Here is a 288,358-nt window from a genome sequence, read left to right as displayed (position 1 = left end):
GTCTGATCAGTCACATTAATTTATGAACGTGGGAATCTTTATGTCAACAGAATTATCCGATGGATAACTTCTAAGGTGAGAGGCAATAAACCAAACACAAACCTCACAGACTCAATAATTGGTGGGCTAACAAGCTTTTCAAGCTTTTCATCATTTCCAGGATGAACCTTACAGCTGACAAGGTTGTAAATGAATGAAGGAGTTCTGGACTGGGAGGGTGCAGAAACTGCACAGCTCTGCAAACCCATGGAGTTGTGCTGGGAGAAGGGGGAGCAGGAGGAAAAAGGGGGGGGGGGGGGGGGAAGAGAGGGGTGAAGGGGGTAAGGCTAGGTATAACAGATAGAAAAGGGCCAGTCACATGTAAAATAGGGCCAGTCTGCACTTGAACTGCTTGAACTGCTTGAAGCCTGTGCCAGATAACCACAGTCAATCTTACCTTCTTATATTTTCTCATTAAATTATTTCTTAACTCTGTCTATCTCACTCTCTCCTGTGTGCATGCGTGCTGAACATCAACTTGCCAGCTGCTGGTGGGGCTTGAGTGAGTGTGAGTGAAGGCTGGTGCCAGCTACAGATCCAAGCCTGGGTTGTAGGCCCTGTGGCCTGTGGTGCCAACTTCACAATGTGAGGTGAGGTGAGATCACAATGTGAGTGAGGTGAGATCTTCACAGTGGTGGTTGCAGTGGGACTGCAGGTCAGAGCCCATGTGCCTGTGAGTGTGTGTGAGCTGCATGTTCACAATGAGCTTCAAGCTGGACCAGCCAGCAAGTGGACAGACTATGAAGTAGGTAAGGCAGGGGGGCTGTGCATGGTACTCAAGGGATCTGCAAATGCATGTCTGGAAGTGTGCCTGGAGAGTACTGTGTGTGCCAGTGGACTCCCATCTCTACCAGACAGAAAGGAGGAAGGGCACACTGCGATTTGTGTCTGTTTTATGTGAGTCCTGTGTGAAAGTGCTGTTGAAGGCAGCCTTTGTGGCCTTTGTGAACTGGTCAGCCTGTGTGACCAGTTTTGTCAGTGTCCTGTCTCGTTCTGCGTCTCTGGAATACATGCTCAGCTTTGCTACTGGTTGAACTCCCAAAAAGGGGGTTCTCTCCTCCAGCCTGGGCAGAGACCCTGGGCACCAGGCTGGGCCCCCACAGCTGGGCAAGAGTGGTCCTGGGCTGCAGCAGCTAGAGAAGGTGTCTGTGCCCTTGGCATCGCTTCACACATATTATATTGCTATGCTTCAAAAAACTTCTAAGACAAAAATACATATCTTGTTATTGTTTCCCAAGTCCATTGGACTTCTGAAACAGCAGAAACAATGTTTTCTAGTTAGAGCAGAAAATAAATGTGAAATTTATGTGTTTATTTTGACATTTTTCTTCTTAGTAATTATTTCAGTCAGATTTTATGCCATAAAAATTCTCAATACAGAGCATTTTTATAACAGACTATACTGTTTTTAAACAAAACCAAGTTTTTATGTTCTTCCAATCCAGCATTATGAACCACTTACTAATGATTTTTCTTTTAATATCTGAGGCGTATGTTTTATAATTAAAATGCTGTTATTTCACTTTCTCTTTTGTTTTGCAGACATAGCATTCACACCTTATTTACAAGCTATTTATTAAGCCATGCGGTGAATAGTAGCATTACGTTATGTAGGACTCAGTCAAATAATTAAGCAGTTGCTGTATTTTAAATGCAACTTTAAGTCCAAATGAGAGATGAGGATAGTTCTTGCTATCTTAAACATTATCTAAGTTAGGTGCACTTAACATAGATTTATAAGACAGGTATCATGATTTGTAATACCAACTCAATTCCAAATAGATTTTTTCCTAAATCTCATTATTTTTTAATCAAACACAATACTGTGACAAATAATGAGGCAGTACCCAGGCCTCTCATTAAGGAAGAGTTCCTTTTCTCAGAATAATAATATCAGAGGTCTATTAGCTACAACTTACACATTAATAGTTCCTGACCAAACTATTGTGTTCGCATAAAGACTTGGCAAAAGAATTTTAGTGTTTGGAATGCCAATTAAGATCGCCTCTTTAATTTTTCAATTAATGCAGAAAAGTCTGGCTTTGTTAAGTATATGTTGTCTAATTGTGAGTTATCCTTACCTGTGTCCTAAGACAACCAACAACGTCTTATATTACTTTTATTAGTACTATTAGCAGTATTGTTCTCCCTCATTTAAATTATTGGAATCAGTTATTCTACTGAAACAACAAATAACCAGGAGAAATAAAGGAAGTTAAATTATAAGCGCTTCTATATAACCAAAATAACAGTAGTATAAACTATTTAATATTTCTACCACTTCATCTTAAATGAAGATTTACAAATAATTTCAAGTCATTATCCTCAGGATTTACTTGTTCTCTAGATAATAACACCTCTCTGTCCATAAACCTGTGCATGTTGATCATTTAGCCATGGCAGTAGCAGGACCAACGGAGCTGAAGTCCTCTGTAAATGACTGAGACTCTGCATTGACTGAATACCTGCAGACTGATGCTGTGAGGAATTTTTATACATTTAACAGTTATCTATTGAATTTTTCATTTTATGCAGATGGAAATACTTTTTTTAGTAGTAAAAACAATTTCATTGTGAAAGACAGTACCTGGCAGATGTCTTTCACCATGATTTTCCCTTGTCAACTTTACAAAGCTCAGTCACCAAGATAGAGAATCTAAATATTACATCTAAAGACAACTCAAAAAATGTACATACTTACAAACTGTCTTCTGATAGACAGTCTTGTCACGGAATCACATACTGGGGCGGCCAGAACTGGACAAAGTACTCCAGGCACCGCCTAACCAATGCTGAGTAGTGGGGAAGGATCACTTCTCTTGACATGCAGGTGTTACTTTGCCTAATACAGCCAAGAATAGTTGGTCTGCTTAGTGGCCAGGGCACACTTCTCACTCCTGTTTACCAGTACTCCTAGGTTCTTTCCTGCAGAGCTGCTTTCCAGCTTGGTGGTCCCCAGCACGTACTGGTGCCTGAGGTTGTACCTCCTCAGTGCAGGATTTTGTTGAAGTTGAAGTCCATGAGGTTCATGTCAACACACCTTTCCAACCTGTTGGTCCCTCTGAATGGCAGCATGGCCCTCTGGTGAATGAACCATCCAGTTTCATGTCATCTGCAAATGGTGATGCTCTACTCCACCATTCAGATCATTAATGAGGATGCTGAACAGAACTGGACCTAGTATTGACCCACTGCTTGTTACCAGACTTTGCACCACAGACCACTCTGGGTCTGGCTATTCAGTCAGTTTTCAATCCACCTCACTGTCTGCTCATCCAATCTTCTCTATGGGGAGAGTCTTCTTGTTATCTCTCAAGTCCAGTGGACTCCTGAAGCAGCAGAAACATGTGGAGTCTTCTCTGTTGGCATCATTGTTAAAGGCCTTACTGAAGTCCAGAAAGACAATATCTGCTATTCCCCCATCATCCAACAAGCTTGTTAAATAGAAGCATGTAGATCAAGCTTTGAAAGGAAGTAACTGAGAGATGAATGTATTTGTGGAAGAAGAGTATTTACATGTTAATATTTATTATTTATATTTATATGAACACTTGCATTTGCTTGAAAGTCCTCACTCCTTTCATACTTCATTGGCATAAACTTCCTTTCCAAAATAGTTACCATCTTCATAAAAGGATATGTGACAATTTCATCTCTGTGGGGTAGCCATGGCTTATAAGGAAAACATTCAGTAGTTAAACCAATCCACAATGACTGATTTGGACAACCTTCCTTCTGTAAATTGCATTTGCTACAGTGCAAGTAGTTCAGTTATCTCATACTACAAGGTTTGCATCAACAAAGTAATGACCTCTTTTTTTTCCTCACTGAATATGTTTCCTGGGAATTAAGGAGGAAAATTTCAAATCCAGTTTGTATGGTGAGAGTCAAATAGGAAAGCTATACTTAGCAAGCGATGTCTTTTTTTCTTTTGTAAAAAATACTTCTACATAATAGTTTAGCAGTTAATGGTTAAACTTTTTCCCTTTCAATCACTCATTTAAAATAAATCAGAAATATGATGCTACATGGATAGTGAGAATGTTGGTGGCCCACACAAGAAGCCAGCAAAGGATGTCAGGTAGCTAGAACAGTTTGAATTCACCTGTTTAGAGACAGTCAAGAAGAAACCATTTAGGAAATCAGCATGTGTAAAAAGTGTATGCTATGGGGATTATGCACCTCTCTCAGAGGAAAAGCCACATCCATTCCTCTGAGAATCATCAGAACAAAACTAAACTTTTATTTTAAATTACAAACATCAAGTGTCTGGAACATCTCCATCAAGAAGCTGTTTCCCATTTGTTTACTTGCTTACCGATGGTGAATGTGTCCTTCATCCCCAGAAATGCCCTCCCAAGACAGACAGAGAAATTTACTGTTTGGGCAGTTAGTGCCTAGTTTTTGCCTCATGTATCGGATAACCTTTCTACATCTTATTTATGTTTGATCCATAGTCCTTGAATAAACTTTGTACCTAATTTTATGAAATTTCTTTGAGAAGTTGTTACAGACCAGTTCTCAATGAATCCTGTTTATCATTCCTTCTGCTTTGACATTGTCCTTGGTAAATGGCCTCAGTCAGAGATGCAGAAAAAGCATGTTAGTATTCTGCTAATGTGCAGTCAGGACCCCTAATGACTCATGCTATTATACAATCAACTGAGATCACCAGAGGAAAGAAACAAGATTGTTATAAAAAAAACTCAATATTCTTTCTCTTATAATGTTTGTGCTCCAAAGACAGAATTCCGTATTAGAGACTGAAATGTCCACTGAAATCTGTTGCAGTGATTTTGATATTTGTATCTGAGCAGCTTCTAGCTATTCTAATTGTTTTACCTGCATGGAAAAAGGAGGAAAGCTAAAAAAGGACAAACTGAAATTAGAAAATAAGGAAAAAATGGAAGATAAGAAAAAAAAAATAAAATCAAGAGGCAATATCTAGCTGGAACAGAAATATTTGTAGGTTAGAATTAATATCCCATCTGATCTCTAGACCCAAAGACTGCTGCAGATGATGGATTAGGTTCTCTGGCATAGTTAAATATATTGGAGCAGCAAGGATTCCTAGTAATATTTATCTCAAACATCAACATTCCTCTATTTCTAGTTAGTCTAAAGCTAACATGAAATTCTGTTAGAGCTTTAATAAAATTTGAGCATTTGATATGCAAAACAATTAATCAGAGAACACCAGAATCACAGAAAAATTTGCTAAAAAGAAATGGTGCATAGTGATAACATTTCTTTGTATAGTAAAAGTTTTCCCGTCTTTTCAGATTACTCCTCTTTTTCTATATTTTATTTTATTGTATTTTATTATTTTTTGTAATTGATTCATATTTATCCATTAATGTTTTTTATTCAATAATAGATAGATTCACTAATAGATAGCCTGTACTAAACATATATCTTATGGAGAAAACAGACATGCAGTTTAGATATACGATGAAAGTGAACATACGTAAAAGTACACATTCAAATAGCTCAAATAGCTAATGCAGTCTACTGAGTGCCATCAAATACAACTCTTCTCGGAAGAACATAGCAGGGAAAAAATTATGGTTAGCTGAAAAGTTGGACAGGTGTGGCCAGTTAGTATAACTCAAAGAAGTAGATTAAAAATCCAAATGAATGTGGTAGCCGACCAAATTATTACTATAAACTAGCAACAGAATAGTAACAAAGGCTCAGTCATACATATACACTGTATTTGATCCTTGGGCTGGGAACACTTTGTTTTAAGTCTTGAATTGGTCTCCTGCACAAAACTTATTCTGATGTTAGTCACAGAGCCAGATAATTATACCATACAAATGAGTATACATGTGTGATTATAACATAACATCCCTTGCCATTCAGAAATGAAGATTTTAAAAGCTTTAAGATCATTCAGGAAGAACACACAAAGGTGTGGAAGAAATTCCTCCCATCTTAGACATCAAAAGAGAAAAAGAACTGGGATGCCTGTAAAACATTTCAGTAGGATACCCTTTCACTATAAGTTATAGTCTAAGTATTTGAAGCCTTTCCCTTAAAAAGGCTCTTCCATATGCAATATGAAAAAACAGAGTTTTGAAATTTCAGATATAATGGAAATGTACAATGAATGACACAAAAATGCTCCATAACAAAAAAGAAAATAAAATTTTTACTTTCTTTTGCATTTTGAATATGCTCACTTTTTTTTTCCTTGTCAGATGCTTCATATCTATTTTTTTAGACACTTCATTTATTATCTGTCTATTATCTGAATGATTTTGTTTGTTTTTAATACTAAATAGAATGAAAATAGTGTTTCCCTAATTTAATCTTTGTGTCTGATACAATATATCAAATTTAATTTACCTTTATAAATAATGCTTGGTAGGAAGTTGGTTTACTGAGTTATAAATTTCAATATTGTTCTTGCAGGTAATGGAATATATACAAACGAATCACATTTCACTCAGGCATTTTATGCTATGTAACTAGCAAATGTCAAAGGAAACAGAAACCTTAAGCATTTGAAGTTTGAAACTATTAATTTGCAGCTAAATCTTCATAACTTCTCATCTAAAGACTTGAGAAAGTTTAATGAATTCTTAGTGATGAAAACTAAAAATTATTGCCTACTAGATTATTTCTCATCTTTGAAAGAAATATAACGCTGTTTTACTTTTGCACAAAAATAAATTCCAGTACTCCTGTTTATTATATTAAATCATAGAAAGGACAGCTATAGTAATGCATGTGAAATTGCCTTTTTCATTTTCACTGGCTTAGAAACAAGTGAATAAATTTTGCTCAAAAACATAAATAAAACATATCTGAAATGAATTTAAAATTAGAAATGTTCCCCCGAACATTTAAATAGTACAGTACTGTATTCAACATCTGATGATAGTTATCTTGTTTGTGGTGGCCTCCCAATGTGTTTTAGAAAATAAGAAAAAAAAAAAAAACAAGAAAAAAAAAAAGTCAGTTTTAAGGAAACAAAGAAAAACAACAACAAATTGTGTGGAAATTTAAAACAGGCCTCTTGTGATAGGAGATACCTTATAAAACATAGATTGGAGCCCTTCACTCAAACTTTTAAGAAGGAGGTAATTTACATTTAGGTTCCGAGTGGTTTTTGTAGTTGTTTTTCTGTGAAAAGTCTTTCTTTCTTTCTTTCTTTCTTTCTTTCTTTCTTTCTTTCTTTCTTTCTTTCTTTCTTTCTTTCTTTCTTTCTTTCTTTCTTTCTTTCTTTCTTTCTTTCTCTCTTTCTCTCTTTCTCTCTTTCTCTCTTTCTCTCTTTCTCTCTTTCTTTCCTTCTTTCTTTCTTTCTTTCTTTTTCTTTCCTTCCTTCCTTCCTTCCTTCCTTCCTTCCTTCCTTCCTTCCTTCCTTCCTTCCTTCCTTCCTTCTTTCTTTCCTTCTTTCTTTCCTTTCCTTCTTTCCTTCTTTCTTTCTTTCTTTCTTTCTTTCTTTCTTTCTTTCTTTCTTTCTTTCTTTCTTTCTTTCTTTCTTTCTTTCTTTTTCTTTCTTTCTTTCTTTTTCTTTCTTTCTTTCTTTCTTTCTTTCTTTCTTTCCTTCTTTCTTTCCTTCTTTCTTTCCTTCTTTCCTTCTTTCCTTCTTTCTCTCTCTCTCTCTCTCTCTCTCTCTCTCTCTTTCCCTCTTTCTTAATTTTGTTCTTTCCCTGGATGGATATGTGGCAGTAAAATGGACTTTCCTAGGAGACTACATATTAGTTATTACAATAACTACCTGTACTAGCATGTAAATATCAAGAAAACACTCTTGATAATTTTGTTAGTGTTGGAATAATTTTAAACTTTTGTATTGGGTTCACATGGCAAGGGCATGGTAGCCAGGGGGCTTCAGAGATGGCCTCTGTGATCAGAGCCAAGCTGCCCTTTGTCAGATCAGAGCCAGCTGTGGTGGTTTTACCGTGCTGGACAGCTAAACCCCACAACCGCTCTCTCACTCCCCCTCCTTAGATGAGGAGGGGGAGAAGTAAAGCAAAGAACAACTCACGGGTTGAGATAAGGATAATTTAATTAAAGGGAAATAATAATAATAATTAAAGAAAGATTACTATGAACTAAACAATTTAACTAAAGGGAAATAAAAAGGGAAAGGGGAAAAGGGAGGGGGAAAGGGAAAATTAAAAAAAAAAAAAGGAGGAAAACAAATAAAACAAATGAAGGCTATGTGGAAGTGCAGAGGAAAGAAATTACTCTCTACTTCCCACAAATGAGCGATGATTGACCACCACGTCCTTGAAGCAGGGCCTCAATGCACGTAGCCAGTGTTCGGGACGAGGACCAACGTTTTCACAACGAGAGCCCACCCTGCCTCTCTTCTTCCTGTTGCCACCTTTTATTGCTGAGTGTGATATCACATGGTATGGAATATCCCTTTGATTGGTTTAGGTCAGCTGCCCTAGTGATGTTTCTCTTCTCACTTTTTGCCCACCCCCTAGGAGGGTTAGAGAGGCCCAATGCTGTGCCAGCACTGGTCAGCAGTAGACACAACACTGGTGTGATAACACTGCTGTTCCAGCTACAAGTGCAGAGTACAGCACTGTATGGGCAGCTGCAGGGAAAGTTAACATTCCAGCCAGACCCAGTACACCAGCTCAAGCCGGTTCCAAAAGGGACCCACTGCTGGCCAGAGCTGGGACAGTGAGTGATGTTGTTTATGCCTCTGTGAGAGCAGATTTAAGAAAGGGAAAAAAAAAAAAATGCTGTATAACGGCATCTGGGAGAGAGGGGTGAGAAACAGCCCTGCAGACCCCAAGGTCAGTGCAGGAAGGCACGAGGTGCTCCAGGCACTGTCGTGGTTTAACCCGACCGGCAGCTAAACACCACGCAGCCGTTCGCTCACCCTCCCCCCTCCCTCTCTGGGACGGGGGAGAGAAATGGAAAGTGAAGCCCGTGAGTTGAGATAAAGACAGTTTAATAAGACAGGAAAAAAAATAACAAAAATAATAATAACAATAATAATAATGATGATACAATGGTGATAATACGAAAGTAATAATAGTATGTACAAACAAGTGATGCACAATGCAATTGCTCACCACCCGCTGACCGATGCCCAGCCTAACCCCGAGCAGTCCGGCCCCCTCCCCCCGGCTAGCCACCCCTATATATTGTTTAGCATGACGTCAGATGGTATGGAATACCCCTTTGGCTAGTTTGGGTCACCTGTCCTGGGTCTGTCCCCTCCCAGCTCTTACTGCACCCCCCAGCCTGCCCGTTGGCAGGACAGAGCAAAGGCTGAGATGTCCTTGGCTTAGTATAAGCACTGCTCTGCAACAATTAAAGCATCGGGGTGTTATCAGCACTCTTCTCATTCTAAGCCAAAACACAGCATTCCACCAGCTACTAGGAAGAAAATTAATTCTGTGCTAACTGAAACCAGGACAGGCACACAGCAGCAGTTCCCCTGTGGCCTGTGGAGAGGTCCCTGGTGGACCAGGTGGATGTGGCCTGGAGGATGCTGCGGCCCATGGAGAACCACTGCAGGAGCAGGCCCTGGGCTGGAGCTGCAGCCCGTGGAGAGGAGCCCACGCAGGAGCAGGGAGTCTGGGGGGAGCTGCTGTCCATGGGGGACCCATGCTGGAGCAGCTTGCTCCTGGGGGATGGACCCTGTCGCATGGATCCATGTTGGAGCAGTTCTTGACGAGTTGCTGCCTGTGGGCAGCCCACGCATGATCAATTTCGGAAGAACAGCATCCCATGGGAGGGACCCTGTGTGGAGAAGGGGCAGAGAGTGACCATGAAGGAGGGATGCAGAAGCATTAGGGACTGAATGTAGCCCCCATTGCCTGTTCCCTTGCGTCATTTGGATGAAGCATGTAGGAGAAGGTGGTTGGGGGGGAAGGTGTTTTTATTTTGCTTTTAGGTTCTCCCTGTTCTAGTCTGCTAGTGATAGGCAATAAATTATGTTTATCTCCCTATGTTTTGTCCTTGACAATAATTGGTGTGTTCTCCCTGTCCTTATCTCAACCCTTGAACCCTTTCCATAATATTTCCTACGCCCTTTTCTGTTGAGAAGGGGTAGTGAGATGGTGGCTGTGGTGGAGATCAGCTGCCCAGCAGCATAAAACCTCCACAACTTTAAAGGATTTCTATTATCTTCTGTGGTTTTAGCTATAACAACTTGCTACAGTTTTCAAAGAGAATGATCTGGTATATACAGCAAGAAGGGTTGGGGAGCAGTATTTATACACACTGTATAACTCCAGTGACATTAAAAGGTTGGGAACAAATCTTTGGAGTTTCTGGCATATGGAATCATGCTCCTTCTCAGAAATGAGAAAAATCAGTCAAAGCACAAGTGGAACAAGAAATGTGAAATGTTACTTCATAATAATATAGTTGTAATTTATTATGAAAACTTCTTTTCAACAACAACAAGAAAGCTATAAGTTCCGGTATCTTTTATCTTTCTTCCTCTGTTGCTGAAAAATTTGTTCAGTTTGGCACTTACGTGGACGATAAGTTTCACAGACCATGAAAGCAAAGGGAAAAATCATGCAGCATGTGTAAGTGGAACGTTTTACTGTGAGCAAAGAAGATGGCTGATTTTTTTCTCTAAATACCAAACTGAGTATTTCAAGTAAAATAGGAAATCTGTACTAGATTTCACAACCTATTTTGGACCCTTGATTTCTAACCAAAGGTAAATAAAGAGGACATACAACAGAAGCAGTGGAAGAATAATTTCACACTCTAGTGCATCTGGAGAATATTTTCCCCCATTTTGAAGAAATATTACGAGAAGAAAAAAAAAAAAAAAAAAAAAAAAACACAGTTAAATTTTTCTAAATTTCTATTTTTATTGTCAAGCAAAGCAATCGTCAGCAAATACCCAACAGGAACTACTGAAACTGCATTAAAAAAAAAAAAAAAAGTCATAGAACTGTGCCATGGAATTGAACACTGCACTACAATATCCAGGCAAAGACTTCTACCATACTCAGAATTACTATGTAATTGGCACAGTTGGTATATTCATAACTAGCATCTGACACCTCACCTTTTCAAAATCCCCAGAAGGTTACCCAATCTCATCACAAAACACAGGGGTGTGAACTACAGTGATACTATTGCTACATTATTGAAGATTCTGCAACACCAGCAAAATTATTTTACCACCAAACCCCACTAACACTTGCTACTAAAAATAACGGCATTAGAGGAAAACAATAGGGGGATAGGAGGTGTGTCACCAAATCCAAGGCTCTTGTGAGGGTCAGACAAAGGAGACGTAAAACTTAGGGACAGTTCCTTTATGACAATGTATTATTTGATACCAAGAAAAAAAGGGGCGGGGGGGGGGGGGGGGAGGAAGGGGGAGAGAAGGTTAGCATTGAAATGGTACCAGTTAACTTTCATTTAATTGTTCATTTGGAAGGGCTAGATGTTGGAAAGAAATGATACCATCACACTTCCTTCTCTGCTTAAAGTCTGGTGACAAAAGTTGCCTAGCTATATTGAATCACAAAAGCACAGGTTCTGAACATGAGCTTTTACTGTAAACTTAAATGCAAATAATATATAAGAGGAAAACTTTGGGAAACACTTTACAGAAAAACATTGGCTATGAAAGCCGATGTTGTTTAATTGGTATTAAATCTTCATCGAGTTTTTCAGCCTTTCCACTCTGTCCTTTCTTCCAGATACTGGACTGGCAATAAATCCAGAGTAGTAATACCAAATTTACCATACTAACTTTTCCTTTTTCCTTTTCTTTTCTTTTTTTTTTTTCCTGAACACTTAAGTTGGTTTGCAATGATTTAGTTACTTCATGACCACCACAGTTTTCATTACCTTATAACTAAGGAAATACAAGTGCATGCAGAACTGACCTTAGCCACAAAGAGATCAGAGCTCGAGGGCCAAGGTGTGTTTGGGGAGATGTCATGAGGGTCCTTCTACCACCTCTGTGGCCACAGAACACCAGTAACAGCACATCTCATATTGGGAGAGACATTTGCAATGAGCCTTGTAGCCCAGGGGGATTTGAGAAATACACATTGCAAGAAATCAAGAGGGAAGAGAATAAAAGCAGATCGTTTATAAAAGGGCTTGACTGAACAATCTAGTCCGATTACTTGCACTGTACAGCTGTTGTCACTACGGCTCCAGAGGGAGCACGTTCATTTGTCACTTCCACTGGACTGTATCTCAAGACACATGAACATTACATCAAATGCACTTCTCAGGGGTTGGCTAGCAGCCTGCTTTCCAACACATCTCAAACGCCTGAACAAATATTCAGAACTACGCAGGTTGCTCTCCATCACCCTATTTCTAACCTTTTTTCAAAGCATCTGCGTACAGACTTTAATTCACTTGCTTTGGCTCTTCGCCAGTGGGTTGCTCTCAATTACAGGTATTTGCGCTTGAAGTAGGAGAGAGTACCCCTGCTGGGACTCCAGGGGGTGCGGGCCCCAGAGCGGGTCAGGGCACTGCCGGTGGGGCGTGAGCCAGAGCGAGGCAGGGTAGCATAAGCAGAGGGAGAGGTAGAGCGGGGCAGGGTGTTGTAGGCTGAGCGGGACAAAGTGTTGTAGGAGCGGGACAAGGAGCTATAGGGAGGTCCTGTGAGCGTGTTGTAGGAGGTGCGGGAAAAGGGGATATAGCTCGAGCGCCCTGTGAGGTTCCATGCTGAGCGGAAGGTTGGAGTGTATGTGGAGTGGGAGCCTGAGCGTGAGGTGGTGGTGGTGGTAGTACAGGAGGGCCCCCACTGAGGGCCACAGACAGAGCGAGACCCTGGGGTACAGACAGCCCGGGAGACCGAGCGAGAGGAAGGGTTGCAGAGGGAGCGGGCTGTGGCAGCTGCCAAAGGCCGGGGTGTTGGGGGAGATGCAAAGCAGGTGGCTGACGAATCCTCGGGACAAGGGGTGGGTGAGCTTGCAGAGCGGACTCCTGTAGCTCCCACCGAGATGGAGGCAGGGGAGAACAGTGAGTGCGCTGCTGGGGGTCCCACGGGACGGGGAGCTGGGGAGCACAGCGAGTGAGCTGCTGGGGGTCCCACAGGGCGGGGGGCTGGGGAGCCTGCAAGGTGCAACCCTGCAGGGGTAGAGCTACGTGCAGAGCGGGGCACCGGAGAAGCTTCAGGGCAGGGAGCTGGGGAACATACAGCATGGGCTACTGGGGCACTCAGGGGCTGGGTCGGAAGGGTGGCCATGGAGCCGCAGGGAGGCTGGGCTGTGGGAGAGGGCGCGGAGCCACAGACAACATGGGAGAGGGAGGCAGCAGGCACTGAAATGGCTGCAGGCGGTGGCATGGGACTGCCGACAGTGTTGGTAACTGGAGAGCACACAGGGTGGGTTGGCAGATGGGTAGGGACCGCCTGGGCTGTTGCAGTGGGACTGGGGCCAGCCATGAAGTGGGTCAGGAGAGCACTCACCGCATTATTTGCTGGGACAGAGACAGAATAGGACATCGGCCCCCCTCCACCTCCAGGCTGGTGTACAGGACTGGGCCCTGTCTCAAACACCACATGTGGCATAGGGGGGCCCACGGGGTTGGACGATGCAACTGGCATAGAGCCATACATGGGCGGAGGCATCGGGGCACATGTAGCGGGAGGCATGGTCTCGCATATAACTCGGAAGCCAGGATCACACCCCAGGTCGACACCAGGATTGATGTTTGGGTTGAAGCCTGGATTGCAGATGGTGTTGCATAAGGGATGGCCCGCAGGAAGGTACACAAAGTCATACACAGGTGGGCCCCCTGGGTTGCAGTTCGGGTTGCACACAGGGATGCATATGTATTCACACATGGAGTTGAGCCCAGGGTCCCCTGCAGGGACCGGCCCAGAGTTGTTCACAGGCAGGGATCCATTCTCACAGACTGGCAGCGACCCGTTCTGGCTCATGGGCAGGGAGCCATTCTGCCCCACGGGCAGGGAGCCGTTCTGCCCCACGGGATTACACACTTCAGCCTTGGCACATCCTTTGCAGTAGGCAAACTTGTGGCATCCGAAGTTGGCTAGGAGCCGGTGGCTGCCCAATCTGTATGGTGTGAACTCTACAATAGTCCGTGCCTGCTGATTGGAAGCCAGTGTTCCCAAACTGCACCAAGAGGAGGGAGAGAATTAGGGCCTTAGGTAGCTCAGAGACCTGAAGTGCTAGAAGATGACTTCACATTACAAGTTTTGATTGCTATGATATGTTTTCAGAGACAGTCTGCTATGATCACTTTGTTACTTGCCCTGCTCCCCCCAAATCATCCTGTGTTGTGAATAATGTGGTAACCATTTCCCTCTGTCTCAAAAGATTTGTTATTTCTGCGGAAAACTCCCACAGTTAGTTCTGGAACTGGAACTGGAACCCCATTCATGATACTGCATGGGAATAAGTTACTTAAATTCTTCAAAAACATGGTACCCTTCTGCCTCAAAGATATACATGATGCTTCCCATTTCCAGTCATCTAAGTTGGATCAAGGAGCTCTGTAGTATCAAGTTCATTATCATTCAGTGAGAACAATTCCTAATTGCTTCCCTTCAAAACTACTCATACCTCTGTCAGCTGTCCTTGTCATGAAGAACAGCAATGCATATTAATGAAAAGCTCCTTTTCCTAGAATGTTATAGCATCATGGAAATTTCCAGTTTCCTGTGATTAACTTGTTGTGAGCGTAGAATGCACACTGCTATTTCTCACTGTCTTTTTCTAATTGTTTACATATGTGATGCAAGTGCATGAATATTTAGAGGAAATATTTATAAACTCAATAGGATTATAAGGGCTGGGGGACAGAGCTAAAATTTCTTGTGCATTCCCCTTCAAATAGAACTTTGTAACACACACAGATTAGATTTAAGAAAAATGAAGCAACAGCGTATCTTGCCAACTCTATCAGTTTCAAGAAGAATGAGGCTTGTAATGGAGTCTCCAAGAATTAAGGGGCATAAAATCTTGTTCAGATCCCAAACACCAGAAGTATCAGAACTATCATCTTCCTCAAAACCTGCTCTGACCTAGCAGACCTTAATCAACCCCGAATATTATCCCCATTTAAATAATTGATGATCTTACTCAATGGTCATTGGCTCTTTGAATAAACCACAGCCTTCTAAAGTCATTATGCAGTTCTTCATATCTTCCTGGAGAGGATTGCAGAAGGAGATCTCTGCTGTACATGGTACTTTCAGCCTGGGTTGGCTCAATAGCTAGCAATAAATAAATAAATAAATAAATATTTAAAATATCAAACACTTATTTTCTTTAACCTCACAAAATTAGCATTAAATTAAATAAACAGAAGAAAAATATAATACTTATATACATGTTTCTTTTTGTTTTAATTCTATGATCTTTAGGCATCACACTAAGTAATTTTTATACACTTATAATCACACTGATCTTTCTAAAAAGCAAAAAAAAATTAGTTCCACATTTTTCTGTATTATACCTATATAGTGGACAATATACCTATATAGTGGACAATAGGAGTCCGTAACTGTTCCTTAGAACACAAAGTACACAGTTGAAGTTCTTTACCTTAACAATAACAGGTGGCCTGTTGATCACAATATCCCTGCTAACCATCAGAACTTCTCCACACTCTGGATCTGAGACAGCAACTACTTTCATAATGTTGTGATCACAGAGATAAGGTCCATATTGACTATATGATATACACAGTGGGATTTTTTTCACTGTAAAACAAATGTATTTAAGTTATTATTTACTTGTTTAATTATCTTTGGCTAATATTCTACTTCCCTTCCTCCTAAAGTTTAACTGGCAATTAAAATGGTTTAATTAAATATTAAAGCTATCACAGCATCTCTGAAACCAGACTTGAACTTTCCTGGCTTAGGATAATACATTGCTACCTTTAACATCCAGCTGCATACTTTCTAATTACTCTAACTATACTAGTGTGTTTACAGGGAAGTTTAAATTTATTTATTTACTTAAATTCTGAAACTTAATTACAATGTAATTCTTACAGCAATAATTTGAATGTAGGCAAATTAAAGCTCGGTAAAACAGAATGTAAATATCAGGAACTAATTTTCTTCTTATAGATATGACTTAAGTAAAGTGATCTTTTTTCTTTCACGAAAAGATATAACTATTAAAACAAGTGCTTATTCTGTGACACACCTTTGCACTTCTGGGCATATTGTGCTGTATCTCGAAATAATCACTTCAGTGCTTAAAATTGGTATTTTATACTGTCTAATATCTTCTGGCTAAAGGGAATGAATTGTTTTTATGATAAGCATCTGCAACTTTATTTTTGTATTGAATATAGAATCCAGACTTGAACTTTTAACAGAAAGAAGTTTTATATGATCACCAAAATCTCTAAACCTTGAGAAACTAAGCAAAGACTACAGTTAACCTGTTACTATACATGTACACATTAGATTACATATAGATTACACATAGAGTATATATTGTGCTGATTTTTCAGGGCAATTGCCTTGAAGGCAATTCAGCTATCAATATTTAACATTGTATTAATTTCACTTTCCACGAGTATTAAGTCTCCACTAATCCTATAGAAGATTGTCAGTCTCCTGTCTCCCATCTGTCTCCTGAAAAGTACTGTGGTCAGAAGGGTGTTAGACAAATCCACCTTCTTACCTTCTCTCGGACCCAATGTAACAGTCACGCTGTCTTTCCAAAATTGATCCATTGGGCAACCATTGTATGTTATTATTTGCGCACACAAATTAAACTTCAGGGTTTTGGGTTCACTACGCAAATTTTCAAGCAGCCAGTGCAGTTGGACATCTTCACCATACATTGGACAGTTAGCCATCTTTAGCCTCATGTTAATGCCGCTGTCACTCAAAAATGGGTTTTTCAGAGATGATAACTCCCTATCTATATGACAGTTGGAAGCATTGCAGTACCCTGGGTGAATTCTTCTGTAAGCCCGGTAATAGGCTTCTTTGCTTTTCACAGAACCTGTGAAAAGGAGATACACGATAATGAGTCTTATGGAAGTCTGGAATATCTACCTAAGTAATAAAGATAATTAAATTTCCTCCTACTCCTTTCTGAAACATAATGTGGTGGCTTGGTGTTGAACAAATCCAGCAGAAAATGAAATCACAAGAGGTTTCAATTTTTTTCCTCACAAAAGGTGAGATACAACATTCAAATAAAGTTTTTTTTTGTTTGTTTATTATCAGAAAACAAAATTTGCATTTTTACAATCAGCTCTAATCTACTCTACATTCTTTTAGGCAATTTTGCTGATTGAACTCTTCCTTACATACCTGGGAAATGAAAATCAGTAAACCAAAAGTGATAACAACAGGAAGTCCTAATAATACATGAAATTAGTATGTGAGCATATTTCCTGATAGAGTCAGTGCAAGAGTCTATAAGAAAGAATTTAATCCTGGGTTTAAAATAATTTATTTTTTTAGATTAGCTAAAGTCTGCTAATATTTGAAACTAGTATATAGGTGAGACCAATGTATATACATAAAAACAGTGGTATTAAATAAAAGCAGTTGCTGTTGTTTTCTTTGATTCATCTAAATATGCATAGATCGTATTTTAACAGAAAGGCATTTTCCCCTCTTTCTCAAAATGAAAAAAAAAAAAAAAAAAGAAGGAAAAAAAGAAAGAAAGAAAGAGAAAGAGAGAGAAAGGAGAGAAAGCAACCTTTAAATAGTCTTACTCATTTTCACACAGGACAAGTTACTTTGAAAATTTTGTACAATTAACATTTTAAATTGCCTCTGACCCATTTAATGACTTTTCATCATACCTAGCTCATATTTGTAACTTCCAGTGATATCTTCCAGTTGCTCGCTGCCAACACTCTTAGTGCTTAGATGTTGTCCACATGGCCAAGTGTCACAGAAAACTTTTGTTTTTTTGGCATTGTTTTGGGAAAGCCAGCCAACATAGTTCGAATTTAGCCGAGAAAACATGTGATGACCATCAAAGTCCAAGTCCAGTTCCCCTTCTCTGATGCTTCGAACCCATGTAGGACCACTGCAAGATGAACCTAAGCCAGGTGAAAACCAAAATGTTATAACAGGATGTAACCTGAGTAGTATAGAAACAAAAACATAAGCTGATGCAAACGATGACAATCATAGGAAACATTTTTAGTTACCTCTGCCAGTTTCCAAAGGTGTTGGATCCAGGCACTGCCAATCACCACAGCACTGATTTAGATCTCTGCGAGCCATCCAAGACTCATTCCAGCAGTGGTATCGCCTGTGGGAAGGAGAAATATAGGATTAAAAACATCACTTGTGTCAATATGTTCAATCCCTTTTTATGGAGGAAAAGAAAATCATAGAGAACCTTTAAGCAACTGAATAGTTCTGTCTTAGCATTGTTAATGATGTTTCAAGACAGGAGTTGTTTGCTTTGCTTTGTATCCCTAAGACTGAAAATCTGTTCCTGAATCCTGCAAACCTGCTTGCAAAATGTTCCTTTTATAAGCCATTTTCTTTTTGCTTATTTGTTGTTGTTGTTTCAGTTGATAATATGCTAGCACAGTTCTTTTGTTTAAATAGTCTATTTTTCCTATCATTTTCTGCCCAGTTCTTTAGAGAAAACAAAGAAACAAAACAAACAAACAAAAAAAACTGCCCTAGTCTTTTTAACAGACTAACAAAGAAGACACCCTTAAGACTTAAATGCCAAAATAGCATCTTCTTTCCCTTAGTATTTCAGTTTGACCTTATATTTTTCATATGGGAAAGATCAAAAAAATATTTGAAAGCTCTCACGGATTAGGCTTGGATACAAGCAAATTGTGGTGCAGTTAAACTATGAACATACAGGCCAAGGGTAAAAACAACAAATTGTACTTTAATAAGCTATAATGTCAGTTATATGAACATGAATTGAAAGGTTGACGAGAATGAAGCGATTCATAGTAAGGAACCGCAGGAAGACAACATAATTATCAACCTAGTGATTATGACTAAGGATAATAATTTTAATCTATCATAAATTTTTCTTTGAATTTTGTGTTCACTTAATAGTTTTGCATCTACTGAGACGGATGGCCTATTGCTTCAACTGAGAAGGATAAGCAGCTAGTATCAATTCTCAAAAGTGTGCTTTTTCTTCTTGTTATTGTTTTTAAGGGTAGATTGAACAGACTGCCTCCTCAATGACTGTATGCTTTCGAAATGGACTAATAGGAAAATGAACAGCTATGTAATACCAAACTACTTAGTTGCTAGATTTACACTAGTCTTCCTATCATCTTGCTTTTGACAAAACCAAAATATATTATTGTTTATTTCTTACTTACCATAGCTTGTCTTTTCCACAGAGGTTTTTTCCAGTACAGTCAAAAATCTCATTAATACCAAGGGGATTCTCATTTGAGCATGGAAAACAGAAATTTGTGACAACACGACTTGGAATTCCCAAACACCTCATCACTGTAAGGGAAAAAAAAAGATCAGGAGTCATTTTAAACAGTAATTAATCAAACAAGCCTTTTACTTATTCTGTAAATAATTCTCCTGCATTCTACTTCACCATCATATAAACAAAATGCATAGGAGATAACATTTAGGTTGTCATAATTCTGTCTGCAAAATTTCTTTTTACTGAAAAGTAACTTGAAAAGAGCCTAACAGAAAGAAATGACTTCATATTATTCCAGCATAAAAATAAATAAATAAATAAATAAACAAACAAACAATACACACACCTGTTGTAAATACAAAAATAATGTTCCTGACCCTGCATTAATAAAACACTAGTCAGAAATGTCCATACTTTTTATAAGTATAGTGTAGTGTTTCTAGATTTGTATGTATAGTATCAACCTAATTTTCTTCAATGTAGAAGCAGCTTCAGGAAGTAAATGGTGTAACATTGTAACTCTTCCCCCCTTCTCCATATCATTTAGTTCACTATTATCTCCTCCTTTGTAGCAAAATAAGATAGTAGCTTGCTGCTTTTGTGTTTTGGAGGAGATGGTGGTAGAAGTCTTATTCCTCTTCATAAGTTGGTGCTTTTACTCTTCCTTCAAACCTCACCCAAAGGATAAATATATTTAATATAGTTAGTATATTTAGTATATATAAATATACTTCTGTGAGGTTGTTTGCTCTGTATTTTAATAAAAACTGCAATACTGAGAGCTACATTGCATAAGTAAGGGTCAAGAAAGACAGTATCACTTTTCTTGTTCATCACAGTTTATAGGAAAGCAACAGGCTGATAATAAACACTGTGTAGGCAGCTGTACCATATCAGAACAAGATAAAATACTCCATTTCTTTTCTAGTAAAATGCTTATGAGGTATATGCTTACAGTAGTACTTAGGGTCAGAGTTTTCTAATTCTGGTTTTCTGTCTTTCATTTGGATAGCTAGGTAAGGAAAGACTGAAATATTATACCTGTGCACATTACTGAAGCAAGAGACCCACAGTACCCATATCTGACTGGTCTGCATCTGCCATTATACCACTGCTGAAGAATAGGGACACTTCCATTCCAGGAAAATGGTTTTGTTCCTTTCAGGTAATCATTGTTTTCTGGAATCTTCATGATGCTGTTAGTGGTATGGCTGCTTATCTAGTGAGAGAAAAGAAAAACAACTTTTCCAAATACCTGACCATGTCTTTATATCCTAAGCATCTCACAAAATTATCAAAGATCAATGCTACAAGTTACTTTTTCCTGTGAATCTGAGCACAAAAAATATTTTCCCTACTACTCGCACTGTTTCATTACAGTGCAATTTATCCTTCTATAAAAAAATGAAGTGTGACCCAATCTATTCAAAGGTCATGCACCGTTAGTTCTTACCATGTGGTTTACCACCATGCTGACATGCACAGGATCATTGCGCCAACAATGGTCTCGATCAGAGCCGTGATGGTAACTTGCACCCATGTCTAGAATCTTCAAGCAGATATCCAGAATTCCATCTTCAAACTGATCAAAGAGAAGTTAACACAGACATCATGGTATTCTAACATTGAAAAAGCACTTTTCTTGTCATGTGTATGAGCTTCCCTCTCCCTTCCCATACCATTTCTTTAAAATCAAGTCTAGCTTCTAGTAGTCTGCATGATGTTGTCTGTCTGATTGAAAGAAGATCAAGGATAGTCTCTTTTAAAAAGCATGTTATACTTGCTTATGTCTAACTAATGGAATCATTTTAACTTCAGAAGCACAATTTTCTTTTTCCAAGAACATTCTGATGTTTCCGTAATTCTATATTACAGCAAACTTCCTCGCAGTTATTTGAGCTACAGAGACATTCTTAAACATTTCTTTCATTGCATGCATGTTCTGGACTAGACCTAAAACCCTTTTGTACTCCATTACATAAGATGCATTTCTGCAAAATATGGATGACTCTTCATTAGTACTTATATGGATGACAACTTCTTCTGAACAAATATTCAAAATATACCTGTCCAAAGTGCCAAGGTCTAGAGGTAATATGTTTGTGAACTCCTTCATACAGTATGCCATGTTCATTCAGAACATATTCTTCTCTTTGAGCCTGATTATCCATATACACAGGGTCATCTGGAAAAGATGCAAGAGCTATCAGACAAGATGTTCATTTCTAGCACTTCTATATCTTTTATCTATTTCACTTGATCCCTCTTTGTTTTCCTATCTATTTTAAACATATGCTTTTAAGCATGTTTAATTCATTTCTGTTTACTGCTTGGTTTTGCCTTTATTAAGCCGCACTCTGCTATGATACACCTGAATTACAGAGCTTGCAATTTATCTTCACCCTAATCAACTCCAGGAGTCAAACACTACATTTAGAGTTTGGTATTTAATTCTGATCAAATCAATGGACAACATAAATATTTGCCATCTAATGATTTTGGCAAAGTCTTAAAGACTTCACATTTGGCCGCCTCTCAAATCAGATTTACTGAACTTCATGTTTGTACTGTCATGGTGATATCACAGAATCACAGAATGAATGGGGTTGGAAGAGACCTCTGGAGGTCATCTGGTCCAACTCCCCTGTTTAAGCAGGGTCACATAGAGCTGGTTGCCCAGGACCATATCTAGGTGGCTTTTCAATATATAAAAGGAGGGAAACTCCATAACCTCTGTGAACAACCTGTGCCAATACTTCATTCACCTGCATAATAACAAAGGTTTTTCCTGATGTTCAGACACAATCTCCTTTGTTTCAGTTTGTGCATATAGCCTCTTTTCCTGGCAAGCTATTTTAAAAGTGGAGAAAATAAAATTACATCACATCAGTACTACCACTAAGAAACTAAATCAAAACACCAGATTGAGACAGCCTTGAATATACAGGAAAAAGAAACAAAACAAAAAAAAGCTATGATCCCTATTTCCTATGATTTCTGTGACTTCATCCCTTACTTACCAGCTAAGTAATTAATAATTTCAACATGTTTTATTAATCATTAGCATTTTTCTTTAAACCATCTCAATATCCCTAGAGTTCTCACCTGCACACCATGGGTTAAAAAGGACATAAAAATCTCCAAGACATCGCTGGTATGTGTGACCACAAGATGTGATTTGCATATTGAGAATATAACGGCCAATGCAGGCATTGGAGGGAGGAAACACACTAATACTGATGCATTTTGGTTGATGAATTTTGTAGGAAGCACTCCAGCAGGTTTGATCTAGACATCTGCCCATTGGGAATGTACATTTCGTCTCATTTGACTCGCAGGGTCTGAGGCCTTTTCAGGAAAATAAATAGAATTTCAATCAGGGTAAACAAAGCACATGTAAAAAGCAAGTAATTTGTTTAGCAATCATTTGCAATTTAAAGCTCCAAAGGGTGGATTTGTATTTCACTTGTAATTTTCATAGCAGGGTGAGAAAACTTTAAATGGTAGAAGCACTGTCTTAGCTAGGGGAGGGTAGTCTGTTCACACAGAAGATGAATGTGTAGATAGTATTTATCACTGAAGACTATGGGAAATATTACTTACCAGAAAAGGACTGAGAAAGACTACACATATTTTGGGTGTGACTACCTGTCTCCACGGTGAAAATGGCCTGATCCATGGAGTCATCCCATTCCCGATTATGGAAGCGAGCATAAAAGTTGAAGGCTTGCCCTCTCCTTATTATCTGTCTGTCAGTTCCGAAGAAATGGGTGTTATGAATTTGGCAATTGGAAGGACAGTTCAGGTCAACATCTCCAAGCTCAATGACTGCAGGATGGAGAAAGAAATACAGATGGAAAACCAAATAATTGAGGCCACATCACTGGATGAAGTCAAGATTACATGAAACAGGAGATAGATGAAACAGATAACCGTTTTGAAAAACAAAACAAACAAACAAACAAAAAAAAAAAAAAAAAAAAACAACAAAAAACAGTCAAGGGTTTGTTCAAATTTTGGCAACACTGAGAAACTACTTGGAGACATGCATCCATAAAAGTATCCTTAGAAGTTCACCACTTCCTTAGCTTGCAGGTAGAAACTTGTATAATGCTTTGATTTATAAAGCTGTGCTACAAGTTTCACTTTGCTTATATAGCACCTTTGTGCTTTATAAATAACTGATGTCAAAGGACATTTATTAGTATCTCTACCTGAAAGATTGGTTCTGTATTGTAGTAGTCTCACCAAAAGACAACACCCTGGCTTTTGACATAGTTGCTTTTCAACCACATCTAAACAGCAAATTTTTCATATGCTATGAGTGTTGGAATAAAACAGTAAAGAAAACTGGATAAATAAAATATTTGATAACAAATGCATGTGTTTTAAGGCTTAAATGGCACTCCAAATAAGCTATGAAAAAAGTGTGAATATGCATATATTCAATAAGAATTGAATATTCACCCCCAAATTGCAAATAATGTTGAATATGCACACATACGTAGTTGTTTCTACCTACATTTCCCAAAATTATAAAAGGTTTGGAGGCATCCATTTTATTACACAAATTGAGAGATCTTTGAGGAACTTGATGGAAAAGGAGATATTCACAAATTATGATTAAAAAAAAAAAATGCTGACAGTCTATCCCAAATGCTGTGATTAGCTTGACTAAAATCTTGGATGATCCGCCTCCACCCCACCCCCGGCACCCTGCCTGGATATCAGCCATTTCCCAGGGCTAATTATGATCCTGGTGCCAGAAGGATGGGTGGCAACATTCATTTTTACTTATTTGCATACAACATGTTATTTTCAAAAGTGCTTCACTCTAATTGAAGGTGATGGGAGCCATGAATTCTCAGCAGTTTTGGAAACTGGGCTCACAGAACTACAAAGACTTGGATATATTTTAATTCTGAAAGATTAAGTTTGGTCCTGCTAAACTTGCAGTACAACCAAACAATGCAATTTCTCTAGCTAAATTGGTGCTAAATTGAATAGACAGTTGGTATGTAGGGGAAACTAGTTTTTCCCACCAGAACCAGGGGTATATTCACTTAAAAGACGACTTATAGCTAAGCCCATGGGATATGGACACTTAACACAAGCCAATTGAGTTTCCCATGAACACATTCTTAAATAAACCATTAATGAAATGAATTGTGGAGGGAAGGTCTGGGAAAGGAAAAAAAAAAAAAAAAAAAAGGATTTTTTCACAAAATAATTTCATATTTTATCCACTCATTGAAATTTGGTAAAGAACTTGTCATTCAGCTCTTCAGCAAGGATCAGTAAAGAAACACAGGCATTACCCATACTAAAAACATGCACACTATCAAAAATAATAATTAAAAATAAAAAAATAAAAATAAAACAGAGCAATGCATTGCATCATTATTGCTCATGAGTGCATCATACCTGCTGAATAAGAAAGATTAACAGAATCACAGAAAATCTTGTATCTTAATGAGAGCTGTCAACCACAATGCAAGGTGTTCTGGTTGAACAGAAGGATTAGAGGTGCTTACAGCACACATGACGAATTCCTGTGGTCACTGACTGAAAGAACCTGATAGATCCTCACCCGTCCTTTGGAAGAGTTTATAAACCAGGACAACTACATTTCATTGACTCATGAATCCAGTTTAACTGGAACATCAGGGAGTTGAGATATTACATGTTTCCCAGGGAAGTTGTTTAAAGTCAGACCATAGTTTGCTTGTTGGAGTTAACTATCACGGTTGGATCACAAAGGAGCTAACAACTGCCTTCTTAAGCAAAGGAAGCTCAGAGAAAATACTAAAGGCTAATCAATTTCACATCTCTTATGGGTTTTCTTTCTCTGATAGAAACCCTACCTCTAATACCAGTCAACGGGTTTTCTCTAGCAATTCACATTTTGCCTTCATTCCAGAGAGAATACTTCAGGTAACTACTGTGAAATAATTGATTCTAACATAAGAATACTGAAAACTATTACTGTTTATTTTATGCTGGAAATAAAATACATTCTTTTCCATGCTCTCTCTTATTCTCATAAATGGCTGCTGTTTCACCGCTTCTTCTCCATAACTCTTTTTCCCCTTTCTTTTTCTTTTTCCAAAAGTGTCTCTTTTCTTTCTAAATCCACACATAATAAAATCTAAGCCTTAGAAGTAATCCCTTGTCTTGATTCCACACAGCAATATTTACACTTTCTTATGTACTTACACCTGACTGTTTAATTATTTCTATTCTCAGTCCTGTGTCTAGTGATAGTGAAGTTTCAAAACACTCACCTTCCATTTTCCTTCTGCATGTACTAGTATCCGAAGCACAGTGCTGGTTGGCGGTACCTGCTCCTCAGCAAGATGCACTGCAAGGTCTGGCTGATCTCTGCGAACCAACCTAATTTCCTCTCAGTAACATTTATATTCAGAACTAAAAGGCTGTCACACATATTGCATCAACAAAATACCAGTTTACAAAGAGGCCCCACCCATGTGTCTACTGATGCTCATAAATGATTCATTTTCACTTCCAGCATTATTAGGGAGAGTCCTGTGGTTGAAGGGAAGGAGAGATCTTGGTACCTCACCTATAGCATGGTACACTCAACATACCACAACTCGGCATGTCTGAAAAATATTTTAAGACCAGGATGAATCTGAACACATTTCAGCATAAGCCATGATTTTTAGCCAGTTAAAGTTCCCACAAGTCTCAGCACCTAGTGGCTAGACACCTTCAGTTACCTGCAAGAATAAAAGACAGAATGCTAGACATAAGCTGAATTTAGATTCTTTTCATTCAACCAATAGTGGGCATATTTATTATAGGCAGAAATTCCAGTTTTAGAAAGTCTGCATAGCACTACCTCCAAGTGGAGATCAGAGCATAAGAAACAGTTGCAAACTTTCCCAGCTAAACTGTAAAATAAACAGAGGAGCTGCATTAAATGTTTTTGAAATGGATATTAAAGCTTAATCTAAAAGTTAGAGAATTTTTTTATACCTTGTGCATATTTATGTGAGAGCACACAACCAATATCTCAGCTTGTTTGCTTCCTTCTCCACAAATTCTGACAAGCATTTGAGGTTTTTCCAATAATTTCTGTGACCAGAAAACAGTTACATATTTTGATACAAGATATATTGTTATATTTATATCCCAGGCATACTTAATACAATAATACCCAAAAAGTACAACAGTGTTCTCTCTGCTCACTCATGGATGAGGACATCAGCTTGCAATTACGAAAGATGGATTCAAATTTCCTCTACCAAAACAAGGGTGAACATTTTCAACAGTTGTCAACTATCTTATGTCTCTTGCCCTGAAGATTCAATCCACAAAATATCATTTGCAATCCCTCCAATTAATTTGCATTTTAAAAATAAATAAATAAAATCATTGATACACAAAGAACACAATGACTGAAGTTTAGTGATTCGGATAACTCTCTGGATTCTAGTCAGTTATTTAAGAAATCATAAAATGAAGCAGCTTAACTAAAACTGAAATGACTTAGTAAGCTTAACTTAAGTGCATATGTGACAAAATAACTTCACAGAAACTATAGCAAATAAAACAAATCAGTGCACCAGCGGTGGTTTTGGAACAGTGACTGAAATAGTTGTACGACAGATTCATTAGAAAGTGAACATAAATTTAATGTGTTCATATTCAAAACTTGCAAATATTTGGCTAGTCAATTGGATGCTATGAAAATATTTGCAAGTGCTAAGTATTTCATTCACTTCTCATGAAAAGGTATATATCTGAAAACCGGTACAGTTATACCAAATTTCATTTTCTTAATATTTTTCATTTGAATATTCAAAACTTCAATTTAATAGAAATTAAATATATATATATACTATTGCATAACAAATCATTTAGTTAAAATAGAAAATAATACATGTGTAAACACATAATCAATTTAAAATCAACCTGTAAAATAGGAATGGAAGTGGTCTAGCCATCCATCAGAGACCTACTTACAAATGTACGCTCATACTAAAGTCCAGAGTGAAAAACTGATCTTGATGGAGCTTTTTAGGTGATAGTCCCAGACCTATAAACAGAAAATGACCAAAGCTGGTCAGTTTCTGAAAATATATTTAAATCCCCTCAAATACCTCTAGTTCAACCACCAGCCTAAAATATTTTGGTAAATGAAATCCTGTGACAAATAAAAGAAAACAAATATGCATCAGTAAGTTGCTGCACCTGTGGGTTCAAAGAGACTTAATTAAGAGTTTAAAATAATAAAGGACTGAATCAGAAGCTGAACACTTTCTGTATAGACATGAGTCACTGACTTTAGTAAGTATGCTTGCTTAGATCCTTGAAGCTGCTTTGGTGCCTATCTGTCTCTGCAGGATCACTTTACAGATACCCATCCCCAAAGCAAAGTCTCTAAGATGCCCAGGTTCCTGCCTATCAGTACGTGCAAAGCCATCCAATTGCTACTGCCAGCTCACAGCTATCAGACTGGTTGGTCCTCTCATTCAAGCCCGAGTCCCAAATGCCTAGAGTAAGAAGAATCTTTAACAAGGGAGAAAATCATAGCATACTAGCCTTCTATCTGCTCTCAGTCTATTCTTACCCCTCTTGCCTTCCAAGCCCTCGCCAACATCAAACAAGTTGGTCCCAGATTGTTCAGGCAACAGGGCCAGTGCCCTAAAGAAAAACCCAGGGCTGTGCACAAACAGGAAATAGTGATATGTATTATGGAAAGGATTTGCCACTCAGCTCATGGCCTGTCTAAACAGCTAATGTGTCCTGACTGCTGACCTCCAAGGGAGCTGAGTCTCCGTCTGGACATAAATATCTCCTCTACCTGCCTAACAGTGAGGAGCACCAAACAAACATCAGTAGTCCCTCAGTCCCAGCGTGGGACACTTTTCCCCTTTGCATCCATCTCTTTCCCTAATATTTCACTCATCATTTGTGCAAGACGTCCTCCCCGCATCACTAGTGTCTTACTTACATATCCAACAGGCCCCTGAAATGTACAAAGAAGATGATATGCATGAAGCAGGCCTGAAAATTCTGCAAAATGACACATTTATGAGGAATTCAAGCTATTTAGACTATTAAGTTTATTTAATATTTTGACTCTGGACCCTACTGTACAAGCATCTATGCAGTAAGAGTTTTGAAAGGATTTTTTTTAATTTATGGAGTAATTGTTATTAAAATAGTATGGATTGCATTTGTCTTTTATTGTATTTGAAAATTATATATTACTTGCACTACTGTAGAGTGACATATGCTGAGCATTGACAAAGTCAAGTGGAGTGCCTGCTAAGTACCAGAAATCTTCTTAGCTTTCAATTGCCTATTATGCCACTAGGAAAGGGCAAGAATTGAAGATGAGGACATAACAATCACAGAAAGAACACCTATGAACTTCACTGATGCAGCTCCACAGTCACTAACATATTCGGGAACAATAGAAAAGTCAGAGTAATCAAGCATCCAAGGAATCCTTTCAAGAAAGGGAACACAAAATGACAGCTGAACAGGGAACTAAGGGAAGAATCAGCATGTATGTGAATTGTGATTAAAGTGTTTTGGTGAAAGTGTCATCTAGTGGGATGCTGGGGCAACTACAGTGGTTAAAAAACATTTTAGCTACTCAACTTAGGCACATGTCAGTAGGCAGCCCTAATGTAGAAATAACAATAAGTGATAGGATAAAAAGTTACCTGACAAGTATGGATATTTGAGGAAGCTATTAACTGGCATCACTACCTGCTCCCAAGATTTCAGAGACATTCATGCTTAATGAGAAATGTGGATAGAGAAGAGAATGGAAAAAAAATAAATAATAAAAAATATTTGTTAAGAATCTGCATAAAGTACATCTGACCTTTAAAAACTTTCATATTAAAAGGGCAATAGGCTGTCAAAATAACATGAACTTTGTTACAGCACACACCCTGAAGTTTCTTAAAATTCATATATCAATTTGCAGTGAGGGTGCCTTTCATTAAAGAACCTGAAAGCACTGGCAACTACTCTGTTGAGTGTGAGCATGTATTGAAACACCCTATTTACAGATGAATTACAACGAAGAAATGCTTCAAATGAAGCCTTAGACAAGAAGCCGGTGTGTTTTAAGTTGTAGAGGGCAACTTTGTCTTTCTAAAACCTGGAGGAAATTAGTAGCATTAAATAATTATAGGTGGTTTCTAAAACAACAAAACCACCAGTCTTCATACAGAGAAACCAAGAACTACTTCAAGGCAGCTCCCATCCAAGCTGGTTCATAGGACTTACCTTGCATTCTGCTGGAGCTGCTTGGTCTGTTGTATTTCAGACTTATACTGGGCTTACAATGACTGTGTAAGCCCCTGTTTTCACTCCATTTGATAGGATATTTTTCCCAGTATACACAGTGCCAATGTGAAAGACACACACCTAGAATGTTGCAGCATACGCAGAACACAGAAAGGTCAAACAACTAGGTGTACCTCATAAAAGGAAGAAACATCATTTGTGCTTAAGGCATCATGTCATCGCATTTAGAACAGAGCCAAGGTAAAATAATAGTCTGAGTCATACTGCAGGCCTTACTACTGCATTTCATCTTCACTCTATAGTACTTCCATAGTAAATTTTTAACTAGCTGTTTTTTTCATGTACTTTATTAACAGTAGCAATTGTAACTAGGATAACTTCATAGGAAAAAAAATATATAAAAATGCATAAATTGCAATGAATAAGTTTCAACAGAAATAAAAATAATGGTTTGTCTATAAAAAGTTCATAAATAAGCTAGAATTTATAGTTTAGCAATTTGCTAGGTAAAATACTTTGAGCACTGTAGGTTCACTTTCAAAGGAGTTTGTTCACAACCATATTAAAAACGGAAGTAGAATAGGCTAGTAGTACTGTAAATTCAAACCTCAGGTCACTCAACAGTAACTTTCCCACACAGAGAAACCAGGCCTGTGATTACAACCCACTGGTCTAACTGCCCAAGCAATGAAGTAGATATGGATCTCTTACCCAGACAGGCAATGCTAATTTGAAATAGATTCAGTTTGAGCAGTGTGAGTTCAAAGAATAAAACAGAGAAGGACATTAGGTTGGATCACAGGAGGTTTTTCGCTATCTTGAAGAATTCAAGTTGGCTCCTATTCCACACTTTAATTTAAAGCTTCAACTTTGAATGTCTACTTCTTGTTTAAAAACATATTTTTTCCTCCTGTGACTTTTCCTAGATTTTCCTTTAAAATTTCTTCATGAAAGACTAGAGAATCAGAATCCCAAGGACTAGAGCTCAGAATCCCAAGGAACAGGTCTAGAGTGTAGATCTCCATCACAGCAAGCAAATGAACAAACAAATGGAACTATTAGTCTCAAGTACTAATACTTTCAATAAAAGAGTTCTTGTTTTCGCCTGAGAATTCTCTAATGTTAAAAACAGAGGCAAGAAAGTATTTTGGTTCTGACAATCTAAGTTCAGTACCTGACACAGCTTTTTCAGGATTTCTAAGATTACCCATGCATTACTTATTCTACATAAATAAATAAATAAATAAAACACAGCTCTTTGCTGTTTTTATTTTAAGCACTTGGGAGTAGAAGAATCAGAAGTTAAAACTAACTGGAAGAGATTCTTAAAATTTTGTCCTGTTTGAAATGTCTATACAGTATATCTTCCATATATATAAACCATGGTATATATTGAAGACAGCATTGTGTACACAAAGTAAGGAGGACCTAATGGATCAGAGATGCAACCCCCAGATATTTAGTTTATATATACACATACAGATGTATATATATACAGACACTCTTTCTTCAGTGAGAAATAGTGTAGTTTCTTATAGGCTCCAATGCTACAAAGATTTTGAGGGGGACAAGGGGGAATGTCTAAAAAAAAAAAAAAAAAACAAAAAAAAAACAGAGATTTCATTTTTTTTTTTTCAATTTGTTTGCAAATTTATTTTATTTGTTTACTTTTAGATTGCTGGGCCTGGCAGCTGGTGATTTCTCTGCTCATTCAGGAAGACGAGACAGCAGATCTGGGCAACACATTTGCTGGAATGTCAGGTAATGACATTGCTTTAATGACATTTGCATAAGCTTTCAGAGCCTTCCCAATGGTAGGGGATTAGGAACTGTTTTTAATGAATCATGGAGCTCCCTTTTCAGCAGTATAAGTAAAGCACAGAGTACAGAATGGAAGGTTTCACAGAATCACAGAATGGCTGAGGTTGGAAGGGACCTCTAACGATCATCTAGTCCAACCCCCTGCCAAACAGGATCACCTAGAGTACATTGCACAGGATGGCATCCAGGTGGGTTTTGAATATCTCCAGAGAACGAGACTCCACAACCTCTCTGAGCAACCTGTGTCAGTGCTCTGGCACACTCACAGTAAAGACATGCCCCCTCACATTCAGCCGGAACTTCCTGTGCTTCAGTTTGTGCCTGTTGCCTCTCGTCCTGTCACTGGGCACAACTGAAAAGAGACAGGCTCCATTCTCTCAACACCCTTCTCTCAGATATTTGTACACATTGATGAGGTTTCCCCTCAGTCTTCTCTTTTCCAGGCTAGACAGGCCTAGTTCTCTCAGCCTGTCCTTGTACAAAAGGTGCTCTAATCCTCTAATCAGCTTCGTAGCCCTCCTCTGGGCTCACTCCAGTATTTCCATGTCCCTCTTGTACTGGGGAGCACAGAACAGGACACAATAGTTCATGTGTGGCCTCACCAGGGCTGAATAGAGGGGCAGGATCACCTCCCTTGACCTGCTGGCAACACTTCTGAATGCAGCCCAGGATACCATTGGTCTTTTTGGTCACAAGGGCACATTGCTGACTCACGGTCAGTCTGCTGTCCACTAAGACTCTCAGGTCCCTCTCTGCAGAGCTGCTCTCCAGCAGGTTAGCCCTCAGCCTGTACCAGTGCTTAGGGTTATTCCTTCCTAGGTGCAGGACATTGCACTTGTCCTTGTTGAACTTGTTGTTCCTCTCAGTCCAACTCTACAGCCTGTCCAGGTCCCTCTGAATGGCAGCACAGGCCTCTGGGGTATCAGCCACTCCTCTGAGTTTTGTGTCATCAGCAAACTTGCCGAGGGCACACGCCATTCCATCATCCAGGTTGTTGATGAATAAGTTGAACAAGACTGGACCCAGTACTGACCCCTGGGTGACACTGCTAGCACAGGCCTCCAATTAGACTCCGCACCACTCAGCACAAAAAAAGAGAGACAGGGAGATGGAAGTGCCAGTTTAGGTGGAGGCAAGCAAGGTGCAAGATAAAGAGAGAACAACTGCTCCCAGGTGCTGGAAGTACCTTCATGTATTGGTTTTATACATGTAAGAGGCTCCATTCCAGTTTGGATTGCTCATCCAGTTCAAGCTCTGTTCCTCCAACAAATTTTTGCCACTAGATTATTACTGTGTCGCAAGGAGCTCAACTCAAACACTAATGGCAGTGTCTGAAAGATGGTCAAAACACAAGCCAGGGCTAGCATGAAGACAGATGATGTGCCTCAATAGGAAGTAGTAAATGTTTCTGGTTCCTATAAAAGCATGGTGTACAAACATCATATGAGAATGATGCATCAAATACTTCCAACTTCTTTACAAACACAGCTGTACATGCAGGTATAAAAACCAACACCTGTTTTTGAAGGCTCTGGTCTCCCATTTAGTAGAATTTCCTGAGTCAATAGTTTTTGTTTATTTCAAAAAACAAGTATTATTTGTTTTGTTTGAGATCTCTACTTTTTGATAAGATGATCTTTGATATGTCATTTAGCAATTGAGTGTCATTGAACAATTAGAGTGGCTACAGTAAGATTTTTAACAGTGCAATTTCATTGTATTTTATCTTTTCTCCAACAGTTTCTGATATGCAGTTTATACTTATAAAGCTTTACTAAATAACAAACTTACAAAGTAATCATTAACATTTTGTGGAAGCTACATAGGTGTCACCATCTTCATAATAATAATAAAAAAAAATATATGGAACTAACACATTAACTTAGATTCAAAATACAACTCTTATTCAGTAAGCATTAAGTATAGGAAAGCTGTAGCACACACCGTACAAGTGTTTTGAAAAACATTAAGTAGTTATTCTTGATTCAGCATCAATTTATACTATCAAAACACATTAGATAATTCAAAAGCAGATAGCTGTTTTGGGGGAATTTATTTTTATTTGTATTTTAATTTATCAGGATGCATTAGATAATATTATTATGCTCACTAGAGGGAATCGTAAGTATTAAGGTGCCTGCTGAACTTGTCCATCCTTTGGTTCATCCTGAAAATTGGCATAAACAAGTTGTTTGTGCAACTTTTAGTGAAATCTTCTCACACATTATGAAAAATGTAGCACAGAATTGGATGTGCATCTTATTATACCAAGACCACTAGTAATTCATATATGACTGCCTAGCAGTGTTCCCTATTACACTCAGGCAAAGTCTTCACCTAACACATATGAGCAAAAAACCATAATGCTGAATTGTGACATCATGACATTATTTTCAATAGAAAATTCTGAATAAGAGTCTGCTTTCAGTTCCTTTTACAGTTATTTTAGTATTTTTTTTAAGTGCAAAAACCTCCCAAATTCCATTTGACATACAGAAAGAGAATCTAGCTCATACCTTTAATCTTAGCACTTCAATATCAGTATTTATAAGTAATATAAGTATTTTCCAACGGTGGAAAATAGTTCACTAACATGGTATTAAAAAAAAAAAATGGAATGGAAATTTAATTGCATCATGAAAATGAGCAGGGAGACATCTACACACCCAGGTATCACGTATTTCAAGCAGCACCTTCCAGTTTTTCTAGTCAGGTTTTAAATAGTACTGTATGTTAAGGACATACTAAAACACTTTGGGCTACTTTTCTATATACAAGTATGGATTCTCTGCTTGTTGAAGTTACACTAGCCACAGTCTTAGTTCACAGTCTTTTAAGCTAGCCAGCTATCTTCGGTAATGTCTTTGTCCACTCCTGCTTTCAATTATATTTTAAAACTTTTTATTAAACATCAATTTCTCAGCTTCTTTACAAAGAAAATAAATATTCACAAGATTTATTGAAAACAGTTTTGCTTCACTTAAAAATCAGTAAGAATATTGAGTCTACTTTTGGCTGGTTTCAAACACCATGTGTTAGAGAATATCATCCTAACATTTTATACAATAATGTGAAATGAGTCCTTTTTTTTTTCCATAAGAACACATCCAGCTGAGCAATAATTACACTGAAATGTGCCATCATCTTTCTAAAGAATAGTAATTAGATGTATGAGCCTGGATGTCTTGAATGCTTAGGGAAACATATTTTTCCTTTCCAGCTAATGATCATCCAAATAGTAAATCATTTAAAGAAAAATGTCAGAGGGTGTTGTGGATAGAGATTGTCATCAGCCTTGTGCACCAGTTCGAAATTCTGCCTTCCGCCTTTGCAAGAGAAAGCATGATGTTGCAAAAATTAAAATTCTTCATGCTTCTTTGGAGAAGAAAACAAATACAACTAGTTTATCTTTTAATTTATATTGGCAATATTTAAAGAGAAATATCCCATATTTCTCTCCCTTTACTGATATGTGAAACCATCTTTAAGTTAAACTATCCTTTATACATAGAGCAGAGAGTCAAAGACTAGCTCATACAAAAAGTAGCTATGTATCTATGATTATTATAATAAACAAACACCTAAAAGCATAGGCATGCAAGTACCTCTCTGTCTCTGAAACCAAGAATCATCACCAACTTTCTTTTTTTCTAATCAGATCAATTTTTGATACTCACATACTACTGAGAACAGATTGCCAAGGGGAATGAAAAAATTACCCGAGCTTTATCACTGCTCTACTGCTCTGGAAACAGGAATCAGTCCTGTTACACACATGGTTAAAAAGTAACTAATGAACAAGGATCTGGAGCTATTTTAATTAATCTATTTAATTTGCTTCAAACCAAACAGTGGTGTGACTAACTCTTACCTCTCAAATTGCATTTATGTGATCTAGAGATCTCATGACAAAGTTTTCCTCTCTCCATCACACAGGTGAAAAGTCAGTGTTAATTAAATATGCATCTTACTTTTCTTTTTTTTTTTTAATCTCAATTACAGCAAATTTATGAACTGCCCCCTTTGTCCCCCCATCATGAGCTAGAACATTGCAGTCAAAACCACTAGTTTTCCTCTACAGCTAATTTTTAACTTGTTCAGGAAATATTTTTTAGAACATAGGACACATTGGCCCCAATGAAAGCTTTATAAAAGTTGTTAAGGAGACAGGAGAAAGGACTGAGAAACTATTGTTTAAAACAAACACCAAAAAAAGTTTTTATTTTCAAATATTTTATTTTATTTAACAAATGAAGGATGTCAAATCTATCCAAAATTGATTATTCTTCTAAGCATTTGTTTCCTTCCTGAAAGCAATAATATAGTTCAGGATTTGCATTTGTTAACCAATATACTGCATAAAAACCATGGGCATGTTAAGACACAGAGCAACACATATTTCATCAACCTCACCATGATGAAGCAAGTTCATACATATTGCTGAAGCATGTTACTTGCTCACTTTGAAGAAATTCCAAAGGCATGATGCCTGCTACTCATGCTCACGATATGAAAACTTCTAAAACTGATAACACTCCACAGCAATATAATTTAAACCAAAACCCAGTGAAATAATATAAGATATGACACGATTACAATAATAATGTGTTAAGGCATTATGCAAGATTTACAAACACCTTACTTACAGTCTGCATTAAGTGCTACAAACAAGCTAATAACATACAGCTCATGGTTTAATCCCAGCAATAACCATATATATATATTTAACTGTTTGATGTTTCACATACAAAACTGTAATTACAGGGATAATCCATTTTACCTGTGTGTAAGTAATAGCAAACACTTTTATAAAAGCCTCATGCACAGAAAGGAGAGGTTTAGCAGCACCTCAAAGAGGTGCTAACTCTTTGCTATCTAACATTTGTCATTTACCATGGTCAACAAAGGATTCCTGTAGAACAGGTTCTACATTTATACTGAACTTCCATTTGCCTTCATTAGGACATCAAAGAGCTTCCAATCTCAGAAAACACTGATCTGGCTCTAAGAACAGGTTTGTCATTATGACGGTATTAAAAAAATATATACATTTTTTCTATGGACAAACATATCATATATTACATATGTTATACTAGGACAGATGCACTCTTTAACAGTACTTTCCAGTACTGCCGAACTTCCACTACCTTTTTGCTCCCCTTTGTGCATATAACAAAACTGCAATAAATGTTCCACACTGGAAAGCAGAGATTAAATATTTTAATGAAGTAAATCTAACATATTCCTTAAACGCTGCCTATATCCCTTAATAAAATATATTTTCACATGGTTTTACTACACTCTTTCAGTCCCTATTTCAGGGAAACCGTGTTGAAGTTATGCATCACAGGAATTTGTTTTAGAGTCTTTCATAATTTGCTGAGAGTTAGATAATGCTTTCCTGTGCCCCATTTTTTATTGTTATAAATTCATCTCTCATGTATTTTATTATACCATAAAAAATCTGCATTTAAATCTGTACTCTGCTACTGTACTGACCTTTAAAAATACCTTTTATGACAATCCATCAACATATTATAAAACATACAACAGTTTGGATATTTCTGGCATGTTAAGCATTAACTTTCTGAAACACTCAGTTAACACTCTTTCAAGTTCATTTTTAAAGATGCATTGAGAAATTCTTGGACTAATAAAAGTAAAACTGACTAGGGCCGGTCCTCTATTAATATCTTCATTGATGATCTGGACGAGGGCATTGAGTGCACCCTCAGTAAGTTTGCAGATGACACCAAGTTAGGTGCGTGTGTCGGTCTGCTTGAGGGTAGGAAAGCTCTGCAGGAGGATCTGGATAGGCTGCACCGATGGGCTGAGGTCAACTGCATGAAGTTCAACAAGGCCAAGTGCCGGGTCCTGCACCTGGGGCGCAATAACCCCAAGCAGAGCTACAGGCTGGGAGAGGAATGGTTGGAGAGCTGCCAGGCAGAGAAGGACCTGGGAGTGATGGTGGATAGTCGGCTGAATATGAGCCAGCAGTGTGCTCAGGTGGCCAAGAAGGCCAACAGCATCCTGGCTTGTATCAGAAACAGCGTGACCAGCAGGGCTAGGGAAGTGATCGTCCCCCTGTACTCAGCTCTGGTGAGGCCGCACCTCGAGTACTGTGTTCAGTTTTGGGCCCCTCGCTACAAGAAGGACATCGAGGTGCTTGAGCGGGTGCAGAGAAGGGCGACGAAGCTGGTGAGGGGCCTGGAGAACAAGTCCTACGAGGAGCGGCTGAGGGAGCTGGGCTTGTTCAGCCTGGAGAAGAGGAGGCTCAGGGGCGACCTTATCGCTCTCTATAGGTACCTCAAGGGAGGCTGTAGCGAGGTGGGGGTTGGTCTGTTCTCCCACGTGCCTGGTGACAGGACGAGGGGGAATGGGCTTAAGTTGAGCCAGGGGAGTTTTAGGTTAGATGTTAGGAAGAACTTCTTTACTGAAAGGGTTGTGAGGCATTGGAACAGGCTGCCCAGGGAAGCGGTGGAGTCACCATCCCTGGAAGTCTTCAAAAGACGTTTAGATGTAGAGCTTAGGGATATGGTTTAGTGGGGACTGCTAGCGTTAGGTCAGAGGTTGGACTCGATGATCTTAAGGTCTCTTCCAACCTAGAAATTCTGTGATTCTGTGAAATAGCATTCTTTCTTCTTAGACCTATACTTAATTTGAGTTTTCCTTCCCAGACTTCAGAAAAGAGAAATTTAAACAGATTAAGTAGTCAACATTTTTTATAAAATAAAATCCATTCCATTAAACAGAAAAAAAAAGACTAATGCTTTAATAAGACTTTAATGATAGACTGTAAGTTAGATTCTATATATAACTTTTTTTTTATTAAATAATCACTATGCAACAGTGAGCTTAAATGTGAATCTAAACACAACTAGAAAAAAAAAAAATATATATATTTTTTAAAATAAGCCATGATACAATAGAAAGCATTCATTATAATCAGAAGTGAAGAAAAAAAGTAGCCAAGTAAGGCATATAGGGCATGTTGTTGCATCTTTTGGTGACTTCTTTGTCCAATATGATTACTAATAACTTTGAAAGAGGTAGCTGAAAACGGTTATAACACATAATCAAGCTGCTTTTTTTTTTTTCCTCCATTCATGAAACTAGCACAGCATTAAAATAAAAATTGTGATTAAAAAAAGTCCACTATTATAAATGCTTTTATCTTCTTTCAAGCAAATCCTATATGAGAGTCATATTCATCGTGGTCCGACTGCTAAAGTGTTCAATTGCTGTGTGTTCTAAGCATGAAACAGACATAAAACATGATTTATGAAAAACAGTCAGTCACATGAGAAGCTGAGACTGTTGACTTCCTTTACATTGGCCTTTCCTTTTTTAGTGAAGGAAGCTGGCTTATAGCATACAGCTCTATTAAGTTCTCAGAAAAGGAATTTAAAAGTTTTGTTGGAAAAAAAGTGAGTAAAGAGAAGCTAATGCTCCATTGGTTCAAAGTGTAAAAAAAAAAAAATTATTAGGCAGTTCCAATGAAGTTGTATTTAAATAGGAAATATGATCTAAGAATCCTAGACAATCAGGTTTATGGTAATTACATGATGGATCACATTAGGAATGTTTCTAGAACAGAGTATATTTATATTGGAAATACATATATTTACAAACTTCAGCTGAGTAGAATAGCATAAGGAAAAAATACTGAAACTAATAACTATCTACATGTAAATTTAGTCTGCTTTGTTCTACAGCCTCTGTTTTAAAAAGAGGATTGAAGAGTATCCCAGCCTGGAAAAATATAGCATATTCATGGATGGGCCATAAGAGTAACATCAAATGCATTAAGTTTTCAAACCTTCTAAAAAATAAGTAGTCAAACCCTCTAAAAAAAATAAGGGCTGTTTTTGATGTTGTTTGTTTGGAAACAGCATTACCCACAACATACTGAAAGCCCACATGGGACCACACAGCATGATAATTTTCAAGCAAATTCACCATTTTAGATACATGCAATTGTACCTACCTGTAGTAAGATCTTATTTTGGACTACTCAAGCAACAGCTCAAGATGGTAGCAGAGCATTTTAGAAAATTTGTTTATAAAAAATCAAATAACAGATAACTTGGCTCTACAGCTAATACTGCAACATTAGGTTAAACTTCTGTCAGTTAAACACAGCATTCAACAAACACCTTTTAGAGCTGAACTAAGTCATTGTTGGTAGTAATAGAGTAGAACAGTTCAGTTGGAGGGGACTTTCAAAGATCATCAACTGCCTGACTGCTTCAGGGCTAACCAAAAGTTAAAGCTTATTAGTGAGGCAAATTAACAGGCATTGTCCAAATGCCTCTTGAAAACTGACAGGCACTGGCCATCAACCACCTCTCTAGGAAGCCTGTTTAATGTTTGATCGCCCTCACAGCAAATATTTCTTTCCTAATATAATCTGATTAGTTGTTTTTTTTTATTAACCAAAAAAAAAAATCTCTCAAATGTAAGAATGTATGTTAGAATTTTACACTGCATAGCCTATTTTAAGGCATAAAACATTGAAATTCACTTCTAGGCTGTATTAGTTGGTAGTAAGTGCTGAGTCACAAAGCACATTCTATCCATTGAGTGGTGCGGCTCACAAGGAGCTCACGTTAGAACATTTGCAAAGAGAAAACATTAAAGGCAGAGACTTGAAAACATTATTTTTCAAAAATTCTTTTGAAAAACACTATGCTTTTTTCTCATTGAATTATTTCTAAATGTATAATTATATTTCAGAGACTTCCAGTGGTCTTGCACTAGAAGGATTGGATTAGACTGTTAATAATTAAGATTCCACATTAACATACTGAGGTAGATTCATACACTTGGCATTTACTAATATTAACATATTTACAGAGAGTCACTGCTGGAAGGTTAAGATTTGAAATCCCAATTAAATTCAATAGTCTGTTTTCAGAAGGAACAGTCCAGCACTGTCTTAGTTATTATTTAAAAATGCATATTGTTCACTTCAGAGATGCTCTTTTACTTTTCTATGGAACAGACCACCCATGGTATTTTAAATCTATTTGTCAGAGAAGACAATCTGCATTTTCCTTATTAAACTCCCTAGTAATTGAGTCACATGCTGTTAAAAAATTGAAATATACAAACAACTGATGGTTATAATAATTTTTCCCCACTTTTATTCACCAGTGTGATTCTCTTCCTGATTTCAGACAGCTGGAAGAATGGATAATTAAACAATTATTTAATATTGCTCTTATGTGTGAATATATGAATTTAAAAAGATACAAATATTAAAGTATAGTAACACCTATATGAGATTTTAACACCTGTATGAGATTTTATTAGTGGTAAATTTATTTTTAAGTTTTAGATCACCTAAAATCACAGTGACAGTCACATAGTGACCATGCAGATACATAAGGTCTGTAAAATTATAAATGTAGATTATATACCATTACACAGCAAGTTACTCTAGAACAGCATGAAAGTACTGAACAGCCTGTTAATTGGTGGAATCCAAAAGCACTGAGATAGAAGAACATTGTCTAAAAATTCTGTTTCTTACAGCTGGGTTTTACAGAGTTGACAGGAAGATGATACTTTTCTTCAACAATCCGTTAACTTAATCTGTTAACTTAGATATTGCCATCTTAGTTTCTTTCATCTCCAGAGACCATGGTTCAAATATTTAAATGAACTACAGTTTATCAGATCTTAGTCATGATGCTGCAGGACCAGACAACTACAGTTTTTCTGGGAGACCTGAGTTGTGGCAAAGCTTAAACTACACTCATTATTTTGGTTACATAAAATCAACCATTTCAGCTCATTGTAGAAAACCAACACCTATCTAACCAGAAATTATATGACCTTAGTGGCTAATTGTCTTAATGCTTAAGCTTTAATAATCACAGGCAAATTAGCTTTTAATTTGTGATGTTTAGGTCTTTCATTGTACAACAGAGACTTTGTAGAATCATCACTTTTGCTATCCTTTTCTATAGGCAGAAATTTAGAAATTGCACAAATAGAACTTGGCTAACATAATGCCTGTGACAAACAGTTCCCTTAAAAATTATCTTGCAAAAGGTAGCAAACTATAGTGGTAGAAAGCTTTGAAGAATCCATAGACCTTATGGTTCTGCTGAAATGTAAACATTTTGAATTAATTTGGAAGTATTATTGAGAATATTACAAAACATTAGTCATGTTTAAAACAAACAAAATGAGATATTTTCATTATGTGAATTACCTATATAGCTGATCAGTTGTACAACATTTATTGTACATACAGGTGGCCCATTAGTTTGTTTCTTTTGATGCTTGCTTACATTAGGAAAGGGAAGGAGAAAGATGTCTCAGTGGATATACCGTGGCTGGATGAGAATCAGTGTTGTTACAGCATTCTGGAATATATAATATTAATTGTGCTCAGTTAAAATGGTTTTGCCAAGAGAACAAACACATGTTCTTTAGTAATAACAATTGTTTGCGCCACAGACATTGTGTCATTACATTAGAATGACTCACTTTGAGATAACATTCATATCTGCTTTCTCTAGATTTCACTCAAAACTATAAAAACAGGAGATGGTGAGGAAATAAAAGCTCTCAAAAAAAAAAAAAAAACAGTGTTTTTTTTTTCAGTCTGAAAAATATATGCCATGCATCCGTATTCTAATTAACTATTATCAATTGCTGATCCAAAGATAGACGATATGAACAACAGGAGTAGCAGATAAGTTTGTTTCCACAGTATTTTAATCATATAAATTAATAATTGGTTAGAAAGAAGGAAGTAATTTGCAAGAGCATGTTTATCATCTTAGGTCAGGATAGAATTAATTAGCAATTGCTTATCTGCATGGATTGCATTGAAAGCAAGTCTTAAATTCTTTCATAACTGTAGTAAAAACTCAAATGAGGCAAATTTAAAATTTGCAGTTTCTAAATATATAACTGAAATTTAACAAATACCCAGGGCTGATAGAAAAAATGTTTACTTACTGCATACAGATATGTTAAATCTCAAATCCATACGTGTAAGTTACTTGTAACAAGTTTTCCCCTTATTTTAATAAAATACTATATTAATCTCATCTCAGCCAGTCCAAACCAATATACAAGCCTAAGTAAGATGCCAGACTGCCAACATGGTGAGTCACTACAGAAGAACCATCATTATGAAACAGCCTGAAAGGCCACACAGTAGTCTGAAGATTTTTAACTACAGATTGTTTCTTCATCATCTGATATTTTCTGTATATTTCTGACTGCTGCTACATAGAGAGAGAAAGAAAGGAGAATCAAAAAAGCTTGGAAAAGGGCAGTGGAAATGTAGTAAGATTGTTAGAGGGCACAATACAAAGAGATGAGACAGTGAAAATTAGAGGAAAGAGGAAAATAAGAGAAACTAAACAGAACAGATATGCTAACTAATAAATAGAAATGAATAACTGATTGAAGAAAGCAACATTTTCAGACAAGTTGTGGAAGTTGTTGCTTAATGCATCACCATGCATCTCTGGCTAAAGGCATCTTTTGCTTTTCTGTCAAGTTATTAGGAACAAAGTATGCATATATAGTATTCTGTGTTTCTCTAAGATTACAACCACAACGTTCTCATCTAACTTGGGTTAGAGGGAAAAGTACTTCCAAAATAAAACATTGAAGACATTTGAGATTTTTCTTTGATCCTCCCATGCACCTGGTTCTTATATCTATCCTCCTCACAAAGCTCTTACATTCTCATACAGAAAATTCCACCAAAAACTGTAATTGCTACATGCCAGACTAGATAGTCTAAAATTCATGTAGTTCTCTCTCAACATATGAGACAGATTTCTTTCCTAAAATGCAAGTCTGGAAACCCTGTTCCTTTTCATAATGCAACTCCTGTTATCTGCAAAGGTGGCCACGCACAAATGGAAAGGATTGCTCTATCTGGCCTCAGACATCAAACAGTCTGCGTGTTTAAATGTACTTACAGAACTGTAAAGCAGAAAAGGAGAACTTATCTATAAATGTATAACTTAGTGAGTCATCCTATCACTATGACAGTGATTGCCCATGGTTACACTCTGAGAAGTGTCCTTCCTGCTCCTATCCAGTTATACTCTGTGAAAGATGTGTTCTGTCTAATGTGTCAGGACTCAGATTTTTCCATTTTAGCTATCCCCTGGCAGGCTAATGTTAAGATACATCACAAAACATACTGCTACAGTGCTGAGGGAGGGATTGTGGAATATTAACCCACAGTTTCTTTACTGTGGAGACTCAGTCAAATCACTTTTGTTTTCCGAATGGAGCAAGCAAAAGATGAAATAAATACCTAGGACAAGAAAGTAAGCTTATCATGATAAAAAAAAAAAAAAAAAAAAAAAAAAGTTTCCCACTCTGCTGCTGCTTCCAAATCCACGTCTCTTACCCTGGCATGCTGTTCTGTCCAAGGGACTACACTCACACAGATCAGTTCCTTCATCCACTTACAGTAATGCATTTCCAACAGTTTGTACAGCCCTAATTTGAAGGGTAGCGTACAAAGGCATGAGGATAGAAACTCCTTAGGCCAGCGTTGTCATTAAAGCTGCAGCATAATGAAACTATGGCCTAAGCAACTTGCCTAAAAGTGCACTACACGTCAAAGGAAGATGGCTAGAAACTGAGCTTAATGTTCTATGGCATGTCTACACTCTAATTTAAACATGACAGGGCAAGTTCATTGCCTGAAGACCAGCTTGCATCTGTGATCATGAACTCACTGTCCCCAAAACAGTGGCTGTGTCCTCGTGTCAACCAAGCTTGCATGGGCCTGAACAGAGGAAGTAGCTTACAGGCTTCTATGCCTCCTCACCTCCATAGCTCATTTATTATGCTACATCATCACAGCAATGCAATGACTATTTCCTAAAGTGTGTTGAAAGTGTCCTTTTCCCTGTGTCTTCAGTCATTAAAACTGAAATCAGAAATTAAAATCAGTCATTAAAACTACCCAGAGAAGCGCACAGCCAGCACGTCAAAGCTGAGGCTCCTGAAATCTCTGCTACTTCCATGGTTAGGCTTATTGTGGCCAACTTCCAAAACTTTCAACACATGGGGCTACCCATGCCATTGTAGTGGATAGTAACAAAGCTCCTGCTCAGCAGAAGCTCCTGGTTCTAGAAATTACATTGGACAAAAAAAACAGTGCTGGAGCCCGTCTGTACTGGATCACACTGAGAATCTGCACTGGGGCTTTTCTTCCTTCTAAAAAGAAGAAATGAGAAGAACTACCATTGCTACAGAAACTTTTCACTATTTCTTTCCAACATGGTTCATATCCTCACATAGGTTCAGTCTTATAAACACTCCTTTAAAAAGACTGACACGATAGATTAATATATTATTTGAATGTGAATGTTACGAGCTTTGTTGTTTTATTATGCACTACCCTTACAACTTTCCCTGTCACCACTGCACCTTAACATTAGGAGTATTCTTACTTTAGATCACCGTGCCTTTAGACCTTACTATGAACTTCATGCCACACATTTCTAGCCACTATCACACCTTTTGGACATCCATGTTATAGATGTCAGTATGATAAAATTCCTCACACCTCACAAACATTATTTACAATTATCTACAAGTACTTTCATGACTTGTTTCCTGGGATTATGCTGTAGATAATAATTCTCCATTAGGTAACAATGCCTGCAATTTGATTGCAAAGGCTCAGGATATATATAGAAAATCAAAGCTAAATGAGCAAATGGAGGCATTCTTCCTAGCACATGTAAGCATTTACATTTCTGACAACTGTTGTCTCAGCAGGTTCTTTCACTGTTACAACCCATTAAAAGAATACTGTGCTTCTTCACTAGGCTTGAATTCCAGGTGCTCACAAGGAACTAAAACTTAACTTTACTTGAATGTGCTAATAGCTTTCCTCTTGAAACCCACTCAAATTTTAACAGCTTGTTGCGAAGTGTAAATATATAAATATGCTATTCTCAGGTCAAGATGCATTTAAAACTTGTTCTAAAAATCAAGTATTACTCCTACTCTGCTAGAAATCCTTCTATTTTAAAGCATATGAGACAAGAGTCTACTTAAAGGTCCATTCCAAAGTATATTTTTCAAACTTTGGTACATCTGTATGTCAGAGACACTCAACACAGAACAATAATCCTGTTTACCTTTTGGAAAAATACTTCTCCTTCAACCTCATTTGAAAGCCTCTTCATATTTCCTATTTCACTAAATAACTCTCAGGACAAGATAAATTTTGAAAAGCTAACCATACAACATATAGTGTTACCTCTAGCAACCTGTGGCATTCAGGACATGATTTTGGGATTTCATAGATGAGTCAAAGAATTAAAATATGCATTTCTTATGCATTCATTTTTAAAAATACTTATTTTCAAGAGGTTGGGAAAAAAAGGAAGGGGAGATAGTTAAACCTTCAGATGGAAATACTAAGTTCTCAAGTGTTTTTCTTTGCATCAAACATAGCTTTGCATGAAGGCAAAGTGTAATTTATAGTTTTCCCCCACTAAAACTCAGACACAGCTATTAACGGTAAATCTGCTGAAGGCAATTAGTCTCTTTTGTCAGCTCAGGAGAAACTAATGCATTGCCGGGGACTTGTCTGGACCAGCAGTTATTTCTCCTATCTTCTGTATACCAGGAAATACCCCAAAATACAATTTTCATTGTGATTAAAAAGAAGGAAGCATTAGCTTCCTTCCACCTGAAATAAAAGGAGATTTTTTTACCCCAAATGGTAATTCTGCTCCTAGAAACCTTAAGCTTCTATAAAGAATATGTCTTCACCTCCTTGGGATGCAGTCTACTGTAGGATCACTTTTTTTTTTTTTTTTTTTTTAATAATTCCTCCCATTCTACCAAACAATATATTTTGGGACAAGAAAGTTACTCTGATACTTGAAGACTGAAGAGTTTGTTGACAAACAGAATGTCTACAAATATCTTATGTAAACACTGATATTTTAGTATCTTCAGTATCACATATTTGTTTTTTGCAGAGTCTGCTTTTAGAACGTGTTATTCAATCACACTTAACATAGACCTGAGGACCACATATTGGGTGAGTTCAGTGGTCATGCAAGAGGCCCTAAGTAGCCCAATTGACTCAGTACATAAGAAGGAAATGTAAGATCAAAAGAGATATTTTACAAAAGCAAAGAAAAAAAATCCAGTGATTAACCAGAGCATCGGTCTACATTTCAATTATTTATTAAATTACAGTGTACTGTCAGGATATTCAAATTCTTCTAGAGAAGCACACTAAAAGAAGACTTCTAAAAATTAGTCAGTTCTAAGCCCAAATGATTCAATGATAAAAGAAAAAAATATTTTGGGAGTGGCTTTAATACCTACATTTTTAAGTCATATTCTTATTTAGCCTATGGTTTGAAGCCACTCCCAAAAGACTTTATTTTTTTTTCTTAAATACTGAGTCACTGAAAAGTTTTTAGTTTGTCAAAAGTATATAATCTGATTTGGATTAGAAGTCAACATTTACTGCACAAGTAACAAGAATAAATTGGCAGCAACGATTGAAACTTTTTTTAAAAAAAAAAAAAAAAAAGCTTTTTTTTTTTTTTTAAGGTAAAAATGCAAATTCCATATTATTGATTAGATCCTTAATTCCTGGAAGCATTAAGACTACAAGGTGATTAAGACTACAAGTTGCTAACTTTGCCTATATTTAAGTATAGTCTCAGTCATCATTCCTTTAAATTAGTGGTGTAGCAACCTAACATGAAACAGAAGAGCTATTTTTGTTTCTTTTTTTACTTCAGATGAAGAACATCAAGCTATAGTACTGTGAGTGACTTGCAGTATATGCTTCTGCTGATAAACAGCATAAACATCAAAAAATAACCGTGATTGGGTAGTAACGCTACAATGTTGGGCAAACTTACCCAGCCAAAAGTTTACTTTGTAGATAAAAACATAATGAAAAAGCTAAAATTTTACTATATAAATAGTTATTTCTTTTGAAAGTACTTACATTATCTGCGTAGCTAGTAGGTGTTAATATTAAACATAGTTCATCCATATCAAACATAAATCAGACAGAATAGATGGACCCTGCTCCATTTCTTCTCCCATTCCCACTTCTGCCTATGCATTTTCATCCCCTTGAGCTTTCCATCTCTTCAGGGAGGCTACTTAAGGGAGACTAAAACTGTCCACCTGTCTAGACATGACAGTTGTTAGCCTAACCAAAGACTATGTCAAACTAGCAATAAGGGTTGCTGAGTACCAGAAGTGATGCAACGAAAGTGAAGTGGCAGAAGCATACACAACAAAAGCAAAACCATATTTCAGTAAAATTGCTGAATTAGTGTATATCTTGTCAGTTAATGTAAATAATTCTCTTCTCCAATCTAAACTTATGGGGATATTCAGCCAGAAAACAACATTATTTCTCTCCATATTAGTAGCCTTTAAGGTTTCTTCATTCCTCATCAAAGGATCTTCCAGACCTTTTAGGTTTTATTGTTAAAAGCCACAATTCTCCATTCAATCATGCTCTGTGTAAAATAGCCTTATTTATCCTTGTTAAACAACTGCAAACACTTCTATGTTCCTTGGTGTATAACCAGAAAGAAGCTTGCTAGCATCAGGGAAGTTTGCACCAGCTGCTAAATGGTTGTCAGTGTCAGTAAATCAAAGTAGAGGATAGTAGGAGTAATCCTTTAAAATGGTTAAAATTTTAGAAACCAGAGAAAGGATATTGTTTTGGGAATACCTACACCTAGGCAGACTACAGAAACCTTGCAACTTAAGAGTTCAACTGAAGTGTTCAACACAAAATTGTCAAAACTGTCTCCATCAGTTATACCAATATAACATGCAGCAGTTTCATGTGATTCAATCTGTTAGCAATATATTCAGTGATGACAGCAAAACAGCAAAAAGCTGCTGTGCTCCCTGAAAAGACCTGAGTGCCAGAACCGCTCTGTCACAGTATTATACAACCTGAAACATCTGTAGTCTCATGGGATATTAGCAAAACTTTACAGAGGTTCGGGTTTTGCAGCACCTTGTTCACTGACTTGTGCATCTGGCTGCCATCAGAACTCCCATCCAAGCAGAACTTCTACAAACGTGCTGATAAAAGAGGAATGGGTAAATTAGTTCTGGGCCAAAACAGAGCAAGCTAAACCTTTCACTTTTAGATTTTGTGAACATTAAGCTCCTCTGTGCAGCTTCAACACATCAGATCTATCAAAATATAATTACGCCATCCTTTAAGCAGTGCGCACCACAGTGTGGACAGCATCTGTCAAGACAACCCAAACACTGAAGCAGTAACGGATTGCACATGGCCAAGTGTCAGGTCTACCCTCAATCAATTTCTTTCCAAAACATACATGTATAATAGAAGAGTTTACCTCAGGTTCCCTTTGATAAAGAAACTGCTACAGGAATTTGCAAGTATGCTAATAGAATGAATTGGTACTTAATTTTTTTTTTTTCAAAAATGCATTTGTTTTATTTAGTGAGCATCCCAGATCTATGAACTATTCACTCCTTTATCTGGAGAACATTTTCAAAATATTTAAGAGAAGTTATCAGACAAGCTGAATTGATTGTTCTTTTTAAAAGCTGCCAGCTGCATTTCTGAACTGAATTACTCTGGGCCTAAAGTATGTTTAAAAGGAGTTCCAGGAAATACTGCCTCCTACAGAATACGTAACATCTGAAGTTCACACAGTGCAAATTAAGCAAAAGAAGCAAGCACTTTTATATGTTTTTATTATAGAAAAAAACAAAAGGCTTACACTTGAATTCAAAAAGCAGCAGTATTTCATGAATTTGAAGAAATTACTACAGTGAAGTTGCTTTATGAAACCTTTTGAGATTCAAGAAAAAAAAGGAAAATGTCAGATTTCCCTCAGATAGCATTCTAAACTATTTGCATGACCACAGTAAATCTCTTAATTGCATATCACTTCTGACACACCCAGTATATGATGCTCTTCTTTTCCCTATGCCTTGTTGAATATAGCTGAGAAAAGGATTTGGTGAAAATGGCAGTACATTTCAAGCTAAATTTTCAATAGTTCAGTACACATCTGATTGATAATACAATTAAGAAGTGACTGAGATACATGTTTTTGTCTTGACTCCTGCAGTTGAATGTTACAATTGTAATGGATCCCAGTGTGATCTATTTCTTACACAGTATTTGTAATTTTTAGGTCCATATCTCAGAAGATTTCTCAGCAAGGTCTTGGGATACTACTTGGAATATAAACACAAAAATAACCACAATAATGAAAGCTCACAGTTGAAACACTTCCTCGCAGTGCAGCAGAATTCAGGTTTGGGTGTTGTTGTTTTTTTGTTTGTTTGTTTAATTATACATTATGGAATGAACAGTGGTGTTGCACTGACCACTTTCATTTTTTTAGTCAAAAGCCACAGGTTTCCATCCTGAGCCAAAATTAAACATAATTCATTTGTACTTGAAAACTTATGAAAAGAGACGAACAAAGCATCTTATTGCCTTAATAGTCCAGCATTTTGATTATTAGCAATGACTTGTGCTGAAGTCCAAGGAAACTTACGGGTTTGTCCTTAACTGACTTTTTTTTTTTTTTTTTTTTTAAAACATAACACAACTCTACATCAAGTAAAAGACGACTCAAAGCACATTTTTTAAGCATCTCGCTCTTCACATACATGCTAAAACTACATAAAGTATTCTGCAGATTTAAAAAAAACATTGAAAAGCAAGGAACTCAACTTACTCTTTACAACCAACTATGCAAATAAAATGGAAAAATGAAAAAAAGGCAATTCATAGAGAGAAAAGAAAGAAATGAAAGAACTTAGACACCTGCTATTCAAAATTCTATGAACTCCTCTTTTTTCTCCTCCCAAAAGGAAAAAGGGTTGAGAAAAAAGGGTTGACTCAAAATCACATGGCATTTTTCCAAAAAAAAAATTCCTGATCTCCTTAGACTTTTTTTTCTTTACAGTGGTAACAAAACTTTCAACTCATGCATCTGTGTATTATAACTTTCATTATAACTTTTATTGACTGCCAATAATTATATTAGTACATGATAAAAGTCCTCTAATTTATAGCAACTTATATTTAACTTGATAAAATATTTTTTAAAAATAATGTGCAATAGGTAGAACATGAGACTTCCTAGAAAAACTCTAAGTTATCTTTAGCTATGAGGTTCTGAAAGACTTTACAGGTCTCTTTTAAACTTTCTTTGTATTCAGCCTTAATTTTATCAGTGTTTAGCTGGGCTATATTATTAGTAGCTCATCACATATACTGATGTCAAGTTGCATTATCTTTATCTTGCTGTTCTGGAAATGAACGATCCAAACCTTCCAAAACAAAAAGTGTCAAATCGTACCTGCAAATTCCTTCTTTGATAATCGTTAAAGACAATAAAAAACATCCATATTTCAATTTTTTTTTCCTGTCAATATCTGAGAAAATTTGAACACATGCAAGTCAAAACTACCACAATGCAGACAAAAAGGTCCTCTTACATGAAGATCATCAATAAATGACTATCTTCAATAAATAAGTCTATTTGAAAATTCTAGATAATTCTTTGATCAGTCTTTTTTCTTTTCCAATAGGTCTTTCTGTTTAAGATCTCCATCTGAAAGTTCTGTATAGTTTTCGTTCTTTTCCTCTTCTTGTTCTTCCTCACTGCCTTCATCTGTGAGCTCCCGATCACTGTTCTCCTTTTTAGCTGCCTCATGTTCATCTACCCCTCCATCTGTATCAGCTGTGCAGATTCCATAACACATAATGCTGATGACACCCAAGGGCAACCCAAAGAGAAAGCATCCCAGAAGTGGTGAACTCTTGAACACTGACTGTTGGAACACAAATTTGAAGTCAAAAAAAACTTCACTGAACATTCAAAATTACCACATTATTATCATCTCTTATTATTCTGTATGTTTATTCAGAAACATCTGAACTGAGTAAGCTTGCTGCAGAAAGGCGGTGTCGTTTTAACTATTCCTACTATAAGTTTATAAAAAGTCTCAGAACTGATACAACAACATTCCAATAGGATGATTAATGTTAACATGCCAACTACATATTTTATTGTCTGAAGCTTGATAAACAATTTTTAATAGCATTAAAATAACACTTTAAAACATCCAGTTTTAACTCTTATTTGTGCCTGCCTCATTCTAAAAGATTAGTTTGAGTCATCACAAGTCCTCTTGAGAAACACTGTTATTAGAGAGCTTCCTATTAAAGAGTAGCTTGAAAAACTTCACTGAACAAGAGGAAGACTTTTGGTTTCAGAAACTGATGCCTGAACACTGCACAGAAAGTTTGGAAGTTACACAAAGAAACATACAAGTTTCAATTTAGATTCACAGCACATTTGTTTGTGTAACACAAACGAAGAAACAAATTTACATACATTTTCCCAATAAAATGCTGTTAAGCATTGCTAACCTCTAAGAATTATAAAAATATTTGTTTCAAAACCACATCAAGTACAGTGTTTAATTCCCCTGTGCCCTAACTAATTAAATTGAAACCGTAACATTTCTCAGAACATTAAAGTGTTATTACTCTCAGTCAAAGGAAGACAAGAAGGTCAAGGAAAAGGTTTTGAATTCTTCTTGTTCTATCCTTTAAAATATGTCATACTTTAATATAGAAAAGGAGTGAAAAAAAATGAAGTCACATATATCCAACATTTAACACACTGGCAAATATTATTCAGACTTTAATCAAGTTAATTAGGCTTAAACTTCACATATATTACGTGTGCATGCACATGTGCATATAGGAACAAGGAACAAGTTTATATAAAGTATTTCTAAACTCTCTGAAAAAGGTTTGTATCTTTACTGACAACATTACCATTTGTTACAAAAAATAAAACTTACCACTACAGTAGACTTGGCATCATAGATTATTCTCTTGATTCGTTGTAGAACTCCATCACCACCCTGTGCCTGAAATTTCAAATGGAACCATGTCAGAACTGCTGACACTTTTCAGTTATGATTCCAAAAGTTCATTATTCAGACCTTGCAATCTTAACTCCCTTTAGAAGGAAATGAAAAGTAATTATTCTTGCATCTCATGCCCAGACACTTCAACTTTTCAAGCATGGATAAACATTTCAACAGCCTCAAAAAATTCTCTCACAATTGTTTTAAACAATAGGTTACAAGTCAACTGTCACTCTAACACATCTCACCATAGAGAAACACTAGAAGAAATTACCAACTGTTCCAATGCAACAATTACAGAATTGCAGAGATCTTCTGAACTTTCCTGCAGCTGAAGGATATCTATTTATGGATAATGACAGAAGCAGTTAGAAAAGTCTAAGAAGCAACAAAAATATATACAGGTGTAATAAAAAAAAAATGCTTTTGTCTAGCAATGATAGACTCTACCTGTGCTACCATCTAACTTAGCAGAGCCTTCAAAATACTATATGAGTCTGAAGGTAATTTGTGTATCGAACAGGATGTGTCTTCACCTTTCTCAACATGCTGGAGAAACAAATAGGATGAAAATTTACATTTTGGAGCAAGTCAACTAATCAGAGCGTGACACGGACCCAACCCCTCCAAAATTACAAATAAAAATGAAAGATTCAAAGAAAGCAACCTAGGACCGTACAGAAAGGAACAAGGTTCCAACACCTCCTAAGAAAGGGAGATAGGAGTGTTATACTCCTCCAAAATTTCACTGTGGTTCAGAAAGTGTGTGTTATATGTGTGTGTTCACCAGCATACTTTAAAGACTGTCCTTCCTCAAAAGCTATACAATCTCTTGGGCCTCAACACAGCTGAAGTAATGCCATTTCAGTCTATGGATACCAACTTAAATGAAATCACATCCTGTGTGAGTCCTCTCACATACATGTACAAGATGTGAATTCAGACAGAACTTTAATCATTCTAGCTGAAATATGCTAAACAAGACATAACGTATATTATGACAAAAACACAAGGCATCACAAACACAGAGTTTCTCAAAGTTAAAAAAAAAAAACTTTAATTTGTTGTTCCCACCGTAAGGACATATTTAAATAGAGTTAAACAAATGTAATAAAAACATAACTCAGAATTTTAAAATGTAATATTAAAAATTAAAAGTATTAAAGAAGTGAGAACTGAAGAACAAAGAGCCACCAAATAAGTTACTGGAATACTCCTCGCCTTGCAACTGGAAACATGGCCAGTAAAGTCATGAATAGCAAGCATATTTTAAGTCTACCCATATTATGTTGCTACATCAATTTGTCAGACAAAGTAAACCAAAGTACTCTGTATGGCTGAAACAGCCTACGGACTTGCTTGTCATTACACCATCTAGTAACCTAAAACTACTTGTATAGCACGATGTGGGATTCAGCTAATACAGCAAGTATTCAATACAAAGTGAACTGTCTTAAACCAGCACAGGCTTTTTCTTCCAGAAGTCAGCCAAATGATTTGTTAGCACTGTCTCCCTTCATTGCAGGCTTTGTTCTGTGAGCACAAATGAGAGCTCTGATCCACAATCTTTCCTCATCCATATAACACAGCCTTCTGCCCAATTTACAGTCCACTGCAGGTAAAGGCAACCTAAGTTTGTTTTGTCAACATTAAAAGAAAAAATTGACCAAGCCATCAATTCCGTGGGGATTGATGAGGTTTGTTGAAAGATTATTTAGAGCAGTTAGAGAGTAGTAAACTTGTGTCTGAAATATGCAGAAGTACACCACCACTTTAGAATTTGAACCTACCATTCATCAAGCTACTGAATTTATTAATTCATCACTAAAAAAAAAGTTCAATTATGCAGTCCAGAGAAATTTTAAATAAATATTTAAAGGCAAAACATGAGAAGAGTAAAAAGCTCACCATTTACCAACAACAGTAAAAGAAATCAAGAGAAGTTAACATTATGCTCTATGCAACAAAGCCACTCTGGCTTTCTACCTGAGGTACTACGGTCAGAACTGTGAGCAAAGGCACTCCTCAAGAACTAAGAATCATGCATTTATTGACAGCACCCAAGACAAGAAGTCAGAACAGGAAGAAATACATGACTGGGCAACTAGAGTAACCAAATTGTTTTCCTACTTTAACATCTAATTAAACAAACACCAGCCACACATTTGAAGTCATAATGAAGACTTACTTCAGCTGTGCCGTCCAAGATACTGTTAATAAACTGAACCATGTCTTCTGTATTCTCAATGTACCTATCTGGTAGAAAATACTGCTGATTGGAGGTATTCAAAACAACAATAGTAGGGATTGTCAAGTCACTGGAAACATAAAACACAAAGGTTTGAGATTTAAAGAAATACTGCCTACAACATTGCAGTTCAAATTTCTACATCATTTAATGGCATTCTACATCATTAATATTCTCTTCGCATGAGTTCCTAATACCAGTTCCTTAAAGACAAGGAGGAAGAAGGAACTTAACAGCACAAGAATGTTTCTCAATATTTTTCCTTCTCATCTGTGCCAGTGAAGCTACTGAAGTTTACTGTATTTTACATGCCCACAGCGATTGTAAATCAGATAGCTTGTGACTTGCCCATTAGTAAGATCTCACAGTAGCTTTGCATCTGAAATGTACTATTAGTACAATACACTACTTTAGTGCACAAAAGTAAAACTTTAATCCAAAAATTCAGTCCCGGTTGATCAGCTCTAATCAATCAAATTCTGTGTGTCAAGTCAAGAGAGGAAAACATACCAACTGAAGTTTTATTACATAGCTTTTAGATATAACAGACAAACTACAGATTTTTTAAACCATTATTAGTCATCAATTTACATTCACATGCATAATCACTGCTAAGGATCACAGAATCAGGAAGGGAGCTGAGGAATTCCAAGATACCTATAGCTGACATTACAATGATGCTGTGTACCTCAGCTTCCACAAAGATGCATCTCTTCTTTCAGTAAAAGACCTAATATTCTGCTTTCTTCTTTTGTGCACAGCTTTAAGTACTATTATTTTTAACTCAACAGAAGCATTCTCATCCACTGCTGAAGAGAGAAATAAATGACAGTATCTACTAGTGGAGTTATAGGTAAATCAATAAGTATATTTCTACCAGGGACTACTGGTGGAATTATTTTGTCCTTTGTGAAGAAAGGGAATTTGTTGCTGTGCACATCTACAAGAATAAAAACATATTCTGCAATAGATTCCTTGTGCTTCCAGAGGCTTTTTCTACCTGTTTCCAGTTGCTGCCATCTAGTGGAAAACTGAAGGACTGGCAATAACCTTTTACTCAAATTATTCAGGTAACCATGTGAACCACTTATATCACTGAACAGATTTTACTGCTTTCTTTTAGTGCTTTTAAATTATGCTGGAAATGCATGTTTCGTTCATAAAATAAACTAAAAGCCTGTTAACAGCAACTTCCCCAGAAAACCACAACAAATTGTAAATTCACGAATTTTGTAGATTAACGTAGACAATCCAGTTGAACAGATCTAGCAATTATTAACAGATCACTTCTGCTGTAAATAGCAGTTCTGCCTTCTTTCCCTTCATTTTATCATTCCTAGGGAACTCATTTCCCTCCCTAGTTCCTTTGTACATTGGTTCTGGTACTCAGCAGACCACACAGTAAGACATGGTGTTGTTTTTTTTGCTTGTTTGTTTTGAATCAGCAAAATAACCCCCCATATCTCCTTGTCAGAAAAACAAACACTTATGCCAGATAAACAAGCTGAGGCATCTCAGCAGACAGACATCAGAGCCTGCATAGGCAAGGTAATAATGAAGTGAAGAGGGTCTCGTTTTTGGCAACTAGAAAGCACTATATCAATAATCACACCACTTAACTTCAATTTAGACACAGCTGTTTTCAAATTACTTTTCTTCAGGTACTAATCTGAATCACAGAAATACAGACCTAGTGCCTCGAGATTCTCCATTTATTTTCTAGAACTTTTAGTGGCACAAACACATTTGCACAGTTTAGAATGGAATATTTGAGTATCTATCTCAGTTTGTTATTCTGACCTTGTAGTCCTCTTGTGGTCTTAGATCTAGCATCCACAACAGCTACAAGATCAGACAGATACAAGAAGACAGACACCGTGTAAGACAGACACTGCATGCTAGTGCAGATACTCAGGCTCTGAGCTTTGATCTCTCAGAATGGGGCTTGGAATACTCTCCCACTACAGAGCTGGTATAGCAATCAGTTACCCTCTTCCTTCACTCAGAAAGCCAGAGTAGAAGAAGTAGTCAACAATAAATGCCAGGCAACCTCACTCTCCAATTATGTATTTTTGGAAAATAAGGGCAAATGTGAAGCATCTTAAGCTATTTAGGTATTTCAAAAGGTAAAAAGTACATACCAGGTGCATACAAAATCATTTATACATTTTATACTGCTTGTCTACATGTATATGTTTGTGTGCCATTTCAACTCTCAAATCCATGGTGAAACCAGGAATTAACAGTATCTGATAACTGATACTCCAATGCCAGCTTCTGAACAAATAAGACACCTATCTGTGGTTTTAGGAAGACATCTTATACAACTTCAGGCAAACCCTCTACTTCATTCAACTGCTTTTCAGAAAACGATATCTCATAAAGCAAGAGCCACTTAAACATCAGCCTTAAAAATGCACCAATACGAATGAATGTGCCTCTCCAGAAATAAAAAAAAAAACATAGCTAATGAATAAACATTTATATGTCCTGTTACAGCTTGACATAACTTTTGATTTTGCTAGTGTCCTGTAAATTTAACCAAAGGGAAAAAAAAACAGTTCTAATAGTTAATTTAAGAAAGTAAACCTAAAAGATGAACACCGACAATCAGCACTACCAGAAGGCCAAACTTGTAACATTAAATTATGTAGCTTTAATTTAACAAAAAACTGATACTATGTTATATACTGACTTCTGAGGAAATAAATTTTTTAATCCATGAAAGGCAGCACTTCTTCTGAAGGATATGTTAAATTATATTTAATTAGCAACAAATATAAGCAGAAAGAATACTGAAATAATAATTTACTTACTCCATTAGTAAGCTATTTATGTAATCGTTTCCATCCATATGGCCAAACTGGAAATCCCTATAAGAAATGTATAATAAAAAGAAACAAAACAGAATAATGGATTTCAGCATCAAAGTAAATTTGCGTTTAAATAACTGTAACTCAAAATGAGAGCACACACTCAGCAATATAATGGAAAAAAACTGACAATGCTGCAGGACAATCAGCCAGCCAAAACACTATTAATGGACTGGTCTTATTGAAATCAGCATATAATTTAAAAAAAACAGATACTGTAACATTTCTCAGGTGAAAAAATAACCATCTTGGAAGGGTTAATGTTGAAGTTAAATGAAGATATTGTAGAAATGTGTGCATACCTGTGAAAGTGATCCCGATAATCTCTAGCAACTTCCTGAATAATAGATTTTAGTCTGGAGGGGAGAAAAAATGAAAAAACAACACTGAAAACCCAGTATATACTCCATTAAAATCCAAACACTTAGATTTCCCCAATAAGTGGGGAATAGTATCTCCTCAGCACTTAGGATTCCCTACCCCTCAAACAAAAAAACACCTTGTTCATCTTGCCTTTTTTTTTTTTTTTTTTAAAAGGGTTGAAAGGCTATCTACCACATAATGTCAACATTAGAAAAAGACTATCATACTGTTTTGCTCCATGACCTTCTAAGACAACCACCTTGAAAAAAAACCATCACAGATGATCTGGGAAAATAGTATATATGATATTTAGATGTTTTCTTAGCTTTCTTACATGTGCAATCAGAGACAGAGGAAAGTCTTGTTTTTCCTTGTCTCTTCAGCAAGTTCTAACTCAATCAAAAATGGTTTTTTTTGGATGCAAGTTCTGCAAGTTAATTGTCAACCATCACTAAATTAATTTTAATGCAGCTGAGATGAACTCTTTTGTTTAACTTCACCAAGTTTATCTCAAAATTACGTGCATTTAAGTACTGTCTTCCATGTTAAAAGACTATGCAATCACTGTTTGTTCCTGTGATCTCACTGGTAAGTAGGAGAAAAGTGATCCTGAAACATGCATCACCCCCCTGAAAACCCACATGAGCTTCAGAGCCATAAATTGAGTCAAGTCAGTATGCTTGAAGTCTCTATGCTAGAGAACATTCACAAGTTAAAACCTTCCACTTAACCTAGCATTTCTGAATACTAAAACTTCCAATATCCTGTAAATCAATGAAGTAGTTTTCCACCATACAAGCACATTTCTCCCAGTGTCACCAATACCGAATTCTGTACCTGGTATGTTCCAGTGAAGAGTTTTTATCATCAATAACTGCAATAGCCACAAGTTTTCCTAAAATAAGGAATAGAATGCTTGAAACCATTTAAAAACACACACACGTTTTCAGATGGAAAATACTGCAACATTTCTGCAAATAGTCTTTGAAATATAGGTATAAGTTTTTTTCACAAATATATAAGAACATAGACATTTTATGACCTTGAAAACCTCAAACAAGTCAATGCATGCACTGAATATAAACTTCTTTTTAAATGGGAGGTAAATTATAAGGTATCCTGACCTGGAAATAATCAACAGGGATAGCATTTCTTCTGCTACTTCAGTGTATGCATGCCTTTAAAAGCAGTAGAAATCATTCCAGAATTCACTTGGATGCAAAGCTCCACTTAACTTGAAAAAAAAAATTTACCAAAGAAATGCTAAAATATTCTGAAACAGAGAGAGGTCCATTCTGGCACTTGGTAGTCTTCCTTCCTCACTATATCTACTCTAAAGGTATCTGAATCAGACACACATCTAAGTTCATCCACATTCAAAATTTTAAAGTATGTTCATAAAACTGTCAGTATTCCAAGACTTAACATATAATTCATGGAAAACCTACGCTGCTGTTAAATTAAAAGCCTTACTTAGCTTTTGTGAATACCACAGGGTTAGACATCTTTATGTTGTAAGTAAAGGACTAGTGCAGGCTTTGGATGAAGACTCTAGGTAGTAGAAAAGGTCCAACTAATTTCAAAAAACAGCAGACATCATTAATTCTAACTTTCAGAACAAGCAGTTTTTCATTTTAGTGCTGTTTCTTAGTGGTCTTTATTTTTCCTTAATGCCTAAGTTCAGTTTCAGAGATCAAACTTCAAATGCAGCAGCATCTCACCTGTATCTCCAAGTTCATATAACGTAAAGCCATCTACATTAAGGTAACCTTGAAATCTCTCTCGATTTATCCAGGATGACAAATCACCATCTTCATATTCTAAAAAGTAAGTAATGCTAGAAGTTAAAGACACATCATGAATTAACAAATACCTTTTTTTTTTTTTGTAAGGTGAGCAATTGGATTTATTAATGTCAGGTGGGCAGTATGCTCTCATTCCTAAATTATTAGTATTAATCAGAATACTAAGTTTACTATAAGCTACATTCATTGCTAAACTGCTCCAATGACCAGCTGACTTTTTCTCAACTGCCTCCCTGTTCCCTCCCAAAGATTCCAAAAGAAGTGAAAGGCAGAGAAATACTTAAGTATTTTCTATACTCTACCGAAGATTTAGGCTGTAACTCCATACATTAAATGTCAAAGTTTTACCCATGGAAATAATGTCAGCACTGCAGATGCAAACTTCTTTTTGTTGTTGTTAGACACATTATTAGACATATCAGTTTTAAAACTTCTCATGCTATTTTCAATTGTTAAATAAAAAGTATGAAAAATTGATTTGATGACTACTTTTTGGTCATGTCAAGGATAAACGATACTATTCTAGGAGACAACTGTGACCCAGTACAGAAAGGAACAGTTTAAAACCTTAAGAGTTTCAGACTAAGAGAAAAGATACAAAAATACACAAAGCAATGTTTGTGAACATTAAATGAAACAGAAGAGTCCAGAAAAGGTAGATCCATTAACAGCGTTGTGAATAACACAAATATTTACATATAATTCACAATCAGTTATACTGAAGACTGCAATTTCAAATGCTAGATGTTCTGACCCATAAAGAAACATACGATGCACAGATTTACAAACATACATATATAAATGTATATTAAATAAATTTGCATTAAATCCTAACATTGGGTAGAGTGAATCATCACTAATTTTAGGTTAATGCTGAACTGTCTTAAGACTGTAGCATGCAATTTCAAGTATAAAGCTTCCCACGGAGCTACATCCCTTACTATGGAAAAAAATACAGATGAGGCCAGAACTCAGAAGTGAATTTTGCTAAACCATTTCCTTTCACTGAGATCTTCAATTTTTTTCTCAATTGTAACATACAATCTTATCCAGCCTCTCATAACGTGTTAGATGTATAACTTTATCCAATCTGTTATAGTATAAATCAAACAAATTATGCAAACAGTACATTTCTAGTCCTTTATGAGTAAAATTTTTACAAAATAAATTAGAAAAAGTAAGCTTAAAACACACATCCCCTTTTTATCTATATGATAGGCATTCTGTCACTGGTATTTCAGGACAGTATTATTCTCAGGTGGACTTTCTACAGTCTGCAAGCTGAACAAGCCAGTCAGAATAGTTTATGCCACCTAAAATCGTGCATCAGCTGTTGCAGTAACAGCTCACACCCCCTTCAACTCTTTTTGGGAGGCGCTTGGAAAAAGCTATAGCTTTTTCCATTCAGAAATGGAAAAGACAGAAAAGGAACAGACTGAAAGTTCAACTGTTCTAGGCATGCTTGATCAGTTATCTAGGGAAATGTTATGTTGCCTGATCCTTTCCCACTACCAATATATAAGTAACACAAACACAAGTCACAAAAGTCACATATGCTCAAAGATGTCATTTAAGTCTCTCTAAATTTTAATATTGAGAATAAAGGCAGGATCGCTTTCCTTCACAGTTTTTAAAGGAAGAATTGCTGTGCTAAATATACAGCCTGTATTATCAAGACACAAAAAGCTACTTTACTAAAGTAGAGTAGAAATCAAATCAAGTCCACGAGAAAGATATGATGGTCAGGAAGACTATTTAGAGATAATCTGATTAAATGTTTGGAACAGTAAACTCCCCTATTAGATATGATACCGTTTTTCATTGTATCTGAATTTCCCAAAGCCTGTGTTACGTGACTCCTCTTCAGCAGCAGTTTTCTTCTACTTTTCATATAATTGATTTGGACAGTGAGTGAAGGAAAATATTTAAGTGTTTTAATGCCAGCAAAGCAGTAATATTAGAAGCTGTGTCTCAGTGAATAACACAAAGTAACCCCCTTAACTTCGACTTCAGTATTGATAAAACCCACTCCCTTCTCAAATGCACTGTGTTCAGTAAGTAATTTTTCCTTATTTCTTCATGAAATAGCTGTTATTTTTCACAAAACTGGGAAATTTCCCACCATCCCAACTTGACCTTCATAAAAATTACGCTTCTTCCAGTTTCTCCATATATGCTTTCAGTATCTTGTCTTAAGGTAATGTACACTTTTACTTACCATCATATACAAAGTAAGTTCCATCTTTGAAAACAACAACAGCAGGCAATTCTGGCAAGGTCACATACTGAAAGAGAGATGTTCAATTAATCCATGGAAGAGTAGAAATCTTTTTAAACAATCATCTCAGAAGCGTGGAAACGTAGCCCAGTGGAAAATTTTGAATTACATTTAAACATTCTGTGTACATTTACAAACATAAACACCCCCAATTTTCCATCTACCACAAAGTAATGCTACATAAACCTATTTTTGACAGGTAGGTCTCACAAACTAGAAACCAAGCAGGATTTTTAATAGTATCTGCAACAGCATGAAGCAAGTTTTACTGAAGTTTGACATTAACTTTAGACAGCTCGTAACATGAGCGTTCCATCTATCCTGTACTGTTCTCTGCTCTCAATTTGTGCTGTAATACAGTTGCTTCTGCTAAATGGTCAGTCAACAATACTGAATAGTAAAAGAGTAACATTAATAATGTGTTCCACTAAATCTGGGCTATATTTCCTGTGGTTCAGGCTAATGGAAATAGAGACACATTTGTTGTTTCTTGAAAATATAAGAACAGTATCACAAGTACTAATTGACATGTTCTGTAATCATTCTGCATTATCTTTCTTGGAACAAAATGTAAAAACAAATTGGCTTATTATGTAATAGCTCATATTAACGAGCAAGGTTAATTCTAGACATTGGAATACATAGATGGCTATAAAAAATACACTATTTCACACTCTGCTAATCTGAAACTAATTTCAAGGTTATGCGTTGTCAGATTCTAAGCAGACAGAGATCCCATTTGGAGATAACTAGAAATGAAAAAGCCTCTTGATTCTGCTTCAGCACTTAAGTAACAATGATTAGACTAACAACAGTGGTAGCAATTTTTCACCCTTGTGATTAAATACAAAATTATTTCCTTTCCACCAAAGAACTCCATCTTCCAAGAGCTACAGTAAGATTCTGCAGTCAGCAGACTGGACGGACTAGCATTTTTATCAGCTGTATTGCACACACTGGAAATAACTTATTTTTCACTGAACTCCCTGATACTCATGGTTACCAGTGGCATACCATGCTGCAGACACTCAAACTACTTATAAAAGTGGCTGGTGAAAGGGCTTCCAGGAGCAACAAGGGCTTTGTGTCAGCTCAGAAATGAAGTATGCATATTTCTGAATAGGTTTGTGATTTACTATAAATGTGATTTAACCAGTTTATTAACTGGTTTTATATTAACTGGTTCAGTAATATTACTGAACAAGTCATTTGTACAATACAACTCAAGTAGACAAACTTAGTTTGTGTTTTTTTTCCTCATACAGACTCAAAAAAAAATCTGAATGTTAGTATAATTAGTTTGAAATTTATCAAAGACCAATATACTGTAGTAAGCAATCTCTGTGGTACCAGAACCTACAGAGGAAAGCTCTCCCATTTCTATGGAAACAGTAGGAGCTGAACAGCTTACCTCAGGTAGCACATCTTCTGAGGCAGAAAAAAAGTATGTATAAACAATTAGTTCTGAAGCAACTTCAATGTATTTTTCCTGCAAAAGATACAAACATTTTTTTAATGTCTCAACTTCGAGTATGCTTCAAAGGAATGCTTTGCAACTTACCTTATCTTCAATGACTCATTAGAAAATATGGTTAGGACAAAAGATTGTAAAAACACTTATTACAAGCATGTACTTTCTCCAGTCTCTAAACTTTTTAGACATTTTAAACTATGTCTGTGGAGAGCCAAAATAAATAACTTTATTTAATCAAGTTTCAAACCTTTAAAGGAGATTCCCCACCAACATACACAAAAAGTACACGATGCCTCTTTTGCACATGTTCGAACATATGCTGGCTAGGAAGTGGCCTGATAAGAGGTCTGGGAAGAAAAAAGAAAAGAAAAAAAAAATCTTAGTTTCTGCAAGCTGCAAAAACCCAAATAGAAATCCCCAAGAAAATAGACAGGTGGTTTCTTTTTCTAAATTTCCCTATTCAAATTCATTTAATTTATTATTTCAGTTTCTATTAAAAACAGAAAACACCCTCCCAATTAACTTGCTATGTTCCTCAAATAACACACAAATTTCAAGTCAGTTGTACAAAGTCGTACAAAACGCTATCACGATGTTAACACCCAAGCCATTTACCAACTGTACGATCATTTGAGAGAAAAATTGCTGTATGTAAGGACAGCAGGCAGAGGATATAGTCTTCGAAATAAATATTCTTTAAAAATTCTAGTTATTAGAGATCACAGACACTCCTGAACTACAGAATTCTCAACAATAATTAATATTAGAAATTCATATGGATGAATTTATATCTTGATATCTAAGGATGAAACGAAGTAGCTTGATTCTTTTTTCTCCCCAAAGGCCTCTCAGTATTACTAAGATCGTCTTAGTAATGTCTCTATATATTAATCAACATTTAGGTCAGTATCCTTGTCTCTGGCTTCCATGAGTTTCCTTTACTAGTAGTTTTTCAAAAAAATTACTTTTTACAAAGTAGTTTTTCACTACTTTGAGAAGCCCTAGTTCTTAGTTCTTGTACCATAAAGAAGTGCAAGTATGACTAGTCAGTCTCTATTCACCTTCTCCATGCCTCTCAACAACAACCTCAAATGCAACTACATGTATATTGCATGTAACTTTTCATGCTAGTGCCTTTTTTTTTTTTTTAATTGCATTTTTGGCCCACCTCAGAAAACCTACAAGTAGTCTTACAGAACTGTATACTCACCCTGCTACTCTATTAGCAAATTCAATTATATCATCTTTTGTTCGAGGTCCTCTATAGTTGTATGCCAAATCACCTTTTAAGCTGGATAAACAGTAAAGGCAAAAAGGAAAGAAGGAACACATATTAAAAAGCTACAGATTCTGAAGAATAGAATAAAACCAACTAAAATATAGCTGTACATGTAGCCCTGCAGAGAAGAACTTGGGGGTTCTGGTAGACAAAAAGCTCAATATGAGCCTGCAGCCCAGAAGTACAACTGCGTCCAGGGCTGCATCAAAAGAGCCCCACAAGTCAAGCAAGGTGATTCACTACTTAAAGGGGGCTTAAAAGACAGAGTGACTTTACATAGGCATACAGAGATAGGACAAGGGGGATCAGTTTTGAACTGAAAGAAGGTAGACTTGGATTCTTTACTCTGAGGGTGGTGAGGAAAAGTTTGCCCAGAGAAGCTGTGGATGCCCCATCCCTTGAAGTGTTCAAGGCCAGATTGGATGGGGCTTTGAGCAACTTGGCCTACTGGGAGGTGTCCCTGTCCATGGCAGGGGGGTTGGAACTGGATGGTCTTTAAGGTTCCTTCCAACCAAAACCATTCTCTGATTCTATTCTATGAGTAATTATACAATCTTCACACTTTTAGTCATCTGTTAGCAAGAGATAAGCAATTTTGTCAAATAATCAGCCAAAACAAGTTATCAGTTAAAAAAAAAAAAAAAATTCATTAATGGAATCATGGAGTAAAAATTTGTTTATAGAATACCTAACTTACTGATTTCTAAAAGTAATTACTTTTTTTTCTAGTGCACAGCAGTCGTTTACTTTGTAAAGACACCTGCCATAGGGAATATTTGCTTATAATACAATAACAAAAATAAACAAAAAAACTTAGCATCACTTTTTTTTGTTGTTGTTAATAACCAAAAAGTACCAAATGACCTGCAAAATCTTCTAAATGTGTCTACTAAACTAAGCTTCCAAGAAGTGTTGGTCAGTTTGTTATTCTTTGTCAGCAGGGAATGCAATGTGTGTGCACTGTAAGTGTATTCAAGTAAGATTTACTACATTCTAACAGGGCTTTATTTGAATCCAAATAAGTTTAGAAAATCCACGTGAAGAAAGCAGCCATTAAACCAATTTTCTATGATTCTATACACCAATAAAGTTTTCATCCCTAAAGGTTAATATGCTAAAGGTCTAACCCATTTTTGAGAAACCTAAGTTGAACAAATATATATTATAAACACTATTTGCTTAAACAATAAACTGCTAAAAAGCCCAACATATTCAGTGAAAAGTAGCTAAAATTAATAACTCTTTATTTAACATGACCTTGTACTAGACTATACATTCCACATATTATAAGCACATGACATAAAAGAAAAAAAGGTCATATATTATCCTCCATCAATTTTTCAGTTAGTTAAGTGAGAAAAAAAGCCACATATACGCCCCTTGCCAAACAACTGCTCTCACATTTTACCCTGTACAATAACTGCTGCTGTCAATTACGTAAGATTTTTGGGAACACTTAAGAGAAGGGAGTCGTAATTAAGAACAAGGAAGTGTAATCGGCAACTTATAGAAATTAATGGGAAGACTTAGGTATGTACTTACTGCCTGAATCACTCTTAAGGTAAAAAAAAAAATAAATTGGTGCATAACAATCGTTTTAATATTTCATTCTTATCATATATATGATATATATTTCTATACACTTTTAAAGTTACATATGGAATAGAAGGTAACCGAACTCCAAATTTGCTAAACTTTTTTTTTTTTTTTTTTTTTTTTTAAGAAAAACAACTCAGTAATATCAAGCATCTTGATTAGAATTTCAAAGCAAAACACAGCCCAGCCAAAATCATTGATATCATCAAGAGGAGATGGTGCTTTTTTTTTTTTTTTTTTTTTTTTTTAAAATAGAGAACACTTCCTTTTATTGGATCAGTTTTAGGAAAGGTAACTTAAAAATAATTTAATGGGAAGCATCAACTTACAGCTTAATTGTTGGATAGCCTCGCACTCCAAATTCAGATGCAATACCTGAAATACATGCATTAATGCCAAACTGAACCAAGTGTTTCCTGCTCTCCTAATTTAAGGCTTAAACAGCGCTTACTATTCAAGCCACATAAATAAACAAAAAACCTACCAATTAGTTCAATATTTCCTTTCAAAATTTGCTGCTAGGAAACTTCATTACATTTTGGACCTCCTTCTGTGGTACTGCAGGCTCCCAGCATAGACTCCCGATTTAGATGCCAGAATTAAAATTGCATGAGAACCAATTTCACCAGAAATAGGTTTTCTAAGCAATCAGTCACTTACCTGCTGCTTGCAAATTGATTAAAAAAAGAAAAAAAGACAATTGCAGCTCTTTTCCCCAGCCCCCACCCTGCCTCACATTTGTCACTTACAATATAATTTACAATATCCTCCCCAGTTGTGAACACAAACTGCCACTTTAAACAGTACCTTCCAGCCAATTAAGTGTTTTCCAGAAGTTAAAATAAGAACCCTTAAAATAAAAAAAGTCTAGAATTAGTCTAACTTCTAACAATGCTTCCGCAATTCCCTGCCAAGGGTGGGGGTGGGAAACACCTAAACCCTGCACTAAAAATGCACAAAAATTAAATACTTTTAAGCATAAACATACTGTAGCTACCAACCAGATGCCAGAGGAGCAAATATGGGAAGACCTGTCTGCAGGGCTCTGCGTAACAATTCAGAAATTGTGTCTTACGATTGTTTGCCTGGGTCAAAAACCTAACTACAGAGAAATACAAATTAAACTAGCAATTCACATACTTGCATCTAACTCAATGAAGACCGATCTGAGAAACACACAGATTCTGCTCAATTTCATTCTGATCCTTTCCTCTCATATTTGTTTTGTTAAAAACTAGAACGAATTAGTGTATTAAAATATTCAATCACAAGAGCTGTCACTAGGTAGATTATTTCTCCTTGCAGAGCTCTTAAAGCACAGTTGAAAAAACTACAGAATAGACAGGTTTGATTTTTGTTTTGGATTTCAAAACATTCCAGCTATGGAGATTGCTAAAGTTTTCTCAGCATCATGGAAGAGATTTATTTACACCATCATCATCTGGTGATATGAAGAATGCGGTATAGGCAAACAGCAGCAACTATGCTAAACCCAAGCACGATTTATTTTTACCTTTGATCACATTCAATGGACTTCTGAGTCAAACCTGCACAAAAATTCAACTGACAGCAACAGAATTGTCACCTGATAAGGTGTCACCTGCATCCTCATTCCATACAGCTACCAGAGGCAAAATTTATTGAATGCTTTATATATATTTAGTTTCCAACTCAACATTTGATGACAAGCTACCCAAAGTTCAGACAATTCACGATGCTTCACGCTCCCATCAGGAATACAAATTATTTACAGCTACCATTCATGTTCCTTCATAGCCATGTGTGTGCACCCAGCTGCACCTCCTTCTGATATTGGAAGGAATTATTCAAGGGTGAATTATTTAGATTTCAGAAAATCTTTGGATTGCGAAGACATAATCTCCTACCAAACAATACTTACTAGAAAACGAAGTTGCATCCATCTTCCCAACTTTTACTGGAGAGCCCATGTTTTTCATTTCTATACCCACTTCATTCCACACAGGCTCCAATTTCTTGCAGTGGCCACACCAAGGTGCATAAAACTGAGAAGGAAATACATTGCATTAAAAACAAAAAAAAAAGAAAGAGAAGTTAATTAGCCCTCGGACACATTAGCAAGATTTATTTTCCAACTGTGTTCTTCTTTAAGGTTGGCCTGGTTTCAGTTAGGAGAGAGTTAATTTTCTTCCTAGTAGCTGGTAGAATGCTGTGTTTTGGCTTAGGATGAGAAGAGTGCTGGTAACACCTCAATGTTTTAATTGTTGCAGAGCAGTGCTTATACTAAGCCAAGGACGTCTCAGCTTCTGGGTCTGTCCCCTCCCAGCTCAGGGACAGGTGACCCAAACTAGCCAAAGGGGTATTCCATCCCATCTGACATCATGCTAAACAATATTTAGGGGTGGCTAGCCAGGGGAGGGGGGCCAGACTGCTCGGGGTTAGGCTGGGCATCGGTCAGCGGGTGGTGAGCAATTGCATTGTGCATCACTTGTTTGTACACATTATTATTAGTAGTACTATTATCAACGTTTTTATTATTATTATTGTTATTATTATTTTCCTGTCTTATTAAACTGTCTTTATCTCAACTCACAGGCTTCACTTTCCATTTCTCTCCCCCATCCCAGAGAGGGAGGGGGGAGGGTGAGTGAACAGCTGTGTGGTGTTTAACTGCCGGCCAGGTTAAACCACGACAAAGTTGTAAGACAGTAAGCCTGCATGTTACTTACAAAGCTGAAGTGACAAGCTGAGCTTTTATGATTTGGTAATACTTTTAGTATGAAAGTTTGAAAGGAATGCATTCAGTTGCTGCACTATTATACCATTTCTTCTTTAAAAAAAAGACTTGCGTATCAACTATTAAAAAAAATCTCTCAAAATACTTCTCTCTATTTATGGAAAGTTAAAACATCATGTAATCAAACTATCCAGGAATATGAACTTATCTGCCAAAAGGAAGAGGACATGCATACTTCTCAAAGCTGACTCTCTAGATTTCATTTTTTTCAGGAACCACCTTTATACAAACACAGTGTAAAATCAATCCCATTTTGTCAAGGCCAGGGTGACCTGGGAGACTTCACTTTATCTTTCTGCCTAAGTCTTGCCGCAACACCTCAGTAAAATTCACAGGGAAGATTCTAACGTAAATTTCAATGTATAACAAGATCAGATCACAAGCAGATAAAGTTGGATTTTGTCTAATCAATCACGAAGCAGCATATATGGTTTTCACCAATCAAATATTACATCTTTATTATCTTTCCAAGTATGTTGGAAAGAAAGAAACCTTTCATATATTTGATGTTGTAGTGCTACATATCTAGAACAAATTAGGTGATGTAGTTACAATGGAATTGTAAAAAAAAAAATTCTGCATGCAGGTTATTAATTACCTCCTCACTGTGTTAGACAATCTGCTTTCCTTTTTTAAGGACTGTAAAATATAGGATGAAGCCTGTCTGCATTCAATACTCAGTCTAAATCCTGTTTCATTCTGAACAATGCAGGAAGATTGCTTATCCATCCTGTCAAAAGAACAGTCACGTAATTTTTCTGCACCACATACAAATGAATTTCCAGATGATGAAGCAGCCTTACTACATCATACGTTTTATGCTTTGATTTCTATTAGCTTGGTATGAAATGAAGAGAAAGCCTTCAAATTTTTCCTCATATACTCACATCTACAAGCCAAATATCATCTTTACGGTTTTCTTTAAACCTAGAAGGGAAGAAAATAAAATATATCTGAATATATATTAATATATCTGCAAATAAATATATGAACGGCGTGTGCAATGAAGTAAAAGTCTACAATTAATCTGTTATAAAACTATAGATACCAGATTTGTTTTGTTTATTTCTTGGAATGGGGAGAAGGTGTGGAAAAGGAGGAAAGTTATTTTTCACTAAAATAGCCTCTGCATGTGCACAATTTTTTTTTTAATCAATTATGCTTCTATGACCATTTGCCAAGACCAAAAGGAAACCAGAACCCAGAAAACATACCAAAACCTCAAAAAATATTTGATTAGGATATGTGACCTAAGCAGAAGTGTTCTCTTGCTGTTCTTGTTATATTAAACACCGCATACTGTTAACTATTCAGAATACATAACATTTTTGTAGAGGAACCAATTCACTTTCCTAGACATTGATTTGCACTGTTAATCTTAGCTTTACTGAATGTACACTAAATTATTTTTGTGTTACATGCAGAGCAAATTTAATTCAACCTCCTTCAACATTCTACCTCTCTGCCCCTTTTCATCTACTACAGGTGTTATCAGTTTAAATTTTTATAAAAGTTAAATGAAAAAACTTAATGGAAAATAAATAATTTGAAAATAATTTATTACTCTGGTACTATTGAATACTCTTAATGCTAGAGGAAGGACATCTTAGTGAACTGACTATCTTTACTAAAAACAAATCTGTCGCTAAATGCAAAAAATCCAAACAAAAATAGAACATGATGCATCAAAATCCCTGGGTACCTCTTGAAATGTTATTTACACATTTCACTGCACTGTTGTTACTACAACAAAATCATGGAAATTATCTAATTACTTAACTATTTCTATTTTAAGAATTAAATAAACTACATTTTTTACGTAAAGTTGTTTCTTGTTATAAAAAGATGGGCTTTCATAAAAGTAACTAGAATTAAGAGAAATTACGTTTGAAACTTTTAATTACAAACTTGTGGTAATTTGAACCCTTTTTTGTTTTACTGATGGCATATCAAGGTTGCAAAACTTAAAGTGGAAAAGGTATTTTTTAGTGTCTAACATAACTAGTAGCTACAGTAAAGCAACATTTCAAAGTCACGATTACTTTAGTACGTCATCTCACTAAAAACGTGCTACAGAACTACTGAAAACTAGTTAGAGCCTTGCATCTCTTGAGAACTTTAATGAAGGTCCAGCTACCTTCCAATTATGAAGACAACTAATTGGCCATGATGCAAGAGGCAGAAAGAAGCTACTGAAGCATCAGGTACTGGGCTTAAGCTTGCATTTGGAGTATTACCTTTAGTATGTACAAACAAGAATTTACAATGAGTTGTTCTTCCTGTCATTGTGACAGGGAGAACAGAAATAAGAAACAGTATTGAAATTGTACAGAACACTGAAGCGCTTGGAAAGGTAGGCTGGAGTCTTACAAAACTAGTATACAGCAAGAAACTGAAAGAAAGGTACCATCTGAAGACTGGACATTCCAATGGAATTTAGCAATTTTGCCAGCACGTTCACTGGGCCTAAGATGCTATGAGAAAAAACTAAGCATTGTTAGAATTGCAGTCTAAGTTGTACAGCTGATTTAACAGCTCCTATTTAGTTAAAACATCAACATCCACAGAAATTAAAATCCAAAGCGTAATGTTACCAAAACTAGCCTGAGTTCAGATAGTTGTTTTTGTCAATGATTAAATTATTAGACCATATCAAAGCAGCTATACGCACTGTTGAAGAAAAATTATCTGTACGAACAGGTATTTCAGCATTTTCTACAGGCGCTGTTTCAAGGCATGTAAACACATTCCCAAGAATAAAATTTAGTGTTTTCTTATTAACTGTCCTATGCAATCCTCTTGCAGCCAGCAGACACAGGTACAGTCATACTGGTAGAAAGATGATACAGGTGTTGCATATCCTTGAAGCAAAATGATTTGTCTCAAAAACATACAACCTCCCAACATTTGGAGGAATACTACGTGATCAAATGTCCCCTCACCTCCATTTAACTATGTACCCCATAGAGACAAAGGCCAAAATTTCAAGGGACTTAAAACCAACCCAGCCGCTGCTTCCACTCCCCCCTCTCCCTTGCACCATTTCTGATGATTCTGATCCTGGGCCAAGCTCCGAAAGCATCCTCACAAACCGCAAAAAATACTTCCTTTTTAGTCAGGTTACTTCATTATCACAATGCAACAACTCAGTAAGTATTACAGGATGAGTACTGATCTGAGGCAGCAGGCAGTAAGGTTAGAATAAAATGATAGGAACCATCACTCTAACTTTGCATCCCTTTAATGACCCAGTTGGGTGATGATGAGTAATTCACATCTGTTATTCCCTGCTACTTGTTGGTTTCTGTCCTACAAACTTGGGAAAGGGACCTGCAGCTTGCACTTGCAGGCATTATTTGCAACTACCAAAAAAGTTTTTTTTTTAAAAAAGCTTTCATTACCCAAAATATATGGAGTTTTTGCTCCTATCTGCAAAATTGGGAGACTAGAAGCTTCTACCACTCACTGCTCACAGTTTCTTCTTCTCTCTCTCCCCCCCCCCCCCATTTGTCAGTTAGCTAAAAAGAAAAAATAATCCTGAACAACTTACTACTTAATTCATATTCCCAATTGTAAACTCTGGCATTGGTATAGCTAAATAGTTGAAAATGAAAAGAGTTCTAAAACAGGCTTTTCTTTTATCAGCTATTTCACAAAAGTTACATGACAACAGAATTATGCTTCTTTACTCCGAACAACTACATTTAAATTTATACCTGTGGAAACATGATATGGGAACATGATGTGGGAGCAAATGTACTTTACTTCATTCACTTATTCTCTTTATCTTCAGTATGAGATATGAAAATATGAGGCATAGAACAAAAACAAGCTTTGAAAATCAACTCGAAGCAGTTCCTGCATTCCAGCTACTCTTTCATAACAATTTAAACACCAATCAGAGATGCTGAGGAATCTCTCTTTGATGCCCTTTCAATACATGCCCACTCCCTCCCCCATAACTTCACTGCAACTCATTTGATCCCACAATTATCTGCTCTAGCTGAATCAGCAGTACATTTAAAACAGAAATGAATGGCTTTCTGACCACATAGTTAAATGAAGCAATTTATCATGGACTGAAGCCTCGTGAAACCACCTGTGACTGACTTAAGCTTATGAAGCAGTTATCTAATGCCTTCTCTGATAGCAAATACTTTCTATATTTTCTGTTTTCACTCTAATAGTCACTCTGCTTTCTAGTACGTCAGACCAACTTGCTGATCTGGCCAAAAGAAGTTATACTCATTTTCATTAAGTTAGTTTTTAGTGGGAACAGCAAGTACATTGCCACAGAACTACTACAGTGAAGCAAGTAAAGACAGTACACAACTAGGAGTACCAATTTCAAAACTTTCACCACGTTAGGGCTACATTTGCTGCAAGAGCACATTTTTACGCTGGAACACACCTGGTGCTTCAAGCAGCCGTGGACCAGTCGAGCAAGCCTGCCTTTTTCCTCCTCCGTTTCTGGCCATGCATGAACACACATTTACCCTTCCTCCCAACTCCCCGTGGCAGCCACATGGCAAAGGCATATGGAGAATTTAGTGAAGCACAATCAGCTTCAAAATTTGGGATGGCTACCAGATCAACACTGTTCTTTCTTTTTTGGTAGGAAAAAAAAAAAAAAAAAGAAAACGTGTTTACTTGGTGGAATAAACACAAGAAAGCCTGAGAACGTTTTTAGAAATAGAACCCGTAACAATACCTCAAAACAAATCCTCAAAATTAAAACATTCCCCAGATTAGCTGATGACAACCACCAAACGCAAGCCACAGCCTTTCTGCCATTAATTTTAATGAAGAAATGAACTTTTTGCAGTGTAATTTTCTAGACAACCACACGCTGCACAGAGCCATCGGTCTGGGTATGGGTCCAGCTTGGTGTTCCCCCTCTGCCTCTCCAATCCCCCCAAAGCCATCCAACGTTTAATTAACACCGCAAGACACACACACACACACACACACACAGCACTTACGATTCATCCAGGTCCTCCACAAAAACCGCACCTGACGATGCCAGTGCGAACGCAACCACCGCTAGGCAAAGGAAAAGCGCACCGTGAGAAACCCCCGCAGCCACCTCCTTTCCTCCCTCTCCCCCCGCGCCTCCGGGACCCTCTCGCAGCCCCCACTGCATCCCTCAAAACCCTCCCCGAGCCCCGGCTCCCCCCGCAGCCCTCCGCCTCCACCTGTCGCCCAGAGGGGGCTGCCCAGCCGGCCGCCCGCCGCCGCGGCCATGTTGCGAGAAGCCCTGGCAGGGCCGGAAGGGGAAGCGGCGGGCGGCGGTGCCGACCTCTCACCGCCGCGCATGGGCGCAGGAGGTGGGCGGTGGCTGCTGCCTCGGGGGGTAGCGGTGGATACAGCCCGGGCATCCGCAGGGCTCGTTCCTGTCTTTCTTGTCGCCGCGTTTGGGTAGCTGCGTTTGGGAACGCAGAGGGTATTGGGCAGCTGAAAGCTGGGTCTCCAATGCTTGAGGCGTCCCCGCGGTTTCTGCCTTCGGTAGCAGGTGGAAGGCTTGTGCTCGTGTGTGGGGCTGTAGGGTGCAGAGCCTGCCGAGAAGCCGGCATTGTGGTCTCACCCACGGTTTGCAGAGTTGGGGGCTTCCTTACCCTCTCATTAAATAAAAACAATGTTCCAATTCCTTGAAAAGTGAGTTTCAACTGATCTCTGCCATGTCTTTGAGCGATAGAACCTCTTACTCCACTGCTTACTGATATATCAGCAGCCCTACTTCATCATGTTCAAGAAAAACACAGGCTCTCTTACTGCTTTATATCATTCATTTTAATTTTCCTCATCCTTTGAAACCTGTTAGAGGTTTTCATATCCTCAGCTAGTTTGCTTTCAGTACAGATTTGCAAGTCCTGGAAGGGCAAGTAATCCAGCCAAGAAACCTTTTTAAAAGGTATCTTTGTCATACCTTTCATACCTTTTTTAAAAAAGGCAGGTGTTTAATCTGTGACTGCTCAGTCTACATAAGACGAGACTCAGACAGAATCTTATTAATGTATATAAACATCTGAAGGTTTAAAGGGAATTAAGCAAGGCTCTTTCCTGTGGTGCCCAGTACCAGGACAAGAGGAGTGGAGCATGGGACAGGAGGTTCTCTCTGAACAGCAGGAAGCACTTCTGCGCTGTGCAGGTGACCAGCACTCAATCCTTTATGTTCAAAAGCTACCTGGACATGGTCCTGGTCTCTGGGTGTCCCTGCTTGAGCAGTGGGGCTAGACCAGATGACCTCCAGAGATCCCTTCCAACTTCAGCCATTCTGTGATTCTGTTTTTATGTTGCTTTTCACTTTTGCCTCCTTGTGGGTAACAACTAACATGCTTTTCTCCCCCATACTGGAGTTACTTGCCTCAGCCATACAAGAAAATGTTTGAAGGTATGATGAGAAGGTATAGGGAGAAGGATAAATCTTTTCAAATGAGAACTCAGTTCCCCTGACTCCAGCCTTCAAGTCACTTTTTCTAAGGGCTGGGTCTACGTAAAGCAGCAAATATTACAGTTGCCTCACGTTTGGGCTTCTGTGTGTGTAAGCTAGGTGCATATGTTGATACATACGTTACTTCTCTAGCATAAAATATAAAATAATACTTAGTGGCTGTAGCATATTGGACTCATCAAATAATACCAAGAACTGTCCAGCCCTTTGGAAAGGCCAATTACCATGTCATAAGTTATTGGTTGAGAAATAGGTCAAGACCTGTAAGTGTATGTCATAGCTCACATTAGTATTTTAACTATCTGACTTTGGCCTGCAATAGACATCTTTTTCTTACTCAAGTTTGTCTGAAAAATTGCACAGCATTACACACTTTAATAAGACTATTTCACACTGTATTTTTTCACAGGCAGTGGGAGAACTAATGAGTTGCCAACATCTGTATTGAATAAACTGTGAAAATTATTCACTGAATACATAGATTTTCTGTTCCACAGCATTTTGCTTTCTGTATACCATTGTTAGCTAAGTGGTATCAGTGTATGTCTGACCAAATGAGAACTGACATCTGTCTTGATCCTAATCTAGCTGCTGTCTAGACTGAGACAATGAAAACAATTTACCCTATCAATCCTTTAGCAGAAAAAATCCTTGCAGGAGAATACGGGACTAGCGAGATAACTGTTAGATTAATATAATCCTGTTCTCTTAGTCAGACACAGTTTGCTTTAAATAACTTTTACACTGAAAGGAACATTTTGTATAGTTTGGTATAGAGTTGGTGAAAACTATTTGCACATCCTTTAAGTCCACTTTGTCAAGCTTTGAAGTTTACTCTCTCTGCAAATAATGGAATATGATTGTTCTGTCTTTTGCATTTTAAGAGATAAATTCTTCTTCGGCAAGCACGTACACTATTCTTGAACTAGATTATTTTGAGATTTAAGGAGTCACTGTATATTTACTTGTTCTTAACTAAATTTGCATACACCCACATGCACAATATTACACTGTATCTATTTGTACAATTCATAGTGCAGGTTTACTGCCCAAAGTGGGATACGCATATAAAAGGTCTTGCACTGAAGAAAAGAAACAAGGTATTACGGGAAATGCATGCAACATGTGAAAGAAAGAAATAAGATAATGATAGGTGATTTCTAGAGAAAAATCAAGTTTTTTAAAAAATCATTTTTTTTAATTGTATTATATCTACTGTGAACATTTCATTTGAAAAAAAAAAAAAAGGATTAATAGACTATTTGTAGATTACTAAACTCACTGGAGATTAGTGTGAGAAAGATAAGAAAAGGGAATTCTCTGATTCTCTGGAAAATAAACTGAGCAGGAGGTATGAAAAAAAAAAAAAAAAAAAGAGGAAAGAGAAGAATAAGAAACAAAAAGCACAGAGAATACTGTTTTGAGGTTGGCAATCAATGAAGCATTGGAAATTTAAAAGACAATTTTTCATACAAGGTTTCAAAAGCTCTCTCCAATCCATATTCTGTAGGAAGATGTAATGGTCCTCCCGGATAGTTCTTTTTTGAATCTGATAGATAGGTTCAACAAAGGCAAGATATGAGCTTTGTGGCTTGGCCTAGTAAAGGCTGCTTTTAAGAGCTTTTTTGCTGCTATGAGCTTTTCAGGCTGTTTGTGCAGGTTGTCTACTCTTGCCCTTTGTGAAGTGTTGAAAAGCACTTCTCTGTAACTTTGTCTAAACGAAACAAGACAGATTTATTTTTACTGGAATGTGTGGAATAGTTTTATTTTGTCTTAACAGCAATAATAACTCTCAAATGATTTTCTGCCCAGGATTCATTAACACTGCAAACAGGTTACAAAGATGTTTCAATACATGAAGGAATAAATAAATTACACAGAATATTAAAGTTGTTTATGCACATCTTTTGTGCCCATTATTATACAGCGAACGGGGTTTATACTAGGCAAACAGTATATATGTGACACCATGCTAAAACAGACTTCTCAGAACTCCCAGGCTAGGCATGAAAGGTCATAGGGAAGCTTCAGAATGAAAGTGCAGAGAGGAAGATGGGAATTAAACAGGAAAGAAAGCAAAACGAAAACTTGGACAGGTAAAAGAGGCATAAAAGAGACAGAAAAACATTTGAAGAGTTTTGGAGCTGGTGAGATGACAGTGCAGTTCACATTAAGAGTTTATGATAGTTACAGATTAAGTTTTAGGTTCTGGAAAGCCACAAAGCTGAGATGCTGAAAAGAGAATCAGTTCTATCTAATGAAGAAGGCAAACTGAGAAATTTGGTTTCTAATTTTGCCACCAGTAATATCTCTAGATGGTGCTACAGCATTTGTGTATATTTTATTGTGTTTAATATAAATTTTACTATATATTTTTATTTCATTTTATATTATTTGCTAAATATATTTGCTATTATATAATGACATAAAACGTGAACATAAAAATGTTTTCCAAAATACAATTTCTAAACATTTATAAACAAGGTTTTTATAAAACAAGTTTTCTAGCTCTTCATGTTTTCCTTGCCATTGTGTGAAATACGAGACTGTTTAGAAAAATATTTTAATTTCAGTAGAAGTATTCCCAGAACTAACTTAGTAATTTCTAAATGAAAATACATTTCTTATTGAAAGTATGGAAAAATGTATATCTTTTTTTTCCTTAATAATGTACAGGTGGTTTGTACTTGGAGGATATTCACCTGCTTGATACTTACTTTTTATCAAACAGTTGAGATTACAGTGTTGACTCACACTTAACAACTTCTGTCAAAGATACATTAAGCAAAACAAAATTCCAAACGAATACTGCTCAAGTAGCTTTTCCATATAAACGAGATGCACTGTAGCAACAAAGAGGAAAGGAAGATACATGCTTTAATTTGAAGTTCTAAGTGCACATTTGTGAACAAAAAGACATTACATTTTTGCAAAACATCTATGCACTGTTGCAACTATATACAAGCTACAGCGAATAGTTGTCTTTATGTGTAATACAAGTACTATTATAAAAAATAATAGCAGTATCTGTAACTGATTTTTGTAACAGACAATATGCAAAGTTGTATTGCTACAGAGAGTTTACATTATTGTTGTTTATTTCTTCAATTACAGGAATAAGTTTTACTGATATGTAATATCTTTCTGTAGTAACTGAATCTATGATAGTAGTTTTGTACCACTTAACTCTGTTTCGTAGAATGAACTAAATTGCTAATATGGTTGTCATTAATCTGAGTTCAACTCAAAGTAGTGATAACTGTAGTGAAATAATTTATTGTCTAATTAGAAGAATAGACAATTGTACGCACCTTTCCACTTTCCTTGCATGCTTTGCATGAATACAGACTTCGCAAGCTGCAACATGAAGTAGAATCTGAATTAAAACCTTGTTTTTTTTTTTTTTATGGCATTCATAAATACTGTTGACACTGGCAACAGAATTTGGCTAGGCTCTATTAACATTTCACCTCCATATAGCTTTAGTTTTTATAACAGTTTGAACTGTTCATTAGGCTTTCCATTTTGTCTGTATGGTTTTGGTGGGTTGAAGAATTTATTTTACTACATTTTTGCGTAACTTTTATTACAGAGACATCTGGTGGTCTTTGAGTGTATTTACAAATTTTTTCTCATTTTGTCTGCCTTTACTTTGTAATTTATAATACATCACTCATGTATAGGCCCTGCCATATTATGCTCCTGTATCATTTTAAAGTTACATTTAGAATATAAATATATGTATAAATATACTTCAGTATATAAATATCAGTATATTCCTGATATTTTTTTTCTCATGGTTGATCATGGATATTTTTCGTTTGTCTCCCTATCATGTGTATGTGGAGGAGATATTTGGGCATGTTGTCTGATTAAATGAAGTAAAAATACATTGTTCAAAATTTTCATGTTGAAGTAATCAGTTGCTTTTCAGGTTTTCAGTATTCAGTTTATGTGTTTTGTTCCTGATTTGTCTGTTCTAAGAGACTGAAATGATAACCAAAAAGTTATGCCAGAACCAGTGTTCACCAGTTCAACCAGTGATTCAGGTCTACATGTTAGTACATGTATAAAAGAGAAGGAAGTGCTTTCTACACTGTGAAAGTAAACTAAAAGACAAATTCTGCCACCATATAAAAGCTTTAATAATACTCCATGAATGTGGTGTTTTATAAATAATAGGCAATTACAGGTAATTCCAAAGCATAATAAACATAGGATACTGATGTTTGATCCCTCCTCACAGCATGTCCAGGCTGTCAATCAGATCCCAGAGCCTTCTGTCCAGTGTTGCAGCAGCTCCTTCCCGTTTCCATCCCTGTAGTCATCCTGCCAGCACATATCCACAGCTCTGGCAGAGTTACTGCCTCCTCGTAACACAAGCAAGTGGGCAGGCCACAGCCTTCTTAACCAGCAACCAGGTTGGCTGGCTTTTAGGTAAAAGGTACAGAATTCCTGCCCACTCTTTCAATGTAAACAAATGCAAAAGTAAGTCTTAAATACTAGGTATCTTTATTTGACACAGGGTGTGAGTGGGTGGGAAACAAGCAGTTAAAATGGGTGTTATTCACTTCCAGAAATAAAAGTAAAATAGGAACATTCTAAACCAAATTTAGAACGTCATTTGATGGCTTTTACATTATTGAAACAAAATTGGCACTGAGGTTATTTTTATTGGAAATTATGTTTACTTTTTTATTATTATTATTTTACAGTTATCAAGCCCATGCCCTTGATGTCATTTTATAGTCTTCAAGGGCTAATTAATGCAGTCTTTTGTAAAAGAAAAGTTTACAGACACTTTGAGGTGATTGATGCAATGCTAACAATTACTGCAGTTCAGTTGAGGAGTGGTTTTCACATCTGATTTTTATTTATTTATTTATTTATTTTTCTTAATGCAGTGATTTCCTGTAGGTTGCAACACTGATTTGATACAGTTTGAAATTCCAAGTTAACAGTTCATGGAAAAAAAATAATATATCTTTCACAGTTATGAAACTCCAGGGAGCTGTCTTAAGCAAGATTTCTATTTATCTTTAACCTTCACTCTTCTGCTGGCTGCCAGAAAACGTGCCCGTCACTCTGACTATAGGAACAAAACTGATTCATGGTGTTTTTGGAGATACACAGGAAATATAAAGCATTATTCAATACTGTTTATTCCCCAACTTAGTAACATCATTTTCTAGCAAAAATATTCAAAATAATAGAGGAAAGAACAAGAAAACAAAGGAAAATACGCTTTGAATTAATGTTAGTTAACATAGCTGATGGTGTAATTTAAGTCAAAACATATTAGTAACAGTGTGGTCAGATAAATTTTGAACTACACTTCCTATGCAGCAGATGCTGCCCAGCAAATAGGAACCCTGTAGTTTGGGTTAGAAGACAGGCAAAAAGTTGAAATGACACACAGACAAAGCTATTAGTGAATTCTTAAAGACCTGGTTCATAGTAATTAGAGCAAAGATTACTTTTTTATCTTGATCATTTTGAAACCTTGTCTGGAAAACTGAAGATCTGTGTTTGTTTTTCAATAACAGTAAAACAGATGCATCCAAGGAAATAATGCTTTTGGAATTTACATTCACTCATTTGGCAAGAAGTTCTTCCTTAACTTGATGTTACTCTGCAGACTCCATGTTCTGAGAGTGAGTTTGCATTATCAGCACTCATTTACTCAGGGGAGGGTTTCCAACAGTGCAGAGTAAATGATGTATAAGTTCCATACCCTCTGAACCCACACCATTTAACCTAGTTAAACTAGAATACACTTTCCCCATTAGAATGTATTTAAATAAAAAAAAAAAAAAAAAAAGTCTACTGTTCCTTAGCACTACTAAGTAAAGCAGTTATGTCAGTAGTTCAGTAGTTGACATGATAAAGTTACTAAAACAATGCTTCCTGGGTGATAAACATTATATGGCTTTTTTCTGCCATTCTGATGACCACCTGATTGGACAGTCTCATCAGTCTCACTCTGATGACAGCAGTACTATAAATCAATCAGACAAACAAAAATAACCAGGAACAATCGTTTGGTGTCTCTTCATTTAATTCTAGTACACAAATGTAACCATGACACAGGCCCTGAAACAGTAGTCTCCATTTTCCAACCCCATAAGGACAGACTCTACATGCACCTCCATCATTTCTGTTGAATGTTCAGACTCTTGAAGCTGAAGAGTCTTGGAGAAGACCCAATAGTTAAGAAATATTATAAATGACCATCACCTCCACCAGCAGAGGGGTTCCTCCAGCCTGGCCACTGGAGCCAAGCCCAATGTGCCCAGACTGCCATGGGTCTCTGTCCTGGGGATGTGACTGCTGCTTTACCATTTCCATGTTCTACCAGCAACAAAACTGAATGTGTGTCCCAGAGACCCACACAGATGTCCAAAGATGCTGACATGGCCGGCCACAGAGACTGGCACAGAGAATGCACAAGTACGGTTGTAGATCCCCTAAGTAGAAGCATTCTCCTCCATGCACAGGAAGACAGCAGGCAGGCAAGGTGCTCTTCTTCCCCAGCCTCAGCAAGAGGTCCCTGCAGCCACAGTTTCTCTGGGAGCTCGCTCCAGGTGAGTCTCAGGTAGTTCTTCTAATGGGTGGTAGGGACTGTGTCCTGTGGGGAGTCATCTCTAGTGCCAAGCCCAGGGATGCTTTTCTCAGCCCTTCTGGCCCTTTCTGTATGCCCTTCTGTGGTAACCACTGTGGCTGTTGGATGCTTCTGACAGCAGTACCCTGTATCAACAAGTATCACAAATAATACTCAAGTGGAGCCGTATCTGCTGACCATTAAGTCAAGCAACAAATAGACTAAATTTGGTGCACTGTAAAGATTCCAGCCCATTTATCCTAGGGCCCAGGAACAAATCAGGACAGAGTTACTTCAACCAGTCGCATCAAGGGACCAAGAATTCCCTCTGGGCAAAATCATGTTCTAACCAGTTGACGTATGTTAACAAGTAGTGAGATTCATCCTGAGGAACACTCTGTCTGGACATGCTGCAGACCAACCTGGTTTCTACCAAACAAATTTCTCAGAACAACCTAAAGTGTTTTCCTGTTTTAGAGATGGGGAAACTGAAACACACAAAAAAAGAAAGTGTCGTTATCTATGTGCTGCAGCTTAAGGAAGTATCTCAGAGTCCTCTAATAAAATCATGACAAAAGTCAAAACTAGTACCTGGAATGTAGAACTACTAATGCTAACAAGTAGCTACTCAGTCAAATTCAGTTAAATGCTTGTGAAATGCAATGCATTGGCAAAAATAAATAAATAAATAAATAAAATAAATAAAATAAAATAAACACAAACAAGCCAGTGGTGCTTTACTTGAAAGGGGGAAATCTGCAAAATGATGCCAAAGATCTTGTCTCCCGTGTTAAGTACACCACTCTGAAGACAGTCACAATATATGTTCAGGACTTACCTGTATTTTATCACAAAATTAGTGACAAATACATTTGCAGTATAAAAACTGCTTCCTATTTTGAAATACTGCTTTTTGCTATATATTACTTCATTTTTATTGCATATATTCTGTAACAATTGCATTTTCCTTGTGAAGAGTCAAGTACCAATAATTTTATATAATTTACATTTAAATAAATTATTTATGCCTGTGATTTATTTATGCAGACTGCTTTAGTAGCTAGTAAAATTTTCTAATTATTCAACTGTTAAAGGCTGTATTCACTACAGGAGAATGATGCGATGTTGCTAGTTTTCATAATTAGTTTGTTTAAAATACACTTGTACCAATTTTGAATTGTTATGTGTCCAATTTAACTTGCATAGTTATTAGCAAGCAAATCTATATAAATATGACAGCTATTGTGTCCCTGACTATGACAGAGGGGTTGGAAATAGATGATCTTTCAGGTCACTTCCAGCCCAAAGAAGTCTATGATTATATGATTCCATTCTATTGACAAAACATAGAATTTAATAAATATGTATTTGTATTAGAACTCAGATTTTCATTTTACTTGATCCAAACAGGCAAAATAGTCAGTTACTATTCTCAATTAAATGTATGCTCAGAATGCATAGATTAGAAATTGCATAAATATAATTTGCCAGTTAATTGATAGTTAGTCGATAAATGGACAGAAACATTTTGAAGGAAAGTATTGCAAAATTTTTCAGAAAGAAATCAAAATTTCAATTTGGTTTTATTTGAATAATTTACTATCAGTTATTATCCTGATACAGTAAGAAATCTGATTTCTTCCCCCACTAGGCCATATTTCACTTATACAGAAATATTGTCAATGAGACACTATGCAACATCTGAAAGAGGAATTGGGACAAGATGTTATTACAGTTGTTCTCTAATTTCCTTATTTGTTATTTGGCAACTCCATGATTAAGATTTTTTAAGGTTAATGTAAAAAAATATTTTGCAATTTCTGATTAACTTGCCACCTCAGACATGGGTAAAAAACTTGGGTGGGTAAAAAAAAATACTGACTACTGTCATTTTAGTATCTATAGGTTTCATTAGCCATACAAAAATAATCTCATTTAGTTTATGCAGTTTATGTATCATTATATATCATTATGATGATCGCTACCCTTGAATTTGAATCAGTTAATTTGTTACTCTTGGCCTGCGCATGTCCATGTATCACTGGATTCCTGGGTATTTTCTTTGTCCTCCAGTTAGATGAGGAAGAGGTTCTTTACAAGCAAATTGCAGGCTCCAATATGCCTGTATGGTGAATACATAAAAAATAATAATTTAATTTTTAATAAGAACAATTTTATATTATTTTAGATGGGCAAACAAGCATAATTTGATTTGTTAATGCTAATATTTGCAATGATACTAACATTTTGTCTTCTTCAAGGGACCATTGACAAAGAGGGTGATTTTTTCTCAGGGCTTTTTTCTTTGGTAAAATAGTTTCTAAATTATGGATAATAGCAAACATCTGTAGAGGACTATTCAGAGAGCTCACAGGATGCAAGCAGATTGTGGGGTGCTAACGTAGTTCCACCCTGCTGTGATAAAAAACAGACACTGTATTAAAGAAAACCAACCTCTTTGGCTGTTAACTATTTTGATTTCTGTATTGTACCCCTCTCTGAATACTGTTTGCATAAGAAGAGTCATCTTTTAAAGAGCTGCTGTGTCTTGTACAGGACTATGTTACATTCATAATTTTTTACAAGGGATGTCAACAAAATTTTGATGTATTTCCATGGTTGCGCATGGGCACAGCAAGGCATTGATAACTGCCACAACACAATTCCTGGGGGGAAAAATAAATAAATAAATAGATAGATAGATAAATCACCCCATGTAACATACAAACCAAGACAGACACACAGAAACACACTAACTTCTACACTCTGTATTCTTTGTCTTGGATGGTTTGGTGTTTCTTCTTACATTTTAGTAATACAAAAGATTAACCAAAAAGAAAAAAGTTTAAATTTAATGCACAGCTAGGTCATGAATGACCTGATACTTAGAGAATTAGTCAATTGAAAGTGAAGAAAGTATCCTAGAACTGAAGTATGGCTACAAGGCTGTGGAGGGAAGAACTATCCTGCCCCCAGACAATGTTTCCTTTTTTGGATTAGGGTAAAGTTTCCTGAGCACATAACTCAAGAGTATATGACACATTGTGATAACTTTCCTTTTTTACTCTTCTGTAATTTTTTCACTTACCATGCATGATTAAAAACTATTAAGACTAATAATAACAGTTTTTATTATTATTACTCTAAATTAACATGTAAACATAAGGAGATTTATTTTAACAATAGTACTGGTTTTGTTCCCTCAAGATGGCTTCAAGAAACAGTTTGATAGCAGCAGCTCTCTGATATGGATGAGGCTGCAGCATACACATTTGATTTTTCTGCTTGAATTGAAAGTTATAACAGAACCCGGACAGATTGTTCTTGGTATTTTAAATATCCATGTGAACATAACAATATTGTTAATTTTTAAAGCCAGACATTTTCTGTCAGTAGGCATCCAGTGCTGCACTATAATGACCTTTGCTCTCATCCTAACTTTGTTTGTGATCTCCCATTGTTCTGAGGTTAAAGGCTTAGAATTAAGGTTAATGTTTTCCCATGATTCATAAATAAGTTTATATATATATATATGTATTTGTATAATCTAAAAGTGTACATACATTTTGCCAGGGAAATACCTACAGAAGATACAGAAATTATACAGGCAATTCTATATACATGTACAAAATATTACTGTTGCACATAACTTGTAGTGCACAAAAACGATGCACAGCTGGACGCCAGGCTGAAGATCCTAAGAAAAACTTTCTCAGCCTACTTTTTACTGCCTGTGTAGAAAACAGCCCCCTTGCCAGACAGTTTGTTGGAGTTAGTTCTGATGTCCACTCTGGAATGGTGGCCAGCATCTTTGTAACCAATAGCTTAACTTATTCCTTTGCTTTCCAGCATCCCACTGGTTTTCACAGAACTTTATGTCCCCCTTTTGGGCTTTGAAGTTGCAAAAGAAAGTAATGTTTTGCTGGCTTGTGAACCAGTCTGTCAACATCTTGGGACTGTAAATTACAACATGCTTACTACAGTTTGCTTGGATTGGCAGAAACTAGTTGTAGACATGTCAGCATTCTGTGATTATTAGCAGCAGGGAAACTGCTAGTAACTGGGAGAGATAACATATTAAAGAACTAAATAAGATATCTGGTAAAATTAATTTTGAGTGTTGCTCTAATTCTTTTCTGATTCTTGCATCCATTTGAGAAGTTATTCTACCTTTATTGATTTGAAAACATGTTCTAGTAGGCAGTCATATAATCTCATTTAAATAAATAACTAAATAAATAGAACAATTCCCAGCATTTTCATTTAGACTCTTTTGAATTTATTTGCTTGTTTTGGCACTCTCTTTTTCTCCTATATCTAAGAACCTAGTTTCTGCACATTTTTTTAAAGATTCTAATCTTTCAGAGACTAGACGTCTGAATTCCATATCATGTATGTCACACATTTCCTGTATAACATACATTGTTAGCATTTACTTCATCTGTGAAGACCCATAAAATATATTAACATATTATTATTAAATCATCAGTCTTATTAATATTAAATTAGTAATATTAAATTATTAATAATTTATTGCTAAATTATTGTTATTATTAAATATATTATTCTAATAAGGGATCTAGCTACTATTTGTAGAGCACACACTTTTATTCTGAAGTCCCATGACAGAAAATTTGTATTGCTCTGAACATTCCCTCAGAAGAATATGAACATCTAATAACTAAATGTAGTTAAATCTCACTTTGGGAAAATTTACTTTGGTTTCAAGTTAGAGTTAAGTAAGCTAATATTATATGAGATTCATAGACATTGCCTGCTTTATACTAATTATAATATTGGTATATATTCACCTGCATTATACCAATATGAATATGTAAAAATATGGTTAAGGTGTTTGACTTCTGATACTGTTAAAAGGGAATGTGTGAGAAGTCAACTCACTGCATGAAGTATTTTTTTCTTGTCATTCTTTTATCTGAGATATTAATTGTTATTAATTATTAATAATTTCACTTGATAACAGTGCTTATGAAGTACAGTTTAACCTTTTTTTGTTGTTGTTTGCAATAGCATGGCTACAGCAAAAAAATAGATGTATCATTAAACATCATAATACTTAATGTATTAATTTGAAATATATATGAACACCAAGGAATATGCAAGAGGTAGAGTCCCAGGATCTGGTGTAGGAATTAAAAGACAGAATTTAATATCCTGCTATACCAGAGACATTCTTTCTGAGAAGTCACAGTTTCTGTGGTTTATTATCTTAGTTTTGGGGAAAAGAAATAATGTGCTAACATAAATCTGTGAGAATTTAGATATTCTGGGAAACTCAAGTTTCCAGATATGTGCAGGAGTTTCTTAGCCAGATTTCATCAAAATTGTTTCTGTCACTCCTTACTGATTTATATATACTTTTATTAGCTGTTTACATTGAGAACATTGGTGCCAGTACTTGCAAATCAGTTTCTGTGGATTTTTCAATAGTGATGTTAGATGAATACTCAGTTTCTGAAAACTTGTTTTCTACAGCCATCATGCTTTAGTCTGTTTTATTTCAATGAAAGACTCACACTAAATACAAGTGCAAAGAACTTGGTAGGAATTTTCAACAAAATGCTTTTCACTGAAAATGCATATTAGCAACAGATCTGTTGATGTAAGTGTTGGTTTCAATTAACTTCATTCATGCAAAGAAAATGAGGGGTTCTAATTTCTAAAAATGGGACAATTTTCAAAATAAGTGAAATATTTTAATCTTTCAGTGACTAATTTTGAATTTTGAGATGATTACACAAAGACATTGTGTTCTTATTTCATCTTTTCTAAATGTTTCCTGCATATTTTTACAGCTGATTGTTAGAAATTTCTGGAAAATCAATATATTTTAGCATAAATTCTCACAGGAATGGAAAACTTTTCACTAGCTGCACCACAGGCACAGCATCCTTCTTAAAGAAGCTGTAAATCCACCTTTACATAATTCAGGCAGTGTTCATAATGAGCAGAGACTCTGTAGCAAGGCAAGCACTACTAAGGAGTAGGAAAGGATTGTTTGTTGTGTGATATATGTGATGACTGGCTAGGATTAGCAGGCTCCTAGGTTAGATATGAGTATGCTCACTACCTCTGGAGTGAGTCTGAGTCCCCTGGTCACTGTCAGTCGGCTGGGGAAGGGCCAGGATCCTCCAAAGGGAGGAAAATGTTTTACATTTTTAAGTCAGTACTTCCCTTTGAGTCCCAGAGCTGTTACATGTTGCTGTGTCAACAGTTACACTTCCATATGTTTTCACTATGCTTATCTCTCCTCATTTTTCCTTGCTTGCTTTCTCACACCTCAAAAAGTATTTTCCCAGCAAGCTGGAGCCAAGGCAGGCCAGAGGGGCTGTGCCCCTCTCAGACAGCCAAACTCTACTGCAGAGCCATGTGGTGATGAATGAGAAGCTACCAGGAGGGAAATACTGGTAGAGAAGCCAAGAAGACAGTGGAACAAATCTCAAAGTCAGATATGGAAAAAGTAGGCAGAAGAACACACCGTAAATGTTTTAAGATACTCAACTTATCACATGAGTATGATTTAATCGAAGTGTAGCTTTGAATTACATGTCCCTGGATGGAGGCACAACATGTCCAACTAGCAAGGTGGGATGATGAAAGATAACTATCAAAGATATGAAAGATGTCTTTAGTATTACACTACTAAGATTATTATCAGGGTATCAAAGATAATTAATTATCTCTTTAAATTCATATGTGTAACTAGGTTCACTTCTAAAACACATTTGTGGTTTATATTAATTTGTTTAAAATATCCAATATTGATTGAAAAGACACCACTAGGTGCCATGCCTGCCCCCAGGGCTTCGCCACCTGCCCAGGCCCAGAATGCACACCAAGCCCCAGGCCATCAGACCCAGAAAGGCCACAGCTGGGCTAGGCCCCATTGGATGCCCCCATAGAGTATCTCTGACTACCCTGCTCCTGGCTGGGGTGTTAACAGGGGGGCTGACTGGATTATTTATTATTCATCATTTGATTTTTAAGCTTATTCTGACAGTACAACAGATGTATGCGATCATACAGTAGTGTTGAGTTTGGATTCTATAGTCTGACTCACAGCGCATAAAGTACATTGTGTTCCACAGAGCAAAAGAACATTATTTGGTACTGATTTTTCAGTCTCACAAACATCATTATAGATAAGCTATTTATTCAGTTATTTAGCTGTTTATCTATGTTTTCTTGTTACCATTCATTTGACATTAGTTATTAGTAAGCACAAGTGCCTGCAGCATTCATCTGCTCAGCTTCATTAGTTGGCTCCATTGGCTCCAGTTGGAATAATCTACTGGTAAGGACTCTCTCTCTCTCAAATAAATAAATAAATAAATAAGTAAAAAAAAAAAAAAAAAAAAAAAAAAAAAAAAAAAGATAATAGGAAGTGATTCAATCTTCTACTACACATAAGCTGCATGGAGTACAGTTGTTGTAGAATATGTTTTGAAGTATCTAGAAACATGTATCACTCCCAGAATGCTGCCACATAAATAAGCAAGAAAATAGTGAAGCATATATGCTAGTAAAGCATACTAATACAAATTAACCATGTGCTCAAACTTACCAAAAAAAATTGAATGAATTTTAGAAGTAGGAAATTTCGAAATGTATCTCCTCCATTTCATCTAGAGAATATTACAGGAGTCAGAGGGAACTAAGAGGAAATGTTAAGTGACTGAGAGAGAATTGGAAGGTCATAATATTCTATTGTTGTGGAGAAACCTAGGGCTACAGTGCTAGGCAGTCAGCCAGACACTTCTGGCAATTCCAGCTTCCCCTGCCGGAACAGATGTACAACTGGCCGAGTCTCTGCACAGCTGTCCAGTGACAACCATAGAGGGAAATACAGTAAGACCTGACACCAATGCAGGTGTTCTCAACTCATCATGAAAATCAGATATCTACAGGGTGTAATCCACTGAAGGTAGTTTTTCCAGTTTCTTTATCCTTCTGCTTGCTAATTAAATCTTGTAGAGCCATTTCCACATATGGGTCAGAATTTCAAGGTTTGGAAGATAATAACCTTTTAGATGAGATAACATAAACTTGCTCTGAAAGTGGCATCCTGTCTTTAATGAAGAAATGGTATAACTTGGCTTTGGAAAGCACAAGCCACCTGTGCATATAAAAGATATGTTTTAACTTTATGTGATACTGAAACTAGAAAAATTCCTAACAGGTCAAATTACAATTTCATTTAGATTTATAAAACAGAAATCATGGCTTACTAGCCAGATGCTATATCTGGTTGCATGTAAAGAATAGTTTAAAACCAGAAGCATGTGGTTGATTTTAAATAACCTGTGATGTGTCTCCTTTTAGGATTTAAAATTTGCTAAAGCCAGTAAGGAAGAAAAAGCTCATGTCAAAGTTGTTATCCATATTTTTTTTGTATTTCCAGAGTTGTTTTTTTGTTTTGTTTTGTTTTTGAGTATAAAAGCATATTTGTATCAGGATTATGAGATTACGAGCCATTTTCATTAATTGGTTTTATGACTTCCTTATATACTTGCATATTCTCCTTTCATTTATACACACAACCCTCAATAATGGCAATCAGCTGGTAGTAGCTTTCATCCATTTCTGTGAACATTAGCTAGCCATCTTTTTTTTTTTTTTTTTTTCCCACATAAAATAAATTGTAGCCAGACTGTAAAATTAATTTTAAGTAAGATACATCCATGATCATATTCATGATTTTTGAATAGTGGGTTTTTGTTGTTGTTTTTCCATATTGGAGAGAGAATATGGTCACAAGTTATTTAACAGAACACTGAACTTGTTACTTTTTTGAATAACAAGGCTAAAGCCACAGATAATTTAAACTAACAAGTTACCTTCTTCATATTAAACTCAATGGGTTGGAATCAGATTTAGAAAAAAAATGTAATCCCACCATAGAAAATATTTACATAAAAAAAAAATATATCTGTATTTCAAATCTGTTCTTCTAGTCAGGGGGCTGTTACCAAATAAATCACTCAAGTTCAGAGTTGCCAACGGATATATTTAGCCAAAGGGAAATTTGCAGAACTCTTACTGTTTGCCTCATCAGCATTAGCTCTTATTGCCATCTGAATAAAAACGAGTACTGATAATTTAACTGAAAGTGGAATTGTTTCTTTCTCTTAAGAAAAAGATTATTATATTCTATCTACTGAGAGCAGAATTGTAGCTGCTTTTCTAAATGTCACGTACATTAGACAAAATTAATATTTCCTTGGAATATTTCTTGTTTATTTGAGAAGTCAAACCACAATTTCTGCTTCACTTGACATAATCCCTTCATAGTACTGCCTACATTTTAATTTATGTCCTTCAGGTTAAAATGATAAACACTTGCATAATTTTGATTTGTAAACAATAAGGTATTCCTACGGTCACAAAATCCTTTCATTATAGAAAATTAAGTTGTTACATCACGCAATACATAAAAATATCAAACAGGTAGAATAGTAATTTTTGTTTTTAAAACTTCTTGTATTTTCCTTTCTTTTACTCCTTTCATTGCTCTCCTGGAGGACAGATAGAGAGGAGAAAATAGAACAATTGATCCAAAAGGTGTAATAGAAGTTGTATATTAAATTTTTAATTTGTCTTCAGACATATTGCCAGCAAAATTCTATAATATTTTTATACAGATCTTTGTAGATAAATGATCTAGATGTACAGATATGATTGTACATGTCCTTTAAAGATTAATTAAATAACTTACTGTAATTCATTAATTTCAACATTTTTCAAGACTATTTTAGTTGAACATTTCAGCTATAACTACAAGCTGAATTCATTCTTGGCCAAGGCAGTCAGCCACATTAACACTAATCATAGCAAAACTGACAAGTGAAAGGCAGATCACCTCTTCAGGTACAATGCAGGCCTTACTTCTCAGTCCCTGTTTGTAAACAAACTAAAAAATGTATCTCTTAAGGCACTAAAAGATTTAAGGCTTACTGCTGATGTTAGCCCCACAGATCTAAACCAACCAAACGAAAGCATGCTTAAGCTAGTACGCTAAGAATGCTTAAATTAGTAAATTTGTTTACTGCTGGTTTCTGCTTCTAAGTCTGATATCAGAATTTGCTTGCATATTTCTTCTCATTGCAAAGCCATGATTTTGAAGCATGTTTTTGATTCATAGCAACAAAGTTTTTAACACTTGTTAGGGCTCAGTTATAGATAAATCATGGAAGAAGCACTGATGGGTAGAGAGCAGAAATTCTTTAGGCTTAGAAAGTGATCTCTCTCAAATTTAGCACGAACTTTCTTTAGGCAAGGAATGGACTGGAGATTTAGCAGAACAAGGAACTGTAAGTTTAAAATAATAATAATAACAATAATAATTAGAATATAAATGAAGATGCTGCTATAAGTGTGAAGAGAACCTTACGTAACTGAGATATTTTCAAGCATAAACTTGGTTTGTTTTAGCTTTTTTCCCCATGCACACTTTCTCTTTACCATTTCCATCTTCATGTAACTATCCCAAAAACTATAATGAGGTATTGTCACTAATATTTTAGATTTTTGAAAATGACTCTTATAGCTGCTCACTTTTTTTTCTTTTTTGGTCTGAATTGCATTCCAGTTCATTCTTTTTTTTATGTTCCTCCGTAATACTATTGACATATCTCTTCACGGTACTGTCTCATACTTTATATAATAGTCTTAGGTGACTAATAAGGTTTATATTGAAACTGATATGAGTTTTTGCAACAATAACAGGTTAAAAAACAACAGAGAAAAAACTTGCAAGAGGAGGAGATATTCCTGTGGTTCTCATTAGGCTAAGAAAAGGCTTATTAACTAAAACCAATTAATAAATTATCCAAAAGAAGTGTATTTTTAATCATGCTTTAAAGGTGCAGAATATACATGAATGAATAATAATGCAGAGAAAAATAATTATATATTAGGCAATATATAGTAGGCAATAGTAAATATATAGTAGGCAATAGTAAATTGCCTAATTGTATGAAAAATGTGAAAAAAAAATATTACATTGATCCAGTCCAAAACAAAAACAAAACAGACTCATGCTTCACCTTCTACATATAAATCTGATCTGGGCTCTAATTTTTATTTAATCCTGGGTAAACATTAAATAGGATTAAATAAGGATTAACTGGCTGATTCAAAGTCATCACAAGAGCATGGTGCAAGGTCTCAAATATATCTATTCTAATTATGGCCTCTTTAATTGCTGTCAAACTATAAGTTCTGTTAAGACACTAACTTTTTGCATCTGATGTTCATCATGGGCTTGGACTACAAGAAAAATCAGGAACCCATATTCCTTTGTATGTTTTTTATAATCTGCTGGTTTAAAGACATAATTCTGATGTTTCTTTTCTGACATATGTAGTCCAGATATTATGAAACCTAACGGAAGATTTGTTTTTTATTAATAACATAGCCTTCAATCTTGCCAAATTTTGTCACTTAAAATGTTGAGAATTATATTTTTTTTTTTTTTTTCTTCATAAGTCTATGGGTTCAAACTCTGCCACCATGTAGGAATAAATTCCAATGCACAGGAATTTTCAGGTCTGAAGACTGTTTTGTAACTTGCTCTGTAGTCAGTGTTTGTTCTGCCAAACTGAGGCCTGCCGAAGTATAATAATCTATAATGCATAATCCAGTTCCAGGTGGTATATTTTAGTGTCTTCACTAAAGAGTGTAAACACCTTGACTTGAGATTGCATTGATCTTTGTTGCTTTGAAGAAGCTACCTTTTTATATCTTCTTATTAACACCCAAGTCCTCCCCACCCCAAAGGAGTGTTGGTGCAGCTGTGATATCTCTATGGTGCTCAATATGCACATGAAACTTGTTTAAAAATAGTGAAGAGAAACCTTCTTGCCTTCACAGCTGAAATTTTATTATCCTGAAGTGGAATGAGGAAAAACCATGGGAGGTGAGATTCAGAGTCAGTTCATTTTAAGGCAGAGGTGTTGTCTCAACAGTTGCTATTAGATGTAATACCTTCTATAATAAACAAATTATAAAATTATAATTATAAAATTATAATAAAAGCTTCAAGACTACAATTAACACATCGTGGAGAGTTGCTCCTAGCTCTTGCCAGAATAACACATCTCTTAAATAATATCTTGAAATGCCATATGAATGCCATTTACATCCATGTACATGTTCTGCCACTGAATTTCAGAATACCTGAGTTAAATATATACATACTGTGGTGGTTTTACCGTGCTGGGCAGCTAAACCCCACAACCGCTCTCTCACTCCCCCTCCTTTAGATGAGGAGGGGGAGAAGTAAAGCAAAGAACAACTCACGGGTTGAGATAAGGATAATTTAATTAAAGGGAAATAATTATAATAATTAAATAAAGACTACCATGAACTAAACAATTTAACTAAGGGGAAATAAAAGGGAAAAGGGGAAAAAGGGAGGAAAACAAACAAACAAAATAAATGAAAGCTATATGGAAGTGCAGAGGAAAGAAATTATTCTCTACTTCCCACAAATGAGCGATGATTGACCACGTCCTTGAAGCAAGGCCTCAACGCACGCAGCCAGTGTTCGAGAGGAGGACCGACGTCTTCTCAACGAGAGCCCACCCCTCCCCTCTTCTTCCTGTTTCCACCTTTTATTGCTGAGTGTGACATCACATGGTATGGAATATCCCTTTGATTGGTTTAGGTCAGCTGCCCTGGTGATGTTTCTCTCCTCACTTTTTGCCCACCCCCTAGGAGGGTTAGAGAAAGGCCCAATGCTGTGCCACTGCTGCTCAGCAGTAGACACAACACTGGTGTGATAACACTGCTGTTCCAGCTACAAGTACAGAGTACGGCACTGAATGGGCTGCTGCCGGGAAAGTTAACATTCCAGCCAGACCCAGTACACATACATACATACATATATATATATATATATTTTTTTTTTTTTTCAAGATTGGATCCTGGATCCTCTTTTTTTTTTCTCTCTCTCTTTTTTTTTTTTCTTCCCTGTGAGAAACACTGGTAATTAACATAATTAACAGTAAAAGACTGTCTTCACAGTAGAGGTGCTCCAGCCCTTTGATCCTCCTTGTGGGCCTCCTCTGGACTTGTTCTAATACATCCTTGTGCTTCCTGTGTTGGGGGCCCCAGAGCTGAACACAGTGCTCCTGCAGGTGGTGTCTCATGAGAGCAGTGTAGAGGGAGAATCATCTTCTTTGACCATAAATATTGTTATTCACAGAACTCTGTTATGCCTGCACATAACTTTTAGTTATCTACTTTGAAGATTTTATGACAAATATCCTTGTTATGTAACAATTATTTTGCTTGTTTATTACTACCTAAATTCTAGGTTAGTATTACTAATTGGTATTATTGAATTAATACAATTGAATTAAAAAGCCATAGAAACAAAGATTTATTAGGGTTGTTTGTTTGGTACATGCTAGAAATCAGATATTAAAAAAACAACAACAACAAAAAAACTATTCCTTTTCTGAAATTCTAATTAGAGAGAGAGCTTCTGTAAAAGGATTACACTGTTTTTCTCTTCCTAATCTGCACACCAAAGAAACAGATCTGCAGTCTTTTATCCACTCATAAGGTGCAAAAGGTTTGGTGGTGTCTCATTTCTTTTTATTTTGTTAGGGCTTACTTAGCCCTTTTGTAACTAATCTTCACAGGTGGTGTGGTTTAACCCAGCAGGCAGCTAAGTACCACACAGCTGTTTGCTCACTACCTGTCCTCCCCACCATGGGATGTGGAAGAGAATTGAAAACAAAACAAAACAAAACAAAAAACTTGAGGGTTTAGATAAAGACAGTTTAACAGGACAGAAAATGAAGGGAAAAGTATAACAATAATAATGATAAAAGAAAATACAAAGCCAGTGATGCCCATTGGGGACTACATCTGGACTTGAAATACAGTAAAGGATGAACTTCTGTCCTTATATCATATAATTATTTAGGTTGGAAAAGACCTCTTAGATCACCTATTTTCAAATGTGTTGTTATACTGCTTGTTTCAGTTCTATAAAATGCTGTGGAATAATATGAAACTATAGTAGAAATGAAGACAGGTTCCAACAACAAAGAAAATCAGGTTCTAAAAACTGAAGTTTTAAATTTTTGTTTGTTTGTTTGGAGAATACCTGAGGAATTTCATTTTCAAAAAGTTCCAATTTTAATACATCATGCCCCTCTGTTTTCCAAGTTGGTTAACAATGTTCCCATCTATTGCTATTTGTGCTTGAAGCGCTTTTTTTGTTTGTTTGTTTTTGTATTGTTATATATGGAGTGGTAATTTGTGTCGAGAAAATGGTTGATATTAACAAAGAAGGGGGAGATTTGGGAGTGTGGCCATGGGGGTTGGAAAGCCCCATGGTTGAGATAACATTAAACTCTTAACGATGAGGCCATCAGGAATATAAAAGAGTTTAGAGGGAACAAAGAAGGGCGATTCAGGAGACTCCATGCAGTCTCGGGTTGCTTGTTCTCCAGCTGTTAAGGTATGGAAGTTTCTGGGTGTTTGCTGTTGTTGTTATATTCAAAGTTGTTTGACCAATGAAAAGTTGTTTTGAAAAGAACTGCTGTGGAGAGAAGGGTATAAGAGGGGAGCCTGCCCTCAAGATAAAAAAAAAAAAAAAGGCAACACAATGAAGTTACGTCACAATAAAGAAGCAGGAAAAAGGAGTGAAGAGGAACAGGCTGGCAGAACGGAGACCAGGACGGGAACAGGCACATTGATTGCCTCATGAAGATGGGTTCGGCCAAACTCAGCAAACTGCTCAGAGAAGCTTGTACAGACACTCACTGGAAATGCGCACACCGGAGCTGGGAAGAAGCTCAAGATGAGAGATGCGGACCTGCGCACACAACTGCCCATCGCTGGTAAGCAGTTGCGCATTATGGGGAATCATACGTCCTTAGAAACAAAGACTGTCCTGGTAACCTTACAGCTTATTCTCCTTCTTAACAATCGGACAGTTTATGATCCTGAAATATGGGACCAAATTGAGGTCAAGGTGTGGGACTCTGCAACTAAAAACGACAAGGTTGCAGTGGGACTGCTCGGCACCTGGTGAGCAATCTCTGAGGCCTTGAAGAGCCATGTGGGACCACAGTCAGAAACGTGTGGTTTGCCAGATAGTGAGGGAGCTGCGGGCTCCTTTACTGATCTGACTGCTACGCCATGGTCCCCTCTGCTGCTACAGCCATCGAAGGCTTTTGCTGTTACGCCCCCTGTTGACCTGAATGTGCCTTTTGACCCAGGCCCTATTGGCCTTGAAAAGGAGATGGGTATGCTTTTCTTCGATCTGGGAAGAACAGGATACATAAGGCCTGAAGACCGAGTTACTTGACAACTTAAAGAGAGACATATTGTTCAAAAGGAATGGAAAATGGAGACTGTTAAGTGATGGAACTTAAAGGATTGTTTGTTACCCTTCCTGATTGTAGGTATGTATAGGCATACTCAGGTTTAGTATGTAAAAGTGATGTTCTATATATTTAGAATGTTTGATGTTCGTGTGTGCATGTTGGTGGAGTGTAGACTCCCTGCACACCTAGCGCTGTTTACTTGCCTTTTATACGTTTTATACCTTTTATAGCTTTTATACCTTATATAAGTATAAATATTACTAAATTCAGATTGAGACTTCATTTATAACAGTATTGAAGAATAATACTGCAATTTAATTTTTTGTATTTGCGTAGGAAACGCATCAATATAGTAAGTATAATTAACTTCTATGTTTTGAAAAAAGACTTGCTCTAACTTTCTTCTCGGAGACGAATTAAATTATTTTCTTCATTGGCTCAATAATCCTAAAAAGAACCATGTCTCTTCCTTCATGATCCCAGGATCACATTAAAAAATTCAAAGTTTGTCTTCTGTTTTTTGTAAATGCTCCTCTGCAGATCTTGAAAAATCAGATTAAGCATACTGCTAAAAATCAAATATACTCCAAGGGAATGGAGTCCATCCCACACTAGTCACACTAGTCAGGGATGCAAAAATCCAGATGACAATGGATGCCATGTGTCAAAACGTGTTACTTACTTTCTTTCTTTCTTTATTTGTTTGTTTTTTCAAGAAATGACTATGGCCTGATTCTCTTGGCAGGTGTATAAATGTTCTTAGTACGAGCTTACTAGGAATTGTTTACTTACCTAATGATTTCTAGGAAGACAGCTGTGATGGTTTTACTCAGCTGGGCAGCACAAGTCCACCACAACCACTCTCCCACTGCCCTTCCTCAGAGGAAAATGGGGAGAAAATACAATGAAAAGAGCTTATGGGTTGAGATGAGGACAGGGAGAACACTCACCAATTATTGCCACAGGCAAATCAGACTCAACAAAGTAAGATTAATGTTATTTATTACCTACTACTAACAAGCTAGAGCAGTGAGAAACTAAAAACAAACTAAAAAACACCTTCCCTCCATCCACCCTCTTCTACCTCCACCCCTCGAGCAGTGCAGAGGAACAGGTTATGGGGGCTGTGGTCAGTCCCTAACACTTTGTCTCCGCCGCTCCTTCATGGTCACTCTCTGCCCCTGCTCTACATGGGGTCCCTCCCACGGGACGCTGTCCTTCCCAAACCGATCATGTGTGGGCTGCCCACGGCAGTTCTTCAAGAACTGTTCCCACATGGCTCTGTACTGCGGGGTCCATCCATCCCCCAGGAGCAAACTGCTCCAGCACGGGTCTCCCACAGGCAGCAGCTCCCCCCAGAACCCCTGCTCCCGCATGGGCTCCTCTCCACGGCCTGCAGCCAGGGCCTACTCCTGCAGGGGCTCTCCATGGGCCATAGAGACAGGCCACATCCACCTGTTCCACTGGAGGCTCCTCCATGGGCTACAGCATAGAGATCTGCTCCATGTGGGACTTATGGGCTGCAGGGGGACAGCCTGCTTCATCGGGGGCCTCTCCACAGGCAGCAGGGGAACTGCTGCTATGTGTCTGGAGCACCTCCTGCCCTTCTTCTGCACTGACCTTGGGGTCTGCAGGACTGGTTCTCACTTCTCTCTCCCAGCTGGTGTTATGCAGCTTTTTTTTTTTTTTCCCTTTATTCCATCTGTTCTCCCAGAGGCCCAACCAGTATCACTCTGGCTCAGCTCTGGCCAGCAGTGAGTCCCTTTGGAGCTGGCTGGAGCTGGCTCTGATCTGACATGGGGCTCACAGAGCCCCCCCTACTACCAAAACCTTGCCCTGTAAACCCAATATAACAATAAAATTCATTTGTGGAAGTTCACATGTTAGCAAGTTTGCATGTTGGCAACACCTGTTCTGTAACAATTACAATACAATTGTAATTTGTATTACAAATTACAATACAATTGTTGTACAATACAATTTTTTGTTTTACAATACAATTACAATTGTATTACAATTGTATTGTACAATTACAATTGTAATACAATTGTAATTGTATTGTAAAACAAAAAATTGTATTGTAAAACAAAACAATTACAAGCCTAAAGGTTAAATGGCCAAATCAGACCAAACGGAGATTATATTTGCAACTAAGAATAGCTGGGTATTCCATTTTTGAAGTAAACATTTGCAATTACTTTTCAAATCTAGCTATGATATTAAGTTCCTTGCTGTCTTTCCCTAGTAGTTTTCTAGTTTCATGCAGGTTTGCAATCCACAAGCTTATTTAGTATGAAAAGTTTTTGTTTGCCTTTGTAAATTTGACTTTCTCTCCAAAGTCAATGAATTATTGCATTTACAATTTATTTCTTTTAAGTTTATAAAATGTGCCACCTATGTAATCCGTACAATTTCACATGGTAACTTCGCAAATTTAATCTGTATTTTTAAATTAAATTTGAATATACCTATAACAATGGCATAAAATCAAGATTCCTCCAAGACTTGGTGAGTATGACAGGTGCAACAGAACGGAACCTGAGATGTCATTCTAGCTTTACTATTGGCCTACCATGTGCTTCCCTACCCTTCCCCCCCCCCCAAAAAAAAAAAAAAGATATTTGCAGCAGTTAGTAGTACTCTTCACAGTGTCATATTGATTTTTATTTTTTAATTTTATTTATTTCAAGGGGGAGGGGGAAATAGAGGCATAAATCCTCTGTTAGAAAACTTCACTTCTGAAGGCATTTTCAGTTCTGATGCAAGTTACTTAACTTCCTCTCAGATAAAATGACTGCGTATCAATTTCTTTAGGAATTGCAAAATCGTCTGAGTAAGGGCAATGGAACAGACTTCTTGGTTGCAGGCAGAAATTGCAGTAAGAGTAGAATGGTGGGAAGTGAGGTCTGCATCTTATGAATGGGTTGAAATGTGGTTAGTTACAAATGAATAACATACAATGTAAGTTATGATGTGTACATAACGTGATTTAAAAAATGTGAATTGATTTCCTACAGTAGGGATAATGGAGTATAGCCAGAGAGTATTCTAGTGGGAGATGCGATATATGTGGCTGAAGGAGCCATGGAATATGTATAAAGTAGCTGTTGCCTTATTTTATTGTTTATATATGTATATATAGAGACACACAAATTTGATACAGGCTTTTAAATTTATTTATTTTTGTTATTATTTTCATATAAATACCTAGGTCCCTCCTGTAATTCCCCTCCCTCCCCCTTTTTTTAACTGAATGCCCTTTGTCTCCAATCAGTGCAGTAGATTTTGTGAATCAGATTGATCAGAGAATCCTCTTAGTTAAATGAAGTCTTGTAGCCATAGCTACTACTCACAATGAAGACTTCTACAGTGATGAAAAGGTGATGAAATGTTAATAGGGAAGTAGAATTATACTCCTAAAACTTATAAGAGCTCTAGCTTCTCAGTCTGAGATTAAGATATATGAATTGTCAGTATTTTATATATGATTTTTTTTTTTTTTTATAATTGAAAATATTTAGCTGTTCAGAGCTATAGCAAATCATATGAACTGCAACAAACCATATCAGCTTTATACCTCTAGGACTTGCCATATAGTTGGCCAGGAAATCTGCATAAGAGCAAGAAGTAACATACGAATCCACCCAGTCTGGGTGCATGTGCTTAATTACTACAGTTAGAATAATTAATTTAGGCTTTTGCATAACCCTTAGGCGACTGGGGTCATAGTCTTCAGTTTAGAAAGGTAAGGAGGAATATAAATAGAAGAAAGTAATACTTAGTGAAGAACAACATGGAAAAATGTTTTATTTGGGATAAATGACTTGCACATAAAGGAAAAATGTTGTGGTTTTAGTTTTGATAAAGCCTGACCAATGGGGAGTCATTTTCAAGTTACTGTGGAGTGGCCCTAATGTTGTAAATAATCCTGTTGGCCAAGTCCCAGTACAGTGTAGATGAGAAAAGGATGCAGGAAATTCTGTTGTTTACACATGTCTCTGTAACACTGAGAAGCAAGAGGAGCCCAGAAAACCCAGAGGGTAAGGGGTAAGATTGGGGGCTTATTACTTATTCTTATATTTCTCATTTGCTACAGAGTATGGGTTACTTTCATACTGATAGTAGGGAAAAAAATGGTCTGAAATACCCAGCAAAGTACTGAAGATCAGGAAACAGTTATTTGAAGTATGTAGCTGAGTTAGATTTAGCTAGATATTTCTCTCCTTTCCTTTCACTACTGCTGGGTAATATTAATCCTAACACCCTATTACATAGGGTAAAACATAAAACATAGAGGTTGTTATTATTGTTTTTCAGATATAGAAGGGTACTTTTTTACAACAAGGTAAGTTTTTTAAATTTTCAAAGCGGTATTTTGTTAAATGTTTATTTCTTATTTTTGATTTAGAAGTTAATACAAATACTGAGACTTCAAGACTTATATTGTTTCAGTGCTGAAATCCTTTTTTAAATCACTGTGAAATACATCTTTAACAGGATATGCTGGAATAAGATAAACTTTAGTAATTTTCAACAGTTATTGGTAGTATAAACCTAAAGTGCCATAATAATTCTGTTATGAGTTTGCAGCTGTTCATATTGCATTTTGTTCTTAGAAGTAGTGTTTTCACAGTGTTTCTCTTTTCATAAATTCATCTAATGAGATTAATATCCTAATAATCCTAATTTTCTTCAGAAAATATCTGAGGATAGGATAAGAAAAAAGTGTATGTAGGGAGAGGTGTTCTTAGCTATATGACATTATAATAATGCAATGAAATATGGCTTATTAATACTATGGCTTGTTGATGTGGGACAAATATTTTAGTTTGTCGCTATTTGAAAGGTTAACATACCAGATGGTGTGAGAGTATATGGATGCCCCATTAGCAATGAGAAAAGGCCAAATTTCAAAAGTAATTCTGTTCAGTTTAATATAGCAAATAGAACTAACAGAATGTCCAGTTAACTATATTTTATTTTTCTCACTTCACACTGATTCTTAAAGCCATTTTGTAAAGCAGACTCTGCTATGCATAATCTCATTGCTAGAAGCCTAACTCTTGTTCTAGATCATCCGTGTGTTAGAAAACTTTCATTTTGGGATCTTTTTCTGAATTTACTTTTTTGGATAATATACTGAAGATTAAAGTATTTCTATAAAATATTAGGTATCAGTGGAATTAGTCATACCTACATCCAAAACAAAACAAAACAAAAACAAAAACAAAACAAACAAACAAAAAAAAAACATTTCAGATAATTCTCAAAAACCTTTGAGTGGAAAAAATAATGAAATAACATGTCTGTCATTTTTACGTACGTGCACATAGCCTGCTTTTTATTAAGGCCAGATTTCTAAATTAAATCTAAAGTATTGGTATTTACTTCAGGTAAAACTGAGAAATAAATTCATCAGAAAATTAATAATTTAAAGCAGCTGGTAATAAGCAGACTTAAATCATTGTAGTTAACTTCAGCACCAAGAGGGGTGGATCTTGAAATCATTTAAAACATACAAATTTATTATTCTACTGGTTGGCTAATCTGTGGGTTGAAGAGACTAGCAGTTGTTATCCATAAAAATAATTCTATACTAACTATTATTCCACTAATATCTGCAGAATTTATCAACACAAATTTTCACGTTCCACATTGCTTTTTGTAAGAATAAAATTACTTGTCTCCTACCACTTTTACTGCACAAATTTTAGTTGGTGCTTTTCCTCTGAAATATAATAGACAAGTACATATGGAGAGTAAGGGCAACTTTCTATCAGGAAAAAACTATTTTTTTCCTAGTGCAAATTTTAATTCAACTAGCTATATTTTTGTAGCTGTAAATATTGTAACAATGAAGTACATATTATTTTAAATTTAAATGTTGCTTTCTACTTTTTTTTTTTATTATATGTCAAGGACCAGATGATCTTGGAGGTCTTTTCCAACCTTAATGAGTCTATGAGTCTAATTGCTGATAAATGAAGAAGTCATTACAGCAGTACAATTGAATAAAGTATTGTCAGCATTCCAAGGGGGAAAAAAAAAAGGAAGTCAAACTAACTTTCAGGCTACGTTAATTGTTTATGTAAACAAGCATATGTATCGTGTGCTTTAAAGTGTATAAAACTAAATCTTGTCATTGCTGGGTTTGATTTCATCCACTTGCAAACAAGCACCTGAACACTCTGCCACCAAGTTTAATATGTATAATATATATATATATATGTATATATAATTAATAATTATACTTGTGTGACACTTTTTATTAACTTTTCTGTTCCAAGGATTTGTTCTGTTCTGTTTGTGTGATCCAATAGAAGAATACTTAAGAGAGTATGAAATTTGGCTCCCTAGAGGATACCTAGAGATTACAGAGGAGGAAGCAGTTCCTTCTGACTCTAAATTGTTTATATAGAAACCTATATAAAGGTGTCTGTTAATATAGACACCTATATAAGGGTTCCTGTTCCTAACGTCATTATCATTACTGGGAGTCTGATTATACAGTACTATGCACTCCAAAAGTGTGATCCATCTCATTAAGTAGGTGGTAAAGCAATTACCTTTCTATGATGGAGTTCCAAGCAAACTGCATTTGGAAACAGCAGTTTTAAAGGAAATCCTATGGAAAACAGAAATAAGCACTTTATTTGCATTTATGTTAAATTACATTGTAGCAAAATGGAGAACAGAAAGTAAAAAACAAACTCTTGAATAACTCTGAAATTGAAGTGATCAACTTCAGTTTGTGTGCTTTGTTTTCCTAGCATGGATTGATTCATAACTCTTATGCCTATAAATTCTGAGTCCATCTCTGCAAGGATTGTCTAGACTCCTTTTTCTTACACGCTTTCTTACACGCTTTCTTACACACTTTCTTTCTCAACTTTGAATCTTTTGCTCTACTAACTTAAAGAGTTATAACCGTAAATGAAAACCGAACATTAATCTCATGCATTTTCAAGGGCTGCTTTAATGTCAAAGATTTTCCTGCATTCCCAAAACAGGTCTTTATCATGGCTAAAATTATATCTGGTAAGCTTCTATATCAGAAAAAAAAATCCAAATTAGTTCATAAACAACACTTTTATGGTTATTAATAGTCCATTTATGTTGTACAGACCCTTACCGGACTTTTATTTTCCAAGTTGTTAAAAGACCATTTTACTTTTTTTTTTTTTATTATTTTTTAATAAAAATTGTACAAGTAAGATGCTTCTTTATTTAACTGACATGACAAGAAGATATATCAATATATGGAAACTATTTTATCTTTGAATTAACTTCCTTTTAAAGCATTATAGAAACCATATTCCACATTCATTTGGAAAAGCAGTTCTCTGAGCAAAGTATGCTTTTACTCCTGTTCCCTTATTAGTCCTTTTAGTAATATATTATTGACTGACTTATTGTGAAAATTATCTTCCTTGAACAGCCTGATTCTCGCTGCTCATGCTGCTATGAGTATTCTAAGTCTGATTGACATTAGGTTAAATTAAATGAGTTTCATGGACGAAGCTCGCTGAAAGCTCTTCTTTATTATTTTTTTTTAATTGATATTATTATTTTTAATGTATTTTCAGTTTACTTGAAGGTTTCTTCATAACTTCTGTAGGTATCATCTTTTGACAAAAAGATGCTACCCTGTCCTCTGTCTGAAGCACGATATTCAAAAGAAAGTACACAGGAGGATCTAGCCTCAGTAACCATTATGTATACAATTAATTTTTCCTCTTTAGATATGACTACACATGGACATTCCATTGGCACTGGGAAGATAAAGAAATATGCTTTTTTTTTTTTTTTATGAATTTAAGTGAACCCTACCACAAAATATATGCTACTTCATGGATTACTGTAAAAACAGTAGAATGATGGGTTTAGTGGGTTGTATTGGTGGTAGAGGAGCCTCTACCACCATGTAAAAGAGCCATGGTACAATCACATGTTGGACCATGTGATCTTGGAGGTCTTTTCCAAACTTAATGATTCTATGATTCTCTGATGGCTTTTGCAAAAATATAAATTTCCTCTTAAGTACATTTCTGTCAAAAAAAAAGACTTAGTGAAGTTGGAGCCATCACAAGGTTCTATGTTACAGTTTTAAATACCACCAACCCTTGAACTGTTGAAAGACAAAATATTATTGGTGTTAAAATACTACAGTGGAAAAGATCAATTGAGAATAAGTACATGTAAATGTACAAGAAGTAATCTCTTTTTAAAGAAAAGTATTTATAGACAATTACGGAAGGGATGGCTTCTAAAACTATTCTGGTAAATCTGAGTAGATCTATTCACATCAGAATTTTGTTAATTCGTATAAAACTGTAACAGAGTAGTTGAACAAGCCAAGAGGATGTGCTCTGACCCAGAGAAAACAAAGCATTTTTGAACATTCTTACTTGTCTGCTTATGTGGGTGGGAAAACCATTAGTTTCCAGAATGACTCTGAGCCATATTTTGAAGAAAAGTTGTTTTGTGTCTTAATAAGTGTTGGAATGTTTTATCTGAAGCAATGCATCATGTATCTGTGATTAATTTTCCCTACTGCCAACATTATGAAACTACATTTGAAAGTAGGTCATGTTTATGTACATAAAGATCATAAATATTTACAGTTATAAGGCAATTATTTCTTATCTCTGATATCAGAAGGAAAATACTTTTTAGATGCTGTCAATAATAATAATAATAATAAAAATAGAATCAAGAATTGATCAAAATATAAACAAAATTAAAAACTTAACTTTTGTTAAGACATTTAGTGGATATGCCTCTACTTCCTCACATTTAAAACAAAAACGCCCACTCAGTGTCATTTTGTAAGTAGGCAAGAAAAAATGCCTGTAAATGACAGTGAATCTATCCAGTCTAAAGTTACTTTGCAATAGTGTTGCATAAAAAAAAAAAAAAGGCAATGTGATAATAAGCTTATGATGCTTTTTTTTTTTTTTTTTTTTTTTAATAACACAGCTTCTCCATACATTTAAGTGATATTGTTTACTGTATATGGCTGAACAGGTGTCAATTTTTGTTCTGACCTGATTCTTGTTCAGCAAAGTACTGTTCAAGGTGACTGAAAAATCTCTAATCTTCATTGGTCTGTTTCCTTTTTGAAACTGAAAGGAACCCAGTGACCTGATCTATAGACCAATATGAAAAAATGTAATCAAAACCAGATCTTCTCCAAAGTCCTCAGTACTGCTTGGGAAAAGCTGACCATTTTGGTTATACCTGATCATGACCTACAGGGGCTCTCAGATCAGTGAGATTAATTTAACATTTTAAAATAAACAAGTAATGCATTACATAGTAGAATGCTCATGTTAGTAATGTCTGGGAAAGGAAACCAACCACTGACAACATGCTCGTGACACAATGATCTTTGGTCTGAATAGTTAACCTTAAGCTTATTTAAAGTTTACTTGAATATATTTGTTTTAGTTATCACATTAATTAACAGGCTTCCTAGATGAAAATGGACAGATGAATTAAATATTTTTAACTTTGATTTTCACTTAATACTGGCTTTAATAGTTTAAAATTAAAAAAAAATATGTTTAAAACCAGTTATAAATGTCATGTCGAAAGGCAGATCTAGCCTTGTGGATAATGCATGTCTTAGATATTACTGCCACACATCTCTGGAGCCTTCCCTCTTTCTGAAAAGTTCAATCCACAAAAGGATAGCCTTCTGGCACAGCATAGGTCATCATCTGTATAAGCAGGATAGTACATGTATGTGCTGGCTGAGCTGCATGTGGTGTGGTAACACACTGACAACTGTGCCTCTGTGTGAAGTCTTCTGAGATTCTTTGCCACTGACCACCACCAAATGGCTCTGCTGCCACTGAGCTGAACAACATTAGAAGCTACCTGCTTAGCCTACACATTCAACTAAATGGGCTATGACTGTTATTCATTTCAGTGTGGGTTAAGAAATATGTGTCACATTCAGTGAGGGTTTAAACTAATTTACTCAATTTTCTGTGAAAACAAAGGAGGAAGACTTATGCACTGGGTTGTTCTTTGCCTCTTCTGTGGAACTGTTGAAAAAAATAATAAGAAACACTTTAAATGTCAATAACAGTGAATCTCCTTGTGTCTGAATAGCAATTGCTGAAGAGCATTGGTGGTAGGCCTTTTGGTTTCAAAGGAAGTTTATCGAAGTAAATTTATGTTGGTGGTTTGTGAAATTCTTTTCCTCTTCTCCTCCCCAATAACCTCAGCCTCTTAAAAAACAGGCAAACAATGAAAAATAGGCAAGAAAAGCATGACTTCAACAACAGCAACTTTCTCTTCAATAACAGTATCAAAAATGGTAAGGAATAATTTTCTTTTAAATTATTACATACAAAGATGTTAAAATTAAGATTACATAACAGGGGATATCCTGGGATAACAGGAACTTAATTGCATTTATTGCCAAATAAGAGCAGTCTTTGTTTGTGAATGTGTGTTATATTATTGCTCCTTTTTTAATTACTTAAGGAAAATATTTTTATTTCAGGTTTATATTGCATTTTAGATGTGATTTATCACTGCAGCCATCAGTGTGCTGCAGCAGATGGATTTCTGAACTAGGGATTAAAGAGACTGAGAATTGGAAAGAGGGGAAAATCATCTAGAAATTTGAGTAGCGGACACAGGTGTGCTTTATGTTTTCTAATTTTGATTTTTCTAATCGTAAAATTCAACTAGAAGTGAGATTTTTAGGAACCACTCTGTATCAAGTATTTTGTACTTAAAGAAGGTAACTGATTGTGTTATTAGTATTGTTAGATCATTATCAGCAATAGTATTGTAAAATAAATAAATAAACACTTCCCAGAAGAAAACCTCAGGCTCCCCGGTAAACTTCCTCCCCAAAAAAATCAGAAACCTCTACATAGCTCTGATAAGTTAATGTTTTTGTTCATGCCAGATGTTCTTTCATATGCTCAAAGTGAGCATACACTAAATATCTGCACTAAGTATCATCTGCACCAATCCAGCCTTTGCATGAGTTAACCCAGGTTTTCAGGTCACTTAACTCATCAGAACATCCTGAAGATTATAATAATCAAAGAAAGTTTAACTATCCAGTAGGAACTCTACATCCTGGGGAAGATTGATCATGAGTTGTTGCAGAGGGAGAAGCCTCCTAATGTTATCAGTCAAGCTTGCAAAATGGGAAGCCCTAGGTCAGCTGTCAGGTAAGAGGGAAACCTACACAGCTGGAGCCCTCAACATTAGTTTTAAATGAGAAATACATACAAGTCCAAATGGACTGACCTCCAACATGGCTTATCTCTAATGCTTGTTTCTGTTCTAGGAAGCTGTTTTTTTTGTTTGTTTGTTTGTTTGTTTGTTTTGTTTTGTTTTCCCAGAATGATCTAATTATACAACTTTTTCAAGTGTAGTGGCTGAGAAGTGAATATTGATACTACAGGCTCAAATGCATAGAAGTTAAGGTTGATATATTATGAAGGTTTGTAATCAAACATAATATTCCTGTGTGGAAAACTTACTGCAAATTATTTAAAGCAGTATTTCAGAGTTTCTTTTGGCCTTATGGGTAGTAAATAACAACATCTGTATTTGCAAATATTTATGTTGCAAGTATTTAGGATTTGAACACAACTTCAAAGACATAAGAGATATTAGCTTACCAAAATAATTTTCTTGAGGGTTGAGGTTTCTGTTCAAGTTGGGACTGTTGCTGGATGTTATGAAAAATGATGTGTGAATTTCTCTGATATCTAATTTCAGTGCTTTTTCTTTGAACTTTGACTTTCTACCCAGTCACTTTGTTTTAGTAATGTTTTAGGAGTTAAATTATTGGTGAAAATGTACTCCATCTGTCAAAGCTATTGGAAAAATTTCAACAGATTCAAAAATGATAACTAGGTGTGAAGAATAAAAATTAAAAGATAAAAAAGATATAAAAGATAAAAAGCAATCATGCTGTTTGTAACTTGGGTTATTATTAGCCTCTTTCCTCAACCAATTTACAAAGTCTTTACAAAGATTTATGTGGGTTATAAATGTACTCAGACATAGGGAAACCAAAACAACTTACTGAATGCATCATATTACCCTAAAATGGAATAGAAACTGTATCCATGACAGTAACCTGCTATAACAGTAATTACTTACAAAGTATTATGAAAGTTATTGAGCATTGACGTCTTATCATCTAATTTAGGACAAAATTTTAGTTACGAAAAGAACATCGCATTAAGTGCTTCTGTTTTCTGTTACTGCTTCCAACTGTTGGCACCTCGTGTCCTACTATAACTTCAAAGAGCAACGTTTCTTTACCTAGATATATTTCTTTTATTTAATATTGGAAGAAAAAAATAAGGTACTTAGACTTAGACTTCCACGGTCAAATTATCCTATTGGCCTACAAAACCTATATTTTACAGAAGCAATTCACACATTGAGAGACATAATATAACCCATAATTTTCACAGGAATCATAGTGGATGTAATAGTTTCAAAAACAAACAAACAAAAAAAAAACAAACACAAAAATCAGTCCAAATATAATGTTTTGTGGAACTTTATGGAAAATTAAATGCTTCCTTCAAGTCACTATTTGTTGCTCTAACAGATACATCTATTCTATATTGTTTCCACCTGTGTTTAGGAGAATTGACCATTAGTCTGGAATCTGGGAATACCTGTTTATCTTTATACTCCATTTTTTTCACACACAGTTCTGTATGTTCACAGTTTGTGTTGGCAGAACAGGTTTACCTGGAAAAAGCTGGGGTTTATACACAACCCTCTTTATTCTCTTTTGTTATCCTTTAAAACTGTGGTCTACCAGGGCCCTCACTAGAGCTGAAATAAAACTATTAGTTTGCTTCTAATGCAATTAGCTTAGGAAGTGACGAAGAGGAACAGAAGAAAGTTTTTTGTCATCACAGAATGGTTTGGGCTGGAAGGGATATTAAGGACTATTCAACTTCCTTGTATAGGGATACCTCCCATTAGACCAGGTTACTTGAACACTTTCAGTGATGGGACATCCACAACTGCTCCAGCCAGTCTTTTCCAATGTCTCACTACCCTTACCCTGAAGAATTTCTTCCTACTATCTAATCTAAATCTACCCTCTTTTGGCTTAAAGATATTACTCCTTGTTCTATCACTATACTCCCTGACAAAGTGTTCCTCCACAGCTTTTTTGTAGGCCCTGTTTAGGTACTTGAAGACTGCTGTAAGATCTTCCAGGAGCCTTCTCTTCTCCAGGCTGAGTAAACCCAACTCTCTTCATAGGAGAGCTGCTCCAGACTTCTGAGCATCTCCATGGCCTTCCTCTGAACTTCCTTTAACAGGACCAGGTCTTTCTTTTGCTGCAGGCCCCAGAGCTGAATACAGCACTCCTGGTGGGGTCTCATGAGAGCAGAGTACAGGGGGAGAATAACCTCCCTTAATCTGCTAGGTACACTTCTTTTCATGCAGCCCCATGATATGTTTGGGTTCTGGGCTGTGTTATAAATTCCGAGTCAATTTAGCTTTATGAGATTTTTTTTGGGGGGGTCAATAAAAGGCAAGCAAACAGCGCTGGGTGCGTGGGGAGTCTGGGCTCCTCCAACACACACACACATTACATCAGGCAGCTGGTTTTTATGCTCCTAGGCATATTCATTACTACTACATATTCATTACTACTTCTAGAAAAGGCAGGGTTATTATAATTAGTTCCCGGAATCCAAACCCTCCCACTGGTGCATGCGTATGTCTCCAGTAGTCCCTCTGGGGGTCTCTTGTGCTGTCTCTTGTGCTGAAGGCTCGTAGTCTTCCTCCCAGGCTTTTTCCTTGTCCTTCTCCTTTGTCCTTCTTGGCTGGATATCAGAGACTTATGTAGCGTCCCATGCAATAGTCACAATAGTTAGCAGTTATTCTGAAACCCACTAGATATCAGAGACTCAAGGTTTACCCTTCAAACCATCTATTGACATGAATTGTTGGAACATTCTTTACAGCTACAAGCATATGTTACTTGCTCATGATGAGTTTTTCAGAACCCCCAAGTCCTTCTCTGCAGGGCTGCTCTCTATCCACTCACCACCCACCCTGTATTTGTGCTTGGAATTACTCCAACCAAGGTGCAGGGGCCTTGTTGAGCTGCATATTATTTGCACGGGAAAATAACAAGTCTTGAACTTGTCAAGGTCCCTCTGGATGGGGGACACTTCCTTCCAGTGCATTGACCACACCACTCAATTTAGTATTGTTGAGACACTAGGTTAGTGTGCACTCAGTCCCATTATCCATGTTGCCAACTATGTTAAATAGTACTATTTCCAATACCAACCCCTTAGGAATGCTGCAGTCTCCACCTGGACCTTTACCTCACATAAGAATCGGAGTCCATCCCTGAGAATAATTAGTCATGATCTGTGGATCTTTTCTCAGAAAGGAGGAGAAATATGTCAAGATGAAAAACAAAACAATACACTAATCTTTCAAAAGGATTTGGATTTGAACAATCTGCTGCCCTTCTACCTCAAGAAAATCTAAGTTATGTGAAATACAATGTAACAGTTCTTAGTCACAAAGAATAGTTCTTTATTTTATAGTATTTTGGGGGGGGATTCAACTTTTCTTCATCTTTGCTCATACTTAACTGATTAAATGTCTCTGGTTTTGCATATGTCCAATGTCTTTTTTTACAGGTTGCCCTTTGACTCTAGAGTATCCAAGTATTAAAGTATTACAAATTTTAAGTACTTAGTCTATGTTTATAGACTCAAGTTTTATCTGGCTTGGGAGGAGCATATATTCCTTTGAGCTTCTCTTATTTTAAGAACTTTTTTTTTTTTCTTTGTGTGCCAGCATTTCTATTCCTTTGTATTTTTTGGAAACAAGGATCCTGTACACTTGCAATAATAGATGTGGGAAAGACAAAAAACTGTGTAAGTTGCTAAACACAATCACGCTTTATATCTCAAGATATTTTATATTTTTTTCTAAAATGTATGTATTTGTTTCATGGATGAGTGCATAGATCCTGATGTGTTTCATAAATCCAATAAAAAGATATAACTTTTAGCAAATTAGAGATATGGGGGAGTAGAGCCTAGCTGTCTTAAAAATGTCACTGTTATCTGTTGCATACCTTGTAGTGTTTTTTTGTTTGTTTGTTTGTTTTTAATCTTAAATGGAAACAAGAAAATTGCAAGAAAATACATTACTGCCCTTGAATAACAAATAAAGATAATTTAACAGTCCTTTTGAAACAGGTAGTCTGGGTTTTTCTTTCAATCACTAGAGTGAAAATTGTTTAAATAGGAAAATAGTTCAGAGAAAATCTTTTCCATATGTCACTGAATTCTTACAGAAGCATAACATAGTCTTATTTTTTTCTGTGTGTGAGAGAATTCTGATGCTAATCACAAGAATGATTTTTTATTTACAATATGATGTTTTTATTAATGTTAATTGCCATATTGAAAGCAAATGTGTTCTGCGCATAATCTGCTGCTGGATTTTAAAAGTTCAATAATTGAGTTTGTTAGAACAAAGTTCCAAAGCATATATACGTCCACATGAAAAACATGTTAATTATTATTTTTATTTATTTATTTATTTGCAGTAACAGTTATTCCATTAAGATTACAAAATAACTTTATTTTTAAAAATACATTAACTGGAAGAGTTGTAGATGTCAAAAATGTGGAGATACTTACTATTTGTGGTAACAATTGGGATATGCTGCTTCTAGGATTAGTGTTTTCACAGGATCCTCTACTCCTTATATAGTGGTTTTCAAGCCATTTATCTGCAAGTTATATATTCAAAAAGATTAAAAACTCTTGATTCGTTCTTGTTCCTTGGCTGTTACAGCAGTGTTGTTAGGAGAGGTGGACATACACAGCTCCTCATAAATTGCACTTCTCAGAGAATGATGAGGTTAGAGGGGATGACAAGAGTTCACCCAATCCAAGCCCCCTGCTTGAAGCAGGTCAAATAGTGCAGATTACTCAGGGTTTATATACATCACATAATTTCTTCCAAGAGAAATTTCTGTTTTATCTGTCAGAGTGAAAGCTGTTGTTGTTGTTATTATTATTATTAATTAATAATATATTATAATGATTATAATATAATAATTATAATTATATGTTATGTATAATAATATAATAATTATACTTATAATAATATAATATTTAATAAATTATAATATCAATGAAATTAATAAATCATAATATAATTAAAAGTATAAACAATAATAAATATAAAATAATAATGATGATAATAATAATAATAATAATAATAATAATAATAATAATAATAATAATAATAATGTCCTGGTTTCAGTTAGAACAGAATTAATTTTCTTCCTAGTAGCTGGTGGAATGCTGTGTTTTGGCTTAGGATGAGAAGAGTGCTGATAACACCCCGATGTTTTAATTGTTGCAGAGCAGTGCTTATACCAAGCCAAGGACATCTCAGCCTTTCGCTCTGTCCTGCCAACAGGCAGGCTGGGGGTGCAGTAAGAGCTGGGAGGGGACAGACCCAGGACAGGTGACCCAAACTAGCCAAAGGGGTATTCCATAGCATCTGACGTCATGCTAAACAATATATAGGGGTGGCTAGCCGGGGGGAGGGGGCCGGACTGCTCGGGGTTAGGCTGGGCATCGGTCAGCGGGTGGTGAGCAATTGCATTGTGCATCACTTGTTTGTACATATTATGTATTTTCCTATTATCACCATTGTAACATTATTATTATTATTGTTATTATTATTTTGTTATTATTTTCCTGTCTTATTAAACTGTCTTTATCTCAACTCACGGGCTTCACTTTCCATTTCTCTCCCCCGTCCCAGAGAGGGAGGGGGGAGGGTGAGCGAACGGCTGCGTGGTATTTAGCTGCCGGCCGGGTTAAACCACGACAAATAATAATAATAATAATAATAATAATAATAATAATAATTCCCTCCCCCCCTCTTTCTTCTCTTTCCTGAAAAGCTTCCCTAAATTTTCCTTAAAGTGGGGCAGGACCACTTCCACTTGGAACTGTAAATCTTATTTCAGACGTTGGAGTAGTTTATGGGGAAGGATAGGAGATGAGGATAAACTGTCAATGAGAATGCTATGGCCAGCTTGAGGGCCACACAAGACTTCTTCACATTTCTCTTTGTGAAGTTACAAATTATATATAAATCAGTTTATATATCTATATATATCAATTTACTCTACATGTCTTTGTGTGAATTGTGAAAACCTTCAGCAGAAGAAAGCTGATGTAAGCTACTATTAACAAGGATTCCTCCAAAGTCAGAGTTTTTTTTTTTGTTTGTTTGTTTCTTATGATAAATACTGGAATATCAGGTAGCAATATACTTAATATTGTTTTATAGTGTAAAATGCTTATTGCAGCATTCTGGTGATTGCTTTATTTTCCTTTGGTTTCTGAATAATCTTATTTAGTTTCTGAATAAAAAAGAAAGCCATCATCTATTCCAGACTAAATTCCAGCGTGAAAAAATATTTCTTTTTACTTATTAATCCCTCTGTGGCTTATTACATTTCAGTCAGTATCTTTAATGCTCATCCTTTACCTTTTCTCCTGGGAGTATAAGGATATATAAGATATAAAATGCTGTGACAAAGTGTTTCTGAAGAACCACAGAAAATGTGCTATTACATTGTCAGTCCATGTATAGCTCACTTTGTCACAGCATTTTATACCCTAGAAAAATGCATTTTTTTTTCTACAGAAATGTTCCTGAAGTTACTTTCTTGTATTGAAATGTTTTGGCTACTTAGGTAGTTAACAAACTTTGTTTTGATATTTTTCAATAGTGCACCAAATGGAAACTTAGGTCTCATTTATATACCTTCTCTCTGCCTTATTGTTCCCTCCCATCATCTGGTGGTGATCAACACAGAATTGGGATCTGACTCTTTGCACAGATTCTGTATTCTACTAACAAGTACTTACTTACGTTTGGTCATACTCCGTTGTAGTATTACTGTATTATTATTATTACTGTATTTTATATATATATATATTAATCCTCTAGTGGGATTATTAATTAATTAACTAAATTTAAAGGCAAAGGTGTTTATACCATAAAGAAACAATGAGCAAAAAAGTGATATTCAGTTTTACCACTATTTTATATTTGACCAGATCTGTACAAAATGTGTAAAACTTCTAGCATTTCTATGTTTACTCTTGCTCTCTAAGGCAGTTTAATTACTTTGGGTTTGTTTTATTTTTTTAGGAACTTTAGAATTAAGTTTTTGGCCTTACATTATCAGTTATATTTCAGAAGCTCAAGTGGAGCGTAGGTGATGGAAGATGAGATTGCATAACTTTATTTTGTGTGTCAAGACATTGATTAATTGCGGCTGTGATTTCATTTGATCCCAAAGACGTACTGAACAAACCAAACTTTCCAAACTGATATAGTGGAAAAAATTGTTTCTTTCATACACTTACTTGTGATTTTATAATCACAAAACAAATAACAGTAACAATAACAAAAAAATCAAAACCATTAAAACAGTTCTTTTTTATGACACTAGAAACATAACTTTATATTTCATGGTTTTCGCAGCATAATTGTTTTTAGTTATCAGACATGTAAGAGGATTTTTAAGATTTGCATCAAAGGTTTGATAATAAAAGGAATGTGGCTAGAGAAGTGTAAACAGGAAAAAAGATGAGCAGATAAGTTATGACAGGAAGTAAATGATTTGCATCGTTTATCTTTACTTCAGGACATTTTTTTTGGCTGATTTTTAGTTACAACACATGGAGAGAATATAATGTTTGGAGCCAACATCAACTGCTTAAAAATGGTTTAATTTTTATAGCTCTGGAAAAAAATAAGCACGATGATCCTCGGCTGTGCACTCAAAAATCTTGGAATTGACATCTTTTAATTTTCATTTCTAAAATAACACTTTTCTTAACTTTCTAATAGAGATCATGATCCAGACCCAGGTTGAGGAACTATGAGAATGTGCATACATTGCACTGTAGAACCAGGTTGTGGAACTATGTCAATGTGCATACATTGGCACTGTCCATTTAGGTCTCCTAAATTTACAGGACAAATGTACTCTGTACTAAAATATTAAACTTTACCTTCTATGCTCATTATCAGTAAAAACAATACAAAAACACCAAATAAAAATAAGACTTCAATTCTCTTTGTATAGACTAGTTTAGAATTTACTAATTCAGTACTTCATTAAGTCATGAACTCTGTAACCCACAAGTTCTAATTCCTTATTAGTGCACCTGTGAACAAAATAGTTACCAAGACGATGGTGCAAGTGCACATTCTTCCTCCTCTGTCACAATTTGGATGTCCCCTGTAATACACCAGGAAGCAAAAAAGCCTCAGCAGTCTGGTTGCTCCTGGATCTGGTTCAAAAGCTTTTTGGCATGCTGACATATTTATACTTTTTAGATTGGAATTTGGTTTATACTGTTTCCACAAGCTAGTGGATTTTGAAGAAATTGCTAGGCAGTAAATCTGCAAAGACCCCAGGAAATGATGACTTCAGGGAACAGCTCATTGCAGGTGAGAACAGCTGCAGAGTGGATGTTACCTCTTCCTGTACTCTGCACTTGTTGCTCTTGCTCTTGAGCTAATGTTTCTGGTTCCTAGTCCCTAGCATGAGCTGTGTGTTCAGCCAAAACCTGAGCAGGATCTCAGGAGTGACCAGTTACGTATGTCCAGATATTTGGGGCCAATTGTAAAATGGAGATGAACTTCGACAGACAGAGAGATTTGTAAGTTGTGAATAGAATGGAAATTGTAAAACCAAGTGTGTCCTAGTCATTCCTGTAACCAGTTACTTGTTCTGCCCTAAGGATTTTGTGCTACATTTATTTGAGACAAATGACGAGCCACCTGACTCCAATGTGCCTCAAGATTTGCAGGCTTTTTTGTGGGTAGACACATATTCTTAGATTTAGCTATATTGTAAATAATTCTGGTATGTTTACTTTCCCATACATGTCTACCACTTACTTCTCTCTCTCTCCTTTTACCCTACTCTCTAGCCATGGGGTTGAACAATCCCACACAGCATAAATATCTGCATAGGCATGAGTGACTCTATGCTTCAAAGCCATTTCCACATCTCTAAACTCAGTTTTGCTCTGAGCCACCAATCTCTGCTGTAAAATTGTGCTAGTCTTTACTGATATAGTTGCAGCTTTCTCCCTATAATTCCCCACTCACTGTGCACTCCTGTCTGTGATCCACACTGCTGTCAGCAGAGAGATAGGCAGATGGGTGTCCCAACTCACTTTACACTCTCTGTTTGTCCTGTCACTTGTTACCTGGCGATGTACATTCCCCTTTTATGAATTAATGTCTCCATTGTTGGCAGCCCTGCATATAGAGCAAAGTTTTCAGGGAAGGACAGTCAGTGTTCTTCCCTGTTTTTCCCACCCACCTCCTCCAAGCCTTTTTTCCATTGTAGTGGAAACAAAATGCTAAACCAAAGAACTAACTCAAACAACCTAAAAGCCCCAAATCTGATCACACTCCCAAGCTATGACTGATTTTTACAAAAATCTATTTCTTTATTTTTCCCCCCCATGGATATAAGTTCACACATTTTTGTAGCACCTGGAGTAAATGAAAATTACTTTTGTTCTTATTGTTTTTAAACAGCTGTAGCAATATCATGTGAAGTTCTGACTTTCCAGTAGCACTTACAAAAAAACACATGTAGTTTTGACTTTTTTTTATATATATATTTTTAATTATTTTTAATAGATTAGACAAAAGAAAATTAACTGGCTTCATCTGAACTAGATACTTTCTGTTAAGATATGGGATCCCTTTAAAAAGAAGTTTGGCTGAAGCCTATGAAGGCATAAGAGAGATGTAACTACAGGTTAAGTCATGCAGTATGGGATGCAGAGGGATGTTGAAATGCTATCCTCTGATAGTGAACTTACTGGAAAAGCTGATTTCAATGAGCATGAATTAAAACAAGGGAAGTGTAATAATTCTTTTCACTTCTGGTGATTTTGCCAACTGTATCACCAGGTTTATTACTTTTCTCTTTGCCCATAATAGTAACCTGGGATAATAAATCTAGAGCTGTTCTTTTTTGGTACAATTGTTTATGATCATAAATAAGCAAAGGTTGTAATATAATAAAATATGGTGTAGATAGATTCCTTGTTTTGTTTGCCAATTATCTGTATGTTTCTTCTTTCCTCTTATAACCATCAGATCTGTTTCTCTAACTCCCTTATGCTGTCCTCACCCCACTCACATGATAACATGAATGTTGATTCCTATATATTACATACATTAGATTATTTAGTTAAGAAAACTACTCTAAAAGGGACTCTGTGTTACATCTTATCCCTGAATTGTTAAACAGGTGGAACTACCATAAGATTTCACAGGACAGAAAATCCCCACTTTCATCTACTTCCCTAACTTCATCTTATCTTTCCATCTAATTATCTTTTATTAAGTAAATTACATTCATCATGTTCCATATGCTGAGCTAGCTTGTCTACTGCTGCAAACTCAAGCTGGAAACTTTCAAACTAGCTGCAGACAGCATTTTTTTTTCTTCTCCATTATCAGACTCAGCAAATTTCTGATGCTTAGAGGTCTGCATCTGTAACAAAATGAACGCTTTCTTATCTTTATTATCTTTCAGATACACCTTAGACATTTTTCTTGATTGTCCCTGGAACAGATTGAAAACTGTCACCTATAAAATATAACCAAAATTCAACGTAGATGTGAAATGTTTTACTGTGAATTATTTTTCTATGAAGCAGTCATATACCAGAGAAGGGAATTTTGAAAGTATCATGATAGCTAAAAGGATGACTAAGGATTCATTGTCAACCAGGGGATTATGACTGTCTTAAATTAAACATTTTGCTTTTTATTTCGTCAGTGCAGTTTTGTTTAGTAACATGAAAGATCCCATTGACATAAAAAAGCCCATCCTAATCATCCGTCTGGAATCATGAGATCCTGATCGCTTCAGGCACTTTGCTAAAAATCAAAAGATTTTAATTTTAAACCTTTGCTTCCTTTCAGGATTCATATTCAGTCTATTTCTGTTAAAATAGATACAAGCTCAAGTCTTAGCTTTCAGAGCTGAAATTGAATTCCCATTGCTATTTTTATCAGAGTTGGTTTACAACAGTCAAGCATGGATATTAAACTAGCTGCATAAGAATATTCATCCTTGCTACTATTAATATTTTGTTTCAACACTCACAGAAAGCTATTAGTCTTCAGATTAAATGAAAATGTTTGTGAAAAATATCTGAAGAAAATAAACATTACATTTAAAAAAAAAAAAAAAAAAAAGTTTGGAAATGCCACATGGCATTTTAAAGGGTAGTTCATCTGCTTTCATCCCCCATGTTCTTAGAGGTTGATGCTCCTAGTTAGAGTTACCTCAATGGATCTGTGCAATACACATTAGTGGTTTCCCACAAAAGGAAGCTGACAGCCAAACGCTCACTTTAGCTTATGCTTTTTTTGTTTGCTTGTTTGTTTTGTTTTGTTTTGTTTTCCAAAATAAAAACCAAGCACTGTGTTTTAAATGTAATATGGTATAGCTTATATAGTGTTTTTGTTTTTTCTGTCAGTTGCATCACAATTTCTTGCTTATCTTGTATTGATATTGCTTCTATAATTCTGTGATCTATATAGATTGAACGCAATTCTATGATGCTGTCAAAAGGGACAGTCCTACTTTCCTTCCACCTCTACCATGTGTTTTGTGGAAACACTGTTTCATGCAGCCTCTTGTGAAAATATGTGAGGGCACTGATAAAGCTGACAAATTACTAGATGGAAATGTTGCATCTGTTTGATCTGATTACTTCATTAGCAGGAAAAAATAACCAGTCAAAAGAAAGTGTAAGACTGAGAATGTGTGAGAACGGAGGGGCTGACTTTTCAGGAGCTGACTAATACTGGTTATGGAAGTACAGCAATTATGCAAAGCAGAAAATCCTACTTCCATTAAGGTCAATGGAAAAACACCCTTTTACTTTGAGAGCAGGCATGCATCCAGAAGACCTATGGATGCTTCAGTATAAAATATAATGGAAATTTAACAAAGTAAATATGGTAGTGAGATTCATTTTTCCTGATTACAATTAATAAAATTACACTGAGTCATGAACTGCCCTTCCCACATTCTAAATACTCTTGTTCTCTACTGTGTTAAATGTAGTGTTAAATTATAGGGCACTGCACCTTGCTCATTAATCCAAAAATATATCTAAACCAAAAATATATTTAAAAGTCTTCAAATAAGTGTTGCACTTCTGTACACCTGTTTTGTTTTTATTAAGTGATAAAATTTGTAAGTTAAATTACATGAGAGAAATCCAATAGATGAAATGAGATCTGAAAAGTCTTTAGTGAATCATGGCCTCTAGTTACTTTTTGTTCTTCTATTTTTGAGAATTTGGCTTTACGTCTTCCTCTGTGCTTCAGTGATAATATTTGATTGTCTGTATTGTGTACAAATGAGACAGAACAAGGCAATCTGACCCCAAGCAATGAAAGCTACTAATTTATTATTATTATTATTATTATTATTATTATTATTTAGTACATATAAGAGGGTGAAAACAGGCTACCTGACCAAAGAAAGTTTATATGTTTCTATATAGTGAAACATCAAAATATTTCAGTCATATTTCCACTAGAATATTTCCACAGGTTCCAGAATTTTGGTGTAGGTCCTTCAGTGCTGTCATTCTACTTGAAAAGGAAAAACATATGGACATCTAGCAATAACAATATGTAATGTAAAAATGGGCAAAGCTTCTCAATGTTTGTTTCAAGCAGTAAATTATCCTCATTTTACAAATGGGAAAATATATGCAAGTATTAATGATTTGCTGACTTCCCTCTGTCAAAAGGGAGACCAAAGTCAAGGTTTTCTGTCCTAATCACTGATCTTCTGTCTACTGCAGCAGTGTAAGAGCTGGTCAGATAGCATGGTCAGATATCAATTAAACAGTCGTTTTTAACCAGTATAAGCACAACATCTTTATAAAGTCAACAATATATGTACATTTCTCTTGTTTATAATAGGGTAACAGGGCTAAATATTTTTCTGTCTTTTATTTATTTCTCCCCTAGAAATTAGCCATGCTGAAAGCTGTATTCAGTGTGGATTCTAATTTCATCTTTTGTATTGTTTGTGCTATTGACCTATATAATCTGTAGATTATTATCTGTAGACCTGTATAATCTGTAGCTCTAGACCAGGTTGCCCATAGCCGCATCCAACTTGGCCTTGAACACTTCCAAAGATGGGTCATCCAGAGCTTCTCTGGGCAACGTGTTTCAATGCCTCACCACCTGCACAGAAAGGAATTTCTTCCTAATATCTAATCTATTTTTTTGTTTGTTTGTTTAAAGCCATTACCCTTTGTATACCCACTGCACTACCTGACACAGTCCCTCCCGAGCTTTCCCGTAGGCCCCCTTTAGGTGGAAGGCCACTATAATGTCTCTCAGTAGCCTTCTCTACTCCAAGCTGAACAATCTCAACCTTCTCAGCCTGTCTTTATAGGAGAGTTGTTCCAGTTCATTGATCGTTCTTATGGCCCTCCTCTGTACTCATGCTAATAGGTCTATGTCCTTCTTGTGCTGTGGGCCCCAGAGCTGAACACAGTACTCAAAATATCTGTGTTTTTATCTGACATCAGCCAGCCACTGAAATGAATTATGTTGACATATATTTCTTTTAATAATAAATAAATAAATAAAAAGCTAAGACACTGTTCTACCTCCTACAGTCTTACAGGGGATTTCTAAAAATCAGTTTTGGTTAGGTTTTCTGAAAAACACACAGGGAAGTTAAGACAAATATGAATATCTAGTATTCCTTACCATCTCAGACTAAGTCACCACTAATATTTTCTGAAGGAAGAGTCATTTATTTTGACTCTTAATTTATTGGACATTTAGGTACAAAGTTAGGATCAGCTATCCAGGATGAAATGTGCTGGCACATTTCGATGTTTCACAAAACTCTTTGAAGTCTTGGAGCTACTCAGCTGTGGTAGTTAAGCTACAAGTCAACTTCAAAAATTAGCAGCTTCAACTTGGACTGGTAAGTCTGATCTGATGAACCTGATCTGATTTCAGCCAACACAGTGGAGGATGGCCAAGAATTCATGGTCAGTGGATGAGGCCAATGGTATGGCAGCAGTTTGCAGTTAGATTGCCTTAAACCAATAATGAAACCACAGCAACAGGCTGTTCTGATTCTTAAAGGTCTAGTTCTCTTCTCAGGACTTCTGAAGTTTCAGCCAAAGCAAATGGTTTAAAAGATTTCCATCCTCTCTCTTTTTTTTTTTGTTTTGTTTTGTTTTGTTTTGTTTATTCTCCAACTTTTCAGATATGTAAATATTTGTAAACTGTACACTTTACAAGTTGTTCCTTCTTCCAGTGAATATATAAAGCCACTAGCAATATCCTTTAAAACAAAAACAAAACAAAACAAAAATACTGATTATCAACATAGTAGTGAATGTCTCCACAAATACTATTGTTCTTGGACAGAATCAAAAAATGTGAGTTTTTTCACTACTAAAAAATAAAAAATGACCTTCATTTTATATAAATTTTTCTCTCTTTCTCTCTCTCTCTCTTTTCTTCCTTCCTTTCTTTCTTGCTTTCTTGCTTTCCTGCTTTCTTGTTTTCTTTTTTGTTCTTCCTTCCTCCTTCCCTTCCTCCCTCCCGTCCTTTCTCTCTTCCTCCCTCCCTTCCTTCCTACCTTTTTTTCCTACCTTTTTTCCAACACTTTAGGAAAAAAAATGTATTACCACAAACAAAAATTAAAGTAACAAACTACAGTAAGATTTTAACATTTAATTATTTTGGCTCTACTGGGCCTCTTTCAAAATCATGTGTGGGGATATCTTTGTGTTTTGGGTAGGGTTTATTCAGATGACAGTTCTGGAAAGAGATCAGGAAACAAGGAAAAGACTACCTTGATTAAGCTTTGGCAATGGCTGTTATGCAGCTGTGTAGTGTTGTTGTGTGGGTTGCTGGTGCTAACCAGAGAGTGACCATAAAGGGAGTTGGAGTATATTTGTCCACGTTTTTCCTTTTCTACAGTCATCTACCACAATTCTCCAGAACCTTCTAATGAGTGGCAAGTAAATGTCCTGGAAAGTACTGAAAAGTTGATAACAGCTGAGAAAATGGAACCAGAAAATTCAGAAACTGAAATGAAACATGAAAGAACCATAATGTCAAAACTATCCACTCTTCAATGATTTGTTTACTGCATTTATTTTCTACATTTCAAATACAGGTGTTAATGCTAATCAATGTAGCATATAAACATTATTTATATTAAACAATATAATAGATAATATCATTATATATAATATTATATATAATATATAATATAATATATATTACAATATAATATATAATATATAATATAATGGAATATAAGATTTTTTTAAAAAACAATTTAGTCTTCTATTGGTATAGCAAGATGTTTTGTTTTGTGTTGTTTTGTTTTGTTTTGTTTTGTTTTAACCAAGAGGAGAAAAAAAAAAAAAGTGACTACAGCTTTTCCATATCATCATTGTTTTAGCAATGGGATAGGAAAGCAATTTCTGAGGTGTTGATTTTCCTCTGGAAATCAATAATAGTAATAGTGGATAAATAATGAAAGAGAGCAGCAAGATTTACTGATAGGATATTGATATTCTTTCAAGAATAATAAATGAATACACTTATACACTTTCTGGACAGTTTCTGGAATGTAGATAGCAAAATAAAGCACACCATAAAGATTCTTGATTTTCTTTTTCTTGTGAAACAAGGAGTATCCAAATGTAAATTGGTGGTTTTTTTTTTTTTTTTTTTTTTTTTTGCTTATGTAGATAAATTACTAGGTAAGTTTTGCTTAGTATGAAGTTCCATAGTCTAAGAAAGAAGGCAAATGAATCTGTGACTGTAGATATAGCTAAATCCTTTCATCTTACTAGACATTTAAAACATATATTGATTCAATTTAATCTTATCTTGAAGGAAGAAGGTATTTGCATAATTTTTTTTAGTCTCAGAAATTTTTGAAAGCATATCAAATGACATTTCCTTTGGTAACAATTCCTAGTTATTTCTAGGAATTCCTAACAAGTAATAAGTATGTCTATTTATGCTGTACTCAAAAATGTTACATAAAATATATTTTCATAGCTATTTCTTAATGAAATATACTGCTAAATGCCTAACAGTATTTTTAATAAGATTATATCATTATACAGTAAACAGTGTAACAGTAAAACAAAATACTGTTTGAGGTTATTCATAAAACATAATTTAACTGAGCAAAGCTAAAATATTATCTTTGTCTTTTTTAGGAGTGAAATTATATTATGAATCAAAACATGAACATAGGCTCTTTTCAGAAAATAATGGAAGAGATGCAGGTTTTTAGGACCCAACCAAGACAGCCTTATAAATCAGCTGAAGTTCGCCAACCAGATGGCAATATGTGTAATTCAAATCTTCCATCTCAACATTCCTATCCATATTCATCTAATTATACATGTATGCATATGAATTACAGCAGCGATTTGGAAATCTTTGAAGCAGTAAAAATTCGGGAACTGGAAGAAGTCAAAGCCAGAGTTGCACAAATGGAGAAGACCATGCGCTGGTGGTCAGATTGTACTGCTAACTGGAGGGAGAAATGGAGCAAAGTTAGAGCAGAAAGAAATAAAGCCCGAGAGGAAGCAAGGCAATTGAGAATAAAATTAGACAACGTTGTAAAAGAAATGAGTATGCTTAAAAAGTTAAATCAAGATTTAGTAAGTGAGAAGGAAAATTTAGAAAATGTAACTACTTGGAAAACAGAATGCAGTTGCTCAGAAATATATCATATAAAACAAGACCTAAACCAGTTAACATTTCCTGAACAAGAACCTGTGAAAGAATTGAGCAAAACCAACAACATTCCTGTGGCAAAGAAGGTAAAGAATGGGGATTTTTGTAGCTCATTAAGAAGAAGGAAATTATGGATGTGTGTAGGAATTGAATTTTTCAAGGATTTTCACCAAAATACCATGTGATTTGGTCATGAGAAACATGGAAGACTATTCATACTCCTCAGCTGTGGCTAAACATAAAAGAGGCAAACTGTTGCCTCCAATAATCTCTTGTTCTATCTTTCATGTTATAAGGTATCAGGTTACCTCTAAATTCTTCACATTTTGTGTACTGTTATGTCCAAAAAAAATAAATAAATAGTTCTCCTTTCTTGGAATTTCTGAAATGAGGGAAGAGGTGAATCAAATTCCTCTTCAAGGTAGCAAGATTTTTATTTGGTAAGGAGAGCAATTAAAATCTCAAAAGAACAGACTGGTATGAAACAGTACTGTTGGTACCATGCTAAAATGTGATTAGCTTTTAAGCACAATTGGTTAGAGGTTATAAAATTTAAGCATATTTCTGAAGAAAACTGTTCAGTCTTCCTAATGCAAATGTATTTTGTTTTTTAGTCATTTTTCTACCTGTTTTTAATTTTGCTTGCAGTTTACATGCAAAATATGTACCCTCTAAACAGGTATTATAGTGCTTTTGCTTTCTGGATTGGACACAGATTGGTATGTTATGCAAGTAACTAGTCCTTATACAAAACTTGTTAAAGTCCATCACTTGCTTCAATATGATTTTTATTAGAAGTCTAAGAGTTCTTATCTGGAATTTCTCAATATATTATCTGTATGTACAAATTCTGTTTCTGGTTTTAATAGTTCTAGGTTTCTGTCTTCACCATAGTTACAGCCAACTAGTGATAACTGGAACCTATTTGTTTAGGAGTGATACATTAGAAATATCTTGCATACGGAACATCTTGCACATTCACAGAGTGTGAAATGTCACAAAACGACAGTGATTACTCCAACCAGAATGACTTTTTTTGCATTAGAGAACATTCTAATTGTATCCTATGCAAGTATACAAGATGTTACTTATTCCCTTTCCCCCCTTACATGGTTTAAGTGTTTGGAAGAGCCTTGGTAGGCCTTGCAGAAGTTATGTTTAGACTTCTCATTTACGTTTTTCTGAAATGTCATGTTTTTCTTTTTTCTTAGGATGTGGAGATAATCAAAGACTCTTTAAGAAGCAATCAAAATAAAAAAACAACTCTAAAGCATTCTGATTCCTTTCCTTGTGGAATTGCCAGTATTTATTTGGAGGAACCAAAAAAAAGTCTGGACAATATAGCCCAGACATCAGAGAATGGTTTAATACATGTTTCTGTCTTGCATTTGCATTTGGCTGAGTTACAGAAAATCTTACAGAAGGAAAGAGAGTAAGTGCTTGGGGGTTCTCCTTGGGGAAATCTTTATTTAAAAATAAGTTTTTAAAGACATTTTCTAAAGTAGATATGGTGATGTTTTGCATTTGCAGCTCATATTATGTTATCCTAGATATTTCTATGCTTTATTAATTGCCTTAAGTAATTCAGAAAAAAAAAAAAAAAAGTATTAGTGGTTTTGAAAATCTATATTTCCCTGTTTTGAAAACATTTCACAGTACTATGTATGTTTTTCTTGTTTTCTTTTTCTTATTTGTCATTTGCATAAGACGCACTCCATGTAGAAGCGTTAAGAATATACAGTTACTCACAAAATCATACTTACCAGTAATGTGGTACCAATGAAATAATATCTAATGTTTGTTGTACTCAGTTATCGGAGTGCCTTGTGCTTAAGAGGAACTTTTCATAGACTTTGATTTCAAAGTCCACCTACCTCAGGCAGTACCTGCTTACATAGCAGTGATTTTTACATAATAGTGGACACTGGTGTAACAACTTCCTCCCTAGGTCACCTTGGGCAGCGTTTCCTGCTTACAAAGAGGTTCTGTAAGCAGAATATATGCAACTTGAAAGTATGAAGTAATTATTTTTGGCTATGCACACAATATGTACCTAAGAATAATGTTAGTAGGAACATTATTAACATAGTCAACAGTCTCTGAGACGCCCTATGAGTTTTTGTTGGGCAAGCTATCATCTGCCAGCTCACAAAGAATTAGTCTCCACTTCTCATGGGAATGGGATGATTTTGATGAGTTGCCATCTTCAGATTCCCAGATTTTCTCTAAGATTTATACTTCATTTTCATACTTCCCGGATCCTGCAGCTGCTACTAATCACTGTCTAAGTGTTCTTACCCCTCTTTGCATTGTTACTTATCTTGCATAGCTCTAGCTTAAATATTTTCTCACATCTTCCTCACTATTTATCAGTTTTCTCAATAAAAGTAAGCCAAGGACACTGCTGCGCTGCATCAAAAGCAAGCTTGGTTTATAGACAGCTTGAAACCACTAGGTCAAAGGTTATCTTGGCAGCCAGTATGATCTTGCTCATTCTGCACAGGACCATTCAGAATTTTTTTTCCCCACAGTGCTCCAGAATTGCGGCTACATTCTCTCCAAACTCAAACCAGCTCATGGAGTCATGCAGAGCTACTGTTTGGACATGCCTCTGCTTACCTTACTAACCTCTCCATAAGCAATTTAGATGGTTCTGCTTCAAGAATATGAAGTTGCAGAGGCAACAAGAAGATAGCTCATTCAAGTGAATTGCTTCGTTGGCATAGCTAACATTGCTTCCAGGCCCTGAGCCAGATTACTCAGTGTTAACTCTCATACTTCTGCACAGGCCTGCAGTGTGCTGCGTAGACATACCCTAGAGACATATCTCATCAAATATACTATGGTTTAATTCCTGTAAATAATTCCTGTGACATACATTTATTTTATTGCTAGTCAAATTTTCTTTTTTCACTATTTCAATATCTTTCTCTTTTCTCATCACCCTGCATCCCTCTAGTTTTGTATTATGTATATAATGTAAAATTTTCACCTCCCAACATAATAGTGCTTCTATGGCTTTACTGTTTTTCATATTTTAGATTTCTTCAGAGTCCTGACTTCCATATTTTATTCCTGCATTGCTGTTTATAGCCAATTGAATATTCAGGGATTATAAACTGTGACAGTATTTCATTAAAAATTATTAGAAATATAATTTAAAAGATTTTATTTGTAATTAAGAATTATTTTTTCTTTCATTTTTAGTTGTGGTACAAATTCTATTTTGCTAGACTATTGCAAAATGATGTACACATGCTACACAAATATTAAATTAAATTATGAAAGCATAAATTATAAATAGATATAAATTACAAATAGGTTTAAAATGTATAAATTATGAGAAGTTCATTCTTATCTTTGGAACTTGGCTAATAGTCTTTACTGTGGACACAGAAATGAGTTTTTAACTGGTCTCAAGGACAAGAACACCTATAGTGCTTGTGCTGCTTCATATTTCTTACATTATCTACTGAATGGTTGAAAATAATGTAGGTGTTTTGAAGACAGGTAAAAATCAAAATCAAACTTCAGTGTTTCAGTACTGCAATACCTTTCTCCAAGGAACCATCATCATTCATTCTTTGTGAATTACGTATCTTAAATATTTTCCTGAATGTAAGAATAAGCATGCTCAAATAACACTCCAAAGGCAAATCCTTAAAATTTTCACTTTAATGAAGATGAGTCCCTCTGAGCTAAACAATCTGAATTTCCAAATTTTTTAAACAGCTAAGTAACACATTTTAACTTTTTTTACTTTTCTATTTCTTTTTACATCTAAAGTAGATCCTGTGGATTTCTGTTCATTACTCTGTGCATACTGTATATATTTCCACATATGTGCATACTTAAAATAATCTTTTACCTGTAGCCAAAAAAAGTGGTACAGTATCTTTTCTCTGAGGATTTTTGCTATCTAACCATATGTTATGCAATCTAGATCACTATTTGAAGTCTATTTCCCAATTTTCTTCAGTTGAGCCCAAAGTTGCATTTAATTTAAAATTTGAATTTTATATGACTGGATTTCTTTATTCTTCTCTGCTATTATTTTTGGTAAATCTCTTAGAATAATTATATGGTGATAGTAGGCAGGTATGTAATTAAAAACAAACAAATAAATAAGCAAACAGAAAATAAACCCCACAAATATACAGTTGGAAAAGGCAGCAAAATACAGCTGAACTTATATAAAGGAATTAAATATAATTTGTCTTTTGTTGTCTTCAAAAAAATGTAATACTGATTTTTAAAACACTTTCAGAATGAACATATTTCTGGAAAAAGAAGTGGAAAGGACAGCAAATGAATTATCTCTTTGGAAACGGAAATATGAAGAACTAAGACAATCTAAGCTAGAAAGTCTGAACCAGGTATGCTAGCAATACATTGTTGTTATGTGGAATAAGAAACAAAACAGAGACTTCAGATTTTCTATGTGTAACTAAGAACAAAATGATTTTTAGGGTTTACGAAAATGATAAACAACTATTTATTTTTTTTTATTTATTTAAAAACAACAACAACAAAAAACTGTATTCACCACAGGATCATAGAATAATTCAAGCTGGAAGGATCCTACGGAGGTCTCTGATCCAGAGTTGGATCATCTCTGAGATGCTCAGAGATGGCTGCTCGGGATTATGTTCAGTAAAGTCTTGAGAGTCTCCAAAGATTGGAGGCTGCACAGCCTTTCTGGGCAGCCTGTCCCACTGGTAGACTTTTCTTATGGTGAAGAAGGTTCTGGCTTCTGATGGTATTATCAGAACATCTCATGTTCCAGTATACATGTATGCTTGTTGTGTGTTCTCCCAATTTGCACCACTATGCAAATTGACCTGGCTTCATGTCTTTGATAATCCCTCTGTAAGTAACGGTATTATCAAAGAGAGGAGAGGCACACCGAAGTCCTCTCTTCTCCAGGCTGAACAAACTGTGCTCCCTTGGCCTCTCATCACAGGGCAAGTGCTCCAGTATGTAACTGTCTGTGTGGTCTTCTTCTGAGCATGCTTCAGTTCATCCACATTTTCCTGTGCAAGGGACCCCAAACTGGTTGCGGTATTCTGCATGTGGTCTAACAAGTGCCGAGAGCACTCAGCTAGCCTGTGTTACTGTGGTGATTTTACCTTGCTAGGTGGCTGAGTTCCACCACAACTACTCTCTCACTCACTCTCCTCATAAGAGGAGGGGAAGAAGAAAAGGAAAGAAACAACTCATGGGTTGAAATAAACATGATTTAATTAAATGAAAAATAATTAAGGGAAAATTATTATTTATTAAATAATTTAACTAAAGTGAAAATGGAAAAGGGGAAACAAACAAACAAACAAACAACAACAACTAAAAAGCAAAGGTCATGTGGAAGTGCAGAGGAAAGAAATTGCACCAGCAAGTGATGCTTGACAGCGTTCTTGAAGCAGGGCCTCAATGCACGTAGCCATTGTTTGGGAGGAAAGACTTTTTCACGAGAGCCCACCCCTCCCCTTGTCTTCCTTTTTCCACCTTTTATTGCTGAACGTGGCATCATATGTTACGGAATTTCCCTTTGGTTGGTTTAGGTCAGCTGCCCTGGTGATGTTCCTTTCTCACCTCTTGCCCACCCCGAGCCAGCCAGCTTTGGGGATGTTACAGGGAGTCCTGATATGGTGCCAACATTGCTCAGCAGTAGACAAAACACTGGTATGATACTCTTCTAGCTACAAGTGCAGAGCACAGCTCTGTATGGTCTGCTGCAGAGAAAGTTAGCTCCATCCCAGACAGACCCAGTACAATTGTTACTAATACCACGTAAGGTGCTTTTATCCATCTTTGCTGTCAGGGAACATGGCTAGCTTACATCAAGTTTGCTGCCCACCAGGACACCCAAGGACATTTCCAGAGAAGCTACTCCCCAGTCTTTCCATTCTCTGTCTCTATTGTTGCAAAAGAATCTCCCTTCCCAGGTGCAGAGCCAACTTTAACCTGAACTATGCATTAATATGAGGAGGAAACAGCAATTGGCAGTAGTGGGAGAGTCCCTCCTGTGGAGACAGAAACTCTGTGTCTCACACTTGACATTTTGAGGGTTATGTTGCTTGCTGTGGACTTTGATCCAGGACATGTGGAGAGATTTCCAAGGTTTGTCCAGTCCTTAGACTAGTATTCCTGGCTGCTCATCCACATTGGCACCAGCAGCACTGTGGATGTTATATTGAGAATGAGTATATGGCTCCAGGCTTGACATCTGTGGGGCCAAGGTATTGTCTCCGCTATTCAACAAGCTGGTTAGCATGATGAGGAGAGTTTTGAACAAAGAATGGTGTGGGAAGGAGATTACAAACCATAGTTAAGTGAACAAGTGGTGGTCAAGGGTGGGAAGCTCAGGGTACATACATCTATATAACCAAATATATGTAACAGGGTACATACATCTATATAACCAAATTTCAGCATAGAACTGACATTTTCTTATAAATTTAACATATCAGATTTAGAATAATCTAGGCAAATTAGTTAACTTTATTTTCACATTCTGGGAAAGATCACGAGCAGCTTATTAAATTCCAAGTCCTAATTACAAGGTGGTCCATATGTAAATGAAAGCTCTTTCGTAGATGAGCATCCATAGCAACAAAATAACATCTGTCATATTTGAGTTCCATCAGATTTTAGTTCTTTATTTTCTGTTTGCTCATTAAGTATGATTTTAGCTTGTCATACTTCTGCACAACAGAAGTAAATCCAGATTTAATTAATAGTCTTATTTAAGAATGGTGGTCTTCATGTTTTATGGCACTGTCAGCGGGAATGGAACAACAAGGAGTAAAAGCTTGCTGAGAAAAATTTGGAAATTGATAGCTTCCAGTTTTTATTTATATGCATGTACAAACATACATGCATGTTTCTGATTTTTATCTGGGGAACATGCTGACTTGCTTTAATTGCTAACAGGTGTTATTTTGAGCATTCTATTTGTCTTCTGAGATTTACAAGACATACGTGTTTTTAAATTTCAGGAGAGCATTGGCCTGGATGAATGTGACAAATGTCAATGAAATCATATTTTTTCTTGTTGTATTTTAAGTGAAAATTCTTCCTTTATTGAAATATACACATCCCCAACAAAAAAGATTTGTATATGAATTGATATTTGTATGAGAAGTGGATATTGAAGAGCCATCCAAGGTTCTTGACAATGAGTAATTTGGAAGGGAAATAAAGGAAAGTGCAGATAAACATGGAATCTGATTCATATACACACATGCAATATTAAATCACAAATTAATTTATAAATTTATAACATTAATCATTGCTTTGGGATTATTTTCATGTCCTTGACCAAGAGTTTTTGGCCTCAGAGTCATGAATAACTTATTCTGTTATGTCCTTTGGTAGATCACCTGACAGCTCCACTGGGAATGTGGAAAAGAATGTTTAGATTTTCAGTGTCAGTGCCACTGCAAATTAAACCATTTTTAACAATAACTCAGCTAGCTTTTTAGAAAACTATGAGATTTTGTGCAATGTTATAAGCTTCATAGCAGCCAAGAATATTAGTACTCCAAATAACTAATTGTATTCTGTTGAAAGATCCACTCATCTGAAAACAAAACAAACTAAATATGGAAAACCACAATGGTCTTGGTAATCATCATCTTCTTCATTTTTTTTTTTTTAATAGATCAATTTTGCATCACTTGGAAACTGTAAATCAGTTCTCAATTTCTTGAGGTTGCTAAAAAAGGTAGTAAAGTGGCAATTTATTTTTACAGTAACTACAAGCATTATCTATAGCTTTATGTGTGATTGTAGCATTGAACTTGGCCTAACTGGCTTCATAAATTAGATAATTTTTATGGATTGACATGAAATTGCATTTAGTGTTGAAACTGCTTGTTTCTTTTTCTGTTGTAAAAATTCTACTCTCCCACTAAATAGTAAAATAAGAAGTTAAGATTTACACTGAGAAGTTTATTCAAATCTTGGTTCATATTTGGCAGCACAGTTTCTTCATTTACAGTCTAGTGTGTGCTTTTTGCAGCACACCATTTTGTCTGCTTCTATACAGACACACAGAGGTCCTCATTCTTTCAGCTTTCTCTGCCTTTCTTTAATTTCAAGTATTCTTTCTTTATAATAGTTTCAAACCAATTTCTAATTCACTACACTTCTTGAGATTACTTCCTTGCTACAAAGGAGGCTTAAAAGTTATCCTGTGTGGCCGGCTAGCTAGAGAAAATTGTCTCAGATTTCTTTAGAGAACTAGTGAATTAACATTTATGTACACCAAATATTTTCTTGGAGAGAAAAGAGTGGAGTGCCTCTTCATTACAATTTCTGTTTATTGCAGGAAAAATGCATTGAGCTACCTGGCTATCTTGCAAATTATTGCGAACTTGTGGCGTAACAATGCTGTCAGTCTCAGAGATGATTAGATACATTTTGGGCTTTTGAAGAGAATCATTTATGTGCTTTTTAAACTATACACAGCCCATGTGATCATATTTTAAAGATTTATGTGTTAATATTTCTTAGCTACTGAAAATGGTTTTTATGTACTGTCTAGTTAAGAGGCTTCAGTTCTACTTCTAGGAAAGTTTACAGCTTTATGGGATGGTAAATTATTTAATATTTTATTTACCTTAGTTTTCACATATGTCTCAATTAACATATTTAGAACTGCAAAAAACTTTCTTTTTCCTAAAAGAAGGAAGCATTTGCTCAGTGTAACTTTATACATACATTATTTTGTTTGCATTAAAATCCTCAGAAAAGCAAAGATCAAGTCTGTGAAACCATTGACCTTAGATATATTTGTTTTTAAATTAATATTTATTTAAAAACTTTTTTTTTTTTTTTTTTTAATTCTTTAAGAATCTTTAAGTTCTTTGGACAACATACAAATTTTGCAGTCAATGATGTTGCTGACTGAATGTCCATAGTCAGCCCTGGAAATGAGCTATCCAGTTCTATTACATACAAGTTAGCTTATATGTCAATTAACTAACCTTATGATCTGAAAGGCACAAAAATTGTAACTAAGTTTGATCTTTGCGCTCCTTGTAAAACAGTGTAAATCCTTGGTGTGCTGTCCAGATGTTTGTAAACACTGAATTATGGTTTGCAAGACTGTTAAACTTTTAGCTTTTAGAATTCTTATTTTATCTTATAACATGAACAATAAAACATTCTTGTGTACACACATTATTAGTGTTCCTCAGCATTTTATAGCTGCCTTTATCATTTCTGAAGGTCATCCTTTTCAGGTGGTTTAAAAGTTAAATGAGACGGGATATTTACAAAGCAATTTTGCATTATACTGTGAATAGTGGAAAGCATGCATATACTGCTATGTTCCACTGGTGTGCACTGTATACTTACAAATGCCTCTATAGGAAGTGAATTCTGTGTTGTTTAAAAATATTATCTTCTAGCTGATGTACATAAAATACTCTTACTCTAGACTGTCTAGTGGGTTGGTAATTAATGAGGGAAATTTATAGTTCAGTTTGTGGGATATGAGACAAAAATTACACTAATCGGTACCTAAAGTCTATTGGAACATCAGTATGAAATACCCTTAGATGAAGGGTATTTCCCTTCATATTTTACCCTTCATAATTCCGAAATAATGTATTATTGTAGGTATGACACAGATAAAATGGAAAGGAACTGTCGTATAAACTGTATTGAAAAAAGTAGACCTGTTTCTACAGGCACTTTCCAGCAGACCATTGAGGTATAGAAATTGTTTCATGTACTTGCTTATATAGATCCAAGTGACTAAAGTTGGACATTTTAGGTTCATACTCTGAAAGGAGAGCCATGTGGAGGCAATATTCTATGCCACATTAGTCTTAAGTCTAAACACCACAACAGTTTAAAATTCCTTAAAAACAAAGTTTTAAAAACAGCGCTCCTGGAAACCTCTTAATCTTTTGGTTCCAAAGAGAAAGTAAACTTTAAACTGCTTTAATCTGTCCTTTTCAGTAAATGCTGTTGTTTAAGGACAGAAAGTTCACCCCACCAAAATGTGACAACTTTTGGATTCTGGTGTATAATACCTGCAAATTACCTGCACTGTAAGGAATGTTAGTATAATACTCTAGTATTCATCATGCAGCATTGATGCAATCTTCATTTTCCTGAAAATTTAAGGTTATGTTCAATCAGACATTTTTATTAAATATGTTGTTGGTGTGGATTGTTTTGCCTACAGAAAAGTAACAACTACAATTTCTAGTGTTTCACAATATTTAGTATTCTCATAATTTAATACATATTTTTAGAGTTCTACAATTAAATCACCTCAACATCACTTAACAGTTAATCTGAATAGTCAACAATCCTCAGTGTCTGTAAGAAAAATGATCTTCTTTAGTTCCTGACTTAAAATAACTTTGTAGAGTGCTTTGACTGTTCCTGTCAATTTTGATGTATTCTTTGTATGATTCGTTAACAGGTACACTGAAAAATGTACTGTAAACAGAAATAATTTTACTTAGTACTTTCTTTTCCTGTCTATCAGTTAACAGTCTTGTTAGATATCTGATAACTTAGGGCTAATTTATGTTAAGTCGCTGTTCTGATCTGCAACACATTGCACTAATACAGTCTAGGAAATTCATGAAACTGATTATAGTTTGAACTTGCTTTGATTGCTTTTAGTCATACTGACCGCTGTTGATTTACTGTTACCTTGTGACACCTTATTCATCTATAAATTTGGCTTAATATAGCAGTATAAAGTCAGGATGGAAGGTCAGCTTAGAAATCAGTTGAAAACAGAGAAGTGTTATTTCAGTGACCTTTTATATGGCAAATAAAACTTGAAAGAGAGAGATTACCCATTGCATTGTTTACTTTTTTCAGGTGATTTTCTACATGCTTACATTCATCATTTTGTGACAAATCACTGCATTTTTTATTAATGTTTTTCTTCTTCCTTTGCTTATTAGAATGGACCATGGTTTATCCTAATCCATTAATTTATTAACAAGTGGTAATGAATACACAGTGATAGATAACAACAAGCAAAGTGATGTAGGCTATTATAGTCTGGACAACAATTGAACTTGTATGCTGTTTATCTGGAAAAATCCCAAATTTTTAAATTATCTCTGGTAAATTATAGGTAAATTTACATTGTTCTGAGGGTTAAGAGAAATGATTAATGATTTAATCATTCAGCCTTTTTGCAGAGAATAGAAGCTTATTTATGCATACAATACAGCAGGTATATGTATTTCTACTCATGGGCATATAAACTGACATATCTGTTCTTATCTTGATGATTGGAAAGATTTGGATTAGTTAGTCTCAGCTCTCTAAGGGGGTCATTAGTCTATGATCCTTACTTTGGGAAGAAGATTATGTTTGGAGAAGAAAAAAAGAAAAAAAAAAAGCCCCCTTTTCCCTACAGCCCCTTTCAGAAATAGTAACAGTAAACCCACCTCAGATCATTAAAAATCTTAAACTGGGTGATTCGAAAATAAGCACTGGATTTCATATGTCTTTTAAAAAATGTTCTCAGCATTCTGTTATACCTTCTTTTGAAATGTAAACCAAAATGCCTAATATTGAACCTTTAAACACACTTGGGAATTATTGAACAAATGTTTTGATTTTTTTTTTTTTTCCCATAAAGCTGAGGCAAAATCAGGATCAAAGCTCATGTTGTGCTTCAGATCTTTTGGTTAAGAATGCTCCAAACCAGCTACCCTTTGACATTTAAAATTAAATTAGGAGAAATGATTGTTATAATCCCTGTACCTAAAACAATCCTTGCTATTTACTTAGTTTTTTAACAGTTTTTTTTTTTTTTTTAATCTATCAATTTGTTTAACCTTTGTTCTTTCATAATCCAATCACCTGCAAGAAAATTATGCTACTCCTTTTAAAGCAAGCAAGCAAACAAAAAAACACCTTTTGGTGTTTTTGGTCAAGAGTTCCAGTTTCCCCTCATTCAGTAATGAAACATAACAAAATGTGATTATTTTTAAAAAAGAAATCATTTTCAGATACTTTTCCTAAATCACTTGATTTCTAATATTGGATATTCACTTGTGTATTCCCTGAATTAAAACTTCCACCTCTCTATGCATAGTAGCAAAAGCAACTATGTGCATGTTAGCACATCAGAGTTCTGATCCTCCAAATGACTGATGGATTGTCAAGTGTTGAGAATTTTAGTTAACATGCATCCTTTATGACTTTCAAGCAATATTCTCCAAGGGATTAGCTGAAATGTAAATCTCTTGATTGAGATTAGAGAACATTTCAAAATCATCTAAATGGCTGCATTTAGATTACTCATTTAGATTAATTCTTGGTTCATTTAGATTATTCTTGGTTGGAACTATAATTATTATGTTCTGTTTTAAGCAAAAATGAAATGTAGTTTGAGAATTAAGTCATATTAACCCCATCTCAAATATCACTTGCATGTAATAATATAGCAAATAAGAATTTTATGCATGATATTTTTATATGAGTTCATGTTTATTGTTCTTGTCTAATCACTGATAGTTTGCTAAACAGAACAAACAAGTAAAAAAAAAACAAATTGACAAAGTTGCATTACAAAAGGTGTTACAGAAAGATACATCCAAAGAAGTTTATATTCAGTCTCTGTTTCTAAATATGGGAAGCACTTGAATCTGATTTTTTTTTTTTTTTAACATTATTCAAAAAATAATTTTTGTATCAAAGGATACTTAAAGAATGCCTAATATTAGAGTTACTGAATTGTGTTGGAAGTGTTTTCTATTCATACAGCTGTGTAAGTGTTGTCTTGAACATGTACTCTTTTCTTCCCATGGGAACCAAGGCTTCAACTTTGACTTCTGCTGTCAGGAATTACTCTGAGAATTCGTGTCTTCAGATCTGTATACATGCTGAAGATGGAATAAAAAGTGTTTTACTTTTGAACGATTTAAATCTTTAAAAGTAGCTAGGTTCAGGAAAAAGACGATTCTAACCTACTGTCATAGATAGTTAATCTGGAAAACCTGAAAGACCTTGCAGGCTTCCTGCTGCCTTTGTTTGCTTTTCTTTTTCCTGGGATGGACATTTTCTTGAGCTTGGAGAAGGGGATCATTGAATGTCAACCATTTCTCTTGGATCCTAGGCTCCATGGGATTCTTCCAAGTAGATCCCTGAACAGACCAAAATATATTCTCCTGAGAATATATATAGGTCTCCTGAGACCTAGTGTTTTTGCCCTGCTTCCCCCTTCTCACAATCCAGAACTCCACTATCTCATAATCAGACCAATGATGTCTGCCTTCAGATTTCATATGCATAACCAGGTCTTCCTTTTTTGTAAGTTAGAGATCTAGCAGAACACCATTCCTTTTTGGCTTCTTGATAACCTGTGCCAGGAAGCTGTCACCAATACATTCTAGAAACCTCCTGGATTGCTTGTACCCTGCTGTAATTCAAGTTCCCTATGAAGACCAGGGCCTGTGAATGTGATGCTTCTTCCTTCTGTTTGAAGAAGACCTCATCTACTTTCTGATCCTGATCAAAATTTCTATAGCAGATCCCTGTTACAATAGCATCTGTATTGGTCTGCCTGTTAATCTTCACGCATAAACTCTCTGTTGGTTCCTGACCCATCTCAAGACAGAGTTCCATGTATTCCAGTTGCTTTCTCCTGCAAAGGGCAGCACACCCTGGCCTGTCCTTCCTAAAGAGTCTGTATGCATCAGTCACAGCACTCGTTATGTGAGTCTTCCTAAAATGTTTCCATGCCTCTTTGGTCCCAATGAGTTCATAGCCCTTATGAGTTCATAGGCTTCTAATTCCATCTGTTTCTTCCCCATGTTACATGTATTAGTGCAGAAGCATGTCAGAGACTCATCCAAGTGTGCTGATTCCTTATAATCAGTACAATAAATTTCCTCATAAGGCTATTCTGCAGACAATTCCTTCCTTAAATGCTTACAGTTGAAGTGATTCTAATTCAGCCTTATTTTGTTGATTGCTATGTGCCCTCTGTTCCTATTATCCTGGACCCTTGGCTTCCTTGCTCCACCCGGAATTTCATCACTTCTTTGTTCAATCTCCTCCTCTCTTTAAAGCTCTCCTTATCATGTTGGCCAGCTTAGTTAGGTGAACCTTGTCTCTCTGAAGCATCTATTGACCCTCAAAAAGGGACTTGTGGTCACAGAAACCAAAATCCTGCTGCTGAAACCAACTGCACAATTACTTACATGTAGGATCCATCCAGTCCTCCTCAGGCCTTCCTTCTCAAGATCGAGGATACTACTACCATGCCATTGCCCTGAGAGCTGTGCAGTTGCACTTGACTATATGTGTATTGACCTTGTCAGAATCATTGGTATGTACATAGAAGGGCAACAGGGTGTAATAGTTGGAGGGCCAGTTGAGAATTGGCAGCATCTCCACTAAATCCCTGAGGCAAGCTGCAAACCTTCCTCTGACAATTCAGCTCAGCAAATGGGTGCCCCAGCCCCGACAGTAGGGGGTCTCCTACTGCTATTACAGCTCCCTTCTGTGAATAATGAGAGACTCAGGCTCAGACAGTAGAGATATTCCATTTGACAATACTCCCAGCTTCTAATCAACTGCAAGGGCAGTGAACCTGTTTTGAAACTGCAGGTTATCAGATGGGGCAGAAGCCTGCCTCCTAGTATGAGAAGTCACTAGCTTCCAGCCTTCACCATCATGGGAGTTTCCATTTTCCAGCTTCTTAGGGACAGATTCTTCCAGCCCCTCCACCTCAGTTGAAGGCTAGGGTCCTTGAAACTTCAGGGTCTCAGAGAAGATCTGGTTCATCTCTTTCTCATCCTCTCTGATGCTGTGCAGTGTGGTAAACTCTTCCCACAACTCCCATGGAAACATAGCCTCTCAATAACTGCACACTCCCTGCAGTGTATGACACTGTATGCCCCAGTGAGAAGCCCCAGGGACTCCCTACAGCCTGAGACTTGCAGAACTGCATCCTCCTTCTGGAGCTCTGTGTCTGAGAGTATGACAGTAAAGGGACAGTTACTCCAATGGCTCCTTACCTGGCAACAGCAGGTACCCACAAGTTCCTCAGAGGGTTTCCATGATCACTGACAAAGTGCCAAGAAACTCAAGAAGAGCCTAAACAAAGTACTTTCACCTTCAACCTGGAAAATGTACTCACTATGATTATTTCATCTAATCTACTTAAAATTCATCCAATATCAATATTGATGACCAAATTCAGGAATGGTTCTTACTCAAATATTTTATTTTAATGTATGCAAATATATGGCCTGCTCCCTTTTTGACTGCAAATATGTATGTAATCTGAGAGCTCCCCAACCAGGAACGGTGATTAAATATTGAAATATTTATGTTAACAAATATGAGACAAAGCTGTACCAAGAGTGAACACTGAGATGAGGCTGATATTCTATTTTATTCTGCAAGGTGTATGGAGATGGTCATGTTTAGTTTTTATTTTTTATTATTTTTGCTAATTAAATTTGCATTTAGAAGCCATTAATATTCATAATAATCAAATGTACTTTCTTATATACGCATGGCCTAGGAATCTTTTTTTTCTTTTTTTTTTTCTGTAATTTCTCTCAGCTGAAACACACCTTATTGATAGGAAAAAAGACAAGTGTTTTTGTGAACTGGGTATATACAAAATTTGCATCCTGAACAGGTTGCTGAGGGTATAGAAGTTCATTTACAAAACAGAATAAAGTACATGGTTTATTTCACATATTCACTATTAACTTAGCTGATATGGATGTTTGTTATATTGCTTAGCCATAAAAATGAATAAAGCATTTATACATTTGTTCAGTTTAGACTATGTCTGAAGGCCCCTAAATTTCCAAGACAGTTTGCAAATGGTTTAGCATTTGGCTCATAGAATTGTTTTAGTATGTAAGAGGATTTAATTCTTCAGTATTCTTGTCTGGAAAAATTCTTCAAGTAATGGTATGCAATTATTGGAATGCATGTGGGATTGAGAGCACCCTCACCAAGTTTTTGGACAACACCAAGCTGCGTGGTGTGGTGTGGTTGACACACTGGAGGGAAGGAATACCAACCAGAGGGACCTTGACAGGCTTGAGAGGTGGGACCATATGAAACATCTGAAGTTCAACAAGGCTGAGTGCAACATGCTGCACCTGGGTCAGGGCAATCTTAAGCACAAATACAGTCTGGGAGGAGAATATATTGAGAGCAGCTCTGCAGAGAAGGACTGGGGAGTACTGGTGGATGAAAAACAGCATGAGCCAGCAATGTGTGCTTGCAGCCCAGAAAGCCAACCACATTCTGGCCCATACCAAAATAATTATGGAAAGAAAGTCAAGGGAAGTGATTCTTCCCCTTTACTCTGCTCTTGTGAGACCACCTGGAGTACTGCATTCAGCTCTGGAACCCCTATTGTAAGGACATAGACCTGTTGGTGCAAGTCCAGAGGAATGCTACAAAGATGATTGGAGGTTTGGAGCACCTGTCTTATGAAGACAGTCTGAGAGATTTTGGCTTTTTCAACCTGGAGAAGAGACCTTATGGTCTTTCTGCTCTACACACTGACATAACATTTCCCCTTCATGGGTCTCTTAAAGAGATTGTAGGTGTTTTGTAGTAGACTTTTTTTCTGAGCTTATTGCATGTAGATGCAAAATAAAATATATGTGTAGCAAGCCTTTTAGGTAGATTTTTGAATTTTAATTTAATCTGATGTATATAGACTTCAGAAGGAACCCAGATACTTCTCTTCAGTTTTAAATTCTAAATCTGATCATCAATTACGTCATAGTTTACCAGGAATATTTACTATTTTTTTCTGTCAAAACCAAAATTTATCTTGTGGGCCAGTGGGGTTACATAATATTATTTTTTATTATTTACATAATGGTACACAAAACCAGAGGTAATTTGAGATAATAGTGGCCTGAGTGGGAATCATATAATTGTGTAAATATGAAAATAGACATTTTATGGGAGAAGAGACAGCTAAAAAAGCACAAAATGTATCAGAAAAAAAATAAAATAAAATCTTGTATACACACAGAAAAAAGTAATCCAAACTTTCAAGTTTTTTTTTTTTTTTTTTTTTTTGTAAGCCCAAAAGAAAGTGTACTTGACAGAATTGTCCTTATAGTTTATGACTAGAAAATATTTAAATCACATGTTTGCATATGCGTCATATAAAAGTCCTTTCTAGTTCCTGGTTTCCTAGATTTTTTTTTTCAATAACTCGTTATTTGTATATGAAAATGTGAAACTGGTAGCTGCAGTATTGTACAACTTGTTAGACAATGACAGTTTGTATATTTCACTGGTTTCAATCTTTTTACGAATTGTGATTACAGTGAAGAATGCTGTCATACAGCAAGGAGCTTTCAGTGTTTACCTGGTCATCTTCCCTATTTTTTTTCCACCCCAAAAATATAAATATTTCTCTTGTGTTTAAAATAAGAATAATGGCACTTCATAATTTTACAGTAAAAATGAGTGCATGATTGGTGTTGGTGTACCAATCCCAAGGTAAGGGAGGTAAAAGTAGTTAATTACCTTTTAGGGAGGTAAAAGTAGTTACTCTGAAGTTTTTTCATTATTTTCAGGTAATTTCTGGAAGTAGAATTTTGGCAGTCATTATAGATAATTCTCTCTGATACTCATTGAAGAAAAAACAAAAACAAAAAAACAAAACAAAACAAAACAAATATTTTTTTTTTCCTTGAGTCCATAATAGATTCCCCTAAATTAAGCAGGATGGTTTTATGCAATTCTTCATGTGAATCTATTGGTTTAAATGGGACTCCATCAGGTATGCTATGATCCACTCAGATGATATTTGAGAGATTAACACAGTAAACATCATCTGAATAATCAGGATTTTATGTTCAGTATGTTAATGTATGTTACTGCAAACTGCATGCATGAAGCATTATGAAGCATTATTAAGCAGCATGAAGGATTATGTAAAATGGACACAGTTCCTAGTCTTTTCAATAAAGATATTCATGTTTATTTATTTTAACATAATTCATAGTCCATAACAACTTGTACTTAAAATAAACCAATAAAAACAGTGCCAGAATCAACATGGAAAGAAGGATATGTGAGGTAAAGGATAATTTCCCTCACCTCATTCCAAGTATTTTCCTTTTCTTGAACTTATTCATACCTCTCTGTTTATTTTTTTCCATGATTTACTCTTTTGGTAAATTAGCCATACACACAAAGCATTTTCTCTATGATCAGATGGAGAAAAAAAAAAAAAAAAAAAAAAAAAGGCTAATAAATCAGCAACTTTTCTCTAATGTCAACATAGTACAACAATACCAGCTTGCAGCAGACTTAAATATTTGAGTAGCACCAGAAGGAAGAAATATTTGATTACTAAACATGCTGGGGCTCAGATATGTGTATTGTTATGAATATAAACATTCATTAAAAAGTTAAATTTGTTGCAGGTCTTGGTGTCCTAAAATATTGCCAGACACAATAACATTTATCATTTATCATTATAGTTTCTGATGGCCTAAATGCTGTTCTTGGAAGACTTGCTCACAATCAGAAATAAAGCAGACTATTTTTTTTTCTATATTGAATATTGAGGTAATTGTCAAATAAAAATGTAACTAACATTTGTCTTCCATTTTCTGTGAAAGGGGTGTTATGGATTCCAGTAGTATTTGATCACTTTTTTTTTAGTTTCCTAAAAAGAATTGTAGAAACAGTCACATATACTGTAAACAATCATTAAAAAACTGCAATTAAAAAAACATCGCACACTGAGTATCTCTGAAGAAAATGTCTGTAAGAGACAAATTCACTAATTTATTCAGTATACTTTATTGTTATTTCAATAGTTTTTTATTTTTATTTTATTTATTTAGGAGAGTACTGTGATCTCTAATTCCTAATCAATCTGTGGCTCACAGCTTTCAGTTCAATCTTTTGCTTTAAGTTTGCAGAATAACTTTTCGTGGAGGTAACTGGAAATGACTTCCGTGCACAAAGTAGTGGTGAAATCAAGAATCTTGAAAATGTGTACTAATTCTTCTCACTTTAAAACCTGAATAAGCCCTGTACAGGGCTTTTTGTGTAAAGCACAAAAAACATTGATTTTAAATGTTAATTTCTGGTCTGTGTAAGATGAAACAGGTGGTTTACAAGTATCTGACTGAGGTTGCCAGAGGTTTCTTTTTATTAAAAGGGAATTCTTACCTCTTTGGGTCATGAGTTTATAAGTCTTATTTGTCTTACTTATAAATTATTAGTATGAAAGCAGATGTATTAGAATTTAATGTTTCTGTGTCGTTGAGCAAGGCTCAGACTATAAATAAATAAATAAATGAAAACGTTCTGTTATTAGCCAATTCAGTTGGAAAAAGGCCTTGCATATGTGAATTATCTTCTAGAGCATCTGTGCAACTGTTTTTTGTTTGTTTGTTTGTTTGTTTTTAAGATGTTTGGAGAATATTCAAGAGAGAATACTGTTGTTAAAAAGTGAAAAAGAGAATTTCTGGTTGAACTGTTTTATTATTATTATTATTTTTTTTTTTTTTCCTGTTTCTGATAACACTGTTGGTCTATAAAAGATAAAATCAAAATTACATTGTCCTGTTGAAAGCTGGAAATCATAGGTCTCTAGAAACACTTTCATATCTTTTCCCAAGTTTAATAATCTACAATCTAAATTAAATTTATGTGAATCTCTCCTGTCTTTGTTTTAAATGCAAATACATAAATACACAGGTTTTTAAAAAGCAAATTTGAGTAAATGATTTCACACTGCCCTTTGCTTCTATAAAATCAGCACTTTGGGGAAGATTGTATTCAGGATTATTTCAGAATATTAAAAAACAAAACAAAACAAAACAAAACAAAACATTTTTAACAAAACCTCGAAGACCAATCTAAACTCACTCATATTTTTTTTTTTCCTATTTTTCTCTCTTAAGTCAGTAAAGACTTTATCCAGAGGTTAGTGTTTGCTGACTCCAACATACACTGTTCCTTTGCTCTTTTGTTATGAGAGAGACACGTATGTTTGCGATGTTGTCAGGGAGCAGACAGGCAGACTGCTTTCCAAGTGAAGGAGAGCTGGTAGGCTGATGTAGTGCTGTCTGGGGCCCAGTTCTACAGTACTTAAGCCAGGTCAGCAGAGCAGGTTCAGGTCCAGATTATTAGACAAGTCCACAGTGATGGGGAAGGTGTGGGAAGCCAAGTCCATTCTGAACCAGGGCTGGAGCTCAGCTCTGGATCGTAGATTAATAGAATGGTTTGGCTTTGAAGGGACCCACCTCTCAAGCCTGTCCAGTTCCCTCTGGATTGCATCCCTTCCTTCTAGCATGTTGACTGCACCACACAGCTTGGTGTCATCCACAAACTTTCTGAGGGTGCACCCAATCCCGCTATCCATGTCACCAACAAAGATGTTAAACATTACTGGTCCCAATACCAACTCATGAGGAACACCACTTGTCACTAATCTCCATTTGGACATTGAGCCATTGACCGCAACTTTTTGTGTGACACCATCCAGTCAATTTCTTACCCACCAACTGTCCATATGTCAAATCCACGTCTTTTCCATTTAGAGACAAGGATATCACATGGGACAGTGTCAAATGCTTTGCACAAGTCCAGGTAGATGATGTCTGCTTTTCCCCATCCACCAGTACTGTAACCCTGTCACAGAAGGCCACCATATTTGTCAGGCATCATTTGCCCTTAGTGAAGCCGTGTTGGCTGTTACTAATTTGTCCTTTTTTAGTGTTTGCCTTTGCATAGTTTCCAGAAGGATCTGCTCCATGATCTTGCCATGCACAGAGGTGAGACTGATTGGCCTTTAGTTCCCTGACTCTTTTTTCTTTTTTTTTCTTTTTTCCCCTGTGGCTAGAGCCACATATATCAAGTACATATATTCTCTTGTCAGTGAAGACTGAGGGAAAAAAAGGCCCCTTTTCCTCCAGGATGGAGGTTCCCATCCCTCAGCAACTCTAGTTTAAAGCCCTCTTTACCAGCTTGGCAAGCCTGTGACCAGAGATGCTCTTCCCCAAATCTTCCACAAATATGGTGGCCTTCTGAGACAGTGAGCAACACTGGTTCAGCCTCTGGGAGAGCAAATACAAGGAAGGGAAAAAAAACTGCTGCACAACACCAGCTGGGAGAGAGGAGTGAGAAAATGGGAAAGAACCAGCCCTGTAGACACCATGGTCAGTGCAGGAGGACAGGATGTGCTCCAGGCCCCACAGCAGAAGTTCCCCTGTGGCCCCTGGTGGAGCAGGCTGTCCCCCTGCAGCCCATGGGTGGAGTAGATCTCCACGCTGCAGCCCATACCCTGTCAGAGCACTGGGCACTCAAGAGGAAGTTGATCTTTTTATCTGAAAGTTGGAATCTGGCACCTCACCCACCCCCCTCCCCTGCTTTCTTTACTTAAGATGAATGGAAGAACAAATACCTTGAGAACATTATATGAAAAATGTCATGTTTAATAAGCATAAGATATTGTTTGGAAAAACTCTAATGAACAACAAACCAGTAAGAACTATTAACATTCTGAAAATTAGCCAATACAGTATCTCAGAACATATGAGTTCTAGTACTCTGATGAGCAGTGATTTATACTGAAATCAGTGATACCAAACTTGTCTATTAAATGTACTAACATATGCAAAATCATTTTGTGAATATTCTAGAGATCCTTGAGTATCTGGTATAATAAATATTAAAAATTGTCATTGTAGCCATTGTATTAAAAATTGAGCTTGTAGCCATCCTGGGTGCACTGAATTAAATTTTACAGACACAGATAAGTAAATTTATCTTTCACATCACCTCTTGGCTTGATAGTCATCTTGTACTTAATTGCTTGACTGAAATTCAACCTTGGATAGCTTTGTGATTTCACTCTATGTGAAGTCAGCCAAAAATGAATTGCTATTGATTAGCATCATCACTGTGAAAAGGCGAGCTTTGAGGCTTAGAATCTGTAGTTGTGTGTTTTGGCAAATGTTTTGTAAAAACTTATGGGGTTCTGGTATACCGAATCTATCATGGATATTTGTAAGACATTATGATTGTATATTTATTCAGAAAGATACAGATTTTGTGAATCACTGAACAGTGTTTGAACAACTATAAATCTGAGCAATTTGAGGGAGAAATGATTTGTTGGTAAATAGAACTACATGATTCTTTTTTTTCTAGTTACTGTACATAAATTCAGTGAATAAAGTTTAAAGACATCATGAGAATCTAGCACAGTTTTGAGCATTGCAGTTAACATCTTAGACTCCTGTCACTAGTGGGAAGACCATGAGGGGAAAAAATAAAAATAAAAATATAAATATAAATAAAAATATAAATAAAAAAGAGGAAAGGTCAATCCCTATTCCATGTTTAATATTAGTACAGATGCTTATCACATTCTAGAGGATTTAGTTTTATATTTTGAAGACTGTGAGGTAGCATAAATGTAAAATATGTAAGCATTTCACTCTGTATCATTCTCTACCCAGACAGGAAAAACAAACAAACAAGAAAAATTACAACAGCAAAGTTAGTAGTTTAGTAGCTGTGTAAAGTATTTTTATACATGGAGAAGTCCATAATGTAAAGATGATTACTGTATAGTAGTATATGGTTTGAAAAATTAAAATTTGTTCCCAGTTAGTCTGCCAATATGATGCAGAGAGTAAAAGAAATATATTTCTTCCTTTCTTGCTACTGTACATAATCTTAGATCAAAAGCCCATTTCAATTTTAAGAACTGTTTTGAGCTGTCTCCAAAGAGTACCTTCAACAGCATATCAACGTGTTAATACTTACCAAAGTTTTAACAGTGGGTACATGGTTTATTTATTTATTTATTTATTTATTTATTTATTTATTTATTTATTTATTTATTTTTGTAAGAGGAACATGTAATCCATTATAAAAGGAACAGCCTGAGGAATAATATTTTTGTTGGCAGAATAAAATAACTCTAAACATAATCCATTCAATTTTTACCTCTGAGAAGTTACTTTTTTAGTTGATACCTAGTCTCTGTATTTATGTGAATGGGCTTAGAATTTGGATATGGCTCTAATGAATTTGCTAGTGAGTATATTCTTATAATTTCTGAGTTCTTTTGTCTCTGTTTTCCCATTTATTCCTTTTGCTAATAAAGTGTTCATACCTAAATGACAGAAAGATTTAGGTAGTATGGATCTCACTTTCAAACTGAGAATATCATGGCTGGGTTCTGATGTTTACATGGAAATGTTCTGAATCATCAGCACTGCTGGTCTTCGTTATCAGTAATGATGCTCGTGGAGAAAAAAACACTTTGGTTTTTCTTTTTTCTTACTTTGCTCAGTCTCTGGGGAAATATAGTTTATCATATTTAAAACACTATCTAGAGAAATATTTGGAAAAGAATATGATTGTTGTTAGTAAATACTAACACTTTCTATTTTCCATTGAATATGATTTTTGTCTTCACTAGACAGACAAAAATATTTATTTGTACTTTGATTATATGTATATATATATATTTAATACAATACATATATTTCAAAGGATCATTTGTCCTTTGATAATTTAAATATTTTCTTGAGAATCCTAGAAAATTGCATGAATGATTGATATGTTTGTTCACTTTCATTTTGATCCATTCTTCTAAATGAATATATATTTTCATGCATATTGTTTCATCTTTTCTTGACATTTTCTTTCCTGGAGGCTTTGCTCAGTATTTAAGAAAATTCAAATGGCATGAATAATACAATGAAATGACTTAAAATGGATTAATTTTTGTGACTCATTGTTAATATTTGATTTTACTTAGGAAGAACTTTACCAAGTATCTTCAACTAGACAACAGGTTGGAATATACTTATCCTTTCACTCTTATCTGGCTACAGTTCAGTTAGAAAGCTATTTTACTTTTGAGAGGAAATGTGATTCAATTTCTTTTGTGATTTTTTTTCCACATATATAAGCTATTTACGCTTAAAGATATGGTACGCTTAAAGATTTGACTGAGGAAAATAGGAGCAGCTGACTCACTATAGCTGGCCAAGTTAAGGGATAAAAAAATATTTAAATATAAAATTGAATAACTTTTCTCAGTTTTTCCATTTTTACATTTTTTTTTACATTCACTGTTTTCCATCATAATTGATGTGTTCTCAAACAGCAACAACAATAAACAAACAAAACCACACCCACTTCTGATCCCTATCTGTGTTCTGTTAAAATCTATTACTACATTGTATAGTGTCCTTGGAACAGGACACTAACATTTAGTGTCCATCATGTGCCTATCTATATGTATACATATGTATACATATGTATGCCTCTTTACATATATGTAAAAATTATGTTTTATTATCTACATATATTGCTGTATGTGCAACTTATTTACAGTCAAGACCATGACATAAAATAGTCAGACCAGGAAGACTAAAGCAGGCTTCTCAGTGTGCAAGCAATGTGACTTGATAGTGTCACGTAGCATTCTTTTGAACAAAGGCTCCTCAGCCTCAGTGTGTTGAACTCTCTGTGAAAGAAGCAAAGGTAGCAAAGGTTTAAATGACCCTGTCATTTAAACAGTTTGAGTTGGCTTTTGTGGTTATCTGAAGACCTTTTAATACAGCAGCACCACTCTTCCTATGAGTTTAGTTGCAGGGCTGGATCTCCTTTTAAATGCTTTTAAATCCTTAAATTTTAAATGCTTTTAAATCCTTAAAAAGATGTTACGCTTTGTGTCAAAACAGGTAAGCCTAATTCTGAGAGTAGTTAAATTCAGTTGTGAGGAGCTGGTTAAATATATATATATATACGTACATATATATATGTACATATACACATGTATTATGCCTTGATAATACAACCACTTTGCTCAGTTTCATTTCTGAGAACACTTCTGGTCCATGAGACATGTGAAGAACTAGGACCTTAAAGAACTGAAAGTTTTATAGAAATAAGGTGGGAAGATAAAAGTTTATTAGTTGATTTAGCAAGATAATCACATTGTTAAAATTAACAGGGTCTGAATTTGGGTTCTCTGATGTAATGTCTCATTATCTTTGTTTTACATTCAGCAGCTTTTCATTATCTGCCATAAATTTATTTTAGAATAAAAGTAAGCAATATCTGAAAATAAAACAAAACAATATACCTCTCTATTTCTTTCTAAAGCCTTCCTTGCTTAGAATAACGTGTCTTCCACTGTTGTCAGTCTCCATACTTTTATCATATAGTTGATTCCTTCATGGAACTAAAAATTGTAAAGATCCTAATCTTTTTACTTTTGTACATGAGCAGTTTTAATCTTTCTTTTTTTTTTCTTTTTTTTTTTTTTTTTTTTTTTTGGTTGGTTGGATGGTTGGTTTTGTCCATTGAAAGAACCAGAATCTTTCATTTGCACATTTTTAATCTATTTTAATCTGTTTTAATCTTTTGATAAGTATCTGTTGATAATAACTTATTAGTAGTAAGTGCTTGCAATCATAATCTTCCAATAAATATGTTAGTACCAGTTTTGTGCTATAAAGGTCAAATTGTTTTACCTTTGTTTTTTATTTTTAAATCTGAGAAGCATTTATTACATTCTTGACATAAGCACTATCTCCTTGTCTCTGAAGAGTAAATAAAATCAGCTGTGAGATAATTACATCCTATGATTAGTAATGTGGCTTTTTGTTGCTACTTTTAATTCCTCCTGTTTGTGGATTAGATTAATGAATTAAGAAAACTTGTTTATCCTAAATTAAGGTAGCACTAGTGATTATAAAAGATAATTATGTTAAGGTTATTAATTGCAATGTTAAGAAGTAGAGTAGTGTGAAATATTTCCTTTGGTTATTAGTAGTATCTACTGATGAAGACAATTTATAACTTCAGTATAATGAAAATTCATTGTAGTAATTCTAAAGTAAAAGCAGACAATATGTGAGAAGGTGATTATATTTCATCTTTAGGGAAATAGGAAGTGAATTTTGACACTGTCAGACCAAAATCAATCTCAGTGTATTTTAAAAGATTTTTTTTTTAAATAATGTTGTTCCATAAATAGAATGGAAAGAAATAAGATTTTGGTTGCTAGTTACCATTTTAAAATGTTATCTATCTTATGCTTTACTTTTCTGGAAATACAATTTATGAAAACTTGTTGTTCAAGTTCTTGATTTTACATGCCATGGAAAAGTACATCTTGGTCTGATTTTTAAGATGCCCACCTTACTTGAGGTGAGGCTGTGAGCTTCTTCTTATAATAAAAAACAGATTTTATTGTATTATTCTTCTTCCCTTTTCTTTTTTGTTTGTTCTCTTGCTCCCTCCATAAATTCTTCCCAGGTAGAAAGGTTGAAGCTTGAGAATACCTCTGAATGGGGAAAGAGAGAGAGACTTGAAGGAGAAAAGCAAAATTTGGAAGAAGAAAGCAGAACATTGAAGTTGCAGGTGAAAGAAATTCAGAGACTTCTGGAGATGAAAAATAAAGCAACACCGATTAAATTGAGCTGTGATCATCAAAATACACAAAGCAAGCTGCTGGTTAAAAATAAGGTATGTGCATTTCTTAGTTTGATTACTTGAGGAGCATGAAGCTACTCATTTCATTATTTCATAATGGAAAAAAAAAAAAAGTTGTCCCTAAAACAAGAGCTGTAAAAGACAGAAGATCTGTATTTGTGCATATCAGATATGCACAATTAGTGCTCAGTGACTTTGAATTTCTGCAGGGTACAGAAACTGAAAGATTTTTTCATTTTTAAAAAGAACCATGGAAAATTGTAAGTCTGAAAAGAAGACTATGGAGCAAAAGTTACGACCAGGAGGATTTGAAGAGATTAATTAATCTTTGGTAGCTACAGAGTCCTGATAAAGGTCGAAGCAAACAAAATGTGAGACAAATCATTTATCTGTCTTTCTGAATATGTAATCTCCCTTCAGAAAAGAGAAAACTGAATGAAGAACAATATTTCTTATTTTTTATTCTTCTAAAATCTGTTCACTTTTAAAACATTATTGTGTAGCTATTTATGCAATAGCATAAATAATGGTGTGATAAATTATTCAGAGACCCTTGTCTCTGTGTATTTCTTCTATTTTATGTTTTTCTATGCCAATACATTAAGTAGTGATCTGGAAGACTTCCACTTTCATTGAGACTCTGAAAGCAAAAAACTAACAAAAACCACATTAAATGTACATACTTAATGTTGCAAATTGGGCAATGAGAAGCATTTTTATTTGCTTAAATAAGAAATTGTTTAATTTACAACACTGAAATGAAGCACATGAAATGACAATACCAACCAGAGGAACTAGGACTAGATTTGAGGTATTGTTACACTAGGCAATTTTTCTTGGGAAAGATTAGGAGAGAGACTATTCTATACCTGAGGTCTGCTTATAAATGTAATGATTTTCCTGTATTTCTGTGGTGTCTCAGGAACAGCAAATTGTATTTCACACATATAGTTTACCTTTATAGAGTATCTTCTTATACAATGAACACCTGTCTTTGATTTTCCATTACTGGTATTTATCATGTTATGTGATATGAGGATTTTCATGATTTCTTTGTAATGCAAGTAATGTGAGGTTAGAGATGTGGACAGAAAGATTGATATCTCTGCCTTGATATTTTACTGTATTTAAAATATCTTTTAGTTATCTAGATTTATTATTTTATTATTATTTTTTTTAATGTTACTTGTATAGAATATTAGACATCTGTGATCAGGTTTATCTGTTAGTATAATTGCTGTGAGAATATTTTACATCCTTTCATCAAAGTCAAAAGGTGGATATGAAGCTCAAGCATCTCTCTTTTCCTATTATAAAAGTGAATGTTCCTGTAGTGTTTGCTTTTTCATAGCTGGTGATTTTAGGATAAGATTGTCTTCAAAACTATTAACTATCGGTTTAATGAGAAAATTAAAAATTATAATTTATTAGCAGATGAAGCTGTAAACCATCATCTGGTAGCTTGTTAGTAGTTATAATCCAAAGAATGGGGTGGGAAAACATTTATTTGCAGCTGTTTCTCTCTGTGATTCACAATAACTCCTGCAAATCATGGAATCACAGAACATCATCAAAAAACATAGAATGACTTTGGATTCTAATCCAAAAGCCCCTCCCCCACCCCCCCCCTTTTGGTTTGTTTCCTTTTTTTTCTTTTTATGGCATGGTGGCTTGAGTTCAATTAAAATAACATGCTGTACAGAGGACTGGAAGAGTGCATAAGGATTTCTGTATGACATGGGTGATGGTTAGGTGTTTAGGTAAGCAAAAGGAAGCATATGCAATATTTAAACCACAGCTATGTAGAGATTTGTATCAATTTTTATATGAATGATTACAGATTTACATATAAAGTACATACAAGGTATATAGGTGTTGTAGAATGAACTCGAGAGCAAAACAAGTACCTAATACCCTTACTTCTCCAAAACCTGCATATGCAATAAGGAGATCTGTTACAGTTGTTTAGAACAGCATATAGTGATGAATGTCTGATTCATTCTTTTAAAGGTTATAAACAACCAATGACAACATTTGTTTTCCTTTTATAACAGTTTATAAATGGAATATAACAGAATATTAGACAGGGTATCGAAAGACAGAGGGATATCCTCGTGTAAAGAATTTCATGTTGATGATGTCTTGCTTTTTAATATGGACACCTCTAAACTATATAGAATGCATGCAATCTCTTGCCATGTATACAAATTGAAATTCTGAGTAGAAAAGTTAATATGAATCATATTTTGCTCAAAACATGAAGCCTTAATATTATTCTTAGCTAGCAGTATGTTGGTTGAAAATGTTTCCATGTGCAGTTTTTAAAAGGTTAACTCCTGTCATACAAGATGAGAAAAATTGATGAAACAATTGAGATCAGACATCATAACTACATTGTTTTATTGGTTGTACTTGATGGAACAGAGAATGCCCTTTAAATTAATAGCTGTATTGTTTGATGTGTAGAATGGCAAAAAATATTAAATGGATCTAACTTGTTCATCTAGGAAGGGATAAAATGAAGAAAAAAAAACTTGTTGATGGTATAGATTAATACCCAAAACATGCTTTTTATGGAGAGAAATTTTCTATCTCAGCTGTAAGTATTACTTTTAGGCAAATTTATATGTTAATTTAGATAAATAATAATTGTGTTATTTTGCATTCTCTCTAATTGTTATGCTAAAAATCTGCTTTATTATGTGTTGATTCACTGAATATGTTTTGTAGGGGACTACTACAGAATCTAAGTTTAGAATGCAAAGCTGTGAAGATTGGGGATTCATAGACTAATTTTTGTTATTAACTCTAGTTTCCAACTTTAATGCAATAAAGCTATAATATTAGGAAAAAATGCATATATCTTAAAGATGTGATGACATATAACGTACTTTTATGAAGCCATTTTAGCTTTACATTATTTAGCAAGATTGCTAAGTAATGTTAAGCTAATCATCAACAACATCAATATTTTAGGTTTGATTTTTCAGAAGTAGGAAGCACTCCATTTTTTATTCAAATTCTTTGAAAAATTAAGACATGCTGGGTTTATATGGCAAGGTGGTGACAACAGGAGGGGGACAAGGGCTACAGGTCTCCTCTCAAAAGCAAGGATAGGCTCCAGTGGCCCCACCTCAGGGCACGGCTGGGCCTAGAAGCCAAGATGAGTGAATATCAGCCAGGCCACCCTGGCCCTTCCACCAGAATGATATTGTGGGTGTATCCTACATGGGAAATATTTCATTTTTATGATAATGTCTTGAATGAAATTTAATTCTTATAGATATGAACTTTTGTTTTGAAATGGTTATGATGTGAATGACATCCTTCCTAAATTTAACCATAAAAACCACTAAAGGTTCTGAGACTAAATTGCCACTTCCTAAATCTGTTTGTTTATTTTTACTCGAATGAGGATTGAATAAGGAACAACAGTTCAATCATTGCTTCTTTAAGATCTGGAAAATCAAAATAATAACATTTTCAAAAACTGGGCAAACTTTGTACATCTTTGTCAAAATATTAGTGGAAAACTATTTTAAAATTTATGAATTATTAGAATAATTAATCACATGCTGTAATCCACGTGAAGTATGTAAAATGACATGTATTTCATATTTGTATACTTGAAGAGTATACAAGCAAGGGATCACTCATTCTTTCCTTTTAATCAAATACTGTGGCATAAAGTGTCTGAAATCCTAAATTCAAATCTGTCATCTAAAACTAACCAACTAAATGACTCTTCCTTCCTTTCCCCTGCTACTCTCCCCACCCCTTCCCTCCACTGGCAAAAGTCAAAGGAGTGTTTCTTATTGTCCAATTCTTAATAGATTTACTCCTCAGTAAATAAGTTTTTAGTAACATTAGGAAATTGCAGTTCAAATTATGAACAATTTTATAAAACTATTTAATTTATATTTTAACCAGCACAGTATCTGCTAGAGGAAAAAATATATGTTTAACTATGGTATTACCTCCTTCCATCTTTACTAAATTTTCTTGAGTTTCACAAGTGACTGGTGCAAATATAGAGCAGCTGTTTCATATTAGAAATAATATGATAATAGTCAGTATAGCAAAAATAAAAGGAAAGAGCACAACTGGAAGAAAATCTAAACACCCTGTTTCTGCAGGGGCTTTAAATTTCCTTTAAAACAGAACAAGAAAACAAGCAAACAGCAAAACAAATCAAAAAAAAAAAAAAAAAAAAAAAAAACAGGTAACATTTTACAATGTACATTTTACAATGTACACCAAAATAACTCAGAAAGACCTGATAAATATCCTTCTATTATGTATCAGGGGAAAAATATATCATTTCAATTTAATATTGGATTAGTTATTGTTATTAATCCTATTTTAACACATTAAGAAATGCTCTTTGTAAGTTTTTTAATTTATTTATTATACACATACACACATATATAAATAAATAAATAGTAGAACTCTGGAAATAGACTGAGGAAAAGTCTACTGCTACAACTAGAACTTTCTCCATTTCCTAAATCCTTGTTTTATACCTGTGCTATGCTTCTTAGTGATTACATCTTTAAACAGGCTTTATCAATTTTGCCTGTTCATTTCTTGCTTTTTCTTCCACATTTTGTCCCAGACACCCTTCAGTACTACATCTTGCAACACATAAAGAGTTGTGACTGTCCACTGGTGTGGACTTTTTCTCTGGTCAATCTAATCATTAATCTTAGCTTTAATATTTGGGAATTAAAACATTCTCTGTCTTGCAAGTGCTTGGAGCATCTCTCCAGTGCTTTCTTACACTGTGAGAAAAGCCTGTGAGAAAAAAAAAAAAAAAGAGTTGTTTGAACCCCAATCCCTTTTTTTTTTCAGTGTCTCTGTTCCAAATGGAAAAGCTAGTACAAAATGAGATGTTCACAAAGGAATTATTTTTAGGCTGTTTATAAACAGTTTGATAAATATGTTTATAAACTCTTTGATAAATACAATGATTAATGAAAAAAATGTTTACATCTATTGTCTTATTTGGATCATTTAAAAGTTTATTCATTTTTATTTTTTCCCATTGTTTACTTGAATGTAGAATACTTCTAACGAGATACAGCCTTGTTACTCTAAGCTCCATACAAACTTACTATAGATTATTAACCAGAAAAGTATTTACAATTACAATTGTAAAATAAAAATTTAACAAGTTTTTTTAACAAGTATTTTATTGAGAATAATAAAAGGAATGAGATAAGGTGACAAATGTTGCAGCTGCATAGATATACATGAACATTTTGGTACAAAGAAGTAATGGGGCCTTAAGACAGGTCTCCTAGTATCCCCTGTTGAATTGGTATTGGTGTATTGTTGGGTGTTTTTGTACATGCTTTACTTGATTTCTTCAGTAGCAAACTATGTGGGAAGTTTTGCTTCAGGTACTCACTGTAGTTGTTCCAAGCCCTAAGGGGGTGGACAGGGCTGGACCAATGTCAGTTTTTGAGAAGGTCTGCTATTACATGTGCAGCCCTCAGCACCTGCTGCTGCAGTCTGCTTACCAACTTTTGCTGTGCTAACTTAATAGTGTGAACACAGACAAATACAAAAGGGAATGCAAATTGTTACCTTAACGGTGATCAGAGGTCTGAATCTGTCTAGCCCAGAATGTGATGTGCCAGAGGTGCTTCAAGTAGGCACCGCAGTACGCAGATGGAATTTTATGATTTGCCTAGAAGTATGAGTAGTAAAGGCTTGTAATAATTGCTGTGTGTTTTATTCCTGGCTTTGTGTCATAGATCTCTTTGACTGAGTTGTTAACACATTTTTAACTCTTCATCAGGAAAAAATACTCAAGAGAACATTATGGTTTAACTATTGTTAAACACTTTGATACTTGTTAGCACTGTTCATCCAATGGAGAATTATCTTTGTTTCAGTACAAACCTCCGGGACTACTTATTGTGATGGTTAAGCATCGGTGGCTGCACAATTTGCGCCCTTAGCAGATTTTTCAAAAGCAATGTGTTTTGTCAGAATTACCACTTGGGATACAGTTGCTTTATACAACTTTTCTTTCTAATCACATTTGTGGTGAAATGATCGTTTCCATCTCTTAGACTGAAACTGGGGGGAGAGATGGACAGAATGGAAAACAGAAATTCATTAATAAAGATATTAATGTTTGAATAATTATATTTCCTGTAAGGCTTAGTATTCTTTTCCTAATAAATCTTAGACTATTTTTTTCCTCTGTTACATATGTGTAACATAATGTTACACATTATACTTCATTCAAAAAATATCAGCTTTTTATTTTTAAAGTAACTTTTATAATTGTACAATCTAATTTTGAATGCTAGTAGCAAACTGGACCTACACCTCTACCAGGAGAATCAGAACTGTGTTTTAATTTATATTTCTTTATAGTTTTCTCTGTTAAGTTTCATCACTTAGTTTTGTAGACCTTTCTGGGGTGCATTTCAGTTGACCCTACTTCACTTTACTGCTTTAAATATCCTAGTATTTTTGTTACTATTATCTAGCTTCCTAAATAATTTTTTTTTTTTTTTTTTTTTTTTTCCATGTGGCTCAAGTCCAGTCTTCCTTTGGGAAGATGGCATGGAAATTTGTCATTTATCCCTCTTTTCATGTGACTTCTTCCTTATTTTTTCCCTCATTCAATAACTAGGTATTCCAGCATGTAAAAGATTTTTTTTTTCCTGAGTCAGATAACTATGCTATATTTCTCTTAATTTTTATTTTTTTTCTCCCCTATTCTTGGACTAGAATGTGGTTTCAGACTATTCCTGAACATCTGTGATAAAAATAAAATTCTGAGTTCTTCCTTATTTTTTTTTTTTACACACACTCCTGTTTTATTTATTTCAGAAATATGTCCTTTATGTTATTGGTGGTGTTAGAAGGTCTATGATTTTTTTTATTTTTTTTTTTTTCTGACACATAATTAAGCTGTAACTTGGTAAAGGTGAAAGTATATATCAAATTTCAGTATTCTAAATTCAGCCTATCAAATCTGTCTGTTACAGCTTCAGTTAGGTAGAAACTTTAGCCATGTTTGGAATCTCAGCTTAACATCCAGTTTGTGTAAAGTGGCTGCTTTGACATAGCAGATATAAAGATTTGCTTGCTGACTAATTCATTTTTAAAGGGGGCTGGGGGGAAAGGAAAGGGCTGATTATGGAAATCAGTCTAAATTAGTCCTGGCGCTCTTTTTTTAAAAAATTTTTTTCTTCCTTGGAAAAAGGTGTGATTTGTGACATTTTTTACTAGAAATATAATGCAGAAACAGGCAGCACTAGATATCTAAAGTATCTTGTGCTTTGTCCTGCTGTGCTATGCTTTCCTCATTATTTTTAAGATAGCTGTCTTGGGTTATTATGTTCATTGAGTCTTCATCCCTGTAAGACTATTCTAATTTAGTTCTGACGTTTGCCTTTTATGCTCAATGAATTAGTGTTGGAGTCTCTTTCTCTGAGTAATTCTGGTTAAGCTGTTAATTGTCTTTTCATTATACTAAGTTTTTAGTTTTTATGCTTTTCCATTTATATATTTATTCAATTATTAAATACACAAATAAACCAGGCATTAAGAACTGTTTAAAAAATTAAGTCTTGTGCAAAAGGAGAAAACTGAAATAAGATCTCTACCTTCTATTTTATTATTATTATTATTATTATTATTAATTATCATTATTATTAATAATAATATAATTAGTAATATAATTAATAATTATTATAGTATAATAATTATATAATATAATAATAGTATATAATATAATAATAATATAATAATTATAATATAATTAAATATAATAATAATAATAATAATAATAATAAAAAAAAACAAAAACAAAACACCTGCATAAACATTATTTTATGGAGCTGAACACCTCTTGTCTGACCCAGTCACTTTCTGTATGCTTTGTTTTGATCAGTTTAGGGATATTGACCTGTCTTCCTCAGTTTCAGAGAATTTGTAAGGAATTAAAATAATGGTTGATGAACAAAGTTACTTTTCTGTCTGAAGAGAATTCCCCCCCCCCCCTTTTTCTTAAAAAAAAAAAAAAAAAAAAAAAAAAAAAGAAAAGAAAAAAGAAAGAAAAAGATAGCTTGACCAGAATTTTGTTTAATGCTTAATGATGAAAAAATATGGTTCCCTAGAAAACAAATGTTGTACCCTACTTCTGCCCTTCATAATGCAGAAACATTGTGGAATAAATTAATTCTTGGGGTTAAGTGAATAATATTTAATATTTCTAATCTGTTTAATTGTTGTTGAAAAGCAGGTACATTAAAAAAAATAAACTTTCAAGACATTCTTAATAAAACATGTGCAGAGGAAAGCACATATTTTTCGTCAGTAAAGGACATTTATTATCATATTACGAAATGTGTTGTATAAATGAGCAGAAACTATGCTGGAAGGAGATTTCATGTCTTTAGTGCAGAAGAACATACTGTATTCAATACACTGTTGTGAATATACTGTGTCTGAGCAAGGCCATAGAAATCTTTCCAAAAGTTTTCTAGAAAATATTATGTTTTCTCTCATAGTGTTTACAAGAGGTCTGAAACTTACCAAGTGATTAACCCATGGAGACTATTATCTTCTTTTGCCAATGTCGTGTACGTATATTGTAGCTATAAGAATTTGGAATTTCAAGTTCTCTTATGTTGTACTACTGCAATGTTGGTATCAGTGTCAAAGCACGTATGTTGACCTCTACCCAAATATGTCAGAGGTCCAACTGTTTCCTAAGGAAAGGAGAGACAGGAGCTGAGGACAGTACCAAGATCAGAAGAGGCAGAGACTTTCATCCTTTCACCAATCCCTCAGCACCTGAGGAAGGAAAGCAGAGTAAATTGGGTGGTGACAGACCAGGTCAGCTGAAAGTCCAAATCACTAGGCAAGTTCATACTCCAGGAAGCCAGTCAGTGAGGTCTGAGACAATATTAATGGTTGATTTGGCCAAGCACAGGCAGGGCTGTAAATATGACATGGCAGCTGGGACTAGAGTCCAGGCAAGTCCCTTGGGAGAGCCTCAGCGTAAAAGCTCCCAAGGGAAGGAAGAGAAGTCTTTGCTTAGGGTTTCCAGCAGGGTGTTCTGGAAACACTGTTTTCTGGTCCTTTGCAAGCAATTGAGGAGCAGGCCCTCATCTATGCTCTCTGCCCTGAGCCCATGCAGACAAATGTTAGGAAGGGGATATTCCTCACTCACTATCAAAGGATTGTATCAGCAGTAGAGCATGGCTAAAAGACTGCGAAGCAATTTTAGAATAGAGAGAGGTTCAAGAGGTTCAGCCCGTTCTAATACAAAAAAGTAAAAAACAAAACAAAACAAAAAAACTTTTGTCTTTATATTGATTAAATATGATCTATTTATAGTATTGTTTTGTGATAGTTGGTTATTATAATAAATTAATTGGTTGCCAACATTTATGTCCTACTGAAGGTCAACAGTGCAAATTGCTGACCTTCAAAGGGAAATGACTGTAGCAGACTCTCATATAGTTGAGTGGAAATACTTTTTGCCAAGTCTAATGGCCTAGAACTGATTAAGTTGAAATTGGTTACGGTACATTCACACACTTGTGGTTTTACGATTACTAGGTGTAAAGGTGTCTGTAGTTCTGAATTATCTTAGACTTTTACGTTTCATCATATATACAGAAGCCATATACCATGATTGAAGAAACTGCCTTTTCACAAGAAGTTATATTTCAGCTAAGTGTAAGTGAATGCTTTTGGCAGTTCTTCATCGCTGGCTCCAGTGGACTAAAATAGTATCAATTTACATAAAGGATATTGTTTATAAAATCTGGAAGAGCATGGTATTCATATCTACATAATCTGCCTTCTGGCTGCAGTGGATTATGTGAAGAAACCTATTGATGCTTCTCTTTGTTTCAAACACTGATGGTTGTTTGAGGGTAAACTTTTCTTTCATCGGCCTGATTGGGGCTTTACAAGAAATGTAAAATATTTAAGAGATGGTAGTTTCTTCTATGGTATGGAAAGATGTGTGGTAACTTTTTGTATTAGTACATGATTGTACTAATCTATGTCTGGGAAATAGATTTGAGGCTCTCAGGGAGGTTGCAGAAGAGTCTGAGGGTCTGGACAGTAGTCCGAACCCAGGAAGCAACCCCAAGAAGAGAATCAAGATTGGGTGAAGTGCAAAACATAAGGATCAGGGCTGGATGGAGCACCGCATTGTAACCTGTGCCACAAAAAAAAAGAGCAGAGAGTCCTGGTGATTGGGGACTCCTTGCTGAGGGGCACTGAGGCTCCTATCTGCCACCCAAATAACCTAGCCAGAGAAGTGTGCTGTCTTCCTGGGGCACGTGTCAGAGACGTTAGGAAGGCTCTGCCACGGCTCATTAAACCGGAGGACTACTATCCTCTCGTAGTCATTCAGGTTGGATCCCGGGAAGCTGCTATTAGAAAAATGAAGAAAGTCCTTATTAAAAAGGACTTTGCTTCCCCAGGGAGGTTGTTGAGGGGGTCGGGGGTGCAGGTAGTGTTCTCCTCTGTCCTCCCGCTGGGTGACTGGGATGCAGATAGAAGGAGCAGAACAGGACAGGTAAATGACTGGCTGAGGGGATGGTGTCTAGACCAGGGATTTGGGTATTTTGATCTTGGGCCGTCCTTTGAGAGGCCGCGTATGTGGGCTATGGACAGACACCAACTGAGCAAGTGGGGCGCAAGTTTGTTGGGGAGCAAGCTCTGTGGGCTGATTACCAGGGCTTTAAACTAGGTTTGATGGGGGAAGGGAGGGGAGCTAAAGGTGACAGAGAAGGGCTGGGGGAAGTCGTCACTACTGTCACTGTTGAAGACAGGGAAAAACTTCTGAGCTCTCCCATAGGATTGTCTGAGGGCTGTCTGAGAAGTAGTGTTCCCAGTCCCCCAGCCAGTATCTTCTTCTTGCATCCCCCCAGGGGTAACTGCACCTGCTGCTTCCCTAAAGTGCCTGTACACCAATGCACAGAGCATGGGAAATAAACAGGATGAGCTCGAGATCTGCGTTCGGTCGCAGGGCCACAATCTCATTGCGATCACTGAGATGTGGTAGGACAGCTCTCATGACTGGAATGCTGTCATTGAAGGCTATGTCCCCTTTAGGAAAGACAGGCTGGGGAAGTGAGGGGGTGGGGTTGCCCTTTATGTGAGGGAGCAATTAGAGTATACCCAGCTCCAGCTGGGGGAGGGGAAGGACAAGTGGAGAGCTTGTGGGTAAGAATTAAGGGGTGGGCTGGTATGGGAGACACGGTGGTGTTGGTGGTCTACTACAGGTCTCCAGATGAGGAGGAGGAAGTCGATGAGGCCTTCTACGAGCAGCTGCTAGTAGCCTCACAATCACAAGCGCTGGTCCTCATGGGGGATTTCAATTACCCAGACATCTGCTGGGTAAGCAACTCGGCCAGGCACGAGCAGTCCAAACGGTTCCTACAATGCGTTGAGGACAATTTTCTGATGCAAGTGGTGGAGGAGCCAACGAGGCGGGGGGTGCTCCTGGGCCTCGTTCTTACCAACTGGGATGGCCTTGTTAGGGATGTGAAGGTTGGGGGCAGCTTGGGATGCAGCGACCATGAGATGGTGGAGTTCCAGATGGGACTAGGCAAAGGAAGTAAGGCTAAAAGTGGGAATGTTACCCTGGACTTTCGAAGAGCCAACTTCAACCTCTTCCTGGACCTGCTTGGGAGTATCTCATGGGCTAGGTTGCTAGAAGGCAAGGGTGTATGTGAGAACTGGGCTACATTTAAGCAGCACTTCTTCCATGCTCAGGACCGGTGCATCCTGAAGAATAGGAAATCGGGGAAGGGGGGCAGGAAACCTGCGTGGATGAGCAAGGAGCTCATCGATAAGATCAAGAGGAAGAGGATGGTCTATGAAATGTGGAAAAAGGCCCTGTCATCTTGGGAGGAGTATAGATGTGTTGTCAGGGCCCGCAGGGATGTGATGAGAAAGACTAAAGCCCACCTAGAGATGAGGATTGCAAAAGAGATAAAAGATAATAAGAAGGGTTTTTTCAAGTATGTAAACAGCAAGAGGAAGACTAGGGACAATGTGGATACCTTGCTGAATGAGGGGGGTGTCCTGATCATGGGAGATGCTGAAAAGGCAGAGGTACTGAATGTTTTCTTTGCTTCAGTCTTTGCTTCAAGGACACTTCCCTGGAACTCCTCACCCCTGGCAATAGGACAAAGGGTCTGGGAAATGGAGGGCTCCCCACTGGAGGACGTGGGAGTGGTTTGGGAGCATCTGAGTGGGCTCAATGCACACAAATCCATGGGTCCCGATGGGATGCATCCGCGTGTGCTAAGGGAGCTGGCAGATGTGATTGCCGAAATGCTCTCTATCATCTTTGAAAGGTCCTGGAGAACGTGTGAGGTGCCTGAAGACTGGAGGATATCCAATGTCACTCTGGCCTTCAAGAAGGGCAGGAAGGAGGATCTGGGAAACTACAGACAAGTCTCACCTCTGTCCCTGGAAAGGTATTGGAGCAGCTTGTTCGGGATGCCATCTCCAAGCAACTAGAAGAGAAGAAGGTTATGAGGAGTAGTCAGCATGGATTCACCAAGGGGAAGTTGTGCTCGACCAACCTCGTTGCCTTCTATGATGGCATCACCAGCTGGGTAGATGGGGGGGAGAGCAGTGGGTGTCATCTACCTTGACTTTAGCAAGGCTTTTGATACCGTCTCCCATGACATCCTACTAGCAAAGCTGAGAAAGTGTGGGATAGATGAGTGGACGGCAAGGTGGGTTGAGAACTGGCTGAGTGACTGAGCTCAGAGGGTGGTGATCGTCAGAGCAGAGTCTGGCTGGAGGCCTGTGACCAGCGGTGCTCCCCAGGGGTCGGTGCTGGGTCCAGTCTCGTTCAACATCTTCATCGACAACCTTGATGAGGGAGTAGTGTCTGCCCTTAGCAAGTAGGCCGATGACACAGAGCTGGGAGGAGTGGCTGACACACCATAAGTCTGTGCTGCCATTCAGCGAGACTTGGACCGGCTGGAGAGATGGGCAGGAAGAAACCAATTGAGATTTAATAAGAGCAAGTGTAGAGTCCTGCACCTGGAAAGGAACAACCCGAAGTATCAGTACAGGCTAGGGGATGACCTGCTGGAGAGAACCTCTGAGGAGAAGGACCTGGGGGTCCTGGTGGATGACGGGTTGACCATGAGCCAGCACTGTGCCTTTGCTCAGCATTTGCTGAGGCGATCGGCTCCGGGGCAGACGTGTTCTGCAGCGGAGCAGGGGACCGAGGCGGGCAGGGCTTTTTGTCCGGCATCGAGGCCACTCGGGGGAGCCGCCGGAACCCGGCTGTCCTCGCGAGGGAGGCTGACGAGGCGAGGGCGGAGCCAGCAGCGCCCCCTCCCAGGCTGTTAAAAGCTGCCCCTAGGGAGCGCGAGCGACCAGGAGCGCGGCGAACAGGACGGGCAAACAGGGCGTGGCAGTTTGCGCGGCAGTTCGCGCGGGCAGGGCGAGCGGGGGGCTCATCGTCGCTCTTTTGCAGCTGCCTCTCCCTTCGGTGCTTGTAACCTGCTTGCGTAGAACCTGACCATGGTATCGACCAGGCAGAAAACCGTGGCCTCCGCATCTCGTGAGGCATCTCCAGCCACGGTCACCAGTGTGGCTACTCAGACGGAGGGCTCGGGGAAACACGCATCCGTCCAGGTCCTGGGCTGCAGAGTGTGCCCCAGCCTTCTGTCGGTCTCTGACAGCAGTGGTGGGTATGCCTGTGGGAGATGTGCCCAGGTTGAAAAACTGCTCGGCCAGGTAGCGGAGCTCCGGGAGGAGGTGAACAGGCTCAGGAGCATCAGGGAATCAGAGAGGGAAATTGACTGGTGGAGGTGCGCTCTACCCTCTCTGAGGCAGGTTCACGAGACTGCCACGGCACAGGCGTCTCCTGTTACGCAGAAGACGGAGGTTCACTCCTCCAGCCAGGCAGCGGGAGGAGACCTAGATCAAGGGGGGGAATGGAGGCAGGTGCCTATTTGGGGTGGTAGGCAAGCCCTCTCTCTGCCCACCTCACCTTCTCATCTACCCTTAAATAATCGATATGAAGGACTAGAGCAAGACAATCTAAATGACAAAGTAGACAAACACCCGTCCCAGTTGGAGGGGGCGCCTAAGACAATGCGACCTACACGTCGCATTGCCACATCATCCTTCAAAAAAGAAAGAAGGGCTATTGTTACGGGGGGCTCCCTCCTGAAAGGGACAGAGGGACCGATATGCCGACCGGACCCAACCCGCAGAGAAGTCTGTTGCCTCCCTGGGGCTCGGGTGAGAGACTTTGCCAAGAAAGTCAAGCGCCTGGTACGGCCCACTGACTACTACCCGCTACTGGTCTTTCAGGCTGGTAGCGATGAAGTAGCAACGAGAAGTCCGAAGGCGATCAAAAGAGACTTTAGGGATTTGGGGCAACTACTTAGAGGATCAGGGGCGCAGGTGGTGTTTGCCTCTGTCCTTCCGATAGGGGGGATCGAAGCTGAAAGGCGTGCTGTTCACATAAACTCGTGGCTTCGAGACTGGTGTGACCGGCAGAATTTCGGTTTCTTTGATCATGGGAAGGTCTATGCTACACCGGGCCTGATGGCACCGGATGGGATGCGCCTCTCTCGGAGAGGGGTAAGGATCTTAGGTCAGGAGTTGGCAGGGCTGATAGATAGGGCTTTAAACTAGAGTCGAAGGGGGAAGGGGCTAAAACCAGGCAAGCCGGTGAAGACCTAAGGGATGGTATGCTAGAATCAGAGGGGCTGTGTGCCAGTGGGGTCCTTTGGTCAGATCCACAAGGTGCTGAGTGTAAGGAGACGCACCTGAAGTGCTTTTACACAAACGCACGCAGTATGAGGAATAAAATAGATGAGCTAGAAGTCCTGGCCCAGTCCCGCAACTACGACATCATCGGCATAAGCGAAACCTGGTGGGATGAGTCCTGTGACTGGGGTGTTGCGATAGATGGTTACAGGCTCTTCAGGAGGGACAGGCAGGGTAGGCGAGGTGGTGGGGTGGCGATGTATGTGAAGCAGGGGCTGGACTGTGTGGAACTTCAGGTCGGCGATGGCAAAGTTGAGAGCCTCTGGGTAAGGATCAAGGGACGAACGAATAAAGGGGATGTCGTTGTGGGAGTCTATTACAGACCGCCTGGCCAGGACGATAGCGCCGATAAATTATTCTTTACAGAACTAAGAGAGGCCTCGAGATTAACTCCCCTTGTCCTTATGGGGGACTTCAACTTGCCGGACGTTAACTGGGAGTGCCACACGGCTGACACGAGCAAGTCCAGGAGGTTCATGAAGCACCTAGATGATAACTTCTTGGTACAGGTGCTAACGGAGCCAACTAGGAAAGGTGCCCTCCTAGACCTGTTGCTAGAAAACAGAGAGGGTCTGGTGGGAGATGTGGTGATTGGTGGCCGCCTCGGTCATAGCGACCATGAAGTGGTTGAGTTCAAAATTTATGGTGACAGAAGGAAAAGTGCCACCAAAACCTCATCCCTAGATATGGGGAAAGCGGACTTCAGGCTGCTCAGGGAACTAGTCAGTAAGGTCCCCTGGGAAACTGCTCTTGAAGGCCTCGATGTCCACCAGTGCTGGTCACTCTTTAAGCGATGCCTCCTAGAAGCACAAGATAAGGCAATTCCAAAATATCGCAAGTCAGGCAGGCGGGGCAGGAGGCCGGCGTGGCTGACCAGGAATGTTCTAATGGAGATTAGGCGGAAACAGAGAGTGTTTTGCTACTGGAAGGAGGGCCAGGCGTCATGGAAAGAATACAGGGATGCTGTTCGTGTTTGTAGGGAGAAAGTTCGAGTGGCCAAAGCACAGCTAGAGTTGAAGCTGGCTGTGTCTGTGAGAGAAAATAAAAAGGGTTTTTTTAGATATGTAAATGGAAAAAGGAGAACTAAAGAAAACATAGGGCCGCTCCTTGATAGGGAAGGTCTCCTCACAGACGATGACGTAGGCAAAGCAGAGACGCTTAACGCCTTCTTTGCCTCTGTCTTCAATGCCGATGATGGGCTTCGGGACCCAGGGTGCCCTGAGCTGGAGGACCGGGACGGTGGGGATGACAAACTCCCAACTGACCCTGAACGTGTGCGGGATTTGCTACTCCACCTGGATCCCTACAAGTCCATGGGTCCGGATGGGATTCATCCCCGGGTGCTGAAAGAGCTGGCGGATGTCATCGCGGAACCTCTATCAATTATTTTTCAACGATCCTGGGAATTTGGAGAGGTCCCGGTAGACTGGAAGCTGGCAAATGTTGTGCCAATTTTCAAGAAGGGTCAGAAAGAAGACCCTAGCAATTACAGGCCTGTCAGTCTCACGTCAGTGCCTGGTAAAATCATGGAGAAGTTGGTTCTCGGACTCATTGAGGCGCACCTGGGGGACAAAGCAGTCATTGGTCCCAGCCAGCATGGGTTTGTGAAGGGTAGGTCCTGCCTAACTAACCTGATTTCCTTTTATGATAAGATCACCCGTATGGTGGACCAAGGGAAACCAGCTGATGTGATTTTTTTGGACTTCAGCAAGGCTTTTGACACGGTTTCCCATAGGATCCTACTGGACAAAATGTCCACCATACAGCTAAATAAAAACATCATACGATGGGTGAGCAATTGGCTAACGGGCAGGGCCCAAAGGGTTATGGTAAATGGAGCTGCGTCAGGCTGGCGGGCGGTCACCAGTGGGGTCCCTCAAGGCTCCATTTTAGGGCCGGTACTTTTCAATATTTTTATAAATGATCTGGATGTAGGAATAGAGGGTATTTTGAGCAAGTTTGCTGATGACACCAAACTTGGAGGAGTTGTGGACTCAAATGAGGGCGTAAAGGCCTTGCAGAGGGATCTGGACAGGTTGGAGAGCTGGGCGATCACCAACCGCATGAAGTTCAATAAGAGCAAGTGCCGGGTCCTGCACCTGGGACGGGGAAACCCTGGCTGCATGTACAGACTGGGCGATGAGACGCTGGAGAGCAGCCTAGAAGAGAGGGATCTGGGGGTCGTGATAGACAGCAAGTTGAATATGAGCCAGCAGTGTGCCCTGGCAGCCAGGAGGGCCAATCGTATCCTGCGGTGCATCAAGAACGGCATCGCTAGTAGGTCAAGGGAGGTGATTGTCCCGCTCTACTCTGCGCTGGTGCGGCCTCACCTCGAGTACTGTGTGCAGTTCTGGGCACCACAGTATAAAAAGGACATGAAACTGTTGGAGAGTGTCCAGAGGAGGGCTACGAAGATGGTGAAAGGCCTGGAGGGGAAGACGTACGAGGAACGGCTGAGGTCACTGGGCCTGTTCAGCCTGGAGAAGAGGAGGCTGAGGGGAGACCTCATCGCAGTCTACAACTTCCTCGTAAGGGGTTGTCAAGAGGCAGGAGACCTTTTCTCCATTAACACTAGTGACAGGACCCGCGGGAACGGGGTTAAGCTGAGGCAGGGGAAATTTAGGCTGGACGTCAGGAGGGGGTTCTTCACAGAGAGGGTGGTTGCACACTGGAACAGGCTCCCCAGGGAAGTGGTCACTGCACCGAGCCTGTCTGAATTTAAGAAGAGATTGGACTGTGCACTTAGGCACATGGTCTGAACTTTTGGGTAGACCTGTGCGGTGTCGAGAGTTGGACTTGATGATCCTTAAGGGTCCCTTCCAACTCAGGATATTCTATGATTCTATGATTCTTTGTGGCCAAGAGGGCTAATGGGATCCTGGCGTGCGGCCAGCAGGTCAAGGGAGGTGATCCTCCCCCTCTACTCTGCCCTGGTCAGGCCTCACCTGGAGTACTGTGTCCAGTTCTGGGCTCCCCGGTACAAGAAAGACAGGGATCTCCTGGAAAGAGTCCAGCAGAGGGACACAAAGATGATACGAGGCCTGGAGCGTCTTCCCTATGAGGAAAGGCTGAGAGACCTGGGTCTGTTCAGCCTGGAGAAGAGAAGAATGAGAGGGGATCTCCTCAATGTATAAAAGTATCTGAGGGGTGGGGGACAGAAGGATGTAGCCAACCTCTTCTCAGTGGTTTGTGGGGATAAGACAAGGGGCAATGGCTACAAGTTAAAGCACAGGAAATTCCACACTGACATGCAAAAAAACTTCTTCACGGTGAGGGTGACAGAGCATTGGAACAGGCTGCCTAGGGAGGTTGTGGAGTCTCCTCTGGAGATATTCAAGGCCCATCTGGATGCCTACCTGGGCAGCCTGCTCTGAGGAACATGCTTTGGCAGGGGGGTTGGACCTGATGATCTTTCGAGGTCCCTTCCAACCCCCTACAGTTCAGTTCGGTTCTGTGATCGTACATGCAAGTACTGATTGGGCTTGTATGGTTATCTATGTGAATATATTTTCATATTTTTCATCTTAAAAAAGTTGGTATGTCAGTGTAAAAATATTTTTATGTATGATATTTTTTCTGTTTATAGTATGGAAGTTCTGTTTGACAGATACAAGAATAATGTTTATGATTTAGATCAGAATTGATATTTTGGGGTGATCAGATATGCATCTCATTGTTTAATGCCTTTTTAAGGAGCATACAATTTCTTAAGATATGAAAGCACTGTTTTACTTTCCTGTCCATATAACCATATAATATGGGCATATTATTATTATATATATATATATATATATATATATATATACACACACATAAAAACAACTGTAGATGGATATTTAAGTGATAATGCTGTTTTGTTGTTGGGGTACTTTTTTTTTTTTTTTTTTTTTTTTTTTTTTTTTTTTTTTGAAATAATGAAGTCTGGAAAACATCAACTCCATAAGCCCAAAGTTTTTATGAAAATACACAATGAGAACTCAAGGTCCTAGAATAAACTAAACTGAAATATGGAAAATCTAGGAAAAGATTTTCTAGGGGGAAAAAAAAAAAAAAAAAAAAAAAAAGAAAAATGGAAAAGCCTATTATCTAGGCTTTTTACTTATTAAGGCTATTTACTTGAAGCTCTTCCACATTTAATAAGTCACTGTGGGGTTCATTGAAGTGTTCAATTCCTATTCAGACTGAATCATCTAACAGTCAAGCTGATATGAAGACCCTGTGTATCTTATTTTTGTTCATCTTTTGTTATATATCTTTTCATACAGAAAGAAATACAAACAACCTCCCACTCAAGTCCTTGGTTTTATTCTAACATAAACTAACAATTTTTTTTGCCTGTTAGTTTCATGGATAGGAAAGGTGTTGAGACTTACTTCCAACACTGCCAGCTTCCTCAGAGAAATAGTTTAATTGTACATATTTGAAAACAACATTAACCTGAAAAGTAATAAATAATTTGTGAAAAGGAGCAGTTAGTGTCTGGAAATTAGAGTTATGAGTTTGATTTCCATTCTCTGTGATTACTTCATTCAGCTGTACCCTTTCTACCTATGCTGAACTTTTTAGGAAATAAAGGTTTACATTTCTGATGGACATTGCGTTATGACTTGAAGATCCATTTGTTGCCTTTAAAGATGTATTTTTAAATTCTGTCAGTAAAGAGTGCAAACTGTTGAGGTGTAACTTTGTAGTAATGATGATGGACTTTTGGCTTCCACATTTATTTATGGCAAATAAAGACAAAGTGATTGTTAAGTCCAAAAGCTGTCCTGTTAAGGATATAGCTGGACTGTCACAAGTGCACAAGGTAGAATAAAGGCAATTGAGTTTTTTTTTTTTTTTTTTTTTTTAACAGTACTTCGGATTATAAACTCAGTGTTAGAGCCCCACTCATCCAGGCTTTTTTGTTATTTGATGCTTCATGAAGACAGTTTAATTCTTTATTTCTGTTCTATTTTGATATTAATGTATATACAAATACAACAGTAGAACACCTCTAAATTTGTTTGTCCTAGCAAGATTTAGTTAATGGATTATTCTTTATTTTGAATAACTTTCCTGTTGGGGACAGTTACTAGTTACTAGTTATTCCAGTGTGCAATACTTTCAAGGTACCACAACTTTCACATCTCCTCTTGAATGGTTTCAAAACTTGTATCATATCCACATACCTGAATCTCTTAGTATGGCCTCTGAATGCACTCAAAACCCATAAATTATTTGGCTATCCTATCAACATATTCAAGGTGAAGAAAATAGGATCATTGCTGGGGTTCATCAAGTGGGGTTCAGACAACCAACTTCTTATCATAGGCACTGTACCCCCTCTTTTTGTTTGGAATTGCTCTGGATTGGAATACTTTATATTGTATATATTTATTTATATTTATATTCTCTATATTGGAATACTTTAAAGCTCTGCTGAGATTCTCAATATTCTCCGAGAATGTGCTGATTCTCTCCTGTTCATGTGAACTGTAAGACAAGAGGAAACATAATAAACTTGTCCATTTAAAATCACTCCAGTAGAACTTGAGTAGAGGGTTACTTTTGCGATGATATCATAGTAGAGGGTTACTTTTGTAATGATATCATAGTCTACACCTTTATCTCTTCCTTTCTCTCCTCTTGCTTCTTCCCTTCCACAAAATAAATAATAAAAAAATAAAGCCTCCACAAACAAAAACATAAAAAACCACTAGTAATCAAAGATCACATAATCAATAATGAGTTGTGACTCAACTTGCAACTTGTCTTGATGTCAAAAAGCGTGCACAGTCCTTTGCCTACACTGTAGAAGGCTTCATATTTAACTGGTTTTGGGAAAACTATTAGCTCTCTAGTTTATCCTCTATGCAGCAATAGCTTTTTCTTTATGCCACGCAGCTCAATTATTGTTGGTATTAGATTTTTAGTCCTGACTGGGTTTGCTTCCCTACTTCTCATTTTCAGTTTAATTCTTTCTTATTAGTGTAAATATATATAATTCTCTATTCTGTGTGTTTCTTTCTATCCGTATGTTTATATAGAACTGTGGGCCATATACTACTTTTCTTTAAGCTGTATTTGAAAATAGTTCTATTTTTACAGGATGAGAGGTAATACAGTTTAGCGTTTTACACATTGTTATAGGAAGAATCTCTCATTTTCATTACCTCAAAACAAACAAAAAAACTCACAAAGATATTTAAAATTTTATAATGTTATAACACATGATAATCTACTCTTGGCTTGCGGACAGTATTTTCTTCTTCAACTGTTAATTTTTAAACTTTAATATAGTGGAGCATACAACTTAAAAGTTTTAACTCACTGCCATCACTTAGTTTACAGCAACATTTGAGAAACAATTCTATAGTATGTTCCCTTACTCTATAGTCATGGAATATATTTAAATACTTTTTAATATTAGTAATTTACAGGTGCCTTTTGTCAGAGTATCCTTCAAGAGTGTCAATTAAAAAAAATAAATTTTCTAAGAGTATTGCAGAAATGTGCAAACATCCTAAGATAACAAATTTATATAGATATATTCAAAGTACCTAGTTACTTTTAACCTACATATTTTTTTTACCTAGTAATTTTGTGAATGTTTCAGATAAAAAGTGAAATATGAGAATGATGCAGACATGACTGGAACAAGAAGGACAGAGAAGTCACAATAAAGAGTTTCTTCATTTCAGCTATGAAGCTGACTATCACAACTTTTGCCACTTCATTAAGGATTTACCTCCAAATTAAACATATCAGTAAAAAGGAGATTACAGTTTGAATAGTTCCATTTCATTAAACTTTTAAACTTAATTCATCTTGATGTTCTTTTTCATGACCGGGGATTAAGGTTTAATTTAGGTAATACGTGTTTTTTATTTTGTTCTGAGGTGTAAAATCTCTGAAGAGATTTTAAGAGTTCTAATTTGCCATAAATATCATGTGTGTCTGGACAAATGCAGTAGCTGTAATTATTAAGAATTCTTTTTTACTTCATCCATGCTTTATTCAGTAAAAATAAAGTGTGTTATTTTGATGCATCAAAGATAAAACCATACAACAAAAAGTGATGAGCTAATATACATTTACTACAATGTAACTCTCCTGTAGACATTCAAAGTTGCGTATAATACAGCTATTGGTTCCTACTAGATAATGGATGGTAACTGATTTTTTATAATGCAGTTTATTGAAGCATATTAAACCTATGTGATGTGAAAATATTTGTCGTAATGTTGTGGAAACTCTTGTAGAATAGTGAGGAGAAAGCAATTTGTCCACGTTTATCTATGAGAAAAGACCAGCATTACAGGCTCATACAGCTGTCATTTTTTCTAATTTATGTTTGTGGTTGCACATGGCTGCTTCTTTGTCCTAAAAATGTGTTTTCACATTGCTTACTTCCTAGTTAATATATCTGTAGTCCTATATGTCTATGGAATCACTTCTTTTGTATATTCATAAGTACCATAGAGAACAAAATTTACCTAAATTAAATGTTAATCCCCACTCACGAAAAATAACATCAAGATGAATGAAATTTAAAAGTTTAATAAAATGGAATGATTTGTGTATATACTCTTGTCTCTATTTTGTGGGAATATATGTAAAGTACAAGGATACTGGACTGATACTGGATTTATACAGAGAAAACAAGTTTGACTTATTTTAGGCCCTCTGCTTTGCTCCAAGAATGGGAAAATGGAATTATGCTCTAAAATCATTAGATGCCTATATATAAAATATATAATATATGTAATATATATATGATAATAATCTGTACGCCTGCTTGGCTTGGAAACATATTCTAAACTACAACTGGGCTGTTTTATGAGAATGAAATAATTGTTAGCTAGTATGTTGGAAGTGTACATCATATCTCTTTTATTTATTTATTATTTTACATTACTGTTAGGATTATTGCTAAACAGAAGATAAATAAATAGCTTTTTCTGATCAAGGGTTAAACGTGGGATGTACAGAATGATCAGATTTTGTTTAACCTCAAATATTTGACATGAATGACAAAGAAAACATGTTTAGAGGTCTATACATTATATATATGTGAATACATAATATACATTATATACTCAGAGGGCTATACATCATAGCCCTCTTACATACTTTAGAAGTAGCAACCTTATATCTTAATATGAAAAAAATATGCTTCATAGGCACTGGGAAACACAGGAAGATTGTGGCAAGTTCCAAAACTCAGTTATATTGATGTGAATTCACTTTCTTAAAGCTCTGAGCACTTAAACAGCATAATAGTAGAAACATTGATCAAAAATCCTTATTTTGGCAGGTTCTGTTTATGAACTTTGAAGTAAATAGATCTAAATAATTTGTAACTCTGTAATTTGTTATTTTGTACAGAGTGTGTTTCTTTTAACAGAAGAATTATTATAAAATGTGATAGCTAGTATCTGAAGAAAAAAAAAAAAAGTCCTCTGTGGCTAAAACACTAACCCATGTTTTAGACTGGTGTAGCTAGGCAGATAAAGTCTAACCTGGGTGTGAATGGAGTTTGGAGTATTTCATATCTGTCTGTGAATTGTGGACAAAATGATATGGCTCTGTGTTTTTCTTATTCATCAACAGTGCTATTGACTAAGAAATATCTGTTGCAGCAGTAGTTAGTGTTTGATCAGTTTGGCCCTAGAGAAATAAGAGCTATGTTTCATAAAATCAGCCAAATTGATATTTAGAAATGTCACCAAAGACATGATGGCATTTTATTATGTATCCCAAGGTAAATATAACCTTTTACTCAGAATTTCTGTTGTAGAAAATATGTGGTCATATAGTCTGTTTCTTATTTGGAGGCTTTATTTTTTTAATTATGTTAAATTTAATTATGTTAAATAAATCACTCTATTTGGAAGCAGATTTACCTTTGTAGAAACTTTTTATGCTGTGAATTATTACTCATTATGCTAGATAATAACACATAATTTGAAATATTTGAATATAAATATGCTGTAAACAGTCTGCAGAGAAAGAAAAACTGATTTATCAGTATTAGTTTCACTGTGGTTTATGTTCAGGTGTATGTGTTATGATTGTCCTTCATTTCAAATATAACATTGTTCCCTACTTAAAACATAAGAAACATAAAAAAAATGTATACATGTATGTTCTCTTTCTAAAATACATGTGATCTTTCAGCATGTGTATTATGCGAGGCTTTGGTAATGCACAATTGTTGTTAGTGTTTTTGTTTTGGGGTAGTCTATAGAATACAGCTCCATTTTTATGAATGTAGTTTTTATCCAGCCACTGTGCCTTCTCAAGAAATTTGAAGGAATATAGAGTAGCCTGCATGGTCTAAAATAGACAAACTGTTGATGCTGAGGGTCAAATGTTATCCAGTGTCCTACATAACTGTGAAAATCTGTTTTACATAAATGAAATACATGGTTTATTATTTATTCATATTTTGAGGGTTGTTTGTTATTTTGTTTGTTTCCATTTTTACATCTATTATGATCTTAATTGAATTAGCTTAGTAACATACTTATGGACCAGTGTTTACCCTAACATTGGTGTCAGTCACTTATCCAAAGTTTAAACATATTTAAGTCTTTTTCATCTCAAGAACATTGATTTCCACTATTTACATATGTGAGGGAAACTCATAGAGAAAATTTTAAATTTTAATTTCATTGTGAGAATGTCAAAACAGAAGAGAATAAATACAACTAAATATAAGTATTCAAGATATGAATTCCTTTTTCTTCTGTGTGACTCCAGCATGGAAATATCTGTGCCTTGTTTTCAATTGTTTTCCATGAAAATTAATAGTTTCCTAACTATATGTTTAGCAACATAACGTTCATCTTCTGATGTATATATCATCATAATACATGTATTATTTATTTTTTATGTATCATTTATTTTTATTATAATTATTTGTAATTTTAGGCAGACACTTAATACATATCTGTCCCATATCCTGTAAACCACAGACTCATAAATACATATATATATATATGTATTTAAATGTAGCAATAATTACAAGAAACAAACAAACAAAAAGAGATTGGTGTCAATAGCGTGGTAGAAAAAGTTTGTGTAGAGGTAGAATGTTTGATCAAAGAATTCCCACTGAAGATGGGAAAAATGGATTTTGTTAGGCTGGGAGAAGAGGAATATTTGATGTGAGAAAAATGCATGGGAAAGGGCAAAAAAGCATACATACTAACCAGAAGCTTTAAGAAATGGTGCTGTCTTCCTATATGTAATCTTTGGAAACCGAGAACAATGCTCTAAGACTTCCATCTTTAAGCTTTTTTACTTTTTCAGTGTATTGTGTCCTCCTATTCTTTTTCTCTAACCTTCTGCCAAAATGGGCATAATTTTGTTGATGACATAAGGAAAATTTGGCAGGAAAATTATTCTACTTTAGAATAGTCTTTGGACAAATTGTTTCAGAGGGCTGACAGAAGTGCTTTGCTGGTATCATAACACATACATTAGAGTTACCTTCCAGGGTGATCTGAAGAAAGAATAATACTTCTTATGTTCTTTTTCAAGTTCTGAAATAGCATAGTAGCATACTACCCTGCAAGAGAGCTTTACATGTGCTCTGAAAATTGATTATTGTGAGTTCTTTCCACCACAGTGTATGAACTAAATGGCTTTTAAGAAAATATCAACATTAGACAGTATTCAATTTTTTGATCCTTTGAGCTAAAGTAGAATTTCTATGTGGTTACACAGGGATCACAAAAATAAATAGATAGATTACCAAACCAACCAACCCCCAGCCTCCCCCTCCCCCAAAACAAAACAAAACAAAGCAATCAAACAAAAAACAAGGAACCATGCTGCCAAGGTTATTACAGTGCTGTGGGGTGGGCAGCTCTCAATTTACAAATATAGTAAAATACCACTGTGGATCAGTAAGACAGGAAAGATCAATTAGAAAGTATGAATAAACTAACGCATTGTGCTATTAAAACATGCTATTGTGTCTTTAAGGCAACTATGATATTTTCTAGACAAGTTAGTAAGATAGGTTGTTTTTAACTTTCACATTTTTGATATGCAGCAGCCACGTGAAATTGCTGAAAGAAATTGGACTAGGATGTGTTAAATATACAGGATTAACATATAAAATAGTTATAAAAATAAAAATACTTATAGTATTTTTATATACTTTTAAAATACTTTATATACTATTTTAAATACTTATAGTATTTTTATAAAAATAAAAATACTTATAGAATAATTTTAATTGTATAATTGTAAGTTACAGTAGCAAAACTAATGTTTTTACCAATATGATAGCATCCACCTAAAGATGTATAGGTAGGTGTACAGCTGCAGGTAGTTGAATTAAAGAAACAAACAAAAAAAATTATCATTGTTTTGGGCTTAGATGCTTATCAGTTCAGGGAGTTTTGTATGTATCTCTGCCCTCTTGACTGGAAATTTTATTCAATGGAATTCAAAGTTGTTGTTTTTTGTTGTTGTTGTTTTTTGTTTGGTTTTTTTGTTTGTTTGTTTTGTTTTGTTTTTTACAGATGTTAGGGAATTGTCTTGTACAAAGTACAAGCCTTGAATGGATTACAAAATTTCATAATTGAAATCTGGGGATGAAATCTTACACAGCATGTCCACTGTGTAAATCAGCTTAATAAGTTCTCTCCAGTGATGCTGTGATTTCAGGTAATGCAGATGTTCCATTGCAGATGGTCTGCAGATGCATCAATGGTTTGACCACACACAGCAAATTTGGCACAAGCAAAATGTGTTGGTTTTCCTGAATGTGCTCATACCATCTGTGTACCTCATACTCAATAGATCTGACTTAGAAATACTGACTCACTGTACTCATGTGCTAAATAGGACATGTGAACATGTTGATGAACACTAGAGCAGTATGACTACTCAAGAGCAACAACTAAGGTAAACAGTGACAAAAATATTTCTTGGGTAGCTTTCCTAAATATTCAAGGTCTGAGTGTGATGCAATAGATTATCTGAATTATTTCTCTGCATGATTCTGTTATCTTAAATATGTTCAGATCTTAGTTAATGGCACCAAGTCATGCTTCAAGGAACAGAGCCTCAGAAACAAGCAAAGCATAGCTGATTTCATGAGATGCACATGAAGTACTATAGCGATGTGCTGCATGGATGTTTGCATGGATGCTTGGTACAGCATTTTTGCATCTTTTTTTTTTCTCTCTCTCTCTTCCCCACCTTCCCGCCCCCCCAGGTCTACATTGAGTTTCTGACTGTTATATTCCTGCATGTTCTGTGAAGTCTTGCTTCCTGATACTATGGTTAGAACCTAAAAATTATCTCAGTAATCCTATTGTAGTTTATGTAACCTATGAAAGATTCTTCCAGATTACATCACACAGAACCATGTGTCTGTGTGATTTAAGGATGGCTGAATAGTAGCGTGTGTGTTTCTATTGTTCCACTGCAGTATATTACAGAGGTAAAATGCCTATTTTATTGGTCTAAACACACTATGGTGTTATACTACTTGTTGGAGGTACTAAATACTTCATATTGGTAGACCTCAAGACTGTTTTTTTGTTGTTATTGATGTTTTTTTGTTTGTTTGTTTGTTTTGGTTTTTTTTTTCAGTGAAGGGAGAAGCATAGTTAGATTCCACTTGAATATCGGTAAAAACAAATGTTTTGTTTGTTTGTTTGTTTTTATTGCTAAGTTTGGTATTTTGAAAGTTTAACAAATCAGTTTTAGAGTGGTAAAGATGAAATTTGCAATACAAGTTAAAATGAGCTGCTTGCTTAGCTCTTACTTGGCTTCTTTTCCTATATAGTAATTCTCCTGGGGTAAAATTTGTCTTTGAACATAGTCACTTGAGCATACCTGAAGATTCACTTTTTCAAGATAATTCCTTTGTTGTTTTCTATAGCTCAAACTTTCTGTTATGTCAGCATTTAACTTATTTCTTAAGACAGTTTCTTCTGTTGACAGGATTAAAGAGTAACAACAACAACAGCAAAAAAGCTAATTACTGTTCTCTTACAGTATTTTAGATTGTTCTTTACAATCTTTGCTTGTGTACCATAAATAGAAACATATATAAAATACCAGTAATTAGAGCACAGCTCTGTGTACTGTGTATTTTCAGATTGTGTACTGACAACATTCAGACTATACAATGTTTTTTAATTTTTCTTAACAATTGAGCTGTGGATAGATTTTAAATCCCAATTCTTTCTATTCTTTGAGGGATATGCAGTTGTCATTCAATGCATTTTTTCTATGATTATGCAAAGTTCTCCTTCACATCCCAAAATAAAAACAAAGCAATAAAGCAGAAAATATCTGACCTGGTCTACCATGTCTGTCAGTTTGTCAAATTATTAGCTTAATAAACAGAATATTCACCCAAAGGAAGAAAAAAAAATGTTTTGTTTCCTCTTGTGCATCATAAATGGACTTTCTTGTTAAAACTAATCAGGACATTCATTTTCAAACTTAATTTGTTTCTTGATTCAGAGCAATAAATGTCATGTAGGCATTTTTCTATCTTCTCTGTTTTTGTTATGTTTGTTTTTTTATTTTTTTTTTCTTCTATTTAGAGAGAGAGGAGAAGCAGAGGAAATAGTGTTACTGATGGTTATTTTTATTATTAGTAGTAGTTATTTATTTATTTTAATTCTGTCAGTAAGCAGTATGTTTCTAGATAGCAATAATACACTTCTATTCTGAAGAATACCTGTCCTGTTAGAGGAAAATAAATCCAAGAAGAAAAATAAGTAGTCTCTCCAGAATATTGATCTCATTTGTTTGTTTGTTTTACTATGATAGTAACACAGACATTAGAGATGAAATCATGAATTAAATACTTTCTTTTATCACATTCCTCCATGAAAAATAATGGTCATTCTCTTCATGATTTGGACTTCACTACTTTACTATCAGCAAATCATTGGTCAGGTTTTGAGTACCTTGAATGTCTCTAATTTATTTCTCTTTCTGATTGATGAATGTTGCAGGATGGTAGTTGTATCAGAACAAGACAAAGAAAGAAAAGAGACAATAGAGATCACAAGGAGATCTTGAACTTAGGAGGTTCATATGCTGCTGGCACTAATTGAGAAAATTCATCCACATTTCAAATTATGTTGTAATACCTCTAGTTGATGCTGCACATCTAGAGGTTTAGCATGCAAAACTGCTGATGATATTTTAGTTGTAGCCAGAAGAGCATCTTAGCATGAAACCCTTTGCATATTTTTATATATGGTATTTATAAACTTTACCGTACTTTAAACATTGCATTTAAAAATACATATGATATAAAAACCATTTTTAAACAAATTATGTTCTCAGCTTCACTGCAGAAATTTCAGGCCTTATTTAGATATTCCCAGGAGGCAAGAATTTCATGACAGCATAAGTTAGTTTAAAGGCATCTCACTCCCTTTTTCTTAAAGGTAAAAAATAATCACTTCTTTAAAATGTCTAATCATACTTTCTATCTCCTATATATTACAGAACACAAAGGACAGTTTTATCTTGAAGGAATAAATCTAATTGTCTCTGATGGAGGAATAGGGTGCAGGGAGATGATCAGAGTTATTTCACATCTGAAGGGCTTTATTTACTTGAAAATTCTGGTTTACATTTAACCGTTTATATACACCACACTACATGCAATCTAAAAAAAAATGCTTAAAGATTGAAATTTTAGGAGCCAAATGAGAATGCACCTTATGTACAGAGCCAAGAATTTATCGTTAGTGTAAATCAGTTCTTAACATTCTAATCCAAATGTGATGTTGATAGCTTAATTAAAACACTAACATTTACAGGCCAAAATATCTAGGAAATAAAAAAAAAGTTTCAGCAGTACAGATAAATTTGTACCAAAAAATTTAACTCTTTTTCTGTTTGTTTTTTGTTTGTTTGTTTGTTTTAATCTTTCCACTGTGGTTCTGGTACCTATATATGATCAGTAGTAGTGGAGGGTTGGTTTAAGGGGGAGCATGTACTGAATTTTTTACATGGAGTATATGATTGGTAGTGAGGGTTTATCTTTTTATTTTTCAGACATCATCATATTATTTGCTTTTTTTATCACTGGTAGCTAGTTAAGGTGTCTCTGCCTTCCCTCATTTGCTTTTAAGTTAGAGTCTGACAGCCTCCAAATCCACTTAAAGGGATAGTATTTTTTAGTCTTTAGCTTTGTAGATTTGTTAGACCAACAAGCGTATTCATAGGTAATAGTCACTTGATTGCTACCAAGTGACTATCAGTATATAACAAAACTGTATCAAGCTTTATTCAAAACAAGAACTGAGATACTGTATTGTCAAGTTAATAAAACTTCTGTGGCTTGGTACTAGTAATGGCAAATCATTACATGTGATGGCATCACCACTATCACCACTGAATTACTGTCAGTAGAAAACCTTAGTCAATGTTTTCAATGCATCATCTTTGAATTAACAATCAAATGAATTCTACCTGTTCAGATTTACAGATCTGGATCACTGTACTTCCATAAACATCTGTACTTCAGATTTGCTTTTTAAGCACACATGAGTATGATTACATATGTATTTCTGTTATTTCTCATTGTTCTGTGACAATTCTGCAACAATTGCTGACAACAGACCTGGAGACTTCTTAAACTAATCGTAGTGGTTAGTTCTGTGATTTTTAACAGGAAAAATGACACATAATTTTACAATGCTTGCTTGAGTAAACTTGATGGCAGTGTAGTGCTGTTGCCACAGTATACTTTGTACTTGGATAGCAGAATTTCTTATTTTTCATTTTACGTCTTTGAAGTTCTGTCATTGTTAAGCAAAAGTCAGATGATTTAAACTTGAATTCAGTTCCCCTGAGAGCATATTTGCTAAAATAAAATTAATACAGGCAAGTGTTTTTGATCCAGCCATGCACTTTTAATCTGAGAATTCTCTGTGGCATATGTGAGTTTAAATATGTTTAGATGTATGTGAATAAGGTCTCTGAGCAGAGAGTTCATTTTAGTCAAAGTTGGTAGCATTAATATTTTATTCTCCTTTTTCCAAATTTAACAATATACAATCATACTAAATAAATAATTTTCCTACTACCTGATTTATATTCTAATTTTTGTTAGTCTTTTTTTGACACAGCTGCTATTGATGTTGAAACTGCCTTTGGGAGTTGAAAGAAATCATTACTGGAGGTAATTAATTATAGTTTGAAGAAAAGTTTCAATGCCTTTAGAGCAGTAAACTGTATGATAATATGAGGTTCTTATTTACAATGTCAGCCAAATTGACAATAGATAAGTATATAAGATCTTGATGTATATTGATGCACATAAATTACATCAATAAATTTACTTGCGGTCCCGTGTCATGTCGTCCCCCTCCCCCTACCTCCCCTTCCCCCCCCTTTTTAACAGTACTCTAAAATTTATCATCTTTTTCCTTTCTCCTGAGCAAGTATGAAAGCAACAACCATCCTCAACAAGAGTCATTAAGTGGGAAGTCACAATAGTATTTCCTGTAAATATCTACATGGCATCAACTTTGCATAATAGAACTGCACTATTTTTTTACTGCATATACAATATTTTAACTGAAACAAAAAGAAGAGTATTGCACTTCTGAAGTGTAATGCCCTCTATAGCAATCACATCAAATGGTGTACAGTATTACAGTTTTGGCAGAATTACATTTTTGAAAGGTCAAGTTAACGTAGCACCATCAGTGCTAGTTTTAAAAAGTTTAATCTCATTGAAAAACAGAAGAGCACAGTGTTTTTTTTCTTTCTGTGTATTAGGTTTCTTGGGTAGAAGTAGTCATGCTTACAGGGCTGAGACTTACCTATGTGTTTTGTGTTAGCTGTTTTAAAAGGATCTTCTGGTCTTTGGTTTCTGGATTGTTTCTCAGAGGTACCAAGACTTTTTCAAGACTTTATCTTGGTACAAGAGTTTAAATACAGTTCTGGAATTCTGAGGTCTTGTATCCTCTAAACAAAGGTGGACGTTGGAAGCAATTGTCTTCATACAGCTTTACAGAATTACCTCATCATCATAGGTAAGGGTACACAGAATATTCATGAAACAAAATACTAAAACTCGGTATAAAATATAATAAGTTTAATAATGTAATTGTATGTCTTATACTTTGGAAACTTTCATTCTGAAAGTTTCATTTATTATTTATTCAATACAGCAAACTCTATTTTTCTGTGTGTTTATCCAGTTGATTAAAATTATTGAGGCTGCAAATACTTGAAAACACTTTCTCTGCATTTAGTGTCAGAATGCCATTAAGTTGAATTTGATTACATGTCCAATGAATTCTATTTGCATTCAACAATAAGAATCAATAGCTTGTTTGATGAGAACTTCTCATAGACTTGTTTACAAGTTCATAAATTTTCAAGTGGTTGACAAAGAGTATGGATAATTTATACTCTGTAAATGGTCTATAAAGTGCTGTAGTCCTTTCCCATACTGTTTAAAAATACAGTTTTTGATGTTTTGTCCATATTTTGAAGTAGTTACAAACACTTTGCATGTTAAGAATTCCTTTGAAAAACACAAAAAAATGTTAAAATGGAAGTAGAGAACATAGGTCAACCAAGAATAATAGAGAAGAGATTATTTCTTTCGTTCATGAAAGATTATGAAGTCATTTTGACACATGGAGCCTCATGAGTTCAGATCTGTGAAGTATGAGAAGAACCCTTTTCCAAGTTATGTAATAGTACATGTCCTCTATCTCCTAGGCACAATGATCTTATGGAGGAAATTACTCTTTAAAGGTGATGCATGTTGAATGTCATTCCTTGGCAGTCATTAATGAGGTGATCACTCAGAAAATAAATGCCGGATTAAGATTTAACAGTATTTAAATTCTGCTTGCATTTCTTTCTGCAAAGCTAATGAATGGCCTAAAGGATCAACAGACACTGTTTGCTCTATCTGAAGCACATCATTCATTCAGCACAACTTCATCTTTCATTATGACTCAAATTCTGGTGGTTGAATATATTTATCTCATAAAATCAACTGTAAACTTAAATGAACTCTCTCCAAAATATGTATATGGATGCAGAGGGCCTAAGGAATCAGAAGATAAAATATTTAATTTATGTTCAGAAATTGATCTTAAGCAGAAAAAATAGCCAAAATTTAGTAGATTAGATAATCAGTGTTAAATAATTGCAAGTTTTCCTATATCTATGTGAAACCTGAATAAGAATATAAAACAAGATCCACACCGATAAAGATTATCTTTGAGATTACGTTTAGTCCTCTGTGCTTAAGGGGAGCTAATTTTGATTTACATTTATAATATCTGGCAACTGAGGCTGAGAAATCATTCAAAGGTAAGAAACTGTAAATCAGAGATGTCTATGAATGCAACAGGAATAAAAGAAAAAAACAAACAAACAAACAACAAACAACAACAACAAAGATTTGTGGCTCACTTTGCTGATGTTTTACTTTTATACAATAAGCAACTTCAATAAACTCAGCCGGTGTCTATAAGGTAGTGATTTTTAAAGTATTAAACTTCTGATAGTGTAATTTCAGATACTGCTATATTCCCTTTCATGATGTGGAAATTTTTTGATCTGTGTTTTTGTTGTTGTTGTTGATTTGTTTGTTTGTTTTTCTCCCAAGTTGTGAAAAATAGGGTAAAAGATCAGAGGATATTTTGCTATGGGTAACTGCCATCTGTATCTGTATGTTCTTTTAGGTAAGGAAGAAATCAGGAAAATAATAATTTGCATTTTAAGAACTTTAATCATACTTGTTTATCATCACAGAACTTTTACATTTAGCTGTATTTCAGCATAGTTTATTTCAACAGAGGACTCCTGGATTGAGAGCTTCCACATAAGTTATGATTATTATTTTTTTTTTTTTTTTTTTTTTTTTTGCTTAACCTTGTAACAACCTCATAATGAGATTTTTCAAGGAGTCCTTCTCTAACTAAATAGAGTAGGTTTTTCTATTATGTTTTTCTATTATGTCTTTATTTAGCTAGCTTCCACTGATTTCTCCTATACTTCCAATGAAAGGGGTTCTCTTAAATAGACTTTTTTTCCCCTAATTTGGATTCTTAACTGATTTTCCTATTTTACATAACTTAGATTAAAAAAATAATAATAATAAAAAATATAAAAAAATAATTTAAATACTCAGTGAGTTATAAACGTATAGGCTACAAATGATTACAAAATGATTAGGCTACAAAACTGTGTTTTAATTTAAAAGATCTATATTAAATTCACTGGGATTCTGTATATTGATAAAACTGAGAATATCAAAACTTTTGATAAAGTGACAAAGATTACATTTTAAACAGGAGGAAACGAAAATGAAAAATTAAGTGACCTTTTGGATTAATATCAATACATGAACTCTTAAAACTTACTAATTTTCTAATCCTTTTCTTGTTTCATATAAAATGTAAAAAATGAAAGATGGAAATTAATTTAATGTTCAGTGAACATCAAGGATATATTCATATTGAAAAATATTCTACAGCTAAGTACAGTCATTAAAATCACAAAACAGGGTAATAATATTAACCTGTAAATAATATAAAAAGAAAAGCAGAGAAGACAGTGGCATCATCTACTTTGGGATTTAACTCTAGAAATTCGGAGACTTCTGTTTTCAGGTGTTATTATTTGAACGTAACCATTTAAACTGTTAAATGGTTAGAAAAGTGAAAAATAATGCTGCTAGTGTTGTGAGAGCCTGAAAAACATTGCCCTGCTAACAGGTGGCTCAGTCAGTTTGGTCAGCAACAAGCTTTTTGGTTATTACTAAATAGCAGCAGAGCTATTGCTGATTAATAAACATGGCCCATTCAAGAAGATAAATGGTTCTGTGCTGATCTAGTTTCACCTCCACCATTTATCCCAGTCTATCCTAGATGTACAAATTGCTCCCTAGGCCCTGGTACATTTGCATCATCTGAACATTCTGCTGAGATTTGTAATTTAGTAACTGCACATTCATTTATCACCATAGTGTTTTGTTTCTCTCTAGTTTGTTTTGCCAAATAATGACAATAAGGCTAAACATATCTATACATTCCTTTCAATAACTTTTTAACCTGTTGATCAATAACAGTCAAATGATTAAATCAAATGATAAGTGCTTCACAATAACTGAGTTCCTATGGGCTTTGGGAAAATTGTCTTGCTTGATAGAGGAAAAAGACAAATTATTTTTCGTTACAGCTCCTTAGTAAGGGTGGCTAAATGAAAAAGGCAAAATTTGACTGGTATGTGTTATCTGTGGTAGCAGCTGACCAGTCAGCACAACACATAAATTCTGGATTAGTCAGAGTATGTGCTGTGTGTTATCCAGTATGTGCCTTGTGGAAGATAAGAGAAGTTAAAGATAAATTAGCTCATAAGATACTGGACTAATTCTACTATTCATAGAAACTCATTTGGTCTCTACTATAGCTGTGTAAAAAAAAAAAAAAAAAAAAAGATAATTGTTATAACTATTACTTTGGACCTTGAATATGTGATGGATTGTATGTGGATTTGAATGTGCTCTGTGTAATTGGATTATATGAGGATTATATCCATAGCACTTATTTGGTTATACATATAGAGTCTGGGGGGGGGGGGGGGGTATGAGAGCAGGAACCCCTTGTTCCAAATACCTCTTAACGTTTGAAGGAAGAAAATGTTGTTTGATTCCAGTACAAACAGAGCACAATAGTGCTCTGTTCTCTATTGTCCACTCTTGGATGTAGATTATATGAAGAATCAGATGAAGAAAACATCTCTTAGCAATGCCACAAGTTCTTTTTAACCTCAGACAATTAGGTTTTAGATGTGGCTAGAATAAAGAAACAAATGTAATGAACTAAGGTTCTGTTGGCAACAGATAGCAGCAGAATATCAGCCGTTCCTTTAGTTTGTTGGTTACCATGGAAACAATCAAGTACGAGATGTTGCTGACACAACTGGGAACTTTAGCAGCAATCATTAACTTCAGAAGGGTTGTGCCTTCTGCTTGACATGTCTAAAGAGTAACAGTGAGCATTTTTGCTTGGATTTGGTTACCAATTCTTCATTAGGATAAACAGGAGCTAAAAAAGAAATGCTTGAAGTGTGGATTATTGGGTGTTCAGGCTCTGGCTAGAGAAATGCTAATGTTTATAGCCCACTTTTTCTATTGGTGCATATATGTTTGTATGTGGTAAGAATTATCTGGAAGAAACTCAACAGAATATAACGCTGTAATGCTTCTTATGTGAGAAGAAATGAAAGTGAAATTTTGTCATGGTTCTCATGATTGATGAGATTTGTAAAATGAGAGGGAGTGCAATTACTAAATACTGTTTCAGGCGAAAAGATCACTGAGTTTCTCAATCACTGATGACTGCTAATCAGTTCGTTGAGTGATGATTAAAACGTTTTGCTTTGACCTAAAATGACTTAGCAGTTTGAGTCCTAGCTAAATGACTCTCTCTGATAAGGAACCACAATCCTCTGTATGAAAGCTCTCAGTTGCTTGTTTTAGGAAGAAAAAATATGAGTTGGTATTTTACAGTTTTATAATTCCCTCCATTTTTGCCTTAATCACAACAGGAATTTGTCTTATTCGTAATACTTACATAATTTTTTTGTTGGTCATGAAGGTAGGAGAGAGAGTGAAGGATGTTAGGGGTGAAAATGACACTGATATTTTATAAATCTTTATAAGATCTTCCTCCTTAACAATTAGTCCTACTCATTTTTTGTTTGACAAAGGTTTTGTGGTGAGTAGGGTGCAGGAAAATACATGTGTGTGTGCATGTGACCTCACATTCTCTTCTTTATAGAATGAGCTTTCTTAGATCAGTCAACAAGAACAGAACCCACTAAATAAATAAAAACTAAACCAAATAAAAAAGCTTTTGGAATTTTCTGTATGAAAGACTAGATAGAGAAGAGCCAGAATATTTCTCTGTTTATATCTGTTTTGTTTAGAAAATTATGAATATATGAGTTCATAGGGAATAATATAATGCTAATCAAGTAGAGTGACTTCTGGGAGAAAAAAAAAGCAACACCACCTACCAATAGTGGTATGCCATCTGCAGATAATGCAGTGGTATGCAATTAAAATCTATACTCCAGATTTCCATGCAGCATAGAGGTGATGCATGTGTATAATCCAATTCAAATTTTGTAGAGCAGAAGTATCATCCCTCATTGCCTCAGTAATCCTTTTGTAAGATTTATCTAACAGTCAGATAAGATTATACAAAAATTTAACTTAGGTCTGAGGAAAAAAAATGCTGGTACATCAAAATGTCAGGGTAACCGATAACATTGAGGATAGTAAAGCTTTCCCTCATAGTAACATATGAAAACTGAAAACCCTTCACTTTCCAAAGTAGATTTATTGTATAAAAGCTTTGGGCAGAAGTCAGGTATGATTCAAACACTAATTTTTGTGAAAATCCTGTTTTAAAAACTGTAGCGTTAATTCTGTTAGTGGTCTAAAATGCTGACTTCTTATAAGTACCTGTACTGTTTGTGAAGTGATTCAGAACTGAAAAATTTCTTAATAATTCTAAGCAGGTTTATTTAGTCAAAAGTTAAATTTGCTTTATAGTTTTATATTAGGAGGGAATGCTAGCTTAAACAAATTATGATGCATGCAAATTAGATAACTCAGAGAATTAAAATCTCTTCAGAGAGTTATAAGAAAACATTTTAATATTTTGTTTAGTTGACCATGCTCAATAGTAAAATAGTAGGGAATACAGTTCTAGTTAATTTTTAGAACTCTTATTTCAGAATTTATTTTCTTTTGGAGTACTTAAAAGAGTGAATACTCCAATTCAGGTTATATTGAAATCAATAAATGTGTTACTTTCATGTATTAAGAGAGTAAGTCATCTTCTCTTTATTCATCTGTATTTGTTTCTGTTTACTAGATTTGTTTTGCTTTTGTTCTGTTTTGTTTTGTTCTTCTAGATCTAAGTAATTTTTTTTTTAGCACCACAAAAATTCCGTTAAAATATGACACATGCAGAAAACAATATCAAGTCCTTATCTGTGTATGAACATCTCTATGAGCAGAACACATAATACAAAACTTTTATTGAAAAGTGCAACGTGGAAGGAAAGCTGAATTACTTATTACACCACCTAACACAGCCAAACAATTCTTTGGAACAGTTTGCTTAGTTTGTAGGCAGAAGCAGTGTCAGTATTTCCTTCTCTGCATTTACTTTAGGTAGGAGAGATTATTCACAAAAACTCTAAGCAGTGCTAAAAAGGAAGTTGGAATTGCAGAGCTAGTAAACTGTGGATTAATTTGCTTGCAGGGAACTACAGTCTGACTCTGCTTGGAAGAGTAACATCTCACTTTATCTTACTTTATCACAAGATTTATGGCACCTTTAAGCTGAAAAAAAGTTTCTTGAAAAAAAAAAAAAAAAAAAAGATGTGGTGGTCATGATCAAAGCACTGTCCTTGTGATTAATAGTTCTGTGTTTTACGTTCAGTTTTGTGCAGGCTTGAAGAAGGCAGGTAGTAGTTCCCTGCTTCAGATTTCTCATCAATCAAAATGGATATTTTCCTACTTCATTTCTTTATTATGAGGAAAAAATATTGCTTATAGGGCCTTTACAAAATGTGGGTCCATAGTACCCGAGAGAAATTTAAAATAGTAATATCCAGGATCTACACACACTTCAAATATTAATATTCTTCACTGTGTTCCAATCACTGCTTTGTGGTTGGTCCATGGTTTTCTTTGGTCTTCAAGATATTTCACTTGTATGACACATACAAGTGTCGTGTGAGTATCTGTGAGTAGCTCTAAATATAGATGAACTTCGCAGCTGGAATTTAGTTATATTTCATTTATATAAGTAATTATATGAATAATGTTGCCCTTTTAAAACTGCATTTTTTGAGTAGGCTTCTCACTACAAGAAGGATATCAAGGTGCTTCCTAAGTTTGGATTGTGTCCAAAGAAAGGCAATGATGCTAGTGAAAGGTCTAGAAAACAAGTCTTATGAGGAGAGCTGGTGTTGTTTAGCCTGGAGAAAAGGAGGCTCAGAGGAGATCTTATTACAATTACCTTGAAGGCAGGAGATCTCTACAATTACCTTAAAGGAGACTATAGCAAGGTGGGGGTTGGTTTCTCTTCCCAAGCAACAAGTGATAAGGCAAGAGGAAACAGCCTTAAGTTGTTCCAGGGGAGGTTTATGTTGGATATTAGAATAAACTTCTTCACTCAAAGGGTTGTGAAATATTGGAACAGCCTTCCCAGGGACATAGTTGAATCACCATCCCTGGAGGTCTTAAAAAATAAAAAAGTAGATGTAGAGCTTAGTGAGATGTTAATGGTGGATTTGGCAGTGCTAGGTTAAAGATTGAACTAGATGCTCTTGGAGTTCTTTTCCAAATTACATGTTTCAACCTGTGAAATTATGAAAAAAAAATAAAAATAAAAAGAAGAGCTTGAAAAATATGTATAAAACTAGTTCCCTTCTGTGTATTACCAGATACTTATCATTTTCCAGTTTTCCATAATATTTTTACAGAAAAGTGGTATAACTTTAATATAGTGAGGAAAAAACAGGTGACCTACCAGCAGAGAAATGTTTCTTTAATGAATATGCTCTTTAATTATATTCTTGTTCTGCTGTATGCTCAAGATTGTAAAATTGCTGAAGAGAAGAGTAAGTAATTGAATAGCAATTTAAGTGTGAATTTATTAAATCAATTAGATTTACAAAAGTAATTTGAGACACAGTACTGCTATATTGTGCACACCAAGTATATAAAAATTTAAAATAGATGCTTGTAAGTGTAGTATAGTTTCTAATGGGAATTTGTCTTGGTTATAATAGTAAAAATGATTGATTCTACATGTCTTGCAAAGCTTATTCAGTAAGTTTTTCTAATCCTAATAGCACCTCAGAGGTAGGCCATATAATTTGAGACTGCTGGGGAATCTCTAGATGCACTAAAAGATTTCATAAACAGATGAAAATTTATAGCAGGAATTCAAATATTTCTGTGCTTTCTTCACCTCAATCCTAAAAATATCTACTGTATTAACTAATTTGATAGCTAGTAATTTCTGTATGATTTGACCTTCCATGTACATTATGTTAAAGTTTTCTAATGTACTACGAAATATTTTAAGTGGTACCTTAGAAAGTTAAAGCAAAATGATTTTGTGCAATTTGGTGAGTTTATGTACACTAAGTAGCCAACTGGAAGGAGAGAAAATGGTTATGAGGACTTACATGGCCAATAGCTGCTTTAGTTTATCTGAAAAGATGAATTCTTACCATGGTGTCTTGTGGATTATATGAGTTTGAGAAAAGTTGGTATCAAAAAATTCAAGGATTGAGGATGAGGTGTTGCTGCCTATTCATTTGTTATCCCTCCCACCTTACAAATAATGAGAGAGAGGATATCTGTTCAAGCTTTTCTTAGTGTGATAAAAGAAGATGTAATAGGTGCAGACCTTATTATCCCTTAACAAAAGCAGAACCTTATGATGTAGTCATCCTTGTTGCTCTGATTTTATGACAATCTCCTTCCTCCTCTGTCTTCCACAAAATATCTGTGATTCTTCAGGCAACATTTCCTATCCCATGAGACTGTTTTATTGTTTGTTACCTGGACATACACAGGACTTTGAAATACAATTTCATTCTCTACTTTTTTTTTTTTTTTTTTTTTTTTTTTTCCCCTCTCTGCTTTCAAATGTCCTTGACATCTGATAATTAAAGCTACAGTCACTATTGTTATATTACTTCTTCTCTCTCTCACTTTACCTCCAACAAGTTGCTTGGATATTTAAGTTCCCCTCTCTCACCTCTGGTCTTTAGAGACTGTGTGTTTTAATTTTCCACAGCTCTCCTTAGCCATCTGCAATCAGGAAGTTTTCAGTCTAAGTAGAAGAGTAGCAGTTTTGATTAATCTTTATTATTATTATAAGAATTTGTTACTGATTACTCCAGTGTGTATAAAGTCAATGTGGGGGCTACATATTCATATTAGCAGCAAAATAGTTAATTTTGCTCTCCGTTAGTTTTGGACAGCAAAATTAAGTTTATTGTTTGCTAGAGTATACATTTGTATTCCATCGATAAACAATGATGTATCATAGAGATCAAAACAGACCAAATGAATGTGTTTGAGATTAACTAGATAGATTGACCATTTATTTAACTGAAAATGGGTTTAAAAAAAAAAATATTTTAAAAGTACAAAAGGAAGTAGGTGAAACAGTATTCAAGGGATGCACAGTTAATTTTGTCCACAGAGGGTGGTCTCAGAATATTAGTATAGGACAATCCATTTAATATGCGTTTTAAGGCAATAAAAGAGAAGTGCCTGTAGACTACCACTATCTGTATTAGCTTGCATACTTTTTCTATGGCCACTTTGGGTATTAGGCAGTCATTTATGGAAATAAAGTAATAAAAACCCTGGTCTTAAAATATTAGTGTTCAATGAAGTAGGAAATATCCTGAAAATCAGATCCCTATTTATGTAAGTTATAAAACATTTGAGAAGCTAATGAAATAAAGTAAACTTGAATTGGGTTGCTTTATTCAGATTCCTGTATATTCTGAATTTGTAACAACACTCCCCCACTCCCCACTCCCCCCCCCTCAAAAAAAAAAATAAATATATATATATATATATATAAATAAGGGGGGGAGGATAATGGAAAACTGTTATAACTAAATTCTACATATCTAATTAGTTGTTGCAACAACCAGTAAAAAAGAAAAGTGAGTGATCTCCCTGTCCTTATCTCAACCCTTCAGCCCTTCATATTTTCTCGCCCTTTTTCTCTGAGGGGGACTAAGAGAGTGACTGTGGTGGAATTCAGCTGTCCAGCAAGGTAAAACTACCACAGTCCTTTCTGACAACCAATGTAGGGCACAAGGAATTTCAGATAAGAATGGTAATTGAGAGAACTAATGGACAAAATATGGACTGGATATTTTGTAAGAATATAATAGTTGTGAAAAATGTACAATGAAATAATGATTGTGAAGAACATGTGTTGTAGTACTGTGGTGAAGGGATGAGGGATAGAATGTGTCTAAGTTGTCCACTTTATCAGTGTTGTGATGATATTTGCTTTGGTATAGGGATTTTTTTTATTTTTTTTTTAACATAAGTTACTTTTGTGAAGATTGTGATGATACTGATGTAAGAGTATATTTTAATGATAATTCTTAATAAACATTTCACAGAGGTGAGGGGTGTATTGGGTTTAAGGATTGGCAAGGATTTGGTACTGGGGAGGCTGCAGGGGTGGCCCCTGTGAGTAGAGCCCAGCAGCTACCCTGTGGCAGATCAGAGCTAGCTCCAAAAGGACCCACCGCTGGTCAGAGCTGAGCCAGTGAGTGATGCCAGTTGGGCCTCTGGAAGAACAGATTTAAGAAAGAGGGAAAACAACAACAACAACAACAACAAACACTGCTGCACAACAGCAGCTGGGAGAGACTGCCCTGCAGACCCCAAGGTCAGTGCAGAAGGAGGGCAGAAGGTGCTCCAGGCACAGAGCAGAAGTTCCCCTGCAGCCTGTGGAGAGGCCCCTGGTGGAGCAGGATGTCCCCCTGCAGCCCATGCATCCCACAGAGGAGCAGTCTGTGGAAAGTTCATGTAGGATCAGCTTGGGAAGGGCAGCATCCCGTGGGAGCGACCCCATGTGGAGCAGGGGCAGAGAGTGACCAAGAAGGAGAGGCAGAGATGAAGAGTTAGGGACTGACTGCAGCCCCTGTTCCCTGTTCCCTTGCACCACCTGGGGAGATGATGTAGAAGAGGGTATATGGACATGAAAGTTGGGTTTAGTTTATTTCTAGTTACTCACTGTTCTGGTCTGCTAGTGATAGGCAATAAATTATATAAATCTCAATATGTTGAAACTGTTTAGTCCATAATGGTAATTGATGAGAGATCTCCCTGTCTTTATCTCAGCCTTCGAGCCCTTTCAATCACATTTTCTCCTGCTCTTCCTTTGATGAGTGGGATTGAGAGAGTGGCTATGGTGGAGTTTTGTTGCCCAGCAGGGTAAAACCACCATAGCATGCTACACACACTCCAGCTTCTGACCATTTATAATTACTTGCATAAAGCAGTTGCACACCTCACTGAACAAACAGTTATTTACTATAGCATACAAGCCCTTTAAATGCCCTTATTTCTCTTGGTTTGTGAGGAAAGAACACACAACATGTAGGAATCAACCAAAGAACACTGAAAGCTTAAGTAGTCACTACTGCAGATTCTTGCTCTAAGGAGTCTACTTTAATGATTCAGTAGTATATGTTCTTCTGTGAAGTAGACAATTAACTTTAGAGCAATTTTGTCAACTCTTTGAGATAATACATCTGTTGGCAGTTGGTGTAAAGTAAATGATGTCTTGTGGAAAACATCCCAGAAAGTGACAAATAATAGAGACCATCAGGAAAAAGTAAAGATTTATGAACTCACAAGAAGCTGGAGTGTAGTGAAGGTTTGGGGACTTTATTCAGTTTCTTTAAGGTCTTCCCCCCACCCCCCACTCCCTTTCTCTCTGCATTAAAGTCTGGCAGCATTGTAATTCAGGGAGAGTAAATTTGATGGAGAAGATATCCATTACATTTTCACCTATAGATAGAAGTGTCGCAGATGCTAAAAAATGTTTTCTTCTGATGTAATGTGACCAGATGTGACCAATAGCTTATAAAATAATGCATTTTAGGTGTGGGCTCCTAGTCTTAGCAGATAGAGTGTGAATTCTAGGGCTGATACATCATGGAGTCAAGCAGATATTCTCATGAAGACTGATACTATTGTCTGTATACACAAAATATTTAATAGCAGGTCTTTAAATTAAAATCACCCTGGTGGCATGCTTGAAGGCAGGGAGGTATCACTGTTTGTGTGGTAGTACTGAAGCTACAATTAACAACTCTGACACTATTTAAACAGGTCTAGCAGATCAATTCCAGAAATAAAGTCAAGACAGACTGCACAGCTCTCAGGAGGATCACAAACAAGATATTTCACTTCTACTGACCATGCTGTTTGTGGCTGAAGTCTTACTGAGAGCAGTGTCAGGCCATAGCAGTTGTGGTAACATGCACAGGGATCCTGAGGAAAATGTGGGAGATTACACCAGTGTGTTGTGGTGTAAAAATGCATCAGCAGAACCATTTCAAGAAATAGATTGTTTTAGTATTTCTCCCAGAGATTGCCTGATATCTTGGGGTCTCCAAAGAGCTATGGAATACATTTAAAAAAAAAAAAAAAAAAAAAAAAGGAAAAAAGGAAAAAAGGAATTAGAGTTACAATTAGAGTTACAGTTAGTTGTCACTAAGAAAATTGTCATTTAATAAATGGCTTAGAACAACTTAGTTCCATCTAATCGGCATTGTTTTCCTTATACTGAAGGTATACTGGACTGGTAAATTTTGAATTTAGAAAATAATAACAATAATTAGAGAACAGTTTAGAATTTAGATGATTAAGGTGAAGTCCTCCTAAATCCAAGAAGAATTCTGACAGTAAAAAAAGTAAATAAAAAAAAAAATTGACAGTAAAAAAGGGGGGAGGGAGGAGAAGAATTAAGCACTGGTAATATGAAATAGCAGTATAATTCTGGTTTATAGAGGTAACTAAAAATTAATTATAAGAGTTTACTCTCTGATGGAGACAATGGTTTTATACCTTAGTTAAGAAAACACACAGGGTTGTACAGCCTTGGTCTTCTGAATATAGGCCAGTAATGGAGCAGTTAGCTGAAAAGAGTATTTGGTAAAGCCATTTACAATGTTACACCATAATAACACTATTTCTCAGTTACTTGTAACTGAACAGAAATAGTCATTTTCTCCTTCTGCCTGCCTGCCTGCAAATTCTCTGCCTGCATGACTGAAGCTTAGGCTTCAAATGTAACTTTGGATACAAATAATGAAACTCATTTCACTTAATTTTGCAGAATGGGCTATTTTAGGATGCAGTTCATTTCATCCAAAAGTAGATGTGTCTCTGAAAATTTGTTTTCCAAGAAGACATGCATGCAACATAAACATATCGGATAACCTATGAGTGTGCAAAGTCTAGAAATGACTTGTTAACTCAAATTAGAGGCTCAAAAAATTTCATTCAGTTCACTCATTAAAAATGTCATTCTGATGTATTGTTGACCATTTGGAAACTAAACAAACTGAAAATCACAGTAATAAATGATTGAGATAGGAATTATGAAGCACTTATTTTATCTAATTACTGATGTGTTTTGGATTTTCAATACTAAGAAAATATAGTACAGCAGTAAATAATAATTTTTCTTTGCAGCTGATAGCCAAATGTCTTCACATTTCAGTCAAATTTAATTTTATTTATGTTCTAAGTTGTTCAGGAAAATGATTTTTTGCTGTTTTCTCTTACTAGAGTGTAATGAGTGCACTGTATTCTAATGTTACCAAGCACCAATTTGACACGTTACATTAGCTTTTGTTCCTAAGTCTTTTCCCTCTTTTAAAAGTTGGTTTCATGCCCTAACTTTACATACCAAAGATATAAAATAAGCCCTGTTGTCATTTTCCTACCTACCCTGATTTTATCATTTCTATCTAAATGCTAATTTTACCATAAGAGAGATAACCTATTTCCTCATCATACATATGCAACACTGGGGGGGGACACAACAAACCATGCACAGGATTGGTGGAAAAGCGTGAGATAGCAGTGATAGCTCGATAGTTTGGTAATCCTTCTACTGAAAGGACTATTCTTTCTTAGTCAATGTCTGAAACAAGAGAATCACCACTTTGTGACCTTCAAAAATTTACACTTTCTGTAAATATTTCACAGTTGTTTATCTATCTATCTATCTATCTATCTTAAATCCAATTCTCTTTCAAGTAATCTTCAAATATGGATCAGCCATTATACAGTGCGTTTATGCCTGTACTAGGAATGCCTATGTACTGGGAAATCTATTAATGCATTATTTTTTTTTTCCCCAACAGTAGTCAGATTTCTCATCATAACTCTGAAAAAGTCCTTGGGGTGTTAGTTGTGTTTTTTGTTTTTGTTGCTGTTTTTTTTTTTTTTCCTCTGTTCTTATTTAATGGGTACTCCAAAATCTGCAGCATACTTACAGCAAACTGAAAAAGGAATAACAAGAGAGAATCAAGAAAAAGCAGCAGAACTGATGGGCAAAAAAAAAAGAAGTAAAATAGCATGAAACTGGAGTTAAAATACTGAGAATTCATGTGGGTGACTTAGGGAGATAAACATGACAAGTTCAGGTAGGTCAAAATAGAGGTGACTACTAGTACAGTATTTTGTCAGTACAGTATTGTCATACTAGCATATGAAAAAGTAATATTGTTAATTTTGCAAAATGTTATATTTGTTGGAAATGAATCAAGACTTATACTCTAGATCTAGACAAGGATCAGACTAATCCATTGTTTATAGTATTCTTCCTTAAGAATTTTCTGTCTTCTACATAGAAACATATGTGTTTTCCTGTTTGTCTGTGTGTCTATGTATATAATTCCAATTTCTTTTCAATTTTCATAAAATAGTGTGATGGTAAAATGTTAATACATGTTTTTAAATGTAATTAGCTAAGTTTCAACAGTCCTCTTAGTATAATTAAAAGAAGTTGATTCATGTTCATGTCGCAGAATGATTTAATTTGAAGGGGACAGAAGGAGTTATGAATTTAAATTTTTAATGGGAAGTGAATTAAATTAAAGTTTGGTATATAGAAAACAGTATTGAGTAGAAGTGATACACCTTTGTTAATTAAATATAATTAACAATTGTTAATTAAACACTGTTAATTAAATATAATTAACAATCTCTCTAAATACAGATTTAAGATCCTCATGAATATTTAATTTTATACTTTGCTCAAAAGAGACATTATGAGAAGGAGAGATTCATCTTTGCCTTTAAAACTGTATGCGCAAAGGTGTCCATTCTTCCTTCTGTTCTGTTTGTCTTCTTTTACTGAAAATATTCTGACTTCAAAAGTCACCCACCAATCTCTGTTTAAAGATTTATTTTTTTTTCCCTGAGTAAAATATTCATAGTTCGTGAAAACAGCTGTCCTGCAGAATCACTGAAAAGTGGTTGGACTAGCTTTTTATCACACTTTATTCTGAGGATCACCTTTCCTGTAGGAGTGCATGGAAGTTGTATATTCTTCCTCTTCTGAATTCATGCGAAGAAAGAGGTAAATTACTAGCTATGTTTTAAACCTATTAAAATCCTCTCTGTAATCATGGTCATATGATCTGGTGATACAGTGGCAAGAAGAGCTCTTCCTATTGTTCACCTTTTAATGTTTCTTTTGTATAGGAAATAAAATTTGTATAACAAATAAATTTGTAAGAATAAATATTTTCTTACCAACCAATATGACCCTAGTAAGATAACACATGTTATAACTCAAGCAAAGATGGACTAAACAAGTACTTCCCTTGTGCTGAGGAATAAATGTTTTTTTCCTTTCTAGCTTTTGCTAGAAAGCTTTTATTTCTTGTGGTTGGCTTTCTGAAGGTCGATTACACCCAAAGACCAGAACCAAGCAAACAGATCTTAAAGAAAAGACAGCAAGAGTTGTGTTAGTAGGAGAATATGGGATGGTAGTTCTAGTTGTTTGTTTGTTTGTTTGTTTTTTTGCTTGTATGCTTTGTTTTGTTCTAAATTCAAACTCTTGCCTGTTTGAAAGCTTTAGTTTTCCCTCTTTAACTGGAAGAACTGAATTTTTTATCATAGCATGCACAGTCATCATCTTCCTTAGTCTTAATCTGAACTCTACTTCTGCTTTAACAGATGAACAAGGGCTTGCTTGTAGGTTGGCTGCATACGTAGAACTGCTCAAAACTTTACCTACCACAGACTCCAACGTATTTGAAAATCTGTGTAACATCTCAATATAGGCACAGCATCCTAACAGTTCTAATTAAATGTCCTGATTAAAAGGACAAGAGGTAGTGTGCACAAAATGAAATGCAGACAATTCCATTTAAAAATGAGAAAACTTTTTTTTTTTTTTCTCTCTCCATGAGGATGGTCAAACATTGGCACAGGTTGCCCAGACACAATGTGGAGTCTCCATCCTCTGAGAAATTTAAAACCTAACTGGACAAGAAATTGAGCCATCTGCTGTGACCCTGTTCTGAGCAAGTGGGTTGATCTAAACGAGTTTTCTTCAAAGTGGGGTGCATGCACTATAATAAGTAAAATAAATAAATAAATAAATTCTGCAGTAATGGAGTAATATCTTTCCTTTAAACACTTCTTATTTGAAAGGAGAGAGAGGTACCTTGTATTTTTGGAGAAGTTAACATGTTAATACTTATATTCTTTTCCCTAATGCAACAGTTTAAAAATTATTTAGCAAAAGCATGAAGATCCTCTATTCAGTTTAAAATTGTGCAGTGGGAATAAAATAAGACTAAATGCTAAAACAGTTTTCTTCAGATAGCACTTAACTATGGTATGTTCACTGCACAAACCTGTACTGCAGGCAATGTGTCTTTAATGTACCACAAAAGCTGTTTGTTGTTTTCTCTGTTCCATTGCCAGGAAATTGTCCTGTGTACTTGGGTGAAAAGTACAATCTGATTATTTGTATTCTCAGACTCATAGGAAAATGGAAACTCCTGTCTTCTGACTCTGCTATTTTTTATGTTGTTATATGATCCATATTCTTTTCCACTGGATCTCTTAGATGTTATATAGCTGTAGTCTAGCCTAGCAGGTTTCAAAAGGATATTTGACATGAAGTTAATACTCAATCTGATTTATACAGATTAATGCAGCAATCTGAGGTGCTGTAAGATTTTCTCATTATTTTATGTGCTATTCAGTATATGAGTCATTGGAATATCAAGGCTCTTCAGGGGTAAGGATGATCCCGAATACTGTCCTGACTGAGTTGGTAGTAAACTCTCCAATTTCAAGGGTAATGAAATCATAGAATGGTTTGGGTTGGAAGGGACTTTAAAGACCATCTGGTTCCAACCCCCTGCCATGGAGGTTGGAACACCTCCCACTGGATTGGGTTGCCCAGGGCCTCATCTAACCTGGCTTTGAGCACCTCCTAGCATGGGGCATCCACAGCTTCTCTGGGCAACCTATTCCAGTGCCTCGCCACTGTCTGAGTGAAGAATTTCCTCCTAACATCTAATAAAAATCTCCCGTCTTTTAGTTTAAAACCATTCCCCCTTGTCCTGTCAAAGCAAAAAGTTGCTCTCCATCTTTTCTGAAGTTCTCTTTAAGTATTGAAAATCTGCAATAAGGTCACCACAGAGCTTTCTCTTCTTCGGTCTGAACAAGCCCAGCTCTCTCAGTCTTTCTTCATAGGATAGGTGCTCCAGCCCTCTGATCATCTTTGTGACTATCCTCTGGAACTGCCCTAACAGTTCCACATCTGCCTTGTGCTGTAGGCCCTGGACCTGGATGCAGGACTCCAAGTGGGGTCTCGCAAGGGCAGAGCAGAGGGGGACAATCACCTTCCTTGACCTGCTGGCCAAGTTTCTGCTGATGCAGCCCAGGACACAGTTGACCTTCTGGACTGTAGGTACATAATGCTAGCTCATGTCAAGCTTTTCATCTGCCAGAACCCTCAAGGCCTTCTCTGCAGGGCTGCTCTCAATGAGTTCTTCTCCCAGTATGTACTCATGTCCAGGATTTCCCTGACCCCAGTGCAGCACCTTGCACTTGGACTTGTTGAACTTCATTAGGTTCACATGGGCCAACTTCTCAAGCCTGTCCAGGTCCCTTTGGATGACATCCTTCTGTTGTATCAACTGCACCACTCAGCTTAGTGTCATCTGCAAACTTGCTGAGGGTGCACTTGATCCCACTGTCTATGTCACTGATAAAGATATTAAATAGTTCTGGTTCCAAGATGGACCCCTGAGGGACATCTTGGGAACATCATGGGAAGTTGTCACCAGACTCCACTTGGACATAGAGCCATTGACCACCATTCCCTGGGTGTGGCCTTCAGGTTAATTCCTCATCCACTGAATGGTCCAGCTGTCAAATCCATCTCTCTCCAATTTGGAGATCAGGATGTCATGTGGTACCATGTCAAAGGCCTTACAGAAATCCAGGTAGATGACATTGGTCAGTCTTCCCTTGTCAACTGATGCAGTCACTCTGTCATCGTCATAGAAGGCCACCAGATTGATTAGGCATGATTTTTACCCTTGGTGAAGCCATGCTGGCTGTCTCAAATCATCTTTTTGTCTTGTGCCTTGATGTTACTTCCAGGAGGATCAGTTCCATGATTTTCTCAGGCACTTTTCCCAGGTGATGCTCACTGGTTTGTAATTCCCCAGCTTTCTTTTCAGTCCTTTTTAAAAACAGGAGTGAGGTTTTCATTTTTTCAGTCACCAAGGATTTCACCTGACTGCTATTACTTTTCAAACATGATGGAAAGAGGCTTGGCAACTCCATCATCCAGTTCCCTCAGAATACTGGGATGCATATCATCAAGTCGGCTGACACGAGCAAGTCCAGGAGGTTCATGAAGCACCTAGATGATAACTTCTTGGTACAGGTGCTAACGGAGCCAACTAGGAAAGGTGCCCTCCTAGACCTGTTGCTAGAAAACAGAGAGGGTCTGGTGGGAGATGTGGTGATTGGTGGCTGCCTCGGTCATAGCGACCATGAAGTGGTTGAGTTCAAAATTTATGGTGACAGAAGGAAAAGTGCCACCAAAACCTCATCCCTAGATATGGGGAAAGCGGACTTCAGGCTGCTCAGGGAACTAGTCAGTAAGGTCCCCTGGGAAACTGCTCTTGAAGGCCTCGATGTCCACCAGTGCTGGTCACTCTTTAAGCGATGCCTCCTTGAAGCACAAGATAAGGCAATTCCAAAATATCGCAAGTCAGGCAGGCGGGGCAGGAGGCCGGCGTGGCTGACCAGGAATGTTCTAATGGAGATTAGGCGGAAACAGAGAGTGTTTCGCTACTGGAAGGAGGGCCAGGCGTCATGGAAAGAATACAGGGATGCTGTTCGTGTTTGTAGGGAGAAAGTTCGAGTGGCCAAAGCACAGCTAGAGTTGAAGCTGGCTGTGTCTGTGAGAGAAAATAAAAAGGGTTTTTTTAGATATGTAAATGGAAAAAGGAGAACTAAAGAATACATAGGGCCGCTCCTTGATAGGGAAGGTCTCCTCACAGACGATGACGTAGGCAAAGCAGAGACGCTTAACGCCTTCTTTGCCTCTGTCTTCAATGCCGATGATGGGCTTCGGGACCCAGGGTGCCCTGAGCTGGAGGACCGGGACGGTGGGGATGACAAACTCCCAACTGACCCTGAACGTGTGCGGGATTTGCTACTCCACCTGGATCCCTACAAGTCCATGGGTCCGGATGGGATTCATCCCCGGGTGCTGAAAGAGCTGGCGGATGTCATCGCGGAACCTCTATCAATTATTTTTCAACGATCCTGGGAATTTGGAGAGGTCCCGGTAGACTGGAAGCTGGCAAATGTTGTGCCGATTTTCAAGAAGGGTCAGAAAGAAGACCCTAGCAATTACAGGCCTGTCAGTCTCACGTCAGTGCCCGGTAAAATCATGGAGAAGTTGGTTCTCGGACTTATTGAGGCGCACCTGGGGGACAAAGCAGTCATTGGTCCCAGCCAGCATGGGTTTGTGAAGGGTAGGTCCTGCCTAACTAACCTGATTTCCTTTTATGATAAGATCACCGGTATGGTGGACCAAGGGAAACCAGCTGATGTGATTTTTTTGGACTTCAGCAAGGCTTTTGACACGGTTTCCCATAGGATCCTACTGGACAAAATGTCCACCATACAGCTAAATAAAAACATCATACGATGGGTGAGCAATTGGCTAACGGGCAGGGCCCAAAGGGTTATGGTAAATGGGGCTGTGTCAGGCTGGCGGGCGGTCACCAGTGGGGTCCCTCAAGGCTCCATTTTAGGGCCGGTACTTTTCAATATTTTTATAAACAATCTGGATGTAGGAATAGAAGGTATTTTGAGCAAGTTTGCTGATGACACCAAACTTGGAGGAGTTGTGGACTCGAATGAGGGTGGAAAGGCCTTGCAGAGGGATCTGGATAGGTTGGAGAGCTGGGCGATCACCAACCGCATGAAGTTCAATAAGAGCAAGTGCCGGGTCCTGCACCTGGGACGGGGAAACCCTGGCTGCATGTACAGACTGGGCGATGAGATGCTGGAGAGCAGCCTAGAAGAGAGGGATCTGGGGGTCGTGGTAGACAGCAAGTTGAATATGAGCCAGCAGTGTGCCCTGGCAGCCAGGAGGGCCAATCGTGTCCTGGGGTGCATCAAGCACGGCATCGCTAGTAGGTCAAGGGAGGTGATTGTCCCGCTCTACTCTGCACTGGTGCGGCCTCACCTCGAGTACTGTGTGCAGTTCTGGGCACCACAGTATAAAAAGGACATGAAACTGTTGGAAAGTGTCCAGAGGAGGGCTACGAAGATGGTGAAAGGCCTGGAGGGGAAGACGTACGAGGAACGGCTGAGGTCACTGGGCCTGTTCAGCCTGGAGAAGAGGAGGCTGAGGGGGGACCTCATCACAGTCTACAACTTCCTCGTAAGGGGTTGTCAAGAGGCAGGAGACCTTTTCTCCATTAACACTAGTGACAGGACCCGCGGGAACGGGGTTAAGCTGAGGCAGGGGAAATTTAGGCTGGACGTCAGGAGGGGGTTCTTCACAGAGAGGGTGGTTGCACACTGGAACAGGCTCCCCAGGGAAGTGGTCACTGCACCGAGCCTGTCTGAATTTAAGAAAAGATTGGACTGTGAACTTAGGCACATGGTCTGAACTTTTGGGTAGACCTGTGCGGTGTCAAGAGTTGGACTTGATGATCCTTATGGGTCCCTTCCAACTCAGGATATTCTATGATTCTATGATTCTAAGTCCTATAGACTTGTATCTATTTAGTTTCTTCAGGTGGTCTCGAACCTGCTTGTCACTCACAGAGGCACTTTGCTCCACCAGCCCTCACCTATAGATTCAGGGAAACAAAAGATGTGGGAAGACTGACTTCCAGTAAAGACTGAGGCAAAGAAGTTGTTGAGTACCTCAACGTTCTCCCTGTCTGTCATTACCACTTCTCCCTTCTCATTTATCAGAGGTAGTACAATCTCCTTGGCCTTTCTTTTCTGACCAGTGTGCCTGTAGAACCTCTTGTTATTCTTCACATCTTTTGCCAAGTTCAGTTCCATCTGTGCCTTGGCTTTCCTGATTACATCCATCCGTGGGTATCCCTGTACTCTTTCCAGGCCACATGTCCCTGCTTCCACTGCCTGTGCATTTCCTTCTTAGACATCAGTTTGACCAGCAGGTCCTTTCTCAGCCATGCCAGTCTCCTGCCTTCCATGTTTGGTTTCTTATACAGGGGGATGGAGAGTTATTGCACTCTTAGAAAAGCGTCTTTAAAGAGTTGCTAGCACTGTTCAGCATTTTTGTCCCTAAGGGCAGTGTTCGAGGGGATGTCATCCACTAAGTCTATAGACAGCTGGAAGTTCATTCTTTGGAAGTTAAGGGTCCTGACTTTGCTCTTTGCTAGGCCCATATTCCTCAAGATCACAAACTCAGCCAGGGCATGGTCACTGCATTTGGGGTTCATTTTGTCTTTTGATTTATTGTTCTTTCTTAAGTGAAATAATTTTTACAATTTGTCATAAGAATATGTAGTGCCTAATTTTTATATGTACAATTATATGTGTATGCAGCTGTAGATGTTGGTGGACGTAGTAATATTACCTTGTTTCCAATAAAATATCAGTTATCAAAACTCATGATTATAATATCTTCCTGATAGTATCTTCCTCTATAATGTTTCCCCCCCCCCCCACCCCGGTTATAAATTAAGGTTTTACATTAACTTCTTTATGAGTTAGGAAAACTATTTTATTTTCTTTGTGAGAGGTGAGAAAGAGATACTCCTTTAAAGACCTGTACACATTTATACAACTAACCTGTACATGCTGAACAAGGAGTAAGAAATACCAGTTATTTCTAAACAAAAATTTTATTCCCAAAAGCACATTTTGTGGAAATGATTAGAAATAAAGAGAATTTTGTTGAGGGACTCTTTTCTGTCAATAAACAAAATTGGGAAAAAAAAAAAAAAAAAAACACTATTTTATAACAGTTCTTTAGTGTTGCAGGGTACTGTTTCATTTTCTTACTTTCTTCTGTTGCCTTTTGTTCTCATTTGGTGTCCTATAATGCACTGTAGTCTGTTTTCTTGATACATATATAATTGGGGCATTTTATTCATGTAGTCATTTAAAAATGTATTTACATTGTTCCAACAGGTTTTATGTTAACTATTTTGTGTTTTCAGTAACAAAACAAACAAACAAACAAAAAAGGAATGAAAATATCAAGAGAAATATGTACAGCGTGTTATATTTCCTGACAGTGACATGCAATTAAGGATGCAGTGAGATTTGTGCTTTACAGACATCGCTGAACTGATTTAAGTCTTTCAAAGATATAAATATACCTCCTAAGCATCATCTTTACAGAGTTTAATCTCACTGAAGAATGGCACTCTTGATGCTTAATTTGAAAACTGGCAGATAGAATGGTTGGGAAAAAAGAAGATAAAAGTATCAGAGTTAGTGTAGGATTTATGAACTAAGAAGCATCAGGACAAGAGCAATAAAGCTATGGTTGAAAAATGAGATCCTCTAAGATCTTGCTTTAGTGATCTTAGATGAACAAAATGATGTGGTCTTCTATGGACAGTTAGGAGCAGCCTCAGATTCACAGGACCCAATTCTCAAAAGGGACTTGAGCCACCCTGACATCAGTTGGAATGATGGTACAGCAATCCATGATGTTCCTGGGGAGTATCAGTGACAAATTCCCAACCCAGAATAGAGGAGCCAATGAGGAGAGGTGGACCTCTGCTGAACTTCATACTCACCAACAAACAAGGGCTTATTGTGGATATAACATCAAATGTTACCTTGACTGCAGTGACCCAGAGATGGCAGAGTTCAGTATCCTAAGAAGAGGGAAGACAAAAACCAAGATCCAAAAACTGGATTGCAGGACAGCAGACTTTGGCTTCTTCAAAGATCCATTTGGAAGAGTCCCATGGGATAAGGCACTGGAGGCAATAGGCAGCCAAGAAAGCTATTTCATACTCTTATCATCTTTTTCAAACTCAAGAGGGGTATATTCAAACAAAGAGGAAGTCAGGCAAAAATGCCAGGAGCACAGCATAGAACAAAGTGCTTCTAACTGAATTCAAACACAAGAAGGAAATATACAGAAGGTAGAAGAAGGGGCAAGTAACTTGGGAGGAATATAGTGACATTGCCTGACCATGAAAAGATGCAGTTAGGAAAGCAAAAGCACAAACGAAATTGAATCTTGCAAGGGATATCAAAAGCAACAAGCAGGGCTCCTCTAAATATGTAGGTAACAAAAGGAAAACTAGCAAGAACGTGGGCCTGCTTCTGAATGGGGCGGAGGACCTGGTGATGCAGGACATGGAGAAGGCAACGCATTAGGGTGATTTTATTTGGTGATGGAGCACTGGCACAGGTTGTCCAGAAAGGTTGTGGAGTCTCCTTCCTTGGAGATACTCAAAAGCCATCTGGACATGGTACTGGGTAGCTGGCTGTTTCTACACCTGCTTCTGCAGGGTGCTTGGACAAAATGACCTCCAGAGGTCTCAAAACCTCAGCCGTTCTGTGATTCTGTGAAGGCAAACTCTAAGTCAACTAGAACCAGGGCCAGAACAGTTGTTAGTATTACTATTTTATTATTATTATTATTTTTTACAGAGTCCTTGAGTACTTCACAAGGACTCATCTGGAGAGGATCAGCTGGGAGGAATGAAGAGATGCACTACAAAGAAGTCACAGTTGTGAAGTTTAATTTTGTGGATATAATGCATTTCTTAAATTAGCTTCTAAGCTAAATGTCCTCAGAAGGGCAAAACAGAAAGAGGGAAAGAGCAGTTTTATCCAATTGGTAGTCCAAAAGGAAGGTGGGAAGCAATCAAATACAACTATTTATTTTCAAATGCTTCTCATGGCTCCTGTACTTACACAAGCTGTAATCATTAAACTGTTTTGTGTATTTTCATTTTGTGGATTAGCAATTTGTCTTTTTTTTTTTTTTTGGTTTGTTTGTTTCTTTTCAATTTGATGATTACTTGAAACATTTCAAGAAAAAAAGCCTGTAACCTTTCACTGAAAAGCAGAGAGAACTCCATGACTGTTTCCTTTCCTAGCTGTATTTTAGTGCTTTTGATCTCAGTTCTGCACCTCACTGATAAAGAACCTATTTTTTTTTCTGTCCTACACACTTTATCTGACTCTATTGATGCCTTTGCAATTTTTCCTTAAAATAGTCTATTAATTTTAATTTCCCTTAAATGGTAGTTTTCAGGAACAAGCAACACTGATTTTATTCATTCAATTAAATGTAGACTCTTTAAAGGTCGTTAGAAAGACTGCTACCTTGAAGAACTACCAGAACCAGGTCATACATATGCATTTTTTTCCACAAACACCAGAAAGCTCTGCTCTGTGTACTCTAGAATATTGCTTTAAGCAATGTTGGTATTATCTCCTGTCAAATAGTAGACAATACTCATAACTATTTTAACTATTCCTGTTAATGCCAATCAAGTGGGAAAAAAAAAAAAAAAAAAAAAGCTATTGTTTATTTTCTGGGAAAAGAAATCTGTAATAGAAGAGGATATGAATGTAATGTAAGTAGAAGAAATACGAATAGTGCTTCAGTCAGTTCCTTTTCAGGATCTCTTACTCATTTCCTTGTTCTATCTTCAGTGCAATGAAACAGTTAATAAATATAATTAGGTAAATGTAGCTCCTCCTTTTGGTGGAGCAGACATCAACAAATCAAGAGATATTTTAAAATGACAGAATGGCAGGCTAGGGTCAGAATTTAACATATAGCTAAAATAACACGTTGTGATAATTGTGGTGTTTAAACACTCATCGTAGATGAGAAGCTTATAGAAATTGTTTGTTTCAATCATGCTAGCCTGGATGAAGGCTAAATCAATGAAACAATTACGTTTTGATGTTTGACCAGCATAGGGAAGGGGAGGGGAGGGGAGGGGAAGAGATGTAGTTGAACTGCAAGTGATATCAACAATTAGTTATTTGTTTTAGAACAGTAGGCCATGCAGCAACACAGAAACAACTGCCAGAGAGTGCATTCATGATAAATAAATAAAACTTTAAATAAATAAAACTTTAAATAAATAAAATTTTAAATAAATAAAATTTAGGCTTCAGACAGTGGCTGTTGCTCTACCATGGGACAAGGATCACAACTAGAGGTGCAGAGGTGCTGGCAGATTCATCTATGGGAGGTATACTCACTGTAGCACCAGGTGAGGCAGCCCCATGAGGTGATCCTGTTCCCACTGTCTCAGGGATTACAAAAAAAAAGATTGACAGAATCTTTGAAGGATCCAGGAGAGGCTAGATCCTAAACTTCAGGAGAGAAAAAAATAAAAAAGGTTCAATGAGGCAATGCAAGAGCAGGAAAATGACATGTATTTTTAAATGGTAGAAGCTTGTTACTTCCGCCAGTAGAAGGAAGGCTCACCATCTCCATCTAGAACTGTTCCCCTAACCGGCTCAGGGCCAAACAAAAGCAATGTTCTACTTCATCTGCTGCTTCCAAGAAGAGAAGAATTCCTATCAAGTGTGGGCAACTTGCGCTGTGGCAACCATGATCTGACTGAATTCAGGGTTTGCAGGAATTCCTGGAAGGTGAGCAGAAGCAATCAGTTAGAAAATTGGATTCCAGCTTGTTTGGAGAATTAAAAGGCAAAATTATCTGGTAAGCTATCACAAAGGGAAGAACGCCCAGGAAAATTGCTCAAGTTCTAGAGAAAACTTACTGAGTGCTCATAAACAGCGCTCTGAAAAAAAATCAACCCATTGTGCAGGAAAGCTGGTAAATTTGGTGGAACATCATATAGCCTTCTTAATAATACTGAAACCAAAATTATTAATGATGTGCAAATTAACCAAGTCTACAAATGAGCAGTCATAAAACTCAGACACTTAAAATCAGGAAAGCAAAAGCCCAGCAGGATCTCAAACTTGAAGTGAATACAAAGGATATCAGGAAGGGATTGTAGCAACTCCCATTCAAAGAAAGTGTCAGTCCATTTCTGGAGGAAGGCAAGCTAGTGACAGAAAATGTGAAGGAGGCTGAAGTGCTTGCTGCATTTCTCTTTAAATATTTGTATGGTCCTGATTTCAGTTTGGAGAGAGTTAATTTTCTTCCTAGTAGTTGGTAGAGAAGAGTGCTTATAACATGCTGATGTTTTAATTGTTTCAGAGCAGTGCTTCCACTAAGCCAAGGACGCCTCAGCTTCTCGCTCTGTCCTGCCAACAGGCAGGCTGGGGGTGCAGTAAGAGCTGGGAGGGGACAGACCCAGGACAGCTGACCAAAACTAGCCAAAGGGGTATTCCATCCCATCTGACATTGTACTAAACAATATATAGGGGTGGCTAGCTGGGGGGAGGAGGGCCGGACTGCTTGGGGTTAGGCTGGGCATCGGTCAGCGGGTGGTGAGCAATTGCATTGTGCATCACTTGTTTTGTACACATTATTATTAGTAGTACTATTATCATCATTATTGTTATTATTATTATTATTTTCCTGTCTTAATAAACTGTCTTTATCTCAACTCACAGGCCTCACTTTCCCATTTTTCTCCCCCATCCCAGAGAGGGAGGGTGTGTGGTGTTTAGCTGCCAGCTGGGTTAAACCACAACACTTTACTTATTATCAAAATCAAGTACAAGTGGAAGAAGAGATCTAAACATTAGCTGATACGAAAATATTTTTACTGGCAATAAATGAAAGTATCAGTAATCATTTGCCTGACCTATAAAAATCTGCTTTCATATCTTATGGGCATGTTAAACTATGTAACTTAGAATTATGAAACGTGTAATATGACCATTCTCATTAGTACGCTTTTCTAGGTTTAGAAAAGTTGGTGCAAGAATTCTTTGTACCGTCTAGAGTGAAAATACTCTTCTTCTGAAGGGAAGACTACAGGAAGTACCTTGGCTGTCGATCTTGCTAACATTAAACAGGGGGAAAAAAAAAAAAAAAAGAAAAAAAAAAAGGAGAAAAACAACAACAACAAAAAAAAAATAAACGGTACTGTGGAAGAAAAAAATGTTGTAGAAGTAAAGGAAGGATTATCATTTACTTTCTGGTCTGCTGAACTTGCCATAAAGAGCAATTAGAATTTGTAGAGCTACAAATTCTTCATACTTATTTTTTTAACTTTTTAGAAGAGACCTTGCCTTAGCATATGGCTAAGATTTTTAGAAGAAGTATATGGATAGGATCTGAGGTAGCCTAGATTAGACTTGCTGTAATGAAATTTTTGTCTTTGAGTAAATCTGTGTTACTAATCTATCTGTAAAATCACCAGGACCAAATTCAGGCACTTATACATTTTTGGTAGGAAAGTCTACAAAAGGAATACATTTTCCTCCTTCCCTCCCCTCCTCCCCCCTCCACTCCCTTCCCCTGAATTTTCTGAACAGAGTTAAAGACAAGAAGTCTAAGAAACTTAAGAAAACTTTAATTTAGTGGTGTTTTAGATAAATGTCATAAACATTTCTAAGAGACATTTCAGATCATAGATGAAACTGGTATGCAATGGATGACAGAGCATTGAATTAAGGCTCAAAAACCTTGAATTCCCATTCTAGCTTTTTCCACTATGGAGTTACGATGTCAGGCAAGTCAATTCTCTGTGCTTTGAATGTATATCCTTTAAACAGAGATGTGTGTGTCTCTTTTGTCAGATCTCTCATGATGTGCTATGATGATGATGATGAGTGTTTGAATTGGTAATCTACAGGACAAAACCAAGTCAGAAATAAAAGATGACTTAAGAATTGTAATTCTCCTTAAGAAGCATTACCAGTTTAAAGTATAACACATTTCAGGTGGCCTACACTGTTCTCCTCCCATACACCCCCAACCTGGCAAGTCATGTTCTAAGCCATTTGTGTGGGAGTAATAGGAGTTTCTTACTGTACAGAAGATTAGGAGAGTTTCTATGAGAGTCAGCTCTTTAAAGATGATGTATTAAATGTTTGATAGTGAAAGCACATGAATCCCTTAAAAGAGCCACAAATCCAAGGTGATTTTTTTCAGTGTCACTATTTGCAGTGACAAAGTTCCATGACAAAGAGGCTTTAGCAGGTACTGAACCAAATTCTTCCCATTGATTGCAGAGAGATTATACGACTTGAACAGACAACAGAATTTGCCTTGTGTTACTCTGGCCTCATTCCAAATTGGGTGATTGCATTCTGCATAACTGTATTTCTCCTCTAGTTTCAATTCAGCTCAATATTCATTATTCCCAACTTTTCTATGCAGACTTTTTATTTTAGGAGCCTGTAATTCTGTTGTATAAATGGCATGTGTGGATAATATTTTTCTTTAATTAAAACAGTATTTTTATTTGTAGCAATGCAGCATACTCATATTCATATTTTGCTAAGAATCTGTCTATACACAACAAAGCAGGGCAGGTTTTGAGAATCTTAAAGTCTAATTAATTTGTTACACTTCTCATTTATTAACATCTGTTTGGAACCTCTGTTTATGTAATGTCAAATGCATGATCACTTTAATAGCCACTTAGTTTTAAATAAAATTCAGCATCGGTAAGATTTCTGTATTTTTATGTGTTTCCATGAACGTACAAGATCTCAGTTTTTTTTTGTTTTTTTTTGTTTTTTTAATCTGAAGGCTTACAGTTCCAGTTATTATTCCAAGTGATTTATAATTTATCACACGAGTTTACTTACCTTTTTTTTTTTTCAGTTTCTATTTATACTTTTTAAATTTTTCTTACCCTCTTAACATCATCCTTTATCATAAATCATACAGTATGCACCCACCAAAAGTCCCAAAACTTAACTTTTATATTTATTGATGTAATCAGTATAAATCTGTGTATACACATGGCGATATTGAGGGAGACTAAATTCCTTTCCTTGCAGCTGAAGAGTAGAAAGGAATTGAGTTATATGCAGCATGCACATTGAACCCATTTATCTGAAAATGCTCAGAAATTCACAACATAACTTTAGGGATTTCAGAGGTCATGATTAGGAAAGATACATATCTTAATTACACCACAATTAAAGAGCTTTATTCTCTTGACTCCTTTACTGTGACTAAACCATCTGGCTGGGACATGTTTAATAATTTCTTAGGGACTATGCTAAAGTGGCTCACTTTTGTGGCTTTTGCTCAAAAATAAATTTATTGTAATGTTAGTTAGATCCTCACAGATAAGATGATGACATTATTCCAGTATGAATACTTTCAGGAAATGATGGAGGCATGCTTTGGATAAAACAAGCTACTTGGTGTACTTTGCATACAGTGACACTCCCTATGTGAATTATGTGTAGGACGGACTCTTTGCACACTAAAAACTCATGAAGAGAAGGGAATGATCAACTTCTGTCTCCATCAGCATGCTACCTGCTGACACCAGTGCCACTAATATTGTTAGTAACATTTATGCAGACTTGTTGAGGCAAATGAATCATCCTGCTAATGCTTTGGAAGTAATTTCAGAAATTAAGACAAGTTCATATGACTTTTTAAAATGAAGACTTGTCCATTACGTCTAGACATGAATTGGGAGGGCTTCAAGGTGACTACACTCAGTTGGTTTTGCATGTCTTCAGTCTGAGTCTTAAAAATTCCAAGCCATGTTGATATCCTAACCATTATTGTGATTGGTTCTTACAAACAAACACTTTTCTTTGTTTTAAAGTCCAGGTAGCCCATATTTATGGTATTTGTTTTTTTTTCTTTTAAAACAATTATTTTCACTTTTCTGAGTGCAAAGTACAAAATAGTGCAAAATAGTTCCTTTTCCCTCTTCTGTTCAAAAGCCTCCAGTTCATTGATTTTGATTCTTGTAAACAAGTATTACTTTCTCTTTGGTATCATCACTGAACATCATCTATTTTTGTCAGTCTCTTGTAGAAAATTGTTCTCTCCATAGTGTTACTAGAATACCTATCACTCTTATTTCTATCAAGCACTGATGATGAACCTTATTATCAAGATTTAGTTCCCACATGAAAACAATGAGCTATAGATTAGTTCTACACAAATGACATGAAAAGTGAAAGTTAATAATACTTGTTTACAGAAATGAATGCATACTGAACTTACACATGCAGAGACACACACACACACATGATTTCTAGGGACCTATTCAGATTTGGTCAAAATGTAAAAATGAGACTACTCTTTACTTGCAAATGAAGCCAGATAAAACTGCTTTATCCCGTGGAAAACAATAAATTCTGTATGCCTTCTAGGCAGAGTAATTTAAAAGGTCAACAACATGGTGTTTGCTCTGTGTTCCAGATTGACCCAAAAGAGAGTATTCCTTAAATTTAAATACTTATATTAAGTATATATAACTATATATAAATGTAATAATGTAATATAATAATATATTATATATTAATATATATATAGAGAGAGATAATATATAATAATATAATATAATACTTACATGAAGCAGAACAGCCAGTCTCATTTCCCATCAATTTTTAAGTGATTTGCTAAATTTAGTTCTGGTATATTTACATCTCACATCTTTGTAATTGAGTGCAACTTCAAAAACAACATCAGTAGCATTCCCTAGGACTCCACTAGACAGTGTCATTCCCTTTTTCACAAATTGTGGACAAAAAGCCTGTTTTATCTCATTCTGACTTTATGAATATAGTGGGTTTATGTGGCGAGGTTTTGGTAGCAGGGGTCTGCAGGAGTGGCCTCTGTGAGAAGAATCCGGCAGCTGCCCCATGTTAGAAAAGGGACAGTTTCAGTCAGCTCCAAAGGGACCTGCTGCAGGCCAGAGATGAGTCTGTGAGTGATACTGGTTGGGCAAATTTAACAAAGGGGAAAAAAACTGCTGGGCAGCAGCAGCTGGGAGAGCAAGGAGTCTGCAGAAGGCAGAATGGCGACATGCTGGAGGTGCTCCAGGCATGCAGCAGCAGTTCCCCTGCAGCCTGTGCAGAAGCCCCTGGTGGAGCAGGTGGATGTGGCCTGGAGGAGACTGCAGCCTGTAGAGAGGAGCCCATGCAGGAGCAGGGGACCTGGGGGGGAGCTGCCGCCCATGGAGGACCCATGCTGGAGCAGTTTGCTTCTGACAGCTGGACCTGGACCCCATGGTATGGAGCCATGTGGGAGCAGTTCTTGAAGAGCTGCTACCTGTGGGAAGTCCATGCAGGATCTGTTTTGGAAGGATAGTATCCCGTGGGAGGGATCCCATGTGGAGCAGGGGCAGAGAGTGACTGGGAAGGAAGAAATCTTGTCCACTGTGCCAATGGCATTGACCTGAAAACTAATGGTATAATATTTTATTCTTTTTCTCAAAGGTACTTAAATAACAAGATCTGTAGAACAGAAGTTTCTACCACGACTGATAAAATTCAGAAATACAGTACTGAAACTGAATTCAGTTACTGAACAGTAACTGAAAAAGTGTGCTATTTTTCTGTTTTTCTAAGAATACAAGATCTGGAAGTCCTGGAAACCAGATAATTTATTTTTTAATTATTATTATTTTTTAAAGTTCTTCCTTTTAAACTTTTTTTTTTTTTTGGTCTAAAAATTATTTGTCTTTGGAAAATATTGTAATGAAAGCTAAAAGAAAAAAAAAAAAAAGTTTTATTTCCAGTTAAAACTATTCCATGTCACTTTTCCAATATGTGACACAGTTTATGGCAGTGTAATATTTCCTTTGATACAGATTTTTCTCATTTAGTGCTGAGTAACACATATACTCTGCTTAATGAGACCTATAACTGAGTATCATTCCAGAAAATAAGTATTTTAAACCAATTTGTTATACATATATATATTTGCTATATACTTCATGTCAGCTTAACAAACTAAAACAAAATATTTGTATGCATGCCAAGCACTTTTGTTTCCATTCTCAGTTTGACAAGTTTTCAAAACTTGCAATTTATAACTATTTTATTTTGACATTTCATCTAACTAATTAATGAAATATCAACATGTTATTTTAGAACTGTTTGTGACATGTTAGGCACATAGCAAAGTCACAGAAAAAAAAAAAAAAAAATCTATTTTCTAAATACATGTATATTGTTCAACCAATAATGTTAGTTATGACTCACTTCACATACAAACATGCCTAATGTCTGCCACTGAAGTGTCTTTCATCGTATTCAAGTATCCTACTTGTCACTATTAAGTGTCATGTTGACAAATAGATCTGGTTGTTTTAAAGACTTGTGTTAGTTAATTCTAACCAATCATATTTCCATATGATAAATTTTCATATATCATGAAATCTTAAAACAAGTAAATTTAACCAAAGTGGATTTAACTTCCATTTCAGACTAAGAGTAAGCATGTCCTTACTCATGTGCTACTCAGAGGGTTACCCAAAGTATGAAAGATCATACTGGAAGGACTGAATTATATCTACCCTGTGTATAGCATTTTATATATAAAACCACTTGATTGCTCCTTGAGTTAATTCAGGTTTTCAATAGCTTTACACTCTGTTACAAAAATATGGGAAAAAAAATCACTGCACATTAATAAAAATGTTTACTTACTGAAATATAAATTAATGATAGAAATAACATTTCACCTGTAATATACGAGATGTTATACAGTGCCTGTCAGTGACTTGGTTACACTTTTTAAACAGAACAAGCTCTGTATAATAGGATAAGGCTGTGATGTGTTAGCTTTTAACAATTAGTTCAAAATTAAGTACAATGGTTCAAAAACATCATTTATAAAAGAAAAAAAAAAAAAAAAAACAACTTCTAATTTAGACTTGTTCATAAATTATCGGCAATTTAGTGTTTTGTGTTTCAAGGAAGTCAGACTAATCCATCAAGAATCAGATGCAACCTTTTTAAGTAACACTTAATAGCAATAACTATAGCACAATAAATAGAAAATACATTTCTAGATGGTGGGAAAAAAAAAAAATCTCATGCACGATTAATGCCTGCTTGTTATGTTTCCCTTGAAATATTCTGACATTTCAGTCAATGATAATTCAAAGTCGTTGGCTTATCTGAGCTCTGAGAATCAGGAAGGTTAAGGCACGTTTCTTCAAATTGCTCATGAGAAAAGAAAATGCACAGATTACCCCAGCTCAGTTGAGAGTCTCAGACTGTTAAAGACATTGATGTTAAATCTTCAGGAGAAAGCCACTTTTGATTTCCTTTCTCTTAATTTTATAATAATACAAGATTTATGTTCCATTAATTGCAGATTTAAGCGATCTCTTTGAATCTCTTTATCTGCATGCAACTGCATTAGCATGAACAGAATCACTGTTTGTGCAATAGAATATATAGCCATAAACATTTACTAGCATTTTCTTCTTAAATTGACTAGTGGCAGTATGAGTATATATTCATAGAATCATAGAATATCCCAAGTTGGAAGGAACCCACAAGGATCATCAAGTCCAACTCCTGGCTCCACACAGGTCTACCCAAAAATTCAGACCATGTGACTAAGTGCACGGTCCAAATGCTTCTTAAACTCCAACAGGCTTAGTGCAGTGACTACTTCCCTGGGGAGCCTGTTCCAGTGTGCAACAGCCCTCTCAGTGAAGAACCTCTTCCTGATGTCTAGCCTCAACCTCCCCTGTTGCAGCTTGACAACATTCCCTCAGGTCCTATCACTGGTCACTAAAGATAATAGATCAGCACCTGCCCCTCCATTCCCCCTTGTGAGGAGTCTGTAGGCCATGATAAGGTCTCCCCTTTTCCAAGGCCTTGAAGCCTACTCTTTTACAAGCTGAACAGGCCAATTGACCTCAGCTACTCATCATACATCGTCCCCTTTAGGCCCTTCACCATCTTTGTAGCCCTTCTCCAGACATTCTGCAACAATTTCACGTCCTTTTTGTACTGTGGTGCCCAGAACTGCACACAGTATTCAAGGTGAGGCCACACCAGCACAGAGTGGGGCAATCCCTTCCCTCAATCGACTAGCAAGGCCGTCCGTGCTTGATGCTCCCCAGGGTAGAGTTGGCCCTCCTGCCTGCCAGGGCACAGTGCTCACTCATATTCAGCTTAATATATTCTTGATATTCTTAGTATTCTTAATATTCTTAAAGTACTTAAGTAGAACAATACTAGAAAGGTAGTTTAACACATTTATATTTAGTTGAACAGGAGTTTTTGCCACCATTTTGATCTCAGGAATAAGGATTCTTGGGAATTTCTGTTGCCAGTTTTGTATTTCTTAGAGATGTGAAAATAGGAAATATTAAAAAGAAAAGAATCTACAGTATTAATGGCAAGTGACAACAATTAATATGAGTTAAATAGATCTAGGGAAGTTTTTGTGATATTTCATTAATTTTTAGCTTAAAATTCATATGAAGCTAATTAAAACTAATATGAGTATGCAGAAGACTTTGCTCAATTCTCTTGAGGCTGGTTAGCCTTGAGTTCAAGGTGCTTTTTCACACTTTGCACAATAAACACAACTGTCTATCTGCTTGTCTGTCTGTTCACCCAAGGGTTTGTTTTTACTGTGGGGATAAAGGCAGCATTATTTTGGAGCACATTGTTTTGGTTTGTTTAGAACTCATGATTTTGATCAAGTTAAAAGGAAGGCAAGGTTTATGAAAGGGGAGCATAGATTATCTTCTAGCAAGTGTGTAAGGGCTTCACAGGGAAAAAAATGGCTTGATTTCAGTTCCATTTTAGAGTTTTAAAGTTAAATGGGTGATATTTATCAGTTTCTAACACCATATAAAACCAGATGACTTAAAACAACCTATGTGATGACACTTGCTGCTTGTTCTCAGGCAATCAAGCATTAAATATTCCTAAGCAAAAGAAAGAAAACAATGAGGGAATTTAGAAACTGGAACTAAGACCAAGACTGAATCCAGACATGGATAATCTACTTGTACTTTCTGAGAAGTACAGATTAATGGCTGTGGTGGTTTTACTCAGGTGGGCAGCCAAGCTCCACCACAACCACTCTCTCACTCCCCCTCTCCTCAGAGAGGAAGGAGGAGAAAATATAACACAGAGAACTCGAGGTTTGAGAAGAGAAAGGGGATATTAAAAGGAAAGGGAATGGGGAGAAAAAGAAACAAAAGAAACAATAAGTCCTCACGGAAGCACAGAGAGAGGGAAAAAATTATTCTCTGCTTCCCATCAACGAGCAATGTTTGGCCACATCCTGAGAAGCAGGGCCTCAAAACGTGTAGTGGTTGTTCAGGAGGAACAGCCCCCTCCACCACGAGAGCTCCCCTTTTTATTGCTGAGTGTGACATCATGTGTTATGGAATATCCCTTTGTTTGGTTTAGGTCAGCTGCCCTGGCAATGTCCCCTTCCCATCACTTGCCCACCCCAAGCCTGCTGGCTCTTGGGGGCTTGGAAGGAGTCCTGATGCTGTGCCAGCACTATGCAGCAATAGACACAACACTTGAGTGATATCAGTGCTGTTCCAGCTACGAGTGCAGAGCACAGCACTGTGTGGGCTGCTGCAGGGAAAAGGTGACTCCAGCTCAGACAGACCCAATACAATGGCAAAAAGATGGTATCCCACTATAACTTGAAGATACATTAGATCCTATTTTTGATACAACTCTTCATACTGAAAATTAAATTTTAAAATGGAACCTGGAGAAATAAACAATGTGTAAACAAATCAGTGTTGAGATTTGAGATGAGGTATTACAGAAAATGGACATGTCATACTGGTTGTAATGATATCCCTTGGAAATGCTTTTAAATTATCTTGAACATATTGTTAACCAATATGAAATAATGCAGGATGCCAATCATTGTATACTTTTACTACATTTATTTGGAAAATAATGTTTTACAGGTAGCTTGATCCTGATTGCAAAGACGCTCCTGAGTCAGATCTGTTTCCAAGCCATAACAGTTTCATTAGAAGCTTTTCTACTAAGCTTATCAAATCTTACCATTATGGGCATGAATACACAGGAATATGCTCACAATTATTTTGGGAAATATAAATGCAAGCTTTTGACTCTCCATCACTGCACCCCTTCCCCCCAGTCTATGGCTTTTAGAAACTTAATTGCCAAGTTACATTCACTTTTCCATTTGAGACTGGCTTGTTTTCTTGAGAGTAAGAGTACATGCCTCCATCCATCAACTTTCTTTTCTACAAGTACACAAAGACATAGGGCACTTCAATAAGCTCAGACAGAACATTTTTGAGAATGCCTTTACAAAAAATGCTGGTCATGCATCAGTTTATCAAAAACAGGAAAAAAATCATCTACTAATCTATTATCAGTTTTCATAACAGTTATAACAGGTTTTTGTTTGTTTTTGTTTTTTAAGTTTCATAGGGTTCAAATTACAGTTTCGGAATGAAAGTTATATGCAGCCTGTTTTTAAACCATCACTGCATTATATTGCTTTTCCAGTCTTGTGACATGTATTTTATTGGCAGTGGCACACAAACTGGAGAAATACATTAAGATAAAGAAATGTCCTTGTCTGTGATTAGAAGGAAAGTTGTATGTAATGTCCTGTTGTCAATAAATTGTCACATAACATTTTAATGGAAGAATTTCAAGGTAGCTAAGAAAATGATCATAGAATCATAGATCATAGATCATAGAATCATGATTCTATAATTCTATGATTCTATGAATTTCAAGGTAGCTAAGAAAATGGGGCTTCTGTGTATAGCCTATAATACAGAGTACAACAAATTCAATGCAATAATATCTGACAACTTTAGTTCAAGACATGCAAAGCAGAATGCTATTCCTTGAAGTTCATCTTTTTAAAAAGTGAAACACATGTACATGTATAAAGAACAGATTCAAATATTACTAGTTTACTTTGAATTTATTGCATTATAACTAACAGCAATGTAGAAATGTTCTTGGATTATTTGAAAATCAGTCTATTTGCTTTCAGCTTGATGGTTTGCTGCATTAGATTCAAAAACTACAGCAGTGCCTGGATAAGCAGACAGAAGCAAAACAAAATCTTCTAATCCAATTTAAAATGTGTATAAATTACACTAACAGCTGGGTTTAGGTAGATTAAGAGAAGATTCACTATGCATTGATTAAATTTATAATAATACTTAGAATTAATTATTATTATTATCATTATTACTTTTATTTTGCTATTTTTCACATATGTTTCTAATCTTAAATGCTGTTTTTAGGGTTAGATGTGGCAATTTTAAGACAAAGTACAGACAAACAGTGGTGTCACTGAAAGGAAAAAAAAAAATCTCATGGATCTCACGGAGAAGGAATTTCATGAGAGACAAGTAACTGAGCTGTGCATATGCATGTTGTGCATGTAGATGCTGTGCCTGATTGTTCTTGGTGAAAATAAAAGATATTTGACACAGATGATACATAACTGGCATAAAAAATCACAGAATCACAGAATTTTTAGGTTGGAAGAGACCTCAAGATCATCGAGTCCAACCTCTGACCTAACACTAACAGTCCCCACTAAACCTAAGCTCTACATCTAAACATCTTTTAAAGACTTCCAGGGATGGTGACTCCACCATTTCCCTGGGCAGCCTGTTCCAATGCCTAACAACCCTTTCGGTAAAGAAGTTCTTCCTAAGATCCAACCTAAAACTCCCCTGGCTCAACTTAAGCCCATTCCCCCTCGTCCTGTCACCAGGCACGTGGGAGAATAGACCAACCTCCACCTCGCTACAGCCTCCTTTGAGGTACCTATAGAAAGCGATAAGGTCACCCCTGAGCCTCCTTTTCTCCAGGCTGAACAAGCCCAGCTCCCTCAGCCGCTCCTCGTAGGACTTGTTCTCCAGGCCCCTCACCAGCTTTGTCGCCCTTCTCTGGACCCGCTCAAGCACCTCCATGTCCTTCTTGTAGCGAGGGGCCCAAAACTGAACACAGTACTTGAGGTGCGGCCTCACCAGAGCCGAGTACAGGAGGACGATCACCTCCCTAGCCCTGCTGGCCACACTGTTTCTTATGCAAGCCTATGACAATATAGCTTATGCAAAGCTTATGACAATAAAATTATGCAAAGCTTATGACAATAAAAAGACTGCCCAAAAGGAAGTTGACATGGAAAATAATAACAGAAAAGTCTGATCTTTGAAAACATATCCCGTTGTGATAACCCAGTTAATAATGTGTTTGCTGTTCAATTCCAGAGTACAACCTCAAAGTCTTAGGCTGAATGAGGAGTGATAATTCTTACAGAGCTCAATAAAATAAAATAAAATAATATAAAGAAATAAATTGAAATGAATTTGAAATTTAAATAAATTTAAATAAATAGTAAAACTATTACTGTATGTAATGCAGTATGTATTACTGTATGTAATTACTGTATGTACTGTATAAGAGCATATCTGATTTTCTGAGAAGTTAATTGGAATGAAAATATTCTGGAATAATATTCTGATGAAGGAATATAATAGACTAAAAAAAAAAATAAATACTTCAGGAAACTTAGTTTAGCTTCATGCAAGAATAAACATTGGTCTATATAAACCTATTTCTCCTACAGGTTATAGCTAACCATAGGATTGAGTTGGCTTTCCTGCTTTGCCACAGAAGCACACCTAGTCACTATATTGAATTTATACTCCAGCATACTTTCATTTTATAAATATGGTTTGGCTACATCTAATAACATTATATAAACATTTCAAATTACTCCCAAATTTGTTGTTGTTTGTGTTATTGCACTCTGAATCAATTTAATTCTGTTGGATACAATGTGATGATCAGTTGCCTTGTTCTTAAGTAACACTTTTTTTTGGTAGATAATCGCAGTGAAATCCCACTGTTCACTTTGTAACAACAGATTATCCATGATAGCACGTTTTTGACAGAGATAGATATTCAGCACAGTAGATAATGAAATGTGAGTGAAATAGCATTGTGTGATGGTGGTACAAACGTACATATGACATGATAAAATTACCAGCTGATCTTTTCTTTTGATCAGCATGCTTATGTACTTTGCCAGATTTAATAAAATCTAAATAGATCTACTAAGATCTAAATATATCTAATAATCATTATTAATGCAATCTCCTTTGTTAAGGAGACAATTAGTAATGTGTTAAATCAAAAAAAGAACTTCATTTATAAATATAATTTCAGTTTTTTGTCCCTAATTTACCAAACAGAGGGGCAGCTAGCTATGTGAGGCTTTTTGATACCGATTTTGCCAGCCATGCAGTGGAAACGCAAGTAAGCCTGAAATGCAGTATTCTTGTTGCTTTTGTTGTGTAATGTTTTTGGAACGGTTGAATGATTATGGATTTAATAAACCTATCAAGTGTTAATTCATATACTAAAATAGGTAGATGTCTTTGTGGGATCTGGGTGTACATCTGCCAGAATCTGCAATATCAGAAAAGCTCCAAAACACACAGGAGACCTCTATACCCATGTCAACAGATGGGATTGTGTTTGAGAATGCAGGGTTGCAATAAAAATTTGGGCTGCTGCTGAAGTGGTTTGGTTCCATGAGCTTTTAATGACCAGCTGTTTTTCGTATCCATGGTTACCCTGACTGTAAAAACATGCTTTTCCAAACATTTTATTTATATATTACTGTATATTATTTCACAGTGCAGTGTGTAACTATGGAAAAATATTAAACAAAAGTGTGCAATAGTTCAAATATAGTGCAAAATAGTATTGTAACCAAAGCAGATACACATACTTGAAATACCCTAGGTACATATACAAGAAAAAGATTACTTATTTATGGTTCTTTTCTTCAACTGATTAATAAGTATAAAGAAATCTGTCATTATATAATGTAATGGTTGTATATAAAACAATGTGATCTCAGAATACAAATTCACTCAATATAATATTATTTCTGTTTCTCATGTATAATTATATATCTCTACTGGATAAGATGTATTCATTATTGAAAGCACCATTTTAAAGACCACTATTACCTTAGAAGATATGAATACTACTGCTCCACATTACCATTCTGCTGATTAGATTAGTATTTGGGAATTGCTGTTCTCTGCTATTGACTCACAGTAGATCTTGGATCAAGCAGATCATCTCTGGACCTATTCTCTCTCCCCCTGCCCCCACCCCTTTCTCTTTTCCTCTTTATTTTAGTTTCTAGTCTTTTTATACTATTAAATACTCCTCATTATACACTCGGTAAGATCTAGAACAGCTGGTGTTTAAATTCAGCTCTAATTCCCATCATGAAAAATAAACACTTGATTCTGTTCAAGGTGTATATAAAAGTATTTCATATGTATGGGATAGATCTCATGCCATTGCTGTATGTGAGCAATTTGGAGGTAACAGGCAAAAAAGAGGAAAACCTTTAACAAAATTATAAAATATTTTGATGTTTGCCTTTCTTTTTGATTTGTATACCTGAGTAACAAACAGTGTAAGTATCTAACCAGCTTCTATATATTATTATAACTATATATTAGGTATTGAATATCATGAATTATTATATTGGATATAATGAATTAGGTATTTATGTTATATTTAGGTATTATATTATATTGGATATAATGAATTAGGTATTTATGTTTGCATCCCATCTAACTTATCATTAGACAGAAGAGAGAGTGACATTCTCTTCTACTTTCTTAGGGTCTATCAACCATCATTCTCTGTCCTCAGTAATTACCCTTAGTCTTTACAGTTGGGCTCAATTAGCATTAGCTGTGTAAGATAAACTTTGGTTAGCTAGGAGACCCAAAGGTTTATACAGAGTACATCTGTATGTATTCCTTTGATACTTGCCAAAGAAGGAGGAAAAAAAGGTGATAGTGAAAATGAGTAGATGACTGAAAAACAAAAAAAAAAGTAGATTTTTCATTGCCCAATATTTTATTTTATTTTATTTTATTTTATTTTATTTTATTTTATTATTTTATTTTATTTTATTTTATTTTATTTTATTTTATTTTATTTTTATTTTATTTTATTTTACTTTATTTTATTTTAATTTTATTTTATTTTATTTTATTTTATTTTATTTTAATCTGAAGTTTTTGTTTTCTGAACATTCAGGAAATAAAAAAAGCATTTTATTTTTCTGTGTGTGCATCTTTCATAAATTAGTGTAATACTATATTATACTATATCATCATAGAATCATAGAATCATAGAATATCCCGAGTTGGAAGGGACCCATAAGGATTATCAAGTTCAACTCCTGGCACTGCACAGGTCTGCCCAAAAGTTTAGACCATGTGACTAAGTGCATAGTCCAATCGCTTCTTAAATTCAGACAGACTTGGTGCAGTGACTACTTCACTGGGGAGCCTGTTCCAGTGTGCAACCACCCTCTTGGTGAAGAACCTCTTCCTGATGTTCAGCCTAAACTTCTCCTGCCTCAGTTTACCACCATTCCCACAGGTACTTTCTTCTCCTTCTCACAGACGTGGAACTCGATGAAAGCATGAATTAGTTTGTTTCAGTGGAATTATGTTATACAAATGGTGAATTTGTTCACTGTTCCAATAATTTCCAACAAAACAAATGAAAATGCACTATGTAGATAGTCTAGCTCCCTCCTATTCCCTCCTGCTTATTGCAGCAGTGTTGTTTTGTTGATAACCAAATATCCCGATATCTCTTGAGAGGTCAAAGATAAAATAAATTACATGTTTGCAATAGTTTCACCACAATTATATAGTGATAGCAGTTATAACAGAGTCTTCAGAAAGTAACGTCTCAATGCTAAAAAAGTAGTTGTTATTTTTAATATAATTTTCTGTTTTAAATTTATATATCAATTTACTAAGCTAGTTAACAGGTACTGGAGGTATTGAAGAGTTAAATAGTTCTGTAAGAATGTTAGGAATGATTTGGATAAAAGAAATGTATTCTCTGGAATTTGCTGGAAATATTTTTTTACTTCTTCTTCAGAACTATAATGTAAGTATTAAAAACATTGAAAAAACATCATGAAAATGTATCGTATTGGAGAAATCTTCCTGTCTAACAAAGGACAACAAAACTACACAGAGCTTTCCAGTATTAATGCAGGCAGAGGCTCAACAGATATAACAGATGCATAACAAAATACTTTATTAATTTACCCAATTAGGAGTTGAACAGATTTTATCACTTCAGGGTAGAAATATTTCTGAAAGACTTAAAAATCACTGAGGTTGTTATAATTGCTGTTACATGAAGCATTTAAATACATTTCCTGAGTCAATGCTGAAAAAATAAAGCCTGATAAGTTCTCAGATATTTAGCGTAAATTTTCTCTCAGGACATTCTTACATGTTATTGTTGGTAGCTGTTCTAAATCTTCATGTCTTTTTGATACCTTGGGGATGAAAAGAGATTCTGAAAGGATTTTCTGCAAATCTTGCTATATTTCTAATCCTTGATGGTCATATTATTACAATGTAATAATTAGAAACTTATATATACAGTTTTCTGGGAAATCAGAGATGCTACTTTTAGCAAAAATCTTATGCTTATTTTATGTTAATATTTTAGTTTTAACATCTTGATATTTGATATCATATAACTGCATTTGGAACAAAAAATAAAACATTTTTGTTGACTTACTTCAGTTTGAGTTGTCAGCATTTCTAGTCGTAATTTAGCTGTAACTAAGAATTTCACACTTGCACCAAAATGTAAATTGAAATAGATAAATTAGTAATACACTTGCAAAACAACATTCAAGAATATTCCTATATTCTGCTACCAAATTTTCCATACATCTAGGGAGAAGAGATGAACTAAACAATATCAGAGAATTACACAGGGGTTCAGTTTCTCTGAATAGGGGTTCAGTTTCTCTGAATAAATCTTCTATGTTCTTCCATTGTTATAACTCTGTTCACGTGATTAAAATAAGGAAAGTAACCTGAAGGTTTATACATAAGGTATATGGCTAATATATGTAATAGTAATGAAGCTATGGATTACATGTATCAATAATTCACAATGCCTTATGGTTTTACTAACTTTCCTAAGTACTTTTATTCACAGGAAAGGACAATAACACTAGGTAATTTTTTTTTTCTTTTTTCTTTTTTTTTTATTTTCCTATTAAACAAAGCCAAGTAAATCATAAATATGTTATTTGTATCCTTCACGAATCTGCTTTGTGGTCCTGCTGTTCATATGACACATCTCAGCAAGGTCAAGGAGTAGGCTGTATATCCCTCCAGGCATTTTATTTCATTTTAGAAAGGATGCTGATTATAAATCATCCAGAAACACTTTTATTCCCATTTTCTCATTAGGGCACTGTTCTGCCAAGCCCATTTTTAATAGCCAGCCATTTATATATGTTTTTAAGTGTGTTCTAAAATGTTTTTCTTCCTTGAGCTCAGGGTCAGAGACCATGAAATGCACCTGTGATCAGTGCTGCTTCATCTGGGAGATAACTCTGAACTTCAGGATAATTTACTGTTAGCCTTTGGTATACTCTTAATCTTTCAGTAGATTGCTGCTTCTGTATCTTTACATATTTTATTTTAGGCTTTTGAAATCCTTGGTTTCAAATTGATGATACACAAGGGGACAGTATTTTGCAAATCCTATGGGCAGGATTGTAAATTGCAGAAAACACATATTTCCTGGATGTATTTATTTTTTGGAGGATAGCAGAGTTGAATCTAGCTGCTATAATTTTTTGTTTTGTTTTGTTTTGTCCCACCTTTTTTTTGGGGGGGGGGGGGGGAGTGGGGGCAGGGATGGGGAGGGAGGGTGGATATTGGTTTGGTTTTGTTTCATTTGCTTTGTTCTTTTCTGGTGTGAAGACTCCTCTCTCATGCTACTAAGCATGTTAATCTGGATACAATCTGCCTCAAACTTCAAGGATCTTACCAATAAATACTAAGAGTAGTTATTAAGTATCTCAGTGATGATCAAAAGTAGCATTTGTGATGTTGCACTGAATGACTGTTTTCATCAAACCATCTATCAAAAAGAATAAAGAAATGTAGAGGCATAACCTGACTATGCTGTCAAGCATATATGTATGCATGCCTACCTGTACACAATTTTTTCCCATGTAATTGCTGAAATATTAATATCAGTGTTATATGAAATATATATATGACTGTGTAGGTATAGTTCCTGCTAACTCTTGCCCTGGATTTTAATTTATGCACTAAAGAATCAAACTATTTTGATAAAATCTATTGGTGTTACTTTTACTTAGACTTTTAATTCACAGCTTAGAGTTCCATATGAGTTCAAATCCACTTAGAGAGTGGGACTTGTATCTAGATCTTCTACATCTTGAGTTCTAACTTCCAAAGTAATTCATCTGTATGTGATGTATGCAACAGCAGATTTTATGTGCCTCTCTAAAAGCAACATATATTTTCTAAACCCTTAAGTCTAGTGAATTGCCATGAAAGAATTCATATCTTAAAGAAAGAGGTCTGAATCCATCATTGTTATACAATAGCTTTTGTGAACTATAAATGACAAGGAAAAAACCTGTTTATAATGGAATTCTTCAGAATTAAAATTTCCATTTGCAAGGATTTATTCTAATTTGTTCTGAAGACTTCATGGATTATCACAATTCCTTGTTTATTAGCCTTGCCTGATTAATAGTAATTTGTAGGCATTTGGTATTCTTAGTGGTTTCTTATAGTGATAACCCATTTGATGTAAAAGGCTATATTAAGTCATAATAGTGTATTGAGTATATTTTAGGATGCTTTTTCACTCCAATTGTTAATTTAATTAAGTAATTAAATTAATTAAATTTAATTAATTTAATTTAATTAATTTAATTAATTAATTCAATCCTTGGGATGAAAAAAAAACGTTTATGCCCTGGAAAATATTGTTATTTCTTTGCATTGTGCATTTAATATGTTATTGAATTTAAAACATTAATTTTTTTATTTTTTTTTTGGTGCTGGTAGTGGTGAGTTTGTTTGTTTGTTTGGTTTGTTTTCTTTCTGCTTTCTGATGGCTGTTTTTGCTTTCGAATTATTACATGCATTTTTATTGCCTTTCTTTTTTTCTTTTTTTTTTTCTTTTCTAATCACTTGTAAGGTAATAAATACTATGTTCCTAATTGCCAAGACTCAGCTGTAGTTCATGCTGTCATAGCTTGAAAAACCTCGGTTTTTGTAGACCATTAGTTTTATGTAGATCTGCTCATTGCATATAGAGACAATGTTACTTTGCCTTTTATGGCATGACAATTTGTACATAATATATCTAAACTGCTGCAAATTCCTACTGTTTCTACTTCTGTGTTTAAGATGTTCAATATTTGTTCTGAACAATGCAGCTTGATTATCCATGTTTTCTGCTTTTGTTTTTGCTAGGAAACAGTGTTTCTAAGAAATGCATTTTAGTTTAATTGCTCAAATACATCAGTTTGGTAGTTCACTGATAAATTATTTTTACTCTGTGTCTCTTTTATGAAGATAAATATCTATAAGTGCTTTGAGAGCCTTGCCTATTCCAATACACTGTTATATAACTCTAAAATTTTTTAATACATTTCTCATTGTTAGAACTTCTATATTTTTATATTGTTACCTAAAATAGTCTTGATTATTATTATTCTTTTTTTTTTTTTTTCTGAAGACCCTAATTCATCACTTCTAAATTCTAGTGTCTTTTTTATTCAATTAATTGATTCCAAAACACTCCTAGGTATGACATGCAACCTGGAACCAAATCAGAAAGTCTGTTTAGGATATAGGTTCAACCTATATCTAGTACACTGATAATAAAAATTTATTTCTTCCCAGCCTTTTCTCGTCTTTGCTTTGGCATTTATGTATGTTCTGAAATATGGAAATATATTTTTCATATGGAGTTCTGAAATAGTATGTGGAGCAATTCTAGCCTTATACATTAAACATTTAAATTTCAAAGGAATAAAAAATTTATAGGTAATAAAAAAAATAGATATTTCCACTTTTGCAGTTTCCTTTTATTGCACAACAATTAAGGCTCATATTCTCAAGCTTGTATAAAAATGAAAACGTAATGGACTATTTAGGTTTAAGAACTTATAAGTAGGATGAGATTCACATTCTTATTCACTAGGTTGTAGAGTTGGAAGTGGCCCCTTGAAGATGCAAAACACCAGACATACAGCTTTTTAAAGTAACTTGCCTTTTAGAAACAAAAAATCTTGACTGAAAATAAATAAATCCAAACCTCATGAACTTTCAAAAAACATTTCAAATTATTCCAAAGATAAATTACCTTACTGACTTGAAAAAAAATATATATATCTATTTGTCAGCTTTTAGCTTTCAATCACTATTGTATCTTATTGCACTTAAATTAATTCTACAGTCACATACTGTTAACACATAGGTTTTTATAGTTTATGGCTGCACCAGCCTCATTTGATAAACTGAAAAGATTTTTGTTCCAATTCCTTCCTAAAAAAAAAATAATTGCTTCCTAAAAAAGGAATTCAAAAGTTAAAATTCTATTTCTTTCATTTTAATTTTATAAAATGATTGCATTAGTCCTTTAATTCACAATATCCATTTGGATATTCGGATATTGGACATCATGGATATTTGGACATCATGTAAAATGACCATCCCACAGTTATGTTCTGAGTATTTTGCAGACTTATAACTTTCAAAACACCATCCATCCATTTTGGACATATTTTTATTTAAAATCTCAGTAGGAACTTTATGCACTTCAGTAAGAAAAAAATTCAGATCTATAAATTATATAAATCCTGTTAAAGAGCATAACATCATGAAATATCATACCTTTAAGAGGTATGTTAAATTACAGTAAAAGAATGATGACAGAATTACAGGTCATAAAAATTAAGGACAGAAGTAAACACTTAACATCTTGGGTTATGTATCCTGAAGAGAAAAGTTGGAAGCCATCTTAAATAAATAAATAAATAAATAATGTTCCTTTAATTTCACTGTAACCTTTAAGTAGTCTTTCTAGATTAGACAAGCACAAAAGTCAATATGTCCTTTTCTGACATATTTATTGATTATAAATTTTATAGATTCATACATATATATATATATAATATATATATTATATATATATAATAATGTATAATATAATATATAATATAATATATATATATATAATAATGTATAATATCTACATTCCCTAACTGGTATGTTATGTGTGCAGCTATGTGATTCAGATTTTTTCAATCCTGCTATGGCTAGAAATGTCATAAATCCTTGTCCTACCACTTAAACTCTTTTAACCACTTAAACTTTTTTTTAGGAAAAAAAAAAAAAAAAGAGAGAAAAAAGACTTCTTATACTGATGGGTTAAATGGTCTTAATTTATTAATCTTCATTATAAAATGGTAAAATTTTCTTCCCCTATTAATCACCAAGAGAAACAACAGGCACTGAACCTATATGAGGTTAATGAGCTAGAAAACAATTTATATAATATTATTTATTATTGAACTAATATTTTATCTATAGTTTTAGCTGACAAAGGAAAGGTAAAATAGATGGAGAGGAAAAAAAAAAACAATTGTATTTTAACTAAATATTGTGTGTAAAATATCTGCTTGCCTTTCTGGTTTATTTTCTGAGTAACAGAACCACAAAAAATGTGATCTGATATGTTAATTCATAATGTTATTAATTTAATTGTCCACTCTTTCTTTCTTGGCATGTATTCATATCTCATTTCTCTTTAGGGAAACTTTGCATTTCCCTTCATTTGTGGTCATAATGGTTAGAATATTCATTCTGTGATTCTGTTGTTCTGTGATGATATCACTATATTATCATCATATATTAGGTAGGTCTTTTCTGTGGTATGTATTGTCATGTGATTTTCATACCATATGGCATCTTTGGCTATCTGCATATCAAGGGGAGGAAATATTCTTTTTGTAGCTTCTATCCTACTAATTCAGTTTATACTTCATATTATCTTGATGCTATAAAAATTTACATATAAGAATTAGTATTGTTTAGTTTGATTAGAACATGCATCTGCTCCTGAAAATGAAGATGCTTCAGGTTTCTTTTACTGTTTACTCTCATTATAATGACAATCCATTACCAGTAATGAGATTATTGTTTACTTCAAGACCTGAAACCGAGCAGTAGTCATCTGCCTTCAGCAGCATCTGTATGCACCTACCATCTGTTCTTCCCAAATGGTCATGAAGGATCATTTTTAAAAATTCTTCCTTTCACTTTGTGAATGGTGCCTAAGATTTCTTAATATTGGCTGTAAGCAAATTAATAACTTCCTTGTTTTTAGACACAGCTTAATATCCTTTGAAAATAATATTTTTATACATCAGCAAGGATTAGCTTTCAAGTAATGCTTTAACCTTTCAGAATAATTTCCATAAGAAATGTGTGATGCAGAAATTAGATGGCAATAAACTGAAAATTCTGTAAGCTTGGAATTTATTTTACTCTCAGTAAAATTTAGAAATATAGGTTTTATGGGTGCAACCTGTTGCCTAGGCATGCAAGATTACATTTAAATTATTGATACATTAAGTACGTCTATTTTTTCTATGAAGAAACTAAAGAAGTAAAATGATGGATAATGGCAGTTTAACATGTACATCTCACTCATTATTATTATTATTAGTAGAAGTAGTAGCAGTAATAATATATGTGAGGCTTCATTAACATTATCATTATTATTCATTTATTATATTATTAGATGATCATATTAATATTAATATATTATCAGTAACAATAGCAATAATAGTAATAATAATAGCAATAATAATAATAGTAATAATAATTAAAACAACAACAACAAAAATGTGTGCTGAGAGAATCCGGTTACAGTGTAATAATTCTGGGACACTGGGACATGACCAAAAGTCAGCTTTAACACGCCTATTACAGAAGAATGACCCATTTAAAATTCTTTGGTTGTATCTGTTTTAATGATATTGAAATCTTTTTGTATCTCTTGCCATTACTGCAAAATATGTAAGGTAGAAGAATATTGTGTAAGTTCTGTATTTTGCAGTCTGAATTTTCTGCCATTACTATTAACTATTTAGTAATTAACTTAGGGGTGGAAGACTCTATAAACACGTTTTTATGGCAAACCTGTTCGGTAAATATAAACACTTTCTATATCCAAACAAAAAGGAAACATCTTGCATTTTATATCTTAGTTTGCTTATAGCAAAATGTTCCTGTTTTTTGTTTGGACCATTTTTGTTTGTGAGCAAGCAGATATGGATGTTGAAAATGTAGAATTTCTTGCTGAAAACGTAGAATACAAAAATAAAATAAAATAAAATAAAATAAAATAAAATAAAATAAAATAAAATAAAATAAATACAGAAAAGACAAAAGAGAATATTATTAAAATGATGGTATTAAAATTCTAAAACTTCTTTCCTAAAAATAAAGAAGGCAAGGACAGGTATGTGATAGAATTATTATCTCTGTTTTGTATTTTGGCTTATTCCTTTTCTTCCTCTGGACTCTGAATACAACAGAATATAAGAAATAGAGGAAAGAGTTGTGTATTGTTGTGTACAACAGAACGTATATTTTATTATTTGGTAATGTTATCTAGCTTCATACAAGCATAATACAGATAATAACTATTACCACTTAATATGCAGTTCTTAATCTAACTGCAAGGTTAATGATAACATGAGATGAGCAAACGAATGTGGCTCCAGTGTCCATTCTGTTCATTCTTAATGTATTGTAGCAGGGCTTTTTTTGCCTTTCTTACTTTTTAAAAACATAAAATAGGATCTTAAGCATAAAGAACTGTGTAAGCATAAGTGATAGAAAATGAAAACACTCAGCAATATTTTCATTAAAATTTAAATTTACATTATTAAAGTGCTGATCCTTCCTAACTAGACAATTTTTGTCAGGGTAGCTGAAGATTGATCTAGCGTTGTTTCTGGAAAGTAGAAAAATGAAAAATGTTCATGCTCACATCAACATTCAATGAGCTTGCTTAACTTACAAGTAAAAATGTTCTTTCTGTTAAGGATTCTAAATATACTACAAAGGGTATATTGGAAAAATAATGGTTGTCCATTTTTAGCATAAATAAAGGAAAAATATGAGAAAATAAAAGGCATTTAATGATCTTTTATGAGGACAAATCAATTTTAAAATTATTTTCAGGATGAAAAGCTAATATTTTGCTGATAAGACAATTTTCTACTTAAGAATTATGTTTTAAGGAATAGTCATATTTTATTAAAATGATTAATTATCTCACTGAACTGCTAAGCTAATAATGAAGGAAATACACTAATTGAATATTATTAGTATGAGTTTTTAATAAGAGAACAAATTTAAATAGTAATATATGCTTCCCATATTCCTTAGCAGCAATTTAAATGCATATGTACAGTACAAAAAGGAACCTCTATCTATGCATGGAAAGAATGTAGGAATGTATGCATTATGGAATGTATGCACATGTTATGAAAAGGCACATGTTATTTATTTATTTATTTATTTATTTATCTAGGAACTAGGCTAAAAAAAGACAAACTAATGTGGAAATATTGGTTATTAAAATAGAGGTTAAAATCCTACTCTTTGGAAGACAATGAGTTCAGCAGGGACAGATTTCAAACAGTGTTAACTTTCTTAAAGTGAAAATTCAAAAGCAGTAATTTCTAAATATATTATTTCCTTAGTCTTCAGCTCTGCAACTATTGCAAAACCCACTTGTCCTCTTGGAGCAAAACAGATTACAGATTTTTGTGCAACACAAACCTTTTTTTTTAGGAATGTAGTTCATGGGTATAGTATTGAACAGAACTCTCATTGAAATAGCATTTGTTTGACATAAGGTTTGGAAAACTTTCTGTACAATGAACATGCACAGCATGTACATTACGCAAAGGTCCTATACATAGAATATGCAGTAACAGCATGAAACTGGGGCTGATGGAAATTTTTGCCGAGAAAGAGAATCTGGGATAAAATAAAGGTAAAATACGGATTTTCATGTCTTTTTTTTTTTTTTTTTTGGTAGTTTAGGAACTGGTTCAGCTTCTGCATAGACCTATATGTGTGATTTCTGTAGTCAAAGGGGTATTCACACCAAAAAGGTAAGTCAAAGTTAGATGGTGCATCAAGTCATATGTGAATAATAAATTGGAACTGTTCTGTATATTGTTTCCAGAAAGCAATATTGATCTTCAGAACAGCCCTTATCTTCTGTAGAGAAAGAACTAATATCCAATTTTCACATACAGCTAGATATTTCACACTGCTATCATATTCATAGCTCAGTAACCATACTTTCCTTTGACGTTTTCTAATTTATAATATAGGTAGTCATCTAAATAATTCAGATTGATTGTTTTCACTCGCACTGTTTCTTGTAGTGAGGGGCCCAAAACTAAATACAACACTCAAAATGCAATCTCACCAGTACCAAGTAACAAGAGACAACCATTTCCTTAGTCCTGCTGGCCACACTATTTCTGATGCAGACCACGATGGCATTGGCCTTCTTGATCACATGGTTGTGTCACCTGATGGCTCATGTTAAAATGGCTATAAACCAGCATCCCCAGGTCCTTTGCTGCAAGGCAAATTTCCAGCCATTCCTCATTGCATGGGTTTGTTATGACTCAAATGTAGAACCTGGCATTTTGCCTTGTTGAATGCCATACAACTGGACATGGCGCTTCGATCTAACTTATCTAGATCCCTCTGCAGACCCTTCCTACCATCAAGCAAATCAACACTCCTGCCCAACTTGGTTCTCAGAACAGAGACTGAAGGATCTTAGTGACAGACCTTGTTATAATCTATAACATCCTTCAATACATCTTTATGTAATAATAGTCATACATTCTGAAATTTGATTTGATTTGATATTAAAATGTATTTTGAGTAGGAACTATGTATAACATATATTAAACTTGTCATACTTTTCATTCTGTTTCAAAACGTAAGATTTTTCTTAAACAATCACAGCATTAACAGGAAAGATAATCTTCATCTCTATTTTAGGGATTTTGTTTATTTGTGTGTTTTGTTTCACACTAGAGATATCTGGATTTTTCATCAGAAAGTATAAAGGATTTCTCTAGTAGCACTGAGAAATTCTCATTTGTAATATGTAGGCAACAATTTGGACACATTGAGAAAATCCATGAAAATATTTCCAAAAGGTCCATTTCCAGGTGTGAAAAGTCACATTTTTAGCTCTCTTGAACTGGGATATTGTGTTGGCTTACTAAAGACTCTCATATAATGGGCAGTAGGTAGTTTTGTGTGGCTTGAAAAATCAGTTATTCTTGAGTTTTCAGTCAGCATTGATGTTAATCATCATGAATTTCTACTATATAACCTATAGTTATAAACTATAACTATATATATATATAGTGTGATATGCTTTCAAATACTGGAGGTCACAGTCAAACACTAAGCACTGCAAAATATGTAAATATATATATATATGTATGCATACATAAAGTTACTTTACTTGTGTTTTTTTTTTTTGTTTCTTTTTGTTTTGTTTTGTTTTGTTTTAAAGTTTAATGAATGGAAATGTAGTGCTCATGCAGTTCTTTAAAATTATTATAAGCTGAAAATGCTTGAAGTAATGTCTCAAGACTATAGTTGCTGTGTTGTTTTTTTTGTAATTTACAAATATCAGCTACATAAAATTATGTGCTGCATGTTGCAAAGCAGCATATAATTACTGTCAGGAGTGACACCACTCAGCGTGCAGAGTGAGAAGGCTGGGTTTTGGGTTGTTGTTTCTTCTTTATTCTACTATAATAGATGTGTTTATATATTAAACTGCCAGGCAGTCTGATTAAATTATTATTGTTGAGATTGCCTTCTTCAGAGTTAAATGTTTTTGTAATAGCTGGGGTATTGGCTTTGTTTTGTGTCAGTATTGTTATTTTTTTTTCTAGCAAAAACAAAACCCTAAGTCTTTTCATTTCTGATGTTGCTGAAATACACTTGCCTCACATCATGGAAATGGAATTCTGGATTTGTTGTATTATTATATTTTTGAAAGCATATCAATATACTACAGGCTGCTTGACAATTTTTCCTCTATTGCCTTACCCTGTTGACATCTTATGCTTCCAAAAAAGTTTCTAATTGCATTTCCAATTTTTTAATCTAATGTGACTTGAGATAATAGTGATAGGTTCTTGGCAATACGATTAAATCCCAAGGTAAACTATTTTAAAAAAAGACGCTGAAAAAAGTCAGGTTTTATTTGAGGTTATGTGGAAATAGAAAAATCTGTGAAAAAGCTCTTCATATTCATTCAAAAATATTTTGAATGAAACTCAGTATAACACATGAAAAAATGGTATGGGGCACCAAAAAGGCTGAAAAATAATTGCAAGCACTATATCAAAGACAGACATATTGCAATTAAGTAACTTATGAACTTAGTTACAGAATAAGATATTTAAACAGGTTAGGTTGGATTTTACTGTGTCGTTTGTATATGTAGTAGTTTCCAACTGTATTTATGGAGGCTATAATAGTCAACAAATATAAGGTTCCCATAACACCTTGGCTATGTCTCCTGGAACATTAATATGCCATTTTGGAAGATACAAAATGTTTGAGGAAGAAAGGAATAGAAAGAAGAGGTTGTTTGTGTTTTGTTTGTTTGTTTTGATAGGTCAAATTTTGTTTGGAGACATCATCGTAATACTTAAGTACTTAATACTACAGCCCCTAAGTCTTTTTCCATATAAACAACAAATGAACAATATTCAAAATAGATTAATTTATCTAAACTGTCTGTTTTTCTTTTAAAGCATAGCTATGTATAAATAGCAACTAGGGCCAAAACAGTAGCATATTAAATTATTTTGCTTAAAATAACGTTACAAAGTCATTCTCTTTAGGCAGTCAAGATCATTAGGCAATCACAGTGTTGCTTGAAGTGTGCATTTCTTAGTGACTCAACAACTGATTTAAGAGAACAGTCAATTTTCTGATATATGAGAGAAAAGGGGGTGTTGATATTTTCTAATGACACAAAAACATAGGTTATGCTGCCCATGTTAGGTTGTGAAAGAGCTGTCAAAATGTTTTCTGTGAAACCTTAAAAAAAATCTCCAAGTGTTATCTAAAACTAATATATCTCATGTGTCCTTATATTCCTTATATAAATAACATTCAATATTGAATAAAATATCTGCTGAACATATGAAGAATTGATGATCATATGACAATAAAAGTTATGACCATAGGGTGTAGAAAATCACAAAACAAACTTTAGTCAATAACACTACCATCCTTAACCTTATTTGATGTAAACTAAGTGGACAGGTTAGAGCAGAAATCTAACTTTGTTATAATATTTTTTCTCTCAGTTTACTGGTAAGGGATTTTCTTTGAACAGGCTTGCCCAGACAGCATAAAAGTGTACTCTTCTAATAGGCCTCAATTTTACATGGAAAGAAAATGTACCAGAAAATACTCTATTTGGGTTTCTGCTTTTTTTTTTTTTTTTTTTTTTTTTTTTTTTTAGCATATATGCTTATGTATTTGTTTGATTGTTGTTGTTATTAATATAAAAAGAATAATAAAGTGTTGTCAGAATTTGTATCTTCTCCATGTTATTTGAAAGAGAGCCATTCCTTAGTTAAGGACCAAGCTAGTTCATTTTATTAATTAGTTTCTAGGAGTATTTTGGTGATATTATGGTGCATAGAAATAATTTCTTTATTGATCAGTGTGCAATCATGTAAAAACAAGCATCCACTTAAATACATTTCAAAATATTTTTCCTTCTAAAAATATTGTATAGTAATTATGCAGTATATTTAACACTAGTGGTGTAAATTCAGAGTGACAGAGGTGCCTCAGCCAAACATTTAGTGAGAAATTGCACTTTCAGTGAGCCATGAAAGTTAATAGATCCCGGTTCTGCCAGATTCAAAAGTACAAAAGTACAGATTCTGCCAGTACAAAAATGTACTCTCAAAAATGAGAGAAGTACCTCTAGCTTGTTCCTGTCTGTTCGACTTGTCTCTGCTTGTGTTCTCTCTTCATCTCTTCATTTGCTCTCTTCCCTCCATCTCACTTCCTTGCCTTCTCGCTCTCTTACCTCCAATCACTTTTTCCCTCATTCATTCTCTTTTTCTCTACCTCCCCCACTCCCACTTCCCTTCTCACTTTTTAATTTATTAATAACTAAGATCACAATCTTCAATGCTGCTTTTTTCAATTAAGGAAGCAGCGGAAGATCCAGATTGTACATCTTAGATTATTTTACTCATCTGACATCTCTGCTTATCTAAAGCTCATGCATATCATTGATTTATGTAGATCATCTGGAATGATTGGTTATTAAAACTTATTACACCTTGCCCATTCATTAAATGCCGTAGGGTTTCTATTTTACGTTAAACAGAAACATTCAAGGAAAGATTTCAGATTAGATGTCTTTTAATTTTAGTTCATTTTTCTGGTAATTTTGATGTGTAGATAAAAATCCCATGGTCTGGCAAATGGGGACAAGTTACAATGATTTTTGTGCTATTTAATCCCAAAAGCACCAGTAAGGCTTTCAAATACAAATCACTGTAAAACTGAACAACAGAAGTTTGAGGAAAACTTTTGATTTCAAATCCATTAGATGAAGATTTAGTTTGATTCTGTGGACATGCATAAGAAAGCTAGGTAAGCAAAAATAAATAAATAAATAAAATAAAATAAAGCTTTGACAAAGAATGTTTTTTTTGTTGTTTGTTTTGTTTTTGATTTAGGACATTAGACCAGAGTGGGGAGAAGGAGTTGTTTTTAAATTACCTATTAGAAATGTAGAAAAGGATTTGGAATTAATGTTATGAATCAGATCATAAATTTAGAGATTTAAAAAAAAAAAAAAAGATACAAACATAAAGTAATATCTTCTGTTTTGAAGGGAAACATTTAAACTGGCAATTGTTTTATTATTATTATTATTATTATTATTATTATTATTATTATTATTATTATTAGTTCGTTTCTTAATGTTAACAAAGGGTATATCTCTTTGTGGGATTAATAATTTCCAAGAATATTGATTTTATTTCTACTGGAATTTAAGTATTAATACTACTAATATATATATATATATTATTTTTTTTTTCTGTAAAATATAATAGCATTCACAAAATTCTTGAGGTTTACTTGTAAGAGATACTGCATGTAAAAAAAGGGTTCTTTCTACGCAAACAGTATTTTCTAGGTTCATATATTTGATTTCTTGGAGAAATTATTCTAAGTCAAAACTTTTAGAAGCTTGTCACTTAAGACAATTAAATAAAAAGGGAAAATAATCCAAATAATACCTAGTTGTTATATGTATCTTATCTGTTTAGATCTTGCCCCTCATTATTCTGCATGAAAAATGGAAATATCTAAGAGGTTAATGAAGGGCAAAATATTCTGGTAGGAATGTGTCAGTATGACAAGTACTGCTTATTTTTACTGTAGAGAATTAACGCACCATTTTTATTTCTTGCCTGCAGTATTTTATGTATAACACTATTAACTACTCCTCATTATCCTAGATCGTCTAACTGAAATGAGATATTTATTCACTCATTGGCTCAGAACCCCCAGCAGTCTTTTGCTTCTTTGAAATTGACATTAATATTGCCCATTGGCTTTGATAATTAAATTGTACACCTGTTCGAAAATAAGCATCAGATTGTTAATGATTCTTGGCCATCAAATTTTCAGTAGTTTTCCAACAATATTTCTCTTCAAATTATCAGAACATTTTTGTATTCCTCTAATAGTTACATGAACTATTCCAAGTCTTCTATGGCAAGGTTTTCTAAGGTAAAACCTTGAGTGTCTGTATTCTAAATCTATAATGCTGTAGATGAAGTGGGTAACCTATTGAAAAGAGATCATATTAAGGTTTTCTTTAATTAATCATCTCCTAATTAATCTTAATAAGACAAAATTCATTTCAGTTATTTCTACAAGTATATAACAGGTCTGTGTATAACTAAAGCACAGGAAGTTGAGAAATTCTAGTGAACTGAAATCTGGCATATATTCTCTAAGAATAATAAATTGTCTTATTTTAAATTGCTTGTTCCTGGATAGCTATGATGAAAATACTAGAAACGGGGCATAATATAGAATAAACTATCCCATGCATAGATGTTATTATTTACTAGTTTTTTTCTATAGCAAACATGATCATACTGTCTCACCACTAACATGTTAGAGCTTTAAGTTCAATCCTTTTCTTGCATATTTAAGTTCAATCCTTTTCATTACAAGATTTATGAGCTTTGTGTTTTATGTAGGACCTTTTTACTAGGTCAAAATTTCATTGAACAAATTAATTGTTAAAGGAGCAAACAAGTGCAGAAGTGACTAGTACATTAGTTTTCCTTGCTCTCACCTCATTCTCTGACTTTATTACATTATTAGTATGATCCATACATTTTTAGTCACTGGGAGGGCAGAAAGCAGCATAATTGGGCATTTTCTGAGTATCATATAAAGTATAGTGTCTCCTAAACAGATAATTTATTAATGATTCCTTATGGTTTAAACAAACTCAAGAGCATGAATTCCTGAGCTGTCATCCTGTTCAGTTCTGCCTCAGGTTGTTAGGCCTCCCAGACCCAGAAGCATAAGTATGGCAGCATGTAAGCCTGTCTTTTCTGTTCCAAAGTGCCATCTGTGTGGTACTCTGAAGTTGGTTACTACATCTGGCAACAGTACTGCTTTTCCTGGGACATGCAATATTCTCACCTTGCAGAACTAGAATCTCAATAGCTGGTACTGCAGTAAGATAATCATTGCATTCTTTTGTGCCTTCTTCATGATATATTCTAATAGCTTCTACCCAGGCTGCACATCTGCTGTCTGGCTGAAGGCAAATTTATGAAACAATCCATTCAAAAGAGCATAGCCAGTATTTTTTTTTTTCTGCATCCCCACTCCCTTTTTGTATGCACCCTCCTCCTGCCATACAAAGAATGAAGGACCCTTGACCTGTTCCAGCACAAGTCTTACTGTTTTCTTTATTCAAGATTCTGATTTTTAAGTTCTGTTTTGATTCAGTTTGTCTCAAGGTTCTATAAGCTTCTATAGCTAAGTGGGAAAAAAAGTTCTATAAGTGGGTGGGGAAAAAAAATAATATATATATATATATATATGCACTGTTCAAACCACAAAATTAGACTGTTGCTATCTCTTAGTCAAGAAATTAAGTGAAACTGAAACAAAAGCAATATGAAGGCATCTCTTTCTGTCATGTGTCCAGGAGTATTTTTATTTATTTATTTATTTGTTTCTTTATTTTAAAGGCTTCTCTGGTTGAATGTTGCACTGATCTAAACTGCTTTCTGTTTGAAAGTTGTAGTTCACTCTACCTGAAAAGATTAGTGCTACATTATCTGGAAAAGACACACAAATTTGGTATAGAGATACAAATGTAGAGTTGCAGAGGATGTGGTGTTGAAATTTGGTTAGACAAATAGTAAGCAACTTGCTTCAGCAGATTATTTCAATAATCTGATTTTAAAGTCATTACATATATTTCTATTTTTATGACAACAACTTCCAGAAAGAAATAAAACCTCTACTGGGATGTGAGTGGCTTCCTGTTATCTGCCCTGTGCACCACAATGATCTATATGCTGAACATTGATATTTCTGTTTACTTTGTTCTTCTCTCTACTATATTAATGTGGCCATAATGCCTGTATTCTGATTTGTTCCATGTCTTTTGTGTCTTTTGAATTATGTTGTGAAGCCTGTAAACTTACACCAAATCTTGTTTTCTTTACTTAGATTGTGCTATTTTACCTAGCATTATATCTAAGTTATTTTACATAACATTCCTATTAGCACATATGTATATATAATAATTATTATAATAATAATTAGAATAATAATAATTATTATTATTCTAATAATATTCTAATATATACAATATAATATATAGCAAGGTCCCCTGGGAAACTGCTCTTGAAGGCCTCGATGTCCACCAGTGCTGGTCATTCTTTAAGCGATGCCTCCTTGAAGCACAAGATCAGGCAATTCCTAAATATCGCAAGTCAGGCAGGCAGGGCAGGAGGCCGGCGTGGCTGACCAGGAACATTCTAATGGAGATTAGGCGGAAACAGAGAGTGTTTCGCTACTGGAAGGAGGGCCAGGCGTCATGGAAAGAATACAGGGATGCTGTTCGTGTTTGTAGGGAGAAAGTTCGAGTGGCCAAGGCACAGCTAGAGTTGAAGCTGGCTGTGTCTGTGAGAGAAAATAAAAAGGGTTTTTTTAGATATGTAAATGGAAAAAGGAGAACTAAAGAATACATAGGGCCGCTCCTTGATAGGGAAGGTCTCCTCACAGACGATGACGTAGGCAAAGCAGAGACGCTTAATGCCTTCTTTGCCTCTGTCTTCAATGCCGATGATGGGCTTCGGGACCCAGGGTGCCCTGAGCTGGAGGACCGGGATGGTGGGGATGACAAACTCCCAACTGACCCTGAACGTGTGCGGGATTTGCTACTCCACCTGGATCCCTACAAGTCCATGGGTCCGGATGGGATTCATCCCCGGGTGCTGAAAGAGCTGGCGGATGTCATCGCGGAACCTCTATCGATTATTTTTCAACGATCCTGGGAATTTGGAGAGGTCCCTGTAGACTGGAAGCTGGCAAATGTTGTGCCGATTTTCAAGAAGGGTCAGAAAGAAGACCCTAGCAATTACAGGCCTGTCAGTCTCACGTCAGTGCCTGGTAAAATCATGGAGAAGATGGTTCTCGAACTTATTGAGGCGCACCTGGGGGACAAAGCAGTCATTGGTCCCAGCCAGCATGGGTTTGTGAAGGGTAGGTCCTGCCTAACTAACCTGATTTCCTTTTATGATAAGATCACCCGTATGGTGGACCAAGGGAAACCAGCTGATGTGATTTTTTTGGACTTCAGCAAGGCTTTTGACACGGTTTCCCATAGGATCCTACTGGACAAAATGTCCACCATACAGCTAAATAAAAACATCATACGATGGGTGAGCAATTGGCTAACGGGCAGGGCCCAAAGGGTTATGGTAAATGGGGCTGCGTCAGGCTGACGGGCGGTCACCAGTGGGGTCCCTCAAGGCTCCATTTTAGGGCCGGTACTTTTCAATATTTTTATAAACAATCTGGATGTAGGAATAGAAGGTATTTTGAGCAAGTTTGCTGATGACACCAAACTTGGAGGAGTTGTGGACTCGAATGAGGGTGGAAAGGCCTTGCAGAGGGATCTGGATAGGTTGGAGAGCTGGGCGATCACCAACCGCATGAAGTTCAATAAGAGCAAGTGCCGGGTCCTGCACCTGGGACGGGGAAACCCTGGCTGCACGTACAGACTGGGCGATGAGATGCTGGAGGGCAGCCCTGCAGAGAGGGATCTGGGGGTTGTGGTAGACAGCAAGTTGAATATGAGCCAGCAGTGTGCCCTGGCAGCCAGGAGGGCCAACCATGTCCTGGGGTGCATCAAGCACGGCATCGCTAGTAGGTCAAGGGAGGTGATTGTCCCGCTCTACTCTGCGCTGGTGCGGCCTCACCTCGAGTACTGTGTGCCGTTCTGGGCACCACAGTATAAAAAGGACATGAAACTGTTGGAGAGTGTCCAGAGGAGGGCTACGAAGATGGTGAAAGGCCTGGAGGGGAAGACGTACGAAGAACGGCTGAGGTCACTGGGCCTGTTCAGCCTGGAGAAGAGGAGGCTGAGGGGAGACCTCATCGCAGTCTACAACTTCCTCGTAAGGGGGTGTCAAGAGGCAGGAGACCTTTTCTCCATTAACACCAGTGACAGGACCCGTGGGAACGGGGTTAAGCTGAGGCAGGGGAAATTTAGGCTTGACGTCAGGAGGGGGTTCTTCACAGAGAGGGTGGTTGCACACTGGAACAAGCTCCCCAGGGAAGTGGTCACTGCACCGAGCCTGTCTGAATTTAAGAAGAGATTGGACTGTGAACTTAGGCACATGGTCTGAACTTTTGGGTAGACCTGTGCGGTGTCAAGAGTTGGACTTGATGATCCTTAAGGGTCCCTTCCAACTCAGGATATTCTATGATTCTATGATTCTATGATATATATTATTCTACTGTATATAATTATTATTATTATTCTAATAGCTATTTCTAGCTATTTTACCTAACATTATATCTAAGTCTACTTCTCCACAGAATCTGTACTGAGTGTACTGTATCCTGAAATCACAAGTCCTTCAACTAATCCTGTCTTATATGTCTTAAATGTCTGATACACATTTGGATACCATACCTATTAGCTTTTCAACATGTGCATTTAATGTTCTTCTGCTCCTCTTCTTCAAATTTAAAAACAGATAAACAAACAAAAAAAGACTTCCCACAGGGCTATATCTTGCCCATAATATATGAACTTACAGGCTATCCAGGACAAAATAATGCTCTGCCACAGAAGTTTGCCAAATTATAAGCAGAAGACTGAAAAAGGGTTTTAATTAATACTATCAATATCAGTTCCAGGTACAACTGCTGTAAGGATAATAGTTTTTTTGTTTGGTTGGTTGATTATTTGTTCGCTTGTTTTTGGTTTTGTTATGTTTTTTAAGCAAACCAATATAAAAATAATCTTTTTATGTATACTGGAAACCTTAAAAGAGTCTGATCCATCCGATGTTCTGAATATCAAGATTTGTCGTGTCTCGTGTTTTCTATGAACTGTAAATTCATGCTACCCTACTGGAGAAGAGCTTTGCAACATTTATGGGTACAGTTTTAATAATGTCCACAGAGGAGTTGTAGTGCAATTCTTTTTGTTGCCAGGAAAGTCTTTTCTAATCTACTAAACACAGAAACAAAACTGTACTCATTGCACAGCTTTATTTTTCATTTTTTTTAGAAAACTGCAGCTTTCTTAATACCCCCTGTGACCTCTTCTGACTAAAGTGATTAAAGGAGAGAAATCTTGGCATCCTTTCCATATAACCTGCAAGAGATAAGGACATGAAACTATGACATCCTGTGCAGTGTGTAATAAAGCATACAGTTATATGGTCACTGATGAAATTAGAATGGAAAGAATGAGACAATGACAAAGATGACTGGTGGATGAGAAACTGTATATAAGCTAGTAGTGCATTTTTGCCAACTGTATCCTAGGCTGCATCATGAGGGAGGTGATTCTCCCCCTCTGCTCCACTCTTCTGAGACCCCCACATGGAGTACTGTGTTACTGTGTTCAGCTCTGGGGCACCCAACATAGGAAAGTAATAAACCTGATACAGCACATACAGCAGAGGAGAGCCATGAGGATCATAAGAGGGTCAGAGCACCTCTCCTGTGAAGACAAGCCAAGGAAGTTGGGGTTATTTAGCCTGGAGAAGACCTGGGGAGTACTAGACAGTACTAGACAGGGTCTACAGGACAGAAGTGGAGGGACTCTATCAGGAATGTAGTGAGATGAGCATTACCCATCACAAGGGGTAATGGCTCTAAACTAAAATAGAGTAGATGTAGATCAGGAAGAAATTCTTCACTCAGAGGGTGGTGAGGCACTGGAACAGGATGCCCAGAGAAGTTGTGAATGCCCCATCCCAAGGCCAGGTTGGATGGGGCTTTGAGCAATCTGGGTTAGGGGGAGATGTTGCTGCACATGGCAGGGAGGTTGGAATTTAGTGATCTTTAATGTCCCTTCTAACTCAAACCATTTTATGATTCTATGATTTATGCATTTCAAAAGAAATGAATTGGTCTTGAAAGCGAACACCCAGCATTTTCTTGTTCAACCTGTTCTAAAAGCAAAAAAATATTCTGAAATACAATCTCCATAAATAAATAAATAAATAAATCTATATTTTTTATTATTTTATAACTTGCATTTGGGTACTGTTCCAATTCATTTAGGGATTTTTTGGTTCAGTTTATTTTGGTTTCCAACTTTTCAATCTTGCCTAATATCTTTAAGTATAATAGATGAATAGCTTGTGACTAAGCAATTTCAAAGATAACAAGAGTCAAGCGTTCAAAGTCCAAAACAGACGAGACTGAAAAATGTGCTACAGTGCTCTGTAGTATTGACTTACAATCTAGCTCTTGAACTCGTCTCTTTTACCTGTCCACTAAAAATGACAACATGTATTTGAGGAAGTGTATTGGATAGTGCAAATGGTGTAGGAGAAAAAGTGTAGAATTGTTTCATTTTCCTTTTTCCTAAATTCTATCTGTTAGCAATATTGCTATTGTAGCAATTTAAATGAAAAAAAAAACTCACTGTGTAGGTATGAGTTTCATTTCTTAAACTAGAGAACAAACTATAGCAATTTTATTAGAGGAAAACATAAACCTGGATGGACATGATTTATTTTTTTTTTTTTCCTGGAAAAATTAACTGTATTTTTCCCCTACTATTTTAAGGTTATTTATCTATCTATCTGTCTGTCTATCTATCTATCTATCTATTTATTTTGAAAGACACTAGTATGCTGGTCTCTGGACAGCAATAGCACTATGCAGGAAAGTATTAACAACTCTCCATACTGCTTGTATGTGCTCTGTTTTCACTTTCATATATTAATAAGATGCAAATGTATGGGCTGCAGTATAATAGCATTGTCTAAGAAACAAATTTAATTGTTAAAGACTTAATTAAGATAATTAACAATATTTGGGCATCTTAAGCTCATTGCTGATGAAGTATTGGGCATATAAATCTTTATAAATAGTTGACTGTAGTACATGGTGCACATAGTAAGTACTCAGTCAACTTATAAAAACGAGCATACACAGAATGACAACTCTTTATCAAACTGATTTTAGAATTTTAATATTAATAATAATGAGGTATATTAATCACATGTATATATGCTGTTACTTTGTTTTATACATAAACAAACAAAAATATTAGCCCCTATATTAGAATACCATCTCTCAGATTTAACTCCAGCAGTGTCCATGTAATTATAAAGTAAAATGTTATTATAAAATATATATTTTTAAAGCCTACTTTGTAGTTTCAACTAGTTTATCTGAAATTTAATTTATATCAATTGAAAGAGGAAAGCTCTTACTACCAGTGACATTGGAGATCATCCCTACCATTAACTGTATAACCTTCTAGAACTTTCTCAGACCTATTTCCTTAGACTGAATGCACAGGTACTGGTACAAAGCACAGCACAATTGCACACTGTCAGGGGAAGTGCGCACTGGCACTGGAAAGATACTGTGCCTGCACTGTGACTCTCGGAGTAGGCACGGTGAGAGCAGGAAATGGGACCTTCACCAGCTAAAAAGCATTAGAGACACCTCTAAGTTAAAAATGAACCAAAAGTAAATATGCTGATTAAAAGCTACAGTTTAAATAGCCAAATATAAATTTTAAGTCTAAATTTTAAAACCTTAAATGCCAGTAATATTCAATAGAGACTATGCATATGAATATTGTAACCATTTTATTTCATGAAACATTTCTCAAATACTTCAATTAGTCTATTTTGCAGCTAGTATCAACAATTTAAATAAAATTGCATAAATAATTTTTAATAAAAGCTTAAACAATCTTATTTTAAGAACTGAGTACTCTAGTAGTCTGGAATCTATACATTTGTTTTTAAAAGAGTTAAGTATATATATTCACATTTACAACCCCTGAAAATTGATAAGACCAAGAGCTGTTAAAAAGTTGGTTCAGAAAAGAGCCATCCCCAAATCTTAAGAACTAGGTTATATTTTCCTAAATGATTGTCAGCAATCTTGAAAAATGTCATAGAATTATAAAATAATAGAATGGTTTGTATTAGAGGGGACCTAAAAGACCACCTAGTTCTAACCCCCTTGGCATGGGTAGAGACACCTTCCACTATACGAGGTTTCTCAAAGCCTCATCCAACTTAACTTTGAATACCTGTAGTCATGGGGCATCCATAGCTTTTCTGGGCAGTCTGTTCCAGTGCTTCACCACCCTCTGAGTGAAGAATTTCCTCCTAACCTCTAATCTAAATTTCTCCTCTTTTAGTTTAAAATCATTACCCCTTGTCTCACTCCTGACAAAGAGTCCCTCTCCATCTTTCCTGTAGGCCTCCTTTAAGTACTGGGAGGTTGTTATAAGGTCTCCTCAGAGCTTTCTCTTCTCCAGGCTAAACAACCCCAGCTCTCTCAGCCTATCTTCACAGGGAAGATGCTCTAGCCCTCTAAATTTGACAGGATTTTCTTGATGGCTCTCCAAGATGTATGCACACACAAAACCAAAACAAAGTCTATTACAATGTTCTGCTTTACAACATTGCAGTGTTTATATATTTAGGAAGTTCAATACATCACATAAACAAAACAAGTTGTAGGATTAATACCTCTAATAAGGAGTTGTAATAATGTGACTCTATTTTCCTTTAAAAATTATTTTGTGCTTGACACCACAGCCTTCTTCAGGCACTGCAATGGTTTTGCAAGATGTCTACACTAATTAAGCCAGTATGTTTTTAGGGGGAAGATTCCCCCCACCTCTCAGATAGTATCAGCTATTTAACAAGTGTATATGTGCAGAAGGCTGGTTGGAAATATCTGCATAACAGATCTGCATAACAGATCATGTTTTGCATTTGACTTAATCCTGGATTTAAGAGCTTTAGGCATCATTTCCAAATGTTTTGTTTAATATAGTGACTCTGTCTGGTTTTCCACACAAACATCCAATCTCTCTTAAGCATTCCTACTGCATTTGAGAATGTAACCCTTAGCATCAACATTGCCACACATTTGAAATATACCTCCTGGTGATGGGAGCCTGCACACTATAATCTCAGCATCTGTTGTTTACAACATAGATTATCTGCGATAAAGATGCTAGGAGCCCAACAAAGAGTATTATATGTTTGAGTATACACAAATATTATATACAGTGAAGACTATTAGATACATTATTATTTTGATTCTCATTCATTTTATCCTCTGTTGAACACACATTAACATTGGAATATATATGCCATTCCATTACATTTCTCCAGCTACTTCTGGCTGTTATTTTTCAATGCAGATATTTCAGCAACTCTAGACTTCTGTTATTCATGGTTTTTATGTTAGAAATGACAGCAGCAATTACATAAGTTAAAACAAAGTAAACCCACAAAATCCCAAGTAACAAAAAATAATAATTTAGAGATATTATGAGTTTTATCACTGGATAGAAATGTGTTTGTTTCTCAAACTGTTTCCTAGGTTCATTAAACTGAGCATACAGGTTTAAATTACTTTATAGATCTCAGAAGATGGTTGTATGACCTCACTACAATGAACTAATATTTTGTTATTTCCTTATTAAAAATTAAAAAAAAATAAATGCAAAGAATTGATCATACATAGCATCAGCCACTCTTCTGTAACTTCTACTGGGCATTCCTAGCAATTTTTAGCTGGCATTTTCAGCAAATCTTCTTTTCTTTCCACAGCACAACCTAACATTCCCCAATAAATGTACTTTTCAGCTTCCCTTACTATCTGCTACGTGATTAGTTAGTGTTTACACTAACATGTGTCATCAACTTGTTTGTTTGTTTTTTCTGTGCTGAGCTCTGTAAAAGTATGTACAGTTTATATGTTCTAGCTGAGGATTTCCAAATATGGTGAGAAAAGCAGTGACAGCACAAAGAACCCTTTTTATGTTCAGTATGACTGACTATATAGGTCATTGAGGCTAGGCGTCAAATACTGACCAGGGAGAACAACATCCCTGATGTTAATATATATATATGTATATATTAATTAATATAGAAAAAACATGTGATAATTTGAATAATTACAATAATAATTTGAAATTTGAGGGATTATAGTCAATACAGACAATAATGCTCTTTATAAATACATTAAAGGAGGCTGTAGAGAGGTGGGGGTTGGTCTATTCTCCCACATGCCTGGTGACAGAACAAGGGGGAACAGGCTAAAGTTGCACCAGGAGTGTTTTAGGTTGGATATTAGGAAGAACTTCTATACTGAGAGGGTTGTGAAGCATTGGAATGGGCTGCCCAGGGAAGTGGTGGAGTCACCATCCCTGGAAGTCTTTAAAAGACCTTTAGATGTTGAACATAGCAATATGGTTTAGTGGAGGACTTGTTAGTGTTAGGTCAGAGGTTGGACTTGATGATCTTGAGGTCTCTTCCAACCTAGATAATTCTGTGATTCTGTGATTCTGTATTACTGTGCTAAGTTACAATATGTCAAAAACAGGATAAGCTTGGCTTTTCCACTCAGTTTACCTCACATACTTTCTTTTCCTTTGCTTGGGATAGGAAGAAGAAATGATGATTCTCTCATTTTGTATTCAGGCTAAATCTAGAGGTTGTGGATATTCTTTAATTGCTACTGGTTATAGCAGAGTCCCTCTAGCTTGAACAAAAGACCAAAAAATGCCATACTGCAGAAGGGAAAATATTGGAATAGGTTTAAGAAAGTTTGTCTAGAATACTAGCTGTAGTAACAAGTTTATTTTTAATTGTTTTTGTCCTAACAAAGGGAACCCATTTAGTTTCACAAACATAAAGATTTCATGCTACTGCACAACAAGTGGGACATGAAGGAGAAATGCAAAGTCCTGCACATGGTGAGGAACAACCACAGGCACCAGTACACGCTAAGGACCACCAAGATGGAAAGCAGTTCTGCAGAAAAGAACATAGGAGTCCTGGCAGACATCACATTGAACATGACACTTGACGCTAAGTCTACTGGCATTTTTGTCTCCACTAGGCAAAGCATTCCCAGCAAGTGAAGAGAGGTGATGCTTGAAGCGCACCTGGGGGACAATGCGGTCATTGTTCCCAGCTAACATGGGTTCATGAGGGGTAGGTCCTGCCTAACAAATTTGATTTCTTTTTATGATAAGATCACCTGTCTAGTCAATCAAGGGAAACCAGCTGACGTGATCTTTTTAGACTTAGCAAGGCTTTTGACACGGTTTCCCGTAGTATCCTACTGGACAAGATGTCCAGCATACAACTTAACAAAAACATCATGTGATGGGTGAGCAATTAGCTGACAGGCAGGGCTCAAAGGGTTGTGGTAAATGGAGCCACATCTGGCTGGCAGATGGTCACTAGTGGGGTCCCTCAAGGCTCCATTTTAGGGCCAGTCCTCTGCAATGTTTTTATAAATTATTTGGATATAGGACTAGAAGTTGTTCTGAGCCAATTTGCTGATGGAGGAGTTGTAGACTTGGATGAGGGTGGAAAAGCCTTGCAGAGAGACCTGGATGGACTGGAGAGCTGGGCAATCACCAGCCACATGAAGTTTAACAAAAAGGATCCTGGGCCAGGAGCTGGCAGGGCTCATTGAGAGGGCTTTAAACTAGCTAAGAAGGGGGATGGGGCTGAAGCAAGGATTGTTGGAGCTGTGCCAGGGGGAACAATAGTAAGGTCGGGGGATAAGGCAATGGCCCAGCTGAAGTGCATCTACACCAATGCACGCAGCATGGGTAACAAACAGGAGGAGCTGGAAGCCATCGTGCGGCAGGCAGGCTACGACTTGGTTGCCATCACGGAGACGTGGTGGGACCAGTCTCATGACTGGAGTGCTGCAATGCCTGGCTATAGGCTCTTCAGAAGGGACAGGCAGCACGGAAGGGGTGGTGGTGTGGCTCTCTATATTAGAGAGTCTTTCGATGTTGTAGAACTCGAGGCTGGGAACGACAAGGTCGAGTCCCTTTGGGTTAGGATCGGCAGGGACAACAAGGCTAGCGTCCTGGTCGGGGTCTGTTACAGACCGCCAAACCAGGATGAGGAGACTGATGAGGAGGTCTACAGGCAGCTGACAGAAGTTGCGAAATCTTCAGCGCTTGTTCTCGTGGGGGAATTCAACTTCCCTGACATATCCTGGAAGCACAACACAGCCCAGAGAAAGCAGTCTAGGAGGTTTCTGGAGAGCGTGGAAGATAGCTTCCTGACGCAGCTGGTTAGTGAGCCTACCAGGGGTGGCGCCTCGCTAGACCTTCTCTTCACAAACAGAGAAGGACTGGTGGAGGATGTGATTGTCGGGAGCTGTCTTGGGCAGAGTGACCACGAAATGGTGGAGTTCTCTATTCTTGGTGAGGCCAGGAAGGGGACCAGTAATACCGCTGTATTGGACTTCCGGAGGGCTGACTTTTTGCTGCTGAGGACACTGGTTGGTAGAGTCCCTTTGGAGGTGGTTCTGAAGGGCAAGAGGAGTCCAGGAAGGCTGGGCACTCTTCAAGAGGGAAGTCTTAATGGCACAGGAACGGTCTGTCCCCACGTGCCCAAAGACGAGCTGGCGGGGAAGAAGACCAGCCTGGCTAAACAGAGAATTGTGGCTTGATCTTAGGAGAAAAAAGAGGGTTTATAATCTTTGGAAAAGAGGACAGGCCACTAGAGAGGACTATAAGGAAGTAGCGAGGCTGTGCAGGGACAAAATTAGAAAGGCCAAAGCTCATCTGGAGCTCAATCTGGCTACTGCCGTTAAAGATAACAAAAAATGTTTTTATAAATACATCAACACAAAAAGGAGGACTAAGGAGAATCTCCATCCTTTACTGGATGCGGGGGGAAACTTAGTTACAAGAGATGAGGAAAAGGTGGAGGTGCTTAATGCCTTCTTCGCCTCAGTCTTTAGCAGCAATACCGGTTGTTCTCTGGATACCCAGTACCCTGAGCTGGTGGAAGGGGATGGGGAGCAGAATGTGGCCCTCACTATCCATGAAGAACTGGTTGGTGACCTGCTACAGCACTTGGATGTGCACAAGTCGATGGGGACGGATGGGATCCACCCAAGGGTACTGAGAGAACTGGCAGAGGAGCTGGCCAAGCCGCTTACCATCATTTATCAACAGTCCTGGCTATCAGGGGAGGTCTGAGTTGACTGGTGGCTAGCAAACGTGACACCCATCTACAAGAAGGGCCAGAGGGCAGACCCAGGAAACTACAGGCCTGTCAGTTTGACCTCAGTGCCAGTGAAACTCATGGAGCAGATCCTCTTGAGAGTCATCACGCAGCACTTGCAGGGCAAGCAGGCGATCAGGCCGAGTCAGCATGGGTTTATGAAAGGCAGGTCCTGCTTGACGAACCTGATCTCCTTCTATGACAAAGTGACGCGCTGGGTGGACGAGGGAAAGGCTGTGGATGTGGTCTACCTGGACTTCAGCAAGGCTTTTGACACTGTCTCCCACAGCATTCTCCTCAAGAAACTGGCTGCTCTTGGCTTGGACTGGCGCACACTTCGTTGGGTTAGAAACTGGCTGGATAGCCGGGCCCAAAGAGTCGTGGTGAATGGAGTCAAGTCCAGTTGGAGGCCAGTCACTAGTGGCGTTCCCCATGGCTCGGTGCTGGAGCCGGTCCTCTTTAATATCTTTATCAATGCTCTGGATGAGTGCACTGAGTGCACCCTCAGTAAGTTTGCAGATGACACCAAGTTAGGTGCGTGTGTCGATCTGCTTGAGGGTAGGAAGGCTCTGCAGGAGGATCTGGATAGGCTGCACCGATGGGCTGAGGTCAACTGCATGAAGTTTAACAAGGCCAAGTGCCGGGTCCTCCACCTGGGATGCAATAACCCCAAGCAGAGCTACAGGCTGGGAGATGAGTGGTTGGAGAGCTGCCAGGCAGAGAAGGACCTGGGAGTGATGGTTAATAGTCGGCTGAATATGAGCCAGCAGTGTGGGCTCAGGTGGCCAGGAAGGCCAACAGCATCCTGGCTTGTATAAGAAACAGTGTGGCCAGCAGGTCTAGGGAAATGATCGTCCCCCTGTACTCGGCTCTGGTGAGGCCGCACCTCGAGTACTGTGTTCAGTTTTGGGCCCCTTGCTACAAGAAGGACATGGAGGTGCTTGAGCGGGTCCAGAGAAGGGCAACGAAGCTGGTGAGGGGCCTGGAGAACAAGTCCTACAAGGAGCGGCTGAGGGAGCTGGGCTTGTTCAGCCTGGAGAAAAGGAGGCTCAGGGGCGACCTTATTGCTCTTTACAGGTACCTCAAAGGAGGCTGTAGCGAGGTGGGGGTTGGTCTATTCTCCCACGTGCCTGGTGACAGGACGAGGGGGAATGGGCTTAAGTTGCACCAGGGGAGTTTTAGGCTAGATCTTAGGGGGAACTTCTTTACCGAAAGGGTTGTTAGACACTGGAACAGGCTGCCCAAGGAAGTGGTGGAGTCACCATCCCTGGAAGTCTTTAAAAGACGTTTAGATGTAGAGCTTAGGGATATGGTTTAGTGGGGACTGTAGACAACCCTGGCTTTATGTACAGACTGAGCAATGAGACGCTGGAGGGCAGCCCTGCAGAGAGGGATCTGGGGGTTGTGGTTGACAGCAAGTTGAATATGAGCCAGCAGTGTGCCCTGGCAGCCAGGAGGGCCAACCGTGTCCTGGGGTGCATCAAGCACGGCATTGCTAGTTGGTTGAGGGAGGTGATTGTCCCGCTCTACTCTGAGCTGGTGTGGCCTCACCTCGAGTACTGTGTGCAGTTCTGGGCACCACAATACAAAAAGGACATTAAACTGTTGGAGAGTGTCCAGAGGAGGGCGACAAAGATGGTGAAGGGCCTAGAGGGGAAGACGTATGAGGAGCAGCTGAGGTCACTGGGCCTGTTCAGCCTGGAAAAGAGGAGGCTGAGGGGGGACCTCATCGCAGTCTACAACTTCCTCACAAGGGGGAGTGGAGAGGCAGGCAACCTATTCTCTGTAAACACCAGTGATAGGACCCACGGGAATGGTGTTAAGCTGAGGCAGGGGAAGTTTAAGCTTGACATCAGGAAGAGGTTCTTCACCGAGAGGGTGGATGCACACTGGAACAGGCTCCCCGGTGAAGTAGTCACTGCACCAAGTCTGTCTGAATTTAAGAAGCGATTGGACTGTGCACTTAGTCACATGGTCTAAACTTTTGGGCAGACCTGTGCAATGCCAGGAGTTGAACTTGATGATCCTTATGGGTCCCTTCCAACTCAGGATATTCTATGATTCTATGATTCCCCTCTACTCAACTTTGGTGAGGGAACACCTAGATATTGTGTTCAGTTCATGGGCCACCAGAGAGACATGACAAAATGGAGAGTCCAACAGAGGTCTACCAAGGTGATGAAGGGACTAGAGCACCTTTCCTGTGAGGACAGACTGAAAGAGCTGGGATTGTTCAGCCTAAATAAGAGGAGACTCAGAGAGGATCTCATTAATGTGTACAAACACTGAAGGCAGGGTGCAAAGAGGACAGAGCCATGTTCTTTTTAGGGGTGCCCAGTGCCAGGACAAGAGGCAATGGGCACAAAATGAACTAGAGATTCTGCCTAAACACCAGTGAAGCACTTCTTCACTGTGTGAGTGACAGACTACTGGCATAGGTTGCCCATAAAGGCTGTGGGGTCTCCCTCCTTGGAGATCTTCAAAAGCTATCTGGTCCTAGACAACCTGCTGTAAAAATTCCTGCTTGAGTAGGGAGGTTGGATCAGATGATCTCCAGAGGTTCTTTCCAATGTTAAGCATTCTGTGACTCTATGATGAAACTTGTAGTCAGTAGTCACTCTAGGGAAAACCATAGCAAAGAAGAAAGGGAAATTAACAGACAAAGCATTTCTGAAACAGTGAGGACACCAAGGAGGCCCTCAGAATGCTGTCAAAGATGTATTCCCAAAGCAAGAAGAAAGTCTGGACAGCAGAAAGTTATTTAACTAAAGATAAGTGAACATAAGTTAACTTAGTTGTCTTCAATAAACGTTAAGAGAGACTATTTGAGATGAGGAAGGAACAGGGCGAAGTGAACAGTTTTACAGTGCTTCAAATAGGAATGGGAAGAAAACAAATAACAAATTAGACCCTGTTGGCAAGGTTCCCACAACCTGGAAGCAATAATGATGTCAAGCTGGTCACATGAACTTATATAGAACTTATCATTAGCTCCATGGGAGAATGGTTTAAAAGAAATAATACACACACACACATTTATTGAAATTAAATTTGACATCTGTAAATAAAGTTACAGGTTTCAGATTGTATGAAAATTGGTTGTTTTTATGTTTATGGAGGCAGTGGTCTTACTCGATGTTATTTAACGTTATAGTGAATCCTTGCCTTCCCTAATAAACATCAAACACTGATGTTCAGCCAACATTTATGTATTAATTACTCTGAATTTTCTTTCTTTTCCTTGCTTTCTTGTTTACTACATAAAAAACTTCAGTGAGGTTTTGCTCAAATTTCTTTAGACATATATGCACAGAAGAAAATTAAAAACAATATTAATTAAAATTATGTAATTGATTAGTTTACCAGTAGCATTTAGCAATAAATATATAGGATACATTTTGAAATATTTATTTAAATAAATATTTCTGCTAAAAATAAACATGTATTTATGCAGATTCTACTATTCAAAGAATGAACAACAAAAAAGTGAAGGTTTCATTATCTTAAAGCTCGATACTTGAGATGTGGAACTGATAAAACCCAGAAAAAATCTTATTGGTGTGCATTCCATAGTATTATCTCCTGCTGGAGCAGTAAATTATGGTTTAAAAATAATAAATTGGAACTTTAGTAAAATTGCTTAATGTTTATACTTGCACTGAATTCAGAATTGAAAGTTTGTGATAAAGTTGGCTCTAAAAAGGGATTCTTTCCCCTTAGCAAAAGTGTGAAGAATTGCATTTGGCAATTGCTGCCATTGCAGAAGGGAACTTAAGTACCCTTAAAGGATATTTAATTTAAATTTATTTTATTTTATTTTATCTCTTACTGGATATTTTTATGGATTTGTCATAGTGGAGGTGACAAATCAAAGAAATGTGAATCAGTAGATCTTGGGAAATAATTCACATCATGGGAAGTGATTAATTCTAAACTTGTAGCACCATAGCAACTCTTCTATTCTATAATTCTACAGATTAAAATATTCATATTTTTGACCTACCAAGTTGGCAGCAAGGAATCACATGGATACTATTTCAACGAGCATGAGTGATTATATTATGTTATGTAAAATAAATGTAGGAAAAGAACATTAGGAGTTATATAAAAGCTTTGCAAAGACAAGTTCTTGCATTCTCCTAGCAAAAATTTTCTATGCAAAGGAATTTATGGCATCCCACACAGTATCCCAGCTATATAAGCTTCTGAAAAATAAGACAAAATTATGCATACTGTTTCTACATAGCTTTAAAATCAGTCTTAAAAAAAAAAAAAAAAATCATAATTACATAAATACATAAATTATATTTTCCTTATTTTTGATGCTCCCCATTGAATCTGTTTTCTAAATTGGTATCATCACTTAAAACAAGAAATCAACTAAGGAAAGAAAAAAATTATATATATTTACTTCTTTTAGTATTATTTTTATTTAATTAGAAACTATCTGAATTAAACTGCCATTCATTTAGAATATTTTCACATATAGCTCTTTGAAAATGAGAAATCATATTCACTCATACAAAATATTTTATTTTGATATTTCTTCTCAAATTAAAAATGTAGCCTGTTTTTTTTTCATCAGATAATTCTGTGTTGAAAAATCTTCTTGTCACTAATTTTTAGTTTTCTGATGTTTAATTATAACTTTGCAGAAGAAAATGTACGAGAAGGTAGGTGGATTACTTCTGAACATTTAGAGGAACATTAAAGAGAATTTCAATGTTCTTCAAAATGTAGAACGCTCTATAATCATATTTATGCACACTATTAAATTGGAAAGCAAAACAAGTCTTCCATCAGTGATCTGTTTGAAACTATAACCTGCTTCTCTACATTTAGCTGCTCTTATATGAAGTTTTCATTGGTTTCTTTACACTTCAAAAGTTGATAAACTCTTCATGTTAGTGGTTTAACTTCAGCAGAGAGATAAATTACTGTTTTAGTAGGAAAGCTTTAGTAATGAAATTAGCTAAGTCCAGTTTACAATTTGCTTCTTATGCATTTTGATAAATTCAATGTGTGAACATATTTTTATGTTTTGGCAATTCCAAACAATGCTTTCATACATTATCTTCTTTTGGACATATTTGGTATGTTGAGTAAATATCCATCCCAGCCACCCCAGGTTTCATTCTACAAGTGATCCAAAATAAAATAAAATAAAATGTTTACGTGAACAAAATGCATCCTTTCAACTTAATTATTTAAAGATATTGATCTGTTAGAGTGGGTCCAGAGGAGACCGCAAAGATGGTCAAGTGGCTGGAGCACCTCTCCTACGAAGAAAGGCTGAGAGAGCTGGGATTGTTCAGCCTACAGAAGAGAAGGCTCTGGGGTGACCTCTTTGCAACCTTTCAGTACTTAAAGGGGACTTATAAAAAAAGATGGAGAGCAACTCTGCTCAATCAGATAATGACAGGATGAGGGGGATTGTAAACTAAAAGAGTTTAGATTAGCTGTAAGTTTAAACTTCAGTTTGGTTTAAACTAAAAGAGGTTTAGATTAGCTATAAGGAAGAAATTCTTCCCTCAGAGGGTAGTAAGGGACTGGAACATGTTTCCCAGAAAGGCGCCCCATTCCTGGAGGTGTTCGAGACTAGTTAGATGAGTCCTTGGGCAACCTAATGGTGGCGTCCCTGCCTATGGTAGTGTGGGTGGAGCTAGGCGATCTTTGAGGTCCCTTCCAACGCAAGCCATTCTGTGATTCTATGATTATATGATTTAGAAGTGATTAGGTCACAAGTGGAGCAAGTATTTTTACCCCATGGGTTTGAATTCACTTGATGATTATATAAAGTATATATAATTATAGTTATATAGTAATATAATATAGTATATTATATAAAGTATAGATAACCAAAGCATTATTCTGAAAACTAACCTCAACTAATGTGTGATTTTGTTAAACATAAGATTAAAAAAAAGGCAGGGTATAATCATAATTGTTCTTAAAATGAGTCATTGATCTTTCCTGAAATTGTTTTGTCACTAAAGACAAATACCATTTGTAGAAAAAATTATAAGCTAGCTACTTAAGCAGACAGGTGCTTTTATGCTAATAACAAATATAATCTTAAAGCATAATTTTACAAATATTTTTTTAAAGTTACACACTAATTGTTTATTGTTTATAAAATAAATTAATGTCTTTTTACAAATAATTTCTAATTTCAACTTTTCTAAATGTATCAGAGCAAGTTTAGCTAATTATCTCCAGTAAGTGTTTTAAAACATTTTCTGTACTCAGCTGTGTATTTTCCATTTCTTGAAGATTCCTCAACAGATAATTTATCATGACAGTTTTTGTGTCAGTCGTTCTTTTCTTTATTCCTGAGAGCTTTAATTAAATCTTTTAGATGTACTGTACTTATCACTTCTCAGCAAATATTTCAATTATATTTTATACCCAAGTCCAGAAGAAAGACTTTCGTCTAGGTTTTAGATATGTTTAGAAATAATTAAGAAGGTTTGGAATGAAGCATTTACATGGCTTCTGTCCTGGTTTCAGTTAGAACAGAATTAATTTTCTTCCTAGTAGCTGGTGGAATGCTGTGTTTTGGCTTAGGATGAGAAGAGTGCTGATAACACCCCGATGTTTTAATTGTTGCAGAGCAGTGCTTATACCAAGCCAAGGACATCTCAGCCTTTTGCTCTGTCCTGCCAACAGGCAGGCTGGGGGTGCAGTAAGAGCTGGGAGGGGACAGACCCAGGACAGGTGACCCAAACTAGCCAAAGGGGTATTCCATAGCATCTGACGTCATGCTAAACAATATATAGGGGTGGCTAGCCGGGGGGAGGGGGCCGGACTGCTCGGGGTTAGGCTGGGCATCGGTCAGCGGGTGGTGAGCAATTGCATTGTGCATCACTTGTTTGTACATATTATTATTACTTTCCTATTGTCACCATTGTATTATTATTATTATTATTATTGTTATTATTATTTTGTTATTATTATTTTCCTGTCTTATTAAACTGTCTTTATCTCAGCTCACAGGCTTCACTTTCCATTTCTCTCCCCCGTCCCAGAGAGGGAGGGGGGAAGGTGAGCTAACGGCTGCATGGTATTTAGCTGCCGGCCGGGTTAAACCACGACAGTCTCTATCCACCCCTTATTCCATACCATTTATGTCATGCTCAGGTTACACTCTTTTCCATACATTCTAATTAGTCACCTATAGTAGTCATAGTAGTGATAACATACAGTATTATATAGTAATTAAAATAGTACAATTCAGTTCATGGGCTATTCTCACCCAGTATTAAATCTCCTTGAGGTACACACCAGACCTCTCCATTCTTTTGCATCACCCACCAAGTGTATCCAGGTCCCTGAGCGAAAACAATTCCACGAATAGGTTTGCCTTTTCCTGAGGCAGGAGTAGCCCAGACTGTTTTACCCAGCATATTTCTTACATGCACTACAGGAACTTTATCCCCATCTACAGTATGTAACAGGTTTGATTGGGCAGGTCCAGCTCGGTTGGCAGATCCCCTAGTATTGACTAACCAGGTGGCCTTTGCCAAATGCGTATCCCAATTTTTGAATGTCCCAGCGCCCATTGCTTTCAATGTAGTCTTTAACAGTCCATTGTATCGTTCAACTTTCCCGGAGGCTGGTGCATGATAGGGGATGTGATACACCCACTCAGTACCATGTTCTTTGGCCCAAGTGTCTATAAGGTTGTTTCGGAAATGAGTTCCATTGTCTGACTCTATTCTTTCTGGGGTACCATGTTGCCATAGGACTTGCTTTTCAAGGCCCAGGATAGTGTTCCGGGCGGTGGCATGAGGCACAGGATATGTTTCCAGCCATCCGGTGGTTGCTTCCACCATTGTAAGTACGTGGCGCTTGCCATTGCGAGTTTGAGGGAGTGTGATGTAATCAATCTGCCAGGCCTCTCCATATTTATATTTCAGCCATCGTCCTCCATACCAAAGAGGCTTTGACCATTTGGCTTGCTTGATTGCAGCACATGTTTCACAGTCATGAATAACCTGTGCTATAGCGTCCATGGTCAGGTCCACCCCTCGATCACGAGCCCATCTGTATGTTGCATCTCTACCTTGATGGCCTGAGGTGTCATGGGCCCATCGGGCTATAAATAATTCACCTTTATGCTGCCAATCCAGGTCCACCTGAGCTACTTCAATCTTAGCAGCCTGATCCACCTGCTGGTTGTTTTGATGTTCTTCAGTAGCCCAATTCTTGGGCACATGAGCATCTACGTGACGTACTTTCACAGCCAGGTTCTGTACCCGAGCAGCAATATCTTGCCACAGTGCAGCAGCCCAGATGGGTTTGCCCCTATGCTGCCAGTTGTTTTGCTTCCATTGCTGTAACCATCCCCACAGGGCATTTGCTACCATCCATGAATCGGTGTAGAGATAGAGAACTGGCCATTTTTCTCGTTCAGCAATGTCTAAAGCCAGCTGAATGGCTTTCACTTCTGCAAACTGTCTCGATTCACCTTCTCCCTCAGCAGCTTCTGCAACTCGTCGCGTAGGACTCCATACAGCAGCCTTCCATCTCCGATGCTTCCCCACAATACGACAGGACCCATCAGTGAACAGGGCATATTTCTTTTCATTCTCTGGTAACTGGTTGTACAGTGGGGCTTCTTCAGCATGACCCACCTCCTCCTCTGATGATATCCCAAAGTATTTGCCTTCTGGCCAGTCCATAATCACTTCCAATATTCCTGTGCGACTGGGGTTTCCTATTCGAGCCCACTGAGTAATCAGTGCAACCCACTTGCTCCATGTAGCATCAGTTGCATGATGCGTAGAAGAGACCCTTCCCTTGAACATCCAGCCTAGTACCGGCAATCGGGGTGCTAGGAGGAGCTGCGCTTCAGTACCGACCACCAGGCCTCAGATCCTCTGTATCCCCGACTCCAAAACCCCACGGGCCGACCTCGAGTTTCCCCAGGTTCTTTCTGCCAGAAGCTCCAGGTGGGGCCGTTCTCCCTGGCTGCAGTGTAGAGCACATTCTTTACATCTGGTCCTGTTCGAACTGGCCCAAGGGCTACTGCATGGACTATTTCCTGCTTGATTTGTTCAAAGGCTTGTCGTTGTTCAGGGCCCCATTCAAACTCATTCTTCTTACGGGTTACTTGGTAGAGCGGGTTTACAATCAGACTGTAATTTGGGATGTGCATTCTCCAAAACCCCACAACACCTAGGAAAGTCTGTGTTTCTTTTTTGTTAGTTGGTGGAGACATAGCTGTTATTTTGTTGATCACATCCATTGGGATTTGACGACGTCCATCTTGCCATTTTATTCCTAAAAACTGGATCTCTCGTGCAGGTCCTTTGACTTTATTTTGTTTTATGGCAAAACCGGCTTTCAGAAGGATTTGGACTATTTTCTTCCCTTTCTCAAAAACTTCCTCTGCTGTGTCACCCCACACAATAATGTCATCGATGTACTGCAGGTGTTCAGGCGCTTCCCCCTGCTCTAGTGCAGACTGGATCAGCCCATGGCAAATGGTAGGGCTGTGTTTCCACCCCTGGGGCAGCCAATTCCAAGTATATTGGACTCCCTTCCAAGTGAAGGCAAATTGTGGCCTGCACTCTGCTGCTAGAGGGATGGAGAAAAATGCATTAGCGATATCAATTGTGGCGTACCACTTGGCTGCCTTCGATTCAAGTTCATACTGAAGTTCCAGCATGTCCGGCACTGCAGCACTCAGTGGTGGCGTCACTTCGTTCAGGCCACGATAGTCCACTGTTAGTCTCCACTCGCCATTAGACTTTCGCACTAGCCATATGGGACTATTGAAAGGTGAATGAGTCTTGCTGATTACTCCTTGGCTCTCCAATTGACGAATTAGCTTATGGATGGGAATCAGGGAGTCTCGGTTAGTGCGATATTGCCGCCGGTGCACAGTTGTGGTAGCGATTGGCACTTGCTGTTCTTCGACCCTCAGCAACCCCACAACAGAGGGGTCCTCTGAGAGACCAGGCAAGGTAGATAATTGTTTAATGCCCTCTGTCTCTAAGGCAGCTATACCAAAAGCCCACCGGAACCCTTTTGGGTCCTTGCAATATCCTCTTCTAAGATAGTCTATGCCAAGGATACACGGAGCATCCGGGCCAGTCACAATGCGGTGCTTTTCCCACTCATTCCCAGTCAGACTCACTTCAGCCTCCAATACAGTCAACTGCTGAGATCCCCCTGTCACTCCACAAATACAGATGGGCTCTGGTCCTTTATAGTTCGATGGCATTATAGTACATTGTGCACCGGTGTCTACTAAAGCCTTATACTTCTGTGTGTCTGACATGCCAGGCCATCAAATCCACACAGTCCAATAAACTCGATTGTCCCTTTCCTCCCCCTGGCTGGAGGCATGGCCCCCCTAATCCTGGTCAGAATCTTCTTCGTTTCTGTGTTTGAAGGACTGTCTGCTGGAAGTTGGAGCAGCAAACTTTTCAGAGAATCCCTTTTTCTTGATTGTTTTCTTTTGCAACTCACGTACCCGTGCCTCTAGGGTCGCGGTAGATTTTCCATCCCATTTTCTCATGTCCTCTCCATGGTCTCGTAAGTAAAACCACAGGGTGGCACGGGGTGAATACCCACCATATCGTCTTCCTTGTGTGGATGAACGCCTACCCCTGATAGCTGAGACACTGCTTTGTACAGGTGCGGAGGAGAATAATCTCTCTTCAAGTTGGTGAACCTTTTCAGAAAGTTTCTCCCAAGTGTTCTCTTTTGGTCGGTGGACACTGGTTGGTTCAGGTGGGGAGGAAGATAGATTCTCTTCAAGTTGGTGAACCTTTTCAGATAGTTTCTCCACAGCTGAGACGCAGGCCTGTAAGGAAGAGGAGAGACTTTCTTCGTACTGCCAGAGTTGTTTAGCCACTTCATCCACTGTTCGTTCCTCATCCTCTTTCCAGGCCATTATTGCCAATGAGCTGGCATATGATGATGGTGCACTCCGTACAAACTTCCGCCACATGGGTCGTGTACACCTGACTTCATCTGGATCTTTGGATGTTTGTCTGAGGTCTGGATCCTCATAAATCACTTCCCGTACGGCTAATTCCCTCAGGTACTGGATTCCCTTCTCCATAGTGGTCCACTTGCCTGGTAGACATAAAAGTTCTTCCTTGAAGGGATACCTTTCCCTCACAGCTGAGAGAAGACGCCTCCAGAGGCTGTGAGATTGTGCTCCATCTGCAATTGCTTTGTCAATGCCTGCGTCTCTAGCAAGGGATCCCAGTCACTTGGCTTCCCTGCCGTCTAATTCCACACAATTGTCTCCAGTGTCCCAGCATCGGAGCAGCCAGGTTGCTCACCTATACAGCAGGCTGCTCACCTATACAGCGACCAAAATCTTTTCGCACATCTCGTAACTCACGCTCGTTTAGGCTTTGGGTAGTTACTGTTGATTTTTCGGCATCCTCATCTTCCTCCTCCTGAATCCTTGATGGCCCAGCGTCGTCATCGTCTCCGTCGTCTCTATACCTAGATTTGGCAGAAGACTCTCTGCGTTCTAAACGACCTGAATCTCTATACCATTTTTTCACCTTCTCTACAGGGGCAGCTTGCACTGCTACTGCTCGTTTCTCTCACCTTGTTACAGGGTCTGCCACAGAGGTCGGAATACCCTCTGCAGGGTCAACTTGCACTGCTACAGCTCGTTTCTCTGACCCCATTACAGGGTCTGCCACAGGGGTTGGAATACCCTCTGCAGGGTCAACTTGCACTGCTACAGCTCTTTTCTCTGACCCAGCCACAGGAGCTGGAGCGGCTGCAGGAGCTGGAGCAGCTGCAGGAACTGGAGCTGGAGCAGTTGCAGGAGCTGGGACTGGAGTAGCGGCAGGAGCTGGAACTGGAGCAGCTGCACGAGCTGGGACTGGAGCGGCTGCAGGAGCTGCGACTGGAGCGGCTGCAGGAGCTGGAACTGGAGTGGCTGCAGGAGCTGGGACTGGAGCGGCTGCAGAGTCCACCGTAGGGGTCACAGTGGCCGTTGGATCTGTCACAGGGCTTGGAGTGGCCGCAGGGTCTGTCACTAAGTTGATAGCAGTATCAGTGGCAGCTCGATAGGCATGAGCCAGGCCCCAGCATGTTACAATGATTTGTGTTACTTTGGAACTGCCAGAATCATGACACCTTTTTTTTCAAGCATTCTGCCAGTTTTTGAGGATTTTGCAGTTGTTCAGGGGTGAATTTCCAAAACACTGGGGGTGCCAACTGCTCTAGATGCCTGCCCATATCCTCCCATACTCCCTGCCACCCACAACTATACTGCCTCCGGGCAAATCTCCGGATGAGCTTCCTAAGTAGTTGTTTAACTTTAAGCAGAATCTGAAGTGCATTCAGGAGGCAGAACGACAGGACTATGCTGGTCTGAGTATCCCAAGGATATTCAATATCTTGGAGAGCTATTGTAACAAGCTTGGAGGATAAGAGGGCGGTGAAGGAGGAAGGGAAAGTAATCAAGTAAGAAAAAATATCTTCCCCTTTCCCCTCCACAGATTGACTCCCTAATGGAAAAAAAACAATAGGTATAATTGCTAATAGTTTCCAAGATACAGTTTCCAAAATACAGAGTCGACGATGTTACTGAGTACAAATACCAAGTTAGAGTCATGACCAGATATCTCATCATCTCATAAGCCATTGCTACAACACTCAGTACCATAATGATCTGAAACCAGGGCCCAGAGAGGATAAACAACATGACAGAGAGCAAATACGGAAAATAATGTACTATAATACTCAATTTGGAAAACAGGCGCAGCAGAGTTGAGATTAAAGCAATCAGCATTATGACAAGTGACTATTAAGCAGGTCTAATACTTACACCAATTTTAGTTTAACACACTCTGGTCAGATCTGCCATTATCTCAACCTTTCGAGCCCCATGTTGGGCGCCAAAAAGACTGTCGTGGTTTAACCCGGCCGGCAGCTAAATACCATGCAGCCGTTAGCTCACCTTCCCCCCTCCCTCTCTGGGACGGGGGAGAGAAATGGAAAGTGAAGCCTGTGAGCTGAGATAAAGACAGTTTAATAAGACAGGAAAATAATAATAACAAAATAATAATAACAATAATAATAATAATAATAATACAATGGTGACAATAGGAAAGTAATAATAATATGTACAAACAAGTGATGCACAATGCAATTGCTCACCACCCGCTGACCGATGCCCAGCCTAACCCCGAGCAGTCCGGCCCCCTCCCCCCGGCTAGCCACCCCTATATATTGTTTAGCATGACGTCAGATGCTATGGAATACCCCTTTGGCTAGTTTGGGTCACCTGTCCTGGGTCTGTCCCCTCCCAGCTCAGGTATAAATACCTGAGGTGTAGCAGACAGAGAGATTTGGCCAACCTCGTTTTAGTGGTTTGCGGGGACAGGACAAGGAGTAATGGTCACAAGATAGAGCATAGGAAGTTCTGCACCAACATGCGAAAGAACTTCTTCATGGTGAGGGTGACGGAGTACTGGAACAGGCTGTCCAGGGAAGTTGTGGAGTCTCCTTCTCTGGAGATATTTAAGGCCCATCTGGACTTTTCCACTTCTTTTCACTTTTTCACTTTTTCACTTCTTTTCCCTGCTGTTCACATGCTTAAGATAATTTTACTGGTCCTGAAAGCACTTGTACTATTTTATCAGACATAGTGGGTCCTAAGATAATGAAATGTTCAGTATCACAGATTACCATCAACATTTGTTCCTTTTCACTTCAGTTCCCACATGATTTCAGTGGCCAAAATTTGACAAAGCATGGAGCTAAAGATTTGTGCTTTGTGATATTTGAAAGTTGAGGTTCAAACTTCCCAGTAGATAATTTTCTAGTTACATGCAGTCTTTAACAGTGAGATAGCAGTTTCCATCATGCCAGGATTTGAAGCTCGGAGGAGTGAAAGTAAGCAGAATAAGTAATTGTAATGTGCAAGTTTATATTCTATCTCCCAACCTTGCAAGTTTAAGAATAAATGCTTTCACTCTTGCAAATCTTGTAATCACAGTACTGCAATGATGCACGGTATCTGTTTATACTGAGACCAGTTCAAGAGATACAAGACTTTAATACTGTCAAAGATTAACAGTCTGTTTTGGGCAATGGTCCATGGCAGAACATGTTGTATGGCAGAATTCTCTAGTGCTTCCCATAACTCTCATATAATTTTCATTCAATTAATAGAAATCAATTTCAAAAAGTAACATCTATGGGAGGCATAATATTGAATGATATTGCATTGTAAGCATGTTTTCTCAGGAATTAAATAGTGTAATTTGATAAATGTAAGTTTCTTTTCCCCTATGTTGAAAAGAACTTCATTTTCTGTTTAAACATTAATGTAATGTTTTCAATGAGAAAACAAAAGTACATAAAAAACCACTTGACATTATTCCTAAGATACTCTACAGTAGAAACAAATTTTGAGATAAATTTTGACAGAGAATAGAAAATGGATAAGGGAAAAATAATAATAATAATATCTGCTACTTAGTTGACTACTTTTCATACCTGGAAGAAGTAAGAGCATAGTAATGAAGATGCATGTTGAACAACTGTTAAAAGTTAAGAATTTTGAAAGGGTAAATGGAAATAAATTGAAGCTGGCAAGCATATAGTTACTGGGAAGGAAAATGATCATGGTTTTTATTGGCTGTAAGATTATGCAGGTGAAAATACTACTACTGGAGAAAGTGAATTACTGTATAAAAGAGAAATAAGAAAAGAGCTTGTACCAAGTGTACTTTCTTATCTTTTTTTCTGCTATTAAGGAAAAAAAAAATACTTTCATGCCAATCACACTTCATAGAAGAAAATTGAGTGTATGTATTACTGATACTATCTTTTAAGGCTAGAAAAACTTCCAGTGACCAGAAATAAGAAGCCATTTCATTACAAAATATTAGAGCACATTACACAAATTAGTCTTACGTCTCATATCTACTTACAGCATCTGCTTTTCCTAGATAGGCTTTAGATTGTTTTCTTTATCAATAAATATTTCAGTAAATATTTCATAAATAATGAAAAACATAGGAAAAAAAAATCATTTTAAAGAATGTTGTGAAAAATGTTCTTACTTCTACATTCTTTCACTGTAAAAGCAGACAATATGTACAGTTTTGTTCATTCTGGTAGATTCAGAATATTCTAAAAACCAAAGTCAAAAAAGCCAAACGATTACTGTCATTTCTCTAAAAACTGAAATTATTTCCTGTGTTCTTTTTGAGGTGGAGATTGGATGGATCTTTTCTTCTATTATATAGTTGAAGCATTTTCTTCAGAAAGGCAATTATTTTCTGCAGACATGTCAGAAGCTGGCATGATCAGACTAAAATATAAAGTTGGAGAAAGAAGCTATTATGTAAAGTCAATTGAGCAGAAATATGAGATTAACTGAGAATTAAGCAAAAACAGTTTAAGCAAAACCAGATATTTTGTAAGGTCATCTTAATTCTTATTATGTGCCAAGATAGTAAAATTATTTTGTTATAATTTTAAATGATCCTTTTGGAAAACCTCATTGGTAACAAAACCTGAATTTATGAATACGTGTTCGAAGGAGTCCTTCTCTGTTATATGTCCACTGCATAATGCTGCATCCTCTGCCTTTCTAAAAGGGCTGTCTGGATGACTTGAACTACTTAATATACCTTTTTTTATGTTCCACCATAGATAAAATATTAAAAGTAATTGTTTAGGAAGTTTTTGTAGTAGCCATTGTAATGCACAAGACATAGAAATGAAATTCATTCTCAAAAGAATTTTGAAAGTTAAAAGGAGATATATTTATAGGGCAAAATAAACATGGCCAAAAATAAATAAATAAATATATAAATAAAAATCCAATTTGTACCTTATGTACATTCCATGGAAGAAAAAAATAAATAAACAAAATTGAATGCGAAATACAAAAGTATGTCATTTAGGGTTTTGTGACTCTCAGAGGAAGCTAAATATATGAAGAAACTATTGTAGCTTGAAAGCCCATGTAGTATTTTTTTGAGATTGGATCAGCACATTAGAAGAGTTTACCCAGGGTTTAAGCAATTTCTGTCTGTTAAAGGTATGAAACCTAACTCAATATCCATATGTTATATCCATCATTTGTAACATCCCCATAATCCCATAATACTAAGTAACAAATACATTTTAATTAAATCAGAAATTGAAATGTTACTATAATTTGGGCAGGAATATTACTTTTTTAGAATTTTTTTTTTAGAATACTTTTTTTTAGAATATTACTTTTTTTTTTTTTTTTTTAGACATCAATAAATGTGTAAAACTGAAGTACAGTTTATAAAAATGAAGATACATACTACTAAAGTTTGTAATGATTTTCTTTCATCCTCATCTGTTTTCATATCACAGATCCCATCTTTTTCCATCCACTCTTGTAAATAAACACTGCATGTTTTTTCTGTAGTACTGAACAATGCCACTGTCATAGGTGAAACAGTAAAGGCCAGAACCTAGTGTATCTGGATACTGAGTTTTATTAATTCCTAAGTGAACCTTCACGCTTTATCTTTTAAAATTAAATATTTAGTCTATTGGTTGTTTGATCTAATCCATTTTTTGATGTAAACATTTCTGATGCAAACATTTAACAACTTTTTTTTTTTAAATTTTCTCCTTAATTTCATTTTCTATAACAAACTCATGAAATAATATACGAATGTTTCAGGAAGACAAACAGAAAAGGTAATTAACAGTATTCCTTTGGGAAGAGAATATTTTTATTTATTTATGTATTTGTTTGTTTGTTTGTTTGTTTGTTTTAGGATTTCTGAAATCACATAGTATATGTGGTAGGATTTAGATAGGGTGGGAATGTTCCTCTACAAGGCATACAAAATCTGTAGATACCAAAGAGAGAGACAATTTATCTCAAATGTTTTAAATATTATTTATGAAAATTCTTAGAATCCTTAATCATATCCATAATTTTGAATATAAATATCCATGAAGGAGATCTTTCAGACATCGTGTTTTTTCTCTTTTCACTTCACATACATGTTGACATTTATCAGTTTATTTTTCTTGTTTTATTTTCTTTATCACTGCTAGTGATAAAGTTTATTTTCTTTATTTAGTTTATTTTCTTTATCACTAGTTCGTTACTATTATGCCTCTAGTCCATACTCTTGAGATATATCCACATTATCCTTGGGCAGTGTTCATTGATTAAAGCAGACAACAACCTTGTAGTGCTTCACTGTGGCATTGTTACAGCAAACTGTGTGAACACTTAATTAGTAATAATTTTAGTATATTGTGTAGCTACCTTAAAATAATTTTATATAGGTCCCTCATTTAATTAGGTTTTGGAATAAATCCTTCCTTATATTAATACTTATTATACAGTTGCATTAAACTTAATTTTAAGCAGCAATGAAGAATTTTAAAATATTCTGTAGAAAAAATATACACATAAACTCTATTAATTGGGCACTAAATTAGTGATGCTAAACAGCAAAAACAGGGAAATGCACAGTGAAGCAGGAAATGTACCTTATGTTATTGTGAGCACAATGGGGACACCATCTTAATGGCTTTCTTAATGTTCCTGTTGTACGAGATATTGGTGGACATATGGTATGCTGCCTGTTTATATGCCATAATTTTGTTAGCTGATTTGCTAGCACTTCATATTTTTCTTCTGCTAGGAAAAGGATATATATATATTTTTTTTTTTGTTGTCCTTTTTGTTTTGCTTAATTGGAGCTCAAAAGACAAGTATTTTATTTTGGCTTCCCCTCATGAGCAATTGCATATTTCTCTTATTATTAGGCCATTGCCCAATAATTCCTATTGGGCAATAACCTGGAACATAGTTTTGTAGTCCTTCCTTGTACAAATAGCTTTTGTCTCTCTCTCCACTGACCTAACAAACTGCTAATGCAGCTGACAGTGCTTTGCACAAACAGGGTGGGCACATGTGCAGTCGACTGCTTCCTTGCATACACGAAGGAGCCCCAAAACACTGGAGGTGGAAACAGATTGTTTCCTGTTTCCTGTTTCACCTGGTTCCCTAGTGCCCTTTACACCAACCATGTGGCTGAGGGACACAACTGAACAACTTCTTGTCCCACCACTTCCAGGATGCCAGGAAAGATTTCCTTAATTTTTTATATCAAATGTTTATTCCATTTTTTAATGTGGCCTGCCTTCTCATTTGTTTGTTTGTGCTTTTTTTTTTTTGTTGTTGTTGTTGTTTTGTTAGTTGGATTTATCCAGGTCTATAGCAAAACACGTGCAAGATCAATTCCCTTGCTTGGTTTAAACATAAAGAGTTGTTAAAAACAGCTTAGTGGGATAGAAGAGACAAGATTCAAAATATTTACAGAATAATAATAATAATAATAATAATAATAATAATAATAATTATTATTATTATTATTATTATTATTATTATTGATAATTTATATTATAAATATTAATTTATAATATGTTATTTATATTAATAATATTATAATATTATAATAATATTATTTATATTATTAATAATTTAATAATAATAATAATAATAATAGGCTCTTTTTACTCATACTGATGCTTATATATCAGTATACAATTCCCTTATACAGAGCATTGATGTCAGAAGTTCTTAGCAGGAGATGTTTGAGGATTGTTGCAAACTGGTATGGAAATGATAGGCTATTCTTGTATATTAGCTTGTCAACATACGCTCTTGAGTATTGTGTTTCACTACAGACTGTGACTAGTCTTTTAAAGATTTTAGTGATATGCTAGTCTATATGCTAGTGAATTCTGGCAAGCATGTATTCTTTTGTACAAATAATTTAAAAATACCATTGCATGTGTTTATTGTCGTTCTTTACTGTAACTGTATTAATTTTATTAGGAAACAGAAGTCACAATGAAACTCTCTTACTGCTTTATAGACAGTAGACTAACAATACATCTAGAAGCACCAGACTATTTCTAACTTAAGTAAGAAATAAATATTACTTTTTTTTTTTTTTTTTTGAAAATGTACTATGTGTATTCCTAGAGGAACAAGATGCAATTTAAGCCACAACCATTAGCTAAGGTTAATATATTTTAAATATTATTAGTTTCCTTAAATTGAATGTAAAACTCTTTCAGATGCTATTTTTAGGGATTTTAACATATATTAATATTTTTAGATTAGCAAAATGAATAGAAAAGGATGGAACAATAAATGACATTTCAGTAATATAGTCACGGAAGTATTTTTAATGACAAGGGTTACTAAAAAGGAGTTACCTAGAATTTTTAATAAGGCAAAGTTAAGTTTGGAAATCATGAAATTTTAATTATTAAATTTTAATTTTAGTCACTAATTAGAAGGGAAAAAAAAAAAAAAAAGGAGAAATTTAAAAATTACAGTTAATTTTCTGATCAGCCTAGTCTTGTGTATCCAATGGGGTGAAGAATTTGACAGCTTGTTGACTCTCACTGATGTAGGGCTTGGCAATTTGTCTGTATCTGTATGATTAGTGGAAATCACAGAATCACAGAATTGAAGGGGTTGGAAGGGACCCCGAAAGATCTGTTCCTCAGCAGACAGTATCATCATGCGGTCTTTGATGTTGTAAATAATCTCATTGCCATGCTGGCTTTAAGTTTTTTTTACTTTTTTAACCCAGAGTGATTTTGATATTATATACTTTTTTTTTTCCTTTCCTTTTTTTTTTTTTTTTTTTTTTTCCCCAAGAAAATAACGAGATAACTTATTTTCTAAGCAAAAGACATACATATTAAATACGTATGCACAGTAGCATGACTGACCCATTCACACTGCCAGGAATTGGGTTACAGCTACAAAGAAGTAATTGATATCTGCAATATTCTACAGTTTGCTGAAAACTTCCAGGTTCCTTGGCATATTTAGTCATTGTTCCCAAAACTCTTAGGTTCCCAGATTCAAAACTAATCACCTGGGTTTGCCAATTTCCCTTTCTGAAAACATGTTCAAGTTACATAAAGAAGAAAAAAAAAATTGAAATTGCATTGCGGTTTGTGATAGGATTTCAATGCAATTACAGACATCATATGGACAGAATTTGAAGTATATGCCTGTAAGTTTAAAACAAAGGAAATTTTCAATTAATTATAGATAAGATAAAAACTAGTAATAAACACAAGTAATAAACAGTTTAGGTCTGCTAGGATTTACCTATTCTAAAGTAGTCATCTTGGATCAGTTTGTAGTGTATCTACTTTGTGCACTGCTTGAGCACATAAATCTATGTTCTATGCACAGCTGTTGAGTATCGGTTCACTGTGCTCTAAATGCTGAAGAGCATAGCAGCTTGTTTCTGGTGCATAGCCTGAGTGGATGTTCCTGTTCTGATGCACATTGTTATTGAGAATGGGATTTATCAAAACAAGATTTGCAAAAACTAATATATATTTCAGCATGGCTATCTTTTAACAGTGTTCTTTATAATGACTATGTTTTTGTAAATAATCTCTCCCTACTGCTATTTGTTTAATAGAAGGCTTTTATGATGGACTTTGTGTTTTTCACTGTTCTGCACATTTGATTCTTCCAATAAAAAGAAAAAAAAAAAAAAGACTCAGGAATTAGATGTGACTGTTTTAAACGTATCTTTAATAACAATGGCACTGCAGTTCAGAACTGTCAATCAATAAATAATGACTCCTAGTCATCAGAAGCAAAGCAAGCAAGTGCAGCCTGCTTCACAGTGAAAGACAATTCTAAGTAATTGCTCTGAAACCTGTGCTTTTTCTTCTTTATTAAAGAATCTGTTGAAAAAGTACCCAGTGTATAGGATAAAGTTAACAATAGACAGAAAGATTCTGTATCATCTAAATTCTACTGGTCTTCTACTGAAACTTTTTCTTAGAAGAAATTTGATCTGCAGTTGTTTTAAATTTAAACTGGCTTTTCCACTTAGTCACAATTTATTTTATTTTTATTTTTTAACAATTTCATTTCAGGTTAAAGAGAGAGAAGAAAATGAGCTTAAGATCTGGGACCAAACAAAGTTCTTCGTATGTTGTTGGAGACTTCACCAAGACAGTGAGTGAAGATGCAAGAGACTATCAAACAGACCTTCGTCAGCAAGGCTAACATTAAAGAAAAGGGACAAAGGACTTAAAGCCTTCAAAAAGACACATAAATAAACTAAAATAAATAAGCTGAAGAAGTACATACAAGACATATATAGAAACAACACGCATTATTTCTGTGCATTTCATATTTCCACTAAGGACCAAGAAAAAGTGTCAGTGTATACCAACACAGAAATTTTGGCAGTTCATTCTTCCTTCCCCATTATCTAAATTGCTATCTTCTAAAGCAAAAGGTGTACTTGAATTAATCTGATCCACAGCTTAGCTTTGGGAAAAAGTAATTTAGAATGTACATGGCTAAGGAAAGAGGTTCACATCTGGTCCTGTGAAGACTGAGTCTGAAATGGAAGTCAATGTTTTTTTTCCTTGCTTGTCTCTTGTGGTTGTTGTTGTTTGTTTGTTTTATACAGCAGCAGGCAAACAACTCTGTTTCTCAGTCAATTTCCCTAATTCTATCAGGGTGGCATGAAGAATACACCTTTCATTCATTTAAAATATACATATATAAATATATTTAAAGAGGAAAAGTTATTTTATTTTAAATATCTGAATATTATCACTTATACATTTACATTTAAATGTATCCATTTTCTTTATGTTTCTTCGTGTTTTCTTTGCATTTCACAAAAGAATACATAGAAATAATGCATCTCAAGTTAATCTTAATGTATACATCATATTTTTATTTACATTTGAATTTATTGTCCATGTAAAAACTGTAAGTGTCACATAGGAAATAGCATGAATATATTAAGCACCAGAAATGTTCAGCCATCAAGTCGGACACGTGAGTATATACAGGTTCTGTTTCACAGAGATAATGTGAACTTGCTCTATTTACTCTGCAATATGTTTCTCTCATACATTATATCCATATAATTGAAAAACTTGTATTTTTGAGAGTTCTATTTCATAGTTAAATCTAACAGCATTTCTTCTCCCACTAATACTCCTTCTAGGCCTTCTTCAGCAACTGTAATCTCTTAGTTTGTCATGGAATTTACATACTACCATAGAAAAATAAACATTTATTTCTATAATTGGTAAATAAGCCATGAAAGTCTTTATGAAGACAGTGTGTCTACAGTTAAAATTTGCTTAGATTTAAGTGGAGGTTGGTCATGTTTTGAATGGAAAATACTAAATATTATTAATTACATAAGAATCACCTTTTTTTTTTTTGAGTAGGAATTACCCAAGCTGCTGGAGTTGGAGGCTGGGATCATCCAGCAGACTTTAACTGTTCTTAAGGCCCTCCCTGAGCACCTGCATTTGGCCGCTGCTGGAGACAGGATGTTAAAACAGAAAGTTTGACTCCCACTTTAGGTTCCTAATCTTCTTTCATGTTTGCAAATGGTGACCTAATCCCAGCAGTTGTCTCTTAGGTTATGCTAGGAGTGCATGATGAAGAAATGCTCTCTTTCTCTGCTCTCTGGTAGCTGACACACAAGCTTTCTTTTTTCTTCTCTTCTCTTCTCTTCTCTTCTCTTCTCTTCTCTTCTCTTCTCTTCTCTTCTCTTCTCTTCTCTTCTCTTCTCTTCTCTTCTCTTCTCTTCTCTTCTCTTCTCTTCTCTTCTCTTCTCTTCTCTTCTCTTCTCTCTTCTCTTCTCTTCTCTTCTCTTCTCTTCTCTTCTCTTCTCTTCTCTTCTCTCACTGATTTCAAGGGATGTTCTCCATATGTTCAACAAATACTAGTATGCTGCAGTGAAGATGTGATCCAGATACTTGCTTTAATCATGAATAGATTTTCCAGGCAATGCCATTTCAGAAGGTAATTGATCATAATAAGAAAAGGGCAATGAATGACTGCTTATGCTGAGATTGGAAAAAATAATTATTGATTATTAACATTTGAAATGAAGAAAATGTACATAAGAAAAGGAAAAATAAAATTATGCTATTTATATTTTAGGCTTTGAGAGTTTTTTCTGAGTAAGAGAAGCTCACTTCAGAAGCTCTTTGCTCTTCATAAAGAAAATAGCAATGATGGCACTGGATGATATCAGATCTGAAATATGTAAAATGGGGTTGGTCAATGTTCAGGAAAATTGGATTCAAATTGTAAATTTACAGTCAAGGGCTACTAAGAAGGATATAAGAATGAAGAACCTTTCAACTGATTTCAGGGTGCTGATTAATGCTCTCCAGAACATGAACAGGCAGTGTGACCACGTGGCCAAGAAGGCCAACGGCATCTTGTCTTGTATCAGGAATAGTGTAGCCAGCAGGATGCGATCATCCCCCTGTACTCAGCTCTAGTGAGGTGTGGTGGTTTTACCGTGCTGGGCAGCTAAACCCCACAACCGCTCTCTCACTCCCCCTCCTTTAGATAAGGAGGGGGAGAAGTAAAGCAAAGAACAACTCACGGGTTGAGATAAGGATAATTTAATTAAAGGGAAATAATTATAATAATTAAATAAAGACTACCATGAACTAAACAATTTAACTAAGGGGAAAATAAAAGGGAAAGGGGAAAAAGGGAGGAAAACAAACAAACAAAATAAATGAAAACTGTATGGAAGTGCAGAGGAAAGAAATTACTCTCTACTTCCCACAAATGAGCGATGATTGACCACGTCCTTGAAGCAAGGCCTCAACGCACGCAGCCGGTGTTCGAGAGGAGGACCGACGTCTTCTCAACGAGAGCCCACCCCTCCCCTCTTCTTCCTGTTTCCACCTTTTATTGCTGAGTGTGACACCACATGGTATGGAATATCCCTTTGATTGGTTTAGGTCAGCTGCCCTAGTGATGTTTCTCTCCTCACTTTTTGCCCACCCCCTAGGAGGGTTAGAGAAAGGCCCAATGCTGTGCCACTGCTGCTCACTGTTATCACTGGTGTGATAACACTGCTGTTCCAGCTACAAGTACAGAGTACAGCACTGAATGGGCTGCTGCCGGGAAAGTTAACATTCCAGCCAGACCCAGTACATGAGGCCACACCTTGAGTGCTGTGTTCAGTTTTGGGCCCCTCACCACAAGAAGGACATTGAGGCCCTGGAACTTGTCCAGAGAAGGGCTACGAAGCTGGTGAAGCACCTGGAACACAAGTCCTGTGAGGAGCGGCAGAGGGAACTGGGGTTGTTTAATCTGGAGGCTCAAGGGATGCCTTATTGCTCTGTACAGCTACCTGCAGGGAAGGTGTGGGGAGCTGGGGGTTGGCCTCTTCTCACAGGTAGCTAGAGGGGAGAGAATGGTCTCAAGTTGCACCAGAGGAGGTTTAGGTTGGAAATGAGGAGACAAGTCTTCTCAGAAAGAGTAGTCAGGCATTGGAATGGGTTACCCAGAGAGGTGGTGGAGTCACAGTTCCTGAGGGTGTTCAAGGAAAGGTTGAACCTGATGCTTAGGGACATGGTTTTGTGGGTGGCATTGGTAGTAGGGTCATGGTTGGACCAGATGACCTTGAAGGTCTCTTCCAACCTTAATGATTCTGTGATTCTATGATTAGAATAGCTTGTCTTTTTTCTTCATACTGAAAAAAGCCTAAGCAAATCATAGAATCATAGGTTGGCTTGAGTTGGAAGGGACTTCACAGATCATCTAGTTTCAATCCCCCTACCATGGGCAGGGACACCTCCCACTAGACCAGGTTGCTCAAAGCCCCATCCAGCCTGACCTTGAGCACATCCAGGAATGGGGCACCCACAACTTCTCTGGGCAACCTGTGCCAGTGCTTCACCACCCTCAGAGTAAAGAATTCCATCCTAATATCTAATCTCAATCTCCCCTCTTTTAGTTTTAAACCATTCCAGTTTGTCCTATCATTATCTACGTGAGTAAAAAGTTGTTTTCCATCCTTTTTATAAGACCTATTTAAGTACTGAAAGGCTTCAGTGAGATCTCCCTTCAGCCTTCTCTTCAGTCTGAACAATCCCAGCTCTCTCAGTCTTTCTTCATAGAAGAGGTACTCCAGCCCTCTGGTCATTTTTGCAGCCCTCCTCTGGGCCCCCTCTAACAGATCCACATCATTCTTGTGCTGGGGACCCCAGACCTAGATGCAGGACTCCAAGTGGTGTCTCACAAGGGCAGAGCACAAGGAGAAAATCACCTCCCTCAACCTGCTGGCCAATCTTCTGTTGATGCAGCCCAGGACACAGCTGGCCTTCTGGGCTGCAAGCACATACTGGTGGCTCATGTCAAGTTTTGCATCCACCAGAACCTCCAAGTCCTTCTGTACAGGACTGCTCTCAGTGAGTTCTTCTCTTAGTCTGTACTCATGTCCAGGATTGTCCTGACCCCAGCGTAGCACCTTGCACTTGTTGAACCTCATAAGGTTCATGTGGGCCCACTTCTCAAGCTTGTCCAGGTCCCTTTGGATGGCATCCCTTCCTTCTGTTGTATCAACTGAACCACTTAGCTTGGTGTCATCTGCAAACTTGCAGAGGGTGCAGTCAGTCCCATTGTCTATGTCACTGATGAAGATATTAAACAGCAGAAGCATAATGGATGTTTGAGAAATCAACTATATAGGCCACAGTACAATGGCATCATAATAGCATATGATCATAAATTGAATATAAAAGTTTTATCTTCAGCACTAGAACAAAGTCCTTAACATTTGTTATGAGGTCATGATAACATGACTTCATCATCACAAGTGATGAAGTGAGTGATGCCATGATTTCTGACTTTTAAGATGTTATTTATGAATTTGAAAATGATTTAAATTAAAATCTAAGTACACAGTGTTAGAATGGGGAATGGGAACATGAACCCCAAGGTATTCTGGAGTCCTTTGTGTCAGTTTAGCCTGATGTATTAAGACTGATAGAAAATGATCGAATTCAGCTATCCATCAACTGGGTTTCATACAGCAAGAGTGTGTTCCAATTGCAATAATATAATGCAACTACCAGTCACATTGTTCCAACATACTTCTTCTCTAAGGTATTTCCTCCAAGAAATATTGTATCTAAAGTTGCAGAATTAATGATAATAGTAAATTATACCAGAGCAAGGGGAAAGTGGTACTGAAAACCTGTAACTAATTGGTGCATGTGAGCATAGTCCCTGAAATTCTGCATCCTTTGGGATATAAGGAAATTGTTTGAATTTGTAGACTCTATGAAAAAGCTTTTCTTAACATATGAAACATCCTTGAATTTCAGATGAGGATGAATCGTCAAACAGAGGAAACAGTTGGCTCTGCTGCCACCAGCTCAATTTGCAGTTGTTGTCATTGTCGAGTGGTGCTGGCAAGGAAATGGAGCGTTGTGCCACACCAATGTCCTGGCTGCACCACACACCCTGGAGAAATTCTTCCTTTTTATAGAGACAAAAGACACTTTCTGCCATTCACAATCACAGAAAGGACTCAATTTTTGTAGAATTTCTCAGTTCATAAAGAGACCTATCATATGATATGTCTATTTTTTGAAGTAATACTGGCTAACATAACTTGACTAACTCTACAACACTGATTCTCTCAATTAACAAATGTTGTCATAGTATTCAAATATATATCATTCAAACATGTTTTCAAGTGACTAGAAACACAGAGACCTGAATTCTTTCACTAAAAACAGTTTAGGGCTGACCATAAGAAAGATTTGCCTAAATGATTTTAACTTCTGTGCTTAACTTCATTCTACAGGTGTGAATTATCTTCTACTCTATCTTGCCCCACAGCAAATTGACATTTAGCTTCTTAGGCAACAGCAGGATAATTGATCTCTAATTGGGAACAACAGCTAAAACGGTGCTCTCTGGGAGTTGTTCAACAAATACATATTCATTGAAATGTTCTGCATGTTACCTACATAATAGGTGTTGGACCTCAGCCATGCACAAGGTAGATGACAGCAATAGACACCAAGCTATCAGCTATACTCTCAGTATGGGCCTTTTTTTCAGACATCCTTCTGTTCCCTGCATTCCTCAGAAAATAAATTGTTTTCTAAACTCTTACAATTTTTAATGAATTAGAATTCTGTTTTTCTGGCCAAACCTGGTAATAATTCATATAATCCCCTCTTTAAATGATAAATTAATCTGCTTTTTGGCACAGTGTTTCTTTCTTCATTGAGAGGCAGGAATTTATCACAATGGAATAAATTAGATTATTTCACTATATTTTAATACATCTTTAATACAAGTAAATATCCTTCCTTTTTGAGAGCAGTGTACTGCTCAATCACAATTTAAATTAATTTTTACCCTTGTGTTTAATCAACCTTTTCATACAATGCTCCTTCTTACTTTTACAATAATACATTCACTTACAGTGGTTTCACATGAACCTAGCTAATGTGAACCACACTGCTCTCTCATTCCCCTTCTTCAACAGAACAGGGGGAGAAAATAGGATGAAAAAGGGCTCAAGGTTAAGGACATGGAGATCACACAATAATTACTGTCATGAGCAAAATAAACTCAGCACAGTGAGATTATTTTAATTTATTACATATTGCTAACAAACTAGAGAAGTAAGAACTAAAAGCAAATCAAAAACACCTTCACCCATTCCCCCTCTTTTACCTCCTCCCACTAAGAAGTGCAGGGGAAAGAGGAATTGGAGTTCTGATCAGTCCTTAATATTTTGTCTCTGCTGCTCTTTCATGATCACTCTCTGTCTCTGCTCTACATGGGGTCCCTCCCATGGGATGCAGTCTTTCCTGAACTGATCCTGAGTGGGTTTCCCACAGTCAGCAGCTTTTCAAGAACTGCTCCCACAGGGGTCAGTACCATGGGGCAGTACTCCTCCTTCAGGAACAGATTGTTCCAACCTGGGTTCTCCATGGGCAGCAGCTCCTACCAGCTCACCTGTTTTAGCATGGGCTCCTCTCAACAGGCTGCATGTGAACTTCTGCTCTGTTACTGGAGCACCTCCTCTCCCTCCTTACTCACTGACCTTGGTGTCTGCAGTATTGTTTCTCACTCCTCTCTCTCCCAGCTGCTGTTGCACAGCAGTTTTTTTCCCTTTCTTAAATCTGCTCTCACAGAAGCATAACCAATATCATTCACTGTCTCAGCTCTGGCCAACAGTGAGTCGCTTTGGTTGGAGTTGTCCCTTATCAGGGGGCAGGTTCTAGGCTCCTCTCAGAGAGGCCATGCCTGCAGTCCACCAGCTACGACAACCTTGCCACATAAGCCTAATACATCATCTCATTTGTTAGAGGACTGCAGTTTGCAAGCACCACAGCTTTACAAAAATCATCAGAACTCATTTTTTTCCCAAATTATCTTTAAGTGGTACCACTTCTGTAGCTATAATCACATTTCATTTTCAGTTGGTAGATCTGTAACATATTCACAAACAATTGTGTCAAAAATAATAGGATATGACATAGATACTGGAAATTTTGCTGCCTGTAAAACATCTGCAAAACCACAGTTATACTTTCATTATTAGCGTATGAGGAGTCAACAAATCTCTTCTCTCCAAGCATTGGTAGTCCCTGGGGCTAAGAATACAGTGGTAAATAAAAGATGTCAAGAACTATTCACTGGCTCTGACACCAGAATGAGCTATCTCACAACCACGTGCCTCCAAAAAGAGGGCAACATCGTAACTGCTTATGTGGAATGGTCCTTGTCATGCGCTATTTGTGACAAGCTCTTTGGGAAATGCATGGCAGAATGACAGCTGATCCTAGCCAGGGCTGTATGAAGCACCATGCCAATGACTTAGCATGCTAACATAACAGACAATAATCGATATTGAATTACAGACAACAATTGTGATATCAACACAAGTCTGACCCTGTTTTATTTATTTATAGGACCTATGAAACATGATACAGTAAAAGAGAGGTGTTTAACACCTGCAGAACATTAATAGAACATGGGTTGAAGGAAAAAATATAATGTGCTATGAAATTATTTTATTGTTGTTCTTGTTTCTGTGAGAACTATGAATTTGAAAACCCTAGACATCTTTTCATGGAATCGACGTAGCATGTTTTTCTAGCTATTTAAGCACCTTTTTAGGGAAGCATCATCATTCCAGATACCTAAGCTCATGGGTAAATCTTACAGAAATACAGGTGAATTACAGTCCCCACATACCTGGACCACATAGTTTCCTGCAAGAGGACTTCCATTCAGTATTGGACCTGCCTTAGTTTCCAGCAGTTAGAACTCTTTCTGGGTATTTAGCAACTTTTGCAACAAGTCTTACTTAGGGATTGATAGGAGTTAATTCTCTTCCAGAAAGATATAAATGGCAGTCTCAACCCAGTATTAATAAATAAATAAATAAATAAATAAAATAACAAAGTTAACCTTTGAAAACAGTGGGAATTGAGGAAATAAAGTTGGAATTGTGGATGCAGAAAGCTACAGAAATTAGACATTATCAAAAGTCACATATACTGGGGGTGTAATAGAGTCAGCAAGAATATATCTCAAGCCCAAATCAATACTAGCAAACTAGTTACATAACAGATGTCTGACTCAGTACTATGGAATTAAAGTTGCCTAAAGTTGGCTGAACAGTTTAAATTAATTGACTTTAAAGTCGTAAAGGTATTCCTCCTGGAAATAATTTATTAGTCATATTTACCTTTATTAATGTGTTCACAGAAAGTGCAAATTGTCATTGAAGAATTTTACTTACTTTTAAAAGTTTTAATTCACTGTGAAAGTAGAGTTGCTAAGTCTATACCTTGTGAAACTTACATTTGAATCAAACTGACATATCAAAACAAAACAAATCAAAACAAAACACAAAGATATGACCTATCAAGGTTTGGAACATGACCAACAAAGAACTGCAATATAAGGAAAACATTGATAGCTCTTTAAAAAATCCAGTTGGTTAAAACAAACTTTGTTTTTATTTATTTATTTTTATTAACAGCACTCCAGAGAGAATTTTCAAGAAATGAACAAGATCTTTAGTCCTAAATCATCATAAGTAATTTCCTCAAAGTTCAAGGAAAGAGAAAAGAAATGTTTTTGGTTCTAGGATCATAGCTGATACAAATTACTGTAAATAATTATTTTCTTCCAGCTTTCTTTGGAAGCTCCTATTCACTCCTTACAGTGATATTATAATACTTGAAAATCCGTATGCGTAAGAAGATGTACTATTTTTCAGAATACATTTATGTCTTTTATCAGTCCTTACAGTATGTTTTAAAATCTTTTTATATCTCGATCAAGAATTGTTCTCTTTTTTCAAGAAAATAACATGCTATGGTATTTCAGAGCTCATTCTCAAACCCAGAGAACCTGTTTGGTGTGGGTCACAGACAATAGTGATAATTATTTCCATTGATTTGAAACATTGCTGAATAATGACCTTCTACATATGTCTGATATCAAGGTCCAGTTGGAGATTCAATCAATTTTTTATTTTTGGTTCCTAATGAACTTAGAAGCATCACATTTGCAGTAACAAAAACTAAATAGAAACATTTTCTCTACTTACTACCCAATATATAAACTGGGTGAAACAAACACACAAACAAACAAACAAAATCAGATGGCACTGTAGTTGTTTTTTGAACCTATCAAAGCATTCTATATTGTGGGAAAGGAATTTGCTTGTGGCTCCATGCTGTTTCACATGTCTCTGAATAAGAGATAATGAGGAAACAAGTGGTAGAAACAAAAACTTGAGCAAGGCTGAGATAAAGTAAATTGGCTACAGTGTTAAAGATGACCTTTGGGCAGTGGCCAATTGCTGGCTGGCTCAAGGCACGCGTCTGAATGTCTCTAACCAATTGTATGACAGATTCAAGTGCTTGGACAGCATATGGGGCTACAGGGAAAGTATATGTAGTAGTGAAAAAGGGCAATAAATGTCTCCTGTTCAAGAGCGATCAGGAGTCCATGTCTTGCATCCCTTCACTATATAACATATGAAATATTCTAATTTGTCATCTACTGAATCCTTTTCAGCTAGCTCTGCAGCTAAGAAGTGTTCTTTCATTTGAATTTATTTAATTATTCATAAGTTTCTCCAAATCAAATCTGAACATTTGGCTTTATTTTTTTTTAGCCCTAAAAAATTCCTTCTATTTTTCTCTTCATAATGAAATAATACTTGTATTATGTGTAGGATTATTTAGTCTCATATTTACCATAGTAGGGGTATTTGAAAGGTCTCTTGTACTGGGGAGCCCAGAATAGTACACAGTACTCTAGGTGAGGCCTCATCAGGGCTCAACAGACAATGAGTATTATCTCCCTCAATCTTCTGGCAATGCTCTTCCTAATGCAGCTCTGTATAACATTGGTCTTCTTGGCCACAAGGGCACACTGCTGACTCATAGCCAACTTGTTGTCTACCGAGACCCCCAGGTCCTTCTCCAAAGAGCTACTTTCCAGCAGGTCAGCCCCCAGTCTGTACTGGTGCATAGGGTTATTCCTCCACATGTACAGGACCCTGCTCTTGCCTTTGTTGAATTTCAAGATGTTCCTCTCTGCCCATCTCTCCAGCCTGTTGATATGCTTCTGAATGGCAGCACAGCTCTCTGGGGTATTAGCCACTCCTCCCAGTTTTGTATCATCAACAAACATGCTGTGGAGGCACTCTATTCCTTCATCCACATCATTGATGAATAAATTAAACAATACTGGAGCCAGTATTGACCCCTGGGGGACATTGCTAGCTATGAATATCCAGCTAGACTCTATGCCACTGATCACAACCCTCTGAAATCTGCCATCCAGCCAGTTCTCAATCCACCTCACGATCCATTCATCCAGCTTTGTTAGTTTGCCTATGAGAATATCACAGAAGACAGTGTCAAAAGCATTAGTGAAGTCCAGATATACAACATCCACTGCTCTTCCTTCATCTATCCAGCTAGTTCTCCCTCCATAGAAGGCCATCTGGTTGGCTAGGTATAATTTTCACTTTGGTGAATCCATGCTGACTACTTATCACCTTCTTGTCTTCCACAGGCTTAGAGATGGCCTCCAGTATGAGCTGTTTCATCACTTTTCCAGGGATTTGGGTGAAGCTGACTGGCCCATAGTCCCCTGAGTCTTCCTTCTTGCCCTTTTTGAAGACTGAGGTGACAATTGCTTTCTTCCAGTGCTCAGGCACGTATCCTGATAGGCATGACCTTTCAAAGATTACCAAGAGTGGACTAGCAGTGATGTCTGTCCACTTCCTCAGCATTTGTGGGTGCATCCCATCAGGGCCCATGGAGCTGTGGATGCCAGGGCTGCCTAAATGATTTCTACCCTGATCCTCCTCAACAAAAAGAAAATCTTCCTTTCTCCAGGCTTTCTCCCCAGTCTCCTGGGTCAGGGATTCCTGAGAGCCGGCCTAGGCAGTGCGGACTGCAGCAAAAAAGGCATCCAGTATCTATGCCTTCTCTGCATCCTCCGTCTTCAGGATCATTACCCCATTCAGTAGCAGGCCCACATTTTCCATAGTTTAGCTTTGATATTTATGTATTCAAAGAAGTCTTTCTTGTTGTCCTTGACAGACACAGCCAGATTTAATTCCAAATGGGCCCTGGTCTTCTTCATAACATTTCTGCATACTCTGACAGGGTCCTTATATTCATGCAAAGTGGCCTGTCCCTACTTCCAACTCCTGTACACCTCTTGCTTATGTATGAGTTTTGTCAGGAGTTCCCTGTTCATCCATTTTTTTGTCCCCTGTGCTCAATTTCTTGCTCATAAGGATGAGCTGTTCTTCCTGGAGGAAGTGACCCTTGAATATTAACCAGTTCTCTTGGAATCCTCTTCCTTCTAGGGCCCATTCCCAGGGGATTCTTCCAAGAAGATTCCTGAAGAGGCCAAATTTAGCTCTACTGTCATGCAGGGTTTTGATCATACTTATTGGCTTGCTTCCTTTTCACAAGATCCTGAACTCCATGATCATGTAGTCATTGTAACTAATACTGTCCCCAACCTTCACAGACCCAACCGGTCCTTCTCTGTTTGTTAGTACAAGGTCCAGCAGCGCACCTTTCTTCACTGGCTCCTCCAACACCTATGTCAGAAAGTTAACGTTAGTGTTTTCCAGAACCTTGTGGATTGTTTTTGTGCCTTGCTGCGTTGCTCCTCCAGCAGATGTTAGGGTGGTTGTGGTCCCTTAAGATAACCAGGGCCTATGAGTCTGAGGCTACTTCCAGCTGTCTGTAAAAGGTCTCATCTATTTCCTCCTCCTGATCAGGCAGCCCGAAGCTAACATCCACAACACCATAACCCTTGTTAGTCTGTCCTTTAATCCTTACCCATAAGCTCTCAACCACACTCCGAAGCAGAGCTCCATATACTCCAGGTGTTCTCTCACTTAAAAGGGCAGCTCCACTTAAAGGTATGTAGCTATTCACAACATACCAGTCATATGTGCTATCCCACCATGTCTCTGTAATTCCAATGAGATCAAAGCCCTGCAACTATGCACAGATCTCTAATTCTTCCTGTTTATTCCCCATGGTACATGCATCATAACAGAGACCCTTCAAAGAGGTATTCAGTGTGCCAATTTCCCAGGAGGATTTTATATAGAGAGAATCATAGAATAATTCAGGTTGAAAAAGACCTCTAAGATCATCTAGTCCAACCTTTCACCTAGTACAGAAGTCCAGCACTAAACCATGCTACAAACTTTCAAATTAACACATTTATTGAAAACCTCCAGGGATGGCGACTCAACCATTTTCCTGGGCAATCTATTCCAGTGTCACACAACTCTTTCAGTAAACAAATTTCTCCTAATATCCAACCTTGACTTCCCCTGGTGTAACTTGAGGCCATTTCCCCTCATCTTATCACTTGGTGTTTGGGAGAAGAGCCCCATCCCCACCTCTCTTTAGCTTCCGTTATGGAAATTGTAGAGCATGATAAGGTCTCCCCTCAGCCTCCTTCAGGCTAAACTACCTCAGTTCCCTCAGCCGCTCCTCATAAGACTTGTTTTCTAGAATCTTCATCAGTTTTATTGTCCTTCTTTGGACATGCTCCAACACCTCAATGTCCTTCTTATAGTGAGGGGCCCAAAACTGAACACAGTATTCAAGGTGCGGCCTCACCAGAGCTGAGTACAAAGGTACGATCACTTCCTTAGTCCTGCTGGCCACATTATTTCTGATACAAGCTGGCATGTTGTTGTCCTTCTCAGCCACCTTAGCACTCTGCTGACTCATATTCAGCCACCTATTGACCAATACCCCCAGGTCTCTTTCTACCAGGAAGCTATCCAGCCACTCTTCCCCCAGCCTCTAGCACTGCATGGAGTTTTTGTGCCTCATTGATAAGGATATTGAAGAGAACTAGCCCCAATACTGAGCCGTCAGGGACATCACTTGTGATTGGCCTCCAGATGGATTTAACTTCATTCACCATGACTCTTTGGGCCTGGCCACCCATACAGTTTTTAATACAACAAAGCATATACCCATCCAAGCCTTGAACAGCCAGCTTCTTCAGGAGAATGCTCTGGGAAACTATCAAAAGCCTTACTGAAGTCTAGGTAGACCACATCCACAGCCTTTCCCTTGTCCACTGAATGTGTCACCTTGTCATAGAAGGGGATCAGGTTTGTCAAGCAGGACCTGCTTTTGATATACCCATGCCAACTGAGCCTGATCACCTGGTTGTCCTGTAAGTACTGCATGATGGCACTCAAGATAATCTGCGTCATGAGCTTCCCTAGCACCAAGGTCACACCGCCAGGCTGTAATTTCCTGGATCCTCCTTCAGTCTGTTCTTGTAGATGGGTGTCACATTTGCTAGCCACCAGTCAACAGAGACCTGCCCTGATAGTAGGGACTACTGATAAATGATGGAAAACAGCTTGATAAGCACTTCTGTC

The 288,358-nt window shown here is 36.4% G+C and overlaps 3 protein-coding genes across 11 annotated transcripts; 1 reads left to right on the top strand and 2 right to left on the bottom strand.

Annotated features, from left to right (window-relative positions):
- Nucleotides 1-12,403: 12,403 nt before the first annotated feature.
- On the bottom strand, nt 12,404-25,964 carry LOC309875711 (protein-glutamine gamma-glutamyltransferase 5-like; the record flags this gene model as incomplete). The annotated part of the gene is made up of 13 exons (XM_082755384.1): nt 12,404-14,096; nt 15,066-15,199; nt 15,531-15,688; nt 16,629-16,955; nt 17,770-18,012; nt 18,124-18,227; nt 19,282-19,414; nt 20,385-20,562; nt 20,797-20,925; nt 21,410-21,528; nt 22,449-22,691; nt 22,992-23,171; nt 25,952-25,964. 13 exons carry the CDS (start codon nt 25,962-25,964, stop codon nt 12,404-12,406), a joined length of 3,654 nt encoding a protein of 1,217 aa, XP_082611510.1.
- Nucleotides 25,965-49,188: 23,224 nt separating this feature from the next.
- On the bottom strand, nt 49,189-74,371 carry TMX3 (thioredoxin related transmembrane protein 3). 2 transcript variants are annotated; one of them, XM_082752937.1, is made up of 16 exons: nt 74,303-74,371; nt 74,090-74,150; nt 69,995-70,034; nt 68,232-68,355; nt 66,661-66,706; nt 64,667-64,747; nt 63,704-63,803; nt 63,394-63,471; nt 61,923-61,989; nt 59,621-59,719; nt 58,737-58,794; nt 57,839-57,892; nt 57,480-57,536; nt 54,604-54,733; nt 52,347-52,415; nt 49,189-51,305 (listed from the first exon to the last, which is right to left on the bottom strand). In XM_082752937.1, exons 1-16 carry the CDS (start codon nt 74,349-74,351, stop codon nt 51,039-51,041), a joined length of 1,380 nt encoding a protein of 459 aa, XP_082609063.1. In that variant the 5' UTR covers nt 74,352-74,371; the 3' UTR covers nt 49,189-51,038. The 2 variants fall into 2 exon arrangements, with proteins under 2 accessions (XP_082609063.1, XP_082609064.1); XM_082752938.1 differs by lacking the exons at nt 69,995-70,034; nt 74,090-74,150; nt 74,303-74,371 and adding an exon at nt 69,706-69,923.
- Nucleotides 74,372-101,499: 27,128 nt separating this feature from the next.
- On the top strand, nt 101,500-276,516 carry CCDC102B (coiled-coil domain containing 102B). 8 transcript variants are annotated; one of them, XM_082754656.1, is made up of 8 exons: nt 101,555-101,567; nt 112,366-112,445; nt 124,908-125,519; nt 126,645-126,865; nt 129,701-129,809; nt 151,741-151,950; nt 234,742-234,812; nt 274,503-276,516. In XM_082754656.1, exons 3-8 carry the CDS (start codon nt 124,923-124,925, stop codon nt 274,633-274,635), a joined length of 1,341 nt encoding a protein of 446 aa, XP_082610782.1. In that variant the 5' UTR covers nt 101,555-101,567; nt 112,366-112,445; nt 124,908-124,922; the 3' UTR covers nt 274,636-276,516. The 8 variants fall into 8 exon arrangements, with proteins under 8 accessions (XP_082610780.1, XP_082610785.1, XP_082610786.1 ...); XM_082754654.1 differs by lacking the exon at nt 112,366-112,445 and having other exon boundaries at nt 101,500-101,567; XM_082754659.1 differs by lacking the exon at nt 112,366-112,445 and having other exon boundaries at nt 101,500-101,567; nt 234,737-234,812; nt 274,503-274,632.
- The last annotated feature ends 11,842 nt before the right edge of the window (nt 276,517-288,358 follow it).

This window comes from Aythya marila, assembly GCF_965140915.1.
Source record: "Aythya marila genome assembly, chromosome: 2".
NCBI lineage: Eukaryota > Metazoa > Chordata > Aves > Anseriformes > Anatidae > Aythya > Aythya marila.
The sequence above is the reverse complement of the archived record's forward strand: the minus strand, read 5'-3'. Positions and strand labels throughout refer to the sequence as shown.

Bases quoted from the DNA above. Each gene is read 5' to 3' on its own strand.
- CCDC102B (XM_082754654.1), top strand. From the start codon at position 124,923: ATGAATCAAAACATGAACATAGGCTCTTTTCAGAAAATAATGGAAGAG. The intron at 125,520-126,644 runs GTAAAGAATGGG...CTTTTTTCTTAG, and splicing joins ACATTCCTGTGGCAAAGAAG to GATGTGGAGATAATCAAAGA. The intron at 129,810-151,740 runs GTATGCTAGCAA...AATTCTTCCCAG, and splicing joins AGCTAGAAAGTCTGAACCAG to GTAGAAAGGTTGAAGCTTGA.
- TMX3 (XM_082752937.1), bottom strand. From the start codon at position 74,351: ATGGCCGCGGCGGCGGGCGGCCGGCTGGGCAGCCCCCTCTGGGCGACA. The intron at 66,707-68,231 runs GTAAGTATTGTT...CATGTATTTCAG, and splicing joins GGATGCAACTTCGTTTTCTA to GTATTGCATCTGAATTTGGA. The intron at 57,537-57,838 runs GTATGCACACAT...CATTTCTTATAG, and splicing joins TATCGGGATCACTTTCACAG to GGATTTCCAGTTTGGCCATA.